The 288,358-nt window shown below is 40.1% G+C and overlaps 2 protein-coding genes across 9 annotated transcripts; one reads left to right on the top strand and one right to left on the bottom strand.

The window, feature by feature from the left end:
- The first annotated feature begins 62,291 nt into the window (after positions 1 to 62,291).
- On the top strand, positions 62,292 to 232,337 carry kirrel3b (kirre like nephrin family adhesion molecule 3b). Of its 8 annotated transcripts, none has more exons than XM_085130697.1 (17): positions 62,292 to 62,692; positions 62,829 to 62,900; positions 161,751 to 161,900; positions 166,737 to 166,886; positions 180,405 to 180,574; positions 187,316 to 187,466; positions 199,483 to 199,588; positions 206,331 to 206,479; positions 206,638 to 206,765; positions 207,248 to 207,374; positions 216,138 to 216,238; positions 219,161 to 219,371; positions 220,647 to 220,754; positions 221,273 to 221,356; positions 221,674 to 221,789; positions 222,545 to 222,631; positions 227,471 to 232,337. In XM_085130697.1, exons 1-17 carry the CDS (start codon positions 62,443 to 62,445, stop codon positions 227,930 to 227,932), a joined length of 2,622 nt encoding a protein of 873 aa, XP_084986823.1. In that variant the 5' UTR covers positions 62,292 to 62,442; the 3' UTR covers positions 227,933 to 232,337. The 8 variants fall into 8 exon arrangements, with proteins under 8 accessions (XP_084986823.1, XP_084986824.1, XP_084986826.1 ...); XM_085130698.1 differs by having other exon boundaries at positions 62,293 to 62,692; positions 221,674 to 221,783; XM_085130700.1 differs by having other exon boundaries at positions 62,294 to 62,692; positions 219,161 to 219,359.
- Positions 146,602 to 149,133, bottom strand: LOC146504147 (E3 SUMO-protein ligase ZBED1-like). Its single transcript, XM_085183889.1, has 2 exons — positions 147,866 to 149,133; positions 146,602 to 147,702 (listed from the first exon to the last, which is right to left on the bottom strand). Exons 1-2 carry the CDS (start codon positions 148,930 to 148,932, stop codon positions 147,027 to 147,029), a joined length of 1,743 nt encoding a protein of 580 aa, XP_085040015.1. The 5' UTR covers positions 148,933 to 149,133; the 3' UTR covers positions 146,602 to 147,026.
- Positions 232,338 to 288,358: the final 56,021 nt, after the last annotated feature.

Consider the following 288,358-nt stretch of genomic DNA (forward strand, 5'->3'; position numbering starts at 1 on the left):
AGTTTTAGTTTAAAGTCACTGGGAAGCATCATCTTTCCACTCACTTATTCACACTATACTTTAAGCGTCACATAGATTATCTGCTGAAGCAATACGTTTCATATGTGCAACTTTTTAAGCCATACCTTACTAATGCCACCAAAATGCAGCCAAGATGAAAATATAGAGCATCAGAAACTGTGTGTTGCATTATCAGATTCACATTCATTCAGCTGGTGATGCAGAAAATGCTTCAATATTTTATGCTCTCTTCTGATCTGCTGCTAACTCTTTTTTACACTGAAGGAATTGCAGACACAAAACAGATTAATAAATTTATCAGTTGAATTTGAAGGTTATTTATCAAAAAGAATATCTGTGCAATCAATAAAATTAATCTGCAGACAAACTACAGTGATTTCCACTTCATTTTTATTAGCCGGTGAGAAAGTGTCAGATAAAACACTGAGTAATTATTAATGTTTAAAAGTATCAAAAGTTTCAATTTGTGAAGTGTGCAATGTCACACTGGAAATTAACAGTAGCACCGCGGGCATACTAAGCAGGAAAAGAAATAAAAGTTGTCCTAATCTTTTCCACTTGAGGTACTTTTGATTATCATGACTTCACATGATTAATGATCTTCTGCAGCATTTCTACCTTGTCTTATTCACAGCACCAGTGTATTTTATTGTTATTTGGTACTATACCCTGTTTTTATGTCTTTATGAGTAGAGCAGAAGAAGAATCAAATGACTTGTCAAAGATTTTATGTGAGTACACACAGAGCCCGAAGAAAACAGTCTGAGTTAAGATTGAAAGCTGATACCTGTAATCTCTGACTGGGATTTTAGGTTTTGTCAAGCCCATACAGCTGCATACAAAGAAAACCTGACTATTTTAAATTTAAGTTTACAGTCAGGACAGGATTGCAACCTCTCAAACAGTTTGTTTACCAAGAGTGACCTTAGGCAGTTTGTGGGTCAGGGCAGTTTGCATAAAGGTTGACAAAACAAAAAAGGTTGGTTGAAGGTGGAGTGGTTGAGGAGTATGGGTCCGACAGGCAGAAGAAGACAAAAGGAAAGTGGGACTAACCTCCTATTGAGGGAATACTGTGTGGACAGACAATTTCTATTTACTGATAGTATTTAGAAAAAATGCTGTGAATACACTAAAGCACTGATGTCAAACATAAGGCCCGGGGGCCAGAACTGACCTGGCAAAGACCCCAATCCGGCCCAGCGGGCACCTTTGAAAAATGCTTACATTTTGAACTTTTAACTGTATTTTCATAAAATTAACCACTAAAATTCCCCCCCCCCCTTCACACACACTTTAGTGTTTCATATTATACTAAATTAATATATAAACAATGAAATGACAGAAATGTTTCTGTTTTTTTTAATTTACACTAAAGAATTCAGTTTTTCACAATGTGTTCCACAGTTAAATAATAAAATATGACTTTTTTGTGAATGAATAAAAAATGTTCTGCTTTATATTATTTATATTATTAAAGACAGTTTGGGCAATGAGCTACCAGAGCTTTCTGCTGTACATTTATTTAAAACAATTTAAGGCCAATGGTTCATGCACACAGATTCATTTCAATAAACAGAGTAGTATTCGCTCTGCATTAAAGCAACAGCTTTAGATTTTGAAGATATTTGTTCTTTTTTCACTTTGTTGATGTTAGGTAGGTAAGAGCATTGTTTAGAATTGTGACACTGGTAACACTGTAACTCTGTTGTATTTTTAAGAGTGACGTGGGGTCTTGTTCTCACTGTAAGCAAAATAACTCGGCGGCCATCTTGGTAACACCCCTGCTGATTTCAACAGTTTTAGTTCTTCAGTCCCTTATGCAAGCACTTTGGTCAGTGCCAAAACATCAGTGTCCTGAAGTCTGTATCATCGAAGATGGTGGATATATGACAGACTTCTCAGATAGATTTCTCTTGCTAATAATGAATATGGTGTGAGGTTGCCATGTGACCAATGGAGACCACAGAGTGAGTTTGTCTGCCCAGTAACTTAGTGCATAGCTTGGCATGATGTGTTGCTATCACACTTAAACTTCTACTTTCATATTCTGCCATATGCTGCAGTACTGTAATTATTTTACAAGTAATTAGGATTGTCAGGTAATTATGATTTTCACAGTACACTATGCTGATAGTGATGGGGATTTGATGATATTTTGCCTGGATAACCCACATTATTTTCTCGTCTTTATTTTACCCACTCTCGATAAGGGAAACTGGTTATAAGCTTCTTTTAACTGATTGCTCCTTAGGCAGAGTGTTAGCAATGCCCCTTCAGAAACCATCCCAATCTAAAAGGGGCATCCCTCTATCTCAGCCTCGCCAAATTGAAATAATAATTCACAACGAATACGCGCAAAAAAGAAATGTGTTATTAATCAGTATCTCCCCACTGGACGAGTACCTGCAGAAATTTTATTAACTATATTTTGAGCACATCGCTCTTCTATCACCTCTTTGGAATACACTATATTCCGAGGAGCAGCTTAATTGCTTCCATATTTCTTTGTTACCACTGAAAGACAATGATGAGGGGATTTTAGTAGGTCTCTTAATAGAACCCTCCTCTGTGCACTCATCATTTCCAGAGATTAACAGATGTGTTTGATACATTCATTACCTTATTAGCTCAGGGAAACACTAGACCTAGCAATGTTTTGTATGCCAGCTACACCAGACAAAGTTCTGAATATCACTAGGAAAAAAAATAACTGAGGGAAACTGATGCTGTAAGCAAAGCCACTGCTGCCAGATGGCAATAGGGGAATGAAAATCAGTAAGTAAAAAGCTAGTAAAAGCTTCAGGTCATGATTAAGCGAATTGCTGGATGAAGCACACTACTGCAAATGCATGTTGCACGATGATCAACAAATGCTGGAGACCACAGGATATATTAGTTTCTTTCGAACAGGTTTGGGATTATTACATATGAATACAGAGGATTTGCAAGACTCAGTACATGTGTGCTGTAACCTACCAGAAGTACAGAAGTAGACTTTAAAGCCATCCTAGTAAATTCTATTAGTAAACATGCCAGCGGTCCTTACCTTTGACCAGTGTGTTGGTAGCTGTTGGTAGCTGGTAGACGCACTGCAGCTTTATCTCACCTAGTAATAAAACACAAACAGAGTTTGGCCCAGAGCAAACTAGAGTCATCCACTGCAAAGATACATGTCTATTATCTTCAGAGATGGAGTGCCTATTTTAGGCAGATGAATGACTGAACACGAATGAAAGGAGACAGATTTTGAGTTTTCTTCTGCAAATATATCATACAGGTCAGCTGCTTCTCATATTGCAATTGTTGCCAGGGAAGGGAAGAAAAGTGGGAAAAGGGAAAGAGGTATTTTAACACTACCAGCATCATTGCCCTCAAGCATTTGGGTAGGTATGTTGGTTAATGCACACATCACAAGTTATCACAATTCCTTAGACTGAAGAAGAGGAGGTATGAGATATCCAGCGTGTGTTGTGTCAGCATGCCTGTGTGGGTGTGTGCATGTGTGCGTGCACACAGATGCTTTGGATGACTCTGACTTTGGAATAGAAGGAGGAGGGAAAAAAAAAAACCTGCTGGTCTCCTCCCGTTCTTTGCCCTCCCTGCCCACACCAGCCCCCCGAGGAGGTGATCGGACGCGTCTGTTTCCCGGAGATAAAGAGCTGCTCACCACATCCCCAGAGCTGGGAGAAGTTGGCACAGAGCATGCTGGCAGTCTGCTCATGTAACAGACCCTGTCACTGACACTGAGAGAGAAAGACACACAGAGAGAGAGGGAGGGTTAGACAGAGGGGTGAAAGGGGCTGAATTAGAGTAGAAAGCGTAGGTGAGATGTTAAAAGGGTGCATCCTGGCTCGCTACCAAAAAGATAAAAAAAAAAAAAAAGAAGAAGAAGAAGAAAGAAAACAGTGGAAAAAAATCAAGTTCAAAACCTGTATTATAGTACTCCATGTAATATATATATGGATGTTTATTTGTTTTACTAGCATCAGAAATAAATAAATACACAAACAGCCTTTTTACCTGGACCTCTGCCAACTTGTACAAAATCAATACACCTTCAAGGATAAAGTGTTTCCAAAAGAGAAGGCTGAAGGTTGTCCTCCTGAATCGATTGCTACTTTTACAATGTCCATTAGGTGTCATTTTGGATAATTCACTAAATTTGACAGCACAGCGTGAGCTCAGTAATGTAACAAGTCCTCTCAACTAAACAGCGAAACACATTTTTTGTCTGTGCCCACAAAACGATCCATATTGTGCTCATTAATCACTAATGACTCATCAGAGCGACTGCTGAATTACCGCCGCTATGGTAAAGTTCATGTAAAAAGAAAAGTTCAAAAGTTAGCAAATGCAAATTTGCTGTCTTGCTGAGAGTTAAATGAGGAGATTAAACAAAAGCATACACAGCATCACTTGCTCTTTTTTTAGGATGTTGTATATTATTTACTTAATAAGAACAACAACAAAAAATAAAATAAAAACCCAACAAGTAGCAATGAGCTGATAACTGCTGATAACAGAACAGAAAATAAACAGGTTGAAAACTAAGGATGTCTCCTTGGGTAGAGGTGCAACGCTTCAAGCACATCTGCTATTTTTAGATGCTTCTGCAATACTCGCTGGAACTCTCTTCAGTGTGGCAAAAAGGTGAACCCTTCAGCTTGAATTTCATTCTGGAGAAGCGGGTGAAATTGTAGTGAGGCAAATTTGGTGAATAGGGTAGATGGTGGGCAAGTGGGCTAAGAAAAACAAACAAAACAGAAACCGAACAAGTGGATGGCATACTGGCACACACCAGAGTTCATGCAATTTCCCCTGAATTTCCTCCCACACCTCAGGATATTAAAGTAGAACTCTATGTTGGCAGTCTGACCCTAGAGGCCTGGAAAAAAAAACCTCAAGCATTCTCCTGATAATGTGCCTAACCTGACTGCTGCGCTGCCTTAGAGCATAGACACTGCAAACCTGTTCCCTGAAAACTCCCGTTTGGTCTCTGGATCGTACAGACTGAGCTTTCTCCAGTGATGATCCAAAATATAAAAGTTGTTTCAGTTTGACACAGAAGATGCCGGCTCTCAGTGCGAGCTCAAGGTCTGTGCCGTAATTGGAGGGCACGAAAGTGTAAGTGGTCAGGACTTGTAAGAACAGCAGCAGTGCTGGAAGTGGTCCAGTCGAGCACAAGAGGAGACTGACCAAAAGTTTTAAATCCTTTAATGTTTTTATTTGTGTTTTTATTTGCAGAGTCTCACTAATCATGTCTGACCAGTGTTTGATCACACATTTTACTGTCTATGCTATTTAGTTCAAATAATCAGTTAAATGTTTCCGGATAGTGTCGTCTGAAAAAGCTTTAGGCAATGCAGAAAGAACAAAAGGAAAAATCCATGTTGATTATTAAAATGGTGTGTAAATGGCATACAGTACACTCTCGTTAGCTTAATTTCAACACATTAAACCCTAATAGCATTAATCTTGTATAAAGTTTCCAATCTAAGGGTCCTTTAAACTTTTTTTTTAAGCGCATTCATAACAAAGATGTAGTTTTATTATCTGCTCTGTAAATAATTCCCATATTTCTCACTTCTCCCATCTCTTTATACATGATTACTTTCTGGGGGCACATGGATCAAGTATAGATGTATGCACACAAACAAACACTTGCACATGGAGATCCATCAAGTCCAAGCTCAATATCAGCTTTCCATCAGAGACTCTCTGCTTTCATTTTCTCAAATGTAGGCTGTCCCATATCTTCCAGCTGAGGGAATATCAATATACCGACTATAGTGTTCATAAAGATCAATACCATAGAATATGGTCTCTCTCCCTCTCTTTCTGTTTCCTCTTTTTTCCCACAAAGTCACTGTGACACAAGTCATACTGTTTTTCCCAAAACACTAAATTAGAAGTTTTGTGAGCAACGGTCTGTGTAACACGAATGAGAGGAAAATGCCATTGTCATTTAGTTGAAACTGTTGGAGTTTTTCAGCAATTTAAAAAATTAATCCCTTTTACAGCTGTACACTAAGTGGCAGCGGGTTAGCAACGCTTGCAAATTAATTCTTAACAGCTTGACTCTGAGTTTTTGCCTTCTGATTTTCAGCGATCGTTCACCTTAATCGGTTGTTTTCGAAAGAAAGAAAGGGCAGCTGGATGTGCTGGGTATAAATAAAATTATGCACTTGGGGAGCGTGTTACTAAAGTTGGTTGTCATTCAAAGTGATCCACTGATTGAAATGGCATTCAATGCATGTTTGAACGTACAGCCATGTGTAAAAGTAAGTACTGTAAAGTAGAAATTGTTGTTTTTTATTTGGACGGGCAAATATTTGATTCTCTTTGAAACTGATGAAGATGAAGGTGATATTCTACACCACAAGCAAAAAATTATCTTTTTTTCATAATTTATTCAACAAAAATGTAATTCGATGCAATAATAAAAGCGAGTATACCCTCGGTTTCAGAAGCCAGTATTGTCCAGTCGAATTTCCACCATCAGCTGGAATTTAATGACTGTTTTTGTCATGCAAAGATTCTTCACATTCAAAACATCTCAGGTCTTCTTGCTTCTGCTCTTCTTTTTATCATCCCCCCAATAAAACCAAAAGTACGCACAATTTAATTTATTTTCTTTTGATGCATTTTTAAGCTCATACCAGAAGTTTCCAATTTTTATCCATTCCTTGTTAAATTTGTTTTTGATTTGAAATAAATATCAGTATGATCCCACCAGGAATAATTATTCTCTTATCCTTTCAGACAGATGGCCCTATATAATGTAGCATTCAGAATTTGAATAAATGAGTGCCATCTGCCCTCACACCATATCGTTTGGGCCTATAGCTGACCACTCTCATGGGAGAAATGGGTGTCTGCTGCTAATTACATAACATAATTTGATGAATCACATAATCTTGTTTGTGTTTACATAATCCATGTCCACCAGATGTAATTTCTGGATCAGATCTCGTTTATTAGCTTAAAGATCGCTGAATGAAAGTCTGCTGAGCACCTGCACCCAAAACCAATGCTGATGACAACTGGTGCGATAACTAAACAAATAAGAATGAAATTGCATTGACAACAAGAAAAAAAAATTGTTAATTAAAATAAAAATGAAACAAATGTAAATGGGTTGTGTCTGGTGTTCTGTGTCTCTTTGACTCTGTTATCTGTGTACAATTAATTTCGAGCGTGATCATTTGACACACTGAAGATCAAAGGATCTCTGTGGGGCATCTGATAGAAGGGATAAATATTTCCAAGCTAATTATTGATTGGTTGCAACGCTCCCTGTAACCGAGTGTTGCTCATGCTGAACAGCGATGATAAGCAAGGCGCTGTTATCAGTATCCATTAATGACGTTGTTATTTCATTTTATGAGTCGGTTTCTCGTGTTTTTGTGCCCCTTGTTAAACATTTCTTTTTAATGATGGGGGAGTGCGTCTGTTGCCCTTAAATCTTTCATGTCGCAACTTCCAAATTAACTTGCTGCACCCGTTTCAATCAATACCCAATTATTTGAAGTTCATTAGAAACCTATTATTGCTTGACAGTACACTCATTAAAACTGTGACCTAGCTCAATAATTTAACTGCATGACGCTTTCATAAGATGCATAGAATAGTATTTATTTATTCATGTTCTGTAGCTGAAATTTAAAAAAAAAAAACAAATCTCATCTTCAGTGTTTGTTTTTGTATATAATTTTACATTATTGACAGAGAAAGGTTGTTCTCTGACTATAACTTAAAAATATTTTTTTAGAATTAGTTAACACCAACCCCCTGCTAAGAAATTGGTTCCATGACAATGTGATGACGTCCTTTCACAATGTGTCAAAAAAGAACAATTTAAAAAAAGAACCATAACTAAAATAAATTAATGAGTGTCAGTTAGTGTGAGAATATCAGTTTAGCTTTTTTTGTAAGGCACAGTTTTCTGCCACAGCTTAACACATTTATTAGTAGTTACTGGTATCAATCTTATTTAATTTGAAGCTCTTGTAGGGCAGGGTCATAGAGACAACCACACAACCCAATCACACATTTATTGTGCCAGCAAGCTTGATCTTGAGGGAATACTCCCAAAGTCTCTTCACAGTCACCTGTGTCTGGAACACCAGTGACCGAAGGTGCTTAGTGGTTCATTCTTCTCTGTAAAAATGGTGAAACCATATACAATTTTTTTCTAAAATTAAAAGGAGCATTATTGGCTTTGTTACCTGCCTTGAGTCAGAAAAGTCCTATCTGTAGATAGATTCTACAGATATTCTTCATTATTCTACTTAATTTATTCTTCTTTATTCAGCCAGTTCCTGCTGGGTAGCTAATGTGGCTATTTGTGCATATGAATTAGCAGGCATACTTTCAGCTTTAAACCTGTCTGTTATCAGAAGGGAAAACTGAATTTGCATGTTAAAGTGTTCCCAGACAAGATGCTAAACCATAAAGCCACAAAAATATGTATGTATATATATATTACATATACACAGTGTTGGGACTAACGCGTTATTAAGTAACGCGTTACAGTAACTACGTTATTTTTGTGGTAACGAGCACGGTAACTAGTTATTATGCCAAAATCAGGAACGCGTTAGTCGTTACTGGGATTTAGATAGGGTCGTTACTCGTTACTTCGTGTGGTGGCTATCGCGGAGCTTCGACAGATTCAGTAACATTAGCAAGTGGTGGAGGCCAGCAGGTGGATGAGAGAAAGGGGACGCAGAAGGAAAAGAGACCCGAGGCGGCCGCCGGTCCAAGTGTGAACTGAACTTCAGGTAAGAAGTTATGACCTGCAGTCTCTCTGGGTCAGATATAAACCAAGTTTAGGTGGAGTTTATTTTCGTTATTCTGACTTTTTCCGTACTGCGTACTAGCTAGCATGACGGAGTTTCTATACAGCTGGGTGGGTGCTATGAAGTTAATCATGTTGAACTTTATTTTGTTCATAAGTTATTAGAGTTGCCAACCGTCCCGTCTGGTATTCAGAGAAAATATTACGCGTTTTGAGGTGAAAAGGAACAGTTTGTCCCGTAATTCAGCTACAATGAAAAAGACACAAAGCTGGAGTTATTCTGTGTCTTTGCTGCACAGCTGCCTCTTCTTCTTTCATTCTCCCCCTCCCTCTCCTCTTTCTACTTCAATCATGAAAACTGATCAGTGATCAGCTGATCGGCTTTTCTCTCTTGTTTGTTTATCGGTCACTTTGCGCCAGAGAGAGGAAACCAGCCGATGTCGCGTTAAACAACAGCAGCACGTTTAAGCTTGATCAGGTGTTGTTATAATTTATTTAATATTAATTTCTACCATCAGCTGATGTTTGCTGGAGCCACAGCTGCAAAAAAGCTGCTGGTCATGATATCGGTTTGGTTATCTGGTGAGAGGGAAACATGAAGATGAAACCAGGAGATGTCCTTACTGAATCATCAGAGCTGAACAGGTGATGGAGAAACAGGTTTACCTTTTAGGTAACATGAATGAGTTGAAGGGAAGTTATGAACTGTTTCTGAGTGACAAATAACACCAGGATCCTTTTTTTATGTAGCTGACAGCTGGTAACTGTGCAGGGGCGGATCTAGCAAAGTTTTTGCCAGGGGGGCCAGGTAGGGCATTAACAGGGATAGGTGGGCACAAGGAAATACTTTTCTTTCTTATTCTCATTTAAAATATCTAGCTTTTAAAAAATAATTATCTGAATCTTACAACAAACGATTGATAGATTGATGCATATATACCATCAAGACAGTGTACATCACTGTCACAACAGCGTTTGTTTTCATTCAAAGGCTTTATGAGTTTTCCTATAATGGTGGGCCAGTCTCTAGTCAAAATGCCCGGGCCAATTTTCTGTCCCAGTCCAGCCCTGTATGCAGCTCATCTGCAGTCTGGTGTTACCTACATCTTCCTATTCAGAAGGCAGAATTTCCGAGTTCTGAGTACAATCGAAAGCACCACGACTGCAGTTTTTGTGTTGGATGTAAAAGGCGCACATGACACTGTGACGTAGGCTAGAATCATGGCAGCAGTCAATGACGGTCCAGGCGTGGGATTTCTCTCGTGGAAATATGCACATTATCTTTTCCTTTCTATTGGTAGGTGGCACAGTGCACTTGTGGCAAGTAAGCAAGCTAGAAGACTGGCAAAGTTATGGAAGCAACACATTAACAAGAGAATTCTGAGTAAAACCAAAGTTACTTTCCCTAGTAACTAGTTACTTTGAAAGTAACGAGTAACTTGAAGTAACTGAGTTACTTTTGATAGAAGTAACTAGTAATGTAACTTAGTTACTATTTTAAAGTAACTTACCCAACACTGCATATACATATGTATATATATATATACATATGTATATACATATACATATATACATACATACATATACATATATATATATATATATATATATATATATATATATATTAGGGGTGCAACGATACACAAAATTCACGGTTCGGTTCGATACTTTGGTGTCACGGTTCGATATTTTTTCGATACAAAAAAAAATGTTCATGCCTTTTTAATTTGTCATTTATTAAATTTTCACGGCACATTCTGCACCACATCTCTGTGCGTTCATCATTTGTTTGAAGCCAGCTCACCTCCTGCAACCACTTTTCCGAGAATACACGCTTCTTTTGTGGTTTGGACTCCTTCTGACATTTCTTTGGAGGTGGAGGAACACCAAAGTAATTGCTTGAAGGAGCTTGCTTCTTCGCCATCTTTAAGAGTTCTAAACAAATGTCTGCCAATGACATAATTACCCAGCTACATTTCCGAAAGAATGCAAAAGCATTGACATATATTTTTCCTTCCTACGATAGGCCGACGGGCAGGGCAGAGATATGGAAAAGAGAGTTTATTACAGAGAAATGGCTCTTTCCAAAATAAAAGCTATACTATATGCTTCTTCTGGGCTATATTCTCAGCAGCATATTAAACATATCAGGTCCCCATAAGGAGAATCATGTGCTAACGGCTGTCTAAATGACTTGGGTAAAGTTTGTAGCATGCGTGCTTGTTGTTTTTGTCTGCTTCCACTTGTCTTTGCACTAAGATGATGTCGGTGTAAATGTGCAGTCATATTCGTTGTGTTCCCACTAGTGCTGTCAGCGTTAATCTGAAATGAGGTTAACGCCACAACACGGCAAATCTCCGTTAACGAGCTACCGCGGATCACCCCGTGCTTGGGGCTGGACGGCCAACACGTTAACGAGCTAACTGCGCTAACACACTAGTTCCCACCAATGTAATTGAGCATTGCTGGCACATCCAACATACTGTTTTACTTTAGTCCATGACGCGCTTACCTTCAGGGTCATACTTCACATGAAAACCAAAATAGTTCCAAACGCCAGATCTGAATGACGGTGGGGGAGGTTCAATTTGCCATATTGCAAGGAGAGCTTAACTTCTGTCTCGCTAGCTTGCCCTGCGCTCAGTGAATCTGCGTTCGACTACTCCGCCTAGGCTGCACTGTCGAGCGCAGATCCACTGAGCGCTCAACACAGACAGTACGTCAGAAGGAAAGTTGATAAAATAAATTAAAAATGTTGTATTGTTCGATACATACGCGTACCGAACCGAAAGCACTGTACCGAACGGTTCAATATCGATACGAGTATCGTTGCACCCCTAATATATAAATATATATATATATATATATATATATATATATATATATATATATATATATAAAAATAAATATATGTATAAATAAATATATGTATGTATAAATATATGTGTATATGTATAAACCATAAAACCGCAAAAATATGTACGTATATGTACAGCATCATGCTCTGGGGGTGCTTCTCTTCAGCAGGGACAGGGAAGCTGGTCAGAGTTGATGGGAAGATGGATGGAGCCAAATACAGGGCTGTCTTGGAAGAAAACCTCTTGGAGTCTGCAAAAGACTTGAGACTATGGCGGAGGTTCACCTTCCAGCAGGACAGCGACCCTAAACATAAAGCCAGGGCAACAATGGAATGGTTTAAAACAAAACATATCCATGTGTTAGAATGGCCCAGTCAAAGTCCAGATCTAAATCCAATCGAGAATCTGTGGCAAGATCTGAAAACTGCTGTTCACAAATGCTGTCCATCTAATCTGACTGAGGTGGAGCCATTTTGCAAAAAAGAATGGGCAAGTATTTCAGTCTCTAGATGTGCAAAGCTGGTAGAGACATACCCTAAAAGACTGGCAGCTGTCATTGCAGCAAAAGATGGTTCTACAAAGTATTGACTCAGGGGGCTGAATAATTACGCACACCCCACTTTTCAGTTATTTATTTGTAAAAAATGTTTGGAATCATGTATGATTTTTGTTCCACTTCTCACGTGTACACCACTTTGTATTGGTCTTTCACGTGGAATTCCAATAAAATGTATTCATGTTTGTGGTTGTAATGTGACAAAATGTGGGAAAGTTCAAGGGGGCCGAATACTTTTGCAAGCCACTGTAAGTAAAGAATGTACTTTTGCCACCATCAAGATTAAGTTTGTCTCTCGATACTCACCCAAATATTTCTAAACCTGACATTATGACACATATTGATTTTGAGGAATTTGTGATGAGAGGTTTTGTACCAAATCAAATTTCCCAGTTGTTATAAATTGATTACAATCTGTGTTGGGTATTACAAAGAAACATAATACCACAAATTGCTTATCCTCAATATCAGGGGAATATACTATCACCCTTAACTCAAAGGATTCAAACCCAGGTTTGAAACAGTTTGCAGTGTTCAGAAACTAGTCAAACAAAAAAATGTCCAGTCTTGTTCTCTTCTCTAGATGGCATCATCAAATACCAAGGCGGTTAAGATGTGTTAGAGATAAGAATTTCTTGAGGTTGTAGGTTCAGGTAAGTTGGAACTGATTTTACTGTTATTGTCTCAGGTAGGTTCTTAAAGTCTCTCGCAAGTATGGCAACCAAGTGATTCAAGTTTCACCGGTTAGAATCCAAGTAGTTTTTTCCTCATGGGCGATGGGTCAGGCAGGCACACTGAGGTTGATTTCGGCAACAAGGGAGAACAAGAGAGATAAGTATGTAGTACATTTCACTGATAGGTAAACAAGCTTCTGCTACTAAGAGACCTAGGTCTCACTATCACTCAATATAGCTCAACACTCCAGCAAGTAAAGGAGAGGAGGAGTGAGGTTATATACTACAGGTGAAATGTATATGGAACCTGTACCTGTAGAAACTATAGCAGTTACCCCCATACATGTGAGGAATTAAGCACAGTTAACCCATACACACATATAGAAAAAGAGCAAGAGGGACAGCAAATAGGGGAGAGACTGGGAACCTGTTCCCAGTAGTCCAATTCCTTTAATTTGTTTGTCTGCTTGTCTATTGATCCTGCTTATCGGTTCGACTTGCACTACAACCAGCTAATTTCAGTTTATGTGCCAATAGGAAAATAGCAGTGCAGTCTGCAGCATGGATATGGACATTACTTTTATGTTTGTTACACAAAAAGAAAGAAGGATGAGAGTGCAATACTTTAACATGCAAACTGCAAAAACAGAAACAAAAAAAAAACAAAATACTGACAAAAAACTGTATATTGCTGCTAACAGAACTTTGGCTCTATACAAACACCTGCACTGACAGCATGCTAAAACCAAGCTAGCCAAGAACCCACACTGATGTTAAAGCCCATCAGCCAGACTCTCAACATCAACAAATAACAAAGTTAGTGATGAGCAGTCAGACTTGCAGCCTCCATTTCTACCTGCTCATGTTTCTACCTGTAATGTGTTTTATGTGCTACTTAGCAATGGTGGTGACTCTCAAAGCATAGCCAATGAGTACCCAATGAGAATCAAGAAGGAAGGAATCGATAAATAATATCAATAATGAAATCGGACTCGCTAAATTCGTATTAATTCCCATCCCTAATGAGGATATTATAATGTCTTAATGTTTTTTTAGATTGGATGTCCAGTGAAATACGTTTCCTACACATCTCCAAAAATTATTTGTTATTGCTTGATTTTTATGGCTTGCCTTTAAGGTGGGTCAACACATTGTTCCTTTAAAGAACACTATTCAAACCTTTAGAGGTAACAAACTTGTCTGTATTTTGTTGCCCTGTTGAAACACAGTTTAAATTTTCATTAACTATCGTCCCATGTTATGGTTCCATGCAGTATTTGCCTTTTATTCAAACAAAATAAAACAACAAACTGTGCCATGGGAACTAGAATAATCCAAAAAACCTCTCCGTCTCACTGCTGCTGAAAGGCTGAAAAAGAAAAAGGAAAGCTAAGGCAAAAAAATGTGAAAATAATAGTAATACTATTTCAGGTTTCAATGCCTTTAAGTTAAACTTAAATGGTGTAATCTCAGAACACAAGGAGGGTTTGCATTTGTTTTTCCTTTTCCCTTGTTCCATTTAATTGAAAGTAGGTTGACCCTCAACATGCATCAAATATAAAAGCTAAACAATTTCAGATACATCCTCCTGAAACTATAATTTAAATGTACAAGTCTGTTCTAAATTCACATTATAGTGAATCAACCTCCCTAGTTGGTTTGTTTGGATTCACTTATGGTTTTATTACCATCAGCGGGTTCTCTTTAAGGAGTGACCAGATACCCCCAATTGTATTCCCATTTCCAGTGTATGCGAAAACACCTTTATAAGCAGTTAAGCCTCTTTTCTAAAAGTACCTCAGGTCGACTCGACTCATGTCTACTAGGTTTTGGTCGTTTTCCTTTACACTTGAAAATGAAACAGCTACAATCTTTGACGTCATTTGTATGTGAAACAAACACAACACAACAATGGAGGATGTAGAGGCAATGGTATTCCTGCTGTTTGGTCTGTGGCTTTTTTGTCAGACCTGGGGTCCATGGAGTTGGTTTTCGTGGAGGTTTTTGTGAAGGAGTCATTCTAATGACACATTGAGGGACACCACTGACTGGCCAATTGATGGCATGAAGTCTACTGTCACCCAGACCAAATGGAGAATGAGTGGAGGACTGAGGTGCGGACACTGACGAGGAGACGGAATTACTTCAACGAAAAACGAGCCTTTATTTGGGGATGATAAGAGAGCATACAAAAAATTAAGCAAACAGGTTGAGACCAGACTGAGAAAACTATGAATGAACTATTACAAGACTAGAGAGACTGTGAAAGCTATGAACAGGAAACATTACAAGACGCAGACATGACATGAATTTAACCAGCACCACAGAGACATAAAGCATGACAGGTAGAAATGAAGCAGGGAGACATAGAAAAGGGGAGAAGACCCAAAGGGATCTGCAAAGCAAAGGACTAACACAGCAATCTAGGTCTCGTAGCACTTAATAAGGTATACTAAACTCAAACCAGAACATGAATAGAAAACAAAATACAATAAAACTCAAACACTGGGTCACACGACCCAGTACCATGACAGTCTACCAGGTAACAGGTAATGGGAAACCCTAAAAACTGGGTTCAGTTGGGTCGAGTCAAGGCAAGTAACAACTACTGTAGTGGAAAAGAGGCATTAGTAGTTAGTCAATCATCTTCTACAGGTTGAATATGTTGTTGTCTGAGTCTTTCAGCCTCCTGAATGTTACTGAATGAGTGCCTGCACATCATAAGGATCTGTTTCTGGGGATGTAAAAAAGTCTGCAGGGAAAACCGAAGCTTTGTAGCTTGGTTTTCACTTTGTTGAATTGGGCATGTAGTTTACCAACTTCAGATTCCATGTCCCTAAGAATAATTACAGGCGAACCTTTGTAAGTCAGATGGCCTTTGGTTCTTGCTTTTTTCAGAATTTTCTCTTTGTGCCTGTAGCGAAGTTGATAAACAGTTAAGACTTGCACATGCTCTCCTTGCTGTGGTTTTGGTCAGTCACTGGCAGTGTTGGGACTAACGCGTTATTAAGTAACGCGTTACAGTAACTACGTTATTATTGTGGTAACGAGCACGGTAACTAGTTATTATGCCAAAATCAGGAACGCGTTAGTCGTTACTGGGATTTAGATAGGGTCGTTACTCGTTACTTCGTGTGGTGACTATCGCGGAGCTTCCACAGATTCTGTAACATTAGCAAGTGGTGGAGGCCAGCAGGTGGATGAGGGAAAGGGGACGCAGAAGGAAAAGAGACCCGAGGTCCAAGTGTGAACTGAACTTCAGGTAAGAAGTTATGACCTGCAGTCTATCTGGGTCAGATATAAACCAAGTTTAGGTGGAGTTTATTTTCGTTATTCTGACTTTTTCCGTACTGCGTACTAGCTAGCATGACGGAGTTTCTATACAGCTGGGTGGGTGCTATGAAGTTAATGATGTTGAACTTTATTTTGTTCATAAGTTATTAGAGTTGCCAACCGTCCCGTCTGGTATTCAGAGAAAATATTACACGTTTCTTATTGAGGTGAAAAGGAACAGTTTGTCCCGTAATTCAGCTACAATGAAAAAGACACAAAGCTGGAGTTATTCTGTGTGTTTGCTGCACAGCTGCCTCTTCTTCTCTCATTCTCCCCCCTCCCTCTCCTGTTTCTACTTCAATCATGAAAACTGATCAATGATCAGCTGATCGGCTCTCTTGTTTGTTTATCGCCCACTTTGCGCAAGAAAGAGGAAACCAGCCAATGTCGCGTTAAACAACAGCAGCACGTTTTAGCTTGATCAGCTGTTGTTATAATTTATTTAATATTAATTTCTACTATCAGCTGATGTTTGCTGGAGCCACAGCTGCAAAAAAGCTGCTGGTCATGATATCGGTTTGGTTATCTGGTGAGAGGGAAACATGAAGATGAAACCAGGAGATGTCCTTACTGAATCATCAGAGCTGAACAGGTGATGGAGAAACAGGTTTACCTTTTAGGTGACATGGATGAGTTGAAGGGAAGTTATGAACTGTTTCTGAGAGACAGATAACACCAGGATCCTTTTTTAGGTAGCTGACAGCTGGTAACTGTGCAGGTGCGGGTCTAGCAAAGTTTTTGCCAGGGGGGCCAGGTAGGGCATTAAAAGGGAGAGGGGGGCACAAAGACATACTTTTCTTTCTTATTCTCATTTAAAATATCTAGCTTTTAAAAAATAATTATCTGAATCTTACAACAAAGGATTGATAGATTGATGCATATATACCATCAGAACAGTGTACATCACTGTCACAACAGTGTTTGTTTTCATTCAAAGACTTTATGATTTTTTCCTATAATGGCGGCCGGTCTCTAGTCAAAATGCCCGGGCCGATTTTTTGTCCCAGTCCAGCTCTGTATGCAGCTCATCTGCAGTCTGGTGTTACCTACATCTTCCTATTCAGAAGGCAGAATTTCTGAGTTCTGAGTACAATCAAAGCACCACGACTGCAGTTTTTGTGTTGGATGTAAAAAGCGCACATGACACTGTGACGTAGGCTAGAATCATGGCAGCAGTCAATGACGGTCCAGGCGTGGGATTTCTCTCGTGGAAATATGCACATTATCTTTTCCTTTCTATTGGTAGGTGGCACAGTGCACTTGTGGCAAGTAAGCAAGCTAGAAGACTGGCAAAGTTATGGAAGCAACACATTAACAAGAGAATTCTGAGTAAAACCAAAGTTACTTTCCCTAGTAACTAGTTACTTTGAAAGTAACGAGTAACTTGAAGTAACTGAGTTACTTTTGATAGAAGTAACTAGTAATGTAACTAAGTTACTATTTTAAAGTAACTTACCCAACACTGGTCACTGGTGATCGGCATGGCAAAGTTTTCACTGTCAAGCACTACTAAAAAATTCTGCTGCAGATCCACTGCCCTCTGTAATGCCGATTATGTGCAGGTTTTGTTGACGGCTTCTGTTTTCCAGATTGGTGCATTTGTCTTGTAAGTTCTTACGTTCATTAATCAGATTTCCATGTAGCTTTTACGAAGTTGCAGTTTTAATTATCACTTCATAGAGTGCCATCTCCATTACTTTCTGTGTTTTTGCCATTTCTGTGTTTTTTTTCTGTGATGAGTACAGGACTTATGTTTTCTGAGTGTTCATTTCACACTTTTTAAGGTCTTCCCTGAGTGAGGGTATGACCTTTTGTATCTCTTGATGCAGGCTCTCAATTTGCAACATTATGTCACCCATTAGTCCCTCTAACTTAACCAAAATACAGACGCAGTGTGTGAAAAATTAAGCACATCCTTATTCCTTCTATAGGAATTAAAAGGGTAAGTAGCAGCCAAGTGCTGCTAATCAAATCCACTTAATTAACAGATCATCAGTGGTCTGTGAGCACCTCTATAAAAGCAAAAGTTTGGCCAATTTGCCGGTCTGGAGCATTCAGGTGTGTGTTGACGTAATGCCAAAGAAGGGGTTGTAAGGCCATTTCCAAACAATCTAAACTCCGACATTCTACAGTGAGAAAGATTTTTGTGGAAAACGTTCAAGACAGCTGCCAATCTGTCTTGATGTCCCAGCAAATACACACCAAGGTCAAGCTGTGAAATGCTAAGGGGAATTCCAAAAAGCCATAAGATCAACATCTCAGACTCGGAGACTCTACAGGGCTTAGTTAGCATGTCAAATGTTAAAGTTCACAATTAGGAAAAGACTGGACAAGTTTGTTTATAATGGGTTGCCAAGGAAGAAGATGGCAGTATGACTTTGCAAATGTGCATGTGTTTATACACACCTCTCTCTGCATTTAATTATTATCTACTATTAATCTCTGGCTCTCTTCTACAGCATGTCTTTGTCCTGTCTTCCTCCCTTCACCCCCCACCCCTCATGGCGGATAGCTATGCCTGGTTCTGTTGGAAGTTTCTTCCTGTTAAAGGGGAGTTTTTCCTTCCCACTGTCCCCAAAATCCTTGCTCATAGGGGATCTAATGATTGTTGGGTCGTATAATTGTTTTCCGCACATAAAGTCCAGACAACAACCTGACTGAAATCCTGTGGCAAGACAAACTGTGTGTAACATGTGTTGTTAACATGTCTTGCTGTTCATCTAGGTTTTATTTACAGAGACTTTGTTTTAGCTGCTGTTAATCCTAATCCTGCCCACATTTGGCTATTATTTAATGTTTCTAGTGTTCCGAAGATACAAAGCAAAGTCAAGATGTTGTACCATCTTAAAGTGCCACCTGAACAGTTTTGATAAGCCTTGGTATTGATTCTTGAGCTCAGCTGCAAAAGTGGAACACCAGTCTTGCAGAAGATATTCCCTTTTTTGATGTTTTGATGATGAAGGTGGAGATGTAGTGAAAGCAAAGCTAGCATATAATTCACCTAATGCTCATACTCAGCAAACAAATCAGTGACCCTGTGAGCCCCCACAGATGGAGGCATTATCCACTGTTTCATCATAAGATTGACCATATCATAAGATATGGTCAATTTGTACACCATAAGATAAAGGCAATCACTCAGAACAACTGTGGATTGCTTTTCGGTCCCTCTTCCCTCTAGGCAGGCAGCTGCAAAAAAACTAAAATCAAAATATCCCTCAAAGTTTAAGAGAGCGAGATGCACCCGATTACAAAGATCAGCGATTAAATGTTTGCTTCAGTTTGTCAACTTTAAGGAATTAGACAATGAAGCCAGCATAAATTTTACAATGGCAGATATTTTGATTTGTCAGCTTATCCAGATTTCTGGACATTCTTTGTTTGTGAAGAAGGTTTAACTACTTAAATTAGTATGAAATCAAGACATAACTGCACTTTAAAGATCAGAAACGCATGGCCATGTATACAGGGTTGTTAATAAGGTTGATTTAACCTGAAAATCAGAGCCTTAGAGGACTTATAAATGGACTCTCAAGAGTCATTTTCATTAAAAATGAGTCAGCTGAAGGCTTCAGCTTCAGTCAGATATTCTGACTGAGAAACTGAAATTTATTAAAGTTTACAGCTGCAAGCATGGACCAGCCGTTTGTCAACCATTACTGTTGTTTGAGCTTCAAGTGTCCTTTATTTTGAAACCACTTGTTAAGTCATATGGTATTAGCCCTGCCCACATACTGCACAATCTAAATCCTGTCTCCAGCAAGAAACAACAACAAAATCCTTTTAATCACTTCAACAATTTTAAAGAATGATTCAGTGAAACTGTCGTCGCTTGTAGATGGAAAATCTAGAGACATGACAGATGCCCAACATGGAAAAGCACCTGTTTGATTTGGCGGGGTAAATGGTGTGTTGCTCTTCTTAAAGCACACACAACTGGTGCTTCCTCAGAAATCTTCCTAGAACTAATCAGTTCAAATCACAGTGATTGCTCTCAGCAGAAAATTAATCTAATTTTCTGTCAAAGCAGCTGCCAGTTACTTAAGATCTTCATCTCTTTCATTCTTTCACTCTCATTTCTCTCCTCTCTCACTTTAAGCCTTGGTTAATTAAAATGGAAAGGAAAGGTTCTGCAGTCAGTAATTCGGGACAACTTATAGTGGAAGTTAATTATAGAGGCCAATGAATCATATAAAGAACATTTTCAACTCGTGGCTACAAAAAGAAAAAAAAGTTTAAGCGGCCGATGTGTTTGTTGACCTAAAATGAAAAGGCAACACTTAAAATTGCTGTTTTAGCAGAATACAAGATAAAACAAAAACAATTGCAGCAAAATGCAAATGGAACAACAAAAATGTAATTGTAATTAAGAAAACCAAAACAACATTTGGACAGATCTGATTACGTTATAAACTTACATTGTTTTTTAACCTTTCATTAACCAGGAAGTGAAACTCTTGAGATTTTCTGCAAGAGGGTCCAGGGCTGATATAGGCAGCATTAACCTAACATGTTTACAATGGCAAAAATCCACACAAGCACAGGGATAATGTGCAGATAACACATACAATACTGCAAGATTTTAATAAAGGACTGACACACCAACAAAAACAACAAGTATGCCGATGTTTCTTGGTATAGCTCATCCAAGTCCCCTGAAAGTCCAGCAGATGAATGCACATCATTCACCAAAAGATATTTTGTCATTTGGTGTTTTGATATTGAGCAAACAATGTGGCCAAAATATCCTGTATTTATTGTGAAAAAAGTTGTTCTGCTACTTAGAGATTCCTAATTTGTTTAGTATGTTGAAGGTTTAAAGCCATTTGTTGTCCACACTGTAGAACTGAGCTTGCCACAAAAACCTATGATCTTCTTTATTTTATTTTATTTCATTTTATTTTTATGATATGTTTCCGCTATTCCTTGCTTTCACAGTAGATACAGGCTTTAAACACATTGTTCAGTGCATAAAACCCGATTTGTATTCATTTTTGTACAGCGCTACACTCACCTTACACCAATCTACCACCATCACTTGGATTATTTTTGCACCTACTGTAAATTCTAGACTTGACATGCAGTGCCGGTCTCTGCTACAATGCCTCTTTTCCACCTTTTTTGGACTGGATGTACTGTACAATAATTGTGATCATTATATTTCTGAGTAAAGGAGTATGAACCAAACACTGCATCGAGTGTTGAGAATTAATTTGTCAACACAACATTTACAATTGGGTCGCTTCGCCAGATTGTCATAACAGGACGTCGAACAACTTTTTCTATTAAGAAGGAAACGCAGAAAATGATGAAATCAAGAGTTTGAAAGAGAGAAAAAATATTAGTACAAAAAACATAATTAAATGTCAGTCACACAAATGAAGAAAAAAAACTCTTTACAATCAAAAGTGTTGAGAGTTTGAAATAGATTTATTTGGTAGGGTAACTGACAAAAGATGATGTTTATCATCCAAATCATTCAAAGAGGCCTAATAAGTTTCAATGAGTTTACTGTAGCATGCCGCTGTTTCAACATCCGTGCACTTGCATTATTGATGCCGCTGAAACCATTGAAAAGATCATGTCTATGTGACATTTCATTATTTGATAACTGAAAGAGCATCTGTACTGTTTTGCCCTATCTTTCAGATAATCAGTGGATGCTCATTCCCTTCTTTGTGAAGTGCTGATTCTACCCCCCAAAATGAGCATGGAAGTCAAGCATGAAAGGAAAGCAGGCACGTGTTTCTCAACTAAAAGGGAAAAAAAAAGAAACAGACACGGAGACATGTTTAACATTCATTCATTTGTGTAGTGAGATGAGTGCATGTTTCAGTGTGATGACACAGTCTTTCAGCTTTCATTGATTCACAGAAGAAAAAAAACTGCTTATAGTGGCAGTCGGGGTCCATTAACTGTGATACTCTTCCAGGATGCTTGTTGTGTGGACCATTATTAAACTCCAGTTAACAGCTGCAGTAGACCATATTAGCCGAACAGAGATTCTTTGTTCATGACAGCCTCCCATATCCCAGCACAGCAAGAGCACTAAGACACTTTCTACCATTGTAAGACATCTGCTTTCAAACGTTAAGATTTGCTTCATAGCCTCTAATGGAGTCTCCAGGGTAAACATGTACGCTTCTGAGACTTGTTACATGCTAACCTCTCAACATTTTTTTATTCTTTATTTAATCTGTTTTTAGAGAACTTTTATTCTTTGATTTTTTGATATATTTTTTTTTTAAATGGGAATGATTCATGCATTCTTTTAAACTTTCTCATCAAGTTAGCGCATTATGCAAGAACACATTTATTGGCTCGAAGCTGCACTCTCACTTCTGAGTACCAAAATGAGGACAAATGCTCACAGCAAACTGCTGATCATCTGTCTGGTTAAAGTTAGACTGCAATCCTTAACCAGGATATGAAGTGAGAAGCTTCTTTTGAATACAACTTTATTTTGCTATTTTATGTTTATGGCACCTCGGCAGATCGATAAATGGATTGGTGGTGTGGCTGCTTGAACCGGATGCTGTACCGGTGCATTGTGGTGAAAAGAGAGCTGAGTGTAAAAGCCGATTTACCGGTCGATCTACGTCCCCACACTCACCATTGGTCACGAGCTCTGGGTAATAATGAAAGAACGAGATCGGGTGATAAGATAAGGGTGGCTGGCCTCTCCCTTGGAGATAGGGTGAGGACTTCAGCTATTCAAAAGGGGATCAGAGTAGAGCCGCTACTCCTCCACATTGAAAGGAGCCAGAATGAGCACCTAAATGAGCTGTTCTGGGCATGTCCCACTGGGAAGAGGCCCTGGGGCACAACCAGGACACGCTGAAGAGATATATCTCTTGTCTAGTCAGGGAACGCTTTGGTGTTCCCCTTGACATGCTAGAGGAGGTGACTGGGAACAGGGAGGTCTGGGCTTCTTTGATTAGGCTGCTGCCCCCACGACCAGGCCCCGGATAAGCAGAAGAAAATGGATGGATGGATGGATGTTTATGTCTTACCAAAGGAGCCAGTGCTTCAACAATCAGCCAATAAGTGAAGTCATCTTTATCAAAAAAGCAATGCCAATAGGGAGAAAAGTCAAGTGAGAAATATCAGTATATTATGTGGTATCATAGTGCATGTATGGAAACACTCTCATCTTATGGCTGCCTTTATTGCAGTACCAGCACCTGCTGAATCTGCCTGCAGTAACTAATATAAGATTTTCTCATTACAGGCTTTGTGATCACAAGGCAGAAGCAGGAGCAATAAAAATGAAGAGAAACGCATGCAGCCTAGCAGATAAGGTGGTCTTGATCAATAGCTTCAAATTCTAACAAGACTGACCCCTTGGATATTAGCACTAATCTGAAAGAAGGCTCAGTAAAATTGAAGTGGAAGCAGGGCAATGATTATCCTCACAGTGAATATCACTTTCTAAGCAAGCATCAACAGTGGTGCTCACATAGAGTTACTGCTCTGGATTTGTTAGAAATATGCCATAACGTGTAACATGAACCAGAGAACTTGTGTTCAGTGCAGCCTAATGTAAATATTTAGATAGTTTTTTTTTTGTTAACAATTTAATTTAATACACCACATATAAAAAGCCATACCAATATACTTCATTTTAGAAAAGTCAGTGATGCCTTAGTAAATAAAAATTCTCAATGCTACACACAGTTTGTCAAAACTCATCTTGTCAATTGCATGTACAGACAGGAGATAAAAATAACAGATATGAAGTCATGGTGTTGAGCTAATAACAGACAGAACAAGGTTTTATTACTTCTTTAACTTTTTTTATACAAGAGGAAAAACTGCAAGGACTTTCAGGGAGTTATGCATCAATCAAATTCATTGGATACATTTTGAGGCCAACCTTTAAAGTCACCCTGTTCTGCACAGTTAATTACCGAACTGGCAAACTCCAATAGGACCAATAATTCTCAAGATCAGGCCACAGGTCGCTGGCTTCAAATAGCTGAACTGGAATTACGATCATCACTTATGGGTGGTATCTTCAGTTCTTGAGGTATATGTTACTTAGATGACATGATCTATAATACATGATTAAGGTTTGTGTTCAGATAAACACAAACATTTTTTTGTGACATGACACAGTGCTGTTTCATTTGTTGATATATACTATAAATAGTGACTAATGAGCAAGTGTGTCTTTCTTCTGTCAGTGTTACTCTTGAAAACATACTCTGCAAAAGTCTTGATCTGCCCCTCATTTCTTTATATTTGTTCCTTCAATGGAAACTTTCATATAACTTTTAAATTGGCTCTGAGCAACAAACACCCTTTTACAAACCACAGGCCTGTCTCTTTACTGGAAAACTGTATAACAGCTGACCGGAAAAATTTATAGATAAACATAAACTACACACTGAGAGTCGGCGCGGGTTCTGCTTAAGCTTATAAAGATCACTGGCACTTTTAGATTTAATAAAATTCATAGACAAAAAACAATATGTTGTTGGATGACTCACAGACTGAAAAAAGGCATTTGACACAATACATTAGGATCTATTAATAGGAAAACTGTAAAGTTGTGTTGTTGGGAAAGTAGTTTTAAATTAGGTTCGGAGTTATTTAAGAGTCAGGAAGCAGTTTGTGAAATGAATGGTTGTTGGTACTTATGTATGGACATTGCTTGTGGTGTACCCCAGGGGTCAGTTTTGGGCCCTAAATTATTTAACTTGTACATCAATGATATTTGTAAAGTCTCCAAAGTATTAAAAATTGTACTATTTGCTGATAATGCAAACATTTTCTACTCTTGTGATGATCTGCAGCATTTATTGGATGAGATGAGTAATCAAGTACAAATGTAAATATTAACATAAATGGTGCTGATATTGAAAGAGTCAATGAAAATAGATTTCCTGGGGTAGTAGATGAGAGTCTAACTGGAGAGCGCATATAGGAAATATGCATTCCAAAGTATCAAGAAGCACTGCAATATTAAACAAGGCAAAGCAGGTATTAGACTGTACATCACTCCATATTCTCTACTGTTCGCTGGTTTCACCTTACTTAAGCTATTGTGCAAGTCTGGGGTAATAACTATAAAAGCACATTAGATTTACTTTTTATTCTTCAAAATAATAATAATAATAATAGCTCGCACCATCCACTATGCAGGCTATAGGGATCATACTCACTATTTTTGCAGTCTGAAACAGCAGATCTAGTGGAATTCCAAACAGCACAGTTCTGCTCAGAGCAAAAAAAAGAATAAACTACCAGGTAATATTCAAAGCATGTTTGTTTTTGAGGGAAGGAAGTTATAAATTAAGAAGTTTTTGTAACTTCAAAGCTATGCTGGATTTGGCTTGTTGTCTAGAGGCAAAGTTATTGAGTCACAAAAACATAATGATATGATTCGTACTTTATGTGGCAAATATATTGCATTAGAAACATGTTATTATTACTGCAGTTTATATCAGTAAGGAAGCTGAATAAATATTAACTGATAACTTATGGCGAAGGGTGGGATTAAATAAGTGTGCACTTTTTCCCACTCCTTTTTCAAAATGTAACTGAACCAGAACAGGTGAATCTATATGGAAAAGCTTTATTTTGTATTGCATCTTCACCTTCTTTCATTTTCAGTCCAGTTCTTGTACCCGAGGAGGAAAAAAAATCCATCAAAGACTTGACACAGGACCTGAGAGATGCATCAGCCCTTTCAGTTGATCCATCTACTAGTGATGGGTCGTTCGCGAACGAAATGGCTCTTAGAGCCGACTCTTTGAAGTGAACGACGCGAGCCGTGAGGGTTTTTTTTTTCTTTCTCTCACCCTCTCTCTCGCCCTTTTTTTCGCTAAACTCAGCATGCACGGCCTGTACTTTGCGCTGGGCAGAGGGGGGAGGGGCGTTAGTTACACTCGCAGTAGCACAGGAACAGAGCCAGAGAGAAAGAGAGCGAGGGACAACAACATCACATTAGAAAGGTATAGTAATCATCCACTATTTTCAGTTGTAGATGATAAAGGATTCAGAAATTATGCAGGCCCATATGACAGAGAATGTGCATCTTCTTTTTGTTTTAATATTTTAATTTATATTTAATTGTGTTGGGGTTTGCAGTGTTTTGTGTTGTTTCACATTAAATTTGTTTAAAAGGAAAAAGCTGAAAATTTAAATAGTTAAAAATTCAAAATGTAAATAGTTGTTTTTTGTATTATATGATTTATTTATTACATTTTATGTGGAGTGAATAAATAAAGTATATTTATGGTGGCCCTTAGAGACAAAGCACGTACAAAATCCAAAACACGTAAAAACTCAGAAGCACGTACAAACTCCAAAACACGTAAAAACTCAGAAGCACGTACAAAAGACAACAGAAGTGCTCCAGGATGCTAGGGCGCAGTGTTGAGCTTTTGTTACCTAGTGGCTACACAAGCCAGGAAGTATCAACAACCGGATTTGGTGTGTGGTAGTAACAGGTAAATGAACTTTTTTTTTTTAAATTATTTGAATTAATATGAGTGCTTGTCTATAAATACACAAACAATACACACATGCTTTCAATTGTGTAATTTAAGTGATCTGGGTAGCTCTGTTTTGGAAGTTCAGTAAACACTAGAAATGTGTTTTGGAGTTTGTATATGCTTTAGAGTTTGTACGTGCTTTTTGGAGTTTGTATATGCTTTAGAGTTTGTACATGCTTTGTCTCTAGGGGCCATATATAAACATATATAAATAAAACCACTTTTTTTACATTAGTAATTCCTTTTCTGCATAATTTTATATTATTGTTAATGATTAAATAATTAAAGCAACAAAACAACCTGAAGAGCCGGTTTGGAGCCGAAAGAGCCGGCTCTTTTTAGTGAGCCGAGCCGAAAGAGCCGGGTCTCTAAAAAGAGCCGGAAATCCCATCACTACCATCTACTGTTTGTAAAAACCTCCTAAGAAATGGTCTCAAATGATGGTTGACTGTTAAGAAGCCATTATTAAGGAAGCCTGAGGTACTTTAAAATAAACCAGAATTGGACCTCAGCAAGTGCTAGGGATGTTATGTAAGCATTACATATTACGTTCATTGAAACTTACTACCTGAACATTACTTACTGAAATGCATTGTCAAATAGTTACCAGTTCCAGACAACAACACAAATTCTTATGTATGAAAATAAAACCAACAATAAATTAAATAATTAACAAAATTACCACAGTTAACACTGAGCGATCGCCACTGCGATTCCACTGTAAAAAGGCTGAAAGCTCATCCTGCCTTTGTGACCTTTGTTTGCTGTTGAGGTTCAGGGTCTGGCAGCTGGGCTGGAGTTTGTATACACACAGTTTTAACATCACTTTGGGATCTTGGCTAGTTTTGAGTTAGCACATTGACTGTGCATATGCTTGCAAAAAGCAAACGTTTTTTGTTAGCAATACAACCTAGTTGTTTCTGTCATGAACGCAGTTTGTAATTCAACATTGTGCCCTTGTCCTTTTGTGCAATAAAAATAAAAGTAATGTCCATATCTTAACTTAAAAACCTGTGTAATGCAAATATCTGTAAACTAGTAAATAACTGTAAGCTGGAATCACGGAATTTAGTAAAGTAATGCATTACATAATTGCTTTACTGAAAAATGTAATGTGATTACAGTAATGTACACTAATGTGCTACTTTGGAATGTGTTACACACAATTCAGTAAAACCATACTTTATATAAACCTGGATAGAGGAAAACACAATGGAACACTATCATGTCATCAGTCATGGATTAAGTACACAACTCAACATTATTAAATATGTTTGGGATTTTCTTGAAAGACACAATAAAAGGCAGCCAACATCCAAAAAGTCTGGAGAACTATTCCTGAAGACTACTTAAAGAAATGACAAGAACGCTTGACTAAGAGAGTTCAGCCTGTGTTGAAGAATGATGGTGGCCATACCAAACACTGACTTTCAGGATAGTTGTGATATGTTTGCACATGTTTCAATAATTTGCTGCACCTCTTCTTTTTCATAGCAAAAAAAATTACTTTTTTTCCCAAATTACTTTTGCACAGCACCATATTTTATTAAGAATTAATTTTGAATGAATATTCTGTATGAATATTCTTTTATTTTCTCCTGTGTGTTTCATGATAACACATCATGAACCTCAACAGATAACACATCAACAGAGCCAATAATACTGCTTAAACATTAATGCACCATACTTTTTCAGTCTCACATATTCCAGTCTTTGACATTTAATATTGGTATAGTGTATAATCTTTTCTAAACAGTTAAAATAAAAAATAAGTATTCAAAGGTGTAAAGTCTCTTGTCCTTGACAAGACAAGATACAACATTTAGGCAACTCATAAAACTGTAGAGCACCGGCTCACTTTATAGTCTTCTCCTGAAAGCACCTTTGAGTGCAGCGGTGCCATAAACAATGACCATTATTTGAGCGTTAAGAAAGGATGGCAAGGAAAAAGCAATGTCTCTCAGTGTTTGTGTGCACTTGGGTAATTTATTAATTTATTTTTGTATAGAAGAAAGCCCCAGGGAACTGAATGTTTTTTTTAAATCCATGATTAATGAAACATTAATCATAAATTTTGTAGAGGAACAGGAAGACTTGTCACTCTCTATTTGGACCCATTAGGAACTAGAGAGGAGGAGGAGGCAGGGAAAGGGAAAAGGGGTGACAGATTGTGTGGTGGAAGAAGATGATTTGGGGGTGGATGTCAAGGCAGGAGAGGAGAGTGGGAGAACAGCAAATGAAAATGATAGGAAAAAGCTTTTTGGAATTCATAACATCGTGACATAGCAAGAAGCTTTCGACAATGCCATGAGGGCTTTATTGTAAAATCCCATTAAACCATCCATAAGACTGTGCGTAAAGCACTATTAAGGACAAAAAATGCGATACTGAAGTTTCAGCTTTACATTTCAAACGATAATGATAACACCTACACATTAGCTGAATTTAATGTACATAATGGGCTTAAAATTCCACAGTGTCAATGCAGTTACGTGTTGTCTCAAAACAATGTCATTCAAGGTTGTAGTCAAAAGTCTTCTTGCTTTTAACCAGCTTGAAATTTGTACTAAGCAAACACACTGTACTTTAAATCACCGTCTCCGTGAAATGAATTCATTTTGACACTTGTGCATTTGTGTTCAGTGCGTAATACAGTATATCCTCCCATGTGTATTCAAATCATAAGGCTTATAGAACTACAATAGCACTTGTCAATATTTGTGCCAGGTATAACAATCCCCTCTTTTCTAACTTTCCGCTGAATGCTAAGTGCTCAAATTGAAGTGAGAGGCAGCAGAAACGGGAGACTTTTCAACGGCGATGCCTTTGAGGCAAACATTTCAGCGTAGAATAGATGGGTAGGGATGGGTGGAGTGAAGAAATACAATGAAATAAACATGGCAGCTGCTTCTGTTGTGAACTTTCAGTGATTTCACAGTTCTCGGAATTTGTCAGCAGCAGCGCCATTGAGTGACTGCTGATAACAGCAGTGGGGGCTTTGAGTGAACAACAAAACTCAGATATGTTAACTCTGCATACTAATTCAGTCTGCAGACAATATGCCAGATCTGACTTACTCAGGGCTGGATGTAGATGATGTTTATTCCAGAGTTAGATATTTAAATATATTCATGGAGATTAGCTAATTGTATACAGGGGGTCGGCAATATAATGTAAACACCATGTGGAACAGGATTTTTCTGTTAAGTTAAATCACAATAGGTCTGACAATTTCCACTTCGGGAGTCGAAAAGCATCACAAGATTGGCATGCAGTTTTATTCTGTAAAACTGAACACAGAAAACACATAACCTGTACTTATTTGACAGAATATAACACAATCAGGGCAGCAATGCTTCCACAGGAGCACACTCACACATTCAAACAGGACACATTTCTAGTATTTTATATGAATGGAATCACAGTGGAACTGTGACGTTTAAGGGCTCAGCCTCATATCTGCCGTGAAATTTAAATCTAAGAAGGTAGTCTTGATCTCGCAAATGAAAATGGAATGAGGTTCTGATTCATTACTTTCCCTTGGCCAAGAACATTGGTGGGTGACTGAGAGGACGTGCTGTGCAATGGAACAGGATGGAACTAAGGTGATCTAATGGTCTTGGGTAGCAATCAAGAGGTGCAGAGGGCCACACGGTGAAATAGATGCTGAGGTGGTTGTTGGCATGTACTAGAGCAGAGTTTTCTTTTTTGTATTCTTGCCATCACTTGCTCCTGGGCCCAGGGTACAAAGATATACAGGGGCCAGGAGTGTCAAGTCATTTCCCCCCTCTGCATCAATCCAGCCCTTTGGCATAACTCACTTTTGACACTGATCCCATATTTGTCAGAATCTAAAACCTGCTTGAATTTTGATGGCAAGCCCCATGCAGTCCTGACTGGAAACTCCAGCAATCCTGGTGGTTCATACATAACTGAGCCACATCAAAGACATGACAGAGTAATTTGGTCTATCAAAGTCAATAGAAGGAAAATTATGGGGAAATTATGAATTCCCATTAATGCTGAATTCCCTTTTTTAAAATTGTTTTTCTTTTCGTCATTGTTTACTTTGTGTTTTATTCTATTGTTAAGTGTCCTTGGTTGTCTTGAAAGGTGCTTTTAAATAAAAATTATTATCATTAATAATAATAATAAATTATAAAAATAAATTGGACAGTGATTCCTGATGTATAGCAAGTGAAGTGTTACTCCAGCATATCAAAGGCCTTTCTTGTGTTTTATTAGAGGTGTTCACAGCTTGATATATTCCCACTGCTGCCACGTGCAGCCACCCTCCATCATGTTGCCCCATTCTTCAAAAGCTGAAATAATGTGGCAGGGATTTATTATCTTACTCAGGAGCCAGGCTTCATTTGCACAACAGAGGCCACAATCCTCAATCTGGCATTGATTTCTTTTGATTTATGTGAAACAAGCAGTGTCAGGAGTGCATATTCATTGAGCCCACTGCCCCTCCAGTCTCCTTTGTTTACAATGACAGTAATGTAGACTGTTGTGACACATCGAATCAAATAAATACGACTGGAAATCATCTTCCATACCAACTCGCTTCCCTCTTTGTAAAAAGCTACGTTTCGCTCAGTGCGAGCCCTAAATGTTGCGCTACTGGAAATATTTGTTGTTTCCAAGAATGCTATGTGTGCATTTGTGTCTGCTGTTGCAAATTGATAATCAAGAGTAAACGTCTGACAATTAAATGAAAAACACCACAGGAGCTACAATTTGTGATTAAAATTAAGTCAGATATGGCTTGCAATCAAAACAATAAAGAAAGAAAGAAAAATGTGACAATGCCATTTTCCTGTTTGTCTCTTTAGTGTTTTGGCAAAACTCAAGCTAATAAGAGATTAAATAAAAGATTTCCAAGGCCATTTCCACTTCAACCCAATCCTAACCCTGTTGCTACCCAGTGGACATCAGTGGGACAAGTTGGCAGCCATATGCGTTTTAAAAATAGTTCATCACTATTCAGAGTGATTCTGAATGTCACAGATGAGGCAATTATGTCACCTCTTAGGTTCACTTTAAGGGCGTCCATATTCAGTGAGCCATGTGGAAATCACTGCCCTTTTTATAAACACACACCTCAAGGGTAAAAAATAAAAAAGCCTTTGACTCCTGAACTGTTTACATTCAGTGGATGTGAACACCTTCTGAAAGTCAGAACTTTAACTCATATACACTGTTTCATTTGAAGTCCAGTGCAGTGGAAGTGAGCCACAACTGTGAGAAAAACATTGTTTTTCCAGCATTGTTGTTCCTCCTGAAACCTTTCAATATTTAGCAGTCTCTCTAGAGTCAGACTTTAAAATCTCCATGTGTATTATGTAAACTATATGATGTATATCCAGTAAATAACCAGTTACAAACATGTTTTCTCTTCCCTTTGGTAAAACGTAATCAGAACTAGACTACTGTGTCTGTATGACAGTCTATCCCAAATAAAGCTTGTGTAGGTTTAGATAACAGGAGACATTGTTCTGTAACTTTCCATTTCATTGACTAACAGTTGTTTTACTTGTCAAATTCTGTTCCTAATTAGATCCAGTTGTCCTCTCAGTGCATAAGCGGGTGTAGGGAAGTTGTTATACCGTCTGTGAAATGATGCATAATCAAAGTTTGGACCAATGCTCGATTTTCTCCTGGCAGGTCAAGAAGGGTTCTCTTGTCTTACTCCTACTCTCCTCTAGAAAAACAGCTGTGTCTGTACTTGAGAGGTCACACTTAAACACTGGTGCAGTCTGCTATGGTTTTAATCACGACTTGTCACTGTGTTGCTGTTGTTTTGATGCTCGTTTGAAAATTTAAAGGGTATCGACAGCATCTGAAAACCAAATTGTTTCGTGTTATGAATGTTAGAAGCAAAGACACTGTGCTGTTATTTGTACAGGTTTGAAGGTAGTAGAGGTCATAAAAGGTTTTTGCTGTACTCCTATGCAATTTTAATAGTCACTGCATCACATGACGCAAGAACGTTACCAACCCAGTACTGACTGAACAATATATATTTTAGATGGTAATAAATGTATTATATATAACACTTGTTTACCATTGATGTAATATATCTTGTGCTAGATGGTATGGTGAGCTCTCCATTTGCAGAAATTAAATAAAGTATAAACCCCTAGAATTCAATAAAAACTACATGGTTAAGTATCTTGTTAGTGCTCTGAATATTAATTTGTTCTTAAGAATAGGCACTGCCAAGTTTTCTGAAAATATTTTTTCCACACAAGAAAGTCAAGGTAAAATCTTTTTTTTTTTAAATCATGATTCATACCTGGAATGGAATTGAAAGTAGTATACTTGTGGAAAGAAGAAATTTCATGTTCACGACAAGGGATAACAGAGTCTCTAAGACAAAAGTAGGTGTTAATTTTATAAGATCAAGATAAATAATTGTACTTGTACTTAAATGACTTGACTCTTTTCCTGCTGCTTTGGATTTTCAATGTCCATGGTTTAAAAAGTCACTGGAACTTAATCATATTTTTAAATGTATCTGCAATCTTTTATGTTTGTACATCCAGTGCAACACATAGCTATTCAACCCTCCACCATTCATTTCCCTCTTGAAGCTGTACCTGACCCTGACCTTGTAACCTTTCTTCAAAACGCTCCTTAACCACTTACTTAAATGATATCTTCAATAAATACAAGAAGGGCATGATTGCTTTTTGTATTGCATTGAAACCACTGAAATGTCCACTTTAGCAAGTGCATATAAAATTGTCTTGTTTTCAGTAACAGTGCAAAGTTAGCTATCATGCACGGTCCAATAAAAATGGTTTTCAACATGAGAACAAAGCTGGCTTTGTTGGCTTAGATTGAAAATTATGCTATGAATTAATGTTTGAATTTACCTAGGTTTACACTTTTATAAAGCTACACAAAAGTACACCACATATTTCAATAGTTTATAGAATCACTTTTAGAAGCAATAGGTAATCATTGTCTGTATGACTTTATCACTCTCCCTCATCATTGTAGAAGAATTTCAGACCCTCTTTTTCTTTTTACAGTGCTGCTTCAATTTATTGAGGTTTGCAGACATTCACTTATGCACAGCTCTCCTAACATCCTCACATTTGACCCTAGAATACCTTGGTAAAAAGAGAGGTTCATGGTTGGCTCAGTGACTAGAAGGTGTTCTGTTCCTTTGGCTGTACAACAAGCCCAAATTATCAGCCCTCTTGTCAGTTAGTATGTGTTTGTGATGATGTGTTGTGTTTGGTTTTCTCCAAATAAAGTCCTGTGCATTATGGCCAGACATCTCCACTTTGGTCTTGTCTGTCCAAAGAACATTGTTCCAGAAGTCTTATGATCTGTTCACATAAAACCTTTGCAAACCTAAGCCATGCTGCCATGTTCTTTTTAAAGAGAAGAGGCTTTCCCTGGCAGCCTTTCCAAATAAGTTTCACTTGTTCAGTCTTTTGCTAATTATACTGTCATGAACTTTAACATTTAACATGTTAACTGAAGCTTATAGAGTCTGAGATTTAGCTCTTGAGTTTTTTACGGTTTCTCTGAACAATGCACGGTCTGACCTTGGGGTAAATTTGCTAAAATGTTAACTCCTAGCGAGATTGCGGCATTGTGTTAATGCAAACATGAGGACTCCAGACAAGCAAACAGGCAAAAAATTGCTTTTATCAAGGTGTTTACTCTTGCTAGTGAGTTAATCCAATACATTTCATTAAAGACATCTGGTTGCTACTCAGAATTTCTATGGAAAGATTAAGGCTTAGCAAAAGTGTGAGGAGTTCAGTCATTCAATAGCGGCAGACTAGTGCTGCTACTCCTCAATATCAAAAGGAGATAGTGGAGATGGTCTGGGCATCTCACTAGGATGTGTTCTGGGCACCTCCTGTGTGAGGTGTTGTAGGCATGTCCAATCAGAAGGAGGCCGCTGAATATTACATCTCTCAGGTCCAGGAATGCCTCCGTGTTCCCTTGGATGAGCTGAAGGAGGTGGCTGGAAAAAGGGAGGTCTAGGCTTCTCTGCTTAGACTGATGCCTCCACAACCCACCCAAGATAAGTTATTCTGATCATTCCTACCCCTTACATATTGTTCCTCTTCTACACTTTTACAGTATGGTTTGGGACACTGTTGAGACAATATTCCCTTCATAAAGAGGGTTTCAACCTGCAGATGCATTTGGAAAGCATAAACATTGTAAATGGTATTAAAAATTGTGATTAAATAGTTATGGCTGTGTATGCTTTGATATTTTGCGTAAATAGGTATATCCCAGCAAAGTCGCGGTTCAGAGTTCATGGCCTAAGTCATTTCCATAGCCCTGCAATTTCACAGAAACCACACATTTCCTGAAAATATTTTTTTTTTAACAAAATGTGGCTTCGTGGATGAAATACTGCTGTACTCAGAAGTGTAAAGTTTCAAAGTAGCCAATCTGAGAGTGTTATTCATTTCTTGCAGAAGCAGTCCAGGATTTCTGCATCATAACTAATATGTGTAGCTATCTCGAGTGTTTCGATGAATGTGCTCATGTTTTGGTTATTGTTCTTCTTAAAGACCTAGGATGCTGCCCAAATACATATTTAGGGTTTAAACTATAAAACTAGGCATTTACAGGCATTTTTTGCGGTCTTTCATAATTCGAGGCTGCTTTACGGACGTAACCCTGGCAGATTTCGGGGTAGACTCTAGTAGATTTTCCTTGAGTGATCCCTGTTTACTGCCCCATCAGTGGGACCAACAGGTGTCTGCCTCTGTGGGAACCTCAGCAAATGTGGGCAGAAAACATGACAATGTCTAGCTTTTCCTTTAATTACGTTACCAATGTCCCTTTAAAAAAGGCACACACATCACATCATGTTATCAAGCTTCCCTGTGTAGGGAGTAAAAGTATGTGATCGCTTTGATTTTGATTGACTGTAGGAAAAGTCATCTAGTTTCAGGCATAAAATGGCATTTAGAATGTTTTTGCTGCTGTCAGTTGTAAAATCTGACAGGTCACTTGGCAACATTTGGGATTACTTAAATTTGTTTATCGGTACATATGAAAACATCTGCCTGATGTGAATTAAATCGCCCAAAGACAACTAAAGGCACCACAGTGAATACTAACAAAGTAGAAAGATTTGACATTTGCAGCTCCTCCCTTTCACTCCTACACACACAACAGATAAAAGAAGGTATTACATTTGCTATGCCTTGCAGTGTTAAAATGTACCTAAAGGACACTGTGTGAACTCTCTGCCACACCTCCTAATTCTATTCCTCCTCCTCCTCTTCCTCCACCTCCTATATCTTCAAAGACAGAAAGAAACCACCAAGAACAGGGTTTAGGTCCCAGGAGATCCTCAAAGAATGGGATCTACTGACTGCATGTAATATTTCACAATTTAACCACCTGGGATGATATAGTAGCAGAAGGTGGGTTAGAGCACATTATTATAAGCAAGATAGTAATTTTCGATTTAAATGTAAATCAGTCTCTTTTTTTCAATTACTGTAATGCTGCCCTTCTTTTATTGTGCGACCAGAGATCAATAGGTCTCAAACTTAGAATGAACCCCTAAAATTATGCAAGTGTATGAAGCATCATGTTGGTGATTCACTGAAATCTGCACTGGTGATTTGTACTGATTAATAAAACAGGATTTACTGCCATGAAATCCTCAACTGTCTTCTCAGTCTATTTTCCTCCATTATTTCATTTCACTTATACTGCTAATTACAACTTATGGAAATAGGAAAAACTGCCAAACTAATTAAACCATATTTTTTTCTGTCTTATAGCATATACAATTTAAAGAGCTATAATTAGACCATTGTTTCCATTGTATGGCCGATAAATCAGTAAATAATTCTTGTTACAAAAGGAATGGGTGTACAATTCCTAACTGAATTGCTCGCCAAGTGAAATTCTCTTCCTTTCACATCTAACATGTGCAGTGATTTTTATGGTATTTTCCCTATTAGAGCAGCTCTGCACAGCATCATAGCTGCCATAGCTCTAGGACTCGAATTCTGAACAGAGGCCTACATTCCAGTTGGTTCTTCAGTATTCCTTATATTTCTGATCTTCTCAAATAATCCTTCCTTTCGGCAGTCAGCTTCTGGTCAGTCCCAAACATGTAGTCCTGCAGGATCTTTGTTCAGTTTTTGAAAACCTCTTTCAGTTTTGTGTCTTTGGACTTTCTAACCGATATTCCTGTACAGTGTGAATGGATAGTGAGTTCATGTCCTGTTCACTCTTTACATACAGGTGATGGTGTTGTGTATGGGAGGTGATAGTGTCTTCAGTTATGACTCCGTATCCATCCACCCAATGTAATGATCTAGCTCAGGGGTGTTTGACAATACCAATAATCTTAGTATCACCTCGTCACTTTTAGTGTAAAATGTAGAGGGCGTAAGTTTCTTAGATTCAGTCTCTTTAGAGCAGCCCAGGGCCTTCTATTGATCAGCCTAACATCTGTTCTGCTCAGCTGTTCTTAGAAGAACCACACATTCTACTCCTGCAATGTCAAAAGTGATGTTGAAGGGAAAAAACAGCAACCGTCTCTTGCTAAAAAAAAAAAAAAGAAAATTAGGAACTTATACCCCAGAGATGCCCTGAATGGGGTGAAGCCCTTAGAGACTGAGGTTATGATGTTGGGTGAGTACTTAATCCAAGGCAGCAGTGAATATCAGGCAGGCAGATTTGATGCTGAAACACAATGCGGGGCAGGTTCAAATTGTTGATTAGCTTGCACTGTGTGCCTAACCTGAGGATAAGATAATATTCACAGTTTTTTCGTTTTTCTTTTTAAAGACCCTGAAAACACAAGAGACGAACTGCGGACCTCAGTCTGAAAAACTACCACTGGCAAGAAACATGGACCACTGGGAGTTTAGCAGTTTCTAGGGCCAAAGGCAATTTTGAAAGGGCAGTGAAATGAGCACCTTTAGAAAATTAGTCGACAGTAGTGAGCATGACTTTCAAATAGAGGAAGTCGAGTAGCAAACTCTAGTATTATGTGTGACTAGGGCCTACCTCCAGCTGGCAGGGGCTAAAGAAGGCCTGATGCAGAACAATAATTAGACTTATTCCTAGTGTAAAAACTATACAAACAATATATTACAGACTGTGAGACATCCCTCCTAAAAAAAATTCAAGGGGATTTTTTGTAGTTCTGTGTTATGCCACTTGAATCTGACTTTAAAAAATCATTCAAGCACGAAAAAAAGCAAATAATCCAAGAGCTTAACCAGTTGTCTCTACATATAACAGACAAATTAGCAAAGAGCACATTTTAAATTTAGTTAACATTTTTAATTAAATATTCAAATTAATTATTGAATGGAATTAAAAATAAAATGTAGGCACATTGTTACTAGTAGCCTGTCACAAAAACAAATAACCTGTCCCATTACATTAACTGAACCTCTGAAAAATGCCAAAGATAACAAAGTTTGACAGGCATAAAATTGCATTTTTGCACCAATGAGATGATTTTTCAAAGTGCTATTAGCTAGAAACTTGGCACAACTCAACATGCGGTGTAGTGTGTCCTTAAAAGTTACAGGATACTTGTCAAGTTAAAGACAAAAGAAGTGGCAGAACTAAATCACTATCTACTGCAGATGAACAATATCCAAAAATCATGTCCTTAAGAAAAAGGAAAAAAGCAAAGCAAAGACCTGAAACAGGACCTGAGAGATGCGTCTACCCTTTCAGTTGATCCATCTACGGTTTACTGAAACCTTATCAGAAATGGTCTCAGTGGTCTCTCAGGGGATCTTTTCAAAACTGATTATTAACACAGAAAAGTACCATCGGCTTTTCATTAAACACCACAACGCCATGTGGAAAACTTCTGATCGGCATGACACTGATATCGAGCACACTGCCAATGCAGTAAAAGAATACCAGGATATGAAAACATACAATGGAATCCAGTTAGTCATGGATTGGCCTCCCAACAGCAAGGATCGCAACATGATCAAATCAGCATGGAATCACTTTGACAGACAATGTAACAAAAGACAAGGAAGATCTAAAGAAGAGTTTTGACTCAAGACTCTTCATAATACTGTACTCACAATGATTTTCCATGTCAGTAGAAGGGAAACAAAAAGATTGTTACAATGCAAGCAAGAAGGATTTCTTTTTTCTTTTCAACAAAGAAAACATCTTCCAGAGGTGAGGAAGAGACGGGGATTATACCTGCCTTCACAGAGTCTCCAAAGAGCCTCTCCATGGCCTGATGTTCTGGATATGCCAGACTGTAGAAGCGGCTCTTAGACATGGAGCTCCTGGAGGTACATCTATTACCCAATTAGAAGGTAAAGCATCTCAAAAGGTAGAGGTTTAGATTCATTATAGGGAGCAAGGACAAAGTGTCTTTCAGAGGACATTTGGACAAACAGAAATGACGGATGATTCTGATTGTAGCCCATTTAATTATTTGTGTTTTTTACCCATGTGTGCCCAACAACTATGGGAGTGTCTGGTGAGCTGAAAAAAATGGAATTTCAAGTAATCATCGCGGGTAAAGTGTGGTGGATGAAAATAAGATCCATTTAAACCTGCTACACTCTTGAGAACATAAAAAAAACCTCTGCTCTACCCCTGATTCAAACAGAGCATTTGTCTGAGTAACTTAGAGACAGGATACAAATGTTGCTGGCAGCTGCAGGCAAGGCAGGGACTTCACCTGCCAGTAACCCCACACCCACCGGTGAGTGTCCTCTTTTGGCTTCCTGGGACAGGTGAAGAGAAAATGTTCCATGAAGTCACAATATATACACTCTCACCAACTAAGATCCAACATCAACTTTCCAGAGGTGAAAGACAGGCTCTGCATAGCGGCACAAGTTCATTATTCTACTCACCTGAAGAAGGCAAGTGAAAAGAACTGGGACAGGGCAATTTCCATGGAGCTACTGATCGAGGCCTGGCTTATGAGTGAAGCTGTGCCCTCTCTTAGGAAATTGTCAGTCTGTGGTGAATCAAAGGTAGTGGTATCATCATGGGATATTCGTGCACATTTCATCAGCCATTAGCAAAAATTCCCCAGGAAGTCCAATTTTCACGTTTTTAGCTACCATACTTCCCAGTAGTAATCCTAAAACTTATAGAAAGATTTAATTTTTTTCTCAGTGGTGAATGATCGAGCAGCATTAAATACTAGTCAAGATTACAAAAGAAATCTGCAGCAGCCTAACTAATCATTATAGAGCTTGGGGGCTGGTATGGTGGTTAGTTCTTGGATCAAAGTTGTTGTGTGAGCTAAATGTTGGTGGGTATTCTGTTTCTTCATCATGGTGTTCAGAGAGCATCTCCTGAATAGCTTTAATGTATGAAGAGAAAACACCCAGTTTGTTCTGTCACAATGACTGAAGGCCTTTACACACCCAACATGTAAAATCTGTGTGAATATTTTTTGGGGACTCAAAGAATTTGTGGCACTTTATTTTTTCGTATCAAACTTAATTTTTCCTCTTTTTTTAACAGATCTTATCAATCACTCTACTGCATGTGGCAACATTTGCGTTCACAGCTCAAAACATGCACTGGAACTAAAGATGCAGCGATATGAAAATAATAAAATAATTTTATTTTACCTCAGGCACACAGCTAGTTGCTGCTTCAGGTCAATCAGCTCTCTGAAATTATTTCTCTGCCTTCTCAGATATGGTCCCAACTCTGCTAACAAGAGCTCAAAGTGCCCCACTGAGATCCTGAAATATGTACGAAAGTGGTCGTAATACAACTTCCAACTCCTGGATCAAACCATGAAATTCTCCCTGCTGCTGCCTTCTCTTGAAAATTGGATAAACCCAGAATCTCCCTTTCTTTCTTTTCTTAATTAGAAAACATCAGGATGGCCTCATCATCACTTTTTTTTTTGGAGTGCATTTTTTAGTTTTTTGTTTTTTTTCGGGCCAAAAACTTTTTGCTTTCTTTGTGTATATACAGTGCATTACATGACAAGTTTGTATCCTTGTTGTTTTTTCACAAACTGCTTGGTGCATAAAGGCCATGAGACTACTAAAGGACATATACAGTGGAGTAAATATTTTTTTTCATACCCTACTGAAAGAAAAGAAAGGAAAAAAAGAACAGTCTTTAAATCGTTAAATATCTGTTTAATAATCAAAATAAAGTTTTCATGATAAGATAAAAATATTCTGTATTTAAGCACGTGCTGCAGCATGTCAACCAGAAGATAACTGTCGAGTTTTCTTTTCCTGGCATTGACATAAATTGTTAGATAATTTCAACAAATCTCTGGTTATCTGATTACACTGTCATAACGCTGTGCCTACGTAATTTCGTTATCTGGGTCCACAGCAACATCACACTGAAGAGCACTGAACAGAATAGATGAGGGCCTGTGCAACGGGACTGGCAATTGAAGAAAGAGCAGAACAAAATTAAGGGGGCACATACATTAAGCATTTCTGACACTGGCAAATCAGTTTTCCTTAGCAATTACACCAAGATAGCTTTGATTTCATCTGGGGATGGCAAAGGGGGATTCAGCATTACATCTGTCAGCAAATACAAGCAAAATTTACAGCCTGAAGTGAATCGTGTAAGCTTTTGAGGATATTTTAATGACCTGCCTTGTCCTTTACAGGGTTCACAATCTGATTATAAGTAGTGAGGACAAGAGGCTAATTGAAGTGTCACTCACCAATAAAGGATCTTTCTTTTCTCCTTTTTATTGTAAGTGAAGAAATTCATCTTTATTTGAATATATCGTCATCACTTGAAATACACTAAAGCTGATATATAGAACTAAAGAAGTCCTTCATTCCTGAAGGCACAGTCCCCAAAAAATTTTTTATATACTTTTAAGTGGAACAGAGGCAACAGTTATTAATTCCATAAGTACACACTTTAAAATTAATATTTTTGTGTACTTTACCTTATGCTATTTTATGATGTAGCCAACTAAAATGTAACAGATGCTGCCTGCTTAGAAAAAAAAAACAAAAGATAAAGAAAGAAAAAAAGAAATCTATGGTGTATCTATGGGGAATCTTTTATCAAAGGTCACACGAAAATAATTTTGAAAATTGCCCTACCTGAAAAATATAAATTCCTTGTTTCCTCATTTATTCACACGCTAGCATTGCACCTTTAGAGCCTGTCATGATGGATGCATGGGTACATTTTAAGCTCCAATCTTTTTGATTCTCATTCATGTAGCATGGGGTAATGTCACATGTCACTGAACTGAATTATGGATTTCTGCTTCACCTAGCTTACATTGGTATTTGTATTTGTGAGAAATTCACTTTCTGAAGTAAAGTCATTAGCCAATCAAATCACATCAAACACTCAAGTGCAGCCAAAGAAGTTGCATTATTCAAATGTCTTGAGAGAACAAAGTTCAGTTTGGCATCCAAATGTGGGAGAATAATCAGCTTGTTATATAAGAACAAAGTTACTATGAGGCAGCTAACTTGGCTAATGCTAGCTGCTAATCAAAGCACAGCAACGTTGCCTGCTGCTATGACTTAGCGCCAGCAAAATGTTTAAACAGTGCAGCCTGAGTGCATTAGTTTTTCTTGTGCTAGTCTAGCTATTTATCAAACATTAAATGTTGCATTTTTTAAGTAATAGCTATTAATGACAGTTTTTTTTTTTCGTTTATTCATTTGAGAGGAGGTGGACAATCCAGTAGCATAAGTACTGGACTGTGTTGTTTTGAACACCTTCCATCTCAGGTCAGTGTGACATTTTCAGGGCCATTAATCAAGACAGCAGGAGAACAGGAGAGCTAAGAGGACGTCAAAGGAAAATACATTCTGACCTAGATAAAGCTCTCATTGAATGAAAAAAGTGCCATTATTGCACTTAGGATTCACACGTCCAAAAGAAGTAATAGATAACATCTTGACAGGTACTGGTTTAAACATATAAGGTGGTGCTAATTCTTACAGAATTAGGGCTAGCTGAAAAGGAAGAATATTTTATTCTTATTTTTGCTTTTTCCCTACTTACCTTTGCACAGATAGTTTACTAAGAACCAGCACCCAACCATTAGCAAAAATCATATTTTTACTAATAAGAAATTAATATACTATTTATAATTTAGCCCTCCTTTATTACTTCCATCTCTTCTGTGATAATTCCCTTCTCTCAGTACCGGACTAAAGACAGGCAATATTAGTGTTGCCTCTTCTTAATGTTTTCATATTTTATTACAACCTTCAAGCATTGTATGATGTGTGTGTGTTTTATTGCAAGTGGCTGAAAAAGTCAGCTGCAGGCTGCTCTCTGTAAATAGGAGCTGTGAGTGCTGTTATGTACTCCTTATATACACTATATTGACAAAAAATAATCCCTTTTGATTAATGAATGTGTTCTATGTTTAAGTAGCAATGAAAAATTAACATGTGTTGTTCAGCTACTGGATTCGGGACTCTTTAACAGAAATAGTAAATGGAAGTGAAGATAGAAACGAATAGTTAGACCAACATCAAGGAAAAATGCACAGCAACATGGGCATACAGTATATTGAACAGCGAGGTTCAATGATTTATTTCTTGAAACAAAATGAAAGATATGTGGATCCCAAGATAGCACCAGATTGCCCTTTCCTCCAGCTTATGTATTTAAATCTCCTTGGCAGAAAAGCTTCATACTGGGAAGCTCTACAAACAAAAGATAGATTTACTGGAAAAAGAGGTTAAGGTGTAACACAAACACCATCTAACAGGATTGTCCACACCTGCCAAAGAAACCTTTGGCATCCTTCACACTGGAAAGAATGCTTTTACTTTGAAAATATGATTAACCCAGTCACAGCATCAAGACAGACTTAATCCAAAACGTTATGTGCAGCTAAGTTTTAAATACACTTGGCTGCATATAAAGGATATACTACTGCTGGAATAAACAAAAAAGTTTTAAAAAAGATTTATCATTGCACAATCAGAGAGCCTTTGTTTGTTTGCTTTGCAAAGATAGAATCAACCCAGTTGATGTAAGAGATTGGATATAAAGAGCTAATACAGGTCTCGCAAAATTGCTAGCCCGACGGGCAAATCAGACTATAAGGCAAAACGAAAGTGCAGCTTTATGGTTTCATGGACAAAAGAATTTCTGTGGCTGCAATATGATGAGCTAAATAACCAGGGCTGCACATAAGTGGTCCGCAGGTGCGCATTCGCTGTAAAAAAATAAAACACGCGCACAAGATAAGAAGTTGCAACGTGTGTTTGCGTACATAAGATTTTGTGGAGGAGGACAGACATTTGTTTAGAACTCAAAGATGTCAAAGAAGCTCCTTTAAGCAATTACTTTGGTGTTCCTCCACCTCCAAAGAAATATCAGAAGGAGTCTGAACCACAAAAGAAGCGCGTATTTTCGGAAAAGTGGTTGCAGGAGGTGAGCTGGCTTCAAACAAATGATGAACGCACAGAGATGTGGTGCAGAATGTGCCGTGAAAATCCCACTCTAGCGGACAAAAACAGTGCCTTTTATATGGACGCAAACGTGCGTTGCAACTTCTTATCTGGTGCGTGTCTTTTATTTTGACAGCGAATGCGCACATGTGGACCACTTATGTGCACCCGTGTAAATAACATAATGTTCTGCCGGGTGTGTTGTTGGTTTTCCCTCAATCAACAAGCGCCTTTGTTACTGGGACCAGTAATTTTGAGAAAGGCCCCCATTAGAACCCATGAGAAATGCAAGAAATGCATTATTGCTCAGTCTGCAATATCCTTCCCAAAACAAACACCAATTGCAAATAACATACTAAAAATAAACCTGAAAAATCTGTTTAGAACAGCGTACTATGTTGCAAAGAGTGAACTACCACTGGCAAAATTTAGCAGTCTTTGCAAACTTCAAAAAGCAAATGGCCTAGATCTTGGTTCCACTTGCCTCTTACCTGTGACTTCTGTGGAAATTTCAAATTCAGGATCTGACACAGACTGATTCATAGAAAGTTCATAGAAATTTCTGTTCAATTAGAACCAAGTATTTGAGTTGATGATTGTAATTTTTATACAATGTTGTAATTTGTGTTTCAACAATTTCTTGATTAATGTGTTGTTTCCGTTACAATATTATACTTTAATGTATAATATTGTAACGGAAACAAAACAGGAAACAAAACATCAATCAAAAAATTGCTCTTATTGCTTTTATTCGGGCTACTTAAACTTATTTTGGGCTACCAATACACAAAATTCATGGTTCGGTTCGGTTCGATACTTTGGTGTCACGGTTCGATATTTTTTCAATACAAATAAATGTTCATGCCTTTTTAATTTGTCATTTATTAAATTTTCACGGCACATTCTGCACCACATCTCTGTGCATTCATCATTTGTTTGAAGCCAGCTCACCTCCTGCAACCACTTTTCCGAGAATACGCGCTTCTTTTGTGGTTCGGACTCCTTCTGACATTTCTTTGGAGGTAATTGCTTAAAGGAGCTTCTTCGACATCTTTAAGAGTTCTAAACAAATGTCTGTCCTCCTCCTGAAAATCGTATGCACGCAAACACGCATTGCAACTTCTTATCTTGTGCGCGTTTTTTATTTTGACAGCGAATGCACACCTGCGGACCACTTATGTTCACCCCTGGTTATTATTTAGCTTGTCATATTGCAGCCACAGAAATTCTTTTGTCCATGAAACCATAAAGCTACACTTTCTTTTTGCCTTATAGTCTGATTTGTCATAACTTTTCCGTTTTGTGGTAAGCTTTTCTTTGGCTGTCACTTCTCCACCCTGACCTGTCTTATTTGGCTCAGCAGAACTAAAATATATATCCTGCTGCTTTTACACACGCACTCACATAACGCTCAGCGATTCTCTGCGCGATCAACCTCTCACATGTTTAAGCTTGCTGCGGGAGATTTCACTTGTCATGTTTGCATAGTAAGCTAACGATTGATAAGACGATGTCAGAGGAATTGGTGCGCAAATTATCATCACTCACCAATCAGTGCTGGCGCTCTCCATACACAGTTCGCGCGATTGCAAAGTGAAAGCAAAAAACAAGCGCAAATTGAAACGCGATTTCAATATGTCACATATTGACAGTGGCTCACCGATGCCAATGACATAATTACCCAGCTACATTTCCGAAAGAATGCAAAAGCACTGACATATATTTTTCCTTCCTACGATAGGCCAACGGGCAGGGCAGAGATAGATTTTGGTAGCCCAACTGGAAAAATCGCTAGCCCCGGGACGTCGGGCTAGCGATTTTGCGAGCCCTGTATCTGATTGAGGAATCACTCATCTTTGGAAAAGAGAGTTTATTACAGAGAAATGGCTCTTTCCAAAATAAAAGCTATACTATACGCTTCTTCTGGGCTATATTCTCAGCAGCATATTAAACATATCAGGTCCCCATAAGGAGAATCATGTGTTAACGGCTGTCTAAATGACTCGGGTAAAGTTTGTAGCATGCGTGCTTGTTGTTTTTGTCTGCTTCCACTTGTCTTTGCACTAGGATGATGTCATGTAAATGTGCAGTCATATTCGTTGTGTTCCCACTAGTGCTGTCAGTGTTAATCTCGTTGAAATGACGTTAACGCCACAACACGGCAAATCTCCGTTAACGAGCTACCGCGGATCGCCCCGTGCGTGGGGCTGGACGGCCAACATGTTAACGAGCTAACTGCGCTAACACACTAGTTCCCACCCATGTAATTGAGCATTGCTGGCACATCCAACATACTGTTTTACTTTAGTCCATGACGCGCTTACCTTCAGGGCCATATGGCACATGAAAACCAAAATAGTTCCAAACGCCAGATCTGAATGATGCCCATGATCAGGTACCCTGCTGGGGTAATAGGCTGGCCAAAGGAGGAGATAGAAGCCACTGACATCAAGACAAGAAAGCTCCTTACCATGCAAGGAGGGTTTCACCCCAAGTCCAGCACCCTGAGGCTGTCCGCTAAGCGGAAGGAAGGGGGCTGGGGACTGGTGAGTGTCAGCACCACAGTCCAGGATGAGACAACGAGCATCCACGAATACATCACAAAGATGGCCCCAACTGACAGCATGCTCAGTGAATACCTCAGGCAGCAGAAACCCAAGAAAGTGGAGGAAGGCAAGGAACAACAATGGAAGGACAGGCCCCTGCACGGTATGTACCACCGGCAGATAGAGGTGACTGACATCCAGAAATCCTACCAGTCGCTGGACAAAGCTGGACTGAAAGACAGCACAGAGGCACTAATCATGGCAGCACAAGAACAAGCTCTGAGTACAAGATCCATAGAGGCTGGGGTCTATCACACCAGGCAAGACCCCAGGTGCAGGCTGTGTAAAGATGCCCCTGAGACAATCCAGCACATAACAGCAGGGTGCACGATGCTAGCAGGCAGGGCATACATGGAACGCCATAACCAAGCGGCCAGCATAGTATACAGAAACATCTGTGCCCAATATGGCCTGGAAGTGCCGAGGTCAAAATGGGAAATGCCCCCAAGGGTGGTGGAGAATGACCGAGCTAAGATCCTGTGGGACTTCCAGATACAGACGGACAAAATGGTGGTGGCTAACCAGCCGGACATAGTGGTGGTAGACAAACATGAGAAGACGGCCGTAGTGATCTATGTAGCGGTTCCAAATGACAGCAACATCAGGAAGAAGGAACACGAGAAGCTGGAGAAATACCAAGGGCTCAGAGAAGAGCTCGAGAAGATGTGGAGGGTGAAGGTGACGGTGGTCCCCGTGGTAATCGGAGCACTAGGTGCAGTGACTCCCAAACTAGGTGAGTGGCTCCAGCAGATCCCGGGAACAACAGCGGAGATCTCTGTCCAGAAGAGCGCAGTCCTAGGAACAGCTAAGATACTGCGCAGGACCCTTAAGCTCCCGAGCTTGAAGGATTGACCGCCCACAGGGGCGAGTGGGGAATTTTATATATATATATATATATATATATATATATATATATATATATATATATATATATATATGTTTACTTCACATAATTTGCATTTTTGGACTGCAGCTACATCTGGAATATCTTGTGTCCCTTATGAGAGACTGGAAGTTCATAAGTATTTACAAGTTCTTATGTATCAGGGTGGGCAGAAGCCAATTAACAATTTGGAATTATGTTAAAAAGTTGTTGACACTGCTAACAGTGCCATATAGGCACTTGGTTTCTATTTTCTATGTTTTAATCATATTTATACATGTTCACCGAAATTTAAAGGAGAATATGAAAAACAGAGGTTTTTGCCTACTCTTAGTGAAAAGGCACTGGTAATAACTCCAACAAATATTGATAACTCATCTTTGCCAGCTCTTTCTATAGCAACTCTGAATTCCTCTGCATGGCAGATAAGGGATCCAACTGGCAGATAAGTAGACTGCCTAACCTTCCACATTCATAACCATGGAGTTAGCAGCTGTACACTACTCTCTCTGTACAGTCACTTTCCAAGGTGAATGGAGGTGTGACTACAGTTTTGGCTGGCTAATTATTTTAAAATACTCTTGATGGTCAGATTCTATCCTCACTTAAAAGTTAAAGAGAATTTACCTGTTTTTTGCATCTGTTTTTTTTATTATTTTAGCTGTCTGCCTTTGGGATCATTGTTAGCAATACTTTATAGCCCTTTAAGTGACTCCAGTAAATACTACCATTAAGCAGCCTTCTCTGACTTCTTATCCCAAAGTGCTTTGGTATAAAGTTGACCTGAAGTCTTAATTAATATACCTGTAAACTTATGTTAGTTTACAGCTATATTCATTATTTATTGTTTTTTTTTTTGTTTGTGTGTGTCTTACACCTGTGATGGTAAGCCACACATGGTAAGATCGACACCTCACCACTAGTTTGCTTCACTTTAGTTTACTTTGCAGTCACTACTTTAAATATATTTTACTTATTGTCCAATATATTGTTTCTTTATTAAATTAGTTTACTTTTTTCCATCATACCTTACAATGTTTATATGGAGTGCACTCATATCAACAGTGCAAGGTCAAATTTCTTACATCTTTCTTTGTTTGAGTTACCTGGAGGTTTGGCTTCTCCTTCCTGGTTGGCAAAAGGTGTGACAAAGGGCTGGGGAATCTGATGTACTGCTGACAGCCTCATTGGATTGAACCACATGCTTCATTGTCTGGGGGGTGTTTGGAGTTTGTTTAGTTGTTTTTGTGCTAGTTGGTTATATGGCAGCCATTTTTGTCTTCCCCTTGTGTGTCATATGGTTTAGCTAAGCCAGTATCATTTCAGCTGGTCAGTCGTTGACCTCCTTTATTGGTCTGCCTGTTTAAGTTCTTGGCTTTGTTAATTATTTTTCCTATTTTGAGGTCAATAAAACCCCCATGAGTGCTGATACATTTTAAAAAGGAAAGTCATTTCAACCTCTCCGTGAATCGCTATCTTAACATGGTGGAGGGGTTTGTGTGCCCCAGGGATCCCAGGAGCTATGTTGTCCAGGGGCTTTTGCCCCCTGGTAGGGTCTCCCATGGCAAATTGGTCCTGGGTGAGGGACCAGACAAAGAGCGATTCAGAAGACCCCTCGAAAACATCGAGGGAACAGTTTACCCTGCCAGGGATAGGGTTACCGGGGCCCCGCCCTGGAGCCAGGCCCGGGGAGGGTGCCCGAGGGTGAGCGTCTGGTGGCCGGGCCTCAGTCCACGGGGCCTGGCCGGGCACAGCCCGAAAAGAGGACATGGGCCCATCCTCCCGCAGGCCCACCACCCACAGGAAGCGCCGTAGGGGTCGGGTGCATTGTGTGACAGGCGGCGGCCAGGAGCGGAGGCACAGGAGTGTGTCTTTTATACACCCATCTGACCGGCTCATTGAACAGCTTTCATAAAGTCTTCAGTTATTTCTTGTTAATTGTGGACAGTTCATCCAATGAACAAAAAACACATCCGTAAGTGTTGTGCCTGTGTGTTATTGTTTTCAAAAGTTAGTGATGGGCGTAACTGAGGTTTTCAAAGCTAAATGAAATTTTTAACATCGGGATTAGTGTGCACACACCATCAGTATAAAATAAAAAGATATTTATTTTAAAAATGCATAGTTCATTTTGTAGACTCATTAACCATGGTGGTGATTTGAAATAGTGTCTAGCATATTCGAAGGCCTGCATCTTTGTAAGGCTGTCTGAATTACACATTTAAATATACTGTAACACAACCTTCCTTGCATATAATTTTTTTTGGTTGTCACAGAGTAATTTGTGTACGGAGGCAAATGCTTGGCTTTGAGCATCTTGGATGCAAAGACTTTGAGGCTCATTCCGCATTTTCAATTAAGACTGCTGGCAAAACACTTACCTTAGGTTAACTGAATATTATTAGTGCAGGGCTAGTAATCGGCTGATTCAGCATATGTGCTTTTTCTGCACATCAGCATTTTACTTTTTTTAAGAAACACTCCATTTTCATGTTTGTGCTACTCACTTCAGAGTAACATATCCTCTGCTGGGATTACTTCCTTTGGAAATCTACCCCAAGGCATTTTATATTTCTATCTGGAACTCTAAAAAAAAAAGAAGAAGAAATAAATGTAGCATTTGGGGTGAAAAACTCACAATCAAATCCAAATTTTCACAAGGTGAAATTTGGATTTCTTACAATTTCTTATCCTTTTTTCCCCATTTGTTCTCAAATTCATTTTTCTGCATGTTAATTTAAAAACCAGGGAAGACACAGTTATCATACCATATTCTGAAAGATACACTGGTTAACCAAATATGATTATAGTAGCATAAATACATTTTGTCTTTGGTTAATATTTATCCTTTAGCTGTCGTATTCTCTCCCACTGTCATACGGAGAGTCCAAGCCTGAGGGTAAATCCATAGTTCACCACATTTCTTTTATTTACCACGCAGTGTGTCAGCTATGGGCATGCAATGCATGTCAACAGTTTAGCCATTAGATGTTAAACAACTTATTCCAATTTCCCTCCAAAGAAAGAAACCAACTTGACTTATGCAAAACCCTGTGACCCCTAAGAACCTTTCCTAAGGTGCATAATGCTGACAGCTGCTTTTTACCTACCTTGCCGATGAGCATGGCAAACAAATCTATAGCAGCATTTTGCATGTAAAAACCTAATTTCCACAGTGCAAAGGAGATGAAATTCAAATTGGGAAGAGTCAAATGACCCAACCGCTCTGGAGCTGTGGGAATTTGACTGAGTCAGAGAAGAGCTCCAGGCTAAAGCAGACTGTATACTTTGGTTCAGAAACACCATTTGGTCAGATTACATGAACAAAAGGACATGTTTGCACAGTAAAGCTGCACTGGATGTGATGTGAATGGGCATGTCAACATAGTGGGATTCTGATCACACTGGTTTGCCTAACATGGATAGATATAAATATATTCTTAAACAATACTCTTAAGAGCCTGCAAAACACATCCGAATTAATTTCACTAGATAACAGCCAGTTTGGTAGCATAGAAGACATGCTGCATTAAAGCATGTGGAAAACACCATGAGACACAGATCCTGAAAATACAGGGTGGGCCATTTATATGGATACACCGTAATAAAATGGGAATGGTTGGTGATATTAATGTCCTGTTTGTGGCACATTAGTATATGTGAGGGGGCAAACTCCTCAAGATGGGTGGTGACCATGGTGGCCATTTAGAAGTCGGCCATCTTGGATACAACTTTTGTTTTTTCAATAGAAGAGGGCCATGTGACACATCAAACTTATTGGTAATGTCACAAGAAAAACAATGGTGTGCTTGGTTTCAACGTAGCTTTATTCTTTCATGAGTTATTTACAAGTTTCTCTTTGGTCACAGCCATTGACATGTCGAAGAGGTTAACGTGTGGGGAGCAGATCGAAATTGTGTTGATATCTGGTGAACACAGTAACTGGGTCATTGCAGCAGATTTCAATGCAAGACACCCTACGAGACCACCCATCTCCCATGCTACAGTTAGCAAACTGCTTGCTAAGTTTCGTGAAACTGGTTCAGTGTTGGATTTGCCAAAATGTGGACGCAAGAAAACGGTCACTAATGAAGAAACATCAGTGGCTGTCCTAGCTTCATTCAGCAAGAGCCCACAGCATAGCACTCGCCAAGGCCACTGGACATTTGAAATTGCTACATGATGATGATGTGTTTCCCTCTTTATGCACTGAAGCTGGCATGTTCCCTGAGTTTTTCCAGCAAGATGGTGCACCACCACATTATGGGTGCCAGGTCCGAGCATTCCTAGATGAACAGTTTCCTGGAAAGTGGATTGGTCGTCGTGGGCCAGTTGAATGGCCCCCAAGGTCTCCCGATCTGACCCCCTTAGGCTTTTATCTTTGGGGTCATCTGAAGGCAATTGTCTATGGTGTGAAGTTATGAGATATGCAGCACCTGAAACTACGGATACTGGATGCCTGTGCTGGCATTTCTCCTGCGGTGTTGCTATCAGTGTGTGAAGAGTGGGAGAAGAGGGTTGCATTGACAATCCAACACAATGGGCAGCACATTGAACACATTTTATAAGTGGTCAGAAACTTGTAAACGACTCATGAAAGAATAAAGTTGCGTTGAAATCAAGCACACCATTGTTTTTCTTGTGACATTACCAATAGGTTTGATGTGTCAAATGGCCCTCTTCCTATTGAAAAAACAAAAGTTGTATCCAAGATGGCCGACTTCTAAATGGCCACCATGGTCACCACCCATCTTGAGGAGTTTGCCCCCTCACATATACTAATGTGCCACAAACAGGACTTTAATATCACCAACCATTCCCATTTTATTACGGTGTATCCATATAAATGGCCCACCCTGTATAATGACAGGACAGAGGCATCAGACAGAAGAGATATTAAACAAGAGAGAATGACGAGTGTGGGGAGGGACTGACAGAATCAAAGTACAAATACGTTTTTCAGTACATGTGTCAGAAAAATTTACATAATTTTTTTTAAGGCTCAAAAGTGATAATTCAGTTTCTGGAATTTCTTCAGATGCTCATCCTTTTCCTCTTGGGTATATGTGTTCATTTATCAAATTAAGTGTAAGAGTGGCATTAGTTCGGATGCTTTGGGGGAAAACACCTCTTAAGCTTAAGAAGGTTCATAAAATGTATCTAATAAACAATTTAGCTCCTGAAATGCCATTCAGCATTCAGCAAGGTTAAAAGCTAATGAGCAAAGACCTTAAAGGGAATAGTGTTAATTATAATTTTAAAAGATACTGCAAAACTAATTTCTTGCCCAGTTTTTTTGTTTGTTTGATTTTTCTACTTTGATACAAAATAAAAGTTAAATGAACAAAATTCCAGTGGAATTGGTTTTCTCCCAGTAAATGTCCTGTTCAGATGTGCTCTGGAGAAAAATAAGATGTCGCCACTCTTTAAGCGTTCTCCCCGTGCCCTGCCGTACTGTTTAATTCCATTTATTTAGACCTCTGCTCTGCTACTTTGGAGGCTTGATTAGAATGAGAATCTTAGCCATCAGGGCTAGAGATGTAGCATCTCTAGGGAATCATCTGACTGACAAAGATTGAGTGGATGTCCTTCCCTGAAAGACAACTGGCTGATTTGTTAATTTCAAAATACAAATTGACGGTAACACACTTACTGTACACATGAACACTAGGATGCACGTACACTTCTACAGGCAGATGTGCTTCAGAGCTTTCAGTGTCTCAACAACGGATATGCAGGCCCAAGAGAAATAAACAGATATGTCACTTTCTATTTAGCTCAAAAACACGGTGGCTGTCTATCATCTCGACGTGTCATTTTTTGAGTGTGTGAACGAGACTGCATTTCATCTGATGTAGAAGTGTGGAAAAGGGCGGGGAGGCAAAAGATTTCATGGGTGGAACAAAAAAGGTAAACAGTATACAGTAGCTTCAACACTTCAAAAATCTCATTTTCTCCATGGCAGCTTTACAGTTACAAAAATACAGATTAATGCCCTAATCCATAAAGCATTATAATTTTTTTCTCCTTAAACAGTTGATAACCATGAAAATTACTCATAACCTCTAAATTGCATTTTTCTTTCCTATACTCTCAGTTTTGGATTGATTCTCAATCTGCTCCTAGTAATTTTTAAGCCTTCAAGCTTCAAAGGTCACTTTGTAACCAAACCTAATTAATTAAATTAGTTTAGAGCTGCTGCTTTGCTGCGCGGTGTAAGATGAGCTTGAGCTTTGACGAGCAGACATGAAAAAGTTCTGGATAAATAAGATTTATTGCCTTTTCTCACTTGAAAGGAAACTGTTGGCTGCCTTGAATAATCCTGTCTTTTGAAAGTCAGAATAACATGAAAATCAGTCCTTTATACTTACGATACTGCGGCGTAAGTATTGCAATTTCAATAGAAATCTCTGTTTCTTTGTTGTGCAGCTAAGTTAAATGATAAGGCCTAACTCACAGGCTTCAGATATATTTTATTAGGACTGAGGCTTTGTGTTATTTTAAACCATACCACAGTTGTAAAATGGCATCTACATAGCTGCATTGATTCCTGTTTTACAGGTTATCAAAGAGGCCATGAAATGTAAAAGAAAAAACATCCACTCATTTTGAATATCAGAATAATGGGAGTAGGGTAGCCTAACTCAGTATGTAAACATTTTGAAGTCCTTGAAGCTTTTAAACTGCTTTGTGGCACTGTTGACATCTGTGTAAAATCTGCTAAACTGAGACAAAGACTAAATTTGAAAGAAGAAAAGAAAAATGCAGGAGCAGTGTTACAAATAAGTGAGTTTGACAGAGTTTTGTATGGTCTGCTCATCGTCTCTGCCGTACACTAAAAGCTTGAGGCATTATCTACTGCTAGAATTACCTACATGGATTTTCATATTTTCTCTGAACTGCCTATTGCGACTCCAAGAGTGTAATAGAGGTGCAGAACTCCTTTAATTACAAATATTTTTAGCGCAGAGATCCAAATGCCATTAAACAGTTACTAGAGGACAAACTATCCTCCTGAATCTAAGGTTATTTGAAGTCATCGCCGATGTGTTACCCTGCTGGAGCTCAGCAGAGCAAAGTAAAAGCGGTTCAGCGTGTTTCTCCATTTGTTGTTCAGTGGGAACGACTCTGTGTGCTGAAAACAAGTGAGCGCCGGCAATTTAAAATATTAATGTGGCAGCACACCACTTGACAATCATTTACAACAGCACGACAATGGTCTTAGTCCCCGCCCATGGGCCTGATGGGCTAATGGTAAGTCCTCCTGTGGCACTCATTGGACAGATCGTTCTCCAACGGAGAAAAGCCTGTTTGATGTCAGTCAGCTCGATCAAGTGGACACAAATGTTTGGGCCCAGACTGGATTTTTAACACGTGTGGTGACTGTGCTCCAGCTGAAGGAAGCAATACCCTTTAATAGATTGCCCACATGACACCCATCAGTCACACAGATTATTTCCTCATGACTACATATGACCCACACATAAACTGCATTATTACTTGAGGACAGAATGACCTTGACTGCTATATGATGAAGATGACCTGAAATTAAGAATGTGGGTGATTTACAGGCAGCAACATGCGATTAATGTTATACTTTGTTTCAGCTCACTTTCAGTTCCTTTCAAGCTTGTCCTTTTGACTGGGGATTATGGTCATAGCTGATATAAAGAGACTCTTAAACCCAGAGAAAAAAAGACTTCCCTCTCTCCAGAGTCTTTTAAGATTATGCCCCCTGTGGGTGCACTATGGGTTTAAGAGCGTAAGAGCCCTTCACTAGACATCACATCTCCGCATGCATCAGCTCTGTGCAGGGACGTCACAAAACAAAGCATGTTGATTTTTGTTTTGTTTTGTCTGTAAGAGGGCAGGGGGCTTTTCTGGTGTGCTTTTAACTACTTGAGAATTTTGGATGTGAATGACACAAGCTGTAAGACTTGGCTAAATAAAAAATAAAGAATGGAAATGTTCCTACCTCAAAATGAAGTCATAGTCATAATCTCATTTACAGTCTTTGTAATTTGTTTAGATATATTACGTCTGCCCTCCATCGTCCTATACAAAAATAATCCAGGTTAAGGTTTGTCCTACAAAATGGAGGATTGTGAGCACTGGAAGTACAAATGTATTTGCCTGTTTACCTCCTTTACCCCCATTGCTCCATTGTTATTCTTTGCCCCTACTCATCATGTTCTTAGGCGGAATGCAAATCTGTTATCCTCTGATTCGGGCCGCAGAGGGGTTGTTTTTGTGTGTAGCTGTTAGTTGCACTGATGAAAAGACCACCTGTCATCTGCTGGCCCTTTGATTAGATTAGGAGGTCAGAAGGATGGATTAAATTGATATAAAATAGACTAGGCCCTCATACAGTGCTTACTGTGTCATTACAAGAGCTTTGATCCAGATGTATTAAGCATTTCTCGTACTCATGTGGAGTCCATCCCTGTAGTACGGATTTTAATATCAGTCATTACTAATAAGAAAAAAATATAGGATATACAATTTATAATGTGCCAACTTGATTCATATAAATTGTGTTTTCAATAAATCATCCAGGGTCTAATAGTTAAACACAGGATTCATAAAACCTACATCACCTCAATGATAGAATCACAGGCTGAGATGATAAAGACGTGGGCTGATGGTTTTCTATTCTATTCAATTCAATTCAGTTTTATTTATATACCACTAAATGACATTAACAGTCACCTGTCAGGTCCTTAATATTGTAAGGTAAAGACCCTATAACAATACAAAGAAAACCCTAACAATCAGATCACCCCTACACGAGCAAACACTTGGCCACTGTGGGGAGGAAAAGCTCAGTTTTAACAGGGAGAAACCTTCGGCATAGCCAACATTATGCTTCGTTTTAAATCTAATCTTAATGGTAGAGAGGGTATCTGTGTCCCGAATCCAAGCTGGGAGAGTTGGAAGTTCCATATACGAGGGACTTGAAAGCTGAAAGATCTGCCTTCTGTTCTACTTTTAAATACCACTTCTTTCTACCTCAAACAGTTATCTCTAACAAACAAAGGCAGCCTGTCAATCTCTCAATATGCAATAAAAAATTCTAAAAAGCAATATAGTTTATCCACTATGTGAAGTGAAGTGATATGTTTTTTATTGATTAGCATTCAAATATCTCAGTGAAGACAGAACAAAGATTTACCACAAAGCAAGAAAGCATGAGACAAGGCTAATCAAAAGGTATTGGCTGAAGCATTTGCTTATTACGCCAACCCTTTTAACAAAAGATCTTTTAGCATGCAGCTCCTGTACACAGGGCTCGAAGCAAATAATAAAATTCAATTCAATTCAATTTCATTTATATAGCGCCAAATCACAACAAATGTCGCCTCAAGGCGCTTCATAGATACAGAGAAAAGCCCAACAATCATATGACCCCCTATGAGCAAGCACTTTGGCGACAGTGGGAAGGAAAAACTCCCTTTTAACAGGAAGAAACCTCCGGCAGAACCAGGCTCAGGGAGGGGCGGCCATCTGCTGCGACCGGTTGGAGTGAGAGAAGGCAAACAAAGCAAAAACAAAACAAACAAACAAACAAACAAGAAAAAAACAAAAAAACAAAAAACTTTCCACCTTAGTAAGTAACTACATCAAAGCAAAAGAATCAAGAGGTTTTTTTGTTTTTTGTTTTTGTTTTTTTTTTTGCTCTTTTCATTCTTGATATATATATTTTTCTAATACTCTATTTTTAAATATATTTTTAAACAAGGAAAATGAACTACACCTTTTTAAATCACTGTCATAACTATTCCACAGGTTAACTCCTCTAACAGAAACACATCTCTGCTTTATATTTGTCCTTATCTTGTTTTTTTTAAAGAAATCTGTTCCCCTTAAGTCATATTGACTCTCTCTGACTTTGAACAGCTTCTGAGTACTGGGGCAAAGCAAGTTATTTTGTGCTTTATACATTATCTGTGCCATTTTATATTCAACTAAATCATAAAATTTCAGGGTATTCAGATTAATAAACAAAATGTTAGTTGGTTCTATATAGTTTGATTGGTTTATAATTCTTATAGCTCTTTTTTGCAACTTGAAAATAGGAAGAGTGTTCGTTTTATATGCATTACCCCATATCTCCAGACAGTAAGTCATATATGGAAGCAACAGAGTACAATAGAGTGTGTATAATGATTTTTTGTTCAGGACATGCTTTGTTTTATAGAGAATAGCAATGGTTTTTGACATTTTTGTTTTCACATGGTTTATATGAGACTTCCAACTCAGCTTATCATCAATTATCACTCCAAGAAATTTATTTTCGTACACTCTTTCAATTTCAATTCCATTAACCCTGATTTTAGATACATTTTTCATTTGTCTAGTGCCAAAAATAATCAATTTTGTTTTCTTTATATTTAATGATAACTTATTTACATCAAACCAGTTTTTTAATATATTTAACTCCTTTTCCGCTGTAGTCAGAAGCTGTTCTAGGTTTTTACCTGAGCAATACAGAGTGGTATCATCAGCAAACAATACACATTTTAACAGTTTGGAAATGCTACATATGTCATTTATGTATAATATAAATAATTTAGGGCCCAGCACAGAGCCCTGAGGAACACCACAAGTTACCTTCAACTGCTTAGATTTTACATTATTGAATTCGACATATTGATATCTATCATCCAGGTAACTTTTCATCCACTTGTATGCTAACCCTCTTATGCCATATCTCTCTAGTTTATTCATTAATATAGAATGATCAATCGTATCAAACGCCTTTTTTAAGTCTATAAAAACACCAACAGTATATTCCTTATTATCTATAGCATTAGATATCCCTTCTACAAGTTCCATCACTGCCATCGAAGTGGACCTTTTCACTCTAAAGCCATATTGGTTATCACTTAGGAGATTATGCTTCTCAATATATTTATCAAGTCTATTAACAAATAACTTTTCTAAAATTTTTGAGAACTGTGGGAGCAGTGATATTGGCCTATAATTGGTAAACTGACTTCTCTCTCCGTTTTTATGGATTGGAATAACTTTTGCTATTTTCATTTGTGAGGGAAATACACCAGTTTGAAAGGACAGATTACAAATGTATGCGAAAGGTTGCACTATATATTCTATAACACTTTTAACTAATATCATGTCAATACCAAAACAGTCAGTGGACTTTTTATTTTTAAATGTCTTCACAATGTTAATTATTTCTCTATGAGTTACAGCACCAATAAACATGGAGGACACATTCTGAGTAATATGTTTATTTAGGTCGTTATTATTTCTTGACTCTGGAATTTCTTTTGCTAAATTAAAGCCAACATTTACAAAGAAATCATTAAATTCATTTGCAATGTCTTTAGTTTTATCAAGCACAATATCTTTATCGTTTTTATAATAATCTGGATAATTCTTATTTTTTGAGCCCTTTTTGATTATACTATTTAATATCCTCCATGTTTCTTGTGTGTTACTTCTACTTTGCTCCAATAATTTGTGGTAATATTCTTTCTTACTTGTTCTTATAATATTTACTAATCTATTTTTATATAACTTGTACTTTATTTCAGCATCTTTTGTCCTCTGTTTTATGAATCTCTTATATAGATTATTTTTCTTTTTACATGCATCTTCTATCCCCTTTGTGATCCATGGCTTATTTGATCTGTGATGCTTTCTAGTGATTTTCATTAAAGGACAATGTTTTTCATATAGTGAAATTACAGTTGATAAGAATGCATCATATGCACTATTTGAATCTTCATTTGCAAAAACCTCATTCCAATTGTGTTCCTTTAAGTCCACCTGGAGGGCAGCAATGGCTCTTGTTGTTCTAAGTCGTATCATATCAAATATTTGATTCTTTTGTTTAGTTTTAATCCCAAAATAATTTTGAAAAATTGCAAAAACAGGAAGATGATCGCTTATATCAGTTATAAGAAGTCCACCTACTATTTCATGGTCAATTTTATTTGTGAATATATTATCTATCAATGTAGCTGTATCAATTGTTATTCTACTTGGTTTTATAATTACAGGGAAAAGGGAGTTACTATACATTGTATTTATGAAATCTGTTGTTTTCTGATGTCCATTTGGGTTTAGCAAATCTATATTAAAATCACCACAAATTATTTGCACTTTTTTATCATTTAGGTTGCTAAACATAGCAGCAAGTTTTTCATTGAATGTCTCAAGGCATGAACCTGGTGTCCTATAGATGCAACTTATAATTATATTGTTAGCTTTTTCAACATGGATTTCAATAGTGACACATTCCAATACGTTATCTATGGTGCTTGACATACATTCAATCAGACTACATTTCAAAACTTTATCTACATATAAGGCAACACCGCCTCCTTTTTTATTCACCCTGTTCATTGTAAATAATTCGTATCCTTCCAGTCCCATTTCACTAATTTTCTCATTATCGAGCATGTGAATTGTTTACAGATCTTGCTTAGTTGCAGATGACACTGGATAAATGGTATTTAAATCCATATCAGTGTTACAGCATTATAAGAAAGAAAGAAAGGAAGAAACGTTTTTGTCTTTTAAAACTGATCATTTTCCTTTATTAGTTTCATGTTTCTTTTCTGGCAATTATCCATTTTTTCCTCTCTCCTCCTTTCCCACCCTTATTCATTATCTGGACATATAAAAAGGTTCTGTTTTAAATATCAGACACCGAGCAGTACTCAGACTTGTACAGCGTTAATTACAGTAGCTGTGGATTAACAACTTACCGTGCTGGGAATTTAAACTGAATTAAAAGCAGGAACAAGGCTGATAAATTGCACAGTCAAAACAACCATTTGTATGACTAGATGGTTCACAACTAGCTAACTGCTTTGACAGGTTACTATTTTTGATAAAGACCTGACCCGGTCCCAGACAAAGGGTTTGTTTTCTTTATTTTTAGTTGGTAAGCTGACAGTCGTGCCGAGTTTATAAAAATGCGGCAGTGCACACATGAGGTTGCAATGCTGTAAACAAAAAAAGCGATTCAATAATTTGAGTCATGACTCATTTCATATATTTGTTCCTAACATTTTCTCAAGATTACCAGTCTTATGCAAGAATTAGTCACATACAAAATTGCAAACACCAGAGTCATTTGGATTGCACATGAAACAGTTTTTAATTTTTATTCTATCTTTATTGCACTAAGTCAATTTAATATCCATATGTAAGTGTTGGCAATGGTTGAGTGAAATCATTCCAACACGTTGGTGTCATGTATGCTGCTGTTAGTCTGTCAGCTCTCTCCCTTTAAAGAGGTCATGAGCCACGTGTGAGAAAGGCCAGCAGCCGGACAATGTCCTGAAATGACTCTCTGGCATTTTCGAGTTTCAACAGTTCCCATGTGAAAACATCTCTGGAGTAATGGAGATGTTCATGACGCTGAAAACTATTCACCTTAAAATGTTTAAATGAAAAAAATAATGTGTACACTTTCTGATGAAAATTGTAGAGCTGTACTATATACTCCATTGTCACATGAAGAGAGAACACAACCGACTAAGACATTTTATATCTATAGACACTGTTGTCCCCTGTTAACTCCTTGTTAAATGGTAAATGGTAAAAGGCCTGTATTTGTATAGCGCTTTACTTAGTCCCTAGGGACCCCAAAGCGCTTTACACTTCATTCAGTCATCCACCCATTCACACACACTGGTGATGGCAAGCTACGTGTTAAGTAAAAACATTTGCAGAAACTGGTATATCCCACCTTTCATTTCAGTTTAATTTATATAGTGCCAAATCACAACAACAGGCGCCTCAAGGTGCTTTATATTGTAAGGTAAAAACCCTACAATAATACAGAGAAAACCCAGACAATCAAACAACCACCAATGAGTAAGCACTTGGCGAGAGTGGGAAAGAAAAACGCCCTTTTAACAAGAAGAAAACTCCAACAGAACAAGCCTCAGAGCGGGCTGATCTGATGTGACTGGCTGGGAGGGTCCCAGCTATTATAAGGTGAGAGACGGGGTACACCCTGGACTGGTCACAGGGCTAACACAGAGACACACAACCGTTCACATCGCATTCACATCTATAGGCAATTTAGAAACACAATTTAGAAGCCAGAGTACTCGGAGGAGACCCGGTGGATATTAAAATGGTTTTCTGAACAGCAACAAAGTCAAGTACAAGATGAGGAATACTGTTACACATGAACCTTGCTTGCCCTGTATGAAAAAAAATTCCCCTTTATTAAATATTTAACATGCATAACTAGGAGAACTTGTCAGTAAGCATGCAGTGCATTTGGCTATTTTATGGTGCCTTGCATCATATCTCCTTGAATGAGTGACTATGAATCTAATTCCCCCTTAATAAAAACTGGATACTAATGAATCATACGGCTTTGGTGGTGAATGCTAATCTGGTCTTCATTCATTCACAGAGAAAAAGCTACAGATTCCAAAATCCACTTCTAAAGAATCCAAAAAAGGGTTGTACAAAAGGACAAAGGTCTTAACAGGGAGGAGGGTCTGAAAGTGCAGTTTTTGTTTGTGAATGTCTGCATAATTTGTAGCTACAGAGATCTCCTCCTATTCTCATTCTAATTGGAGCTGCACCCTCTCCCATGGCAGCTCTGGTTCCCAGAGTGAAGACCCAAGCCTCCCAGACTCTCACTCAGGCACACAGCCACCCAGACAGCCAGGCTGAGAGAGAGCGATGGAGGGAGGAGTCTAGTAGTGGAGCTCTATCCCCTGACAGGGTCTGCTGTGGTAGAGCAACAGAGAGAGAGCGAGCGAGAGAGAGAGAGAGAGCGGGCAAGTGAGGGCTGAAGGCACTCAGAATGGATGGGCAAAGAGAAACCGTGCGAGCGACAGAGGCAGAGTGAGCGAGTGTGTATTCTCAGAGTCAGCGGCGAAGACACAGAAAGTCTACAAGCTCACACCACAAAGAGAGCGCGCAAAGGCAGAGCTGACAACCGGCTACACTCAAGAGTGACACACAGAGGGAAAAGACACAGAGAGACAGGAGAGGGAGAGAGAAGAAGAAGGACCAGAAGAAGAGGAAGACAGAAGACAGACAACCAGCTTTCCTCTGGTAAAACAAGACACCACTGAGGGACTGTAGCATCCCCCCACCCACCCCCCAGCAGCACAGAGGAGCACTGTCTCATCTCGTGCATGTGTTTGTGCCTGCCAACTTCAATTTCACACTCGCCTACTGTTTTTTGTAGGTTTTGCCCCTCTCCACTCCGCAGTCATGATCCTCTGGGTCCTTCTGCTGCTCCCGTGGATCTCCGGACATGGTAAGTTTTTTTTTTTTTTTTCACGTTAAAGTTGCTAATTCATCACATCTCTCGTTCTCATGATTGCTGTGTGTGTGTCTGTGTGCGACTGGCTGGCTGAGAACTGTGTCTCTATACCCATGTCTTGCTGCTGCGACGTCTTTCTTGCGCTTGTTGCTGTGCCATCTGCGTGCTTTTCTTTCTTCCTTTTTAAAAAACAAAAACTGTTTCTGATATAGCGCTCTCGTGTGCGTTGTGATGTCTGATGCAGAATGAGAAAGGAGAAAATTGAAAGCGAGAGAGAGAAAAAAGAAGAAGAAGGGGAAAAAAACAAAGTCTGTATGACTGTAGTGGAGGTTAAATTATGACTGTAGTGGAGGTTAAATTATGACTGTAGTGGAGGTTAAATAGTGCAGTTTTCACTTTTCTCCGTCAGTTGCTCATAGCTGTTCAGGCAAGACAAGTTAAATACTTCCTATGCGGGCTTGTTATTCCTGTCACACACGCAGACACACACAAACAAAGCCCCCTAAACCCAGTCCAGTTCAGTCGAGCGTTCACTCCTGAGTCACATTGTTTTGAACTGACAGCCCTTTCCACATTGACTTCAGCTAAAGGGAGGAGGGGGTCTTGGTGAAAAGAATGTAGAGAGAGAGGAAAGTTAACGGTAAAGTGCTTCAGAAGGCAGACCCATGTGGATAGCTTGGCAACCCCAGCCCTTTGGACAGTTTCTGCTGTTGTTATTTTTATTCCTAGACAGTCTGTTTGTGGACAGAATGAGGATGGATTAGTTGTTTCCCCTGCTTGCCACCAGGTGGTTGTCTTTGGAAAACAATAGAAGTGAGTAAAGTAGTGCACAAGTCTGACACTGTGTAACACCTCTGTGGCGCTGGGAGACGCAGAGACACACAGAGCTGAATCAGACAGTCAGAGTTCAGCTTGGAAGGTTTGCAGCATCATGCCTCCCCGTTAATGAGCGCGCTGGTTTATACTACAGGGGGCAAGAGCCAATAACTCACCACCTCTTTACAGTGGTTTGACCCCCGTCACATTGGGCTGTATTCTAAAGAGGCAGTGGCTGAACAAATGCCTGTCTGTGTGCCTTTAGCTGTTTCCCACGGGGAGTTGTAATTGTGACCTTTTTATTTTATTTTATTGTTTAAACCACAGCTCAGAAACTGCAAAAAACTCCAATACAAAAAAACAAAACAAAAAAAACCTGAGATCTCTGTTTGTTGACACATTGTGCGGAAACTGACAGCTCAAAGTTGGTAACATGCTGATAAAACAGCAGCTGTAAATGAAACTTGGTAAACAAGATCATTTTCTTCTGCACTGAATTCAGCTGTTTCACATTATGATTTATAGTCTATAGCATAGGGGGGCGAAAAAAATGCACTGCTCGTCAAACGCAGCAATTTGCTGTGATTATATTTCTTTTCAGCTGACTTATTTTTCATGTAGGGGCAAATAGAAAATAATGATATCATAACAGACCTATTTGAAACTGACTGATGGAGCAATTAAGCCCCCTCTCGGCTTCTCTCACACTTTAACAGGGGGTAGAGCTTTTGCAGATGAAGCGTCTTTATGGTTTGTGCTCTTCACGACAGCATATGTCTCGGGATACGGTAGCGCTAGTTGTGTAAATTGAAACAACGGGCAGTTGGAGCAGTGGAAGCGCTCTCTCTCTCTCTCTCTCTCTCTGTCTTTCTCTCTCTTGGCTTTGGGAATGGAAAGTTGTGGTCCATCAAACACCGTAGACGATGCTATTCCTGATTGTGCTGCTTTGCTGTATTCTTTTCCCCTGATTCCATAAGTGTTTCTGTGCCATCTGTGCTTATTGTGATGCAGAAATACATGATCGTTCATTAGTATCTCCCACTTTGTTATGCATCTGCTAAGTATTTTATCTGCAGTTGACTTAAGCAGTATATTCTGACTGTACTTGATTTCCATGTCTGGTGTAGATAAAACTAAAGCTGTGGAAGACATTCAACACTGAACATTAGAAGATTTCATTTTGTTTTGTTCCTAAATCTCAACATTTTCATTCCCATCATCGCAGGTTTAGCCCCAGTTGTGGGGAACAACTAGCACCAAATCTCATATATACCAATTGGAATGAGACGATTGCTACAACTGGAATGAGATGGGATTGTGCATTTCAGCACAGTTGGCTATTACCATAATATAAAATACCACTTTCCCTGCCAGGTAAACGGGGGATAACAGCCTACCTTCTCTATTCATGCCTCTTGGGAGAAAAAAGTGCTTCCCTGAAGCTTACTGTTGTTGTACAAATTACGGCTCTGTTTATGTGTCGAGCCGGTGTCAGCAGAAAGCTGCGAAAAACAATCTTGTTTTTATGAACATGGGGGACAGTGGGGAGTTGTGGCCATTGCAGGCATACACTTCGACGCAGCTATCCTGTGAGACAGCGAGAAAGAGAGCAAGAGAGAGAGAGGAGTCAGTCCAAAACGAGTGGCGCTGAGCAGTTTTTCCTTTCTCTCTCTCTCTCTCTCTCTCTCAACTTTGAGAAGTAAATGGTCCAAAGCGAACAAGACGGAGAGGGGGAGAATAAGGAGAGAGGGAAAGCTGTTGTGAGCTGCTCTCATTCCTGACTGCACTGTTATCGCATCTAGGGCACCTTTTCTTTCGCTGTCACCTCTTCAGCCAGTGACAGATGACATAGCTCCAGTCAGAAATCTGGGAGACAGTCTCCAGGAACACATTCACCTCAGGCCAAACTCTTCCAGGCCCTAGTCCATCCCTTCATACCACCTCCCCGCTCCTCATTTCTCCTGCCGTCTAAACCACCGTATAGCATCTCTCACATTCTTCAGCCTGTTTGCGATTTCACTCCTCACCTTGCAGTGGCACATTTCCCTGTCATGTACTCACCGAGTGTCCTTCTTTGACTCCTTGTTTTTATTTGAATTTTTTCCCTCTTACTTTGGGTGATTGATTGTCTGTGTAGGGCAAAAGCTGAATATGTTGGAAAGGGGCAGTTCCTCCTAATGAATGTGCTAGACTCTGAAAAAAATGACCAAAATGACCAAAATGACCAAAATGACCAAAAGAAAAACTAAACATGTGCTAAGTGTACAGCCTTTTTTTTTAATCCCTCTCATTGCCTGTATTTCCTTGCCCTTTTTCATGTAATTTCCTTTCTCTTCACAATGTGACATCAACATACAAAGTGTCTAATCTTTTGTCTTCTGTTAGGGTATCTTTAATGTGGGTTTTAGCCACTAGGGGTGTTGCTGCTGCACAGGAATGAAAATCCCAATCTTAAAATCTCCTTAAAATCTGCTGCCCACCCCCGTCACCTTCATTATCTCCCACCACTTAAATATATGTGGTGTCGGAACTCCTGATTTTGCCACCAAGCCAGACTAAGCCGTTTCTTAGTCCTGGAAAGCACGTCTTAGTACCCCCCCCCCCCCCCCCCAAACAGCCCTTTTTCATTTACTACTGTCTATTAACTGCTGTCTGACGACTCTAAATCCGCTTTTCATGGGCGGCAGGCTTTGATACATATTTCTCCACCAAAGTATAATTAAATGTCTTTTCTATGTCATGTTTGGATATGTGGATTTTTTATAGATGGGAAATCACTCTTGCTTCTTCAGAGAGGGGAGGGAAAGAGGGGAAGAAATACAGCTCATGACTCTGCACAACACTACTCAAACAGAAATACCAATTTTCAGCCTCATTATTATGAATAGTTATTTGTAAGCAACACACTCTGCTGTCTAATGCATGGATTATGACTATAATAACTCAGAGGTAATTAATTATTTTACCCCAGTTCTATTGGAATGCTAAAAACGGTGTAAATTTTCCAACATGCTGTTCTAGAAGTCATATGTTCAGTGGAAATATAACAAGAGTCCCCTGTACTGGTCGTGAGCATTGTCTGTATTTTGAAACGGTACAGGATTACTAAAATGCATGGTACGAGTCGCAAGCACGTCCTTGCCTTGTCCAGGTCATATGACTTTTCCACTAACCGTGACAGTCATGTAGTGAGTGACGGATGATGTCACCAGTTCATGATGGAGCCCAGTGGCATGCAGTCTGTTGCCTTGTTTGTGTTGCATGTCCCATTAAGGCTAGCCAGCTTAAGTCACCTCATCCACTGTGACTCCTGCTCATTTCTATGCCACGATAGATTAAGCCCACTGTAATCCCTCTGAGCCGAGTGCCCTGTTGGATATTTATGGTAATAAGTAAACATATGAATAAATAATCTAAGAGGCTGCTGCTGGACAGCTGGAAATTGTAATGCCTCAATGTTAGGAATTACTTTTGGCATTAAAGAGAGATGCTATTTCTAAGAAAGAAAGAAGGAAAAAAGATTAAAAACAGAGTTTTGTTGATTGTTGTTCGAATGGAGAAATGAAAAAAATGTATTAAGATAATATTATATTGACATACATGTTTACAAATATTAAAATGTGAAACCTAAGTGTCGTTTATCCAGTGACTATGGTCTGGATGAAAACCTCATTTTCAGTCTGCCAGGATTCAGGTCAGCCAGGGAAGGGAAAATGATTAGTTCAGAGTCTTCTTGGAAAACCAGGCAATGATCTGCTCCTCTCATGCCATCAGTCAGTCTGTCAACAAAATCAAGCTGTTTACTGTTGGGCCTCATTATCTATCTAGACGCTCTTCCCAGTTTTCTTTAGTACCAACCAATCAAAACCCCAAGGCCCTCATCTCCTCTCTTTCCGAGTCTCTGCTGCTGGATCCCATTCCTCTGGGATGAATTTATCCAGATTGGAGCACTCAGCAAAAGGGCATTATCCCGGATTACATGTCTGTTGGGCGGCAGTGTTAAGTAATTCAACCAGATGCTGTTGTGATCGCTGGGTCACCTGTGAAGTCAGGGTTAGCAGCTGCACTTCTTCACTCTGCTCTTTCTTGTCATGTCTCCGTCCCTCTGAGACTTTATCCTCGGAGAACAGGGAAGTTTTTTTAAATAGACCAGTGCAATAATACCACAATATCGATACTTCACTAATGCTGAAGAAGCATGTGGAAGCCCTCTCTAACCCCAGTCAGGATTTTATTTGGTGACAGATTATGGGTTGGATTACCGGCTTCTAAATTGCAGTTTAATGCACAGGAAACAACAGGCTATGTTTTTTTTTTTTTTTAAAGGCGGCTCTACAGGACTGTGTGTTCAGATGTGGGGGTGCTGTATATAGAGCACTGCTGGATCATACTGTGTTATCTTTCCTTGGAGAGGGTAAACATTGGCATATCTGGGCCTCAAGAAATATATTGATGGGTTTAACATGACTGTATCCTTCCTCCTTTAATCCGGGTCTTTCCCAGCTGTGGTTTTGATATATTTTTAACTTGCTGCTAGGATCTGTAATTGCTTGCGGAACATAGCTGTTGATAGCTAGATGGGTTCAGACAATGTAGGGATTAGCAGTTTGTTCCTAACTTGTCAGCATACTGCTTTGCAGACCTGAGGCAAGAATAAGTCTTTTGTTTAAAACATTCCCACACAGCGACTGCCTGTGATTAGTGTTTATTTTGGCCTACATTTAACCTTAATATATAATTCACAGTCAATTATGTTTTCTTCTCATCTTGTTTCTGCAGATTTACGCTACAAATTTCATTTGAGAAAAAAAATCGATCATCTCACTCATAACGTGAGCACAAAGAATATATGTATGTATGCATTTTAAAAATCTCAACATTAGCATGCCTGGGATTAAACCACTGAGCATGACTTAATAGATAAGAAAAGACCACAAGGCTTTGAGATTATTATTTAGTCATTTTTCAGATCATCCTTTTGTTCTCACAGACATCCACTTGTAGAAAGGAGTTTGATCAAACAACACATTGAGTTAAACCTGCGTCCAGTACATTAGTAATAAGAAATTATTAGCTCAATCTTGTCATTTTTTTACTGGCAACTGAGCAGTTTAGTTAGTTCACAGTTAGTTTGCAACATCAACAAAGTGCATGCATTGTTGTCTCTGTTGCAGTTTGAATCTGAAGAAAATGACAGATTGCTGCTTTGATATTATGATCAGGTGGGCACAGGATTGGATTTTGCTAAAAATCCGAGCATTCCTCATTTTGAGAGTTAGTCACACAAGATTATTTTTTAATCTTGACTGTCTTGTCCTAACATTTCTGGCTCATTTTTCCTTAGGGCGGTGCTATCTCTGCAAATCGTCACCTCCAAGTTTAATTAAATTGCATGCAAGCATGATGCAGCACCGTACCTGTGTTGTTTTACTGCTCAGGGAATTTGTTAGCAAACCAGCCTAGCAATACATCGATTTTATGGTGAAAGGCTGTGCTTGGAAGGGGCCCCGAAGATGCATGTGACGCTTCAGCACAGCAGTCACTTGAGGAATTGGGTTGCTGATCCGATAACAACTTCCTAGTGTTTGGCTGGAAGTTTCTGGGACAGCCCAATATTACACTCGGGTGAACTCGCCCTCCTCCCCTCTCTCCCGTTTGTTCCCTATCTCTTTCTCCTTGTAGTCGTTCCGACATTCTCATGCCAAAGATGCATAACAATGGACGCAAGGAAAAGGTTTTCATACCTTTAGCAGCACAAACTTCACATGCATTCTGTGTCCGCCTGTGTATACATGTGAGTACATCAGCGCACTTTTACTGTGCTCCTGCAATTACAGCTGCAAGCCCTGAATGGCAATATAAATGCAAATCAGCCTTTTAACGTGTACAGGCTCTATCTAAGGAAGAGAGAAGCTTCTCACCTGTGGGTGAATGTTGATGTCGATGTGTCTGCCTGGCATTATAACTGCTGCGCATGTTTTAAAAACTAGCAATGGATAGTAATGTATAGTACTTTAATTTGTAAGTAAACCTTGAGGCTGTTGTAGGTGTCTGGACCCCAATATAATAAAGAACACTCACAGGAACTGCTGTAAAGCATCATTGTGTGGGACAGCCTCCGTAGTGAGATGCCTTCCCTGCTTGTGTGCTTCCATTTTCGTAGATACATCTAAATTGTGCTTAACGTTGCTAAATGGATGAGCACAGTGGCTTCTATTTATTAAACGGGGTTGGAAAACAGTTCTCTCTGTGGTACCAGGCACCAGTGGTGAGAGGCATGGCTTTTTGAAAAGCTATTTGATCTGCCACTGATACCAAAAGATGTTTTATTCAGCAAAGCATTGCTCACACAATAGCAGCACAAACTTGCTCTTGAGCCAAGCCAAACTTTTGAAATCTACTAGTGGGTGTTGGGGCCTAGGAGTGGGGTGGGGTGGGTGCATGTTTAATGCTGGCACCCACCCCAATACTTTCATACATGATGTAGATGAGCTTTTTTTTTCTTTTTTTCTTTTTTAACCAGATGCCAAATGGGGCTTTGAGCCACCTGCCTGTCCCACTAAAACAATTAAGCAATTGGGAAGAAAGGACTGTTCGCTAGTGGGGATCTCGGTGTTAGCATACCCTCCCTTTTCCCAAACTCTTTTCGAACCCCTCGGTGTTGGCACTGTGCCATCTTCTTTCTTTTCTATTTATCTTTTGGTTTCTGTGAAAGCAAGAGCAGTTGACGACAGCCTGTGTGTGTGTGAGAGAGTTTTTGAGATGGTAAAACACCATCCTCAGTTGGTCTCATGAGACACTTTTATGAAGTGCAACTTTTGTGATTGCGCATTTATAAAGCAAATATGTCAAATTTAAATATAGCCCTCATCCATTTGGGGGCTATATTGGACCCTATGACCCTATGCAGCAATACGTTGCTTCAGGTTCTCCTCCCATGCTTATACATGGGAAAGGTTTGCGTGTAAAGGCACCGCGCAACGCTGTGTTACGGTGGTGACCCTTAAACTTGAATTTGTATCTGAGATCATGGGGTTCAGTGTAGTGCTGCTCCTCTGTAATGAAAATCACAAATGTGCTGATGTGGTCAAAAAAAATATGCAACATTATGTGGAATCCCAATGAGACCTTTTGATTGCACCTTAAACAGTGGTTTACACATCAAAGCTTCATCTGTCATAATACTCATATGCAAACACACTAAAGCATATATTTCGTTACCTCATTTGCATTATCTGGCTGGCTGAGCACAATAATAGTTAAGAAAACCTTGAGTGTTAAGGACTGACCAGTATTTGTAGATTTCATTTAATGCTACTTTATAAATAAAGGTTTGTATTGATCCTCAAATATTAATATATCCTAATATAAAGAAAACAAGCAAAAACGCCTCTATTGATTTTAGCCTGTGCCTTTGTTGTTTTCTTTTTACATGGCACTGCTAGGATTCACTCTGCCCACTTTAATACTAGTCCTATTTTTATACGCGGCAATAATTTGGTGTCACAGACAGGATCAGCTAAAGGCAATCCTTATATATTTTCCTCTGCTGTGGGTCTCTGCGACCGCACACCTCTTAAGGCCTTTGCTCCTCTTCTGTCTTAAGTCCTTTCTCTTTCTGCTGGGTTCTTTGAGTGGATGACAGAAACCTGATAGAGTAAACAAAGTGAATTAAAGTATAATTAATTTTTAGTGGCCACTCCAATATTCACTTTGCTGATTTGGAGGTTGAAGAGCTCTTGTCGCACTCTCTGATTTTTATTTTATTTTATCAAGTGCAATTTAATATTGTGGAGGCTGGCCTGGGCAATGAAAAAAAAAATGCTAATGCACATTGGGGAGTTTAAATGATTTGCTATCCTTTCAAATCTGTTGGCAGGGGTTTCAATCTGGCTGGCGTCCTGGGGGAATTCACAGTGGTCATTGCTCAATCCCTGGGGGACATTAGCGCAAATCACAAAGGAGCACAGAAGTCATTTCAGTTTTCCACTTTCCTTTGGCCAATGCCCAATGCTAAATGGCAAAGGACTGGCTCACAGTACTGGGAACGGCAAATGCTTTCCCTCTCTCTATATCTAACCTTTTAAACCTGATTTAATCAAATCAAAATACCACAGTGCAGCTCCATTTAAGACAACCTGAAGACAAACAGTTGAAAAGGTACCATAAGGCCTTGGCGTGAACCAAGGGCAAGGCCATCCATTATTTCCTGTGCAACCAAGAGCACAGGGACACGGGAAATGCCTTGCGGTGCATGATGATGGACAGACTCCACATCATAGATTGGATTAGAGTGGCAAGAGAGAGAGCCCTAAAAGCTGTGGCAGTTTATTGAAGCCTTATCTAAAGCGATAATGTTACTACAGAAAGGCCCATGTAATGACGGATGAGTGGACAGCACCCTGTAAAGAACTGACATCAGGCAAGATAGTTATGGCAAATAGGCAAGTCCACTATGGTCAACTCATCTTCCTTTAAAAGCAGGAAATAGGACTAGCGGATAGTCACTATAAAATGGACTGTCAGTTGCTGGCGCCCTGGTTACCCTACAGTGTCATCATCACAGGTGTATCCAGTTTAGAGAGGTACAGTGCTCAGGTCTGCTGCAATTTAGATCCCATTACATCACTGATAACCACGAGGCATCTGGGGGGAAAAGTGTTATTGCAAAGATTTGTAGAATCCCTGAAGGCAGTGTTTGGTTTCATGATATATGAAATCTACATTTCAAAATTCCTTGTCTTTACCCGTAACAGTACTTTTCAAACATGCTGTGGAGTGTTGGTGAAGTGGTAAAGTTGTACTTAGGTGAAATTCCTGTTCTTCTTCATAGCAGTATTGTTCTGGGATGACTAGAGGACATTCTCTCTGCTTTAAGACAACATTATCCATCTAATAGCAGCCAGATGATAGTAATGGCAACACAATGCCTTCCAAGGTAAACAGAGATATCTAGTCCTTAGGAAAGGAAACGAGAGGAGACGACAGAACAACAAAGCCATAAAAAATGGAAATAAATCCATCTCTAAAGGAATGGCCTTCTTGTCAGAAATTAAAACATATCTGTGTCTTGCAGCCCTAATCCCTAATGCCAGCGCATTTGTTGTCTAAGTAGAGTATTTGTGCATATGTGCGAACAAGCACAAATGTGATTATTTTTCACTTTGGCTGTATGCTAATTCTATTACTTTGCATTGTTTGCCTATCTTAGTCTCAACAGCTTTGGTTCAGACTACTTCCAAATGTTTGTTTTCAAAGGATACCGTACTGTTTGCGTTGTGCAAAGTAGCACAGTCATTTAAGTGATTATTCTTTTTCTGAATACCCTTATGTGACTTTTTAGCTCATGTCCCACTATGATCTGGTTGAGAGGAGTCATTGCCCCTGTCCCAAGCCTGTGTGACAGTGGCACAGCAGGACATTAAAAATGCAGCAGGGCATCTAAGGATGATCGTGGCAGCACACAGTTGGATGTTCAGAGTTCTCAACCAAACCCCCCTCCTCATCACCTCCAGTGCATGGCCCCAAAACTTTCCCCAGGTTACTAGTATGCATTATTAATGCAGCTTTCATTAAAAAAGATGCAATTTGCTCAGACCAGCTGCACAACTGCAACACAGCCTCATTTGAAACATGGAGAAGCCTTCTCATAAATATATGTTGGATCTCCTGCAGCCCAAAGACTCTCTTCCAGATGGGTGTGCTCCACACTGAGGGAAGAGTTAATGGTTTGGATTTTGCTGTCAGTCTTCATGAGCAGACTCCTAATGATTTTACATTCCTCCACTAAATGAGATGAGATGTTTAGTATCGGTGCGGCAGGCTGCTTAATATACGTGTTGCATTAGAACGCATTTATTTATTTCAAAACAATCACTTCCTCTCACTCTTGTTCCTTATTAAATCTATTTTTTCATAACAGGTTTCTTTCAAATACAGAAATAGTAATACTTGTGTCTGGCATTAGCTAAAGGACAGTCCTTAAACCAGAGCCCCATGTGGGTCTGGGGATTGATATTGCTGTTGTTTACTCCAAAGCAGACATCTTTTAGCTTCTCCCTCAGCTCAGATCCTTTTGATCATCACCTCCATATTGGATATAAAATGGAGAATGAACAGCGCTGCTGTACAAGTGACTTTTAGAGTTCTGTGACTCTTTGAAGACTGCCAAACAGTCTTTCATCTCAAAAAAACAGCAGCTGCCTCGTACAAAAGAAGTACAGGACGAAATAAGAGAGAAAGGCAGTATCCCGGGCTTGAAAATGAAACAGTAAAAATTGTGGGGTCTCGTTGTGATCGCATTTCCTCTAAGGCCTCCTGTGAGGAAAATGACATGTACTTCACGCAGCATTGATAGCCGGGCATCTGTCAAACAACCGGGGCTTAAGGAAGTGTGTGTGTGGGTATATGTGTGTATGGGGTGGTGGTAGGGGTGGTGGTAAATAAATAAATAAATGAAACAATCTTGAATCAATTTAAAAAACACAGCAAACGACTGCTTTTGTGAAAAGATCATTTCTTTCGGCTTAAACTGGACTCAGTAGGTAATGCAGAATTTTCAGGCCAAGAGGTCCTGAAGTTTTCCTTCATGAGAATTTGCAAGTGACTTTCAGTATTATGTTATCGAGCAGATTTGAACAATGCCAGCAACATAAAAAGAAAAGAAAACAGAGACTACAACTTAAATGAGTTATTCTTGAATTAATGAAGGAACAGGATCTGTAGAGTTCCCCCACTGAGACATGAACCAGATTTCAACCCAGAGCTCCCTCGAGGTGACGGCCAGCATTTCTCTGACAGGACATCTGGTCCCAGAGCATGGTCACCAGTGGGTCGATGTCACCATCTTAATTGTAATGTTTCTCTCTTCCTCTATGAAAGAAAAAAAAACAAGGAAAAAAAGGGGAAAAACTAGGGCGGCTTTCCGTAAAAGGAGAAAAGGAAAGGGGGAGCCACTATTTGCTGGGCCGTGTCGGCATGCCACATCATTTAAGCTGACAGCTCTAATAAATTACAGCAACAGATCTCTGTGAACAAACAAAGCTTAATGGAAATAAAGTGAGAATTATCAGCCAAGAAATAAAAGGAAAAAAGAATGAAATTAGTGCAAAGAGAGAGGATGAAAGGATGTCAGGCCTACATAGCACAGGCATTAAATGGGCAAATTGCCACTTTGAAAGATATGAAATGTTTTGTTCTCATTATTGCTTCCTTTCAAAATGGAGAATAATGAGAGAATCCTGAGCAGACCTAAAATGTCCCTTATCAGACTCCTCAAAATCTGCCTCTCTGCATTGCATTTCTCGTCCCTTTCGTCTTGTTTTGCTGCTGATTTTTCTGCTCCGTAGGACCCTTGCTCCACCAATTCAGCCAAGCCGGAGAAAGCCTGGAAGCCTTTGTCATTAAAAAGCTTAGGCATGTGGAAGAGAACGACAAGAGATGGGAGGTATGTCAGGGGAAACGTTTGTCAGGTACCATCAGTATGAAAGCTGTTGCACATAGAGACCTTTGAAAGAAAGGCAGGTCAGAGAGGGTCCACTTTCAAGACCACTCCATTCTGTCTAAAAAAAAGTAAAAAAAAATAAAGAGGCAAATTGCACAAATAAGTAAAATGAACTAAACTAAAAATTGCTAAAGTGCTCCCAAATGTTCAGTAACCCCATGAGGATATGATCTGTCAGGTGCACAATTAGTGTTATTACACTTATTTTGACAGGATGAAAGCTCCTGCTTTGGCAAGATGGAGATGTTAACTGGAACAAAGGGCAGGAATTCGAGTCAGATAAACTTGATAGAATAAAGGTAATTGAAGCAGACCTTAATAATTTGCCCCATAAAGAGCTTAGGTCAATCACACAGGTTTGACTCAAGCCTTTGCAAATACCTGTTTTGTTCTTTCATTGTAATTGAGTGGTTTATATTCCCCTGCAGCACTAGATTAAATCCTCTTAAAGACACCCTTTATTTTTTATATTATTTTCATTTGCTATGACAAAGGTGCGTATACATTTTTCTTTCTTTCAGGTGCTCACTTTCAGCGGTCACCTGCCACCATCTCATCCTATCCCTAATATTCTGTTCTGTCACTCCAACCATCTGCACGTCCTCCTCCGTTACATCCATGTATCTTCTCTGTCGTCTTCCTCTTTTCCTCCTGCCTGGAACCTCCATCTTTAACATCCTATGTCCTATGTCCTATATCCACTATCCCCCCTCTGCCCATGTCCATACCATCTCAACCTTGCCTCCCTAACTTAATCTCCAAACAGCACAGCCTGAGCTGTCCATCTGATGCACTTGTACCAAATCCTGTCCATCCTGGTCGCTCCCAAAGAAAATCCTAGCATGTTCAGCTCTGGCACCACCAGCTCGGGCTCCTGTCTCTTTGTCAGCACCACCGTCTCCAAACCATATATCATAGCAGGTCTCACTATCATCATGTAAATCTTCCCTTTCACTCTTGCTACTATCGTTCTGTCACAAATCCCCCCTGACACTTGTCTTCAGCCGCCCCACCCTGCCTGCACCCTCTTCTTTACTTTCATAGCTTAGGTTATGATTTTTGAAAAGCCATCGCAAGCTTTGTCAACAGTGGTTTTTGTAGCCGTTGAGAAAATACGTGCTGTCCAAGTTTAAAGAGGTCCCAAAAGATGAGAGGCAGAGGAAGATCATTTAGCTTTTCCCGAAAATAATAATTTTTTTTCTTCTTTTCTCTTTTCTTCTTCTTCTTCGAGTAGAGAGTTGATGCTATGGGGTGTTGTTATGATGCTGAATTAAACAGTAAAGCATTCGAGCCCTGCAGGGACATTCTTAACCACGAGCTAAGGTTTTTGTATTTTGTTTTTTTTTCCCCTACTCCACTTTGTTAGCCAGCCAGGCTGGACTTCAGCCAAGGTTTGCCTACATGGTGGACATAGAATCCCATTGCTTTTAAAAAAAACACATGAGAGGTCAAACACCACGAGACTCTCATTAAAACTAATTAAGAATGTCACTCAATAACAGTAAAACAGTAATAGGAACTGCTACCTCTCTATGCAAGCTAGCGGCTTTCAGAAGCACTTACGCAGGAATGAGGAGGGCTTTTATGGGAGAGGGGTGTGAGACGTAATATGAGTGCCTTGGGAATAATGTACGTCCCACTTCTTAGCTACATTCTTTGTGTATTTATGTGTTTGTACGGCCTTGTGTTTGTGTGTTCCCCCTTGTACCTGTGTGCATCTATGAATGCTTTGTGTATAGCGTGTACTCTAGAGAGGTTTTGCACTTAGGCTTTGTGTGTGTGTGTGTGTGTGAAGAGACCATGGAGGGCCGTCCAACAGAGAGCACTGCATTTCGAAAGGTGCCAGAATGAGTTTGTCACAGAGCGCGTAAACTTGAGGAGAAAGGGGACTGCAGAGAGAGAGAGACTTTCCCCAGGCACCCAGAGTCTGTCAGACTGATTAAGTCACACGGTTGGAGTGAGAGTTGGGAAACTGAACCAGAGCATGCTAGGGAAGCACAGGATGACAACAGAGAAATAAAGAAATAAATAGAAACATGCAAGTATTAACATGACTGCATATCACGTGTGCACTTACTTATACCTGGCCCCAGAGACTCATGCTGGGACACTGCACACCAGCCCACATCCCATCATGCCATCCTGCAGCTTCCTCACCCCGCGGCGACATAAAGCAGGTCAGGTCCATCTTAAAGTTCACAAAATGCAACATGACAGGACAACTCTAACATATGCCTGTGTGACAGTGAAGCAAATAGATGACTGATGGCAGAGTACTATGTCTTAAGGGGGAAGTGAGAACAGTATAAGGAAAACTGACTTTACATTTGTCTCCCTTTCTGCATTCGGTTTGCTTTCAGGCAAGCAGTAGAGAACTGGGGCACGAGCTGCAAGTTTCAGCTTCGAATACATGGATCTGTAGGAACTTTTTGTAACATGAACATACCATACATCAGCCCACGTGCAGGCTCGGCTTGTTTGTTACTGCTGCAGAAATGCCAAGGACTTTTGAACCATCTAAAAGAACGGGCAGAGTACAATACCACATCACCCTGTCATACACCAGACTAAAAGATGAACTTGTTTTTTTGTTCAGAGGACCCTGGCTGCTCTGAGGTGGCCTATATTTGCTTTCTATCTCATTCAATCAGTCTCTTTCTCCCACACTGACCACAGACCTGTCGGTATTTTGCAGAAGGGCAGCATCCGCAACAATACCAAAGGCTTAAAGTGAAATATTTTCTATTGGACTTCTATTTCTATAAGGTGAAAATGAGTTATGGTATAGAGTATTCTTCTACTATAACTAGATATGTGATAAATACCTAGCTATATAGGAAGAATACCTTACAATTATCTAGTTATACCTCTATAACTAGACAGGTATCTATGTTATAGAGGTATTCTACCTCTATAACTAGTTATGTGGTAGGTACTTCTCACTAAGTAAATGCTATGCATCTCAACTTCATCCTCCCACGACTCGCCACCCCCGTACTGAAATTAACATTAATTGTCCTTTCTTCCAGAGGCTCTACAGTCTACAGTGCTATACCAAAGCACAATCTATGGCACCTCTAGCATTTAATGCTAATTGCTCGGTATTCAAAGCGAGAAAAAGGCCTCTCTGAATTAAGAGTCATTTAGCGAGAAACTGAGTTCAGCCTAGCACTGCGATGCCTACAAGCTAATTTCTCTGCTATCTTGCATAGAACTCTGGAAGTGTACTTCTGAGTGCGCTTTTGCTACATTGTAATGCAAATTTAAACCCGGGCTTAGCTTTGCAAGTAATTACAATGGTAGAGGAAAACAACACAGTTAATAGGTTCAAAGTATTCCATCAAACAAGAAACAAGAAAACTACCTTTGTGAGAAAATATGGCTTTTGACTGTGGGCCCCATAATCAATGAGCACAAAGCAACACTTTGGTCTGTGCACAGTTTTTAATTTGTCAGACAAGAACTTGATTCAGCTGTGTTTCTTTCAAAGGGAATTGAAACAAATAGATTTCTCTGTATTCAGGAGCACTGCAGGAAGTATTTTTCTTCCCCCTGCATCTGCGGTTCAAACAATGGGGGCAGTGTGTGCCTTTGATCAAGGGGCATGTCGATGTTTATGACAATAAGAAATCTGCAGTCTGTCCCAAAAGTGTTGTAACCCTACCTTCAAAGTGCACTTGCTTTTTTTCCCTTTTTACAGCATTATCTTCTCTGCAACTTTCTTTACTGTCTTGACATTTTTTAAAGGTTATCAACAACACATCGCTGTGGAATTGAAACTCTGGCATAAAAATAGAAGAAATATACACATTTCATTCATTCATTTTCATCTTTATTTCTATTTATGGATATTTGACTTATCCATAAAGTATGGCTTCATTTGTAAAATGTAGCAACCTGATGAAAACGGTGTCATAGTGAATACTTCACAGTGAATGTGTGGGTGTGTTTCTGATGGCTGTGTGAGAGGCCAGTTCATCTCTGTTGATTTGTCCCCAGTTTTCTTGGGGCCATGCACTGACACTTCATTGTACCGTCTGTCTGTGCGCTGTATCAGCAAGACAGGCATAAAGAGCAATCCTCTATGACTGGAGCTGACCCCAGTGCTGTGGCCGGGTCAAGGTCTGAGCTAGTAGTAGTAGTACCAGCTGAGGTCCTCTGCCACTTACAATACATATTTGGATAGGATCATACAAGCGCAGATGGATTTCAGGGTCACTGTGACAAAAACTTGAACTTAGTTTCTAAGATGAGGATTGTGCCTAATCTTGGATCAAAAACTTTTTCTCTGGTGGAGATATTTTAACTCTTCTTCCATTCAAAGACTAAGGGAGGGTTGCCAAACATAAGGCCTGGGAGCCATAATCGGCCTAGCAAAGACTTCAATCCGGCCCTATGAAGGAGGGCATACGTTTTTGGATTAACTGCATTTTTTATAGGTTTTACAGCTTTTCCTGCTAATGATGACCTCCTCCATAGCCGTGCTTCTTTAATTTATGCTGTTAAACGTCTTTACACTGACAGAAAGCGAGTTTCACTTGTCCAGCACACTTAAGATCAAAGTGGATATTTTGAGTGGGTTTGACATCCCTGGACAAGGGTTTCATTTAAGTCCAGGAAGCTGGATGGTAGAAGCTGGAAGACCCCTGTTTATTTGTTTTTGACTTTGTGTTTATCGTGACGTAACCTCGATCTAATCGACAAAGGTTGATTACTTCAGTCAAGCAGATAATGTGTATGTGTATTTGTCTCACAACTGAGACTTGTTTTAACATATACAAGCTTAATTAGGAGCCTTTCAATGTGCTGGCCTTAAAAAGGCTTTAATTAAGACTTCCATTACACTTCAAGAGCGTTCAAATTAGTAGCTCTTTAAATAGGTTTTTGTTTGTTTGTCTGTTTTTTGCAGGCTTCACTTGTTTGTTAATTAATCATTGTGTTACATGTATATATGGTTGCCTTATAAAGAAACTAATAAAATAAAAATGTAGTAATAAAACATATTTAACGGTATCTGCAGAAATGAAAAGAAGTGACCATTTAAACAGTGTGTTTTGCTTTTTAGAAATTGTAATTTTGGCCCATAGAGACTTTAATATCCAGAGGTGGGAAGTAACAAAGTACAACGAAGTTCGTTACTGTACTTAAGTGCCATTTTCAGGAATCTGTACCTTACTTTACTTTTTTCCTGAATACTTTTTACTTTTACCCCCTGCATTTAAACAAATATCCTTACTTTGTACTTCTTAATTTTCAAAACAGGCTTGTTACTTAAGCTTTAAAGTACTATCACTGCGAACCTCCAAACACCAAACATCAAAATTTGAGCCTAAACCGAAACACATGAAAGGCGGTGGTGTTTGTTTATTATTCACCGGGGGATGTCGCATAAAAAGAAATGACGTGTGCAAAAGCCAGGGGTTAAAAGTGGAAACTGTGTTTGTTTGTTTTTGCCTTTTTGACACAACAACGGAACAACTGCAGGTGTCTACAAGTATTTCAGCATCTAGCCATCTAGCTAGCCCTACTGAAGAGGAGCTAGCATAGATGGATTAACGTTTTTTTAAGTGTCTCACAGCATGTTGCTAGCTAAAAGTCCAGCTGCTGTACTTCACAGGGAGAGAAAAGAAAGAGCTAACTTCACTCACAGATGGAGAAAGATAAGAAAGGGGCCAGGAGAGGAATATGAGAGGTTGTATTTAAAGGTAATGGCTGCTCATTTAAAACTTACATGTAAGCCGTCATGTTTGTAAGTTAGATCATGGGTCTGTACATGTGACATTATGTTTTTTCATATTTTGAAACATGCAAGTCAAACTGAGGTTGACTAATTGTGTTATTTAAAGGCTGCAGGAAAATGGTCTGCAGGTTAGTGCAGGATAAACAGGTTAGGTGGTGTGATGGATTTACAGTAAAGAACAGTGTGTGACTGGTGCACAGTGGCTGTGGTTTCATGGTCAGACTAAGGATACAAAAAGGGTAGCAGAGATTCACATGACTTTTAGTTGATGATTCTGAGATCCATCGACTGTCAGTGCAGAGGATGGAAATCAGCCAGGACGACTAATGAAACATCTGCTGACATCATGTTGAGTTCAGCTGTATCCATCCCCAAAGAGCAGGAGGTCAGCTGATCACAGCCTGTACACTAAGAAAATCTACTGGAGCTCTCACTATAAATTATTGTGACTTTGTGTTGTTTGTGTTTCCCCACACTGAGCTATTACAACCAGTTTTAGGGCTCCTCCACCTCCAATGCGACTTTAACCCCTGACTGTGCTCATTTTCCTGTTTAGATGCAAAGTCGTCCTCAACAATAGGCAACACAAAATAGAGCTATTGTTATTTTCTTTTTCTTCAGATTCAAGCTGAGTATAATTATAATAAAAACAGTAGAGTTAAAGTTTATATTCCAATCTACTGATATTATTTTGTCATTATTTTAATAAAACACAAGGTTCAGTTAGCTTTGCACAAAAACAGAAACATCCTCCAAAGAGCTGCGTTCTTACTTTGAGTACATTTCAGAACCTGCACTTTTTTACTTTTATTTGAGTAATGAAGTTGAATCGACCTTTCAACTTTTATTTTGTAATGGTAGTATTTGTACAGAATGTCTGTACTTTTGCCAACTCTGATAATAACACACAGTATAGTACGGACCACAGAGCATGTAGACCCCATATCAATGTTCTGATCATATCTGATTCTTTTTCACTGTTGGATTATGCCGCCTGTTGTCTTTCTGTGTTACACCTTTGGCCTGAGGTTGAAAAAGTATCCAGGGGACACCAAAAACACAAGTTTTGCCAGTGGCTGTTGATCTTCACAGCGTTCTTTCAAATGAAGAGACAGGACAGAAAAATCACACTGTTGTTTCATCTGAGGCAAAAAGGTGTTAATATCCATCTGTATAGCAGGGCTGCGGCATATCATATTGTCCGTGATAATACCAGTATCAATTTTTATGTGATATAAAAAATTCACGGCAGAATAATGCTATTTATTTTCCCTAGTACATGGAACAATAAGGCTACGATGAAGGAGATGCTAGCAGCTGGTGATGTGCAAACTAAACCAGTGGAGCACTTGCTAGCTGCACTCCAATTACCGGTAATTGGAAATAACTAAAATGAAATAGTGGGGAAACAAGAGTTTTAAGCAGTAAGCTCCACCCAAGATAAAGCATCCCAGGTATCAAATATTTTTTTATTTTTGTTATGTGACAGTAATATGCAGGCTGCTGAAGAGCCAGTTTGTTTTTTGTTGAGCTACAATGTTAAGCTGTGATTTTGTGCTTGTACATTTCCAAGGAGAACACTACCTTTGCTACTTTTGTGCTTACATTTAAATTACACTGTGTTACTGGATATACTGCCACGTCACTACTATTGCACTATAATACTGGCACTGCTGCTGGAAGCTTTTGATTCCCTGTTCAAATTAGGCAGTCTGTCATTAATGACAGCCTGCAAGCTGCAAGCATCAATAAAACGTTCAATATTTTTTATTCTGTATAGTCAGAAATATCATTATTGCAAATTTTCTTAAAATGCTGTGATAGAATTCCAACTGTTCACTATATAGACAGTAGAACATTTTTGCTGGTCTATTTACCACATTAGACTGATTGCTGCCTGCGTCCTCCATAATAACAAAAGAGGTCGAAACTAACTTACTTACTTACATTTTTGCATATTTATAATAAATTCACAGTTATGCTAATGGGGCAAGCCAAAATGCGTTTTTTAAAAGACCTTTGCCAAGCACTTTATGTATGTATATTCACATCTTCAGTCTCACTGTCAGCCGGTCAATAAAACAATAAAACACAACGGTGCAATGAAAAGAGTATACCCACTGAGCCAGACACAGAGCCACGGAGCCAGCTCAGACTCTTTAATCCAGGCACCACTTTTTCTTTTGCTTCTTCTTGCAGAGTGCTCTGAACCTGCTGCGAAATTGAATTTTCCACCCTTGTGTGTACATGAACCAGCCAAGCAGTGCATTGTCAGAGTACTCAATTAGCTCCCAAGGCGGAAGCCAAAATGTTTTCCAACAGCAAATGTATTCTTCACAGGGCAAGCTCTCATTAGCATAATGCTTCTATTCCTATAGCACAGAGTTAGAAACCTTCCCAAGGTTGAAAACAAAAACAGTCTGAAGCTTTAATATCAGTGTCCCTCCATGCCATTCCCCATCATACTTAGGAGTAGAGTAGCCTTCAGTGAAAAGGAATGTTAACCTCTGCTTAAAATGTCTCATTAGCATTAGTAAACACTCTTCTAGTGTGTGGCGCACATAGCAAAGCCAGTCTGTTCTTCTTTCCTTTTTTTTCTTCTTATGCCCAGGTTTTTAAAAAAATCTGAATTTCAATAATACAAGAGAAGTCTCTGACTTTCTTATAACTCATTAAAACAGATGCTTCAGTACTCTTGCTCTATTTTCTCACCAGAAAATCTAAACATACACTATGTGGGTCCACTTAATCTAAAGAACAAAAAAGATTTGAGATTTAAGACCTTATAATGCTTTCTGAAAATTGTATATTTGCAGAAAATGATTCATGTTGTTTACTGAATGTGCTGACATTGAAACAGTTGGCTGAAGCATTAGAGATAATCTGCGGCGACAAGTAGCTAAACAGTTCTCTGACAAAGTGACATTGAAGTCAACACAACTATACAAACTTTTTTCTTTTTTTTCCCAGCTGAATGTCTGAAAGGAGGCAATAGAAAAGAGAAAAAAAACACAAAGACAAAAGCAAGCTTCAACAACTGGAGACAGTTGGTAGCAATGGCACAACTCTTACTCTGAACCCACGCACTCAATTTTTGTGTGACTGAAGTGACAAAGTGGCAGTAATGCACTGAATGGAGACAAGAAGAAGAGGTCAGGGGTTGTAGTCTTGCCCCATAGTGTCTTCTCACTCTCATTACTGATGGTGCCGCAGACTCCAGATTTAGTGCTCCTATGTTTGTTATATGCCCTGGGTCTTGTATGTCGGCCCCAACACCCACACATACACATATACACATACATGACAGCTTCCATCACACAGGCAAGGCACTGATATCAATGTGAGGATTCGTTAATAGGTTGTTGTAGTGGGAGTCACACTCACACCCTGTTCTGGTGTAAATTATGCCACCAGTCTTATTCGCAGAGCGTCCTACCGCAAAAAATTGGGAAAGAATCAAAAGTCAGATGAAGTGTCACAAACAAAGGTGGCATGGTTTAATATTGTGTCTGTATTTTTTTTTATATATATTTGTTGGTTGACAAAGTTACCTTAGATCCCTACCATTAAAAAAACAAAAAAGATTAGCATGAATGGAAGTGGCTGTTTTTTTTTTTTTGCTCTGTGGAAGTTTGACTTGCAATAACACTCAATGCCTTTGAGATGTTGACCGTAAAGAATGAAAGTCAAAAGTCAACAATGTTTGTTTCCGGAAGGCTGAAACATTGACAGGTTATAAGCACAGGTGTAAGCTTGAGTGTATGCTTGAGCGCATGTTTAGAAAAAATAAGCATTTTTCTCAATTGTCAGGCTTCCGAGCTAACGTTCCTGGGGCTTTTTAATGGAGCGCACAGATTAGTGCACCCTCAATAAGGCAGAGACAGCACCAGGATTAACCTTGTTTTAAATATGCCATGTGAGGAAGATTGGTTGACCTTAGTGCGGCCTATGCTTTGGACATACCATCACACTTGATAGAAACTGGCTGTTAATGGACTTCGCAGTGCCAAGAAACACCCTGATGACATATGCTCATGTTTGAGATTAATATTGTTTGCCTTCCAGCACTCACTACTTGCTATAGCTTCAAATTAATTTCCTTCTTTGGCAAGCCGCTTTGGCCTCTGTTCCATTCTCTGAAGCAGAATGCCTTTTTCTCTGAATGCCTATGATCTAATTCTGTGATCTGCTCTGGTTTCACCTACCTCAGTGAGTCAAAATCTTTACAGCTTCAGCGGTTTCACTGCAACACATGTGTCAAAGCCTCTATTTTGAAGGAGGTATTAAAAAAAAAAGAATCTTATTTAATCCAATTCAGAAACTTGCAAATCAGATGTTACATAATGTTTGTACAAGCGGTGATTGTGAATCAAGGTTAGACTTCATCAGGTTGGGAGAGGAAACAGAGGCATTGCAAATAGCGAGGTTCCTTTAATCCTCCCCATTAACAGAGTCCATTGCCTGGGATTGGGGCAGTTGGAATCTCTGTTTGAGATGAGCTGTATTTCACGAGAAAATGAAACGGGATGATGGAGATCAGTGACAATATCGGTTGGATAATCATGCCCAAATCACAGCCATCTGCTCTCAATCTCCATCCCGATCTACATGCACTACCATCAATCCCTCCCCAGCAAATCCCTAAATCCTGACAATCTGTAGCACTCAGCTTAGGACCTATTTTAATCCACCTAGCAAGCCCACATTACTGGACAGGAAGGTACAACATCTCTTGGACCCTGTGTCTATCTAGAAACCAAATTTCTTCCTTCATATCTTAATATGTACTCTTTTTTTAATATATTCACGTCACTGTTTTCTTGTAAGCTTTTGTCTCTTAGATGAAAGAGGTGTAAACTCATTTTATGTGGTCAAATCTAAACTTAACTGCTGTAAGTCAAGGCAAGTGCGGTTTCATGTTGTCTTCATCATCTGCTTATTTAACAACAACAGGAATAATAATTTGAATATCAGCAATGCAGGGGAAAATGCAAAACGAGAAGTCTTACCGGTTACAAGGAGATGCCTTGACAGCAAGCCTGATGTGGGTGGAATATGTTAGGTCTTTTTGCATATGTGTATGTGTATGTGTGTGTGTGTGGGGGGTTAGGGGGTGGGTGTACGTGTTTGTGTGTGTCTGTGTGGGTGTGTGGGTGAGTGGGGGTGGGGGGTGGGGGGTTCAAATACATATTGAAACTGATGGAAAGTGGATGCTGAGAAATACTACAACACAATTTAGTTTTCCTTTATTAACAGTAAGAGAGGATAAAAAGTGCATCCACCAATACCGCACCAAAGAGAGTATGTGTTACTCTGCCTGTGCACCATTGGAAAGAAAGGGTCCTGGCCTTGTGGCTAAAGGCCAATTTCAGGGACCTGAAATACCAATTGGCTAGCTGTTGAGTTTGATAGGATGAAGAATCCTGATAAATGAAATGCACCTTGACTTTTACTGATGAATCCACTTGGTATATATATGTGTGTGTGTGTGTGTATATATATATATATATATATATATATATATATATATATGTGTGTGTGTGTGTGTGTGTGCGCTATTCTTGTTATAATTGAAATCTCCTGGAGGCTTATTGCAGCTGTATATTTCCTGTCAGTATATGTCTTTTCAAAGGACATGGCACAGGACCTTTTCCCACACATTTTATGCTCCTACTTTCAGAATGAAAGAACTAATCAATACTAGCAAACTTTTTCTGCTTTGTTTACAGGTAGTTCAACTTTTTGGATTTTGAAAAAGCAATTGCTGATTTCAAAGCCTTACTTTAAAATGCTTATTTCTTTGAAAACTAAATATTTCTGACTTTGGGAGTTTTTTGATCAGCATCTACATCTTCTTCATCTTTATGTCTATTGTCATGGAACATCCCTTACAACACGCAGTGTGCTAAAGCTGTAGTACATAGCTCGTGTCCTTGCTAAACAAAATAAGTGACTGTCTCATTGAGAGGAGCTTAGACTCTTCACATCTTGTTTTGAGACAATGTAGTCTCAAAGAAACTGGCAAGTACCTATGGCTACCTTTCCAACAATAATACTCCACGAGCAATTGAACTTAAGTAGGATTAGACTGCTGAGAGCAGTCACATTTGTTTATGTAATTCTCGTTAATGGAAGTGTGCTTTCTCAAGTATGAGTCAAGAGCTGTTGTCATACATGAACAGCAGCCGTGAACTTTTACAGACAATCCTTTTCAGAGAATGCAAATGTCCAAATCAGTCAGACATTAAAAAGCCTTTTTCCTGGTAGCACTCAATTTAACAGTTTGTGACGGCTTGTTGAGCTCATATGATGAAAGACTATGTTATTGTATAGTGACATTAAATAATTTAGCTAGTAAGGACATGTCCAGTACATTGTGCTGGACATGTGAGCTGTACATTATAGAACTGAACTGATTGAGGTACAGGCGCTGACTTACGCTATGTTTAAAACAGCCTTTATATAAGTAACAGATTACATATTGAAAAGCCAATCTGCTACTTATGGTTTACATAATTGCCTAACAAGCGAAAGCCCCCAAGGTTGATCTCATGACTCAAAATCCCTTGGGGTGGCATCAGGAAGGGCATTTGACGTTAAAAAAATATGTCAAATCAAATATGTGACACTGATATGTGTATCAATAAAAATGTTTATCCTGAATCTTTACTTTTGAGACACCAGCTCTTCATTGTGAGTTGGGAGTAGTTAGAGTAATTTGCTATGGCAATAAGTGAAGTAGCAATGTTGTTGGGAGAATTCTTTGTGCGGCTCAATATGGATGACTAACGTGCTTTGCTCAACTAGGTTTGTCGATGCAGCGATCATATCTTTATGCAAGATTGCGGCTTCCTTCATTTAGCATGAGCAGGATTAGATGGAAACGCATACAGAGCCCTCCCCATTTCATGGTACTTGTGGGATGTTGTGGTGAACACATGGAAACAGAGGCTGACGGCATAAATATTTCATTTCTTTCTCAGCATAAATGTGTTCTTTCACAAACTCTCGTAAGCACGATCGAAATTTTAAGTCGACGTCCCTAAGCTGAGCATTTCTTTATTGTCATGCCAAAAGTGTAATCCTCACACACAGTCACACTGAAGTAAGTAAACTGTTACATCATAGGGTCATGGTATGTGTCTCGAATTGTTTATAGGCGTACCGACTGTCATTATGGCTTTTTGGTGGATTTTTACAGGAAACTTTCCTGGCATTTTAAAGACAGCAGAATGGTTAAAAACAATGCAAAAACCATAGCTTTGAACATGTATCTGGAAATGGGTATGAAGACAAAAATGCAGTATAAATGCACCTGAGTTTAGTAAGTAAAGTAAATTTGTATTGCAATGCTATACCTACTTACAGGGATTTTGAACATTATCATGTTGGCTGGTTATCAGTGTTTTATTGCCATCAAGAAATGATTAGTTCTGAATCATAATTTAAAAAGAATAACATCATAGAGCTGCAGCTTTGGCAAAAGATGGATTTTATCGTGTTTTCATTAAGAACTTGTCTTCAGGAGACAAGTGTTGGTGTACAGAAATTGTTGCTTAACAAATTGACTGTTTTGCCCATCATACATTACAGCATGGCTACAAAGTCATAGGTGAGCATTTGCAACAACAACTGTTCTTCAGAGAAGATTATCTACAGTTAGCCAAAGAGCCATCCATTTAAGTGACTTTATCATAACGATGCACACAGTACGGATCTTCAGAGCGAAATGGGAAGAGCTGGGAAATTAATAGCACTCGACAGATACAGGTGTTAGATAGAATCCTAATCTTTGTATTATGTGAAGAGAAGGCATTTTCCCAGATCATAATGTGTGGTGGTGTGCGGGTAGTTGTGGTAGGCGTTATGGTGGGGGAGGTAGGAATAGAGGGTGGTTGGGAGAAAGATATAACAAAGTGGAACAACCCACTTTGTCACTTTCAAACCAGTAATTTGTAATGGTCGGTTAAATGTTACTTGCTGTTCACTCTGAAGCTTCTCTTCTGAGAACAAAAATAGCAGAAAAATTGCAATAAACCATTTATACTCTATGCCTGTTTTACTTGAAAGCAATCAATCCTCAGCTACAGTATGTGTGTGTTTATCTCTCTCTATCTCTCTCTCTTTCTATATCTATCTATCTATCTATATATATATATATATATATATATATATATATATATTAGGGGTGCAACGATACACAAAATTCACGGTTCGGTTCGGTTCGATACTTTGGTGTCACGGTTCGATATTTTTTCGATACAAAAAAAATGTTCATGCCTTTTTATTAATTTGTCATTTATTAAATTTTCACGGCACATTCTGCACCACATCTCTGTGCGTTCATCATTTGTTTGAAGCCAGCTCACCTCCTGCAACCACTTTTCCGAGAATACGCGCTTCTTTTGTGGTTCGGACTCCTTCTGACATTTCTTTGGAGGTGGAGGAACATCACAGTAATTGCTTAAAGGAGCTTCTTCGACATCTTTAAGAGCTCTGTCTGTCCTCCTCCAGAAAATCTTAAGTACGCAAACACGCGTTGCAACTTCTTATCTTGTGCGGGTTTTTATTTTGACAGCGAATGCGCACCTGCGGACCACTTATGTGCAGCCCTGGTTATTTAGCTCGTCATATTGCAGCCACAAAAATTCTTTTGTCCATGAAACCATAAAGCTGCTCTTTCTTTTTGCCTTATAGTCTGATTTGTCATAACGTTTCCGTTTTGTGGTAAGCTTTTCTTTGGCTGTCACTTCTTCACCCTGACCTGTCTTATTTGGCTCAGCAGAACTAAAATATATATCCTGCTGCTTTTACACACGCACTAACATAACGCTCAGCGATTCTCTGCGCGATCAACCTCTCACATGTTTAAGCTGCAGGAGATTTCACTTGTCATGTTTGCATAGTAAGCTAACGATTGATAAGACGATGTCAGAGGAATTGGTGCGCAAATTATCATCACTCACCAATCAGTACTGTCGCTCTCTATACACAGTTCACGCGATTGCAAAGTGAAAGCAAAAAACAAGCGCAAATTCAAACGCGATTTCAGTATGTCACATATTGACAGTGGCCGATGCCAATGACATAATTACCCAGATACATTTCCGAAAGAATGCAAAAGCATTGACATATATTTTTCCTTCCTACGATAGGCCGACGGGCAGGGCAGAGATAGATTTTGGTAGCCCGACTGGAAAAAAGCCCCAGGACGTCGGGCTAGCGATTTTGCGAGCCCTGTATCTGATTGAGGAATCACTCATCTTTGGAAAAGAGAGTTTATTATGGAGAAATGTCTCTTTCCAAAATAAAAGCTATACTATACGCTTCTTCTGGGCTATATTCTCAGCAGCATATTAAACATATCAGGTCCCCATAAGGAGAATCATGTGCTAACGGCTGTCTAAATGACTCGGGTAACGTTTGTAGCATGCCTGCTTGTTTTTGTCTGCTTCCACTTGTCTTTGCACTAGGATGATGTCCGAGTAAATGTGCAGTCATATTGGTTGTGTTCCCACTAGTGCTGTCAGCGTTAATCTGAAATGACATTAACGTCACAACACGGCAAATCTCCATTAACGAGCTACCGCGGATCACCTCATGAGTGGGGCTGGAAGACGTCAACACATTAACGAGCTAACTGCGCTAACACACTAGTTCCCACCAATTGAGCATTGCTGGCACATCCAACATACTGTTTTACTTTTGTCCATGACTCGCTTACCTTCAGGGTCATACATCACATGAAAACCAAAATAGTTCCAAACGCCAGATCTGAATGAGGGTGGGGGAGGTTCAATTTGCCATGTTGCAACTAGCCTAGCTTCTGTCTCGCTAGCTTGCCCTGCGCTCAGTGAATCTGTGTTCGACTACGCCGCCTAGGCTGCACTGTCGAGCGCAGATCCACTGAGCGCTCAACACAGACAGCATCGTCAGAAGGAAAGTTGATAAAATAAATTAAAAATGTTGTATCGTTCGATACATATGCGTACCGAACCGAAAGCACTGTATCGAACGGTTCGATATCGATACGAGTATCGTTGCACCCCTAATATATATATATATATATATAGTACAAACCACAGGAGAGTGTGAGACTCCCTTACAACTATGGTTCCAACTCTAAATGTTAATTAGAGTTAGTTATAATTAAATTACACAAGGTAAACGACTAAATCAATCTAAAAGTCATACTCTGTCTCATGCTACTGACTGAGGCATAGACCTGTAATTATATTATTTAATCTATCTGTCTATCTGTCTATCTATCTGGAGAGACAGAGAGAGAGCGAGCAAAGGAGTCTTTCAACATCGTTCAACATCACCTTGTGAGGTAGTTGCTTTGCCATGAATGATTGACCAGAGGAGGAGGAGGGGGATGTGCCTTCTTTTTTTTTTTTTCTTTTCGATCTGAGACTTGAGTGAGCAGCACCGGAGATTGCATTACCTCCCCATTGGCTGTTTACAAAGCCTAAGTGATAAGAGAAATGAGTTAGTAAATAACTAAGACGTCCCTTTAAGCTCTCTTCCACTGTGCTGGTGTGTGTGTTTGTATGCGTTTGATACACTCATCCACTAAACAGTTCTCAATTAACTGAGTGATTGTTTTCACCAGATTGGCCCCAGTGATTAGCAAGTGCATCCCGAGCCCAAATGTATTTGTGTGTATGCATGCTGTGCTCTTAACAGTTTGATGTGAGAGCACTGATCAAGGTCACGTCAGAGGACAGCCTCATTAGAAGTGTATTGTACATTGTACGTTGCATACCAGTATATTTTACGTCTAATGCTTTCAGTGTTGCCTACCGAGCAGTATCTGTTCATTTTGATTCAATAAACCGTTCACTGGGGTTTACTGATCTGACTTGGATATTGCTGATTATACACTAAAAAAGATCATACATCTTGTATCAGCCTATGAGATTAGGTCACTTAACTGAATAGCTGAAGATACTGTGAAACATCCCCATGGAAAAGCATTTTCAGGCTTTCAATGTCTCCATGCATCATGCAGTTTTCCACTGCTACTGCAACCACATATTATTGGCTCTCTAATTTAAAGCTACCAAGACTGATGGTGGGTTCCAGAAAACATTTTTTTTAATTTAGCCTGACGTAGTGCTTTTATATCATCTGCAGTAATTGGCATCCATTAGTGGTCTCCTTGCTATCATTGCAATGGTTTTCAGTATCATAACTCTTTTAGCCATATGGTTGGTGTTTTGCATGCCCTTGAATGGCACAGAGAAATCCCACCCATCATTATCCACTTCCACGTGCTTTGTTTCTTTTTGCATTGAAAAAGCGGTGTAACACAGCTGAAAATCAAAGCGCACCCCTTTCTCCTTGCTGCACAGATAAATCTGAGGCACTCAGCATGAAATTAAGAATTGATTATTGTAAGATGATTCTGCTTGGTTAACTCGATTCAGTGGCGTTCGCTCTTACAGACTGACATGTCATCCTGTCCCCCGGGCCGTGGCATTAATTCTTTTAAATCTGTGCAGGTGACCTCACTGTTTAAAGATTTACACTGGTGAGATTTTGCTCCTAATGTCCTTGCCAATAAGTGCCTGGAGCTCACTAGTGGCAGCCACAGCTCTTATTGCCTTAACAGATGAAGAAGAAAGGAATCGGCCAGGCAGGCTCTCATACATCTCTTCTACAATTATGGGTTGCTCCCCCATCGTAAACTCTGTTTTTTGTCCTTCTTCATTTTGTTAAAGCTTTGCTTGAGGCATGGGTAATATGAGGAGAATAAACAACTTGTTTTCTGAGATGCACTGCATTGTGGTGGCAGACAGTCTGTGACAGGTATGACAGCAATGTTCTCATGAGTAAAATTTTAAGGACAAAGCTATTGTATCTTTGATGAGTTGTTGTTCCACCCTCGCTGTTGTGGACTGAGCTTGGAATTTCTTAACAAAGAAGATGCCTCTGTTGTGATGAATGACTGCAATCAATGCAAAGCCCCCCCCCCAAAAAAAAATAAATAAAAATAAAAATAAAATAAAATAAAAAATAAAAAATTATCATCCAATGCTATGAGCGTTTTCATTTTCTGACACAGCGGACTAAAAAACGTCCTCACAAAATTATTTCTAAGTACATGCACAGTCAACTCACTCAGCTATTTCATATGTGTCAGGCTGTGCATGTTTGTTGTCTGCCTGACTCTTAATTTCATATGTCTTCTGGAAACAGATCAGCTCACACCTTGGTCATAATCCTCCACAATGTGTGGTCCAGACAGGAGCTAAAATCTTGAGATAAGGCTCTTGGGGTTACGGACACACACACACACAGAGGCAATCGTGGAGCCTAACTGGTATCCCACCTCTTCGTCTGTCCCCGTTTCCTTCTTCAACATGTCCCCTCGTTAAAGAACCATCTTTAAACTAATCTGAAGAAAATCAGATAATCAGGTTCCACTCTTTAATAAGGCAAAGCAGATAAAAGCTGCCATGCTGACAAGCAATGGGGGATCCGATAAAGGGGGGACAAAAAGAGCTGCATTGATTAAGATTGTTATTATTTTACCTAGCAGTGATGGCTAGAAACAATTTCCATTTAAGAGAACTCGGATGTGTATAACTCGATGACAATGACGATTTAACCTCATGCATTGTTTTCCCCAGGTGCACTCATTTTTCACATTTCCCAGGCCTACGTGCTTTCAACAAGATCCGGCAGAAATAAAAGAAAGGGAGACTCTGTCACTCGAGGACTAAAACGGATTCAGTCTTCGATTTTCTTTTGTTCCTTATATGTTTTTTTTCTTTCTTTTTAAGTTAAATACTCGGTGGAGTTTAGGGGGTCTCCCACAGAGGCCACAGACAATCAATAGGAGCTGGCTACAAGTGGGTACTTAATTTATTATCTGCTTTTTTACTGTCTTCTCTTCCCCATAGTGGATATACTTTGAATCACCGTTCTGATTCGTACTGTATTCATTCTTGTGTTTGCGATGTCTGTTGTCCACTACGTCACCTCCCCTGCCTTCTTTCTGTGTCTTATCGTTTTCCTTTCCTGCAGCTCCACACCTCAGTGCTCCCCACATTCAGGTTCTGGTTCGCCTGTGGCCAAATGACCACCCATTCGCTATGCTCCCTGATACAACAATTCCACCCCATGCATTGCCCTGATATTTGTCTGCTCAAGGGCTATGGAGAGGCTCTGTCTGTCATTTAGTTTGACAGCAGTGCATACTTATTTGCCATTCTATTTTGAGGCTTGATTGACGGGCCGACAGCCTTGACATTCTTGCAGGCGTTGCGGAGCCTGTTATTATGCATACATTAACATTCTGATAAACACATGGTCGGCCATTGAGGAAATAATTACATGCCATCACTCTACTGTCTGGGAAGAGTATGCTTTGTGTGTATGCACTCACACACGTTCATCTGCGTGTTTCATCTCGTAAATATGATCTCTGTTCCTCTTGTTCCTCCCCATCCATTAATGAGTTCGACAGCAGGCCCTCTGATCTGGAAAGCTCGTTGCGTGCTGCAACACACACATATATACAATAAGGAGATGAGTGAGTTTAACCACCAAATTTGAATGGTTTGGTTAAAGTCTAGTCTATTGAAACAACAGTGACTACTGCTAGTAATCCCATGATAGTAATATGAAAAACTAGATATTTATAAATTCATTAACATGTAACATTCAGAAACACAGCAGTGCTAAAGCTGACAGTTGACTCACAATGTTACCTTACCTCACCACAAAGGAGCCACTGGCTAATCATAGATTGGCAAGGGACATACTGTTCAACTTCCCAAAGGCTCCAAGTAGCCACCTAAATCAAATTCTGTTCACAGCTCAATGACACAAAGTATCAATCAAGCAGCTTGTATCTGCTGACACCTCTGATCTGACTGATGGGTTGTGGCAGTGAATGATCATCGGAGTCTTAGTGGGTTGTCCTAATCTGCAGAGCTCTGACATTAACTTTGGATATGTTGTTTATGTTTTGGAAAATATAAGCAACTCACCTTTTAGAAAGAAGAGAAACAAGGTAATATTTTGCTGTGCATTTAGTGTTAATGCTAACACCATGTGTCACAGTCATTAGAGCCCCGTAGGCCACCCTGGTAGTTGCTTGAGTCTTGACACTTTTTGAAACAATCATGTCAGCAAATGCAGCATATCCAGCAATTGTAGCCCTCTCAACACACCTTTATAAAACTGTGAAGTAAACAATAAAAAAAAAGGCGAAGAGTGCAACTCTGGCAGTTGGTGTCAGATTTTGCTCAAGTCAGCTAAGCTAATTTAGCGATAACTCTTGAATTTTTTAATGTACTTGCACCTGCTACCACGTATGTGTGTGTGCGAGTCTTTGCACATCGATTAATTTATGTGTGTGGTTTGCTGTGCTCGTGAGATTAGGATTTGGCTAGTTGGATTTAGATGAACCGTTCACATGAACCACCGCTTCTATTTCTAAGAGACCTGCAACTGCCATGAATTTTGATTTTATTGTCGTGCTGAATATTTCTAAGAAGAAAGTCTTCCATAGTCCCCATAGGGAGGCAAAACCTCCTTGGTAAAAGTGCAAATGGCAATACGTAGCATGTCAAGCTGACAAGTAGGACTCACGGGTCCTAAGGGAGCCTTGTTGGTTAACTGCTGTCTACTAAGCACAGTATTTGGAGCAGTTTGACTCCCAAGCTCCTTTTATCTTATGGGCCCCCCATCAGTAAATCAAAGACTGCAAACACTATCTCCCCTTTGTACCCTGAATAGAGCTCAAGCACTCGTGGGAGAAACAGAGCTTACGTGAAAGAATACCTAATGCCTGTGTGCCGACAGGAGCTGCCCAGCACTAGAGCAGAAAGAAAATGAAAAAGCGAAAGCAACGTGATGTGATCGTCAGGCTCTTTTAACACATAGTTCTAGTGAGAGTGGGGCTTTCAATTATTCAACCCTTTTCTTTGCCCTTGAAGTGTACATTCGTCTTGTTTCATTCTCCGTGTGTTAACAAGCAGTGTCTGGCTTGCTCCGGCAAGGATGTGGCTGTCACCACCATTGCACTTCAGTGCTTTTTTTTGGGGTGTGGTGGATAAAAGGCCAAAGTAGAGTGTTGTCGCCAGCTAAAAGCAGCTATGGTGACAAATAAATGGATCTGTTGTTTTTAAAAAACAGTCCTCCAAAACATAATAATAGACCTGAGTATCCAGGCTCTTGAGGTTTGAGACAATGGCTGTGTGTTGTGATAATGGATCTAACGGGTGGAGTGGGAACACAGATGTAAATCTCAGCGAATGCACGCAAATCGGGCAGTTGAGGTTGGGTAAACATGTGTATTTTATATTTGTTGTGACCATTATTGATTCATTCTCAAAAAAAAAAAAAAAAATGTAGATTTCACGTTTTGTAACAAAGGTGAACAACAGGTACTGCTGCTAGGTCAGTGAGTACTATTTCAGTGACTTACTAGGAACATAATCTGAGGAATTCTGCATATAGCCAAGCCACCGTCTGTGTTTTCAAGTATTAAATCTGGCCGTTTTTTAGCTAGTATCTCTATATAGTAAATCTTAACGTAAATGTCAATCACACTAAAGCAGTCAGTGTTAACTACTGTTTATAGCAGAGTATAGAACAGCTTATAGCTTAAAGCAAAGCTTTTTTTTTCTCTTCTGACCTGGTTTTCAACATTGTCTCAAGGCTGGGTCTTGAACATGTGCCAGCCAGCACAGCTTGAGAGCTTATATTTAGACAAGACTGCCGTCTGCCCCAAAATTACTCATGCTGTGGCTCCCCTGGGATTCCTGTTAGCTCATCCAAGGCTCCTTTCTTCAAAAAGGCAAAGGGGCTGTGACCTTTCCTCACTGCCTGTGGTGTTTGTCCTTTGCATGGTGCCATACCTTGACCTTTTCAGTCTTTTTAGATTTCAGCAGGTAATCAATTAGCTGCTACTTAGATTTACAGTCAAAGGTGAATAAGACTGTGTTGTTATGCCTTTTATGAAATATTGTTTTTAATGATTTCTGTGTGTATCTCCACCCTTGGGTATATGAAATGAACTGAGGTATGAAGTCTCTGTCTAGAAGTTTCTCCTTGTTTACGAAGAGAATGAAGTATGTTGTGATTGGGTTTGTCCTTGAAACATTAGAAAGATGAGAAAATGCCTAGAGTGATCTTTAGATTCTTAGTAGACAGAGCGAATTGTGTTTTTCTGCACAGCTGAAAGAATTGGGTGAAAATAAGTTAAAGCAGTCTAAGAAAATGATGGGGATTTCTTAAACTCTGCTGCATTAATTAACCAACTACACTAAGAAAGTTGGAGAAGTCAATGTGGCAAGACTTCTCTAATGAGATTTTCTTTTCAACCTTTCGTATAAACACTCAGGGTTTTGAGATTTTTGTAAACACTCAATTAGGTTGTCAGCTTTTCTGCAGGATTAAAACATGCCCTCTGGTTCAGGAAGTGGACCTCCCTGATGACCAAAAAGCCTGTTTGATGGAGCGTCGACCTTCAGCCTGTAAAGGAGTCTAGCACTGTGTTGGGATGATGAAGCATGATGCTTAAGGCTGCCTCCTCTTGGGCGGCTAGGGCGGCTTGAGCGTTTGCCAGTTATAGTCAAGAATGAAAGTTATTTAGCATGAATAATAGTATGTGGAGGAGGAGGAAGCTCTGGGTGAGTCATAAAGATTCAGGTTTGGCAGGAGGTAAAACAAAGGCACTGCTAGAGTTGATGGGAGATGACAGGTAGGGGGAGACATTAAGGAGGAACCAGCCTGTTGCTGTCAGAAATCACAGGGATAAAATGGAAGCCTCTTCAGTTGAAGCCTGTCGAGAGCTGTGACAAGAGCAAGTGGAGAATAATGGTTTGGACAATCATGTCTTGTTTTTCTAATCAATATATGATGTTGATTGAAATTGATGAAATGTACATCTTCACTAGAGTTAATAGTGAACATCTAAACTTGGCATATATATATACTTGTTATTGTTTTCATGTTCGTCCATTTTTTGTGCCACTAAGGACAAAATCTGGTGATAAGTCTGCTATATTAGTTTTTATTCATAATCATTTATCTCAACAGGAAATAGAAAAACAATCAAAATATTGGAATAGCCATCCACCTGAATTGTATATTGTTTTTTTATATTAATAAGCAAGTAGAAATACACCGACTGAATGGCCAGTTATCGCAATCAGTCCATTTCCAGTCTTCCCAGATATCTCACATATGTCAATTACAAGCTGGTCTGTTTTATGTATATGCCACAGGCACGGGCAACTAACCGTGATCACACTTATAGCCACATGCTAACGTGTTGTTAGCATGGCAGCTCTTCACTATGAGTGAAAACACAAAAGTTTGTCATAGTAAAATGAGAGGGGAACACCATACAAAAACTCATAACAACAGCCCTAATCACACACTTAAATCACTTCCACCACTGGACATTTTAAGGAAGCTAACAAAGGCTAAAGCTAAAGCTAATCAGTGGTCAGAGTCAACCACAAGCCAGCAACCTTGAAATAATCATCAAAACAGTTACGGGGAAAAGTATGGAAATGATTGAAGAAAAGAAAAAAGGTCCAACTAAAAGTTAATAGCAGGCCCGCAGCCTCTTTCCCTTGCTCCATTCATGCTGGTTGTTGCATTATCTGATAACATTATCTTACATAAAACTGCTAATATATATAAGATGCAAATCATATATATATATATATATATATATATATATATATATATATATATATATATATATATATATATATATATATATATAAACACCCAGCACGCCCCTGCGGGCAGTTTATCCTTCAAGCTCGGGTCCTCTACCAGAGGCCTGGGAGCTTGAGGGTCCTGCGCAGTATCTTAGCTGTTCCCAGGACTGCGCTCTTCAAAACAGAGATCTCCGATGTTATTCCGGGGATCTGCTGGAGCCACTCGCCTAGCTTGGGAGTCACCGCACCTAGTGCTCCGATTACCACGGGGACCACCGATACCTTCACCCTCCACATCCTCTCGAGCTCTTCTCTGAGCCCTTGGTATTTCTCCAGCTTCTCGTGTTCCTTCTTCCTGATATTGCTGTCATTCGGAACCGCTACATCGATCACTACGGCCGTCTTCTTCTGTTTGTCTACTACCACTATGTCCGGTTGGTTAGCCACCACCATTTTGTCCGTCTGTATCTGGAAGTCCCACAGGATCTTAGCTCGGTCATTCTCCACCACCCTTGGGGGCATTTCCCATTTTGACCTCGGGACTTCCAGGTTATACTCGGCACAGATGTTCCTTTACACTATGCCGGCCACTTGGTTATGGCGTTCCATGTATGCCTTGCCTGCTAGCATCTTGCACCCTGCTGTTATGTGCTGGATTGTCTCTGGGGCATCTTTACACAGCCTGCACCTGGGGTCTTGCCTGGTGTGATAGACCCCAGCCTCTATGGATCTTGTACTCAGAGCTTGTTCTTGTGCTGCCATGATTAGTGCCTCTGTGCTATCTTTCAGTCCAGCTTTGTCCAGCCACTGGTAGGATTTCTGGATATCAGCCACCTCCTCTATCTGCCGGTGGTACATACCGTGCAGGGGCCTGTCCTTCCATGATGGTTCCTCGTCTCCCTCCTCTTTCTTGGGTTTCTGCTGCCTGAGGTATTCACTGAGCACGCTGTCAGTTGGGGCCATCTTCGTGATGTATTCTTGGATGTTCGTTGTCTCATCCTGGACTGTGGTGCTGACACTCACCAGTCCCCGACCCCCTTCCTTCCGCTTAGCGTACAGCCTCAGGGTGCTGGACTTGGGGTGAAACCCTCCATGCATGGTAAGGAGCTTTCTTGTCTTTATGTCAGTGGCTTCTATCTCCTCCTTTGGCCAGCCTATTACCCCAGCAGGGTACCTGATCACGGGCAGGGCTTACGTGTTGATGGCCCGGATCTTGTTCTTACCATTCAACTGACTCCTCAGGACTTGCCTGACCCTCTGCAGGTACTTGGTGGTTGCAGCTTTCCTAGCGGCCTCTTCATGGTTCCCATTCGCCTGCGGGATCCCCAGGTACTTGTAACTGTCCTCTATGTTTGCAATATATATATATATATATATATATATACACATATATATGTAGTGACATGAGCCCCCTTCCTCACTAACTGATAGTTAAGTTTTCTTTTACCACTCTCAGTGCTGCTGTACCTGTCCCTCCTCCTGGTTTCCCAAGGCTTCCTCTAAGGAGTGCACACATCACTTTATCACACTGATGAATCTGGTGGGCTTTTCAAGGAGAGATTGTCTGCCTATAATGCAAAGACAAATGCCCCCTGTCCTTCCTAAGCTGCTTCTTATGTTTAAGGTGATGCAGAGAGACAGGTTGATTAAAAGAAGGTTAAGAGATGCGCTGGGGCCGTCACTCAGCTGTCATGACGGATTGGTGACAAGCAGGTCAAGGGTGTTGCAGCCCAGAGATGGCGGTAGAAGAATGGAAATAGTCCCCCAAGAACACCCACTCACCTACAAACACACATACATACACACACACACACACACACACACACACACACACACACACACACACACACACATTACACACCAACCTTCCTCTCCCACTTTCCTCTCAGGCTGACAGCGCCTCCGCAGTTCAGCTGAATTTACGATCGTACAGGTGTTCACAGAGAGACATCTCAGCCATATTTTAATTAAGGCAGGCATTTACTCAGGAACAGTGGCAAAGTCACATAGAGTGGAGCGGGACCTGAAGGGATAAGGATGTTGACCTTTTCTCAGATTGTCTTGTCGGATGATTCCAATTTGCTGTGTTCAGTCAGGTTGAGGTTCACTGTACATGTGTGAGGAGAAAGAAAGCTATGCTTTTGTTTCGTACGAGGTTGGGCTTTCAGTAAACTGAAAACAGAAAAAAAAACATTTATTTAAAAAAATGATATGCTAGCAAACAGATGCCTCGTTATCATACAGAAGAGCACAGTGAAGAATTTTTGCACATATTTTGTTTGACCTTGAACATACCAGTCATAAAAATAGCCCCAGTAAGCAAGAAAGGGAGATCAAGTACTTTCCCCTGTAGCCATTTAACCATGTCTTGACCAGAGATACACACTGTGTGATCGCAGCAAAAATTGCAGGTATGCTGGGAACTGCATATGCTGAAAATTTGTTGAAATGCTAGTAAGCATTCTGACAGTTTGATTAAATAGTAATTTTCATGTAAGTAAAAATACATGCCAAGTGGAATTATTTGATTCTCAATCATTTCTCATTGAGAAATGATGATACTTTTTGAGTAGTCAAGCAAAGGGTAACTTTAGCAGTGGAATTGCAAGATGTTGTTGTTAGGAAGCTCATAACCATAGTCAGCATTGGAGAGCCAAACTATTTGGACTCGAAAACCTGGATGGCACATTGGTGGCCTATGGTCGATCGATTCAGTTCAGTTGTATGTTGTTTTGATCAATTATGAAAGAGCTGAAGTAGCAGTGAGAAAGCTGACAGCAAAGCCATGGTTGCTTGGAGGTCTTTTACTTAATCATCAACAGATTTTATTTTCATGCAGTACCTTTTAATCGAACTTCAACCTCACATTCATAATTTTAGATATTATTTATTTTGATTCTGTTTTTATCTATGACTTTGCATATGAATAGCAGTTTAAGATGTTAGTTTTTTGTATGTATTTGTCACATTGTATTTATATAAGAGAATGATCCCCAGTGTTTTCCCTACAGTGAGCACAACGCCATATAAAGTTAACACTGGTATCGGCTCTGTGCTCGATATCAACGCATAGCTTAAGCCAAGCATCCCTTTTCTTTTTCGTAGTACTCTATCACATAAACATGTACTCAGCTGGACTGTTGCTTGCTGGCTGTGAGTTTCAAAGAAGAAAAGTGGAAAATCTTTAGCATGCTAAGTTAAACACTAAGCCAAGGCTACTGTCACTGAGTTGTTTTTCTTTCCAGAGCTAATGTTATTATTGTTGCTGATGTTCTGCAGTTCTGCTGTTTCCTTCCTGTCTTCATAATGCATGAGACTGACTGTGTGCCTGTTATTATTTTGAAAGTGTTGGCCTTGCAACATCAAACACAGTGACTTAAGGGAGAAAGCAGGCAGCACATCCAGCTAGTATAATCTCAGCAGCCATCTGTCTGTCACAGGGCCTCGGGAGGAAAGAGTCAAACCAGACAAAGATGGATTCTTACTTTTTCTCGATTCTAATTCAGATATGTGAGAGTATGCACTGTCAAATCCTTGTTTAGCACCTGAGAATTACACAGCAAAGTCAGTCTATTGACTGATGAGAGTTTATCTAAGATTCTCATCTTTTCTTTGTCTAATAGTATTTACTATACAGAATCTTTCTCGGCTAGGTTAAATTCAAAGGGAACCTGTGACTGTGTTTAAGAGCTAAGTTTTACATACGTGAGGGCATAAGAACCGGTCCCCCTCTGTTCACAGCATCTCAAACGGCCACGACAATGTCACATTGGCCTGGCTATAACACTAGCAACATGGGGCTGAACATCTGTGAATTCCCATGTTTTACTGTGGGCAAAGTTCTATTTCCATTTCATTCTGAAATAGGAAAGGTGAGAAAAAAGATTCATCTTTCCATTTCTTTTTTCTTTTTTTCGCCTCTCCCAGTGGCATCTTAGGTATGCTTATCTGAAGCAGCAGATGCACAGAGCTCATGGGACCTCATCAGAAACATTCTGTGAAGGCATACCCACTGCCAGTGAACTGTTGCCTCCTTTCCTGCTCTATTCTTTCGAGCCCTCTAACCTCTAGCCTTCTGGGCCAAGAGACAGGAACACCAATATCCGAAACTCAGGATGAAGCTAATGTCATATGTAGTGAAGTGACAACTTTCCTCATGTGGGAAAGTTCCCATCTCCACTCAATATCCCCCCCCCCCCCAAGAGTAAATGCATAGCAATTGGTACCTCAAGAGATCTTGTCTTTTTCAATGTGTGAGCTTGTGCTCTCAAATAACATATTGGCAAGCTTAAAAATTCACAGCAGTCTGTATCATGAGTTGGAGGGGTAGCAGAGTTTTAACTCTCATAACTTCCATCCAAAAGACTGGAGTTTACATCCCCTGTAGAAGCTCTATTTACTTTGTATACTGCTTGGTTAGGTTTACATAACCAAATTACAGGAAAATTTTCTTAAGCATGGGTTTGTAGGGAGTTTTATCGCATTTGCAACATGCTTGCCCTCCACTTTATTCGTTATGACAGTGATGACTCCTGATACTGTGACATCAGCAGAGAACATCTGGTTTATGTCTCAGGCCTTCTTTTTCAGATGCTATAGGACTTCTTTAAAACTCTTCCAGACTACCCTGCTTTTTGAAAAATGACACTAAAAATAGCATGCTAAGATCATATGCACAGGGGTGTGATTTAATACACTATTACACTACACTTGCTTGACAAATGTGTCCTCAAAGAAGAAAATGTATATATATTCCATCGTACTGCATTAGGTTTAAACTAAACCCACAAAATGTGTTAAATAGGGTTTGGAGTAGGCTTGTTGCCGCATGCTGCTGATTTTTCGTGCCAGGAAGGTCAAAGCTAAATTAGAGCACCAATCTGCTCAGCTACAGCCTTTATTTATTTTTTTTACACTATGAGATATCTTATCTTATTTTATCCTATCGTGACAGCCTCTGGATGCTATCTTTAGAGTGCTTTGCTCCTAAAACTCATATTATTAATATTATTTTGTTTATTTAATATGCTTGGGCACTGCTATAGCGATAGGACAGATCTTGTGTGTATATTCTGTAGTCACCAGTGGCCATAATGTCATGGTCCTGGGTCGGTGACCCAGCGCTTTGAGTTTTGTTATTAGTATTTTCTAGTTTATTCTGTTTTGTATTGGTGGTTGGGGTTTGGTTGTGTTTATCTTCCCTACCTGCGTCTCCCTCGGTGCTCTGTTCATGTCCTCGTGTTGTTATGTAAAACAGTCTGTGTGTTTCCTGTTTTACTTTGTAGGGTTGTGTCTCGTTATGTCCATTAGTTCCAGCTGTGTCCCCTCCTGTGTGCCATTTCCTGATTACCTGGTGTGTGTATTTATAGTGGGTGTCGGTCTGTGTTCGTTGTCGGCTCGTCTGTGTTTCATGGTGTCTGTTCCTCGTCTGTGTCTCTCTGCCTCCCACCCCATTCGTATGATCTCAGGTTTGTTATTTAGCTCACCCAGTTTAGGTTATGTTCTGTCCTGCCCTCAGTTGTGTTATTTGTGCACTGTAAATAAACCCTCACTCATATCACCATATCGGCTGTCTGCATTTTGGGTCCTCCTTTTCCTCCACACCACACGGCTCACCCCGCCAGCCGTGACACATAAAGAATAAAAGGGAACAAGCAAGTTTAATTCTGGTCTGCCTGGATACAGGATAATGTATATGCAAATCCACAAACATCTTCTAAACAACTGGACAACTTTCCCATACAACTAAACCAGTGAAGTCTGATAAAGGAGACAAGTTAGATAGACTTTCACTTAGAAGTTTAGGGTTTGACTCTTCTGTAGAATATTTTCACTTCGTTTTATTCTTATACCTGCTTTCATATCTTCACTAGGTTTTATATTTTAGGCATTGCGCTGAAGTTTTGTTTACATTTGTTGTTCTCCCTGATTCTTTTGTGAGGTTCTGGCACAAAGATTTTTTCTTTTTTTTCAACACCTGACACTACTTGATTTGGTTCAGGGCAAACACTTGTGGTTTTGGTATAAAAGGAAAAAAAAATAGACTTTACTAACAAAGAATCTGCTCTTCCATTGTCTGGTTAGCCTTGGCGCAAACGTTGCCTCGTCTAATATATAATTGACTTCCTGGAAGGGAGAGACATTAAGAAAGCAAGAAGGTAAATGCAGAAGACAGAAAGTGATTTCAAACCCACGTGGGAATGGTCACAAATGCTAAAAATGTCATTAAAGACAGTTTAGTTATATGGAAACATACAATTTAGGATGTTTTACCCCCAAATTTAGCTCATTGGCTTGGGAGAAAATGTTTTTGTGTTTAACTGACTATGTATTCATGTATATGTTTGCTTTATATTTAATAAATTTATTCTGTCTCATCTGCAGCATTAAGGATACACTTAAAAAAAGAACTCCAAATCAACTCGCCAAATGTTTCCAACAGATGAAAATGCATTGCCAGATTTCAGATGAGTTCAACTGCTGCCTATTATCTGTGCTTCCTCTTTGGATTTGCATTTTTAATTATCAAATCAAACAAGATCTCCAGATTATGAAACTGCACATATTATTCCAAAAGCTTTAGTTGTGATAGGGAAACAGTGGCATTTTTTATCTCACTGTGAGTCATTGTGTTCAGTAAATCTCTGAAATCTCTCTTCCCTTTATCAGAAAACTGCAGGTATACAGTTCATACTGTATGTCAGCGCAGGCCAGAGAGTATCTAAATGGTCAGGGGTGAGAACATTGTTTGCCGCAATTACGCAGCGCTTCAGCGGGACTTGTTCGATCTTAGCCTACCGGCACAGCGTGGCTGTGATTGTTTAATTGAAAGGCTACTTACTTTTCCATTTCCTTTAACAAAGTTGTCTTAAATAAAAAAGAAAGAAAGAAGGAAAAAAAAGAAAAAATGCAAACCGTGACAACAATCTGAAAACATTTTCACAATCAGGTGCAGAACATAACCACTGCAATAATTTTACCACTTTTTAAATAACGAAGCAAATATTCAGTCACAAAGTCATCACGCAAAATGTCACAGTCATACCTGATTTAAGTGTTTTGCTCTTCTTTTTCTGAATATGTTTGTGTTTCCAGTGACCTTAATGATCTAAACTCACCCTTTAGCCTTTAAGGAGACAACTGAACCAAAAATTAAGATTTGTACCTGTGATGTTTGTGTTTGCGGTTTAATAAGAAAAACAAAGCAAACTACAAAACCTAGGTATTGGAACCAGGGGGAAAACAAAAGGATGCCAAGGCTGATTTCCAACCTTTAGACACTTGATTACAATTGATCCCAGTGAGGTCTACAGTTGAAACATCTGCAACAGTAATTGTTTACCCACTGTGTGTGTGCGCGTGTGTGTGTGTATCTGCAAAAGCGTTCCCTAAAGAGCCTTTCCCACTTAGAACAAGCAAGAGTCTTAATTGCTGAAAATGTTGTGCCGCGCTGCACAGGACTTGTTTAGACATTCTGCTTCTCTGGCAGGTGCTAATTGATCCACCTCCGAAAGGTTTCTGACTTAATAAAAAGGAGGGAAGAAAGAAAGAAAAAACTTGTTACTGTTGGAGGCACAAACTTCTTTTAATTAAAATGTGACTTTTCTGGAGTTCTGCAATCACTAAAAACAAATGGTGTTAAATTATTAGTACTAAATGATCACATTCAGCTCCTTTGATTCGCTGACGCATTGGATGGATGTTTTTCACCCCTCTGAAACAGGCAACTCTACTTGCATGCTTTTAAAGCTTTTCCAATATGCACAGGTGGATGTAAAGGCTATAGACCCATTTAATGCAGTTCCACACAATTATCACCTCAGGACTCTTCTGTGTTAAATACATCAAGTTGTCACTCAGGGACATAAAACCGAATGTTTAATCTACATGGTATTTGTTGTTTTTTGCAGTTTAACAAGCTCCATTTATATCTCATTCCACTTTCCAATAAGCTTAGAAATTTGTCATTGTGGGTTTTCCATATAATATGTTCTTTTGTATTTCTTTTAATTAGATTATTTCTAAACTGCAATCACATGACTCAACAATCCATTCATCCCAAACTTAAACCTGTTAGACTGCCCGGCGACTTCCACATCCACTGCTTAATCCAGTTCAAGTTCATATTTTCAGAAACAACTGGTGGATCAACAAATCCAGTCCACACAAAGCCCTTGGAAGGTGGGCAGCTGTAGAGCTTGTATTTGCAGAAGGTGAAGCTTAATGGAAGCTGGGGAAGGGGAAGTAGGAAAGCTGTACTTGAGATAGGGCCAAGGAGGAGTTGTCAGCTTTGATTTATTAAGTGCAGCTCCTGCTCTGACTGCTGGTAACTTGTCAGTCCCCACATAATGGATGGGGCTCACAGCTCACTGCTCCATGATTGGCTTTTTTTTTTCCTTTTTTTTCTTCCTTTCCCTGGACCCTGTCCGTCGGGCCTCTCATCCATCGCTATCTTGCTCCCATTTCTAATTAATTTGTTATTCACAATCTCCGCTACTTTTCCCGTTTGCTCGGGTGCAGAGGACCCAGCAGGCCACTCTTTTTCTCACTGTCTCACTCCACTATGCATCGCTCATTCAGTATTCTCATTCGTGTTTGACAATGCCTCCCTGCAGTGTCAGAGTTGGCAAATGACTACTTTCCTTCCAATACCATTCTTCTAACACGGTGTCGGTCCACAGCAATACAACTGTGCTCATCATTCACTCACCGGAGATGCCTGGAAGTTTTTGTCTCCATCCTTCAAAAGCCAGTCAGTAAAAGAGCTTTACACGGCCCGCTCGCTAAACTTATCCCACGTGGGTTCGGTAGTCTGCAAATACGTGACGGGCCTCTTTAGCTCTTTTGTGTGCTAAATGTACCTAGAGTGAATCATTTTTGGTCATTATGCTAAGAGCTCGCTATAATTTCATACATGGATCCGAGGAATAAAGAACATATTGATGCTGAAGTAGAAAAAAAACACAGTGACAGAAAAAGTGCTTTTGAAATAGATTTTTTTTTCAGTTCTACAACCCTACAATTCAAGAGAACACACTCTTGGGGAAGCTTAAGTTTAGCCTATCATGCAAAATGCAGAGCGCAGCGTTGGCATGCTCGGCCTCACAATTCTTGTCAACTCACGTACCCGATGCGCGTAAACAAATACGAGACATATAAAAAAAGATGAGACAATGTAGTCCACTTTATTTGGAATAACATTAAACCAAACCGATAGCAGCAACTGTCGAGGATGACTAATGTTGTTTGTCTTGTAAACAGTCAGCCACAAAAAATAGGAAGAAAGTATCTTTTTTATGCTCTGCGAAGCAATCACAGCTTGGGGTGGTCTTAGTTTTTAAGACAAAGCTTTCAAATGCATGTGCGTAACGCATCCGCGACAAACAAAAGAAGGATGGGGGGGGGGCACATGCACAAGATGTAGAGTTTGAGGTAAGCCTCTGTGATGTTTATGCTATGACCCTTGCACTGAGCTCATGATCAAAGTGGCACACACACACGTTGCGCACACACAAACATCACACCCAGCATGAGCCGTGCTGCCCTGCGGTGGACCCGTCCACCGCAATCCCTCACATTGCCGTCTTGTGCGATTAGCTTTGTCTTTGGCCAGATGCAGTGCAGCGGGCCTGGAGGATCTAACACTGTGTGGAGCTATTACTCAAAAACAATCAGTCACAACCCACTCTGATTTCATGTTTTCTCTCTTCTTTGTACTTCAACCGCTTCGCTAGATCTGAGCACAGCGGGATGGCTTCTTTTGAATTTACAAGTGGTTTTTTTAAGGATTTTTTTAATGTAATATATATCTTATATATATATATATATATATCTTTGTGTGTATATCTTATACACACAAAGACAAATTCATTACTCTGAATGCTAAATGTCATGCTATGCTTTCGCCCATTTATCAAACTGCCTCCAAGAGTGTGACAGAATTTATTTAAGGAAGTAAGCCTCTTGCAGTGGTAAGCATCTTGGCCTCTCGTGCCTGTTTCCTCTGTGTTTTGGGTTCAGATCACCATTCTGCTCTACCAGTGTAGTGACTGCTTTGCCTGGCTCAATTCTTTTATTGCGTTGCCATGAGCGACAAAGTAAGACAGACAGACATGTCTTACTTTGTGATTGATAAAAGTCATCTCATATTTCAAACTTTAATTTTAACATTTAATTTTAAGCCAGCCTCATATCAGTGAACTGAAAATCAAGGGTCCTGGATTTATGTTAAAAATAAATAAATAAAAATAACTGGAGCCAAACAGCTGAGCCAATAAATAAATAAATAAATAATAATGTGATGCTCCATTTAAGTCACTATACTCTGAGGGACTCTTGAGGGACAGTGGGTACAGAACAGCATGAAATGCTTTCATTAAAGTGGTGTGCTACCATTTGAAAAGTTGCGTTTTATGCTCTTTATGTTGTACTGGTGTGTCAGCTGAGCTCTCTCCTGGAGTGGGGGGAACAAAAATGCTTGGAAAGAACTTAATTTTGTAGAAGGAAAAATTAAGTTGGGAAAATCCAAGAAATTCGCTTGTTTACGCTTAATGTCTAAGAGTGAAGGATAGAGGTGTAGGGGCATAAACAACAAACAGTGAAAAGCAGCCTCAAAAGACTGCTTGATGGGTCACAGCATAATATTTTGTGCAGGGTTTATTGCAGAAATGTAAAGTGTGTGCGCGGGCGTGCGCGTGTGAGGGGCGGGACAATGTAACGGCGTAAACAAATAGAGGTGTCATTATCTGACAGGTCTGGACCTCAAAGGAAGCGGGTGATTTTATTTATTTCTTTTTTTTGTAACAAGACAGAGGTATTGATTTAAATAGCTCTACCCTGCACCTAATGGGTTGTGTCATTTGATGCCACCTCTGCTGCACCCTCAATCTGTCTATTACCTGTCAAGCATGGCGTGAGGGTGTATGCCGTTATTTGTGTGATTTATAAAGAATTTCATTAAAAGGACAGTTTGTCATTCACGAGCACCCGGGAACTACACTGATGTGTTAAGTTAAAAAAGAAGAGAATGGCGAGGAGGAAATGGAGGAGGGGAAAACGAAACAAGTGATGGGATGGAAATGGTCTGGCATTTATATAGCACTTTTCTGTTCTTACCGACCACTTAAAGTGCTTCAGACTACAAGCCACATTTAACATTACATTCATAGGGTACTTTATTCTGTACACCTTAAGTACTTTATCTACATCTGATCTGAACGTAAAATAACTGACTAACCTAAAATTCGTGCATCTGGGCTGTGGGAGGAATCCAGTGTACCTGGATTCACCTCCACTGGCACAGGGAGAGCATGCAAACTCCACAGAGAAAGGTCCTAGCTGGGATTTAAAACAGGAGGTGATCTTAAAACCACTGTGCCACCATGATGCACACAGAGACCTTCATTGATGAAACAAGGAACAAGGAATTAGGAATGATTTTTTTATGTTACTGAAGATGAAGGGTTTAAAAAAAAAGTCAGGTATCAGGTACTCATCCCATTCATGTTACTATTAGTTCACACAGTATCAACATCCTCTCTCTACAATAACAAAAACTCTTATTTCCTCCTCTCACTCTGAATAGACTGCATTTGTTAGTGTATGTTTAATAGTCAATGGCAGCTCCAACCTTAAACCACACACACACAAGACCACACATTCTCACAACCACACACTGACACAAACACAAAGTATGAGCGGTGCAATGCCATTCCCTCTGATGTAGGCCTTTTCTGACTTGTGAAGGTCAGTGTACGAATTGCAAAACACATATTGCTTAGTAGCTTCTTGAGGGCTGCCAGTAACTTATTTGTTTGCTTTCTTTTATCCTATACGAAAAAAAATAAATAAAAAATCTGTGTGAATACGCACATCCACACAAACTCACATTCCGCACCAGATGTGGCAAAAACACTGCCGGTGTGGGTAGGTGTTAGAAATAAGCCGGTTGAACCAAATTGCACCACTTGAAACATTCACCTTAGCTGACACACACGGTCTCTGGGGCTTTTTGTTCAATTAGCGCCAGTCGTCAACTTGGGGAGACTTTGTTGACTTCCATAATCTTCTTTATTCATTAAATGCAGATGAGTAACAGAAACTTCCATTTTCTTCCACTGGCTTCTGAAAGATGACTTTTTTAGCCATTATGCTGACTTTTCTAGAGACAGACAGAATTGACCCAGCTCTCTACCTCAAAGTATCTGATTGAGCCAATCTGGTAATAACACAAGTAATTGCCCAGAGAAGCAGTAGTGAGCGGTACCCTCCACCCATGCCACACAACATGCACAAACAAACCAACCAGAATAATTTCAAATAGTGAGAATGAGCCTGATGCATACTATCACCTGCTGTGTGCCACGTCTTAGAAATGGCAGCTTTAGGCAATAAATCTCACAAAACTGTCAAGATTTCATCTACGTGTTTAGAGTTTTACTGAAATCCTTTGGACAGTATGCATTCTGCATATGCATCATACTGCTAACAGCTGCACATCATGCCAGCCTACACTAGACCATCATCACTGCTTGCAGCCCATTTCCCCAGTCAACCTGTTAGCCAGAACGGCAGCAGCAGTTACAGCCCATGTGGTTTGAACATCCAATATGTTAGAGCCTCGGCTGATAAAAGGGAAATGCAGTGGGGACATCTGCAGAAAAAAGGCAAAGCTGGATTACTTTCAAGATCTGAGCAAAACTGCAACTTGATTAAGTGGGAGAGGTAGGTGCATGCGGCATGGCAGGATGTCTCTTCAAAATCACTGAGATTGGTCAAGAAAAAAAAAAAGAACAGAAAAAAGTCAATATATACTTGACATATAGCCTGCATAGCGAACACTTCCCAGAATATAATATAGTTTCTTTGCGCATTGTGCGCTTTCATTTGCTTGAGATACATATTAAACATATTACAGTGTGAGGTCACAGATCATTTATCATCAGCGGGATGGCCAGATGAAATTGGTGGGCTAAACCTTTGCTTTTCATAAGTCATTGTAAGTTTTACTGGCTTACTGCCAAAAATGGCTCATACAGCATGCTAACTGATGATGCGCCATGCCTTAATGCATTTTAGAGAGACAGTTCCAAAAAACGTAAGCAACAATTTCTTCAGTAAAACTCCAGTGTGCTGCCATCTATCTCATTAAGTTATCGTCCGACCAGTAACTGGTCTAATAAAAAAAAATGAGCCAGAGTTCCAGTTAATTTCTTTTGCTTTAAGTTGCCTCTTCGTGCGTTCAGGGGCCTTATATTTTGATCAACACTTTCTACTCAAATTATTTCACAGCATATGACATATTTACTTTCGGTTAGTAAGATCTACTGATTGACCTTTTTAAAATAAACTAAAACAGTTCCTTTTCTTAGGATACTGTTTTTTTTATAGCTTTTGTTTATTTCTCCTCCTGCTGCTAGCTTATAGCATATGCAATATCTGTAGCAGGATGTTGGATGACAGCAAACAAATGCCTTTCATGGCCAAGAGGTTAATCTTGGTACACTAACAGCTCTCTATGGGCTAGATTCCTGCAGCCCTGGTGAAACTTCCAATAACATAGAGGTTGCTGATGACACTGTATTCAGTTTACAATACAGAGGTACTGGAATTAATCAGAGGGGGATAAAAGATGTCCCATGTCCTATTGCTCGCCGCTTGTCCTTGACTAGACTTTCTGTTCTCCGTGATTGCCTAGTGTTTTCATCAGGCCACTTTCTATTTATCACAATAATTCGGTGGCATTTTCCTTGTACGGTCAGCAACTATCAGCACCTTGGTGTTGCAAAGCAAATTATCTCCAAGTCCTCTGGAGTTGGGATTTTGCTGCTTTGGTGTTATCTCCAGCATTCAGTCTTACGTATTTATGAGGAAATTTATGGGAAAGGGCATTCTGTTGTGTGCTTATTAAACAGTAATGTAGGAGAGGGAAAGCATAGTTACTTTCTTTTGTGTCTTCATTATTTTATATTAGTATTATATCAGATTTGTTTGTAGTTGTTAGTCAGAAGCCTACATGTGAATCGGATTGATTTCACCATGGTACATCTTAAAAGAAACATCGATTATATTTTCATTTCCTTTTTTTTCTTTATTATAATTATTTCTTTTTGTGATGACCAAACTCAGTGAGTCACACTGATTACCAGCCTTTCTATGCTTTTCCCCTCTCTATGCTTTCTGTCTTGGATCCCTTCTCATCTTTCTTCTTCTCTTGCTCACTTGTTTGCCAGCCCTCGTTTATCTCGACAATCCAATAATTTATACTTAGAAGCGACTGGGCCAAGGGAAGCAGCAGAGGGTGAGCCAAAAGAGCTAGCGATAGTGGCTAATTAGCTACAGCTGCTGATGGGACTGCTCCTCGCCGCCTGCCAGAGGAGCCTTGATAAAATTGTTATCAAATGCAATCAGAAAAGTCGAAGCCATTTTTCACCACTGCATTAGGATCTCGGGCAAATTGGAGACAGTGGGTGGTGAGAAGGATGGGATATGAAAGGGAAGTTCTATATGAATGTTTTCTGTATAGGTATGTGGGAGGGTGGGTGTACCAGGAAAGCAGGTATGCTTCATCACAATGTGCAGCATGTAGGGAGAGGGAGACACATGGGACCCGTGTGTGTGTGTGTGTGTGTGGTGTGAGAGCGCTTATATATATGTTCCTAGTTTCACTGCACAGGTGAACCATTTCTAACTAAATGAGGCGACAGAGTAGGGCAGCGACAAGCACCCAGGAGAACACTTTTCATCTTACCATCTCTGCACTGAGCTTGCTTTTGCATTCACCATTGTGTACCTCATCACTGTGTCTAAGTGTTACTACAGCAGATGGAGCATCACTCTATCTGCAGCATGTGTGGGTCGAGTGTATGCTGCACATTATGTCTGTAATGTGTTATTTTATTGTTATCTTTGAACCTATACAGTTAATGTCCATAAAGCTGTAATTCTCTAATAGTTAGGAAAAGTTAGTTGTATATATCAAAGCAGGGCTTCTTTCTCTTCAGACACAGCTATAAATAGAGTCACTGCACAGGGAGACACAGGCAGTGAGTGTTGTATCATAGATAGCAGCACGAACAGCATGTTGTTGGTGTATGTTGTGCTCTGAGGTATAACAAGGCAACACTGCATGTGACAAACTGTATCAGGTAATTTATGCACCTACAGACGGTAGGCGTGCGCCACTCGTTTGTGGCTTTTGTGCTTTCATTTTGTGTTAACTCTGGTCAAATGGATTCGCTTTGCCGCCGCCTCCGCATTAATGTCTGCATCCTCACTTGTTTTGAAATCAGACTCTGGCTTTTTGGTATAGTTGCAGATTGTTCCAATTTTTGAAGAATATGTGCATGTTTGTATCTATATGCCTGAAAGTGTGTGTATGTCTGTAGGATCTTTCCCAGGTGTTTACCCTGGCTTTAGGTCTTGGTCTAGGGAGGGTTGCAAAGGCCAGCTTGCTGGCAGCAGCTGGAGAGTGTCAGCAGATGTGAATTGTCAAGCGTTCTGTTTGGTTCATTAGCTGCTCTTCCACTTGCACCAAACACAGCTGTTGCCTGGCCCACAGAGCAAAGGGGAATGTTTCTGTGTGTGTGTGTGTGTTTGTGTGTGCATAGATGTGTGGGGGTGTGAGTAAAAAAGGGTGGATTACAAAAAAGAGACGTAATCAGGTTGGATTTATTTGTATGTAGATGTACATGTGCATTTCGAATCAGTATTGATAGAAAAAGTTTGTTTTTCCATCTCTCAGTCACCTCGGTATATTACAGCATGTCACATTTCCTTCTCTATATTGCTTCAATGTTTTCTCTGCCAACTGTTCCGCCAGCTAACTAGCCAAACTATAGTTTTATAGTTTACCCCCCCATCCCATCTGTCAAGGAAAAAGTTTTGCAGCACAGCATTATGTTGCTGTGTGTGATCTCTTTCAGTATGATTTGTAATGCAGGAAATTCAATGCACATTATTATTATCTGCAAATGACAATCTATAGTTTTTTATACAGTAAATTCAGAAAAAATATGGAGTTGATGAGTACTAGAGGGTTATATCCACATTGATTCTTCATATTCTTGTCTACTCAAGGTATATGTCTGGATTTGGCCATAGGCACTGCAATTTTATGTGTTCTTCTTGATTGGTTTTGCAAAGCTTGCATCTGACAGATAAATTAGTACAAACTGTCCCGTAATTCTTCTGTACCTCTGACATCAGAAAGAAGCCCTAGCATATTAGCAGTTAAAAAAGAAGCCTTGATCTGTTCGAGGTTTCTTCCTGTTAAAAGGGACTTTTTCCTTCCCACTTCCACCAGGTGCTTTCTCATGGGGGGTCGTCTTTTCTCTTTATTATTGTAGGGTCTTTATCTTACAATGTAAAACACCAACTGTTGTTGGTGACTTTTTTTTCAATAAAGTCTGTACCTATTACAGATTTAGTTTAACATTTTTCTCCAAAAGGCATATACATGCTCATAATAACAGCAATAATAAATGTTGGTGCATCTATTTTAACCTTTTTTTTCTTGGTGGTAATTAAAAACAGCATAATGCTAGACCCACACGTCTCTACTTATACAACTATTATTACTCTCGTCATTTATTTCTGATATTGTTTAGCTGCAGCACCATTGTCCTGCCTGGCCCGAGCCTGGTCGTGTACAATATGCATGCAGCTTGCTGTATGCTCTGAATAAATATTTATTCAGAGCCAAGGTCTGCTGTAATTAACAGGAAGGCGGCTGGAGAAATTCTATTATGCTTTTCCCTGGAGTCACCAGCAGCTCTGTAAGTCTCAGGTCAGCTGGTCTGGTTATGGAGATGTCTCATTCACACATTTCAACACTGCGTGTGTGATACACGGCCATGAATATGTATGCATCTGAATGCATGTGTGTGTAAATGTTGGCAGAAATCTGATACAGTGCAAGCGGGTTAACAAATGTTATAACTGCATTAGACGGGTATTGTCTCTGCTGGGAGTCTAATTGGGAGCAGTGCCGCATTTAGTAGACAATGCTTGAGATATAAAATCAATTATAAACTTAAAGTCTGCCAAAAATATGTAAATAAGAGAGAAAAGGGGTGTGCATGGCACTGGTGAAATAAAACAGGAAGAAATTAGAGCTGAAAATAAAGCAATGATTGTTTTTAAAGAAACATATTTTTAGCACTGTGGACTTTAATAAATGAAAGGAAAAAAAAGATGTGGCAGTGTTAAGTTGAAAAAGTACAGAGCAGGGGAGGAGGTAAAGTGAAGTAAGAGCACTAGGTTAGTATCCGGAAAGAGGTACAGAAGAAGAAGAGGGTCTTCAGTACTGCTCCCACCTACCCGCCCCACCTTGCCCCTGTTTTAAAGAAATCCCTCCAGCTTAATTAGGTGAAAAAGCACAAGATGTTTATGAAGCATTCTAGGCAGCCAGTGACAGCCACTAAAGAGCCATTGACTGCAAAAGCGGTGACAGGGTGGATCGACATGCTCACAGAAGAATACGCCATGAGGGTATTTATCCTGAACCTGCAGAGCTTGCATAGATGACATCTTAATAAGCTGAGCACTATGATACATTTTTAACAGAGCCAGTCAGGCTCTCTGGAGGACTGTGCACCAGTGCCCACATCTAATTGGGTTTTCACCTCCTCCAGCATCATTGTAGCGTTACGTTATTGTTGTATGAAGTTATATGCATATCCCCAACCACTTTACTGAGGATTGTCCACCCATGAAACCTTACTTTGTTTTTGTTTTTTGCTCTTTACGTCATGCACTTCATTTGACTTGCTTTCACTCAAGTTTCAATGACATCACCTACCAAGAGAAAACTCGAAAAAGGAGAAAAATGAAAACTTGCAAGAGCTTCTTTTTGGTGTTTAGTGAAAGTGCATTATAAGAATCTGAAATGAACACTAAATGAAATGAAAACTAATTAAATTGTTTATCTGTTAATTGCTTTGGTTTAGTATGAATGGCAATTGGGGCAGTCTTTATGAAAAAGCTAGAAAACTAATGAAAATACAGTTAAAGTCGATGCAAGCCTTCATATTTTCTAAAGCTGTTTAGTGGAGTCTTTGCCGGGCCGATCCCAGCCCTCAGGCCTTATGTTTGACATCCCTGATTTCGATTGTGATTTTCTTTTAGAGGCAAGAACTATCCAACTGCAGGTAAAGAAGCAATATATCATGAATCCGAATATATGGTTTGAACTTTAAACTTTATACATTTTCTCACCACCTTTACTCTCTCAAAACAAGGAGTGGTTCTGAAAACGGCGTATTGGTGCGGCTCAGCGGCATTCTCAAATGTGCCGGACTTGTGCCAGAGCTGGCACTGCTGTCAGTGTCTCTCCCCCCAGCGAGCCACAATGACGAGGAGCACAGCTTTGATGTTTTCATTCACACAGCTTTTGTTTACATGTTTACTATTTCTGGCCGTGCACATCACGTCAAGAGACACTGCTGCGGCAGTGTGCATAAAAACAACAACAACAAAAAACCCAGGACAGTGGAACAGAATCAAGCAAAATAAATAAATAAATAAAAATCAAATAAATAGCTATCATTATTTTATATATTTATCTCCTTCGGGGCTAAACAGCACAATTGTGCTCTCCGTGCTTCCCCAAATTGTACCGTCCTTATGAGAGAGGAGTGTGGGAGTTGGATCTCTGGAGACCTGGTGGTTGAGGCACGAGGGGGAACTATGTTCAGCCTGCATGAGCTGCCAGTGAATCTGTTAATTAAGCATGCTAATGGTTGTAATTGTAGCTGGTGGTGAACCCAGCTGTTGAGGTAAATGCTAGGTTTAGCCCACTGGTTGTCAAGATTCAACTTTATGTGTGTGCGCGTGCGCGTGTGCGTGCATTAAGTACAGGCACACATATATTTTATGCATGAGCGAAGGAAAGGATAAGGTAGAGAGCGAGCGTAAAAGCAAGAAGGACTGAGCCAGAGGGAGAATGGCCTGGCCGCAGAGCGGGGAGGAGGTGAGAAGTGAGGCACAAAGTCTGTGACGTGATAGAAAGTCAAAGGAGAAAGATGGGCTTTTTAACCTTTTGGCTTCCCGTGTTCCACTTGGCATCGGACGTCGTTTTTGCAGCTGCTTCCTGCAAAATATCCAATAGGTGCTTGCCCTCTGCCCGTGGTTTAGGGTGCCGAGGTTGTGGCTAATGTCAGGCTAATGCTGATCTAACCCCAGCTGGCAGCAGGTGTGCATTGGCAGCTCAGACAGGTGTTGAGCCAGTTTTTACCACGCTCATCTTGTCAAATGTTCATTCCAAGTGCCTGCCTGTGTCCATTTTTTTCTTCTACTTCTTTTTTTGGGGCACATATTGGTGCATCAATTAGGTCGAACATTAAGAAAGCACTTCATATAATTCATTAGCGATGTGTGTTCAGCTTTCTCTTTGAAATTGCGTAGAAGATCAGGAGATTTTTTGGTCTCTGTTGAAAAAACGTGTATAGAAAAAAGAAAGATGATAATGGCGCCAAATGCAGAGACATCTCTTGACAGAAGAGTCCTCTCAAGGGAAAAAAGGGCCATTTAGCAGGGTGAGAGAGCTGAAGTATATAATACTCAAAGTACAAATTAGATTGAAAAAAGCAAAAAACAAAAAAACAGTTCCAATTTGAGATATTCCTTATGTTATTAGTGGACTGGATCTAATCAAGGTGCTGTTGTGGATAACCTAGTCAAGATTTTATAATCATTGCATGTCAGCTGATCATGTTTTGTTCAATATTATGACCACAGTGGTATTGTCAACCCATAACTCGGGACGTCTTGAAGGTTTCATCTGACCAAGTGTCGTCCCTGCAGATAGTCATTCAAATCGATCAACTATTCAGGCTCTTGTGTATTCTTTGTATTCTGTGTATATTTTATTATCAGGACCATTAAGAACATCTGATGAGGCAGTTATGTAATCTGTATAGGCATTTAGCTACATCGGTAATCCGGGCAACAGTAGGTGAACTCTTTGGTGCTCAGAGGATTTACACATATGGCATTTGACATTTTTCAGCTCTCAGTCCTTAACAGAATAGCCAGAAATCTTTCATCCTGGAGCCAAAAGTGGAGAAAAATAGCCGTTTGTGTTGAACTTTAATTAATCATTAATTGGAAGGCACATTCTCGCCCTTTCTGAACATTAGTCTAAAAGTGAACCTGCCCCACGCTGCATAAAGAACCATGTTCTCATTTATACCAGTGGTGAGAGGGGTAATCAGTGTGAGCCCAGCTGTCTGGGCTCCAATGTTCACGCTTTGATCGACGAGTTAGTAGATCTATGATAATTTGCCATGGTTATATCAAATGAATGCCGAGTGCGTGGGGTTCGTGGGGACATGCAACTTTTTTTGCAAGCCTGTGATCGCAGTAAGGAGCCGAGTTTAATAGTGTCTGTCAGAAATGTTTCTCGTCATTAATCAGAACTGCAAAGCATTTGCAAGCAGTTCACAAGCAAAGTTCAAGGACAATAATGTTCCTTTAACTTCCTTATAACATGTTGGCAAATGAAGCGTACAGAAGGTGTTTTGCTTTCGGGCAATACATTTCGGATCAGATGCGAACGACATCAGATTTATTGTTGTTGTGTTTACCCTTGCACTGATCTCATCTAGAAACTGCATTACTGAGGCATTTTCAGATTCTTAGCTTCTTGCACTTGGATTCTTAAAATTGAAATGGCTTGCACCTTGTTGCATTCAAATCCACAAAAGATGCTCGGTTCTATTGCTGCGCCACTGTGTGCACGCACGCTGTGCATATGCAAAACAGGACGTAATGAAACCTGGCATGTGGTAGCCGATGTTTTTGTTGAAAAACCCCATCCATTGGCTGAAGCATAAAGCTGCCACTCTGCCGTTTCATGTGGAGACCTAAGAAGAGCTAGACAATGATATTAGAAATAACCTTTGTTCAAGTCAATAAGCAATTCTGCATTACTCGTTAATCACAACGCGCTGGCCATAGCAGAGATGTGGGTTTCACAGGTGGAACTGTGTGCTCAGGTTTGTGTACGCAAGGTAAGAGAGACAGACATAATCTAGCGTGCAGAGATCGAGAGAGGGCTTTGGTTGAGTTATACATGCACACACATAACACACACACACAGCATGTCCTTCCGTCGTCCTGTTGTCTGCTGGCCTGTTAGACCCTAATCCTTTTTATCTGTCTGCGCTGTGTCTGTGGGTCTCTGTATTTGTTCGGGCACGTTTGTGTGTGTCTGTTGGTGTGCAGCTGAGCAGCAGTGTGTGCTGGTCGTGATGAAGATGTCAGAGGGAGCTGATTAGCTGCCTGTTACCTTCTCTCTCAGGAGATGGGGTCTTGCCATGGGCAGAAGGTGACAGATGTGGACCCATGTCATTACTGTAGGAAAGAACACTGAGTGAAATTCCTTTGTTCTGAAGTTTTGTTTTTTAGAGACTTGAGATTTGTTTAAATTGCTGTTCTTGTTATTGTGTTTGGCTTTTTACTTAGGTACTTCTCTGATGTGGATGCACGCAAGGATTGTTATTTTAGAAGAAAAACATTGAAAACACTGGGCAAGTGTGTAGAAAGAGAAGCGGGCAATCACCAAATGAACTCCTGACCTTCGTGGTGCTATAAACCGAAGGTGGTTTATGAGTCTCAAAGGTACTTAGACGGCTACAGAGAGCCAGAGGACACAGCAACAGTATGAGATCAGAATCTGTTTTCTTGGCTTCAGGATAGCTTCTGATATTGAGCTTGGAATTACTTTCATGTAATCCATTCATTCTCATAGCTGATTCCTGGAGGAACCTCATTCTGATGATTACTCCGGTAATCTCTTCCAAAGGCTTTGGTTTATGGAACAGCAAGCAGCGTGCGGCGATGTGGACGTTCCTCTGCGTTGCAAGGAAACAGATGACGTCAGCGCTCGAAGAAAGTCAACGTTTGTCTCACCGTTATACCCACCTGCATGTTTTTACTATCACTCTCCAGAAATTCTGCCTTTGTTCAAAATTGCTGGGAAAGAGCATCGTTTACTTCCAGTGTTTATCTGAAATCAGCAATTAAAACAATTTCACATCAAAGGTACTTTCTCTGACAGCAGAGAAATACGTATGCATTTTATCCCCCAGTTTAAAATCACACTAAATAAGATTCTGTCGACGGGCTCTGACTGCAAATCATCAAAACCTAGCTGCCGCCCAAACTGCCCATTTTTTTTATTTATTATAAATATGTTCTGGCTGCAGGGGTGTGAGACAGGCACATAAAGACAAAGAAAAAAAATGTGTGCGTGTTGCCCTTCTGACCCCACAGCACACACACACATATGCAAAATCCCCTCCTAGCTCCCCAGCCGTGTGTTTTAAATCAGTGGGGAGGACAAAATACAGGGGAAAGGATGCTTCCCCATTGCTAGAGCATCCTTTGACATCGATTTGTGCTATTACTCCTTTTGACACCTGGTTCCATGTGACTAGATGGCCTACAGGCTGGACAACAAAGACAAGGAACAGGGGCAGCAGATACAAATGACCCCCCTCAGGCCAGTCCTTTCATCCTGCAGGAATGTGTGTGCATGCATCAGTGTGGGGTGCTGCGGAGGGGAGTGGGTGGATGGGCAGAGCGGTCAGTTAGAGGGAGGTGCAGTAGAATTATACTTTTGCACCTACACACCATATAGAGCCAATCCGGCAGAGGTGGGCACTGAGTGTCAATAATGACACTAAGATGCTGCTCTCTACATGATAATGATAGATCTGGGGTGGTTAGGGGATGGTGGTTAAACTAAGGGCTCTACCCACACAGGAATCCAATGATTATAGGAATGCATCCAGCTGTTGGTCCTTTGTCGGGACTTCTTAGCAGCCTGTTCGCCTCTCTCGGTTTAGCAGCTCAATAATAGCACTATCACATACACAGTATGCAGCACAGTGATAATATAAAACAGTTGCTCATTGTCTTGCTGCCATCCTTTTGACTCGGGCTACCATTTGGAAGAAAACTGTGAGATACCAGGTTGAGTGAAGGACATTAATGGAAGAAACTTTGCCACAGGGAAGATTTTTTTCTCTTTGTTTTCTTCTTAAGGTTATTTGCAGTGACATTCTATAGTGGGTACGAGGCATTATTGATTAGGTTAAGATACAAAGAGTATTTCATGGAGATCTGGGTTTTCTCACTGCAAGTCTAGCAAACATCATTAGCAAGCTGCAGAGAAAGTAACCAGCCCTGAAAGCCTGAGTGCAGACAAGCCTGTGCAACAAACACAGGTGGCAGCAATAAGAGTAGTGGGCTTTCAAGTGCCAGCGATGGCTGGGCTATCACCATGTCACCTCTGTCCCTAAAAAAAGGAATGGATGGCCAATTTGCTTCTTCTCTCCACCCATGAAAGGTCATTTGTGGAGAGGCAATGCTTTTAAACAAAACGCGACAGGCTTTTTAGTGGCCTTGGTGGAAGTGCACACAGACTTCTGCATAGGTAAAATATTTATGCTACAATTTAAATTCTCGAGTTATTTTCCATTTTCATTAGACAAAAAACAAAAAACAAAAAAAATCACTTGCCAGCTTGTATAACTTTTTTTTAAAAATAACAACATTTGAAATATGTGAGTGTATCGCAGGTGTTCTTGTGCTGAAAACACTCCATCTAGCTCTACAGTGCAGCGAGGGAGGATGAGGACACTGTGCGAGTGGGAGTGAGGAGAACTTTTTTTGCTCTGTGCAATCATGAATGTGGCGACTGGGGCAGGGTACCCTTTAAATGAATAAACAAAACAAAAAAATTAAGGTTATGCAGTGCAAAAGGAGCCAAAATTCCCCTCTGTGCAGTTGCAGTCACACAAAATTATCTCTTTATTCATGCGCTAGAAAGCCCGTGCAGTCCATTATATAAAGATGTTTCCGTTAACCCAAAGTTTACAGGCATTATGTTGACACAAAAGCTTTTCATTGCACGGAGTCGTTAGTTTGCTTTATGATGTATACGATGACAATTAGTTGATAAACCAATTAAGCATTTATTAAAGGGCTCTGATCCCTTTCGAGTCTGCTTATACGTGACAAACCTGATGGTAATGTTCTCCCACTGTCTGCTTATTGACGTGATGGGTATTCTAATACCGCATTCAAGTGTGCCACAGAGAGTCACAAACAGATGCACTGCGGTGAGATGACTAATTACTAATCAACTCATTATGTTGACCTTTGTGTGAGCAACGTACATTTTTTGCTAGTCGTTCCTTCATCTGGTGTTATTCCGCCGAGTGCTCGCTAGTCAAGCAGCTGTAGGAAAATGAAGGAACGTCAGCAAGTGTTTTGGTAGCAAAGCATAGGCCACTTTACACTTTACACGAGGCCCGAATGTCTTAAAAAAATACAAGAGGATGATGAGAGAAGAGGATTTTCGTGGATAGCAAGGATGAGTGATTCAGAGAAAGACGGGGGTGTTTTTAATCCGGTATGTCGCCACTTAAATCCCAGTCACTTAATTTAACCTCCTTTTGTTTAATTAACCTCAGATTTCAGAGCTAATTAGGTTCAGGTATTAAAGACAGATTATTTTTTTCCCACTCTAGCTGCCGGCAAAAGTACGGATGTGGTCTCGCGCCGCATCAGATGAGATCTCACCCGGGGTAACGCTGAACCTTCGGGGGTGACAGAATCCGGTAACGAGAAGCGAGCTCGCCTGAGAGCGATGCCGAAGGTTCAGCAGTCATGAAAATTCCGTATCGCCATTGTTTTTTCAGTGGACATCAAAAACATTTGTTATACCTTGACATCTGCTACACAAAGAAGGCTATCAGACATGGAACAATGGTGAGGCAAACAAAGCAAAGGCTTATTTTCTACGTACGGGGAAAAAAAATACTAATTAAGAACACCAAAAAAGGATCAAGGATTTTTATTCTGTTTCCTTTTCTTCCCCATGTTCTTTCTTTGTCAAAATGAATTGAAAACTGTCTTTTTAAGCATGTGCCTCCACTAAGTTTATTTTCTTTCATGTGACCACACACACAAACCCCTCAGTCTCCTCAGATTCTCTACCGAAACAGTCCTTGCGAGTGTACAAATAATATACCATGCCGGTGGCAATCTGTGATTTTAACTAGAACGTCAAAATGCGCCTTAAGAACTGCTGAAAATATTGACCCCTATGTTTTAAATAAGTCCCTATAGTAGAACGACAGCACTGTACTGAAGGGGACTGGCATCAGTATGTACTGCTCAGTGACAGAACACGCCGCGAGCAGCGTCCTCCGTTCACCCAATCACCAAAGCTGTCACGCCGTGCCTCATTAGCCTGATGGGAGATCCGTGGCAAGTGGCCCCACACTAACCTTCCGTGGCCCACAAATCAATGTGATCACAACAGGATGTGTGAGGGAGGGACAACAAGAGCATCTGTCCTGTCTGTCGGACAACAATACTTGGGGTTAATTATTGAGGCGGTGATCGCAAATGGCGGAGCCACTTGTGCGAATGAAGCGTAAACAAATCAAATTGGAACAGGTATTACGCAGTGTCCATATTAGGCTTCCCTGAGGCCTTTGTCTGATTACAGCAATCACCACATGCCTCTGGGCTACATAAGTGAGGCACATGAAGTGGTTTTAAAGCACAGGCTCGCACATCTATCTTTCCATCCATCTACCCATCCATCGCTCCTGCTTGATCCTCTACCGCCTCTTAGCCATATTTGAAATTACAAAAGCCTCTCTTATGGGTGGCTTATCACCCATGTAATGACAAAGTTCAAATGTGAATCCATCTGCACATCTCAAAAAGCCATTGAAATCCTCTCCCAAAGGTGCTGATGGCCACAGCAACTACTGTCAATTTAGAAAGTATCTGGAGTCTATAAAAAGGATTAAAAATTATGTGGCTCTAGACTAAAAACAAGTTTAGCACTCTTGTGCGCACAGGATCTAAATCCGCTTCAGAACGAGCCTTTTTGAGAGGAGGGATTGATATTTATTTTTCGAGTTTCTGAGAATTTTTAAGCACGTTCAACGGGGTGTTGCCACGTTTCAGCAGCATTAATCTATAGTCCAGACATTTGAACGTTTAAAAGAACAGACAAGCTTTCAAAAGATGCACGGTCTGAACGCTACTTCTTTGGTTCCAGCTCAAAATGGCAAGCATGATACATTTATGAGTCCTCCGAGCTTAGGGAAAATGCCAAAGCATGTGAATCCTTTAGCATGCAGCCGAATTCAGGTGACTTTTTATATAAAAGAGAGTCTTTTGATTTCTCTCGCTTTGCCTTCGCTCATCACAGCAGCACTGTCATTTCCCACGTGCACACAGGGGTCCCAAAAGCTCCCGCAAGCGTGCACGCAGAAAGGTGCTGGAGAATAATTGTGATCGAAGGCTTTTATTTTTTCATGTAGTTTACTTTCATACCAAAGGAAGAAAAGCTTCCGCGCACGCAAGTACACATCTTCCCTTAGAGCTCGGATAAATCACTGGAATTGTAAAAGTGTTGCACTTATCTTACCCAAACTGGAGAATATTTAGTATTATGTGAGTCTCGGTGTAGGATAGCCATGTGATATTGATGTTTCCTTTTAGCCAGACTTTTTTTTTTCTCAGTAAAAACCACCAAGGCAAACAGGCACACATGCACAACCAACAAACTTAACACAGCACAACAACAACGGGAACACAATGAAGGGCCTCTCATCCAGGGCCTCGGTATAATTAACTGGAGCAGCTGAGTTTAGGGATTACTCCAGGAGGGGCGGTGAATTAAAGCTCCGCTAATGAGTTGAAGTTTCTTAATTTGTTCTCCCCCGTAATTCCAGAATGGATTAGCAGTAGCTTTAGTCACCTCTTTCCACCGATTAGCATGGCTTGCCCGGTTTCAGCATTTAACTGCAGCGTGGAGCGAGGCGATGGAAGCAGCAGGGATGGTTACACAGCTTATGAGTCAACTTGTTCAGTGGTAAATGCTCGGCCGTGTTTAGCAGATAAAGGTATTCACCTACTCGGGAGTAAGAGACAATGAAATAGGAGGCATTGTCTCAATTAAATGATAAGAGCTGAGAGAATTTTTTAATTATTTAACCAAAACGACTAAATAAAAAAATAGAAAACATGGAATCATACATTGTGTGTTTGGTTTAATATGCTGATTTGTTGCAAAACACAAAAAAAGCTGTCGCACGTTAGTCCTGTGAAGGTGAAGTATTTTAATTTGATTTGGTTACACAGAAAATACCTCAGAGTTTCTTCTGCTGTTTTGTTTTTTGAATCTCTGTTTTTCCACTCGCTCATCCTACCTCTCTCCCTTCCTGTGTGTTTGACTCCTCAGCAGCACCAGGATAGTGGACTTAAGACTGTCAATTAGGGTTAAAAGGCTCTGAGGATGGTGGAGAGCAGTCAAGCATGACGACTGGACCTGGCAAAACACCTGATGCCTAATAATGAAAATTGGCAGGGCTTGTTTTTAATTCTCCTGCTACTTGGGGCCATGTTGCTCAGGAGCACAATAATGCCGGAGGGTGGAAAGCCACACCTTCAGGCAGGTTTTTCCATTAGCCCTATGCTCTCTGGCATGCATGCTGGAGTGCAAGTGTGTCGATAATACACACGTTCCGACTACCAGTCAAAGCCCGCGGATGGAAAAACCCCCCATGCTTTGGACTAAATATGAGCAACAGCAGTGTAGCGTTGTGCTGATTTGTCTTCTTTTTAAATTAAAAAAGAAAAAACAAATAGAAAGAAAAAATACATACGAGAATTCAATAAGACAGTACAGTCATCTTTTATGTGCTTCTCCCTTTCAAATTATGCAGTATCCCCTTTCTGAAACACCTAATCAAAGCTTTATGAGATCAACAATGTTATGCAGGAAAGCCAAGGAGTATGGCTTTCATATTGCATTTGATGTGTGCAATTCACTTTGCATTGACAACGGCATCCGAGAGACCAACAACAAAAGCTGGAAGAGACAAAATGTTTAGTCTGAATGATACGGGCAGGTTTAATCGACCCCAAGAAGGAATGCCGTCAAAGATGATGCATTCAAATGTGCTTTTTTTCTCTCTTAAAGGCCAGTGACCACCACAATCAATGAGAGGCTAATATTATCTAATTTTTCTATTACATGGCTTTTATATTATTGGTATTAGAGGACGGTCAAAAACGTCCTCCTATAGAATGACAAGGTCATCAAACAAAACATCTGACTGATTACACAGTTAAAATGCGTAAGCTATGTCTCATACCGTTTGTGACCAAAAGGTGAAATAGTGATAAAAAGAAGAAAAAAAAAACACTTTGCAAGGCTGCTGGCAGTATTTGGGCTCTTACACTGTCAAAACATCCAATAAAGTAGGTGAGAAGGTCCTGTTGCCAATTAGGGAGCAGTAAAAGACTGAGGCTCAGGAGAGGTTTTATTGTGAAACCGCATCACTACAACATCCTCAGATTATTTTTAGATTCAAGCCCCAGAGCAGAGGCTTGCGAAAGGTGTGTGAATATGCCCTTGCCTGGGAAATGTCACACCCGCACAGCAACATCAAGTGTTGAATTCAGTCCTAGCTTAAGGTATAAAGTCAGAACCACTCTCAGTCTAGAGCCAAACACGTGCGCTCTCATTAGGCTCTCTTGTAAGTATGGAGGGCGGGGAAGAAAGGAAATATGCAGTTTCTAAAGCCTACGGCTGACAAATTAGTGGGAAGATTTATTGCTGTAAGCAGGATCAGGCTGTCTGACCGATTAGAGTGACGTATGCATCTCATTGGTGGACAGCTTTCATCAGGAAACTGAATTGCCATGGCGACAGCCAAGTGACTCAGGATGGGAACAGTGGGTGGGCTTGTTACATACTGTGCCATATTTGCAGGCACTTAAATTACTTATGCAGCCACTTAAACTGATATTGCTTTTGTTTATGATAGCTTGATGTTGTTTCATCATGGATGTCTGAGTGAACAGTAGTGAAGTGGAGGGTGGTCATTCAGTAAAATTTGTGAGGCTTTTAGGCATCAGTGCTTCATTAATGGACAATTTCGGAGTTTTATCATGTACGTGTTGCCAGACTTTAGAGTCCAGCAAATCTACTTCACTCTTGGTGTGTGTGTGAGAGTGTTATGAGTTTGTCCATGCATCTATTAAAGATAGAGGTGGAAAAATAGTGTAAACCATTGTACGCATCTAAGTCAGCACGGTCGGGATCGTTATTCAGAAGGGAGGATGGAAAGTGAGAGGGATACAGAGATCTTTAATTGAGGAGAACCCATTCCTTAGCCAGAGGGTTCAAGCACTGCTGACCTCTGCTGTGACCACAGTCATGTTGACAGCAGCTGCACTTCACACATACTCCCCCAGGCATGATGTGTCCACTATCCTTAAGTGATGAGACCAGGTTATAGGAAGATTTATAGGGCTCAAGCTGGGCTCTAAAATCATGCCATGGAGTGATGTATCACTCACTAACAAACAGCCGAAGTGGCACAGCCTGCTTTTGACATAAACGTACTCATCCCTGCTGGTTAACTCATGTGAGTGAAGGTTAAAAGCATTTCTGTTGATTCTAACAGGTTTATGTTTGTTGTTGGTTTGTGGGCTTTGGCAGTAAAACAGGTTAGGTAAATGTACATGGAGACTCGTGATGATTTAGTTATATATATTGTGTTATTTTCTACCGAAATGATAAAATGTAAAGTAACAAAGAGTTGATTTCCCCATAGTCAGCTTGCCTTTTTCGTCGCATTTCATGAGCAGTTTTGTCATAATTGATCTTTTTTCTGTATGTGTTGCCTAGGTTTTTAGTATTTGACTAGTTTTAGTTCCCATGCATGTATTCCTTATGGTACAGAGTGAAGTACTACACATTTTACCCATAACGTGTTATTAAGCATTCTGTAAGACAGTAGATTTTATGGTAATCAAAGCCCCATTTTCCCAAGGTTGCTGTGAAAGTCATGTCTTTGTACTTTTTTTTTGGCTTTACACTGAGTTGAAGTTGTTATCAGGGATATTTCAGGTAATTGCCATAATTCAGTACAGTAAAACTGGCCACAGGTGGGCTGCTAATAGGAACAAAAGGCTGTGTTCATTATGTCCTCAAGTCAGCTCTTTTATGGAGTGAGTGAGGATATCGCGCGGCGCATTTGACCACGGGCCTCTATTAGAAGAAAGGTCTTCCACAACTTCCATTATACTGTTCCATAATTCATCAAACATGCTGAATTTTTCAAGAGGGATTCGTCATCAGCTCAGATTTTTATCAACAATGGGCTTCCTTGTAGTTCACTGATTGGTTTCAGACAGGCTGAGCAGCAGATGAGAAATGAACATAAAAAGCTGCGTTAGGATACCTGTCAAATCTGTCAGTTGCCCAAACCTTGTGTTCATGGCCCCTTATAATGAATTAATGATTAATCAGGATTTTGTGAAAAGTCTCGGTGAATGATGGAAGAATAATGAGATTGTCTTTGATCACTTTATGTTAGCTCATGTCAGTAATTTGCGGTAAGTCATCTGAATTCAGCTATTGAACTTCTCTGTACGCCGCGAGCCCATTAAACCAAGTTGTTCCTAGAAATCTTCCACATCAACAAACCCAACGGTGAATCCTGATATCCAGGAAGATTTGAGTTACAGCACTCCCGATCAGGCCGGCTCAGGTTTCCGATCCTCGCTGTGGACAAACCGTTATTATGTTCATGATTGGACTCCCTGTGTGGAAATACCGAGTGCTCTCCTCTCTGACTGTATGAGCTTAATACTGTGTGGCAGGTCCGGCACTCCACTGCCTAAACACATCTGTCATGTTTTGTCATTGTGATACAGCAACCAGCCGACTCCCACCTCTGTCACCGTGCAGATAGATATGTATATAAGAAAACAGACAAAAGAGAGAGGTTAAGTGTCTGTGGTAATGAGGCTTACCAGTACTTACATTACATAAATAGCAGAGGTTGCGCAAAGCAACCGAAAAGTGAGAAACTGAGCTGAAAAAAGTGCACAAAGTGTTTAAAGTTCAGACATGAAGTGTCACGCTGACCCAGCCGTCTGATTCATACCAACTTGCTGTACAAGTTTCTAGATTGGAGTCAGAGCAGGATGCTTTATTTGCTCTTAGTTTCTCAGGCCCTCTGCACTATGTTGTCTTATGATCATATAAAAAAAAAAATACCCAGAACAAGTCTGGCTTGACCTTAATCTCCAATTTGCACCCACATGACTGCATTACCAAGACTCCAGAGACAGATACTGTACATTAAACCATCTCACCTAGAGCTGCTCTTATACAATACTCTGTGCAAAACTGTTCTCTTTGATTCACTTTTCTCTCAAGTTTGCTCAACCAAGTATTGATTGTCAACATGAATTGATTAGATCTAACCTAGAAAAAGTGAAGCGAATCTCTAAGATGTCTGCTGGCTAGCACAGCGTGGTGTGTTCATCTGGGCTTCTGTTTACTCTTTAGCATCCAAGTCTGAAATTGACTTATGGCATTAAGCGATAAACAAGCGTCTAAGGAAAAGTTTAAAGTTTTATGTGTGGGTTCTTTTTCTGAGATCGGTTCCCTTTTTTGTTTTTTCCAGTGCCTTGGAACGATGTATATTACACAACACTCATAGCAATATCTGAAATGCAATGGAAATGCGCAATCGATAACTTATGAGAAGCAAATAAACTGGAAAATAACACAAATACAGACAAACTCAGACTGTTAGTGAAAATATGGCTGTGATGTAATGGCTCGCTTTAACGAATGCACCTTGACATACACGGCTACTTTATCACGGTTAACTGGGGGGCTTGGGATTTTGGCTGATAGTATTCTCATGGATTATCTAAGGAGGGGTACTATTAGTGCTGTATCATCTGCAAAGTAAAAAACATTATTAGTGACATGACCAACTCACATACACACATACACAGTGTCAGAAAACACTGCATATGTGTCCACATGCTCATTGAGTTATGATAATTAACCCATCATAATGTAGAGAACAGAGATTCTAATGAGCGAAGATGTAGGATTGGACAGCACAGATGCAGTGCACGGGGTTCACACTGAAAAACCGAGGGCTAAAATCTGAATAAGTTCTTAAATTAAGTTGTTTGTGTCAGCGTGGTGCGGTGTCATTTTCAGTTTTGGTCATGTAGTAATTGTCTTTGTTTTGTTTTGTTTAATGAAAATCTTTGTTAATTGCTTTTCTCTTATGTCCTTGGACTTTTGATGTTTTGATTGATTGAAATGCCATTTTCTAATAAAACTATTCTAGAAAATATCTTTTGGAAAAAACGTATCAAGAACGAAAATATATAGTAAACAAGACTGATCCCTGAAACTGTTGCCACGAGTAGCATTTCGGAGCGATTGAGCTCTTGTTGACACAGTATGGCAGTAAGAAAACACATCAAAGTGCCACAGGTGCTGTGGCCTCTGTGTTTTGATCGAGGACTTAAAATAACACATTTCAGAGGAGAACAGTAGTCATTTCAGTGGCACTGTTTGGACCACGGGACTTTGCCCTGAAGCTGAAAGAAAACCTGCTGGAAAAAACAACAATATTTTGTGATCATTGTGTCGTGCGTGAGATTGTTTACTTACTGCTACAGCGGTTTGAAGACTTTTTTCCCTTTAATCTCAACATCAGCCTGAGAAATGCACATGAGAAGACATAATTTCTTACTGTCAGTGCCCTGCGTTTACAGTACAGACACAACAAGCAAGGTTGAAACTTGTTCCCAGTGGCCAGAATGAGTGACGGGGATGAAGAAATGAAAGCCGCTGTCACTCAAGATTTTCTTGCCTGTCATTAGAAATGTGGTGCCTGTCATCACAGTGAGCTGGCGACGAAGCGCAGGTGGAACTAAAAGTGGGAACGGCTATGAAGAGAGTTAACTGTGACTGACAGGAAGAACAGAGCAATTACAGTGCCTGCCAAGGGCTTTGAGTTCACTAGAGGTGAGGATAATTGAGGGGGCAATATGTAACTTATGTTAGATATTGTTCCTTCAAATCTTTTTAATCGCCACTTTTTTTGTCAGACATGATTTTTTTAATGGCTCTTAGCCCTGATGTTAAGGGTTTTATTTACCTGCAAATTTCAGAATCTTTTTTTAGTCGGAGCACCGCCCATCTAAAGCGTATATTGCTTTCCAGTCGGAATAGGTGAGCAATGTTTAATAGTACAGCGTCTAATACCTCATGTTGGTCCCTATATGTATATAATATTGCCCATACTTCCTACTTTGCTACTCATTTGGCAAAAAAACTGTTGTGTTGAGAGCAACAGCATCTCCAAGTATAAAAGCTCTCTAACCAGCCAGAGACAAACATGGCCTCTCTCCAGAATCACAAGATGGCAGGGGCAGATGGCCAATTACATCCCATAATGTCTAATTGTAAATGATGAGGCAGGTGTCAAATTAGGCCTACCTACAAATGGAGGGGAATTCATAACACATCACCTGAGACACATACAGTCTGTAGTTTGAAAGAGAAACATTAGATATAAGGGGTTACTCTGGAAATGTATAGACAGTGTTTTTACGTGACCTGTTATATAGAAAGATTTGACATTTCAAATACTAGATGTGAGAATCACCAGCCACCCCACGATATTATCCTAATACTTTATGCACGATAAAATGTTATTAAAATTTTGAACATTTTGCAATATGTTGAGTATTTTAATAACGTATATTGCCATTTATTGCCTTTTCAACTGCAGATTATGTCTTCTAAGTTAAACTTTGCCAGTATTGGTTTTAGCTAATAAGATAAAGTTATCTCACTGCAGTTATTTTATTTTATTTTTTTGCTGCAAAATTAGGTTTTTAAGCATAACAGCACTGTCACTAAAACCTGCTGTAAATGTTGCCGTAAGATGAGTCAGTCTGCTGTCAGTCCGCGATGGAATAGGGTCTAGTTGTCGATTACATGCAATCTGTTTCTGATAATACAGCAATTAACTGTAAAAGAATGTCAAAAATTGCATATCTGTTGTTATTTACAAAACAGAATTTTATGTTTAACTATTACATCTGTGTTCAGCAGCCTTTGTGTTCTATAGGAAAATAATCACAGTACAACCAGCTGGCGACCAAGTTGGGTCGAGTCCCCTCCAGTTGAGTTCATTGATAAAGACTCATTCAGACTGATGGCAACATGTTGGCAATCTGTCTGCATTTATAAATTAGACAGCAGTTATTTACAAACCTCCAATGATCTCTCTGAGAGTGACTGCAGTCGATCCAAGTTAGACTGCAACCGTTTGCAGAAAGGATGCCTCCTATCTGGCAACCTGTGCAACCGCCTTGCGATTGAAAGTGGTCACGAGTGTGCAACAACCTGAAACTCTGGACAACAATTTAGTCACTACAATATGCAATCGGTTGCAAAATGTGAAGAAAAAAAATAGTAGAATCACCAGGTAGCTACTGATTTTTTAAAAAAGGACATGTTATCTTATTTTTCTCCATATGACTGAGCCATCAACTTAAGATTAACTCTGAATTAGGAGGCAGTTTTGATAAGCTAAGTGTGTCCAGTATTTCATTTTTTCAGTTGAGCCGTATTGATCTAAGTTTTCTCAGCTAATGATATCTTAGGATGGTGGTGAATGAGATGGGCCCTCTTGTTCTTAGTATTCCTAGAATATTTGATCAACATTTTGTCTCTCAGCATCTCCATGCAAAATATAATACTACCCTGTATTGATTTTCCCCTCACTCCAATAAAAAAAGATTAACATTTCCCGATTAATCCAACTATGTGTGCAAATAGTGCAGACCTCTGAACTAAGACAGATGAGGTTATAGCAGAACTGTAACTAACCCGCAATGAGATCTTCTATGAAGTCATTAGAAAGTAAGTGATCTCTGTCACAAACAAACCACGGAATGCTTTCACTGGAAACTTAACCAGCTCAATTTGACAATACGTCTCGTATCGCATTACTAAAAAGTGAGTGGGCTCGGTTGAAAATCAATACATTTCTAACATACTTACAAAATGAATTTACTTCTGTATATTTCAATGCTTTATATTATGTATTATGTTCGATGTTCGACAGAAGCGTTTGCCTTGTTTCACAGTGCCTGACATTCACCCGTTTTCTCTTTTTATATTTCCACATTGTAAATGATTTGAGTGATTTATCGCCAAGTCTCTTAAGTTCTCGGACCACCAATGCAAAGTTAAATTTAGTCATCCAGAAAGTGCCTTATTTGGCTGGGTGAGCTTTCTAAAGTTTGAGTAAACAAATGAAAATGTCATCAGCGTCAGTATATGCTCAAGGACGTGACAGAAGACCTGAACTACAAAGCAAAGAGCATGAAAAATTACATTGGTGAAATGCAATGAAGGATACCTTTTAAGTTTTCAATATTTAAAGTCTGACAACAAGTTAGGATATCTCACACACTGTTGGCTTGGGTTTGACCGTTTTTAAAAAATGTTTTTTATCGTGCAGCCCCCACGCTTTTTGGATTTGTGCAAGTGAGATTGCTTACATACTATGTTAAATGCTTCTCTTTGTAGAAACAGTACATAGCTGTGTTTCGAATGAGGTGCAGTGCTGTTACTGTGCAACTATCTCAGACATCCATTTCACTCTCTGAGTAAACAGACCTGTGTGGCTCTGCAATCAAGGTGTTTAGACACCAGAGAGTCGCTACAAGGACGTACATTTCTGCAGCCAGTTAACCAAGCCTGCACTGCTCTCTCCTCGTCCCTCTGTTTGCTCACCTCCCCCCCCCCCCAAGAGGTCACTGCGTCCCCATTCTCCTTCTCGTCTTTCCAAACCTGATTATTGGCTCTCCATGCAGACACAGTCACTTCTGTTAATTAGAACAAACCTTTTAGTCATTGAACATACATCTTCTCTTCTAAGACCGGCCAAGACCGGAGCGGGCTTGCCACGGACCATCATTCATGTGAAGTGTCTGTCCTCTCTGTCTTTTCCCAGCCCCTGCCTCCTCTCTGTGGTGGCAGCACAGCTCCCGTCCAGAAGCACTGAGCTGCTAAATAGCCACAACCAACCGTCCGGAACGACCCAGCAATGAATATTAAAAATCCATCAGGCTGCAAATCAACAAGCCAGTACATGGCAAACACCATTCTTTTCATTTGGTGTTACTGTCACCCTTGCCCCCCCCCATTAACGCCGAGCTGTTATAAAGAAAGTGAATCAGCGCTATTATGGCATGTAAGAACCAACAACCTATTAGAGACTTTTGACCTTCTGCTTCAACATTTTGTCACGGCCATGTGACAGGAAAATTTAACAAACTTCAGAGGGACACCGAGAGCCAAGCAAAAATAAAGTAAAAATAAGGAAAAAAAAGAGGAATTCTTGAGAGCCTAGGACAAAGAAAAGATGCTGATTGTTGATTGCTTGCACTCATAGCCAAAGGTTGTCCCTGTAAAAGCTTGCCCTTTCCTGAGCAGCCTGGCCTCTCTCTCTTATGAGTATGCTCATATGCTTTTAACGATGCTCTCTAGCATCTCTGCGCTCAGCCATCGCCTCAGGAAGATGCTATTCCATTACCCTCACCCTCAGAGGAAAGCACAAACACATTTGGCGAATCATGTACAGCACGTAGAGATCTGCCGGAGGTTCCTTGCTCAGGCAGGCCTTAGGTGCTGGGTGGGGTCATTCAGGTGGAGTTCTGGAAATTTAAGTAGCGCAGCACACAGAAAGAGGATGAAAAAAGTGAAACTGAAATAGAAGCAAAACTGACCGTTTGAGGACCTCAGTGTCAGAATACACTATGAAGCTGCAGAAAAGGAAAGAATGATAGGGATGGATCAAAATGGTATCTAAACACATGTTATTGTAGGTTTCTGCTGTGTAACACCACATGCTTGCTGATTTCAATCTCCAGTGCGACATTGTGTCCGCTCTAACTGATTCCTATGGAGGGGGATGATTCGATTTTTACTAGAGATCAGTGTAATTGCCTGAATCTTACATCACTTTTTGTCAACACCCTGTTCCCATGGCAGTTTGTTGTTTTTTTGTTGTTTTTTTATCCCTGCATTTTATTAGTGGCACAAGCAAAGCAGAAACAGTTTAGCATCTTTCTGTATTTGTAGCTTGGCAGCCATCCCTTGTGGATGCTGAAAAAAGTAATGGGATCCATCCTTATTCATTTCTTGTGAGCTAATTTGATCAATAAGTGTTTAACTAAAGTGATAAAACGGCTCCTATTTGAGCTGCATAAAGAGATTCATATTCATTTGCTTGTAAGTATTGTTGGTGTCGTTGAACATTTGTTGCATGGCAAGGTCGTCTTCTGTGGGAACTTATTGAATCATAGCAGCAGCTCTAAAAATAAAATAAAAGGAAATGTAAAAGAACAGGGACTAATATGATGTGTGAATTTCAAAATAGAAGCTTTATTTTATACCCGTGTGGGATATTTTCACATTAGGGTCTAGTCGGGCAAATCTAGCCGCCACATTAGTGATGATTTGTGTCTTTCTAGTATCTCTGTCCACTGTTTGACTAACGTGAGCTCCTGTGTTACCAGCATCATCCCAGACCCACGCAGAACAAACACACAAAGACACAGCAAATCTCTAGACAGCCTTGGGCAAAGGACCCTGTCCCCCTGACCCACTCCGCATGGCCAGCTGAGTGTCCCACATTGCCTGCCCACTTCACAGCATATGGAAGCAAAGTGCTGCCAATGCTGCAAATGGTGGTTTAGATCCATCTGAGCCCAACTGTCACACGGTGGCACCTGGGGCGTGAGTCTTCTCGAACTAAACTCTGCTACAATCAGGCCACGGGCGCTTTGAAGAAAAACTGCTGCAATATAAGATGTCTTCTCCCTCCAGCCAGCTTGATAAGTATTTCATCTCTTCCAATCTCTAAAACCATTTGAGCAGACATCTATAAAATGAAAAAAAAAAAACTTGAAATGATAACACTGAATTGCGTGTAAATTCTGGTGTATTGTTGATATATACTTCCAAGTCTCGTAAAGGGGCTAAATTGGATTTTGAAATTATTACTGCATATGTGTTTTGACAAAGCGCTCTTTTTTCCCTCCCTCATGCAAATAAATGAACAGCGGCCGCTGCCTCTAATGCCCCTTCCCTTCCTGCCACAGGGCAGACATTAGTGTCACACTCTCTTCAATAGAGGTCTGTCATAAAAGACACATCAATAACCAGAGACGTCTCAATGTTCTCCATTATTATTATTCTTTAATGCTACCACAGAAACGATTTAATGCCTTGCACATTTTTCTCCTTCCTGCCATTGCTGATCTGCAGAGTTTCATTAGCATACAAAGCCCTGTTTTAGTTGTGGGGGGTTTGTGGTAGATAGCAGCCAGCCAGTTAGCTCATCTTTACTAACCCCCTTTGTGTGTGTTTCTTGCTGCCAGAGCTAAAGATGATGGTTTTGTGGCACATTGGGGAGGCTCTGTCACATTAATCCTTCCCACACACCGCTCTAAACCCAGCAGTGCATAATTCTACTGCAGGGTTGCTCAGATGGCCCCAGATACCATAAGCATGAGGTTTGAAGACAAACAGCATCTGGCAAGAGGAATAAAAAAAAAAGAAGTTGGGCAAAGGTAAAAAGTCGTTCAGGCATCTGTGCTTACTCAGCTGAGTTTGTGCGTATGTGAGCGGAGATGTAGCAAGAATATAAACTCTGCTTAGATGGACGGTTTTATTTTGGGGGGGGAAAAATCATTCCATGCCTTTCATAACAGGACTCACATGGCATCTTCTTGTATTCCATCTGGGAAATGGTTCTTGCTTTTTGTTATGTCACGTCTGTCATGCGTTTTTTTTTTTTTTTTTTTTTTGGGGGGGGGGGGGGGGGCTGCAGTGCAAACTTGCTGCCAGGCTTGGCCTGAAAAATGCATCTCTGTGCAGAGAGCTTTTGCCTTCAGCAGCATGATTGCTGTCTGCCCCGTCTTTCCAAGTATCTTCAGCATCTTTAAACCCCTCCAGCTTTCTGCTACTTGTAAAGCATCTGGAATTTTAGCGGGAGACAGGTGCTGCAGACAGACAGTCAACAAGTTTTTCACTATCCCCTCAGCCATCCCTAAACATAACTTCTTTTACGTTGTTGTAACAGAAGCTAGACTTCATGTACGCGCACAGATTATGAGGTATCACACAGTACGCCCTAAATGCTAACACGCATCGAATTAATCACAAATTAGTGTGCATCATTTTCTTACACTTTCTGTCTACTCAATACGCCTCACGCTCATCCCTCTTGGGATGTTACTTTTTTTACGTAACTAATGTTTTAACTTAACACTTTTCCTCCCCAGACAAACGCACTGGTGGCCTAGGGTTACAGGAGCAAATTGGTGTCACTTTAATTTGCCCGTATAGCGCCTCTGGTATCACACTATGAACCTAAAATGTCACTGTGGACCAGGTGCTAGTATGGCAAGAGGAGGAGTGTGTGTGTGCGTTGTGTCGTGAAGGTGGACATTGTGGATGATGGTTGAATGGGAATAAAAAATGTTATTCATTATAATGTGTTACATAGCTCAGAGGAAGAAGCTACTGTATATGAGGTGTATAATGACATTTAGCGCTCGTGCAGAACACTGGGAATATATCTAATTACCAAGTAAATCACCAAGGAGGCTATTGGGGGGAGGGGTTAAAAAGCGTAGGTAAATGCAGCAAAACACAGAGGTCAGTGAAACTCAGAATGCTCGGTTGTGTGCAGTGCAAATGCTGAATATTTATGTCACCGCTGTACTTCTCATAGCCGAATATGGAGAGCATCAACTCACACAAAAGGTTCCCTTTGGCTAATGTAGATCTTTGCTTTAATAACTTGGAGTAAGCAGATTCCCAGAGGGTACTGCATCTGCAAGATGAGCGCTCCCATCACCCTGCCGTTCACACTGGCAAACAAACACCCCGACATGGAATAATCTACTGTCCCGCATCTTTATGGCTGATCTTATCGCAACAGCGTAAATGTCTTTGACTTTGAAGGCGTGAGGTGAGGGTGCAGGGCCAGAATGCACGTGCGTCTGTGCTGTGTGCAGGCGTGCGTGCACGGAGTAGGGATGGGGTTAGTGGTGGAGGGAGATGGGGGATGGTGGAGTGGTATTTGGTATTTGCAGGATATCTGATAGGCCAGCGTGCCTTTGGATTACAGATGGCTCCGTTATGGTGGCTGCATAATTAGAACAACTGTGTTGAAGGTGCTGCAAAATGGTCTGATTTTACAATATTGCACCCCCACCCCCCTTCAGAAATTATAAAAATGTGATAAAAGAAAGGATAATATTAATAATAATCACCTCCAAGAACAGAGAGCCTTAGCTTCTGCAAATGAATGAGCCCTTATCGCTGTGTAATTTTCATGTACAGTATGTTTAGTTTTCATTCACTATTCTAATAATGAAGGAAGTCACCACTGCCTCTCTGGCTCGCTAAACATTTTACTTGACTGAGATTTGTAGTTCTGCAGAAATGAGAAAACATTTTGTCTCTTCCAGAGTGAACGGTTGTCATTCTTACCATAAAATAAAACAAGTTGTCCAATTGAGCCACATAGCTCAGTGTCATCCCGATGCCAGAACCAGTCAGGAATTGCTCAGCTAAACAGTGAGTGGCAGCCCACGTGGGTGGGTGTGCACGTGGGACACGCTTGGAGAATGTGTGTGTGTGTGTGTGTGTGTGTGTGTGTGCGCACATACCTCTGTGGGTGGTTGACTGGCTGTAAGACGAGGGATCCTGGCTGTGCTGGAATGCACCATGGCAAGGTCTGCTGGCCTGTTGTGCTCCAGGTAATTGCTGACATTTCTTCATTTGTGCACCTAATTGCTGATTTACACTGCTTCTAATAGCATGTGAAGTCAGATCCAGACGGCGTAATGGGCGAGGGGGAGTCTAGCCAGAGGTGTCCAAATAGTTCACTATCCCTCCCTGTCTTTTTCCCCCCATTCTCTTTCCCTTTCTGTCTATTCCACTCTTCTGTGCCTGGCTGACATCTTCGCTGCATCCTTTATTTATGCACTCTTTCATCAGTACGGCGTTCTCCTGGCAAAATGCCTAGTCAAATTGTCACTTAAGATCAGAGATGAGTTTATCTCTCCCTCACTCACTTGTTTTTCTTCCTTGCTGTCTTCCCATCTTCCCAATCCCTTCATGGGATGACTTGTGCAGTCCCTGCATGGAGAGGCTAACAAACGGTTTAGAGATCAGTTGACTGGAAAGAATGGAAAGCAGGCTGGCAGAAAGCAAGACAGTGGCTCAGCTTAAACTGACACTGAGCAAAATCACATTGTACACCATCGCTGCGTTTTCCCAATGCATATAGCGAAGATTATGATTTTTTTGCGCCAAGATGTTTTGTTTATCATTAGGGGAAACAAAACAAAAGAAAGTGATTATTTCCCAACATGATAAAGTTGCAGCAAGACCGCCTGCTACCGCCTTCCCATATCTTTCATATTTATGAGGTGGAGAAAAGGAGATGGAGGAAGTGTTCAACCATTTATTACAGCATAGGGGCAGAGTCATTTCCTAGAAATGAACACACACTGGGGTGTGATGTATGGGATCCCCTCTTGCATGTAACGGCAATTTAAGTGTCCTTTATGATTTCATCAAAATCCCCTGTCCTTGTGTGGTGCAACTAAACACATTAAGGCAGAATGACGGATGGCCTCTGTGCGTGTAAGAAAAACGGGTGGAGGATACAATATGTATCGGGGATGGAAGGTTTTCTAATTAATTATAATGAAAGAAATTTGCCCCGCTGCATATTGTTCAGGTCCATTGGATGAGAACTGCCATGACTGCATCCATGTGCATGTGTGTCTATGTGTGTGATGGCTCAAGTGCCCCACTGTGGCATGCCAGTGTTGGACTACATGATGCTGACTTTAATGGCTGCCTTAATGAAAAGCCCAGACCCTAATTAAGCCCTCTCCACATTGGTGGGGGCATGCTAGATTTAGTTTTCCTCTCTCTCCCTCTAAGTTCCCTTGAGGCCTGTTCTATCACTTCCTGTAGGACATGTTGCCTTGACATCTAAAAGCTTCCTTCTAATGGGTAAATTGTGTCTGGCAACTATGTTTGTCTGTGCCAACATATGCTTGAGCAGTGGAACTTTGATAACATAAAAATCTACTGTCAGCTCCTTTATTTTTCTTGAGACACACAAGCTCTGAACCAGTACACATCTCAGAATTTCTGATCATCGGGGACCTTTACTAATGGAGACTTTCATTGACAAGAAAAATCTTTGGGTTGGTATTGTCTAATTATCTGGTGTAACTGGCTCAGATATGCCTTCTTTGTAAAAAGAAAAAAATGTCCCCAGCAGGCTGGGATTTTTGCGACTCTTTAGAAGGTGTGCGTCGCTGATTCATGGGTGCCACTGTTTGATAAGGGTAATGACTTTCCTAAACACTCATCATCGCCAGTATGGAACGTGTGTCGAGTAAGCTGACCGGAATGTTCTTGAGCAAAGTGACACAGAGCGGTGACGGACAAAGTGACTTCTTGGAGCCGTTAGAGGTGTGGGAGATGTGTGAACCCAGCAGTGATGGATAGAGCCGCAGACCCAGCTTAGTCATCCTTCCAGTCTTCCTCAGAGACCTACTGGAAAATATTTGTTGCCCGTGTGCTCGTATACACAGCACACCTATAGCGTCAAAGCAAGAAACCTTAATTAAAGTTTTCCAGTACCCAGCTTGTGTAAATCTTCAGCACATATAAAATAGTGTAATAAACAGCCTTTTCTTTGTGAGCAATTGGCAGCTGTGACCTTTAGCTGTGTTCCACCGCCAAGAAAATGTTTGATAAAAATCGGTTCACATATCTAAATGGTCCCGTTTCTTCCTTTCGACCCTCTTTTTCATTTGACTTGCTTTAATCATGTTTCCCTGCTAGCTGTCACAAGTAAATAATGAGTAGACTGAAGATGTCTTTGATTTGCAAGGCCTTAGCTGGGTCACAGCTCAATGGCACAGACAAGGAAAAAATCAGCCCGTTTGCTGAGGGCTCATTAGGAGCCTTGCTGCGTGAAGCCAGGGTCACTGGATGATATAGAGTCTTTTTATTGAAAACCCCTTGATCCTGAAGATCACGGAAATATGCTCCGCCATGATGGCAAGAGAGAGGGGAACAATTTCTCCAGATGACAAATTATATGCTTTGGGCTCGGAGGAAAAAAGAGAGAGAAAGCGTGAATACAGACAGACAGAAGAAAGAGAGAGAGAAAGAGGGAGAGGACCTAATCTATACCTATGTGACTCCGAAGCCTGCAGATGAAAAGTTGCATCATGTCAGACCCGGTTTTGATGCATGCTGCCCGCAGATGAGACAGCTGGCAGATATACTGTGGGTAAGAAGGCTATTCGATCAACATTTCTGCAGGGTTATCAGCATCAATTTTTAATAGTCTTCCATTAGAAAAAAAATGGAAATAAATCATTTCTATTTCTTTGAGCCAACTGTGAGAATAAATGTAAACAGCCATTAGCATCTGTCCTTCGCTCTAGATAAAATTGGTAAAACAACCATCTGCTAGAGCTCAGTTTTAGACTGTAGATGCTATACTGTGCTATATTTGATATTTCATGGTAGATACATTGATTAAGTTTGGGTGTTTGCTTCCATAATCAATAGCTTCCATTGGTAACTTTAACATTATTTTGGAACTTTTCAATCTGTTGTAGTCCACATGAAAACTCAAATAGCTTCTGCTTGAAGAAAAGCAGGGTTTTGTGTGTGTGTGTGTGTGTGCATGCATGCGCAACTAAAGCACAAACTAACAGGATTAATACTTATCAATTAGTACATCTGCAACAGGCTTAATGGTGGTAACATTTGGTATATCATTAGGTATATCATCCAACAGCTGGGTAATAAATCCTGCTGTGCTGACCCAAAACACGCACATATTCACAGAAAAAGTTGCCGTTTTCCTTTTTTCTCAGTTGCTTTTAGTATTCCACATTACTACTGTGTGTGCTTCGATAGTCAAGAGTATGGGGTTTCTTTTTTCTAAAACATTTTCTGAGATTATGAGGTATTTTTCAGTTGGAGTGGAACTTAGTTGGCGTTGACTTCTATAACTAATTCTTCCTTTAAGGAGGTTTTCAGTGGCCTCAGCCCCCATTATTCTTGCACATCTCATTCCTCTGATACTTCTCCCTGCTTGTTCTCCCACGTGACGATATCATTACTGCGGAGATGCCGTGATACCAGCAATAATTATTCATAAAAAATACGAACCTGCAAATTAATGGGGAGACATTATGCATACTGGTCTATCGTGGTAATGCATTTGAGGGTATTTTTAACACAGGGTGACGCCGGCGCACAGGTTATCACCTGCAGCCCGTTATTCATATTCAGCACTATTTGAGCCAAGGTTAAACGTGGGTATTAAAGAACGACAGCCGTAATGGTGTCACTACAGGGATGCATGTTAATGCAATCTGCTTATGTCCTTTATTTCCATCAGAACAGTCGATATTTGGTTTATTATTCCCTTCTGTTACTTATGAGTAAATTGGCAGAAACCTTTTTGCTATTTAGTGTTAAACTGTCCCATGCTAAAGCTAAAACTAAACATTAATGGTTTGGGCAACTATGTATGTGAACAGCCATTAATCTTTAGTAATGGATATGAATTTTTTTCTATTGTATTATGTTACATATTTATGGTTTTACAGTCCAAGGTTGTCCACGGGTCTGTTCTTTTAATTGGGAACAGTTATGGCACTTGTTATCAACCTCTGCAGAATTAGCTGTGGTTATTCAGTCCCCTCTGGGGCTGCATACAGTATGGCAGCAGCGGTAAGAAACTGTGAAAACCAAGGTCCAGATAGAGAGAAGGATAGAAATGGACACCCAGGGAGCTAGACAGAGCCAGAAGGACAGAAGGCTCAGGTTGTGACATGTTAATTGCTCCTCTGCAGCCAGGTGCAGCAGAGAGTTGGCATCTTGTAAAGTCTAAAACTGCCTGGGAGTAGTCGTTTCTCTATTTTTCATTCACACCTGACAGGTAGCACTGACACTCACTGTGCGCACACGCTTACTGCCTGCAAAAGCATAACAGAATCAGATGTTTATCATCCCAAAGGGCATCACGTCACACTGCCAGTCCAACTCACTCCAGCTGATTGCAAACAAACTCACTGACATGTGCTTCTACAGTACTTGGATCCAAACCTCTCCATGCAACTGTCCGTTTATAGCTCCTTTTGAATTGCAGGGAAGGTATTTTCGGTGGTGTGTGTAGGATTAATACAAGCAGATTTTTCACTCTCAAAAAGAAGGTTTTGCTCCCACACGATGATATTGTTTTTTTCACTGTTTCATAAATTTAAGTGTGGGGGAATTCTTATATGTTTGCTGATTTTTTTTTTTAAAGCTTCATGTTTCAAATGATTATGGCACAGTACAAGCCTCTGTAAGTAAGGCATTGACACACAGTTCTGCAGGGCAACAGGAGAGAAGTCACACAGAGAGGACTAGCTTCCTAAAGGTCAGACTGTCACTATGTGGCAGCCATTCTAATCTCGCTTAACCCGAACTTTAATAGTGCAACATGATCTCCATTAGTGACTACAAAAAGCGACACTCCATTTGTATAGGCGGTCATCTCTGTGTTTTTCTGAGATCATATATGATTGGGTGCACATCTCATACTGCATCTATGCCTTGTAGAATTTTTCTAGCTTGCGACTGGCTTCCTGCCTCCTGCCTTCCTGCCACAAAAGCTCCGACTACCTAGGCAACGGGAGCCAAGGGGTAAGAGCCGAGGGTAGCTCCTCTTGTGCTGGAGTCATAGAGGCAGTTTGGCGACCGGGCAAAAAGCAAGAGCAGAAGAGCCTATAAGTGGTCCGGTAAAACCTGCAGAAGACCGTGACCACCGCTTGTTAAGAGGGTATCTAATTGGTTTACAACCCATGTCATCACCACTTACAGTGGTTTAAGATACGCCTCCATAACCCAGTAGTCGTGGGCACTAAATGGAGAGATGGAGAGGACCTTACCCTGAATCATGAACAGGTTTAAATGGAAGCTCGTTTGATATAATGACTTATAGCTGGTCTCTGGAGAGAACTCTATGGTAGATGGCCCAGTTTTTATGACTGCTTTTAATGCTTGGCATTCTGGCTGTAACAGTCTACATTCCCAATGAGCTCTCATTAAGTGGAGGCAGTTCAGCATGTTTCCCCACTCTAAAACCCATCGTGGTCATCCAGTTTTGTTTTGTTTTTTTCTCCCACTCTTTCTACCAGCTTATGAGTAACTCTTCCATTTGGAACAGCATAATTATAAACTATTTATCTGTAAATATTTGGTAAATTATAGTGCATTGTTGGCTATATCACACTTATAATAAGTAGATAATAAGTAGGTAACAGCTAGAATAATTTCCACAGTGACCCATCAGCTCAACTAAGTATCGTGTAGTTGCGACTGTTTTAGGTAATGAGATAATAACTCAGATTTAATTACACAGTTGCTAGGAAATTTGGCAGCCTCATAGGAACACCTCCTCTGTAACTCACTGATTCATGTTATGATAGTAGTTATCCAAAGTTTATATTGGTAATCAACACTGTACAATGGAAGCCAAAACTTTTTTAATTCTATATCATCCACAAATTAAGAAACAGCAAATATACCATAGTGTAAGGGTGTTTCTCTGTGCTTACAGTGTGGTAGATCTTCTCCCTGAGCTATAATTTCACTACATACCACTGCATTTTGGATTTATGGGTAATAGAGGAGGATTTTTTAAGAGACTGGCTATCTACCTCTTCTGTACAGAATTTATTTAGGCCTATCTGAGTTCTTATAAACCTAAACCAGTCAGGTAATACTGAGGATTTGCATGCTATTTTAGCTGTGCTTTACTACTGTTGTATAGCTTATTGAAACTTAAAATACATTGATTTGGTAAATCCTTTGTAAATACTTGATTGTTTGAGGGACAGTGACAGTCTCTGAGTGCTGCATCTTTTCCTACTAGAGCTAAATGTGAGTAAGAGTCACTGGCAGTAACCTGCCTCTTTCCTCTGGTGTTAATGAGACACAAAGTGTGAAAGGAACTATTCAGTCACTAACTTCATTATTGATTGTTGAGCCAGTCTGACTAATTTGGTGAAGTGACACATACAAAAAAGGGACTTAATCATTTCTGGCCTGCACTAAACAGATTGACTACCTCTGTAAAGTCCTTGTCGCACACAGAATCATTAGTCAAATCAAATCAACACCCAGCTAAAAGTTAAAAGTGTGGAAGAGGCAGTGTTCATTCTTTTTTTAAAAAAGCTACACTTCTTAACGCCTTTAACTGCACAGAAGGATGAAAACTGGCAAGTGTTAAAGCGGGCATCAAATTAGAAAAACGAGAAAGAGCAAAAGACAGACACAATGCCGGGTGGGGGGGTTGCAGGTAGTGATGGGAGGAGCGTGGGGGGTTCAAAGCTCTCCTACCACTGGGAGCAGAATTATGCCTCCAGGCAATGCTGTTGGCAAGAAAGTTCAAGAGGTGTGGAAAAAAATGGGGGGGAGGGTGTAGTTTTTAAAAAAAAAGCTTTGAGGCTTCACAGTCTAGTAACCAGGATGCTGAGTTGGATGTGGCAAAGTGCCCCAGGGGAGGCCAGGAGCGCTAAGAGACAGTAACCTGAGATGAGAGCTACCGAGCTTCAGCATCAAACCACTCCTGTGATACAGTACGACTACGCTTTCTGGTCACTTGATTTCTCTGTAACAGCACGAAGGAGCAGTTCTGTTGGCTGGGCTTGCTCTTTTTGGTTAAAATGAGGAGAGAGAGTTTAAAGTTTTTCGGTGTTGTCTAGTACTTCTTCAGTAGAAATGCTTTTTCAGTTGCTGCCTTTGGTAACCATGGTTTGGTTTGTGTATTAGAGAACATTTATAGCATGTGTTAAAGCCAAATGGTTCATATATATATATATATATATATATATATATATATATATATATATATATATATATATATATATATATATATATATTTTAGTACTGTCAATAGATTAAAAAAAATTAACTAACTAATCTCACAATTTTCTGTTATTAATTGCGATTAATCTCAATTACTTGATTAATAGCCTGGCTCCAATTACATTTTTTTATTCTTTATATTTTAAGATTGTAACAGACATTTATGCAACACAATGAAGTAAATGTAGAATAAACACAAAGAATGTATGCTGAAATTCAAAGAGAATTTTAATAGTTTTCATCAATCTTTAACACAGTGAAAACTTACAAAAAACCCTTAAGGCCATCAACAGTGACCGAACCCAGGCCTACAGGTTAAAGTGAATATCATAACAATAAAGGGTGCACAAAACAAGTATTTAAAACACAAAAAGACACGGCTGAAAACCCAGAATGTTGAACATTTTTCACTTCAAAGGAGCGATCTGGCTTAGTCCTTCTTTGCACTCAGCCAGTTACTGAGGCAGACTATTTTGTTTACATTGTCTGATGACAAAGAAGCACGCTTCTTTTGAATGATGTGACCTGAGAGTGAGAATAATCTCTCACAAGGCACTGAGGTTGCAGGGGTTGACAGGTACTTGCGTGCAATAGGTGCCAGCCTGGCATGTGCTCCTTCTCTCTTTAACCACCACTGTAGTGGACACTCTCCTATGTCAATTTTGGGCTCTGCTTTGTACAGATTCAGACAGCGGTCTATAGCATCTTCCTCTTCCTCTGTATCTGAATCAGGAGAACCCAGCAAGCAGATGGACATCTTGCTCTTCTTTGGTGAGGGTTCCTCTGTTGTCTGAGCAGATGGTTGGTGTGCATCTGTCTCTGACATCAGAAGATCATGTACTGATGCCCACACCTCTCTTCTTTCATCTTTGGAAAGGCATTTAAGGTCTTTAAACCTGGGATCAAGGGCAGTAGCGATCTTCAGCCATGTGAGATTGCTGCTGTCCCTCCGCTGAGCTAGGTCTGTGGTAAAAACCTTCTTAAACCTCAAAATGTAGACAGGGTCATCATCTGAGGGCTCCATAATCCTGAACAAATGACACAAGGCTGGCAACACCATGGAACAGGAGACATACCGCTCTCCCCCCAGCAGTTCGGTAACATATCTGCAATAGAAAGATCAAGTCTGTATTTTTCTATTAATCACACAGAGACAAACATAAATACCACATATGAAAATACACAGAGAGGTGGAGGTGGAGAACATACTTGAAAACAAAGCTAGAACGCAAAGATAGACACACAATCATGAGAAACAAAATTATTTACCTGCAAGGTTCCAGTAGTTCCTCCAGCTTTTGCAGTCTGTCAAGCTCCTGGTCAGTCAACATGGTCACCTTGCTGTTTTGTTGAGTCAGGATGGTGGTCAGCCCAGATTTGTTTCTCTGGATCCGCTTGATCATCTCTAGGGTGGAGTTCCATCTTGTTGGAACGTCCTGAACAAGCGGTTCTGTTTGATGTCCATGTGCAGCTTGCTGTGCCTTTAATTCCTGAGCGTTTGCTGGACTATGCTTAAAATGTCCAACAATCTTGCGACATTTGGCCAGAGCCCTTTCAAATGCGCTGTCATTAAGAGAAACTGTGACCGTTCTTTGCAGAATGTGGGCCATGCAGGGCATGTGTTCAAATGGAAGTAGTCTGGCGGCTGCAACCATGTTACGAGCACTGTCGGTGCCAAGCGTGGTTACCTTGTCCTTGATTTTCCATTCGTTTGCAACATTCAGAAAATGGTCAGCACACGCCTCAGCATAGTGTCTCTCTTCAGTTTTACTCACTGTTAGTGCAAACGATTGCATAGTCCAGTCGTTATCAATACAATGCGCCATGACCCCCAAGTAATTATTGTTGTTCACCGAAGTCCAGTGGTCTCCGGTGAGAGCGACGGTCCTTACTTGCACAAGCTTGCTACACTGCTGATCCCTCTGGTCCCCATACAAAGTGTGCAGTCTCGACACAATGGTTCCTCTCGAGGGCAGATTGTAACACTCATCTCCTGATGCAGCGCGAATGACTTCTCTCAGTCCATCATCTTCTACTATGCTAACTGGTCGGCAGTTTTTAGCTATCCAAACAACCAAGGAATTGGTTAATTTTTCTCTCACATTTTTTGTTATTCGTCCACGAGCACCATACTCCTGAAGCGTAGACTGGCGAGGTCCCGTAGAGGTGGATTCAGTTGGGTGTTTTGCTCTCAGGTGATACGCCAGTGATGAACTGCTTCTGTGGTACTTGAATTCAGCTTTGCAAATTGTGCATCTTACTCTCGTTTTGTCCAACAAGCCATCAGGCAACTTCTTAAAGAGAAACTTTCCACCCAAAAGTCCGCCCTCGTCCATGCTTGCGTGTGTTAGCTAGTGTTAGCTAGATAGTAGCATGGTGTCACTTCTTCTTCTAATCATTTCTGTCAGGCCAAACGCCAGCATAGCACACTGTTGCCCCCTCCTCCAGAGGTGCTCATGAGTTTAAAGGTCTTAGATTACAGGAAATTAATTTAAAAAAAATCAGCGTTAAATTTTTTTAACGCGTTAAACATTTTGCGTTGATCTTAACAATTAACGCGATAATTTTGACAGCACTAATATGTATATATATATATATATATATATATATATATATATTATTTAGAGGTGCTAAGTAGAGGTACATAATTTGTTCAGCTGAGTGGTTCTTGCTCTATTGTTTGCAATATTCAGTAACCACAGTGTTTTGTGAAATCTGGGAAGTGGGAATCTATAGTCTCATATAAAGTGGTGCTTGAACATTTGTGAGCCAGTTCGATTTTTATGACCTTGAATGTTTTCAGATTGTCACACAAGCAGTAAAAGTAGATAGAGTAAACCCAATTAAACCAATAGGGAAAAAATAATAAACTTGCTCACTTATTTAACAGCCAGAGTCCTTTTGGTCCATATGGAAACTTTCAAATATCTAAAAGAAAACCCCTTCAGAAAATCCAGTAAAGGTTAGAGTCTGTTGCTATGATGAAGGGTCTGTTGAAATAAATGCGAGTACAGAGCTTTAACTTCCGTTTAAGTGTTTTCATCATCAGCCCTTTAAAGACGTTGAATTGCTTATAATATTACAATAAAAGTGAAAGTAAAAGAAACTGTTTCCGATGGTTTTTTTCCGCCACAGTTTCCGGTAAACCTCTTTTTCTCTCGTCGCCATCACATTTATATTGCTGCCTTAAGTCTCCTAAATTGTTGGACTACTGCATTCCGCACAGCTGTGCAATTTTATGGCATTTGCTAATGTACTGTAAATGACATGAAATACGACTAACTTAGTTTTCTGCCAGCTCTGGCTTTTATATCATTTTTTATACCATTTTGAATTCCCATTTATTTATTTGAAGGCAGATGTGATTTTATGTCCTCACCATAGCTGTAAAGTGCTACTTTGAAATGCAAATTAAGCTTTGATTGAGGGATTTTCATGAAAATGGCGTTGTGTACAAAGTGGCAATGTGAAAGCAAGTCCAAAGGGAGACGTTTTGTGGTCCCATTTGGGGCTTTGTGACGAAACGGTTGGTTAGGGGACGCTGTAAGACATGAAGTTGAGGCCCCAGCGTGATGAAAGACCTTGCGGACGGTCTTCGTCTTGTCTTCTCACTGCGAACCACCCCTCCTGTAAAAGTGAAATTCCAGTTCAAAACACCCAACAGCTTTCCAGCCACTTTAAAAATGATGCGTCCAGCATGCTGGAAATGAGATTTTTTGTCCATTTAAGGGCAGATTTCAAAGAAAGGCTTTGGGAATCCAAATGAAATTACAGGATAGAGTGTCTGCTTAATGCCTTATATGCACTTAAAGGTAGAGTGTATACTTGAAAGGTAATGGCTTTCTGCAGTTAAGTATTATGGTGGCTCCCACACTGAAATGGATCTCTTTACTCGTGTCTTGACAGAGTTCTCTTAGTGAAGGTGTGGCATAATGTAGTTCCTGCTCAGGTCTCTTATCTCGTGTCAGTGTTATCCTGCACACCTTGATAAAGCTTCCTTTCCTCCCTTGTCTTGTAACAACATTCCACTCTGTCTGACAGGTACTGTAGCTAGCTGGATCCTGCCTCTCATCTCTCTTTCTCTCACTACACACAACACACACAAAAGGCAAGGCTTTTTTCACTTTTCCCCAATTTTTTATTTTTATTTTTTTGCTTTTCCTTCCCATTAACGTAGCACACAGTGCTGCAGTGTCAGAAATACGTTTGGTTTAACTGATCCCGCTCATCCCAATCGCCCTCTTTAATGCTTAGAGCTGCTGACACCATACATTCTGCTAACAAGATCGGAATTAAGTTGTACACTGTGCAATGGAAAGACTGAGTATGCCAAACAAGCCGGCAGTAGTTGTCCATTCGAAAATCAAACCCGTCGAGTTGTTTTCAAATTTACACAAGGTAGGCACGATGGATAAGAGGGAATATGGATGTTACGAAACATCGGATCCCTCCTTTTCAAACACCTCCTCCTGAAAGTGACACAACAGAACAGCATTCCTCACTTGAACTCTTACCTCACTAAGCTTTGTTATGTGGCATTGGGGCATTAGTGACATGCAGCCTGCTTTGTTAAATAAGTGTCTAAATGTGGTATATCTGTTTTTTAAGCCATAGCCTTTCACTGCCTGCAGTATAAAGACAGACATCCTGCAACTCAGCATTTACCTAAATTAAGATTAAAAAAAAGATATTGAAAAGGTACGACAACCTAATGATAATTAGCATTTATGGGGAAATCATAAACACACAAATTCTGCTATAATAGAATCTCATTTCCATGTACTATAATAATATGATTACAGCTCACTTTAGAATAGACAAGGCAGGGATCATTATTGTAACATTTCCAAGCATTTATGGTAAAGGTAGAATGCCTGTGCTGCCTGTAATGGCCATGGCTGAGCCACTGACGCTGTGATTTAACCTGGCACTTTGGCGGCGGCGAGCCGCTCCTCCAAATCAAGGCTAAGTGGTGGATTCATCAGTGCCCTGTCGAGATGAAACACTCGCCCGGCGGTGACACAGAGATGAGGCCCTGATTGGGACAAATACGTCTCCCTCTGGTGTCAGCTCTCATTCACCGGTCTGAGCGCAGGCTGAAAGAAAGACAAATGTTTTGATTAGGAGTCTCTTTCAATGTCACAGCAGCCAGGGAAGAAGAATGAGATGAGGCTGTCTCCAAGGGAAGCAAATAGTTGAAGACAATGAGAGGAAAATGGATGTCTCCACTGTCTAGAGGGTGTCGAATGGGGATTCTGAGTCAGAGAAAGCTCAGTAAAATTGCCTCTTTTAATGTGACTGCATATTTTTTTTCAGAATACCCTTTCAATTCCAGATTGGTGATTGTTAAAATCCAAGTGAAAATAAATACAACCTTTCAGAAAAGTAACAGTTGTTTATGGCTGTCTACATTCCCTTTAAAAGAGTTTTTCAAAGCCAAGAAAACAAAGTTTGTGAAAATCAGTTACCACTAAGCACTGTGACTTACTGCTGCTATGTATGGTTTATTTATGGTGCATCTTACTATTTGAAACCCCTCCTCTCAGTGCACCTGTTCTGTAAAGATGTCTTTTTTTGCTTTGTTTTTTTTTCTAAACTAGAATAGATGTAAACTAAAAGAATATATATATATATATATATATATATATATATATAGAGAGAGAGAGAGAGAGAGAGAGAGAGAGAGAGAGAGAGCATCATCTACCAATTCCCTGTCTACTGCAGTCTGCATGTCAAAGTACCCTTGGGCAAGATAATCAAACTCCAACGTCCCCCTGATGCATCCTTCAGAGATGCTAGCTAAGGCGCTTAGGTATACAAAAATTTGCTTGTATGAATGTGTGTGAATGAGTGTTGTTGTAAAACGTGCTTTGAGTGCTCATTTAGAGTAGCAGTGCATATTTATTTGTTACTGAAGTTGTGCAATTAAAGGTTCTAGCCCTAAATCCTAACCCCTAATCCTTGTTACTAGGGGTTAGGGCCTTGAAGTGGAATGTGTTAACCAACTATAATTTTACAGTTGCTGTTATAAAGTTAAATCTATTTCCCAATTGGCAATGAATCTGAACTGAATAAATACCATTTTAGGTTTTTGTTTTCATGGATAACATAAATTAAATGAATTGGAAACCTTTCCTATACACCTCCGAGACACACCGTTCCATGCATTTTGGTTATATTTTGAAAACAATTTGATCCTTTCTCTTTATTTAATCACACTCAAAGAAATAAAAATACTAAAGTAAGTCTTGAAAGTCTAGGTACACTTTTATCTTGTCAGCCCGACAAAATATGAGTTATGGCTGGACAAAAGACAACTTAATGCAGCTTTCTGTCCCTTTGACATATCGTATAATAGAAAAATGTGGCTCTGCCTCAAAATATAGTGTATGCCCTATTGGACTAAGACCTTCTCTACACCGCATCCATCAAATCAGCCACCTGAGTCTGTTTCAAATACTCATCATTCCTTAATGAATGTGATCAATCCCAATGTACACCTGCTCTGAACACCCTCCACGGTCCCTTCTTCGGAGTATCCTTTATGAATCATCTAGTGTGTCGATATCCATATTCCGACATCTTTATGTCAGCAACAAGACAATAACAGGGCTGGCCCTGAGCTCTTAAAGCAAACATTTTAACAAAGACTCAAAGTAACAGGATTGGTAGTGAAGAGGCTGGAAGCCATGAAGTGGGGAAAGTGGACACAGAACGGATATAATGGAGCAGAGAAACAGAAGGGACCCTTCCTGTTCAATCAGGCCCCATCTGAACTCACAAACTCCCTCTCTTCTCCATCTTCCTCACTAATTTGCATCTCTTTTATGTCCCTGCTTCCTATTATGCAAAAGTGCACGCTAAAAAAAGTAGTCCAGTTCACAAAGTGAGTCGCTCCATTTCCCCACACTTTTTAATCAATACCAGTCGGGGGGGGGGGGGGGGGGGGGGGGGTGTATGTGGTGTTCAGTTGCATTTATGCTAACTGGAATATTTGAACTGTTCTCTTTGAACTGTAGTTACCTTGGAAACTAGCCCACAGGACTTGTTTTATAACAGTAATTACAATTAGTGGTCAGACGAGGTCTTGAGTTTACAGAACATATAAATACAGAATCACATATACATCTTACAGGTATAGCACCCTGCTTTGTGAGCTATGCGGCATTTCAGAATGCTCACTGGCTGCTTGGAAGCAGCCTTGACGACCTTTACGACCCCCAGCTTGCTTTACATGGATGGCTTTTCTAGCTTATTGTATGCAGACTGCCAGGAAAGATGAAGCCTTGAGAAATTTAACAAGCGGTTTGTCGGCTCTGATACTCCACTTTCTGATGCCCATGAAATCTTACTTCTTCTGGCCATGTAGCTGATGATAAAGCGGGCTCCTGCAAGGCCTTCCCGCTGTTGCCATTTGTAATTTTTAGAAGTCATCACTGGGGGCGATACATCTTGATTGTGCCTTGGCAACTGTCATGCTCCACTAATGCACAGTGTGAGAGGGGGCATAAATGCAGAGTCTTCCGGCAACACTGATGTTTATCTTCCCTGCTTCATGAATTTGCATTCCCATAGACACAATTTACTCATAATGGCAGGCATCACAGCGTAGATAGGCCCAGTGTATTATCAGTCTGTATACAGTGTTTGTTTTACAAGTGGACAGGCAGGAAAGGGGGATTTGAACATTTTGATGAGGAAGACAGATTGATAGTAATATATGCCTCCTCTAATGGGCTTGATAGAGCTTTATGAAATATTCATCATTGGCTACTATTGTTGTAACGTTGCCAGCTGCGTCTGAGGGATCGCATTTTTATATTAATAAAGTAGCCCGTGTAGGACAAGCCTAATGACTCAGAGAAATACTGCGTTATTTCATATTAGAGTTCGTATAAAACGGGGGGTTTTCAAAGCTTTGACTATGACGCGCCAGTTTACGAGCAGGGGTATGATTGATGGCATTTCACGAACACGTTTAGCTCGTGTTTGTGAAACATGTGGTTGGAGAATGGTGGTTTGCGCTGGCTTTTTTTTTTCACTAGACTTGTTCGTTAATGGTGGCATCCTATTACAGTACTACACTTTAATTCAGCCAGCTTTTTAAATTGACCCATTTTTCACTCGAGACTGATCGATCAAGCAAGGTTCTTGATTTTAGTCACTTGTGGCGGTGAATTCAAAGATTATGAAGTTTGGCACAATGCTGTTGTCCATATAGTGGACATAAGGCGTAGCATGAAGTGTGGATGCTTCATCTTTCCTTCTTGTGCTTGTGAGTCACACAGAATGTCGCGAAGGCTCACCACTGGCCTACAGGTTACATTTTGAGATCTCTGGGTGTAAAACCTTGAAAGAAAGTTGAATTTCAGTTTTCATCTAACAGGGATGAAAAAAAATCCCATTATTACAGTGAATATCATGTCCCACCCAGAGCAGACTTATGATAGATACTCAGGCAAATATTTGAGGCCTTGTCATTCCTGCTGCTCCCCTCCTCTCTGAAAGTAGATGTTTGTTCACAGTGTCCTTTCTGCCATTCAGAACGCAAGGAATGCAATTTCTTTTAGAATGCAGCGAGTTTTAAAAAATTATTGGTGTTGCACTTCTCTTGTTCATTGACTGTAGATGTGACCCTTTTCATTGTATCTGCATACTGTATCTTTCTCGCTACTTTCACAGATTTATTTGGAGGGAACTAAAACTATGCATTCTCAGTAACTTTCATCTGCAGAATTAGCACTAAAATTAACGCTAATGTAGTACAGTGTGGTTTGAGGTAGTTTGCACAGGGTGCATTCTGACTGCCAAAAATCTATAATGACTTCGTAATTGCCTAATTAAACTCCTACAAAGCCGCTGATCATTTGCAACAAACCAAAAATCACTGGGCAACTTCTGGAATTGTATTGTGAATAAATTTGATTAGAGGCGATTGAACAGTTGATTGACGTGCAACTTTGGTTGGTTATGTCTGATAATTAGCTGGCACTTTTCCTGCCAAGTTTCTGTCACACATTTGCAGCGACGTCGCTTTAACACCTCCAAAATTGGGGTGTGTTTTTCTTTTCACAAATGTCAGAATGCTTTCTCAGCCATTATACGGGACTCACTTTTCACCAATCGAACAGTGATTTTCACAAACGTGGAATGGACTCTTGTAGATGCGGGCAAGACGGATGTCATACTACATATCAGCACTGTTGAAATAATATTCAAGCTGTAGATAATTATAGTGCAGATACCACTGCCATTAGATTTATGTGGAAAGTGAGAGGAATGGAGCCCAGTTGTGGGTTTATGACTAATCAGTGTCTGATGAAGGAGGACATGGAAGTACATTGTATTTGAATATTTAGGTTTGTTTTTTAAATTCAGTTGCTAGAGCTAAAGATTTCGATAAGCAGCATTAATACTGCAGTGGATTTGTGACTCACAACTCCAGCTACTCAAGTCTTTTGAAGTGTTCAGTAATAATTTACAGAGCTTTGCGAAAACAGCAAAATGGAAATCCAGTCATGTGCTTAGAAAATGTACTTCTTTTTTGTGGTCACGGGAATACACTCGATAAGAATCATTTAATTTAGTCACTTTTTCGTCACCCTTCTAACAAACAACCTGACTGTAATGGCAGCTACAGCGCATGAGAAGAAGATAAAACATATCCTCCAGACGCTCACTCAAACCTTTTCCTCCTTCCAATGCTCTTCCACTTCCATGCCACTGAAAACTACCAGCAGAATCTGTGGTCAGTGGCGACCAAATAACAACACATATGAGTAACTCACACACTCCCCCATATTCTGAATTTCTCCTGTGCTTCTAAATTGCTAGTATAAAATGCCCAGGCCAGAGGGGTAATAGTTTTTGATAATGATCCTGGGCTAAGCTTTGGTGCTGTGTGGCCACATGCCGCACAGACAGCATGCTGATTATTTCTCTGAAGTGTGTGTGTGTTTGTGTGCGTGCGTGTGTACACGGATGTGTGTCCGCAATGGTAATTTCCAGGCCTGATTGGCAAAGAGCGATGAAATTGGGGGCAGTTAGCACTGAGGGGAAAATAGTGCTGGAGTGTGTGGAAATGCAGCAGCCGTCCAATGGTAAACAAATTATCTGAAGTGAAATGACAACATTAGGCGATGCAAAGTGCCAGTCCACATTATGAATATGGCTCCATGCTATGTTTTTGACTACCTGTGTTTTTTTTTTTTTTTACACCATTTAAAGCAACTTAGCAGTCCTCATAAAAGATCTCTGGCCGCCTCACCTTCTTAGGCAAGGTATTCAATCAAAAGCATGAATCATAATCATTTCATGCGAGTAAACATACACTGTAATTTACTTTGCATCGAATACATAAAAGATGAATAACAATATGAGGATATGGAAATGCTGAAAACGTCTTTATGTTTTGCCACATGCGTTAAATGCGGATAAATATTGATGAGCTGAGAGGGAATGCTTCGCTTTCTCTGAAACAATCTCGGTTTTTGTTGACAGAGCCGGCTTAGCGAAAGGCGGATGTGAGATAATAGGTGGATAGCTCATGTGAATGATTTGAGCAAACTGCTCAATTTGCCAAAACTAAAGAGTTGTAAAACACTTCTTTATGTGACTTATTGTTTCAGACATTATATGAAAGCCAAATAAGTACTTGACTTTTTTTATTCGTTTTCTTAAGCTCTATTCATAGTACAGCCTCGCTGTTGCTGAGTGAGAAAAACCCATAGGGCTGTCTGTTGTCTCTAGCGACAGACAAAAGGTGTCTGTGTCTGCTCTATGTGCCCACACATTTACAGAACCTAACCCCCGAAGTCAAGACCCATTTGACTCACAGCAAATTGGCATGTCTAGACTCTTTTCCATTTGATTGTATTTAGTTATTTATTTATTCGAGCAAGCTCTCGACTAAACTGTTTTTTTTCCTTCTATTAATGTGGATCTCTGGCTCTGTGGGCACCCGAGCCCAGTCCCCCTCCTCCTTTTTTTTCCTGTCAGGAATGAAGAGTTAAATGAGGGGATTAATTACTAATTGCACTTTTTAGCTATGAAAGCATTCTTCATGAACAAGTGAGGAGAGAAGTTGTTGCTCTGACACGCACATGCCAGGCAAATAAAGACAAAGTAGATTTTGGTGGCTCGGTTTTTTGCCACCACTGTGATGCCCCGATGATGGATACCTCTGGGAAATGGGTGTTTTTGGTGCAAAGTGGATGGATGAATGATAAGATGCAGCCACATCAGCCTACCCACACACATCATCCCATGTCACTATTGCTGCTGCTCCCTTATGAAGACACATTAGCTGCAAAACCCAGCCAGGCTTTAAATTGAATGAAGGAGGTCACTTTTTTTTAACTGCTTAAGTGATAGGTACAGGCTGGTGCCGGTTAAGTCCTACGTTCTCTTGATCGCTGGCTTGATGGTCCTCTGAGGACACCAGTTTTGCAGTGGCAGCATTTAAAAGAAAATGTTTTGAAAGAATACCTTCTGAATAAAGACGGATGAAGTCTCGAGTGTCAAGTCCTGATTTAAAATGAGCAAAGCTGAAATTGCATTCAAGTTCCCACGGGTTTGTGGGTTGTTGTTTTTTTTTTAGAATAAAACCATCTGTTCTTCACTTAACCTCAGTCTTTGCTGGAGAACAGTTTTGTTGTTTAAGGTGTGCCCAAGCTAAAGCCAAGAATAATCACATTCAGGTTAAGGGTTATTTTAGCAATTTAATATTCCAATGTCAAAGTGTTGTAGATTCATTTTAAGTTAAGATCAAGATCCAAAAGTGGTGGATGTGCTACGTCATGTGTTAGGCCCAGACTGCTAGACAGTATGCATGTGTGCAGCATTGTCCTTTTGAACGGTCTTTACATTGTCATGCAACACATGACACTTCCAGCTTATCTCGACTCTTACAGATGAGCCCTGGTTGACACTTTTTAATGTACTGGGTATGCACAGTGATGTTATCCTAGTGCTCCAATTTGTCTTATGTCAGACATTTGCTTTTGAAATGAATTTAAGTTTTTAACTTAAGTTACATTAAATTAAATTCAAATTAACTTTCTGTCACTCTTGGGTCAGGTTATGTCATGGCTATAGTTCAGAAGTCGGTTGGTGTTTCGTTCCCTGGCTGCTCCAGTCTGCATGTCAAAGTATCCTCGGACAAGATACTGAACCTTCATCAGGGTGTGAATGTGTCCGAATGTTAGATAGAACTAATGTGTGTGCAGTAGAGACATGTTGTACTTTGAGTGCTCAAGGTGAGTACACAAGAACTCGCCCAATCACAGTGCTCGAAGGTGCTCAGTGCTCGATAGTTTAAGAAACAGTTTTAATCAACTGATAAAGTCTCACAGCGTGCATGCTTTTTATAATGGGCCTCGTGATCCAGAGAGAAAATGTTGAGTTGAAAGATGATGAAAAACCTATTCCGTGTTTTAAGAAAGAACGCATTAATTATTTTTAATCAATCTTCAAATACACAGAGGCAAACGGACAAATATTAAATGCAGAAACACACTGTGAATTTGTCCCCTGGGAAAGTTTCTAAATGTCTCTTTGTAATGTTTTAGGGAATATCTGGACTTAGAACTCATTTTTCAACACCACTGATGACTGGTTAGCAACTTCAAAAGTCACAGGCTGGGCCATAACTTATTTGTGTCACCTGGAAACATTTCTGCTAGAAGACAAATTTGTTGCCTAACTGAGAAGTTAGAATTCAACTATGGAGGTTTCTCCAATATGCAAGATGATTTTCAGTTTTCTGGGTTATGACTTCTACAACACCGGCAGAGACATTTGATTACAGACTCATGGTGGGAGTCCTGAAGTCTGTCTACATAGATCTTTGACATACCTACATATTCTAAATGAATGGATTACAAAGTGTGTTAAAATGTGATGCCAGGAGCCAGACTCAAACAGCCACAGGAGCACATTTAACAACGCATTCTGTTTGTGGAAATTTTCCCAATTAAGCAACACACTAGTACAGCGAGCGTATTTTCCGCTACAGCTGATGTTAACACTCAAAATGTGTGGTGTGCTTCAGTGAAGACACAACTTCAAGTAAGTCTACCGGTAATGGGTGGCATATCATACGTACCTCATGTGTGGGAGAGAGGTGCGCAGGCACACCTTTGATGACACCTTTAAAGAGACCGTTTTCAGACACAGATGTTTGCATGTAGTAGTTCTAGGAAAACTAGTCCTTAGATTTAAATTCTTTTTACAAAACAAAGTGACATGGCTAATCTTTAATCCACATCCTTACATCCACAGATGTGAGACACGAGTGATTATACGGGACATGTAGAAAGTGTGACTTTATGTGTGCTTCCAGCCTTCCAAAGGTAAATTGATTGACATGAGTTAGTCGGTTTAACAGTAATGCCATAGCTCATCAGATTCAGTGATGTCCTTTGTTAACAATGGTTTTTCTGAACAATTTCTGTTCAGTTGTGGTCTATATGTTAGAGTCCTTCATCTGTGTGTTCAATGGGTAGCAAAATAGCACTAAGATTAGTTCCACACATGGAAACACAGCAAAGGCTGAATGACGATGTCTTGATCTGAAGGGCAACGCATATGGCTCACAATGTACATGCTTTTTTCAAAGGGCCTCGTGATCCAGAGAGAAAATGTTGAGTCGAAAGATGATGAAAAACCCATTCCGTGTTTTGAGAAAGAACACATTAATTATTATTTTCATTTCTTTCCCGGTTATGGCGCTAGTGATAGATGGATATCGAAAGGCAACCCTGTACTGGATTGTGTATTCCTTCACAGGGTACATAGGCGAGAGCAAGAATGAATATGAAAAAGTACAATTTCAACGAGTTATCCATCATAGAAATTCAGCTCTAAAGTGAAAAGAAAGATTGCAAGATTCCTCAGTTGAATTCAAAATCTGTTTCTTGTACGACAGCAGTCCTCCCTTTGTTTGTGGTTTGAAATCTTGAAGGATAAATAATTATTTTTGAATATAAAGGCGAGCATATAAGAAAGCAGCGCGATGCAGAGATGCGAGATGAAAACGCTCCTTAACGTCCCACACAGTCTTTGCTCTGTTTATCATCGTAATTGACTACATGTTACTCTTCTGTCAGCTTTTTTTATTTGCATGTGACTAACATGTCCATGTGTGAGTGCGCGTGAGCCCCTTTCGGCGTTAACCCTCCCCCCCAAAAAAAAAGCAGGAGTCTGTAAAATATGCCGGCTTTTTGCCAGCACATTGGAAAACCAGGACACTAATGGAGAAAAGGGCTAGAAAAATCAAATCCAAACAATTGAACTCAGAAGTCTGAAAATAAGACAACGCTGTGAACAAAACTGAGTAAAGCGAGAGAGCAAGTAACACTTTTCAAACCTTTGCTGCGGTTTGTGCTCCCAAAACAGTCTGAGGGCGTCTGTATGAATGTGCGTCAGTGTGTGTAGGCTTAAGTTGATCGGCAGCCTGCCAGTGTTTTGAACTACACATCAGTACCACTTTGTACCCTCCATTCTGACCCCCCCTTTCTACCCCCGTGCGACATACACACACACACACACACAACAGCCTCCCCATTAACACACTCTGCCTCTAATGGAGTTCACTACTCACTACTTTCCGCTTGAACATGCAGTAGAGGAGTGCATCTAATAGTAGTCGCACACAGTTGGACTACATGGGTGTGAGCTTCAGTTAATATATGCCACTAGAGCCTGTGTTGGCAGACAAGATTGTGTTATCTGCTGTGGTGTGTACGGGCCCAGCCCATCTGTACGGTGACATCCTTCATAAATGAACCAAGCCGAACTGTGACGGCTGTCTCTTAGCCTGTGCTTCAGTCCTGTTGCTGCACTGACACCTCTGATGCATGCGCAGTATCTTGCCTCAGTATCATGAATACTGAAAGGATGTGCCACATTTGTATATCACCCTTTAGGCTTCAACGTGATTGTGCACGACTCCCTCTCTCTTCACTCGGTATTTTGCACGCTGAAAGCAGGTGCTTATAAAAACATCTCTCTTTCCTCCTTCTTTTTTTTGATGTAAACATTTTCTTGCCCTCTTCACTTTACTAGCTTACATTAAAAATAGCGCGATGATTTAATCTGCTTACGGTTAACCCATCCCCTTTCTTTTTTGCCTTTCTTTCTTTTGCTTTTTAAGGGACAGAGGCCATGTTTTCCCAGCAGCCACAGGACCTGGTGGTGGTGGCAGGCCAACCTGTGACATTACCGTGCAGTATCCCCGGCTATCACGGCGTCGTCCTGTGGATCAAAAACGGCTTGGCGCTGGGTGTGGGCAGAGACCTCTCTGGTAAGCATCTATCTCCCTTGAGCATGTTACCCTGGATTTCTGTGTTGCCCTCTGTTTCATCTATTAATTATACCCTCTAATATAACTGTCATATTCAAATGGCTGCTTTTTGTCATCTCAAGTCCACACGTGTCAACAAGCTACCCTTTGCCAAATACATGAATCCACAGAGAGATAAAGCAGGGCCCCTAATAGTGTGTTTCATCAATCAAGAATTGCAAGTGCACTAATTGTATCACTCAACATGAATGAGCAAAAAGAAAACTCATTTATGTCACTCTGTTACATGCAAAGTTGAATCTTTCATAGTTTCAAACCAACTGCAGCACGAAACGAGTTGTTGCCCTGGTCTTTGTTGGTGCTTCAGGCTTCTAAATGGCTTTTTGAAGAGTACCTGGTGTCCTCTAATTACACCGCACCTCGTGCATAATTGTCTTAATTGTTTAATTTAGTGCAAAAGTGACTACTGCACTGTCACTTAGTAGCCTGTTGTCAAACCAATCAAAGCTTTGTGTGCTGGCGACCTTGATGAATTTCAAGAAAACGCATCGCTCCTTTTAATAAACCTGAACAATCTTCTGAAGCGCAAAAGCTGCTGGATAAGAAAACCCGGCAACACCATGTCGCTGTTACATTATTTATTTAAAGGTTCATAAAATTCTCCTGAAACAGAGATTGATTTTAATGTTTATGCAGGGCTCTGTATGCAGCGGGATGCATTACTCTTTAAGGGCACAGTCTTTATTTTAGAGCTGTCTAATTTGCCTCGTGCACGTCTGCTCTGTGACCACTGAGAAATCTGAGTTAATTGCGATTCACGGAACAGTGTCACAATATCCAACTGTGGCCATTTTCAAAACACAAATGTCTCTCGTGATCACCGGCGATTAAATATGTATTGCTCTACAGATTTGAGGTCCTCTACCCTCTGACCTTTAGCAAACGCTCTTTAAAGTCCTTTTCCTGTCACCAGCGCGGTCTGTAATTAAACCTCAGTGGCTGACAGAGCCCCAGTAAAGCCATCTTATTCTCTCTTCAGGTCCTTATCAGGCACAGGGGAGGCTGAGAGGTAGCTGTAAACAATAGTCCCACAGTCTTCGCGTCTTCTTTGGAGGAAAAGGAGGCAGATGGGGAAAGTACTTATGATTGCTGGAGATAGAATGGAAGAGAGAGGGAGTAAGAGGGAGCACAATTTTATTTAGGGTCAGAGTGGAGCAGAGATGTTTATCCTCTTCTATTTTATTGATTTAACAAGACAAAACGATCAAGATGAAATCTCATTTCAAGAATGGGTAAAGTCGGAGTAAGGTGGAGAAAAGAGGAAAGAGAGAACGTCGGGTCGTCACACCGAGGAGAACTGCAGCAGATCACTCTTTAACAGCGCATCTGTAAATAATTTCCCAGCCACGGGCAGGATGTAGAAACTCTGACCTTCGCCATCAGCTCTCTTCTTCCTGTTGTTTGGGTGAATGATCAGGCCCGATGTGTAGAGTTTGAGAGTTTAAAAATGTGCACGGTTTCATATAAAGGAGGAATAGATTCCTGTCGGGGGAGGAAAGGTTGCTGAAATCAACCCTGTGATACGGACAGAGGCTGAGTGGCTCCTATTGAAGCAGATGACACTTTTTCAAAATAAAGCACTCCACAGCTGTCCCTTTTTTATTCTTTTTTCTTTTTTCTTTTGCTGCTCCTGCCTACCTAAACAAGTAACGCATGCAGAAGTAAACGAGTGATGGTACATCATTGCAAGATGTACACAAAGAAAGGAAATTGGCAGCTGTATACATAAAAAGTGCGACGAATCAAATGTTGCATGGAGCATTTCAATAATATAGGTCTGCTTGGGTATTCATAGAAAGAAGCTGCGTTGGCAGCGTGCTCCGCCTGGGACCTGTTTCCATTCACAGGAGCAGTGATTAAACTGAGAGAACTCTTTCACCATTCAGTGCGAGAAATCATAGCACAAAAGCCAATGATTCCTATCTGTCCCTGAATTTCCTCTTCATTCCCTTTTGTGCCATGCTTTTCCACTCTAATTAAAGAAAAGTGAAGTAGCCCCACAGCAGCTCCACATGCCAGTCAATGCCATGAATATGTAACTGCTGCACAGTTTGACAGCGACAATGGGCAGAGCGGCTATAAGTGAATTCTCCCGGTGTGCACGCAGAACAAGATGGACGGGGAAGTGTTTATATACGTTTTGCCATGCACTTGTGGATATACTCCAGGAGGACGCTTTCTTGAGAAGAGACTGATGGCAGACCTTTAGATGCGAGCAGGTGCTACTCCTGCCTCTCATGAGATCCAATTGAACACTCCGGTCATCTGTTCACAGATGCAGCAAAACCTTTCTCTATCCCCCAGTGCTTACACTGTGTGAAATGTGCTCTAGGTAAACGCCATAAATCACTAGGCCACGCCTCAAGTCTCTGTATAGTTACACGCACACGTGCACGCGCACGGTCACCATTGATTCGGCCCGAAGACAAATCCATTCTCCTCTGATGGATTCATTACTCCTTAATGGGCCTATTTTACATTGTTTGCTTTGGGTAACGCGTGGTGTCTTTGAAATTCCCCGAGATCTAAGATCAATGACCCGCGTCACATGTGCCGAGGTGATCAGTCTTCATGTGTATCAGTATAACTTCAGTCACATTGGCAAAATACATGATCAAGGTGCTTATGAGATGACAAACACATTTCAGCATGTTTATACTGTTTGGAAATTAGACACATTCTTGTCATTTACTATCCACGGCAAATGCAAATTGTATTCCTTTCGGGTTCGGCTGATGCACAGAGATGAAACTGGAACGGAGCCATGTCCTCACACAGCGAAATTATTCTTAGTTTGCCAGAGGCACAGATGAGGTAATTGGCAAGATCATCTGTTTGCGTAACAGAAATTTGCATGCCTCGTACCTTGCCACAATTAAGACCAGCAAAGCGAAGTTGTGAAGTGCATCTTGTTTCCCGGGTGCAGTTAAGGCTCGGCTGTGGAGTCTGCAGTCAACTCAAGGTCACATAATTCAGATTTGCGCAATGATCATTACCCTTGTGATCCAAAATGGCACTATTGCTTTGAATCTCATCAGTGAACATAAAACTGAAGCAAAATGGGTCTCCGGGTGACCTTGTGAACATAATGGTGCATCCTTTCATTTAAGCTTCTGTTTTTTTTACTATTTCTTTCCTGAGTGTGGAAAAGTAGAAAGCGCCTTTACAGGCAGTGGTTATTAATACTATTCATGGAAGCTTTTACTTGTGATTGGGCTTGTGTTAACTGTATGTACAGCATTTTTTTTACTGCCATTCCTCCATATGACACTGAAAGAAAAAAGACATCAACTGTGTTCTAAGTATTCCCTCATAACAGTAGCTGGTGGCATTTTGGTCATCTTGGTTAGCGTGCCACGTCTTTAAACTTCTCCTGTGTCCTCTGCCTGGTTGTGCTGCTTATACTTAGGCATTTTTTTGTCCTTTGTTCTTCCCAGTGTATAGGCCCACAAGATTAAAAGCTACATGTTGGAAGATGAAATGCAGAGAGTAGTTTAATCGGCTGTAACTCACCCCACCAGCATATAATGAGGCCCACTTCATGCTCTATTAAAGGCTACTGGATTCAATGAAGCAACCATCAGTAATTGGACTTTGAGCATACGATGGGATTTTGCAGTAGACAAATTCAAGGACTTAAAAGCTGTTATAAGGCTGCCCAGTCTGTTATGTTCCCTGTGGTTAGTAAAACATATAATCAGAGAGCAAACCCTTTATAGTGATTCTGAGGGATCGCTGAAGTGAACTCGACTTATAAGGTGGTTGTTATTGGAAAATCCATATTTTGTTCCCAAAAATCTGTTGGTAAGAAACCAAAACTTATTTTTTTTGGAACAAAAGTATGTGTGCAGAAAGTGTGAAGTTTCCTGTTACAATACACAATGTTTGGAGTGCCCTTGTTCCCCTGTAAAACTCTCCAATTCACTCCTCAAGGTTCATCGATGATATTTCTATAAGCGCTACTGGAGGAAAAAGCAGTTCTCAGCTGGAAGTTACTCGCATTTGTGGGAGTTTAATTTGTATAAACACACATTCTCTGTGTTTTCCAAGCACTGTATCCACAGTAATTAAAAATATGGGGCATGAAAAAAAAGAGAATCTATCTTAGGAAACGAGCAAATCCAAAAGCATGCGGAAAATACCCCACAGAGCCGCCCAGTTAAACTCATTCTTCTTCTTGCTCATCTAACCCCATCGAGGGACGCGTGCCGCTAAACACTCGCAGTGCACATTTCGATAATAGTTGAGGGTGATTTCTTTGAAACCATCTCTCTTGACTTGTGCAAAATGTCCATGTCTCTTGGATGTTGTTCTCCATTCTTCCCTTATTAAGCTGTAAATCATTTCAGAAAGCTTTGCTGGAACAAGTCAAACTAATTCCTGTTTATAGCTGAAGTAGAAAAAAGGAAAGAAAATCATTATCCTGAATGCTACAGCTACTCCTTAAAATTGGCAGGAGTGCTGTAAAAACATGGAAATGTATGAAAATGCATTGTGAGTGAAGTATAAATTAACATTCACGCTATGTTCACCTATAAAGTCGTTGTAAAATCAGTTTCTCTGTTATCTAAATTACATGCTTTTGCAGCTCAGTTAAAGTTAATATGTTAATGGCTGAACTGTGAAAGGTAACAAAGCAGTGTTTTCTTTTTTCTTCCTTTTTTTTACAAAATGAATTTGTTATTAAAAGCTTTAAAAATAATCATTTTATCATCTTGCTTTTGGCGAGTGCACAGTATTTTCATTTTCAAACGGACAAATGTGTTTGCACTGCAGGCTACCCTCGTTACACAGTGATTGGCGACCATGGTTCAGGGGAGCATCATTTGCGAATCCAGCGTGTTGAACTGACGGATGATGCAGTGTTTGAGTGCCAGGCAGTTCAGGCTGCCATGAGGTCCCGTCCTGCCCGCCTCACTGTTCTGGGTAAGTCAACACTGAGCACACGGCAACTCCAAACAAACCCACTGTACCAGCGCCAGCAGGCTCCAATCACCAAATGGCTTGTGGAAAAAAAAAAAAAAAAAAAAAAAAAAAAAAGCACTGGCTTCTCTCTTTTTAATCTGTCAACTATCAGTTCTTAACTTAGGGAAATGTGTAGAACAAAGTAAACACCTTTGTTCCAATTATTTGATACAATAGTGTAATAACAGTATACATGTATTAAATCCCAGTATTCTTGGACCTAAGCACTGGATAGAAGCACCACCAGAGCTCAAAGCAACACTAACAAATTCAATGCTTAAAAAGGTTTTAGGGTTTTTTTTTCTTCCCACTTTCCAGCAACAAATCAAAACTAATATTTCATGTGATGTTTTCCAAAACATGATAAAAAATGATGTTGCGAATCTTGAACAGAAAAGATCCTTTATTTAAGCTTTTGAAAGGGAATCAGGAATCCGTGATAACTTTTTCCCATTTGGCAGACAGTGTCAATATGACAAAACTTTTACAGAACCTTATTTCCACTTTAATTTCCTTCCTCGGCATGCAGCCTCCATTTCCATTATTACCATAAGCTTGAGAGGTGACAGGCTCTTAATTAAACTTTATTGGGTTATCATTCAGTGTTTTCATTTCTGCCTTATTGGGTAGCTCTAGTCCAACCTCTGGCTCACGCCTCTTACCTGGGTCTTTCAAGCGTTCTTCCCTTAACCTTCCTCAGTAGGTGAGCGCCGAATAGATAACTCACGTTGGTGGCAGAGCAAGAGAGCGAAGGAAGGAATGAGTGAAAAGAGTGGGGAATTTGTGGGATGTCTGACGCCCTCACCACTAGCGACTCATCCGCCATATTGATCCAGCCTAATGAAAAGTGAAACTAACGATTTTGTAGGGGAGAAAACAGAAAGAGAAAACGAGAGAGGGGAAGACAAATTGCAGCATAATGTTTCTCTGGCAGCACAAGCCCCCTCCCTGCAAATGGATATAAGTGAATAATTATGGATACTTCTTCAGAGTTTAAAATGTCTGGTGTGACTGCACTTTTCCCATCATCTACTGCTTTCCTTTTTAGGGTGCATGTTCACATCCTTCAAAGTTCAGATGCTCTAACATCGAGATTTTCTTAGAAACTTTGCAATCAGACCTCACACTCAGGGGACATTAGGGGAAAAAGAAAAAAAGCCAGACAGGCAATTCAAGATGTTATTGCTGGACGCAATACCCATTTTAATGCATGATTCTCCTACATTAAACTTCCACTTTGGCTTTTCAAGCAACTTTATTGAATTATAACACCGGCCTCCCACTTAAAGGTTCTACAGTCTAGAGCGGGGATCTCAAACTCGTGGCCCGGGGGCCACTTGCGGCCCACATCACCCCTAGTGCGGGCCGTATATTGACGTGAAGAAATATAATGCAATTTGGCCCTTGAAGTTACTTTTTTGTTAGGGTAGACGTGTTTGTTGTCGAGTGCAGTGTTAAAATAAGTTCTTTAAAAAGACACAAATGATTTAATATGAGCAGAGAGTACAAACATGTTGAGGGATTGGTTGTGTTAGTTCAGTGAGAGAGTTGTTTGAAAAGAAAACAATTTTCACTTGCAGTCAAAAGCTAATGTGTACACTTATGTCTGCATTTTTATTTTGTTAAATACGAACAAAATGACAGCAGAAGTGCTGCCACGTGTCCGGCCAGAAAGAGAGTACCAACTTGTTTATTTGGTAGTTCAATGAAAGGCTTCAGTTAAGAGTGAGAAAAAAAATTGCGTTCACGTTTGCAGTTTGTGTTGTTAAACAATAATTGAAATGTAAAAACACAAACAAAACACTACATTATCGGGAATATTTTGGGGTGTTTTCTTGTTTGTTTGTTTGTTTGTTTTGTACTACTTGAACACTAAAGAGGCCCTCCAATGAGATGACAGTGCCAGCAGTGGCCCACAGCTCATTTTAGTTTGAGACCCCTGGTCTAGAGTATGGAGAAAAAGGTCTATATTAACTCAGTCACAGTTTTTATCACTCACTCATTAATATATAATAAAAATTAGTAATGTTTTGATGCATGCTCAATCATCTAGGTAAGAAAATCCCCAAAAGGTTGTTTCAACTTTTTGGAACAATTAGTAATCCACAGCTCTTTTCAACACATTACTGGAACACAGTATTCGGTTGAGGCATAAATTAGTCCAAAAACTAATAAAACCCTATTTGTAAAAATGGCACCATTGAAGACCATGCTGGGTAATGCTAGCTAGCTGGCTTGTTAACATCTGGCATGGGCTCTGCTGCTGCACTCAACAACGGGAAAGAAGTAAAAATGCTCCCAAATAACTTGTGACCAATAGAGAAGCACCATCTGCTGTTTGGCTATTTTTCAGTTGTTTAAATAAAAGAAAACAAAAAGAAAAAATGATTTTGTTGTGTTTTATGGTTGTGCTGCTTCGGGCAGTATTTTCACTATGTGCATGGTTCAAGCAGACGTTGTGAGCCGGGGATAGCATGCTACTCAAGGCTAAAAGTTTTTTTCCCCTCATCATTTTTTCCACAAGCAGGTTTTTAAGGACCGACTCTCTAGCTCTGTGGATTTGTGTTTACAGAGACAAAGTAAAGATGTTTTGGGTTTTTTGGTTTTTCTTGGATTTTTTGGGTTTTTTTGGGAAGTTGTGTTTTATATTTTATTTCTTTTCTAGTGGCACCATATGTTAAAATGATCACTGACTTATTCAAAAATAATAATGATAATATCTTAATTATTAATAATTATTAATTATATAAATACAATGCTATTAGTTGAATGGATAAAAATAATCTCTGACAAATTTCAGCCAAATCATTTTATGTTCACACAAGGCTGGGACCCATGTCTAAACTTCCCTTTATTCCCTGTGTCTGAAAAAGGTTGTTGCTCTGCAATCAAATTGTAACCAAATGAAATCTAGAGGCAGTTACACATGCTAATATTACAGTTAAACTATAATAGATTTTTATGTCTGAATCAACATCATCAAGCTTGTCCATGTGCAGCAGTCAGACACAAAACTAAAATAAATAAATAGGTTTATTGGTTACCTATTAATATTAACTGATCTTAAGATTTTAATAATGTTTTTCAAGGCCAGCTCTGGGCTCACACCAAAGTATGTCGTAACCTGAGGTTCTCAGCCAAGGCTATGCTGGCCATCCCACAATCTCGGCTGAGGACCAAGGGTGACTGAGCCTTTTCTATCAGGGCACCCACTCTTTGGAACAACCTCAGCGAAGAGATCAGATTGGCAAGCTCTTTATCGCCTTTTAAATCCCTCTAAAGACATATTTTTATACGCTGGCTTTCTCTTTGCTTCCACTTTGAGTTATTTGTTTGTTTTTTTTAATAATGTTTTATCATTTCTTCCTTCTCTTCCTTTATAATCTTTTTATTTTGTATTTGTTTTTAATTTACCTTTTTTCTTTTTTTAAAAAAAATCATTACTTTTCTTTATGATTATGTATTATTTCTTTAATATGATGCTAAACACCACTTTGTTTAGCCTTAGTGGCCTTGGAAATTTTCTAGGTAAAAGCTGCTTTCAGTGAAAGGATGCTCATATGGGAGCACACAGTTGCCATTAGCAGTGGATGCAAATATTTTTCTACTTTCAGTTTTATTTCACCCCCCACTGTACTCCATGTGGTCCAATCTTGGCATATTCCAAGTAAATTAAAGCAATAAAGCACTATTTGCTAACCCTGAAATTTCAACCGTAAGCAGCATTTGGGTGAACTGTATTATCTTAGCTAATAAGCTACGAGAAAGGGAACACCTTTATTCGTATTTGACTTATTGAGAGCGAGAGAGTTTATCGTACCTCCGCATGAGCCTGAATGGTAGGTGTTTGTTTAATCCCCTGCCAAGCTCAATGACTCCACAATGCGCTGCCAGGGAGAACTCCAGGCTGATCTACACACAAGGTAATGGAGGAAATATATGCAAGGCCTGTGTCACTGCAAACTCCTAGCTGTCAATTACTTGCCAGCGGTGACAGAGTGTGTCTATCAACTTGGAAGGCAGCTACGGCCACACACATGCCTATATGCGTACACGCAGACACAAATACGGCACATAGGCATATATGCATTATGCCTAAATGCATCCTCACACCCACCAGTGCACACACACACGCACACAAAGTCTTCCATTTTCAAATTGACAGCAGAATAAATCTAAAGCTCTCCTCTCCATCTTTTATAATTCCGTTTCAGCCCATATACATCCATGTGCCATGTCAGAGTAACTTCTCAACACTTAACTTTGATATCTTTGGAAACACAGAACACAAATATTCATACTGCTAAAGAATAAAGTTGCATGTTTCAAGTTTTCTGTCTTTTTTTCTCTTTTCTTTTCACTGAGTTTGGCCTTGTAAAAACTACACATGTAAACAACCCACCCATTCACTAGAAAACAGAGCGAAAGCCTTTACTTCACTCTTATTCATTTCAGCCAATAATTAAATGGGGAAGAGTAAGGAAGTTAAAAAAGACTGACTACATCAACATTTATAAACGGTAATGAAGTCCCTTCATCGAAAAGCTTTGGCAACTAAATGGATAGTGCGCTTAAGAGTTTGCATGGCTTGCAGGCTTACTCTCAGATGCCAAAGGAGAATCAAGGTCTTGTGAATTAGTCATGAAGGAAGAGAATGGAGGGTTTTAGGTCCAAAAAAGACCCTTGAGGCTAATTATATCCCTTGCAGCTAGTTGGCACCTCTCCAGACCTTTGCTCTAATCTTTCTACCTTTGGTTGGGGACCGGTGGAATAAAAGGTAGTGGGATCACTGTTGTTTGATTAAGGTCTTTGGCTGAAAAAACTTATCTAAGGTGTTAGGTTTATTTTAAATTAACTGGATTGTGGTAATCCTTTACACAAAAGAAATATGCTTTTAATGAATTGTAGTGCCATTTATTGACAGACATTTTAGTCTTTATTTTAAGTGGGGTTTTTTTGTCACCATCTGCATTTACTCGCTCCTTTTTTTCCCCAGTCACTTAATGAATCCTTCCTACTTAATGGACAGCCTTGAATTCCTTTAATTAGTTAGTTCTCTTAATTTTGAATCCTGTCTTAAAAGGACACTGTTAATTTGTAAACTCAAAAGAGCGCTTTTGTCACACTGTTCACTGTTGGCTGTTCATTAAAATTTACTAAAGATAAACTCAAAAGATAAAAATGCCTGGCCACTAGGCCCAATATTGTTCATTTATCATCACCAGCTATTCTCAAGTATTTCTTTTGATCATCCATTAACCTTGATGAGATTCTTTTTTGGCTTGAAGCATGGATATAAAAACAGGAGATTTTTTTTAAGATGTCGACGTTATCTGGAGGAAATAAAAAAGAGTTGCAAAGCTTTTTGTGTAGTAGAAAATAATCCCCCCCATTCAGAAATGTTGCATCACTTGTTGTGTAACACCAGTGTCTCTGGATATCACGGTTCTTAATTTTTGTTTATTATGTACCATATGTACCAAATCATGTCAAAAAATTGGTACTCAGATGCTAAACGGATACTGAAAAGAACTATGGGATCACATACTCATTTGTAACGGTATTGATACCAGCGCTGCTGTCGTCGCCTCCTCCAGCTGACACACAGCTTCACACAGCAGTGGTGCAGACAGACAGGCACGGAGCCCCTCCTCTCACTATCAGCTGAGCACTTAAACAGTAGCGCAACAGACTCAGCGAAGCACCTTCAAGTCTGGCACCCCGACCTTTATGAAGAAAGACCGGGGTGCTGTGTTTCTTTTTTTGTAACAGATTGAAGCAGAGAATAGTCTACCAGCAGCTAGACAGAAAATGCAACAGCCTACCTTAACAGCTCTATTTGATCGGCAACAAAAACATGGTGGCAAGCCACCAAAAGCACAGGAAATTAACATGGCTATAGAGCCGTGCAAGGATTGGTATTCTTCACATCTGTTTTGCCTTTTCTGTTTTTTGCATGTGTTGATAATAGTACTGAATATCTTTCCAAGTGCTGGTATCAAGTTTGAAATGTGACCCTTTATTTTACGGTTTATCCAGTTACGCTTAAATAGTTGTCTGAGTGTGCAATAAGATACATTTTTGACCTTTTTTTCTCCTAATATAAGCTCTGTTATTAATCTTGCATATTTGCGCATCAGCATTTCAACATTTACATTTACAATTAAACCATATGTGGTTGATTCACTTCTGGAAGAACCAATGTGCAGTTTGGTGCTGCGGTTGAAATTCAAAGCCCCCGCAGAAGATCTTTGGAAATGAAAAGCATTCATAAATACAATATTACGCTGGTCGTCTGACAAACATAATTGATAGCACGCCATTTGAATGAACCATTGTGTGCAAGATATTTGTTTTCCCTTTCCTGCATTGTTAATGTTTTGGGCCCATGCTTCAGCAACAATATTCATGTACACAAAAGCCCAAGGGTATCTTTTGTTATTGTTGTTTTCAACTGCCAAAGCTGAATCAGCCATTTCTGTGGATAAGTCTGAATTCATTATTTCTCAAGGATCACACTGCCATCTTTTTAGTAATGGAAATGAACTTTGAGGGCAGGGCTAAAAAAAAAAGAAGAAAAGAAAAGAAAGCTACTGTAGAATTAGAAGTTTTTGTGCTGAAAACCCCCCACAAATTATCACAAATAGTTTATTAATGTGCATTTTAGCTTCAAGTGCTGCCTTTGAAGTATGTTTCAGTAAGTCCAAGGGCAAGTAAAAGCTTATATAGAAGACCTGTATTTTCTGTATTAGTTGCACGTGATCTTTCTTTTATTAAGATTTTGATTCTTCGTTTTTTCATTAAAGGTTAAAGTTACAGTCACCGAAGTCAGCCATATCAGTATCCTTTTTACCGGATACTGCTGTTTGAGCTACATTTTGAGGAACCCTTATTAAATTCTTTGCAGATTTCCTTGTAAGTAACCAATTTGTCTTTTACAAAAGGTAATTTAAGCCTAGCCAAGCATCTCAGTAGTATAATGAGAGATAAGGTGTCCTAAACGGCAGTCATTCTGGGAGAAAACTTGACTGTAACATTCACATTACACTGCCTTTTCCTGCAACATGAGATGGGACAATAACTACATCTATGGTATCAGAGGCAGTGAGCAGGTGTGCGATTATGGCAGACAGGCTGTATGTAGGATGTTTGGTTTTTTGTTGGGTTTTTTTTTTTTCCTTCTCAGCATTTGAACAGAAGGAGAAGAAATAACATGAATTCATGTGCCGCGAAACAACAGTACCGACTGTGTACAGGTGCTGAGCTAATTTGAATGCACCGCACTACTCAGTGAGTCAGTTTTCTTCAGTTGACTGTAATTCTTGTCAGCAAACTAATGATTGGCTTAAGAAATATAACAACAAGGGCTGATAACTGCCAGAAATTTTGAATGAAAAGTTTTTACTTTTAACTGTGAGTTGGAACTTGGATTTTGACCTTGCCTAACACCCCCCCCACACACACACACACACACACACACACACGCACACATACACACACACACACACACACGCGCACACACATACACACCACACTCCTTAAATTCAAACATACATACATAATACACACGTAATTATAGAGCACAACTCAGCTGGGTGGTGAGAAGCAATGTCAGCACCCTCCCAATCTGTGGAGAGCAGCTTAGGGCTGCACATGGCTGCGCTGTGACGGAGCAAGCAGTGCACATCTCTGACAGCTCTGGCATCTACCCACTCCTCATCTCATCTTCATCCTTCCTTCCCTCCATTTTATTTGGCAGTGTTCGCAGAGATCATGATGCCGACTCGTGCTGTGTTTCTACACTGTACATATTAAAATTTAGCGAAAATGAGTTAGTTTGCACCTTTTGATCATCTCCCCTTACTGTCCCATTGGCGTCCAGCTCCTTTCTTCCTCTACCTCTCTCTTTACTCTCGTTACTCTTCTTTGTCTTTTCTAGCAACTTATTATTTCATATTTCCACCACGGCGCCATGGATTTTCTACAAATCAGTGCTGTGCTGTTGTTTTTGCAACTGCAATCTGCCATTTTGTCTGTTTCTCCTATTTTCCTTTTCATTTCATTTTTATTCACTCTTACTTGTTCTCCTGTCTCATGCATGTGCACAGTCATGGCTGAAGATCTTCTGCTTCCAAACAGATGTACTATGACAGCACTTGAAGAGGGCCGGTGATTTGGGCCAGTGAGCCACACATGTCTCTTGTATCCACCCTGCGCTGGGTGGATACCTTCTACTCTTCTGTTTTTCCTGATCTGTCTATCACAAACTCTGCAAGCCGTCGCGGCAGGGTGACAGGCAGCCCGTGCAAGTATTCTCCTGGAATAGACAGGAAAGTCAGGAATCACATTGATGTTCAGGACACGTCCGCCGAAGCACAGCTAACACGTTGCCAGCCTTCCCCTCCCCTACATCGTCCAGCCACCTTATGTGGAACTCTCTCATTCATTTGCCTCCAAATTGCTTTTCCTCCTTGCTCGCACTCCTGGAAAGCTGGGGTGCTCACAAGATTTCATTGGCTGCTTTGGAGGACTTCTCCCAGTGTTGGTTTCCTAAAAACGACGAGCTAACTCTAGTGCAAGCTATCACATAAATTCAAGCTTTATGTCCGGTGTTTGGATAATTCATATGTACCATGAGACAAAAGGCAGCTTTATGATCCGATGGGTTTATTCAAGCCCCCGTTGGAGCTGACAGACTTACTGCTTTTCACTGCTAATTACACATCAATATGCTGTGGTCTAATTGATTATACACTACCAGTAAATGATCTCACTGAATTCTATGTTTTTCTGACATCGTTGTCTGTTTTCACTCACTCTGATAGAAGGTAGGGCATGTAGTCAGACATTTATTGCGATGCGAAGCACATAAATGAATCCTGAGACTTATGAAGCATCAGATGAGGTAAATGAATGTGAGTTTTGACAGAGCAATTTGGATTTATCCCAGAAATAAATAAAAGGCTCCTTAGAACCCACTATGACATTTATGATCTGAAGCCACCGGATCAAAACACACACTCAAATCAGGCCCAAAGAAAGCTTTCAAATGATGAAAGTAATGAACTGGCTGTATCTTACAGTTAGTCTTTACCTAAATCTTGAGCTGCAGCCACTGCCAATGCTGCATGTTTGATTAATACATGCGTAAAACAAACCGCTTTGTGGCAATTCAGCAATCAGTCGTCTGCTTATTTGTATTAAACGTGTACTCACCGAAATACCTGCAAAAGTTGATGTCCGTGTGAATTCACGCCAGGAAATTTGCACAGACGGATGCAAATTTGAGAAAGCCTTGAAAGGGATTAAATTATTATCCGAGAGAAAAAAAAATGGACAGAGTGGAGCAGAGTTTGCAATGAGTCAGCCCTGTAATTAAAGAGGAGTGATCAATCTGTACCACTGACCACACTTATGCCAAGTCCATCGAATGGCTGCAGTAAAGAGCTAATTTAGAACCATTAGGGACTGCCGAGTTTGCAAACAGCCCAGTAATGATGATGGCTGATTCAAGTTCAAGGTTTGGCCTCCGTATAACTGTCAGACCTGGCAGTCATAAGGCGATATCAGTGAAAGATCTTAGATGAAGAGAAAGATCTATTTTAATCATACTTTTTGGTCATTTATATATTCAATGAATGCTAGGTTATTGGTCAGATGTTCCCAATTCCTCTGCGCCAAGTTTAACTGCATTTCTGTTTTGAATAGAACATTCTCCGTGCTCCTTTAGTGGCGATGATCACAAGTTGTGGCTTTTTTTTTATTAACACAACCAAGAATTTCAGCCCAGGCTGTCACAAACTGTCTCCATATTGACACACTCTGCATAAGACCTCAAACACTTTGAAGGACAGAAAGATACAAAGGTATGCTGGATGGAGGCAGCCAGGCATGTCCTTCATCTCCTTGTTATATTCCCCATTTACCCTTTGTGTTTTCCTGGCAAGCATCCCTCCAGAGAGACATGACCTGAAACCGTACCCACAGTGCTGTTTTCGCTGCGACTCCCTCTTCCATGTAACGGCACTATGCATGAAATGATAAACTCCTCTTGCACGGTCCACTTTGCACCTCTCAGAGGAATACGTAAAGCTGAATAATAAACAACTGGGACTATAAAAAGGTCAAAAGGGTCCATACAGTTATTTACTAAAACAACCTGGGAGAGTATAACAACACTCATTACTAGAATCACCCTATGACCCTGGCTGAGCACCTATTTACAGAAAACTGATTTGTTAGAACGTATGCAAGAGAGGAAAGTTTCCTTGAACATTACGCAAAAGACCTTTTATGTGAGACTTCAGTCAGTTTAAGCTTTATATCACCTTACATGAATGTGTGCTATTCAAGCCCGAGTCCATCACTTGCAAGAAAGTCCTGGTAATGACTTGATCACAGCTTTATGCGAAAACGTAGAGATGTACATCCCCGGGAAAAAAGAACTACATAAACATTTCTAAAGGACCCAAGAGTAATGGAACAGCACATGTTCACAACAAGGAAAACTCTGAATAGGTGTGCTAAGAGAAACATACCACAACTTCAACTAGGCCTTGGTAGCATGTTTTAAACAAACAGCAAAGTCTCTCTGATCGAACTGAAGGAAAGAGGGTCTTTCCTTCATGGGCTCGCTGAGGGAAAATTTTTGTGAAATTAAAAAATGTGTTGACCTGAAGTTTAGGAAAGGTTTGAATGGTGCAACGATACAATGGCCGAAAACACAAAAATAAGCCAGCAACAGAATGATTGAATGAGAAGACAGCCCATGACCAAGTGAGCGGTTTTACCTCAATATAGCCGATTGTTGTGTCATGATTCAAAACATTTAAAAAATTAATTAATTAATTAAGTCAAGGTATCCCTGATATAATCTTGAACTGGGACTATTTTGTATGGGAGAGCGGACCAAAATTTTCCCTATCATTTTTAAATCCATTAGCAGCTAACATCCTGTCGTGATCGAGGTTGTTACTGCTGCTGTTGTGACGATTAGCGAAAGAATCTTGGCAATTCCTAATAGCTCTTATATCCCCCCTCCATATAAAACCTTCTTGCTTGTCATTAATTAATGTTTCAGTCATATGTGCAAAGGAACGCTGCCAGCAAACCAGTAGGTTTGTATTTTTGCAATCAACAGTCAAAGTGTCATTACTGAGCCTCACTTTTTTTATTTATTGACAGATGGCAGAGCTTTCTGGAATAGTCCAGGCTCATGATGCTGCCTTTTTTTCAGTCTCTTATTCTCTCTCGCATTTGCATGCCATGCTGAATCTCTATTCTTAGCAAAAGAATAACATGAAGTGATCTTTTTGACCTTGCTCCAATTGCTGATAAAGAACCAGGTGGTGACCACATTCTCACAAAGATTCTTTCTTACTTGCCTAGATCAGCACACTGTCTTGTCTTATCTGCTTGTGCTGACCTGAGATTCCTCTACCTCTCCCAACCCTCCGCATATTAATGAAGTACAGATGAAAGGGAGCCAGCCAGAATTAACACTGTCTTTCACACTCAAGTACATAATAGGAATCAGTGAGTCTGAACTGTCTTTGAAATAGCAGTTTTCCTGGTCTGATTGGTCAGAGTTAGGTCTAGCCAGAGTACAGACGTCATTGTTCCCACACTGGTCTGAATAAGCCTTTATTTACTCAAAAAAAGTGGTAGTGATGGTTATGCTTGCAGATTATTTTTTTAATAAAGATTTTTCCCATTTCCATGTTTTAATCAATAATGTTATGTAATACAATGATATTAGTCACAGTAGCATAAATCTACCCTTACACTAATCAACCACAGCATGAAGACCAAGATCTGCACGTCTTTGTCACAGGAGTGCTGTGTTACCCTTATGACCAGGCTCTATATGTGTGTTCAAACTACAAAGATATGTGACCATTTTACCAATACAACAGCTTAAAATGCAGTAAACACAGCTTGAAGACGTTTTTGTCAACATAGGAATTGGTCTTTGTTTAGTGCAATTTAAAACTCTAAAACTGCATCTGCTCAGTGAATACATGTTTCCAAGCCACAGTACAAGATGAGCGCCGCCTCTTCTTGTTCGATTATTTCCTGCTGTATCTAAAAGGGATCTGCAGACAAAAATCCCAAAATAGTCACCTTATTATTGTGCGCAGTATATTTCTGATAAACAGTATTTACCACTAACCTCAATGAGAACCTGTTTCCTGTAACTGCTTCAAAATGAACAACTGAATACTGAATGTAGTAAGCTCAGTCGGAAGGGTTTGTTTTGCATTATGTCTAATTTAATAGAGTGTTGAGTGGGAAACAAAAGTGAGTCTAAAATACGGCGCTGGAAATAAACAGAAATATATGCAGGGAATACAATGTTCTTCTCACTGTAAATGCAGCTATCTGGGTCTGAGATTTAACTAGCGGTGTTGTTAAAAACACATTTAGCAACGTTGAACTAAAACTAAGTTAAGTTATAACATTTGTTTTCAGTTATTTAAAGTGTGAGCAACAGAGCAGCATAGCTGAGTGCACGCCATCCAACCCTAATGTTGCCATTAAAGAGTGCTTTTATACATATTGTCATTCAATGTCCAGAAAGAACCCAAATTGCATTTTCTCTGGTTTCATTCTTCTCACATCTGTTTGACAGCATAAATCTAACCCATAACAACCTTTCTTCCAATCATGATGCTACTGCACGGGAATATGGCAGCTGCCTGCAGCCTTTGATTTCATCTTGCCCCAGATCTGCATTGTAATGAGCACTCAGGTCAATCAATAATTCACTGCAGTTTCACTTATAAAAAAAAGAGTGAGAAAACAGATCAGCTCATGGGTAAAATGGGAATATGACTTTGATCAGTGTTTTAGAGACACATGCAACACTGTAGCACTTCTTTTGTCCTTCTGCTGTATTTGTCAACACAGTAAGAAATAAAGGGAGGAAATGTACATCTGTGTGTCTGAATTATGTTTAATGCTGACACATATGTGCTGAGTCTGCAATGAGTGATGATAGAGTTTATTGTTGTTTAGAGAGTCATGCTGGGACTTCAGTCTGCAAAGCTTTCCTTGCTTTGAAACCACACCATTCACTGAGTTTTCCATTAGGTGTGTGGTAAATACATTTTTCTCTGCAGTCATTGCCTTTAATGAACACCTAACACTAGTTGCAGGTTTTGTTTTCTGAAGAAACCTAATTTAATACAATGAACTTGCATTTTGTCCCCTGTTGGCATCATAAGTGCACCCATTAAAAGGAAACTAACTCTGATATATAGTTAGGGTTTTGCTGTGAATTCGTAGCAGGCATTACTTTTCTGCAGTTTTGTGTTATTTGGGTCATCGGAACTTTTTGGATCATAATGCTATACGGGTGTCAATATGCCCAACTTTGCTATCAACATAAATATATCACACATTAAACAATAGCTTGATCTCATGTCTGCACATTTTACCAACGGCCTGTCTTTCTTTGCCTCTGTCTCTGATCAATAGTTCCTCCAGAAGACCCAGTCATCAGCGGAGGGCCAGTTGTAAGCCTAAGGGCCGGTGACCCACTCAATCTGACCTGCCATGCTGACAATGCCAAACCTGCGGCCTCAATTATCTGGATCCGCAATGGAGAGGTCCTTAATGGGGCCATGTACTCCAAGGTAAGCATAGAGGTGTGTGTCATTCCAGGTATGCAGACCAGCTGGAAAAGAGCTGTTGATGACGTGATGATGCAAGAGTGGAATTTTTTTATATTACTTGATTTGCTATTATTTTTTACTATTATTAACATTTTCTTTCCCTAAATTATACTCTACTCCAATTTTACCCTTCCGCCGAGTGACCGATGGATGGATTGCTTTTAAAAATGCAGTCCCTTGAAAATTCCGATTGCGTTTGAATTACTAAAATACGGCTTTTTTTCCTTTCTTTTTTTTCCCTCCAGTATCCAAAGCAACTCAAATAGTGGTGAGATCACAGAGCTATCCATGGCTTTGCGTTTGTCTTCAGTGTTTAGATCTTTTCCTTCAGTGGCATTTATCTCACCACCCTAAAAAACTTGACGATGTCCCTTTCGCTGCTGGAATCTGTCTGAACCTTTTCATGCCACAGTATGAGTCTCAATGACAGATCACGCTTTTGATGCTGCGGTACACAACAGTGCCCATTCACACCAGCCCAATGTTTGGATCACCTGATCCCCATAGACTCTTGACTGACATTAGCCCTTAAGGCTAATCGTCCATTCAGCACTGTCATGTTCTATTTCTATTTAAACAAAGGACATAAAGAGACTCGGCACTTTAGAGCACTAACACCTCCCCCGCCTTCCCTCGCTCCCTGTACTGCCTCATCCCATTATCGGCTTTTTTCAAAGAGCATATAAATGCCATTGATTGGACTGTGGTACAGCACCAGGCCGTTTTGAATAAAGTGATTGCTGGAGGTGCCGTTTGCTAATACTGGGCGCTTCCTGCCTTCACTTCCTCTCAGAGCGAAGGCAGATATGGGGACATTCTGTGCTGGTTGCTGATGGATGCTCACATGTCTGTGTTGAGGCGAATGATGTGTGTCTCTCCTCTTTTATCTCTATTGCCTAACATTATGAAGTGAGGTTGGGGGGGTCAATTAAAAGAACATGACTCCTTTGTGGATCCAAAGAGCAGTGTGGGAGACTACATCATCGTCATCCGATCTGATGGTCTTCTCATTTCCCACAGATGTAGAGGACTAATGTGAGCAGATGTGGTGGAGGATTCACAGAAATAGCTTTCGTGATGATGTCAAAAGTAATGATGGTTCTGACCCGAAGATAATTTTCCACTAAAGGCCTCAAAACCTCATTTCCACGAGCTCTTAGCAAACTATTTACTGGACCAGTGGTTAAAGAGAAAATGAATGATTAACGCCATTGCTTGGCAAAAAATGCGCGTCAGTTCTCACATGGAAGAGAGCAACTGAAATGATGCATTGCTTATCATTAGTGAGGGTAGCTTTCAGCAAATATAAACTGTGGTGTATTACGGAGGAGGCACCCCAAATAATTAGAGAGAAAAGTAAGGTGAGTGGTTCAAATGTCAAGACTTGCTTGGGCTTGAGTAAATTATTGAACAATGCTCAATTCTCAGCTCCCATCTGCTCCAGTGGAGCTGCTCAGCAGAAAACTGCAAAGGGCTGTTTGTAACACGCAGCCTCAAGGTCTGAGCTGTGCTTAGGAGGTGTGCAAATTTGCTCCATGATACATTTGTGTTGGAATGGTGCAACAAATCTTTTGAAGAACATGATGCACTTCCTTACCATAAAGTCATTCTTCACTATGTGCTTTGGTAGCAACCTGAGAGTGGGAGATAGAGGATTATCTCAGTGGTAGAAGGGGGAAAAATAACAAAAAAAAAAAGGAAGGAATTATATTTTTATGAGCCATTCTTGTTCTGGCGCATTGAACACCATTTTGTATACAGTCTCTGCTTTGTCACCTTTTAATGCCAGGTAAAGGTGCTAAAGGTCATATGAAGTTGATAATATCAGTGTTAGCAGGAAACTTTTTTTTTTTAGTTTTTGTCTGGGTTTTTTTTCAACCCTCAGAAATATTTAACACAGCTGCTTTTTTTTTACTGTCCCTTTATTCCATTATGAGTTTTTTTCTCATAAAGCCATGGGAGGTTTGTGTAATTAGAGCCCTTTATTGTATTTTAATCATCACACTCACTGCATAATGGGAAGGGAAATACTTACAAATAAAGTAACTAATTAAAATATGGTCGAGCATTATTGTGTCGCATTTGTTTTTGTTTTGAGACAGGTGGAATGATGTAAGTCAAAGGGCTCCTTAGCTTCAACTGTACACGTAATCACTGGTTCCATTTTAAAAAGATCTCAAAAGATTTTGACAATCCAATTAACCTCATTTATTAAACATTAAAAGTAAAGGTGAAATATAGATCACTTCAATTAATTGCATTCAACAGCTTTTGAAAACAATGAGTTGAGTTAAGTAAAAGAAACCCGTTTAACCTCAGTTACCATGTTAAAAAACAAAAGAAATAAAAGTATATATTTCATATCGTGCCAAGTTGTGTGCAATTAACTCCAGAGAAGAGGAACATTTTGTGGTGTAGATTAAAAATGGAAAACTGTTTGAATGTAAATAATTTGATCATGTCAAAGTAATTTTGGAAGAATTATTAGAAAAATAACAATTATATATATTTTTTACACAGTACATTTACCAGCATCACTGTGTATGCCTTCAAAGTTTAATTAGGTCATCTCAATGTCAAAAAATGTAATTTAATTTTTCTTATGATTTTACAGATTTTCCAGTTTTAATTAAGTTTATGTTGGTGTTGACAAGTAGCAAATTGCATGTAAATTATCTTATTAGGGAAAATTATATATAAATGTATATCTATATACAGTACTATGCAAAGGTTTCGAGACTTCCTTCATTCTCTTATACTTTGCTAGGAAAATGGGTAAAAGATTAAATAATTGATTGAAAAACAAACAAACATACCTGGAAATATAGTTTATAAGGCAAAAACTGAGTTTGTACAAAGCTCGAGTTTAAAAGTCAATATTTGGTATGCTCACCTTTATTCTTCAACACATCCTGAACTCTCTTAAGCAATTTATGTAAGTAGTCTTCGGGATACTTTGTAACTTTGGATGTTGGCTGCCTTTTGTCCTGTGCTATGTCTGTTCTGTTCACTGATGATCTCACTGTTTCAGTAATTTTGAGATCCGGGCTCTGGGAAGGTCAATCCATAATTGATAGTTTTCTGTTGTGTGTTTTTCTATTAACTTGTACTGTTGCTCAGTTTTTTCCCCCTTTTCTTGTGTGCACAGCTTTTAGATAGAGTTTAGTTTTATCTTAGGCCGGTTGCATCTGCTTTTGTCTTCAACTTTCTTCCAATTTCCTCAAATTTTTTGAGGACACACTGCACACCATACGGAGCTATACCAAGGTTTTAACTAATAGCTCCTTGCTGATACAAAAATACTATTTTGTGCCTTTCATGCTGTGTTATCTTTGAGATTTTTAGATCGGACTAAAGAAATGGGAACAAATTATGTGTTTTTATGACATGCACATACTATTTAAAATTGGTTCTTTGCTAAGTTTCATATCTAGACACAACACTGGTTCATTCCTTTAGTACAGAGGAAGAAAAGAAAAACCAATTTATACTTGAATGATTCATTCATTATTAACAAACAAACAAAGGTCTGAAAATGGTCAGGCACAAGAAATGGACTGAAAATGAGTGGACAAAGTAGCCAATGTCCAAAGAGAAACTGTGAAAGACCGTCAGAATGTCTGGAGAACTAGTGCTCATAACTTCATTTAAAAAATTAGAGGTGGCTATAAACCTTTGCACTTAAATTAACTGTATATTAAATGACATTAAATGACAAAAACATTTTGCTTTTGGCTACATGTATTACAATTTGAGAAAAATACAAATAGAAGAGAGCTTCAGAATAATCACAGTATTTCGGACTAACAGTAGATGAACTTTTCTGGTATGTATGTCAAGTTTTATTTAATAAATTATTAATTAGGTTCATGTATTTTAATGACTAGTTAACTAAATGGATATTCTTTTTGAAACCACTCACTAAAGAAAAGCTCGTAGTTCATTCTTTCTCTTTCTCTCCATTACCCATTTCTTTTTTACATGCAGCCACTTAGGGGAAGATTAGCTTCCAGAATTTTTTATGCTTTATGCTGAGGTGATCTGTCTTCAGTATGGACTGTTACTTTCTTTCCTAGATACATTTGGCTGCTCAGAGTTATGTTTCACTTGGGATATGCATTACTTATAACACTCGTGATTTTGACATGTGTCTGAATTCATTCTAAGTCAGGGTTCTCCCTTGTTATTAATACTGTTTCTGAATAATTTGGTCGACGCACTTTATCCAGACCTTAAAACCTGGTCTCAGTACTGAGGTTGTGCTATTCTATGTTAATGAAGCACCGTAAACCACTGGCATATGATTTTCTTTTATTTGTTTGTTAGTTTGGATTTTTTACTTCTCCATCAAACAAACATGCTCAGAGCTGCAATCATCAGTCTCTATGGATATAAACTTAACACCTCTAGCTGAGCTGTTATTGGACATCGTTCAGTTCTCAGGCAACCTATTTGAGTAGATTTCTTTTGTTTGCTTGCATGCTTGTTTTCCAAACTGGTCTGCTTCTGAGAAGTCACTTTCATGTTAAGTTAAAGCTTTGATTGGCAGTCACAGCTTTACATTTAGCTTTTATGTAGGTATTGCTATATTAGCTGGCAAGGGGCCTATCTAGCTGTGATGCTGTTTTTGTGAGAAAGAAGGCTGTCTGTCTCTTAAATGAAAGCCACAAAAAGCACGGTATACCCCTACTTAAGCCAGACCAAATTAGTCTACAAAGCAAGGAAATATTAGACCCCAGTAAAATGAGAGAAAAAAAGACATACTGAGATGCCCATCTTGAAACTCCAGCTAACATTTATTATTAACCAATTTTCACCTTTTTTGTAACCCTCTGGAGGTCAGAAATGACCAAGTACCTAGTAACTATAGCTTAAAAAAAGCATTCATTCCCTCTCAGTCCGGTTATTTTGTCATTCATCTCCTGCCATGGTAAAAATATTCTTCACATGGCTTTAGGAGATGAATATAAAAATTTATCAAATTATAATGTGGCATGGTGTTGAATTCAATGCTGCAGCCAGCTAACCCCTTTTCTAAGATTAATGACTTCAGACAGGTCCAAAGCGACGAGGGAAACAATCCTGATTGTGTCAGAAAGGATATTACATTGACATATCCCGCGTCTGACAGCCAATGTGTTCTGCTTTAGAAGTGACTCATGCACAGTTATGAATTTCATCACATGGTTCTTCACATACAAATGGGCTTCCCACAAGTATGCAAAGGATCTAATATCCCATTACAAGAGAATACTTTTTTTTCCCGCATCAGTAATACAGAGTTTCTAATCTCAAATGCGTTTAGTAGATACTCTTCCCTGACGTATTTTAATTTGATCAGAGTCTTTTCCTGGAAATGCCTAGCCATGAGGTTTTACAACTTCCATGACATTTTAATCATGCTATTTACAATATAGTACGCTTAAGTGACAAAGACAGCATAAATGTGGATAATTAAAATGTTCACATTAAGTGCAGAGATGAATGGATAATTACCACTGGTTTGTACTTTGGCAATGAATCTCAGTTTGACTCAGGACTATTATTAATGGGTACTGGTAATGGTAGATGGAATCTATATGTTGCATTTTAGTACAGAGTACTAAAAACTTGCAAACTTTTAGTTATGTCATTTAAACAGCATACGTTATAAATCTAAATATACTCAACAGCCTGCAGTAGTTAACTAACGGCTGAGTAGATATAGGATCTGATCATCAGTATTTTTCTTATTGAATGGTTGGCTACAAAATTATACAAAGTTAAGGGCAAGTACTGCAAGTATTTTTGGGAGGTAAAACCAAAGTTTCCAGCGCAGTAAAGCAAGTCAACTGAGCTTCTTCTGGTCAACGTAGGAGTAAAATATTTTGGTGTTCTTCAATAGGAAGGTCTTTTTTGTGTCTTCAAGAAATGCAGAGCAACAGTGAGCCTGCTTTAAAAAGATGGCAGGGAAATGCATCCTGACTTTGTGGTTGACCACACTGTGCCCTGTTGCCCAAGCAATTTGTTCTAGTCAGTGACTTTGTTCTGTCCCGCACTGGTTAACATAGACTCCCAGAGCCCTCCCCTGAGCGTTTGAGGGAGCGTGAGAGCTACTGAGCGCTACCAACTGATTCCAGATGGCTTCCACAATGTAGGGCTCAGAGGATGAGCGCTGAAAAGAAGATTGATTTCCTTTGTGGAGTATGACAAGCCATGCACTAGAGCGCAGCTCTCCAGACACACAAAAGCAAACTCAAGAAATATATTTCTACTTTTTTTTTTTTATCAATCTGCTTTGCAGTAAAACTACAGGCTACAGTGTTCTGAGGGTTTGTCTCTGGATCCCCAAGGGAGTAGATTTGTGTATACATAAATTTTCTGCCTTTTTGCAACAATTTTATACCTTTTCCATCAAAGCTTATCCAGCAAAGCGTTTCTTCCGCCTCTTTTCTCTGTTTGTGCGTCACTTAAACAATTTATAATCCCAGCTTGAATTGGGACTATTGAAGATACAATCCAATATCCCTCGGATTCTGCAGCATTTGGAATTCAGTACTCTGCTCAGCATAAAAATAGCTCAGGTTCTATTTATTGATTATGATAAAGCCAATCCAAGGTCCCACTATGGTAATCCATTAGAACAACAAAACAAACTTGGCATAGATTTAGAGGCTTAAGCATTCATCCACAGAACTGCCTTAACTTTGCTCTGTATTTCTTCCCTCTTTGCAGACCTTGCTCCGGGATGGCAAGAGGGAAAGCACCGTAAGCACACTCTACCTATCGCCTTCCAACATTGAGACAGGTCAGCAGATCATCTGTAAAGCCTCCAACAAGGCAGTCCCCAACGGCAAGGAGACCAGTGTCACAATTGACATTCAGCGTAAGCATAACACTTCTTCTTCTCTCTGTTATTCTGATCTGTGAAGACCTTTTTCGTGAAAAATATCGGTGGGCAAAGGGTCAGCTTAAAACTTGCATTTCTAAAAATATGAGGCATTTCTCACATGTAGAGTCAAGACACTGTCAAATACCTACGTGGCTAACAGTGTGAAAATCAAGCATTCATTTTCGGCTCTGGTGAATATTTATAATTGGTTTCCATTTTTACTTACATATAGTGCTCCAGCATATGGATTGGTGCTGTATTACTGTTTTTCTTTTTTTTTTTTCCATTTGTTTGTTCTGATGCAACATCAAAGGCGGCGTCTATCTAAAATGAATGGAGCCTCCTTTTTTTGGTCCATCTACCTACCTGCTGTGGCACTGCCTGTTATGGTACTGTGCGAACTGTATCCACCTCTTTTATTTCCATGCTCATGCCATCAATCTTTTTGATGAGAACATCTACAGTTCCCCTCTAAAATAGGCAAAGTAAGCCCAGCGTGTAAAACACATTCAGCCTCAATTGTCAGGGAATCTTTTTTCGATCAAGAAGCATTCACAGTAAGAGAAGGGCTCTGAACAAAGGGATTTTGCATCACTCACAACCCCTTCAACACCATTAAGTATGACTAATAAAGCAGAAAATGCTATTTAGAGAGCCATTATGACTGACGGCTCCATTCTTTTCATTATGCACACCACAAGAGGCAAGCATGGCAAGAGCGGGCACGACACGATCAGGCCAACTCAGGCGTGGGGGTAAAAAATGATTAACAATTGTTAGTGTTTGCAACTCTTTCAGTTTGCCTTCTTCATTTTTGTCATGCAGTCAGAGAGGGAAGTCATCCCACATGTAAACTGATTTGTCACCATGTATAATGATGCGTCTGTGATAAATGCTTGCCATCATAGCATCATCCTCGCTTCTGAATGTATGATTTAACCCTGAAAAATGAGTGGAGCAGGTTTCTAATTAGCATTTCAAAATGTGCTCTTTACACAATTAAAGCTCCTGAAAACATTTTTCACAGTGTGAGATCAAACCAAGCGACAGCAGAGACTAATTGTCAAGATTCAAATTTTCTCCCACAAGGCTTAGGCTCTTGTCTCCCTCGTTCTCACCTCCCCCGCCCTCTCCCAGATTTGACAGGTAATGTTCAGCACAGTTCAGCAGAACCTACAGTTTGTGCTGAGATCCGCTTCTAAATTAAGTTGCCTCTGAAATAAAACTTACTTCAGCTGAACTTTGATTCATTTGTTCTCGATATCAATCTGTTTAATTTCGGTGCAGCTTTATTAGGTTGCAAGGGTTCTGGCTTAGCAACAACATCTGTAACACAAGTGCAAAAAGATTATGCTTTATATGACTATTCACCAAACATGCTGTAAATCTAACGTCTTCAGAAAAGTGTTAAAGATAGGAACAGAACATTATAAGGCGGTGCCTTCACACTAAAGTTCTTTCCTGATACAAGAGGAAATAAACACAAGCTGTGCTCTAATTCAAGTGCTTGATCTTCCTCAAAGCCTAGTCCATAAAGGACAAGTTAATTACCAAGACACTGTCCTCACATGACAAAGTTTCAACAGCAGGAACTGCCAACATCCAGGATGATAAACATTAATTAGCATCATACAAGTGCAGTGGTTGTTTTTATCAGTAACTCATAACCACCTTAGCTGGGTCGATGACTTGACTGTATGATAATTCCTCTATTCCTTTTAATTGTCTCTCGACCTCATGAGTTTCTACTCAGAAACTGCACACATTTGCTCTCTCTCTCTCTTGCACAGACACAAATACACCTTCAGCAGTGTATGTGCAGACACGGTAGCGCTATCTTTTGTTACTTTGTTTCTTGAGGGCAAAAAGTCTGCTGGAATGTCATAATGCAGAAAATTGCAGAGGACTTTACTAGTTATGTTCTCCATATGGGTTTCTCGGACACATTTTGCGGGGATTTTAAAATGGATCTGGGATTTGTCTGTTTGTTATTGCTTTGCTGTTTTGTGTAGAAGTACATACTTTGCAGGGAGTCCACACCACAAATGAGCAAATAGCAGAAAGGTACAGTCGGGCGATGGGTTACACAGGAAAGACTGAAACGTCTGCCTTCAGTAAGTGTATAGGACTGCTGTACATCGCATCGCATGAAACAAAGCGCAGTGTAGTGGCAGCAAATAAGGAAAAAGTGACAAACAATAAAGCAAACACACGATCCTGAACAAATCTTATGTTTTAGATGTAACCAAATATCCCATGACCCTGATACCTGAACACAGCAGCTATAGAGATATACGATGACCCTTTTGTATTTGCATGCATGCTTTTGATTTTGATTTTGTTATACTAACAATAGTAACTTGGTTTAATGAATCATAATGATGATATGTTCAAACAAGAGAGCATGTTACTTCTTATTCGGAGCAAGAGTGATATTAGAAGGCGGTAATATTTTTTTAGTGAGACTTTTCTCAGAGAAGCTGAAAGCCATCACCCTACCTATCAAGGCAAGGGTTCCTTCAGGAGCTTCCTGTCACCTTATGAGTTATATGTAACTCTCTGCAGTTTCTGCTTTACAGTTGTTCTTGGGTGTTCTATTTTAGAGGAAAAACCTGGCATGCGTAAGAATGTAACAATACATGTTCATAATTGTTTCAGAGTTAAGTGTTTGTAGAAAAAACGCAAGGCAGACACTGATGATTCAGTACTGCACCTCTTTAAGCTGAGTATGATCAAGTGTTGCTGCATTTCCTTCCATAACATTGAACTGTATCTGGATTCTACTTTTAAACCAGGGTCATGTGAATGTCACTCAAAATGTAAATAATTAAGCCTATGTGATGTTCTTAAATAATATAAAATTACAATTATTTTTTTGAACTTTGATTACATTGTTACCATTGTGCTTTTTTGTACTGATATGCTGTCACTGTTGCTGTATTTTCTTAGGTCCTTTGTGAAATTTGTGTCCAGCATTCGCCCTCTTGAAATTGCTGTGGTTGGGCCGTGTGGAGAGTTAAAGAAGCAGAATAGCAAATTAAGCTACCGATGTGAAGCTCATAACATTTTATTTTCACATAGCATCGTAAGCATTAAGCCTTTGAGTATTAGCACATAAGCTGCTGTTTGTTAAGATGGCCATGACTGCAATGCTAATGTTCTTAGAAAGACAATACAAATTTTCATTAGCTGGTAACAACCATCTAATGGACTAATATTTGCTGCATATTATGAGAACTTACATTGAGGGGGGGTTGCATGTAAACTCCAGAGCCCCCCTAGTTCATGCCCAGGACCCTGTTGGTGTAAGGCAACAGCACTACCACTGAGCTTCTGTGTTCAAAATAAATAAACAGCCTCAACCTGGAAGCCTGGCTCATAGAGAGACCTGTTTACCCAGCTGCCAAGCCAAATATTAGTTCTGCAAGTCCACAAAGAAAACTGTCCCACTGCCTATTGCCTTTAATAAGGTATTTAAAAGTCATTTAAAAATGTAGCAACACTTAATGACATTTTAATGACTAGTCCAAATTGAACCAATTTACTCTCAGGTCAGGGAAACTGTGATTAATAATAGTTTCATAACAGCTTCATGACAGCCAACGTTAGAAGCAACCACATAAGACAAAGTTATGCCAGGTTATGTTGTCTTGGTTGATATCATGTTTCTATAACTGATATGTGAAACAATGCCAGCTTTGCAATGCAAATGAGGTAACTGAATGATATTAATGACAAACCTAATGACAAATATTCATATTTGCTTTACTGTAACTTTATTTTTCTAATCGAAAATAAAAAAATAGTAGTGGAAATAAAATCGTCTGGTCTGTAAAAAACCCAAAACAAACAGAGAGGATGGAGTCCAGTTCCCTCTAACTGGAACTGCTGAAAGGTTATTATGGATCTTTTTGTCAAGCGATGCCAAAAAGCCAGAGATAATAAGATAAAATAATGTTTTTCAATTATTTATCTGACACTTCATGCGATAGCTGTTTATTGAAAGCAGTGGGATAAAACTGATATTGATGCTCTCGACTCATTGTCAGTAAGACAGCAAATTAACAAATATCCTCAATTAGCAGTGTATTCACCAAAAATGTAGATGTCTCTGTATATACAGTGGGGCAAAAAAGTATTTAGTCAGCCACCGATTGTGCAAGTTCCCCCACTTAAAATGATGACAGAGGTCAGTAATTTGCACCAGAGGTACACTTCAACTGTGAGAGACAGAATGTGAAAAAAAAATCTATGAATTCACATGGTAGGATTTGTAAAGAATTTATTCGTAAATCAGGGTGGAAAATAAGTATTTGGTCACCTCAAACAAGGAAAATCCCTGGCTCTCACAGACCTGTAACGTCTTCTGTAAGAAGCTTTTCTGTCCCCCACTCGTTACCTGTATGAATGGCACCTGTTTGACCTCATCATCTGTATAAAAGACACCTGTCCACAGCCTCAACCAGTCAGACTCCAAACTCCGCCATGGCCAAGACCAAAGAGCTTTCGAAGGACACCAGGAAAAGAATTGTAGACCTGCACCAGACTGGGAAGAGTGAATCTACAATAGGCAAGCAGCTTGGTGTGAAAAAATCAACTGTGGGAGCAATCATCAGAAAATGGAAGACATACAAGACCACTGATAATCTCCCTCGATCTGGGGCTCCACGCAAGATCTCATCCCGTGGGGTCAAAATGATCATGAGAACGGTGAGCAAAGATCCCAGAACCACACGGGGGGACCTGGTGAATGACCTGCAGAGAGCTGGGACCAAAGTAACAAAGGTCACCATCAGTAACACACTACAACGGCAGGGAATCAAATCCCGCAGTGCCAGACGTGTTCCGCTGCTGAAGCCAGTGCATGTCCAGGCCCGTCTGAAGTTTGCCAGAGAGCACATGGATGATACAGCAGAGGATTGGGAGAATGTCATGTGGTCAGATGAAACCAAAGTAGAACTTTTTGGTATAAACTCAACTCGTCGTGTTTGGAGGAAGAAGAATACTGAGTTGCATCCCAAGAATACCATACCTACTGTGAAGCATGGGGGTGGAAACATCATGCTATGGGGCTGTTTTTCTGCCAAGGGGACAGGACGACTGATCCGTGTTAAGGACAGAATGAATGGGGCCAAGTATCGTGAGATTTTGAGCCAAAACCTCCTTCCATCAGTGAGAACTTTGAAGATGAAACGAGGCTGGGTCTTCCAACATGACAATGATCCAAAACACACCGCCCGGGCAACAAAGGAGTGGCTCCGTAAGAAGCATTTGAAAGTCCTGGAGTGGCCTAGCCAGTCTCCACACCTCAACCCCATAGAAAATCTGTGGCGGGAGTTGAAAGTCCATGTTGCTCGGCAACAGCCCCAAAACATCACTGCTCTTGAGAAGATCTGCATGGAGGAATGGGCCAAAATACCAGCTACTGTGTGTGCAAACCTGGTAAAGACCTATAGTAAACGTTTGACCTCTGTTATTGCCAACAAAGGTTATGTTACAAAGTATTGAGTTGTATTTTTGTTATTGACCAAATACTTATTTTCCACCCTGATTTACGAATAAATTCTTTACAAATCCTACCATGTGAATTCATGGATTTTTTTTTCACATTCTGTCTCTCACAGTTGAAGTGTACCTCTGGTGCAAATTACTGACCTCTGTCATCATTTTAAGTGGGGGAACTTGCACAATCGGTGGCTGACTAAATACTTTTTTGCCCCACTGTATGCTGGTAACCCCTGTTGGATGTCTAGTTGTGAGTAAATACCACAATTAATTAATGAACAGTCTCACTTCTTTTCCCGCCTAGACTTATCTAATTGGCCGCATTAGTGAGATGATACGAATGACAACAAAAGTAATTAAAGCGTTCTCATTCCCTCTGCCGCTCTCAACATTTGCCATTCTGCCGGCTTCTACGCTCAGGTACCCTTTTTCACTAATAGCGTAATCGAAACACGACCCAGCGCACTGCTCTACAGCCTAAACCCATCTAAAACCCAATGCATTTACCAACCTTTCTTTTCTTTTATCATTACTGAAATGATTTACACCCACTTCAGCATTTTTTTTTTTATTCCCTTCAACATCCATGTGTTATCTGACCCAGGTTTGGGCAAATTTGCATCTAAATACAGTGCGCGCTGGTGATGTTGCCAAAATGAGAGGGATTTAGAGCCAACATAGGCGATTCACAATCCTGGATAGACTGCTGACTACAGTTGTCCATACGAGTCCATTAGCTGACTTTAATTATTTGATAGCAGAAGGGTGGCTACCCCCTGATGCTGTTTTCTGCAGCAGCATGACTGAACTTGCAATACGCTCTTTGGACTTAGATCAGTAAACTCCTTCCATCATATCACTGCAGCGAAATACGATCCTAGTGCCACAGTTTCATGTCCCGCTGGTTCCCACTCATCAAACTATTTAAAATATTCCTCAAACATTTTCTAGTCCAGTTGCATACTTTGCAAAGCAGTGCCCCACATAGAAATATGCTTTGAAACACATAGGCTAGTGGGAAATTAATGCACAAGGGACGGGTAAAACCAAGGTTTTCCATGTGTTTGCATTGCAAACAAGATGAGCCATGTGGGGGAAAATGAATGCCATTTGTTGAGACTAATTAATAAAGAACATGCAGATGTGCAATTGGGGAGGATTTGTTTTGGTAGCTTGCTCTGCTACATGCTCTCCGTGCTTAATTAAGCAGATAATGGCAAATTTATCTGAGATAGAATTTGTAAGTGAGAAGGACTGAGTAAAAAGGTAAAGGGGCACAAAAATGCTCTGAATTATGATGCATCCGCACAGAATTATCTTCCTTATATGTTAAGCTGTGTGAAGAAATCATTTCTAAATGTTACATCTTCATTACCGCAAACACATCACAGATGCTATAAAGCATCTCTGGCTTGTACCCTTGCATCAGCAACAAAACTGAGATGGTGAGCTACAGATGTGCTAGAGGAAGCACACATTTAAGCGCCTGTATGAATTGAAAAATAACATCTGCCTTCATTAAACTCGCTAAATTCTCAATGAATTTACTCATGTGAACAGCAGACGATCAATGTTAGACCTCAGGTTGTCAGTCAGTCTGTTCCTCTCTGCAGTATTCTACTCAGCCAGCCACATGACAGTGCGTTAAGGCTAGAAGCCATGAGCGGGTGGCCCACAAACAGCTTTCCCAGCCTTCATAGGCATCTGACGCTACTGGAGTTTGAGGCCGGTCCTACTGGAGAACAGCTGCCTGCAATGACCCAGAGAGACTGGAAATTGAGCTTTAAGAAAGGCAAAAAAAGCATTTTTTTGCTGGCACGATCTCCAGGAAACAGAGAAGTTGGAAGATTGTTCCAAAAACACCATCTGGTCTCCACTTTGAACTAACCGATCAAAAGCTGTCGGCCAACTATAACACCACCCTCCCCAATTCATCCTGTTGTTTTCACAGAAGCTCCGATCAGTCCTACGATTCCCCTTTTCCTCTTTTCATCCATTCCTCCCCCTTTCTTTCTCTCTGTCTCGCTCTCTCTCCCTTGCTACTACTCTCTTGACAAATGTTGAGAATTAACAGTCTTGCATATTGATGTGCTGTCGCATCATGCCTCAAATGCCCTCGCTCAGCAACTCATGCATTTATACATCATAGCAGCAAATGGACTTTATTAAGTAGATGTCTGTCATATCTAAAAGGTCAGTGGTTAGACAAGCTACAGTCCCTTATCCACACCCAGGGCACTGCTGATAGACTTTTGACGGCTGTTGCTCCCATGGCTGTCTTTGCTTCCGGCTTGGGGGATATGGAGCTATCCAGGAAGTTACTGGTGTAACTTATAGATGTAAAATCCTCATGACATTACCACTTGCTGAGAGAAAGTGGGGGGATTTTTTAAGGGAGGGTCAGTTCAATCATTTGAAAAGAACATTAATTTGTAGCCGGGGAGACAGTAATGAGCATTTGTGTCCTTAGAAGTCTCTTGGCGGCCAGAAAGAGGTTGGCATAGTTAAAAAGGACAGTTCAGGAATATTTTTAGTGAAAATGGTTTCTGAATTAGCTTCTACATTACTGTGTCTATCAGCATAGACACATCCGTCAGATCTCTCTTGCTTTCTTTTTATGTATGCCTCTCTCTGTACTCTTGCACATTCTTGCTGAATTTTATTACCATCTCCACCACTGCCACGTCTGTCATTCTACCCCTGAGGTCCCCTCTGCCCACAGTTTAGTCCACGCAATTAACAGCTTGCAACGTTAAGAAAAAAAAAAGTACTGGGCAGCTAACACTATTGCTCGAGGCATGGATGGCTTTTCTGTTTTATTAGGACGTACACCCATGTGCACTTTCATATGCACACAAAACCCCTTGAATGTCTGCCTTCGCTCACAAACACGTAGATGCACACAGTTCGCCGCTCGGTGCCTGGTTGACTGTGGCCTTCGGTCGTTCCATCCGCAGTATTGTTGTTTTCTCTATTGGCCCAGGGAGAGCTGGCACAGGTGGAGCTCGTGGATTTGAAGAGCTCATGGTAGAGTAGTTGGTGGGGGATTGGAGGTGGGGTGGGGGTGGGAGGGAGGACTGTCCTGGAGGGAAATGAGTCTGCTGATGGGGAATATGGTGTGCGAGTAGGAAGGAATATGACACCTGGACCACCCCCCTCTCTGGGTTTTTGTGGCAGCTGAGCCAGCCTAGAGCATCTGCACAGCCACAGGGTAAAAAGCAGTTTTCCTGCACTTCATACCCACACACACACACACACACACACACACACACACACAGTCGTACAGAATCACACTTCATAACTATACACAAAGTTGTTTGGCTTCATTTCAGTGGCGTTTGGGTGTTTCTTTAATTCTATGTGGAATCTCTTTGCCGACCACACTGCTCTTCATCCACATCCAAACACAGTTCCTGCTTGGTGCTTTAGCTTTTTTTTCTGAACATAGAGCAGCTATACCTTTGAAACAGATGGCTACACCAGCAACAAACTCAGATCCAGCGCTTTCTCCTGGTGGCTGCTGCCTTACCAGTATTCCACTAGTATCCCAGAAAACACGTAACACCATGTCTTAGATTACATTTGGTTTTACTAACTTATAGTCAAGGGATAAAAATAGTTGTAATTCAAAACACTTTGTTCACCTGATTTGCCAGTAATAATACTAATACACGTGAACAACTACTGGTTATTTATATATTAAATGATAATTTTCTCTGACATTGTTCAACACTGAACAAAATGTACCTAGCATAATTACAGAAACCCTGCTGAATGAATCTCCGTCTGTGAAATGGTGAGGTAAATAGCTGCTTGTTTCACACGGGACGGGTTTGATATGGAAATAAACGCACATCTTCAAAAAGAATCCCACCTTTGTCAATTAGGACAAATTAAGTTGTTTATTAATTTTGCATAATGTGAATATTTTTAATTGTAACACCCGTTTTAATTGTACCTTATAACATTATTTTAATTGCAGCGTATTGCACTGTGGACTATTCACTGTGTGCAAATTGCCGTTAGCTGAAACTCATTATCAAGTCAAGTTTTCCTTTGATTTGCTCCTTAGAAATAATATTTGAGAATAAAAATAGCATGTTATCCTCCACACCTGTGAAGCACACTACAGCGTTACTTAACAACAGCGCCCAGTCTTCTCATGAGCGGTATGAATATTAGCCGTCTTTGGGCACAACGCCAACCCCAGCATTAACCCTGCTAATTCTGCACAATGAGAATATGTCATTTGTGTTTTTAACACACTGTTCTGCAAGTCTTGGCAGCGAGGTAATTAAAAATCATTCTATTTGACACAAATCAAAGTCTATTTACATTTTTCCCTAAAAATACAGGGTTAGGGTAAAGTTGGGGTTAGTGTTAGCACTTGTGATGAACTACACCTCACAGGGTTACAATATGGATTGAAAAACTTAGGAGAACAAACTATGCTAACTTGTCACAACTGCTCTTACTACCACTGTAATCTATTTTAAGACCATCCATCCATCCATTCGCTTCCGCTTCTCCTTTTCAGGGTCGCGGGGGGCGCTGGAGCCTATCCCAGCTGTCATAGGGCGAGAGGCGGGGTACACCCTGGACAGGTCGCCAGTCTGTCGCAGGGCCAACACACAGGGACAGACAACCATTCGCACTCTCATTCACTCGCACATTCACACCTAGTGGCAATTTGGATTATCCAATTAACCTATCCCCACAAGCTGCATGTCTTTGGACGGTGGGAGGAAGCCGGAGTACCCGGAGGGAACCCACGCAAACACGGGGAGAACATGCAAACTCCACACAGAAAGACCCCGGCCTGATGTTGGAATTGAACTCAGGACCTTCTTGCTGTGCTATTTTAAGACCACCAGATTTAAATGACTTTTACCTGTTGTTTTTATTTTGGAGTATTTTACTTATGGTTAGCATTGTCAATACCCTAACCATAAGTACAGTCTGATTTAAGTTATGGTTAGCAGTGAGGTAGTGAGAGAAGGGTAGGGTTAGGGTAGCAGTTTGCTCATTGACCAAGAGTTTTACAGCGAACATAACCCCGACAAACAGGCTCTGGTGTCCTAGGTTATGTCGTAACATATTTGCTACGAGGTAATTTTTTTTAGTCAGTGGTATTCTGCACTCGCTCGCCTGGAATTAGAGGAAACTTCCAGTGACCTGCGATTATTTCACCCAGAGAATGTCGTTCATTTTCCATTGGTTTGGGGTTCCCACATTGATGAGAATCACTTCCTGTTTGTATGCAGCTTAAGTAGCTAGCAGCTGTGGCTAATAATAAAATATTAACGTTGACATGGGAGCTAAGGAGCAAGCAGCGCTGGCCCTGACTGTCTGAATGTTAATAATCTAAAATTCAAAATCTAAAATCTAAAAAAGGTTCAGTTTCTGGTAAAGTCCCAGAGTGACGCAGAGAAAAGTCTACCAGCAACTAGACAGAAACAGTGGCAGCCAACCTTACAAGCCACATCTGTTTAACAACAAAAATATGTCACCAAGCATGGAACTACCTCAAACTGGTGTATTTCTTTTTATAGAACAGTATAGGTAATACTCACACATACATGTATATGTTTTACTATGTTTATTTCATTTTATACATGTTTTACAGTATATCATACCGGTTGAAAATACTGTTGTCACTGATGTTATTGTACTTTATACTTAAGTATTTAAGTATTTTTGTCTTTTTTTTATTGTAATATCAAACACCGTGTCAGGTGGGGGTTTTTTTGGGGGGGGGGGGTTGGGGGGGGGGGTTGTTGGGTTCTTTTGTTGTTGTGGGTATCAGTTTGAGTTTGAAATTCTAGCATTTTGTCAACCCTGCACAGCTAAATCAGTTTTTGAACAAATCTGGGTCCTTCTAAATAAAATTAATTGGTCCTTGTTGTCATGAACCCGACTGCACAGCCAGGACAAAAAGGCAGATGCTCACAGAAGCCAATTAAAAACTTGTTTGTTTTAAATTAATGAAACAAAGAACAGTCTTAAACTAACCATGGTGTGTGTGGCCAGTATGATGAGTGGTGTAAGTGAGCGCCTGAGTGATGAAATGGTGTATGCAGTGTTGCATGCTAGTGCAAGAAAGCAAACCATAATCCAAAACGGTGCCTTGGGGAGCCACATAGCAGCTACGCTCTAAGGATATCTGCAGAGCACCGGTCCAGTGAGACCAGGTATTGCCAGCCTTGATGATTGGAAAACAAGCCACACCCCCTCTCCAGCACCTGCCACACCAACAAGCTTAAAGGAAAGCAGGGTGGAGCGGGTCGTCTTGTATTTTGAGGCTGCATGTTTCCCCCACTATTTATAAGGGTATTTTGTCTCCTTTGCAAAATTAGACATAATTTTCACTTTTCTTGCTGAGTCTTTTTCAGCCACAAACAGTGTTGACAACAAAGTGTTTGTCTCAGGTTTACAGTTCACTGCAGCATGTTTGAGGAGGCTGCCAGTTCGGTAATTGGTTGTCTTTGTGTCTATGTTTTTATAGATCTCCCACTTGTAAATCTCTCGGTGGAGCCTCAGCCTGTTCTGGAGGGCAACCTCGTAAAATTCCACTGCTCCGCAAAGGCCAACCCTCCTGTCACACACTACAGGTGAGATCATTAAAGAGTATGAAAACAAAGTCATGAATGCTCAAACCATGATAATATAGTGTACAAGAACAACGCACCGCGGTAAACTTTAAATGACGTCTTTTCTAATTGATGTTGCCAGCGGATGATACATTTTCACACAGAGTCGGAATTAACGCTTCATTATTGATCACATTCATCATTGTCAGCCAGCTCCTTATGATGTCATGACACCGTTATATATGCCCGCACTTTAAAATGAAGAGACGAAAAGGAACGTTTCGCCAAAAATACACCTTAGAAACCTTCATGTTTTACTGAGCTGCAATAAACCAGTGCAGGGCTTTGTTGTAGAGCTGTTCACCTCCCTTGAACTTGAAATGTCCCGTAGTGTTTTCGTGCACCATTTCATCGTACATAATTTTTATTTTCGTTGTATTTTTAAATGAGTCACATGTTTGAAAGATTGGATATTATTATCGCGCCTGGATTCAGTGTTTTATTGTGAGGGTCACAGCAAGATGTGTCACAAGATGTAGTAATTTTACTGACTCACTCGGAGGAAGGTTAAATCATCACATTAGAACAGAATAAAGAGCGAAGTTAACAGATCAGAATGAGCAAACTCTTCATCACGAGGCAGACATTAGTCTAATTAAAAAAGAAACGCAAGTTCTTGTAGACAGATCCCAGCTTATCTTATGTTGTCACCACTGTGAAGCAATGTGACAGGTGCTTCTGAGACATATTTGTGTATTTGGATGCCTTTAAAAGGGACAAAGACCGTAGATTGGGGAAATCTGTGTGTCTGTGCAAGAATGCAAAGGTTCTTCAGCAGCCCGGTGCAGCAAAAGGGACAGATTAGGGTGCCACTGAAAACCACTTGAATGGCTTGAAGACTGATAACATCGCCGGGGCCCGTATATGCTTTCTTTCATCTTCGGGAAGTTTGCTGACAGTTTTCAGAACATGTTTTCAGTTTCAGCTGTTATGTCAAGGTTGTTGACAAAAATCCCTTTCAGTTCATTTTATCTAAAGTACCAAGAGCCAAAAAATGTCCAAAATGTCATGGGATTTCATCGTTTTTGAAGCCGCTGTTCAAATAAGAAGTGTTTGGAGGTTTTTATTTTCCCCTCCCTTTTTTTTTATTGTACTGCAACTATACAAGCTTAGAAGGCTGTATACTGTGTGTTTACTTCAAATCTGTTCTGTATATTTGTCAGACATACACATCTCATGCTTCAGCTAAACAAACAAATCTTTTCTTTTTTCTGTTTTTTAAGTAGACTGCCAGACAGAGTATTGATAAAATATCGTCAAGCCGCTAGATTACATTAGAGTGCATTAAAATAATGGCAAGTATCTATTTTAACCCATATGTTGGTGGCCACGCAACCGCTCAACTAACCTGGCAGGTTTAATATCAAAGTAAAAACAGAAACAATTAATTTCTAATGCACTGCTTTTCCTCAGCAGTTGCCCTCTTTGTCTATTAAATCTTGGCTTATTCTCAGTTGTACATGTTAGCCTGTGTTTATTTTTTTTTCTTACATCAGTAATTGTAATGGCACAAGAAAGTGGACATTAATTATTCTCATAAAGCCTTCGCACAGCCTTCCAGAAGTGTAATACTGAAGTGATTTGTCAAGAGATGGTTTTCTGTGTGGGAGGTTTTTAAAACCCGGCAAAAAATAAATGGAGTGAAATCGATAGCAAAGGGAATTGGCTGGCTCAGAATCTTGTAATGGTACTGGGAAATGAAATGGATGTACAACATACTCACAGGTGGCAAAACAGAGATGTTGCCTTTTGATGGATCCTGCCCTTTTGAAAAAGAAAAGGGGAGGAAGGGCAGTGATATTGTGGAAAACAAGGTTTGTATTTGATTGTGTAGGTGCACAGCAGAGACAGAACGTCTATCTTACCTGCAAAAGGGATTTCACCTCTATTGTTATAAGACTGGATCAATGCGAGAGCCAGACTTCTCCCCGGGGTATCGAGAGCTAAAATTCAATGGCAGTTGAGATAACTTTTTCTTCTAGTTTGACAAACTAAAAAAGGAAAAATGGTTCAGAAGCTATGCTTAAAGCTTGAGAGAAAAGAGACTAAAACTGCCATATCCCCTCTTTTAAATCTTATTATTTCTTTTCCTTTCTTTCTTCTCGCCCCACTGTTATTGGCACAATCCACAGTGGGATTTAGAAACCATAATCAGACTAATAATTGCCATTATTTAAAACTGTACTCTTTTTGACAGTTACACAGTTTCATAGTCCCTCATTCAGATTTATCTGCAATTTGTACAAGCACTTTAGGACTTCCATGGACCGTTGCCGTTCAGGTCACGGTAGACTGAGAAATTTTGGGAATCATATCGCTTGCCTGATAGGCTTTGACTAGGGAGAGACCCTCACAAATTTCCCCTCTAGAGAACAATATCACAGAGGAGAGCAGGAAGCTGGTCAAGCAGTGTGGGGCCATTATTCAGTACTAATACACTCTGTCTACCCGAGATCAGATATAGTACAAGGACACAAGAGTTCTTAGACGGATGGTTTCTTTTCCATTCCCGGGAGTGCCATCCATTCCCAGTGTGCACTGCACCACTTTGCCATCCTCCAGTTCAACAGACTCCTGAGACACAGACCCAAGATAGTGGGGGCACTAGTCAAAGGAATGGTGCCTTCTGCTGTTCATAACCTCTCGTGCTTAAACATAGCAACGGTAATAAGATATATTTCCATACCTGAAATGCTTGAACTTGTGCCAGATCACAGTTCAAGAGCAAAGAGGAAAGAAGGGGACTGTTGGAAGTGAAGATAAATGCAATGCTCAAAAAAGTGAAATAAGAGTAACTGGCATGTGCTTCCGCTGGCAGTCAGGGAATCAACATACTCCAGGAGGGGAGGACGAGTGGGTTGGAACATCTTCATTACTGTTTATAATGTTTGGGAGAGATAACTGGCAAACATCAGAATCACGCAGCTAGCACACAAGGTTTTCTCGGATCCAAACAAGAAGCCACCAGAGAGAAGAGAAAGAATAACAAACAAAGCAAATCAGGTCCCTCATCTGCCGATACAGCATAGCTGTGCACAGAGCAACAACAAAACCCATTCCTTTGCATGACACTGTAACAAATAACATCCCAGTCCTCCCAACACTTAACCGCTGTTGTTGTTGCTACTGCTGGATGGATTGCTTGCATGGCTTACGCTGCTGTGACCATACCCAAAATCAATACAAACTTGGGACATGGCTAATTTTTACATTCATCATAATCCTCATTGAAATAAGAGAAAAATAATTGTCTCTGTAATTCAGAGCATATTTGCCAACGCACCATCGTGCACCATTTCTACAAATATACAAGTCAAGGTGAGGGAAGTAAAAAAGCTCAGACTAAACTAAACTGTTTTAATAGCCCCCACCTAAAGCTTGGCATAAATCTAAATGAGTAAACTGCTAGACAAATCCGGATTGTGTGGGGGAAAAGTCCCTGACTGCACCCTGGAAAAGTTGGTTGGTCTAAAATATTCCTAACTTTTTTGAGGTTATCCTAAACTTTTAAGGACCCACAAAACACTTGTCTATTTGTCAAATCGATATCTGTAGAACCTGCTTCGGTTTCTCCGTAGATCAAAAAATAGCTCCATAATTTATGTCCATGTCAAAATGGCTCTACGCTATTACTAAACCTGCATATTTATTTTACGTTCCTCTGAGAGTAGTCATCACTTTCAATATGCATGGAAGGCAGAATAGAACGGCGCTGTGCCGTGCTTAACCATGCTGATAATAACTGTAGGGCCTGATTTACTGTGAGTCTCAATGCTGATGGCACAGATACCTGCCTAATTTAATTGTTATTGTTTTATTGCCTTAATCACATTCAGGAAATACACCCCCCTCCCCCAACTCCACGTCACTTTCACCCTCTGCTTCCATTAACGGCAGACCTTTTATCTGTATAACACTATTAACTTGCACACCCATGAACATAACAAACACACGCACACATTGTACAAACCTGCGCGTTCACACGTAGACACATGCCCATGCACAGAGACACTCAGGCACACCCTTTGTCTGAATCAAATCCCTGAATAGAACACAGCAGTGTAAAGTGAGTCAGCTACTGAGTAAGCTCGCGCTGGCCCTTCTAACCTCCCAAAGGGAATGCAGGTGTTTGTGTTAGCCTGCTCCAGCTATGTTTAGACATGAGCCTTGGACAAGGCCCAGCACACCAACAGAGCTTCCATGCTCCCCGCGGACGACGGCGTTCTGTCTCTGCTCCCTCTAACACTGTCAAAGGCTCCCAAACCTGGCAGCCGCAGCCTCCACTCGGGAGCAGCCGGCTGCCCGAACATCTGTGCTTACCCCATTACGACTCCTACAGTATGCCCTGGTAAAGTGAAACGGTGGCATAGTCTTATGTAAATGCAGATGTCATAGCATCACTGTTTGTGTTGTTTTTGGTCTTTATCTTCAGTCATGAACCATCTATTGAGTCACTTTACTTGTTTCAAAGCTTTCAGATCAAATAATCTTCATGGTTTATAACTTGTGAAATTTACTTGAACTGTTGCACTTTATCCTTTTATGCTCTTTTTTGCTCTTGAATTTCATGCTTTTTTTCTGAATTTCAAGAACACATTAAAGAAAATTAGTTTGATTAATTTATTTAACGACCTCAACCCTTGAAAATTTGCCGACTATGTTGAAAAGCCGGGTGTGTGCCAAATAACAACTAATTTAAATGAACTCGACCAATTCTGCCAAGAGGGGCGATGAAATATCCAGCCAGAATTATGCCAGAAGCTTGCTGATGGCTACTAAAAGCTTCTGGTCGAGGTGCAACTTGCTAACGGACATTAACCAAGGGTCAAACCATACTTTTTACCCTGTGTGGATTAGAGAAAATAAATCATTTAATAAATTAAAGAAATAATGCACCTAATCCTAGCTTTTAAAATCTTTAAAGGTATATGCTGTTAATATTATTATTACAACCTGATAAGAGAAAAGTTTAAAGCAATCTTTAAAAGGCCAAAGTTACCATGAAATTCATCCACATGATGAGTGTACGCAAACTGTTTTTAGAAAGACTGGCTTACCTCCTTAGTTACTTATTTCTTTCTGCTGTTTAAAATGAAGTTCTATGGGGATTCACTCAATCTTGGAGCAAACATCAAGTGGTCAGCCACTTGACCCACTTTAGTTTCATTTTTCTTCAGTGCTGGAAGTTGCTGCTCGGTTTTGTCAGTAGCTGCTTCCAAGAGCAAGAGTAAACTGGGAACCGTTTGCCAGTCTAATTCCTGTACTCCATCCTCCTTCATCGTGATCTTTGTTCAGTAATCAGTGTCATCATCGACATCATCATTGTCATCATCCTAATCATCATTATTATTGTCTTCATCCTGATTACCAGAACATCGCAAGTGTAATTAATAACGTCTTCGCCATCAACATCTGTATCATCCAAGTCATCTAAACAGCAGCTGAAAAAATAATAATCATATTCAGAATGATGGGAACATCAGCAGTCGTCATCATTAACATAATGGTTTTCACATTGTCTGGAAATGTATAAAATCTACGTAGAATCCTAAGTATCACTGTGGATAATGCGCTGCTACTCGAATGATTGGACTTTGCAGATATACAGTCATACTGTATTATATTCAGTTTGTGTGTTGTAATCCTCCCATGACCTGACCAGTTCGCAAACATCAATACTACTTGATTAGACAGGCCTAAAACACCTGTCTGCCCTAATTTCATTATTTTTGGAAACGCAGGTGTTGCAGTGTTCTCAGCTGTATTGTTGTCACACAAAAACACGGCTCGGAAAAGATCTACTGCTTAAAATAAGCAAGCATGGAAAAGAAAAAAAAATCCCACGAAGCCCAATTAGAATTCTGCTTCAATTCACTTACTGATTGAATGAGGTAATCTGTTCTCATTTAAATGATTTTTAGTCAAGCATGGGGCCAGCTTAGCCATGGAAAACAAATGAGTTCCCTATCCCATGAAAACTCTTCTCGGTACTGGCAGGAATATAAAATGGAGACAAGCACTGGCACCGCTGTCATTGTTTTCATTTGCCACATCAGCATGCAGCCACATATTTACTGTGGAAGATATCAGCGTGCATGATACATTGCATGCCCCACAGCACTGTCTAAATTTTTCCAGAGCGATCCGGCACATCCACATGCGCCTTTGCTTCATTTTTATAAATGGGCCTTGTCTGTCCCGGCAGCAGTGAGCCATCCGCGCCACGCCGAGTGAGACGCCACTGCCCGTGACATCATAAAAGTCTCACCTGAACATGTCGGGGGAGGGGGGTCTGTGTCATCGTCACACCGGCTATCATTCACAAACACAAACAGATGCTTTTTAATGCGATCCCATGCCAATTTATTAACGTCAGCTGTTGTGTTTAATACAGTATGTGTCAAGCAATGTCTTCAAAGGTGGAGGAGCTAACCATTTTTCATTCTGTAGTGCTCTGGCACTCTCTGTCTGGCGTAATGAGGAACGTGCTGTCTGCTCCGAGTTGCCAGGGAGCTTGTCACTGCATGGAGGGCTGCCACAAAAATATGCTGAAGCCAGCACAGAAAACCAGCCCCAGAATGATGATTTATTTACACAAAAGGAACACCACCGACACAAGAAGGTGTGAGAAACCTGTCTTAATGTGTTTTCTCCTTTTCCTTAATTTTCCTCACACCCCTCCCGACATCTATCCTAACACCAGGTGGGCCAAAGGGGGAAGTATAATTAAGGAGGTCTCCGGGGACACATACGAGGTCATCGTGGATCACTCCTTCTTTACGGAGCCTGTGTCATGCGAGGTTACCAACCCTCTCGGCAGCACCAACATCAGCCGCAATGTTGATGTCTACTGTGAGTTTCTCCTTCAGTAATCCTACATGCATTCCCTTAATGCCAGCAGCGGAATAATGCATTGCTGCGTTGCATGTTTTGACACTGAGCTCAAAGAACTAGGGTCTTTATTTATGGATCTATGGATGTTTTTCTTGTTTTGTTTTTTTTCCCAATAGTTGGCCCTCGCATGGCTGCAGAGCCTCAGTCCTTGCAGGTTGACCTTGGATCTGATGCTGTGTTCAACTGTGCCTGGACAGGAAATCCCTCTCTTACCATCGTGTGGATGAAAAGAGGCTCTGGGGTGGTAAGTGTTTCAGTTTGCATTGATAAAAGTTAACTAAAACCTTATATAATCACATAATACAGCCGAGAGCAAACTTTTTTTTTTGTAATTATTCCTGAACTTGTTTCTGCAAAGTACTTTGGGTTATTTTTTTTCTATCATAGCTCAGTGGTTTGTAAAGTTCCATTAGACCTAATTTTTTTTTTTGTCCCAGCCTCCTGGTGACCTGCTCTCAAGTGAGATCCATTGATTTGATCCTCAAATTCAGTCTCATTCCACCTTTTCTTTTGTCAACATTAAAGGCCAAAGCTTTACTCGCCTGAGCTCAGACCCTAAATTGGATTTTAATAATTGAGAAGAGGTGACCTTTAAGGTATTAAATGGTTCGTGTGCTGCCTTGTTTTTTTTTTTCTTCTTCTGTTAGCGCTGCTTTGCTGCCATCACAAATGCAAAGGTGACTTTGGAGTAGCTACATTTGATGATCTTTGACTTCTTTGCCGCAGGTTCTTAGCAACGAGAACCTCCTGACATTGAAATCCGTGAGACAGGAGGACGCTGGGAAATACGTTTGCCGTGCCGTCGTGCCACGTGTTGGAGCAGGGGAGAAGGAGGTTTCTCTTACTGTCAATGGTAAGCTGCAATATTTGCATGTCTTACACAAAAACGGGTATTGATACACCTCCACGAAGCTGTGAAATGCAAATAAAAGTGAGTGTTCAGGTCTGAGGTCAATGGCAGCAGGAAGACAGCAACTTGTCACAAGATTCTGTATCCAGCTTCCTTTGTAGTTTATATAAATCTTCTTCTGTGCAGCTTCCAACAGAATATATGACTGCATTTCTCTCCTCGAGTCTTTTTCATTGAATGTATTTGTTTCTTAGAGACAGCTAATTTTATCAGGCAAGCATAGTGACAAAACACAAACCAGCATACACGGCAAAAGAGCGTTCCATAAAATGATGCTCATGCAAATGAATTTTGCTAACAAAGGTAACGTGATAAAAACCCAGTTCGTTTTGTTAGCAATCATTACTGTGGCAGCTGATGAAACAGGAAAAAATAAAATAAACAGACTTTGTGTTTTCAAGATTTGGCGCATGTTTCATAAACAGGTGAAATGTACTTAAATGCTAATTATATTCTGCGTGAGTCACAGGGAAGCTGCGTTTTCTGAGGCACTGACTGACTAATGAATACCAGCCTTGGTGGGAGACCTGGCAACTCTCAAACAAATGACTTCATTACCAGTGCTTGATATTCATGGCACATGCTTCGGTGTGGCAGAGGTTCTTAGTTGTGGGATTTACATGTTTCTTATTTTCCCTCTTGTCCATCTGAAAGAAACCTGTGCTAAACCAAAGGGGGAAAAAAGAAACAAGAAAAAAACCCAAACAAAACAATCCAGCTTTACAATGCCGGCAACGAGATGATGTTGAGTTAATTCTCACAGTGTGTCAATGCACATTTTGAAAGCTAACAAAAGAGTTTGCCTGTAAGCAACACTGGTGCTCATTTGGGGATGAAGATACATCAAGTAGCAAACAGTGTGTTTTAAGATTTTCTTTTCAAAATCCAGACGCTAGTTTTGCATATCAGAAAGAATGGGATACCAGTATTCCCTCCAGCACAAGATCAGAACCATGACTTTCTATGAACTGCAATGAACATTTTCAGCCAGGGATTCAGCTGGAATCAAGGCAGAGAGGAGGAAAATTCATGTGTAATTCTTTTCTCTCCCATCCTTTTGAACATATACCGGCATCTTTTCTGCAGCCTTAATATGTAAACAGAATCCACCATATCCAGTGTGCTGGCGTATCTTGATGCATCTCGTTTCTGCTCATGCATCTGTGGAGATTGTGTTCTTTGTGAAAATGCTGCCACGAGAGAAAGAAGACGGATTGTTTTAATAAAGATTACAACACAACTCAGAGCACACTGGGAAACATGGAACAAAGCTGAAATAGCATGTTTATTCAGTCCCTGCAGACTTAATTCAAGTAAGTTTCTAGTTTCTAGTCTTTTATTTGTTCATATTCTTCATCTCTCTTCCTCTCTCTCTCACACTCTCTCTCTTGTTTTTTTTTGTTGTTGTTTTTTTCTTACCCACCACCTCTTTGCCCGAATTGTTATTTGACATTCAAAGCCTCCTTCCTTTTTACCCTTCTGAATAATTGAAATTCATCTCTTTTTCAAAACCACACGAGAAATCCCGAGTCATTTCTTACGCAGACCTTGAGGCAAATCAGATTGTCAAACTCGCGAAAGCGCAAACACTGTGGTTGAAGAGGTGGCGTGTGCCAAGTTGTCTCCCGAGGTTCCTTGATTGTCCTACGACAACGACTCGACTGCTGATACATAAGGTCTCCTTCCCTCTTATCATCCTGCCATCGAACAGCAATGAAAGCGTACGCGCCGCACGGCCGGATTCTCACGATGAATAAATAAACGAACGAATTAGCACTATTTTTGTACAACTTTCTGTTTGTTTAGTTTGTTTGTCTTGCACAGACGGCCACAATAATATATGTACAAATAAACCCCCCAAAAAAGGAGCAATGCTGTGAATGTTTACAGTATTCATGATGCGACAGTGTCTGCTGCACATTCGAATGTTTCTCTGCAGTTTGTTTTCCCTGCAGTTATCTCCTGATTCCTTAACGGCATCGTTTAAATTACATGTGTTTATAATTTGTCATTCCCTCTGTCTCTCCCTCTGTCGCTTTGTGTCACCGGCTCCCACTGTGGCATACCACATAGACATGAGGATTTTGCTTTCCCCGGGGAAGAATGTAATTTAATTATAATCAAACAGCTAGCAGGGGAGGCAGTTTCTGTTTAAGTCACTAATGGATACATATTGCTTACTCTAGACAAACGTTTTTAGAATACATAAGTCCTCAGCTTTTCATACATGGTCGTCAGGTAGACGGGAATACGAGGAAGAGCAGAAGACACGTCCATGTGTGTAGTTACAGTATTTGCATGATATTTTTGACCATTCTGCAGAAACTGGAAGGAGGTGACTTATCTGACATGCTTGGAAGGATTTAGCTTAACTTTTAAGTGCTATATACTCAGGCAGTACATATTAATTAATATATATCCACGTATATGTGTGGTCTGTATTTCTGTTTGTGGGCATGTGTGCGCCTTTGGGCTATTAACATGTATAACAACACACATACAGTACTTGGGCAGCCCAGGGAGAGAAAACCCATTACCACAGTGAGGGAGAGAGAGAGGGACGGAGAATCCCTCAATATCCCACAGAGCAATGGGTTGTTATAGATCTTTTTTTTTCTGCCGTTTCTCTTCCTAGACAGTCTTTATGTGCCAAGTTAATTAGCATTCCTACCTTCTTTAAACTAGCTGTGACACCACATAAGAAAGAAAAGTGCAAGTTAACGAAGGGGAAAACATTTAAGATGCAGCATATTTTATCTGACCGGCTACATTTAAGCCCGGCGAGATATGATCTGCAAGTCTTCCTGCAAGACTTTGAACTCATTTTTTTACCATTATGTGTACCCCTGATGTGCACTCACTCTGCTCAGCTCAGACATTATTTTTCATATGTAGGGGGAAAAAAACTTTTATACCCTCACTGTGAGGTTTACTGTACAAGCAGGAATGTTCATTCAAAAGTTCAAGCTAGTTCTTGCGGGCTTATATGATTTTTAGAGCATAACAGTTTTGAAGTCACTGGCTCAAATGTGTCAATTATGTGCAGGGAGGAGACAATTGTTAAGACATCTTGCTCTGAAGATTCAGTAAAGTGAGAAGCAAGGATAGGAGTAGTGTAACAAATGGAAGGAAGTGTGGTTATATCGTGTGGTTATTGACTGCTTGTGGCCATCTTGCAATGCTTTTAGTAACTATGTGACCTGTTTTAGAATATAATGTGCAGCAATATCTATTTTCTATAGTAGTTAACTTTTTATATGGAAAGCACTGATTTGGTCAGGCCTTCTGCTTGTCACTGGGATCAGTTTGTTGTTTCTGGTACTAAGTAAAAAACTGGGATGCCTATCTGCGTTATCCTACTTGTATTGCAAAAACATAGCTTAGCGTGCATGTTTGCATGGGTTTCCTCCATTTCTATGGTCTCTTTTCAGAGTCCAAACACATGCGTGTGTGTAATTAGTGTTCATTCATGTGAGTGGGAATGGTTGTATGTGTCTCTGTGTCAGTATTGTGACAAACTCGTGACCTTTTCAAGGTACAGTACCGTCTAAAAGTCCCTCAAGACCCCGCGTGCAAATGACTGCCAATAGAACCTACAGTCCAAAAACTGAGTTTGTAAAATGCCAGTAATCTTGAAAGTCAATTTTTGGTATCTTTATTCTTCAGCGCAGCCTGAACTCTCTTAGGAAAGCTTTCTTGTCATGTCTTTAAGTAATCTTTAGGAATAGTTCTCCAGGCTCCTTAATGGACATTCAAGGCTCTTCTGCTGCCTTTTCTTATGTTCTCTGTCAAAATAATCCCACTCTGCTTTAATGACGTTGAGGTCCAGACTTTGGGGAGGCCAATCTACAACTGAGAGTGTTTTAATGAATTGGCAGTTTGTTTGTCATTCTAAAAATGAAGAATAAAATCAATTTTAACAAGATCCCCAATTTCACTGGTTGACATGCAGCCCCATACCCTGACAGAGGCTCAGCTGTGTTTAACAGATTCGTGTCGAGACCTTTCTTTCAATGTCTTCTGTACATATTGTTGATGATTTGAACCAAAAGTTCATCAAAAAGTTCATCAAACTATAAAACATGCTGCCACTTGTGTAATTTGGCTTACTTCAGCCTTTTCTCCCCATTTCATTTCCTTAAGAATGGCTTCTTGACAGCCACCCTTCCACTGAGACCATTTTTGATGAGACGTCAGTGAACAGTTGATGGATTAAATGAAGGAGCAGATGCATTTCCCAGGTTCTGTGGCAGGTCTTTGCTTTATTTTCTTTCCTATTTCTTAAGGACAATGTCTTTCAGATACTGTTCATCTGTTTTTTAGACTTGCCACTTCTTCTGTTGTTCTCCACTTTTCTGGTTTTCACAGCTCTTTTTAAGGGCACCTTGCATTCAATACAGAAACATACAAAATGTGGAGCTATACCAGGCTTTCAGCTGGAGCACAATAATCTTGTTGGTCCAAAAATACTATTTTATCTTTGGCATTTTTAATGGATTTAATTAAAGAAATGAGAACATATGATGTGTATTTGCAACAGGCTCTTAATAACAGTTTACCTAAAGATACCATTTAAAATGGGTTCTTGGCTAAGTTCTCTGTTATGTGCAGATACAAAACTGGTTCATCCCTTCAGTTAGGTACATTTCTTATGCTTGAATGATTCAATTTGATGATGATGATAGGTGGCTTCATCATCAAACAAAATAACATTGCTCTTAAAACTCTTTGAAACACTTCAATTAAACGATCAGTGCAGTACTCATGTCCTGCTGCAATTCACAGTTTGCTGAAATTGTTAGCAGTGTACGTAATGAAAGTGTGTGTGTGCCCATGTGATAGCTGGAGCTGATGTGGTTGTGCCAGATTATAAACTTATTAGGACGATGACTTTTAAAATTACTTCAACAAAGCCATCAACGGTAACTTTAGGTGAAAACCATAAAGAAAAACTAGATCTTTGTCAGCATAGTGGAGTGCTCGTTTCCTTCATTGTGTGTCCATTCAGTACAAATGAGATGCATCGTCAAACAATCCCATCCTCATTCTTGACGTGTTTTTTCACTCTTCAAAAGTGTTTTCCATAAGAACATTAAGTGTTACTGTTGACTGATCGTTCCAAGATTGTTGTTTTCATTCAAAATAAATGCTTATGTGCATAAGGCAAGCAAGAGGCTCTCGAGTGTAGAATCGTAATCTTTTTTGGGGGTGTTTCTTTTAGGCTGAACCAGATTTTTTATGTTGATGTTTTCTGTTCATGTTTAAAGATTCTCTTAGCGCATACTGATTGTAGTTGCAGTTGTCGTTAATGCACTGTTTGTAGCCAGAAAATAAAACAAGCGCCCGTGGCCTGTGGTGGTGATGCTGAGTTATTACTGTAAATGTGTGTTCACAGCAGAGTGTGGAGACAGTATAGATCATGCTGCATGCAGGAATAGAAAGGAGAATATACAGTCTGGTCCCTGTCGTAAAGATGTATTCAAGCAGGGCAGGCTAATGTGGCGAAGCTGTCAGATGATTCAGGCCAGGAAAATTTGTATTTCAGCAGAAGTTACATATGATGGTTACCTCAGCCAATCAGGGATGAAGATGAAATCATTTGTGACCTATCTTTCCTACACTGCACTACACTGTGATATAGTGCAGTTGGAGGTGGAACAGCAGAATGATTACTATTTCCAAGCACAGTCACTGCCAGTAATAACCAGCTTAATAACAATATTTAGTCAATATATAACAATATAGTCACTTTCTCTTCACAACCGTGTCTGATTACTGTCTTCCGTGTTGTCACATTGCAGTGTGTGACGCAGCTCTTACAAGTATGACTTCTTTGCATAATTTCTATAAGAGCTGACTTTGCGACAGCTTGAAAATATAGACAGGCTCTCATTACCATGGGTTCCCTCCAGTGGGGAATCATCAGCCATCAGTGACCATATCAGATAGTTTTCCTCTGTTTCACTTGCCCTGCAGCTGTTTGTGCTCTCTTTCATCACAAAAGAAAACAGAGAAATCCGAAGAGCTGCGCTGAGGTAGAGAGGAAATGTCAAGCTGTTGTTCAAAGCGGATGCCTCAGTTTTGGAAGGAAATGTAAGCCCTGGCATTTTGACACCCACACCGACATTGTGTAATCAGATTGCAATGTCCACTCTAGAGTTAACACCTCCTCAAATGAATGAGTGAAACATTGTGCCCAACATTTTGATTACCTCCCCTGCTGCTACCATTGATGTTGTAGTGCCACCCACCTCTCAGCTACTAGCGTGTTTTTGCTCTGATCACATAGTGCAAGCAGCAAACACGTTTTTTTACGCACACGCTCTTGCATACACACACACACACACACACACACACACACACACACACTTTCAGCCCCGGCTGAGCCAGTGAGATAAAGCTATCTAATTATAATTCTCATTTGCAGCTCTGATCCATAGAATAGATCCTCCCCAGTCACTTCCACCACCCTTTTGCAGCCTGCAAGCAATTGATCTTGCTGTGCGTTGACAGTTGGAGTCCATGCTAACCACATACTTATTTCCATCTTGTAATAACAGGTTAGTACATATAGATCATGCATATAAACCCCCTTATTATGACTATGAAACACACATCCCACATTCATACTATCATTCCATGTTGGCAAAGCAGTGAAAGAAGAGGAGCAGCTCTCAATCCATTTTTCTTAAAGTGTCTGCATCATTCAGCGTGCAGCAGTAGCAGCCTTCCAGCATCCTCCAGTAGCATACCAAGACACCATCTGGCAAAGTCTCATTAAAATGCTAATTCATTTTAATAAGAGACAGGTAATAAACTGCAATTATGTATCGTCAGAGAGATGGCTGAGAGCGGGAGTTTGAGGGAAGTCGGCGGGGATGTGAGTTGTCTCACTAATCAAGAAGCTACCTCACTTGCCACACCCTCAAACTCAAACCCATGTTTTTAACCTTAGCCATCACAAGAGACTCACAAAACGCTTGATTTTAACAGCTTTTTAAAAGCTTTTTTTTTTTTTTTTAAATCAAATATAAAGGACCCGATGGAAGCCTCTACCAGTGCTATTTATGCGGGAGCATCTCTGTAATAACTCAGCTTTTAAAAGCAAGGAAGCAGAGGTGGATGTAAGCAATTATGCTAGTTTGTAATGATGTGATCATGTTTATTTTTTGCTGTTTTGTTTTGGGGGGGTTTTAAGTGAATTATGTCCACTCTGTGAAAAGAAAATTCACTATAAAAATAAATAAAGTACTATAGAGGACTATAAAGTGAAATTAATTCAAAGAATTTCAGGGATGTTGGGTTTTTTTTCCCCAGTAACATGATTAAAGTCAAGGATGATGATTTTAGTGAATGTGATTTTTTTTTTCTCAGACATGCCCCGTTATTTCAGTTAGGTTGGATTTCTGTCTTTTGAAGATATCCAAATTTGAAATATCAGACTGAAGGTGGGAGCCGCTAATTAAGAGGAGAGAAAAGTGTTATCAGCACCTCACATTCAAACAGCATTATGAAGGTTTGAATTTGTGAAAGAAGCTATTACCAGCTGCCATCATACTACTCTTAGTTTACTGTAAAAGAATTTATGTGGAAATTAATGTGTATGGCGTGCTTGAAACAAACATATATTCCCTCCACAGGTTGATTCAGTCTTTAAATATCACACTGTAAGTGTAAAGCATAGGCTCGGTACCTTGCCTTTCTACCAATTTTACTCACTGTGAGTTCAGGGCAAAAGGAGGGGGGAAAATCACATGAGTGATGGAATTGGGTTATGTGTGACAGCTTGTCTTCATATTAGTGCTGTCACCTGGTGTGAGCAGCCTCAAGACCAGATGGCAAGCAGACCAGTCGTTTAGGCTGAGCTGCCCTTGTCAGGCAAGATTGTGTAGCCTGACCAAGGTTTAGCATATGCTGGCTTGAAGTCCAGTAGCCCCAGCACTTGTTGAATGAACTTGCCTTGCCTGGGTAGTTTGTAATGCTAATAAAGCCATTCCATTTGATCAGGCTCAATTTGAGAAAATCGGATTATACAGAATGTCAGTTGATGGTTATAAAATTGACTGCAATAATAAGGCCGTAATACAGTTTGATATAATAAAATGTTGGATATTGTTTTGCAATATCTTGATCGATACTGTGATTAGTTCAGTTATAGAGGTCATTCTGGGCAACTATAGCGAGCTTTGGCTTTAAATGTTTATTTGACGACTTATTGGTTCAGGGGTCAACTCTGCTGCAAGCACATTGATTGAGGTGAAACACTGTGACAAGGGGTGTTATCTCCCCACAATGGCATTTTCTCTTTCCATCTGTGCAGTCCTGATTACACTCGAAGAACAACGTTTATCTCAGCGGGAGAAATCAAGCCAGCCATAAATCAACAGTTTCTCTATCCAGAATGAAGTCTAAGCTGCCACTTATGCCCTTTGTTCAGTCCTGGTGTGCCCTTGGCTAGATTGTACTAAGGGATGAAGCAAGTTCATATCTCACAGCAATATAATCTTCCTCAGGAGTCCCAAATTACAGAACACTTCAGGTGTTACCGCTTGAAATAGGAGACATTTAGAATATAATCTTCCACCAAGAATTCAGTTGAGAGGATTTGTCACATGACCTGAAACTAAATTTAATTATTCATGTTTTAATTTCTGTGGCTCATCTTCTAACTTTCTTTTTTTTTTTTTAATGGTTGTTCTTTTTCAGGGCCGCCTACTATCTCAAGCACACAGACTCAGCAAGCTTTACATGGAGAGAAAGGACAAATCAAATGTTTCATCCGAAGTACACCTCCGCCGGACCGCATTGTAAGTACAGCTGGACTGTCTGGCTCACATACTTGAGAATCTGAGGATTTTGCCATGAAAGAGGATCCTAAAAATATACTCTTGATCCTACGGTTCTCATTTAATGCACGCATGTGAGCTGTGTTGCGCTGATCATGTTAAGATTTATGGCGCTCGTACAATGTAAACACACTTAATAAGCGCGCTTCGCATGAGTATCCATATTGTGCATGCATGTGTGAGCGTGGTTAATTGCCGTACTTTGTCATCTGATGTGCATTTTGTTATACTAATGCTCAACATTAACCAGCAGCGTCATTAATACCGCGTTTATTTCAGGTGGGCCTATAAAAACTGTGAGATAACTCAATAACGTCACTTTTGATTTAGTTATATTAGTGATTTTGTTTTAATTTAAACAAAAATTCAGCACAGTTTTTTTTCATAACCATCAATCAGTTCACGGCTTGCAAGGTAAAGAAGGTAAAATCAGACAACCTCTTATGAGCAAGCAATTGGTGACAGTGGGAAGAAAAAAAACCTTTTTGTCAGCAAGAAACCTCAAATAGAACCAGGCAAGGAGATGTCCATATTGTATACCATGCATGGGGGAAAACTCTATGATACTGCTGGTTTTACACTGTGCAGTCATTCAAACACAGTGATTTTAGTCTTTTTAGAATAAAGTCTTGAAGCTTAAACCTCAAAGTTTGAATACTGTGATGGTGGACTTTGACTTACACACCTGTTTCCCCCATTGTGTGTTTCTCAAGGCTCCGAGTTAAAGGTGTTGCTTTTGTTAAAATAGAAACCTCTCTTCCCTACTCTGCACTCAGCATAAATAAATATGGTTTATACTTCAAAATAAACATCTAAATATTACCTCAAAAACCAATACACTCTGTATTAAGACCCCCTGAAAAAATATTGATTATTTTGTATATGTATATGTTAAATTTTCATAGAAATAAATGCAATAAATCAACATAAGAAACTGTATAATGATTTTAAATATCATGTCGGAGCTGTTTAAAACTGTTTCTTAATGCCATTGTTTTTATTGAGAGCATATTGATATATAGGGAATGATATATGGTGATTCTAAATATCATGTTACTTTGGACCTACGACCTCTTCTTCAAGGTCAAATAGGGTCAAACGTACTTAAAATGTCTTTTATCTTTAAAACTATGCTTAAAATTCTGCTGCCTTTGTGTGCAATCGCAACATTCAGGAAATGATATATATTGTATATGGGGATTCGAGTATCCCATTATAATTTTCATCCAAATATCATGTCACATTTGACCTCTGACCTCATGTATACATTTAACGCCTGCCTTTCTTTCAAGTTGACCCCAACATATGTTATATCTTCAAATAAGGTATTGTCGAGAGAAAGAGAACGAGCTGCCCAGCGAGTTCCTGGGGGAAATATGCTTTAGTATAATTATATTATATAATAAGCTCAAGTTATTCATGTTCAGTTATTTACAAATCAATACCTATTATCCATTATCTACTCCTACATAATGTTTGTGTAATCAAACCAAGCATCTGTCACTACCCATATCTGATTTTTACTGCGCTACAAACTTCTTGGAAAAACAAAGAAAACAAAACGAATATATAGAAATATACAAAAATATTCCCTGAAAAGAATGAAAAAACTGAGTGAACTATCTCGGGGGAGGTTTGAGTTCTCCGAGTGCTTCTCACTTAAAAATGTTTTTTTTTCGTCATTTCACATATTATCGGCTCAAAATATGTTTCAATGTGTATTTAATTTTATGTTTTCACGAGGCTACAATTACATTTACAATAATCAAGGTCTAAAGAGTAAACTCGACTTAACCACATCTTACATGATGCATGTTTTGCATTTCTATCCACAGAACAGACTCAGAATTGGACTTCAAGTTATTTCAATTAGTGGCTTTTCAAAGAACCAAGACATGAAATTCATTTATATTTCAAATATTTTTGTTTTGCATGCAAAATGTGCTAAAGGACGCAAGAATTCCAGCATTTTTGCACTCCATCTTATACAAAGAGAAAAAAATGTTATTTTTCAGACCTTATCCAAGTCTTTTTTTAATGGCGAATTCTTCAGACTGTTTTGTTGTTCTTTGTACTCAGATTTATTTACTGTACTGAAAATATCCACAGTACCTCTTTGCAGATTCTTCTGTTTCACAGCACGCACCTCTGTGTAAGTGGCTGCATGCTGTCTCCCGATAGTCAAATGCAAAAAGACTGTGATTCAAACACTGCGATGAAAAGAAAACTGCTTAGACATTAGCTCAGATCCAGGAGAAATTTCACTGAGCACTCAACAGCAACAAATGGGCAGTTAACAGGCACAATTTTGATCCCACCATTTTTAACCTTAACACAGCATTCAGAAGAGTTTTAACCAGCCACATAAGCATTGAATATCCTGAATGGATTCCCATTTATTCATGCCTCTTCTAGACTTCTGTGGATCACTGAGCTATTCACCAGACAAAATGAGCTAACATTCTACGCTGATATCAGTAATTCATACCACCTTGTAACAGAACAAAACATCCCAAACGCTCCCCGTATCATCGTAGAGCACTAGGTTGATCTTTTCATGGTCATTATGTTTCTCTATTGAGAAGCGTGCTGACATAGCATAAAGAGCTTGCCGCGAACATACGGGTGGAATGACAAAACGACTAGGCCCACACACTTACATTGATTGCAATACCTTCCTGTGAATCCAGGCATCGACCAGCAGGATTCAAATCAACTGTGTGAAGTGTCCTGTGGTTGATTGGTCACCTTTAATAATTGGACTGTGTACCAGACCAAAGATCCACCCACCTGGAGTAAAATTACTTGCTCCACAGTAAATAATAATAATAATAATCATGAGTAACATTGTACATACACCTTTTTTATTTTTCTGTTTTTCAGGCCTGGTCTTGGAAGGAAACGGTGTTAGAGTCTGGGACGTCCGGCCGCTACACCGTAGAAACTGTGAACACAGAGGAGGGCGTCATCTCCACGCTGACCATGAGCAACATTGTCCCGGCAGACTTTCAGACTATCTACAACTGCACAGCGTGGAACAGCTTTGGCTCTGACACCGAGATCATACGCCTTAAGGAACAAGGTGGGAGCCAAGGTTCGACAGGTTCCACCTTCCTCTTATTCAAATCACGTGGCTGTGGTTTTTTAGAGAGTGACCAAGTGGCGTTTTATGTACATTGTTGCAGGTCACCAAATCCAGTGTCGTCGACTGTGTTGCGTGTCAGGTTGCGCATGCGTGTTTTAGTGCGAATGCATTTTTGCATACATGTTCAATTGTGCACGAATCCCGATTTTTATCATTCTTAGGTCACAGTGAGCACCCTAAACAATAGCACTGTAAATTCCTGCAATTAAATCCTTGTAAAAGTCATGATTACATAAATTCCAGAAAAACTCGTATTAAGTGAATGTCTTCTAATTCTTGTCTCTTAGCATAGACCCCAATATAAAATTTAATATGGAACTTGGTTTCCTTCAGTTAAAAAATAGCAAACAAACAAAAAAAGACACTCCTTTCCTTTCTTTAAATATGAATACTTTGTATCTGTGACCTTTCCACCTCTACCGTCAGGGAAGCTGTGTTTTCTATCCACTTATCGCAAATGATAAATTATAAGCTGCTTATGTGAAAGTGACATTGATCAATGAAGACATTAAATGGGCTTTAATGGTGTAGGAAGAGCACTTGGTTGTTTGCGTTTGTTTAAAATGCGGCAAGGTCAGAAATGTGGGCTGGAAACTTGGGTTCTCATTAAAGTATATTTTAATGAGGAGCTTTTCTACTGGAAGAGCATATAGATATATGCCCGCTGGTTTAGTCTCTTCCTACTTGCAAACAAGGAACACACGGGGACGATTATGCTTCACAAATGCACACACACTCCTGCGTTCGACTCAATGGAAATAAAAGCCCTCAGTTAAATGCGTCTATTAGTCTAAATGAGTGTAAATTAAAAGTTATCGAACAGTGCGATAATGAGACAATATTACTGCGTGTATAATGTTTACCTCCACATATAACAAAAAGGTTTGGTAATTAGTTTTTGTTTGAATTATTGTTTTGACATAGAGGGGTTTTTTTTCCTTTCCTGTGCCGCTGTACTTATTTAAATTATCTGGTTTTGTGCCCAGTGAATAATGTCTAGGTAGTAAAAAATCCGACTTAAAGAGGACGACAGGAGGAGAAGAGAGTGTGGATGTGTGTGTGTTTGAAAAAGAAAGGTGGCTTTTACGTTCTAACTGTATGTTGTCCTCAACTGTAACATGTCATACATTGAATTCATTGAATACACTGAAGTGCATATAAACTGTTGTTGTTAAGTCATTGTAGAAGAATATGTTTGTTTTATGTTGTTGTTGCTCTATACAGAATCTCTCCCAGTGGCGGTGATCATCGGCATTGCCGTGGGAGCTTTCGTGGCCGTCATTGTCCTCATGGGCACCATCGGAGCGTTCTGCTGCACCCGCTCCCAGAGAAGTACGTCTCCTTTCCAGTGTTGCCTCTGAAGCATGCATGCTAAAGCACTGCAATTTTTTTCCACAAGCACATAAAAAAATGTCCATCTATGTAGTTTTAGTTTTAATGTTTTACAAATTGGATCGTTCGCAAATTGTGACTTGAGGTGTCTTAAAAATGGGCCATCTACATAAAAATAAAACACACGGAGGCATCGCCAGCCAGAAATTACCGATGCTATTAAGTTATTTTCAGGAACGTAGTGTCACATTTAATAGGAGATGAAATCAGTGGTTGTGATGGACATCTTTTTTTTTTTTTGATGCCGAGATAGACAGATTGTGATAAGGGCTCATTTCATGCACTCTCAGTCTGGCTGCATTCATTTAAAGCTATTTACATCATGCGCCGTGTTCATTGCCACCCACCCATATACAGTACCAAGTGACTCAGGTTAGAGGCACTCAGCCACTATCTCTATCCAAGAACCACACTGTGCTACTGGTCCCTTCAGCATGTCTATTGTCTGTACACTACAGAGGAAGCGCACCTGGTTATGCCCTCACTGCCCGTCTCCATCTGTGCTCACCAGAGAGAACTTGCAAGCAAAATTAAGACAGAAAGTAAGACTTTGTTATATGACAGTATAACACCAGCTTTGTCCCAAACAGAATGAGCCACCGAGGAAGGCTATGTGAGATTGCATATATATGCAGAAAAAAACAAAAACAAACATAATCCTGTGTTGGCAGGAAACAAGTGATTAATAACGCTTTGTGTTGTCTTCGGGAAGTGGGAGAGCTCTAACAAAACAAACCCAGGGATCTCTGTTAAATTCTGTAACACTGCAAACTGCACTGGGGGGAAATTATAATGTCAACAAATACAGAATAGTGTTTATCCGTCTTATTAAGATATATGTGGCGTCTGCTTATGCTAGATCTGAAAGGAGTCGTGTCGGCAAAAAATGACATCCGGGTGGAGATTGTGCACAAGGACCACAATGCAGCCCGAGAAAATGAAGAGCACACCTCCATGAAACAACTGATGGTGAGTGTGAGTGTCACAAAATACTACTTTCCACTTTACTTCTTCTCATGTTCTTTTGCGAATACTGAATCTCGGCCCTGTTTTTGCATGTTCTCTTTGGCGGACAGGTAATGAATGCGGTCTGCAATTAGTATGGGGATTTTCTGTGGAATACTTCACTTCATGAGTAATGGAAGAACAGAAAGGCATGCGGGTTGTATGTGTGCTGTCAAGGCGTAGGGTGTATATATATCATCATGATAACAACGACGCTGTGAGGAGAACAGACCCCGATACATTTTAACTATGGGGATGCTGATGTATACTGGGTAATCCTACAGTGGGTGTACTCTCTGCATCCACATGCCTGCTAGACACAAAAAGAACAGCTTCCTCTTTTGAGCTCTACCAGTGTTTTGGATTTAATGCAGTTTGCTCCAGGGCTGGTCTATTTGTAGTTAAAGCTCTTGGATTAAATTTTTCCTTCAAAATAATGATTTCTTTTCAAATTACAAAATACGGTCGACACTTGATGTTAGAGCGAGAAAATGAGCGTATCTACTTCACAAATCTGCATTTTGTAAAGATAAATAAAAGATATTCATGGATAAATTATTAATGGTGCCTGCAAGCCCAGAGTTAAGGTGAAGCATGTCTGAGTGATTTTTTTTTTAAAGAACAAGTGATAAAAGTTGAACCCATCCATCTCAAAATGTCTCTTTTTGTGGGAGAGCTTGGGAAGCTACACAGATTCTTAGATGCTTTGCTTGATTTCTACGTAGGTTGAACGAGAAGAGTTCCAGCAGGAATCTGTTCTGAAGCAGCTGGAGGTGTTGCAAGAGGAAGAGAAGGAGTATCAGCACATAAAGGTACGGCTTGTGAATGATGACAGCGTGAAGGCGCGAACGTAGGAGAACAAAAGTGGAAAGACGAAAAAAAAAAAGAAGTGGTGAGAGGAAGAGAGAGAATGCCTTTGGGGCAGATGGTGGTCTTCAACTCTGGAACTAAAATAGCTGAAAAGCATTAATCCCTCTTCTGCTACACATGAGTTTTCCAAAGTAAGTCCAGAGGCAAATTATTCCTGTTATGGGTTTGATTTTAATAATTAGCTTCTCAGCCAAAGTGGCTCATGAAATCAGAGAGCGTTTGGACTTAGAGACACTAGTCGATGGGGGTCGTGTTGTTTCAAAGAAATCTATCAGAAAATCACAAAAACACTTAACAGGTGGTGACACCATGAGCAGGTGAGGCAAAGAACAGGAGACAAATGCTCTAGTTAGAAAATGTGAGCCTCTTAACCTCGGGGAGATGTTTCTTCTTCATTTTATTTTTATAATTATTTGGAGCTCTACAGCAGACTTGTTGGCAAATATGTCATTGCAATCGCGTCTAATGAAATGTTTGTTATTCAATATGTCAGTGGACGTAATAAAGTTTTGGAATGATGCACCTTTTGACCAGGTGTCCTTTGAAGAAGAGATTTTAATCTTAAGGGATTTTCTGGTTAAAATGCACTTAAAACAATTCCACCTTCCCATTTACATGGCAGTAAAACAGATGTGAGGCACTTTACCTAGGGTCACTTTAGTTCTCCTATCGCATGTAAAGAGACTTAACCGCTTGTAATAAATGATTCATGCTGAGTTTTGCAGATCTCAAAACCCTTTTAAGTACCATCAAGTGAAGGATGGCCACCATCTGTTCTACATGTTTCAGTTTTTCTAGTCTTGGTCAATATTAATACTGCAGTTTAAAACCTTTGGATTTTCACTTGGTCACCAATTCAATATAAACTATCACAGGTTATGTACGGTAAACACACACTGTATGAATATTTAAATTTTATTTATACAGCGCCAAATCACAACAACAGTCGCCTCAAGGCGCTTTATATTGTAAGGTAGACACTACTATAAAACATATGGAGAAAAACCCAACAATCATATGACCTCTTATGAGAAGCACTTTGGGAAGGAAAAACTCCCTGCCATCTGCTGTGATCAGCTGGGGAGAGAGAAGGAATACAGGATAGAATATAGGTGTAGTCCTCTAGTTGTTGCTATTAGGTGTATCCCTCCACTTAAGCAAAATTTTCAAGAAGAAATTTTCTGCTTCACAGAAGGATTTCTTAGGTCTCTTCTGTTCAAAGCAACTGCATGACCCAAGATCTGCTACCAATAAGTCAACTTTTTCTTTATCACAAAGAAGCAACACAGGCCAAGTCAGTGGGACCTGCATCTTATAGCACTATGCCAATATTGACAGAGCATCTCCTAGAGTCTCTCGCTAAATAATAAGATAAGAACATAGCTGGTTGTGGCCAATGGCCCACTGCTGACAGCAATGTCTACACACAGCAAAAGGACATCAGATTGCAGCTGTGTGTGAAGTGCGTTGAAGCGTTCAGGTGTTCTTCATTTACCATGGATCTCTGTGTGGAAAACACTCCTTTAAAAAACAATGATGGGATTAGAGGAACACCTCATGGCACGTGCATGAAAAGGCTAGATCTGACAACACGTCATCAACTGTCTAGCATGCTTAAAAGGGATTGAGTCTGTCAGGACTCAGATACAGTGTGCATATAGAAACGCATGAAGGGGCATAGAAAGATGCACATGGTCTTGTGCAGATGTGCTACACTTCCATCCCTCGGAGAAAGACTGTGGATGAGGATAAAGTTCTTGCAGCGTGCACACGGAAGCCATATGTGTGCCAGAAGGTCTGCTTCTGCTGCTGCATGTATGTAGGCTTGCGTGACAGCATCATACAGACTGTGAGAAAACCAGCGCTAAACAGTAAGTGTCCTCTGTGGTGGACAAGCAGCTGTTGTGTCTGTCTACTAGCCGTGGGCAAAACATAATGACACCGAGTGTGCACCAGGCAGAGCCGTTGAAACACCTCTTCTACATTACTGTAGAGAAAAAAGGCCTGTAGTAAGATAGCCTCTGACCTAAAAGAGTAGTTCATGCTCTTAGGTGTAAAGGAGGGATTTGGCTGTAAAGTAGCCCTGCCCTAGACATCCCTATTAGAGAACAACGATAGTGAGACTGATAACCTGCGTGAGGTCACTAATTCTCTCAGTGAAAGTAAGGATAAAGCAGAGGAAGACCGCATTTCCAGACAGATTTCACCTGGCTTGAACTGGGGTTTTCCAGCAGGTGAGGCACTGGGGTAAATGCCAACTAGTTGACAAGAGAACACAATCTCTGATCCTTTCAGATAGCACTTAAACAAGCGATCTCTTGCTGAATCCTGTGTGACAAGATGTGATGGCAGTAGCATAAAATAGATCAGGCTAGCACCTTATCTGAAAAACATCTGCAGATAGGTCAGTAAAACAGACAGCGACAATGTGCTGTCTGATCCTCTCTTTATGCACCAGCACTGAAATAGTACCATTTAACTTCTTTCCCTTTCCACTGTCTCAGCAGCCTTGTGCATATGAGCAGCGGCGCTCCGGTTGAATGATCCTAATAGTCCATTGGGGATACGGGACCACCTTACAGCTCTGGACTGATTCAAGAGTGAGGCTTCATTATATTGCCCTGTAAAACAGGATGGAAGCTAGGCTATGCCATAACAGCGGTGGCTGTTGGTCATCAATGTACCTGTCATCAGCATCTAAGATCTGACACATTTTTAATGATGGCCAGCAGGTCCTGAAAGAGTCTTTTAGCAGTGGACATATTGCTAGCAGGGAGTGAGATGGCCACCGCTGTGGGGCACAGTGGGCACAGACCTGCCAGATGGCCTGTGGAGTGAGCACCACTCCAGCCTGTTTAGGCAAGCCTCACAGCAGGGATGAAGGTCTGATGGGAGAATGTAGGCGGTCTTGCAGCCAGTGTGCAAGTAGATGCCTCTATACTACTTTTTTTTTCTCTTTAGTAGAGCTGACTACTTGATTAGCAAAAAAAAGAAAAAACCATGGGAGCACATCGCAGGTCAAGCAGGTGCAGAGGGCATGAGCATAAACAATAAAATATTCTTCAAGACTGAGCATTCATGAAGGGATAATGCCAGTAGTGACAGATTTTAGAGGGCATCGCCTGTTTGAAATGCAGTAATTATATTTTGTGTTATTCCATACAGATTGATACAGATTAATTATAAAAAGCTAAATGATGTTTCTTCACCCACCCAATAATGTATAATGTTATACCCTATCAGTACTCTGATAGGTTAAAGCATTCAGGGGCCCAAAGTATGCCAAGAAAATATCAGCCCACACCATTAAATCAAGAAAAACCAGCCTAAACACTTGATACAGATTGGGTTGGATCCATTCTTTATGCCAAATTCTAACCCTACCATCTAATCGAGACACATTAAACCAGCCAATGTTCTTTCCAATTGTCAATAGCCCGTAGGAATTGTAGCCTCAGTCTCTTGTTCTTAGCTGACAGGAGTGACAATCGGTGTGCTCTTCTGCTGCTGTAGCCTGTCTGCTCTAGAGATGCTCCTCTGCAGATCTTATTTCTAGTGAGTGTTACTGTGGCCTTCCTAACAACTCGAAGCAATGCGGCCGTTCTCCTCTGACCTCTGACATCAACAAAGCATTTTTTCCAAGAGTACTGCTACTCACTGGCTATTTTCTTTTTTGGGGTGATTCTTTGTAAAACTCATGCAAGTGCCATTAGATCAGCGGTTGCTGAAGTATTCAAACCAGCCTGTCTGTCACATTCATAATCATTTAAATCATCTTTCTTCGCCGTTCTGATACTCGGTTTGAACTTAAGCAGGTCATCTTGTGAAGATCTTGTCTCTTCACGCTCAACTTGCTGGAGACAACAAGCCTCGCACAAACTTTTTTGTTTTGTCCAAATGACTGCTCGTTCTCGAGTGCACTTCTGTTGTTTTAGCCTTCTTACCTGCTCTCTCTGTCATGCTTGATTTTTTTTTTTTTTTTTTTTGATCCCGGCTAATGACACCTTGCATGAGGCAAGAGCAAAAGGGGACTGAACAAGTGATAAAGGGCAGGCACAAACAATCTCCCTGTCTGCTTTCTGGTAATGACAAGCATAACGAGCATCCTCTCAGGCCTCTCTCATTTCCCCATTATGAGCATTCTTCTTTTGGGATTTGCCACCATGCTCACTATGCTTGACATTTACATCCGTTCACACAAGGACATGAAAAAAAGAGAAGAAGAAAAAAAAAACCTGACACATACCCTAACTGGACCCTTAGCAACAGCACAGTGCCTGCAGCCAAGCAGACAAACAAGTGGCACAGCTCTGGTCTCAGAAGCCATTTAGGTGCATACATGAAATTATAAACACTACAATCCATTTAGGTCCAATTAAAGCCAGTATGAGAGTGAACTTTGCTATGACACATTGGATGCCAAACTATGAATCATCAAGGCCTGCCTAATTAGCAAGAGACATGATTTTAAGGTCTGTGTGGGGGCTAACTAAATCCTACCCCTAAGGCTCACCAGTGTTGTTTTTTCTTGTCTTTCTTTAAAGTTTTTTTTTTTCCCTACACAGACCGCAGACTCTTTCCTTATTTATTTCAGCAGTTTGAATGTTAAATATTGTCACTTTGACCTTGACTTCTGTTGAGCTTTGAGGATAGAAGTACATTCACATATAAACAAATAAGATTTGTTTGTTTTTCTTCCCTTTCTTCTTTTTCTTTTGTGTGCATATGTGATATATAGATGTATAGCTGTAAAGAATCTTTCCTTCATGTGTTTTCAATAGGACCCTACAAATGGCTACTACAGTGTAAATACCTTCAAGGAGCATCACACACCTACCATGACAGGGAACCCTACCACTGAGGTGAGGAACCCCACCAACACAGGTACCCTGGGAAAGCAGCGGGTACCGACGGGCATGTCCTTCACCAACATCTATTCCACTCTTGGAGCTGGTCCCAACCGACTGTATGACTACAGCCAACGCTTCGTGCTGGGCATGGGCAGCAGCTCCATTGAGCTTTGCGAGCGGGAGTTCCAGCGCGGCTCGCTCAGCGACTCCAGCTCTTTTATCGACACGCAGTGTGACAGCAGCGTCAGCAGCTACAGTAAGCCAGATGGCTACGTGCAGTTCGACAAAGACAGCAAGGCCTCCGCCTCCTCCTCATCCCACTATTCCCAATCCTCCTCGCAGAACTCAGACCTCACCCGACCCCTCCAGAAGCGCATGCAGACCCATGTCTGACCTCTTGGGAGGGAAGGGCTTTTGGAACGGGGTGAAACAAACCAGCTAGGATTGTAAAACTGAAAGAACCAGCTCCGAGGAGCGCCTAAAAAGAACAATGTCAGTAGGTGTTTCCTGTGGATGCCTGAAGACACTGGGGCTTTAATGCACCATGTGACTTGTTTAGACTTCCCAGTGTCCCAAAAAAAAAAAAAAGAAAAAAAAAAAGGATCAAGAAGCCTTATATTTCGCTCATGCTCAACTCATCAACTCCCTGCTTTGTGCCACAGAGAGGTTATTTGCCAACACAAACACTGCACGAGTACAGCGTTTAAACTTTTGGGTTTTGCAGTGACACTGTTGACCGATCAGAGGGCAGGAAAACAAGGCTTCTGTGACAATCAGCACCCTTGGGATGGACCACTTTCGCTTTTTTGAAGAAGAAAAACTGGAAGTGTTGTCATGAGTGTTTGGGCACTCAGCACAAACTGTCTGCTAATGAGTGCAAGCCAGTGTCCTGCTGCTCTCTTGTAGTTTGAAGCACAAAATTCAATGTGCATGTGGTTTTAAGTTGTTAAAACGACACCTTTTTTTCCTCTCCTCCACTCCCACTTTCCCTTTAAACACTGTACGTTAAGCTCGGCTTGTTCAAACTCGTCTCCTGTGTAGGTGTAAGAAAACTTCCTCCATATGCCCACAGACGTTTCAAGCGCTGAACACAGCGGTTGTTTTTCCTCTCCGCAGCTGTATCTGGGCCACAGAGCTGAGCAGATAAAGAAGGGCCGAGATCTCATTTTAAATCCCTGAGTCATTATTTTACTTTGAGACTCTGCGATAAAAGAATATCAGTGTACATACGCGACTGTAATTTCTTTTCTAGCATCTAATTTCTGACTCTGATTTCCCTCATGGATGACTATAAATGAGACATGAGCGCCTCTTCTTGTCCACATCTACTTGCCTTGAGGGTCTGTTTGAACTGCTTGAACTGGGTCAATACAAACTTTGACGAAGCCAGATTGATGTACCCCATCAGTTCTTTAGGTGGGGGAGCTGCATCCACCGTGGTGTTACTGCGCCAAAATCCAGCTCCGAAACTGCAGCGGGAAAGCCAAAATGAGTCATACTTGTGAATTTCTCCTTGTAACACCACAGACCATCAACCATATACTTGAGGTTCCCTGCTAAAGGAAATGTAAACATGATATTTTAGCTTCTTATTGTGTGGTTAACCCATTGCTTTTGTCGATATCACTGTTGACGCTGGAGCTTAGTGCATATCCTGACTGTATACCTATGTGTGATTGTGCTGCTCATCAAGGGACATAACAAGCAAATTTAGAGAAAAAAATGGTTTTATTTTGATGTCTGCTATTCATTCAGAGCTGCTGTGGGGGCTGATGGTGGCTTGTTGGGTGCATTCTTAGTTTTTGTTATCCACACTTGTGTGACATGTATGGATCGGCTTTATTTTTCAATCACTGGCACTGTAATTGTTTTAGTTGAGAGTATAGTCAGACTAGTGATTCAACTTGCACCAGAAACACTCGTACTTTGTGTAAAATGCTTAAGGTGAGCCTGTCATAGTTCACATGGTGTCATAGTCCAACACTGCACATGCTTTGATCAAAAAGGGTTTGCAAGGAACACTGCAGATGCCGTGTAGCTAAAGAGCCAACATATTTTAGTCTTAATGCTACAACACATGGATGCTATCATATATTGCTGTTGACCTTAAGCTGTGTTAACAGGCTTTGATAAGACCATCCCTTTACAGTAAACACAGATCCTTTTTTTTTTTTGCAATAGCTGCAATTACGTATTGCACCCACATCACATTTAATTATAGCATTCAGTAGCCTCATATGTCTGTGCACTTTCAAGGTCTTACTTTCAAGCCATACTGTTTGTTATTTTATCAGATCTGTAAAATATAGCGGACTTCCTGAAAAATTACTGTAAAAAAGAAAAGAAAAAAAGACTTAAAAATGGTGGCTCACAATGTCATTGTCATCTTTGTTTTGTCAAATCAAACAGAAACATCACACAAAACTATAAATGGTTATTTTTAAAAAACCTAATAAGGTAGTTGTTCCATATGTAGTGCAATTGGAATGAACCTGTGTGAGCCTGAAACTACAAAATCTGCCTCTCAACCCATGAAAAAACAAGCACCGTGTTTCCGACAAAAGCAAGTTGTTGTTGTAAGCACTTTACATATGATTATATTCAAGGCATTTGAATGGGGTTTTCCACTTGAGTGGCAGCGGTTTGGACTCTAATTTTACAAATGGATTGGTGCCCATTGTACAGCTTAAGACAAAAAGCTCTGTTTCAACGCTGATAATCCAGCTTGGCACTTAGCAGACTGTATATAAATCTCTAATGCTGTCTTTCTCTGTATATAATTTTTTTCTGGGCTTTCTTTCTCATTCAGATTCCACTATTCCAGAGCTCAACAAACACCACATGGCATCAGAACTGTAAAGACAGACTATGTTTCCTTTCTTTGTTTCCTGTCCAAAACAAAACAAAAAATCATCAACCTCGCCGTTTCACACAAACTACATGAAAGGCTCGTGCGAGCAGTTTTGTCCTCCCCCAGATCTCACAGGGAAAACTTACTCACACCGAGCACACACGAGGCTATAGGATGAGAAGCTAAGCATAGCCGGGACAGCTTTGAAGTGAAATACAGTAAGAGGCGATTATTCTTGCAGCCCCTCTGAGAGATGCCCAGATGTCCAGTAATATATTGCATTTTGCACCACCATGACTGTCAAGTATGGGTGTCGCAGTTTTTCATTTATTTTTCTCCACATTTATGAGGGTAGAATTAAATTATTTCACTGATATCATCAACATTCAATTACAGTGCAATCTACTTTGGGGGATTAAAAAAAATACAGAATAAAGTGTCCGTATGTTATGCATTACTTTACATTCACATGATCGGAATTCTAAAAATGTGCCCGTTTGAAACTTGCCATACAGACTTTTAGCAACTCTCTTCATGAAAACAAAACAAATTTGCTGTCCTTCTAAAAATGGATCGTTTCCTCTATCTGATGCAGCTTTTGCACTGATCCAAACATAATGCATTTTCCCAGTCCAGAGAATCTGCACACTGCACAGCAAACAGATAAATATTTGATAGGCCAGCCTTCTGTCCCACCTCCCCCCACCCTCCAGAATGGCAACAGCTACAGTGGGCATGAGAGTACTAGAGGATGTGAGTGCCATGTCAGTCTTTGGGAATCAAAGCCCATGTGGGGACGGAGTCTGCCCTGCTCACCTGTGGACGCCTCGCCGGCTGGTGCTGGCGGCGCCTGTTTGCCTGGCTACAAGCACTGCACAGATGCCAGGGCATAACAGATGAATAAACACAAAGACCCGGAACAATTACAAGGGGTTGCTGCCCTTTCCTGATAAAACAGAGCAACCGCTTTCAGAGCAGAGCATGGAGCGTAGACTGTTTTTCAGAGATGCTAAAGACTAGCCTGTAAAACACTGGATAAGAATGTTTCTAAGGTGAGAGACAGAGCTCAGGAGCAGTGTGAAGGAAAGACACTGGCTGGAATTTATAATGGCTTTTTCTGTTCATTGCCAATGTTATGTTTGTTTATTGCAAAAAGTATGTTGCTTGGTTTGAAATAACTTGGAAAAAATAGATAAAGAAATACTCAGCATTAGTACTTTCAAGGTTTTGTCACGCTTGCAAAGGGACTTTTAAACTGGGTTATTTGAAGTCTACATCAGTGTATGATAGGTGTCACTGTGCATGACGGAGCACATTAGCGAAGGTGCCATTTGAACCTCTGAACTGCTCATAATAAGCCTTTTTTTTTTTCAACCGTGTAAATGCTTTCTGTCACTGAGTTTCTCTCTTTTTCTCTCACTTTCTTTTTTCTTCCCTACCAAATCAATACCTTGTTAGTAATTTAATAAAGTCCAAGTGTAAGACCTGTACAAAATAGCATCTGGAAACGACTCTGAGTTTCCTTTGTCTCGCAGGGTGCATTGGTAATCAGTGCGGGTTGGTTTGCAGCAGACAGTTTGCAGCAAGTCACATAAGCAAATGGGAAGTATAATAGGAATGCCTTTGGAAGTCAAATGAGTACCCTTCAACGTCATTGGTTGATTCGCTCTGTACTCCAAATAACGCAAACTACTTGCAAATGCTACACGAGGCTCAGAAGGTACTTTAAATGGTCATTGCAAGAATTTGTATAAATAGTGAACCATAACCATACAGTAATTGTAATAAAAAGGCAACGTGTAAATGCTCTTTTGGGTGAACCACTATTTTCAGGAGGTGGCCCTCTGTATCTAAGAAAAAAATGAAAAAGATGTATTTTAACTGTACCGGTCTGTGAATCTATGATGCTTTTGCTCTGTATATTTGGAGAATAAAACTGATGTTTGAGTTGGTGTTTATGTTTACACTGGTCTGTCAGTGAGAATGAGATTCGTGAGTTACTGCTTTGTCTGCACAGAAATCTTCACCCTTAGTTTTGTTCTCGCACATTTCAAAAGTTCTTTCATTCCTATTAATGCTAGACAGTGAGCAGCTTTTATGAAAACTCTTATGCTACAGTGCCCACTGGGAAATATTAATCATTAATGGCCCGACGTCAGGCCTTCCGATGTAGACGAGAAGAGTGCAGGAAATGTGCAGTCACTTCACAAACATGCACACAGTATATACATTTTGACTAATGTAAGATCCAGTTGCTGTATGCAGGCAAACTCAAGTATAATGAACACCCTTGTGATGTTTTAGTCGTTTGTCAATGAGGTCCAGATTCAAGCAGACGCTAGACGCTAGCAATTTGTGTTTTGCTTATATCAAAAAATGAGAAACAAAAAAAGGGTTGTAGAAATAACACCAATGCAATCCTGTTTAAAGCAACGTTTTGCAGGTGTGGCAGCACAAGAACAGAGACAATCACATTCGTGTCCCTAATCGACCTGCACAGTGGCTCTTGTTGGACAGTCAGCCAGCAATAAGCTATCGAGAGTGTTTTGTGGCTGGCTTAAGTGTACTTTGACGGCATTTGTTAAAAGCAGGCACGCTGCTGTTTATTCGCTTTGTCCTCTGTTTTCCTAGGCAGTCAGCAGATTCACACCATTACATTTACATGCAGCCCTTTAATCCATTAATAGGACCATAGCAGTCTTACTCCAAATTAAATGAACTCACATAAACACCTTAACTTGCCTGAAGTACTGGCTCCAATCCTACAGAACTGAAACTTAAAAGTGATTTGAATTCCCTCATGCACAGAGTCAATACAATGCAAGGGCAATTACTCTTTAGCTGGATTAATCCACTTGCAGCCAAGGCGGGAATGTAGTATTCTTGAAGTCGGAATCAGAAACAATTCTCTTATTTGAGAAGCCTAGAAGAGAAAAAGTAAGCATTTCTTTGCTGCACACCAAGCCCAGACAGAAAGGACTCGCTGCTGTGTGTATAAGCTTAACTCTGAGCGAGTGCTATAACCAGTCTGGTCTTAATATTGAGAATTCATCTGCCAACAACATTATTTCCCTTGAAAAGTTTCCCGTGGTGAATAAAAATGGCCATGTTTTTCCAAACATTATACAAATTGTGCCATTTGTGATGGATTTGTCTAATCATAGAGCTCCAACTCATTACTGAACAGATCTAGGCCAGACATTTGCTTGCATTATGGCTTTAAACACTCTCCTTGGAACTAGGGATTGGAAGGAGCTAATCATTCATTCTTTCCTTCCCGCAAAATGTAGAAAGCTTGTCGAGTTCCCCATGGGCCTCACCTATTCGGAGAGATACAGTATTGTTACAAAATGACTCATAAATGACTCTGCATCCCTTCAAATGAGCCATTGCGACGGGCTACTGTGTCATGAATTACCTTGGCAGATAATTGCATTTGGAATCCAATTTAACAAAGGCACAAATTTAGAGCAAATGGCAGAGTAAGCATTTGCAATGTCAACGCACTCCATTACAAAATTATCTACAGACAGGTATTTACGTGGTGTGGAAGGGGGAAAAAAGTCGGGGTGGTGAAGAAGCTGAACTATACATGGCTAAATCTCCCCCGCCGCCGTCACCGCCACGATAAAACTAGCATGTTTTTGATATCATTATCGTGTAGCGTGTTAGCCGCCGTTTAAATTGTGAAAATTGTCAGGGTTTTTTTTCTAAGCAGACAGCCTGATTAGATTGTCAGTCAAACTCATTTGTAGTCTCCTAACTGTAAACCATATGGTCTTACAAGCGAGCTAAAAAGAAGAGATGAGTGACACATTGAAGCAAATCTCCATACTGCTGCTTCCTTGATGCAATTGCCTATGAAATGCTTTCTTTATAGTCATTTGTTTGCCAAGGACAGCTGGTTGAGCGCACACACACACACACACACACCAAAATACTCAACCAACATCTGTCTCTTGGAGAAACATTAAATGACGAGAGCATCCTAAAAGTCACTGTTAAATATTTTAACCACTGACTGCGCATTAGGTAGGAGGTGAGCAATATGCAAACAAACAAGTCTGTTTAAACTAAATTTCCTATTAACATATTTGTATTTTTCTTTGCAAGAACATCCAATATTGTGGAAAATTATCCACTTGTGGTCACGACAACACCATCGCGCTTTTTGTGGTCATGTTAAAGCACTGGAAGCTTTTAGTCAAGGTCAGAGAAAGACCATGGTCACAATACATTTATCTGGAGTTTGATCCAACCTTAACCTTTAAGATGCCACCTCTGATTCCCTCATGCATTTTATATGCTCACCAGCTGCTGATTAATATATAGTAGTCTATAAAAGTGGCCCTTCATTTATTCAGGAAACAAAACTGCATCTGATATAACACAGCCTCATCTGGAAAGCAACATTGTTACCTGTTGTTGAGAAATTTGAGGTACTGCATTTTGCAAAATCCTGTTTCTTCACCCCACCTGGACATGGGCTTTCAGAGTCGACTCAGTAAATCTTTTGTAACCAGGCAGGTTTGTAGCATTTGAGCCAACATAGCCTCTGGTATCCCCCCGCGAGTCCGCAGAGCTGCATTATTTAAATCAGAGGAGGTGTCTTCCTCTGTGAATCCCAAATCTAGTCCCGCGAAGCTGCATGTGTAAAATAACCTGCTTATTAGATAATATTTGAAAACACTGCAAAATACATTCTTTTCCAGGCACATTTAGTTATAATAGACCATGACTCGGGTGTTATTTAATATTATCACTCCTTTATCCTATCCAGTAGACGCATAATACTGCGTAGCTCAAAATAGATTAAGCACAATTTCCCATTCATTATTGTTGCATGCTGTTACTGTACAACTCTACAACTACAAGGTGATTCCCTGCATTCGAATCCTTGGATTTGTCCTTATCCTTGACTTTTCTCTGTTGCCCTTTCTTCCCCTAAACTTTCTTTAACAGATGCTTAGTCCACAGCTGAAGTACTATTAAAGAGCTCAACCTTGCCAGGTGGTGGGTGGTAAATAAAACAGAAAAACCGGTGGCCTTGCGAGGGCAGTGAAAATCGACCGACTTGGCACAATGTTTTTCCACCTTAGGAATGCGCATTTAATGCTGGTTAAGATAAATAAATCTCCTCTCCTGATTACAAGCTGACTGAGAGTCAATCCCAAGGAGCTTCTTAAATGAATTATTGATCCTATGACCTTTCCCTGTTTTAAAACCTTGCTTTTGTTTGTTCCAGCTTTGTTGACTGGAGCCACACTATGGGCAATTTGGATTGATCAAACATCATCTTTCCATATTAGACTGTTAATTATTCCGGATGTATTTGCACTGGATTATAACAGGTGAAGCGTGAGGCTGTGGGCACACATTATTAAGCATGCCTCAGCACACACAGATATGTGTGCGCAGCTTCTGACCTGCGGTCAACCTGACAGAAAGGACATTTTCGGCAATATAATCTCACCGCTTCCTTGACGTACGAGCGCAAACAAAACGCGTAAAAACTTAGAGTTCTTTGGGGAAGAAAAAAAAAGAACAGATATTTGACTTAATTATATTCTCCATCATTCACTTTGTGTGTTTGACAGGGCTCGTTGATAGAGGATCTTCTGGATAAGGTCCCATAGTGCCGGTTTAGTGGAGACAAATGTCAACCAGTTAATCTTGTGTCAGGATTGATATGATAGATGTGTCTTCTTTACAGAGACCTGCTTTAATTTAATCTTTGGCATGTTGACATTTTGCAAATGTAGACAGGCTGAAGTATATAAATTGTCAGAGGGTGGTATAAGGAAAGGGGCTGGCTAATTGTAAAGCAAAATGAGCGCACGCACTGAACAATCATCATTTTCCTAATTAAGGTTTAGTTTGCACTTCAATGGTGAGGGCTCTTTCTAATGGTTGGAGCTCTTAAATTGCTTTTCATTTGGAGTGCATTCAAAACAAATGGAACAGCATGCAGACGTGACATTTGGAGTGCAGGCCTTCAATTGCAAGTCCATTTGTTAGACTCAGCCCTTTGAGTTGGAAGCATTCAAGAAACTGTTAGCGTGAATGAATATTAATGATGCATGGACAGTGGACACAGGGAGAGAATAGCACGAGCAGTTGTTTTGGCAGCTTGAGACTTGGCTGTTTGAAACCCAAGCTTATCTACTTAATTCCTGTAAATGACGATGAAACATTATTTACCGCAGTCTGATGAAAGGCAGCGATGACCTTTATTTCAGTTAATCCACTGGAAAAAATCTTTCCCAAAAATAAAATGCTGGAAAAAAACCACACACACAAAAAAAAAAAAAAACAAGACCTTGGTGTCTGATGTTATCAAGAGAGGGGGACTGGAGTTGCTTCAGTGATAAAGAATAAAGGGATGTGGTTTTGTTCTGCAGTTGATCAGCTTGCGGGGGAACAAATTGCACAAATATTGACTCAGGTCCCATGGTTTATCGCATAGATAAACCAGCTTAGAGTACATACAATTTTTGAGCTAACAAGTCGTGCTCTCATAACTTTTAGATTTGATACAGCGTACAATAAATTAAATAATAGAAATGCCACGGCCAGAGAAGGGCCAGACATCAGAAGTCAGAAATTTCTAACAAACAGCATCCCCAGCTGTATGACACAGCAGCACGTTGAGGCGGTGAAGACTGGAGGTGCAAAGCCATAAAACAGCTGAAATTGAAAATAAGAGATACGGGGGAAAGTGGAGAAGTCAAAGATGGTCAGCATGTGTGTAAGGAAAGAAGTGGGTGGGTGACAGACAAGCTCAAAGTGCAAAGTGTCACAGACTCTCTCGCAGCCATAGATGACTGGCAGCAGGCAGATGGCTTCCTTCATGCAGAGGCATGAAATGGGAAGAGTAAAAAAGAAAGAGACAGAGGGAAGGTGGCACCCTTCAACTCCTAACGATGCTCACACCGCCCCCCATCTCACTGCTTGGCCGGACGAGTGCCCCACATGGCGCCCGTTGCACAGCTGCTGGCTTTGGTGTGACTCATGATGCCATGCTTCTGCCTGCTGGGTGGAGACAACAGAGAGGGGGGGGAGGGGTTAAATGTGTGTGCGTAGGAGAGCCGTGAAAGACTGTTTGTGTGTCGTGTAAAATTGGGGCACATAGGGAGTGTAAAATGGGTCAGTGATAAGAGTAGCCAAGGCTTCACAGTGGGGCTAGGACGGACGGAATAGGGGTCAGGAAAGGCCCCCACAATTCACCCCGGAGCATGAGGTCCAGTGAAGGGTGTAATAATGCCTTAATTGTGCCATGGATGGGAGTTATTGAGTTATTCACACAAGCGTGGAAGAAGGGGGATAGGCCCAGGGGTTGTGACCAAACTTGTAGTCAAGGAAGGACAGAAAACAGTGAGTCATTTCTCTAATGAGCTGAACATTCCCTCTAAGTGTCTCTTGGTAAGTCAGATGTAAACCATTCAAATGACACAACAACCCCTTTGATGAGATTATGTGAACCGAAAGTTACTAATTAGGCACACAAAGCAAAAAAACCAACAAGGATTCATAATGTGTCATGCCACTGGGCATCAATACAAGCTGGATTTTTTTAAAATCATTTTCATTTTATTCTTTATTTTCCTCCTTCCTTTCCTTCTTTCGTCTCCTTCATTTTTTCCATTCTGTTGAGAAGTTAGAAAAGTCTAAACATCTGAAGAGAACACCAGGTAGGAGTGAAAATGGCAAATTGGAGAATGTAGCAGAGATCAAACATTTTGGATCAGATATCAAACATACACGACTTGCAGATACGCTGCTTAGAAAGCCTGCTCGTTTGTGAGAGCTTTTCACTCGGGGATTCTGATTCCATACTGCCCCCTTGTGTTCACAAGTTAAAGAGCATTTTTTTTTTCACTTTATGCCATCTACAGCCTGTCAATACCATCCATATTGTGTGCATCGGTTAAAGCAGAGAAGAATTGTTGCTCACTCACTGTAACTCACAAGAATAGCATAAACACGGCTACTCTGACTCTTCATCCACACACATTTGTATTATTAATCTTTGTACCCTTCTAATCATTAATTATTATACATGTTGTTGAATCAAATGAGTCATAGGCTCTGAATGTTTATCCCAGAGTTTCAGAAATGTTACCAACCTCATCTGCATAATGAAGAATTTCTGAACTCATTTACACATATGGAGAACAGTTTTGACACTTGGCATTAAAATGTCAAACGTAATCAGGGAGCAGAATTAGGTGAGTGAAGAGCACCTCCCACTGTGACAATAATTAGAAGTCTATGGATAGAAGAAAACTGATGAGGAAGTCAACCTAAAACCTTTCAGGTGCCCTGAAAGTGCTTCATCCACAAGGAGAAATTTTCATCTAAGGAGCCACTTATTTAATTATCTCTCGTTTAATTAACCTTTTATGCCCCAAGTAAAGTGTATTATTTATCCTGCATAATCTTTTTTTAAGTCTTTTTCACATTCAAGGGCATCTTTTTAAATAATAAAAAACAAAAAGAGTCATGCGAAATATGTTTTTAGTGGTGTACAATCAACTTGATGTTATTGTTAACCTTAGGATGAGCCCTTCAGATCTACACAGGTTTTGTTGCGAGTCGGTCATCCTACAGTAGTCCAGAACAGATACGTATAATACTTTGTTATTTTAAAACATAGAAAATGCAAATTTCTTTGCTTCAAAAGGGAGATCCGAGTTGGGTTCAATATGAAATGTTACCAGTACATTGTGCTAAATGCTACAAAAGGCTTGCACACAGTGATCCTTTAGCATTTATGCAAAAACTTTTATTTATGTACAAAAGCCATGCGAAGGGGCATTGGAATGCAATTTTTAATAGCCAAGAATAAAGAATAAGAGGAATGCGAACGCATGTGAAAGGGAACCAAAACCACTTTACCTTCATACACTAAAACCTGTCAGAGTTACATGGTGGGTTGAAATTTGGCGTTTGTTTTGTTTGTTTTTTTTAGTTTCTTTTTCCAGCATTTTTTTATTCTGTGCAAGCAAATCAATTTTACAGAAACTCCAAATGTCACAATATGAACCCTCTTTGTCTGAAAAACTTTTTTTCTATTACCAACTTCGCACATCAGTATCCTTGGATAAATCACTGCTACAGTCTCTTTATTTAATGTGTATGACATTAAGGAACAACATCAAATATTGGTACTAGTTATCTGTTAAATCTCTTTTCTGATAGTTCATTGGACAAAACTTAAAAACATATGAGATACAAAAAAGTTACACTATTTAAATAGTTTCCTTTTACCTATATTTTGATAGCACTTTCATCTGCTATTGTGGCAGCACGGGGTGAGAATAAAGTAAATACTCTTCACAGTTTAAAAGACAACGCCACTCTGGGAAGTAACACTAATCACCAAGAAGGCAGTTAGGTTTGTTATACTCAGTACAGAGACGAGGTTCAATGATAAAACAAGTTGACAATTTATTAATAATTATTTAAAACACCGTATAAAAGCACAATCATGAATATCTATGTACAAATATGCTTAAAAAGGTATTCAGAGCTGAGGCTTACCAGTGGAGGGGCAGGGATGCCACGCACAAACTCAAAAAAAGAAAACCCACCAAGACACAAGTGCAACACAAAATCATACACTCACACTAATAAACTAAACAAGGCAGGTGTGTACACTCAAAGGATCCCACCACCAAGGCACCCTAGTCTCCTCCACGTCGGCACTCCGCATCTGAATAAAATAAATTTTTAATATATTACAACAAAACTGATATGTAGCGCTGGGGGGATAACCCAACTGCAGGACCACACTGGTGATCTGCAGCTAGAAAAAGGGCCTCCCACCAGTGGCGTAACAAAAATCCAAACTACAAATCAAAAACAGAAAAACAACATACAATCTGGATAAAACTTTAAAATCTGGAGCAAACGGAATCGCCATATTGCTCCAACTTGCCGTCTGCCCGACTATAAGTTAATCATCCGGTCAATCAATATGTACGCCAGCTGACTTCTATAACCGGCATGCATATGGCCGCTGTCCACGCCGACGTCCACTTTAAAAAGCTGGCAGCAGCAGGAAAAGAAACCTCGCAACGGGAACAGACGGTAAAAGCAAAACAAAGCAAAGCAAAGCAAAGCAGCACTTCAGTTAGCGTTGCGTAAAACTAAGGCCCACACTTCCGAGTAAACCGCGTCATGAAACATGAGCAGAGTGGCTCATAGGAGGCTTCTACAGCTGTAGAAGTAAGGTAAGGTAATGTACACACTACAATGAGTAAACACCTACCAGAATGATCTCTGCAACACCAAAGGGAAGTCAGGTGACCAAAAAGGAGATCACAGGTAAGCGATCCAGGAATGCTCAAATGGCCACTATTTATACTAGCGCCCCCTAATGCGCCAGGCTGAAAGTGGGTTGAACCAAGGAATAATATTCATCCTGCCACACTATCAATGATTATTTTTGGTCAAAAATATTTTTATTATATTGATTTCTTCAGACTCACTGACTATTAGAACAGATTCTGTTTACGGGTAGGATTAAAAACATGGCAATGCATTAGTGACCGCTGTACAGCATGCAAAATGTGTGGTTGGTAAGTTTAACTTCAGCCCTTTGCTGATATGTTAAAAATCATGATGTTGAGTGTGTGAAGCTCAGCTTCCATATGATAATTACTTTATAGCACAATAAACAATGTGGCAAAACATCATAGATCTAGATACTTGCACATTTTCTTCACAAACAATATGTGCCACAAGACACAACAAAAGACAGACAAAATCAGCCATGGGAATAGCTTACATGATGGAACAGCTGGAATAAATAAACCCTCGCAGCCAGTCAAAAAAGTCAATCAAAGGAAATCTTTAAATGGTGTAAATCACATTTGTCTGGAATAAATTGGTTCTGGATTTCAGGCAGCAAAGTAGATAAACACCAGGGCAAGGTTGACAGTTTTTTAATCTGACCCTTAACCGTTTAACTTAACTGCATTTTTCAAGTTTGCTCCTCTGAACTATCAGAAAACAATACAACATTTGTTTCTGTTCATTCACATTGTTCATGTTAAATTGGTGGTGTTTTTGCTGATTTATAGATCTCGTGATACTGATGCCCAATATTGACATGATAGTATCAGAAAACTGCTGCAGATTTGTCAGCTGCACATTCTTTATGCAAATTTCCCATTTCACCACTTCCCAGAGGTGCTTTATTGGAGCATCAATAATTGGAGCACTGTTGGGTACAGCGAACTCACTGTCATGTTCAAGAAAATTAACTTGAGAATATTTGACTGCATTATCCTGCTGGAAGCAGCCATCAGAAGATGGGTACACCGTGGTCATTAAAGGGATGGAAACAGTCAGGAGCAATGCTCAGGTAGGCTGTGGCATTTAAACAATACTCAATTGGTAATACGGACCCTACAAAAACATCCCCCGGGCCATTACAATACCACCACCAAGTAACACTCAGTACAATCTTGTGCTGCTGTAGTCTTAGTTCTGCTGCAAACCCTGGAAATGGTTGTGTGGGAAAATCCTAGTGTATCAGCAGTTTCTGAAAGCAGCCCAGCCCATTTGTTACTGACAACCATGACACGTTGAAAGTTCCTTAAATCACCTTTCGTCCCTGTGAACTTCAGCAGGTCATCTTGACCATGTCTACATGCCTACAGGTATTGATTTTCTGCCATGTGACTGGCTGAATAGATGTTTGATTTAAAAACCAGTTGAGCAGCTGTACCTAAGGAAGTGGTGAGTATATGGCATTCTTGTGGATTTCTCCACACTGTGGCCCAGTAGGTAATTTTCAGACTTCAAGCTTTCCGATGCATTGATGCCGTCTTCAATCACGGATTGCTTTTGCCAAGCTACTTTCTGAAAATGTCTTACTTCTCTGACCTTTCAGAAATGAATTTGTTTTGTGGCCTTGTTGACAAGCATTTCAATAGGCCTGCAAGAAAGAATGGAAGAGTTATGTCACTAGAAGCAACGCTGCATTCCTTATTTAACCCACACAAACAACAAGTGAAGCAAGAGCCAGTAAACTCAAAAGCTGTCGAATTTACTGTTAGGTAAGTGCAGCAGGCAAATTGGACCATGATCAAATACAGCATTATTGATTGGATTTCTGCGTGGGCCAAGATCCTGACTTTATTTGCACACTGACATGGTGAGCAATATCATGGTGAGTGTTCCATTACGCAAACAAACACATGTTCATACACGCACATGCACACATGGTGCCCCGAGGCAATTCTCTGTTATATTTCAGATGTAAGATGTGAAATTTGAGAGAGAAAATCCAATACCTACAGTAAAGGGGGACAGTATCAAACCTGAAGAGCATCCACTAATTTAAACCAGAGTGCAGTAGGTGCGAGGTAAAGGCAGGCCGTCTGAGAGCGATACCTGTTGAGCCCAAAGGTCTAAACCTCAATACTGCCAGAGGAGTTCTTGCCATCCTATAAAAAAGAAATAAGGGCTGCTGGAGAGCAAGAAAAAGAGGCAGAAAATGGAATCTGGCTGAATCTGAACAAAAAAAATCTGCAGCACAATACTTCACAGTAAACAGAAAGAAGTCAGTAGAGACTGACTGAGACCAAAGGATATTCAGTAGATTTATATCTCAGCAAGAAACTTACATGATTTAAGTTTCCAAGAGCATGTGGAAAAATGCTGTTTTTACAGAGAAAGGGCAATTTATTGGGAAAATTATGCCTTCTGACTTAAATGCATACATATTTAGTTTTTTGGGGCAATCACATCTCTGGAGCTTCTGTCAACTTGGCTAAGAGTATCTCCTTGATAAAGATTATTATTAGCACCTACAGAACTAGAGGTAGTGATACTTTTCTCTCTTTCTCTTTCTCACCCTTATTCTTGCATATCAAATGATGAAAACACTGTGCTGCTTCCACACTTTAAAACAATCTTAAGTGCCTTATTAAGTTTTCAGTTATCAATTCATTGCCTGGCTCGCTGGCTATGTTTTTTTATGGTCCTCCGTCATTTTGACAAAAGGCTTGTTTACTTACTCATTATGAGCCTCCATGGAAAAGTTGCATATTGGTGCGATAACTAAAATTGCATCAATATTTGTTATTTTTATTAAATAATAGTCATGAGAATTAGTACCTACAGATAGATGATGGACCCTCATCAGTTGAATCTCTTGGGACTGTTAATGGTGCAGATGTGGGATGGGTAGTTGTATTGTCCTAACTACTGAAGGATACAATATTTCTTAAGACACCATCTGTGATCAAACTCTAAACAGCTGGGCAGTCTGGCTAAAGAAAAAAGGCCCCTTTAAAACATGAAAGTACTAAAATGTCTTTATTTAAAACAAAATTCTGATGGTATGGTCAAAATCTGGCATAAATGTCACCCTGTCTTGTTTCTGCAGTATATTTTCTTGACACTTTTCACATCGTTTAAACACCACAACCTACCTGAATATTGTTGCTGACCATATCTATCCCTTTATAACCACAGCGCACCCACACGGACAGATCGAAGTGGAAGGGATGTGCAGCAGGTCAAGGTGACCAAGAACAGAGACGAAAATGTGCTAAAAGATTTAAGAGAGAGTGCTGAAAAGAGGGAGACAGTACTATTCAATGACACAAAGCTCAAATCATCTCAAACTGGTTTCCTGAACATGACAATGGGATTTTGATATCCTCAAATTGCTTCCACATTCATTAAATCTCAATCCAACGGAGCGCTTTTGGGATCTGGTGAAATAGAAGTTTTGCAGATAGAGATTTCATGGATGGGCAGAAACTGTAGTTCTGAAGGTAAAGGTGGGGTCCAACCCAGTACTAGCAAGGTGTACCCGAAAAAGTGTCCAGTGAATTTAAGTACAAACACGTGAAACAAAACTCTTTCTTATTTTTTTCTCCCTCAAATATTCCAAGTTAGCGCGTAGTCCCTGTTCAGCACCAAAATGAAAAAGACATTATCAGTCACTATGATTATAAAACATGACATGGCGGAGATTCTATTATCCCTAGTTTTCTTCATTTCAAAGTGGCTTAAATATAAACATTTAAGAAACATGAATTTACTTTAATTAAGTCCAGGTGTTTTTCTGTATTTTAAAAGGTTACAAAGTGGCTTAAATATAAACATTTAAGAAACATGAATTTACTTTAATTAAGTCCAGGTGTTTTTCTGTATTTTAAAAGGTTACATCAAATGAGCTATGTGATTGAAATATTTAAAGAAAAATCACAACGTTTTAACATTAAACTCCATCAGCAACTGAGGAAAACCTTTCTCCAGCTTTCTGACAATCCTTTAGGAGCAACTTACACTTACAGCTCTTTCAAGTCGATCTTTGTTTGCTAGAAATATGCAACTAAACCTTTCAGGTGGTAACTTCAGTGGAGGTCATTGTGATTCAAAGGATTAGGTTCATGTGATCAAGTTGTATCAAGTTGCTGTACAAGCAAACACTTCTTGGCATCATCCATATTCATTTCTTCTATACGCTGCACATTTTCCATTCTTTTCCATTCCAGCTATATTATCACCTTCTAAAAGGTGGGGAACATTCTTCACTCAAAGCCTCCAGGTAAACCATTCCAATACTCCCAGATGGTATATTACACATCATGAACATGATGGCATGAGCTCTAATGAGCTGAATACATTACTAATACATTGGTTTTATATATTCATACAACACAGTTTCCACTGTATAACCTGTAAAGAATGTAAATTACAGTTTTTCTTTTACTGCATTAAAACACCTTTTCAGTATGTAAATGACATGAAGCAATGCTATATCACAGCAAAGCATAAGCTTTGATTCCTGCAGCCTCTGGTCAGGAGATGCCAGAAGCATGTGAGACGCAGCATCTGTAATTTGACAGATAAATATCAGTATAATTGGATAAAATTGTCAGTCAAATCTGTGGTGTGGAAAGCCACCCATGACGTTAAAAAACTCAAGATGTGGAAAATCTACAGAGAGATTTATATATTGGTAGCGAACATACTTGTATATGCATCACTAGAGTGGTTTCTGGCATCATTCCAACATGAAGAGAATGACAAACTGATCTATTCGCTTCCTTCTTCGAAGAGGAGGGCTAGTGAAATTGAAAGTTCCAGCGCCAACTCATTCTGGGCTTCCACACATCTATGCAAAGATAACAGAAAATACTTTCTGGGAGCGAAGTGACCTCATTTTGGGTGAAAATGTCAAAAGAGGAGAATTCTGCCAGTCTGAGACTTGGCCTGACGGCCGTGGTGTTAGCTGAGTGGACTGAAACATATGAAACCGACGCTGTCTCGCGCAGACAGACTGGAGAGTGGAGTGGAAAAATAAAATGCATGCTAGGGCGAGAGAAAGTGAGCCCACTCTCTCTGTGCTTGTAATTAAATGCTAGCATGTCATGTAGACTGGCAGATATTGTCCGTATATTTGCAGGTGCTCAGTGTGGCACTGCCACTGTGTTTCTACAGCAGAGCTCCAAGGTTAATTAAAAGAGCCACTATCTGCTGGTCGACTCTGCCAGGTTCCAACAAGAGGACACATAATTAAAGTGACACCTGTTCATCCCCATTTGTGGGCCCTTCACAGCACATTGCTGGGCTGCAACACAGAGGTAAGGCCTGGCAGAGAACATGCAGCTGTAGAGCATGAGAGGGATCATTTTTATTGTTCAGTGGGATCTTCAGGATTTAGTCATTTAGCAGTGGTGATGTGGGCAGTTGCTGGGTAGACAGCACAAGTCACCTGTATTCACCCTAGAAAAAAGTCTGAGCGTAATACTTTTGAATAAATCAAAGGAGCTGAATGTATTAACAAATTCATTTAGATAGTAAAAACAAAATTAATGCGTGGCTGTATTTGGAGAAGGAGAAAATTATGAATATATATTAAGTCAGAAACTATATTGGTAACAGACAATTCGCCACTCATGACAACGGGAAGGAAAAAGCTCTTATGAAAATAAGCATCAAACACTCGGAGAGTCTTTTAGCCTCTTCTTTGGGTTATCATAGTGTTGCCGTTGATCACAAACTGTCAGCTATAATCTCTATCGTGTCATCTAGTGTAGCAGTCTTTTTGTTGAATATAAATAGCGTGGGTATTTTCCATTCAGCATTCTGAGAACCTTTAAAATCTGTCTTTTTTCGCTGCTTTTCCTGACCCTTCCTGCAATTCTTTAACCTCTCACAGCAGATTGCTCGCTGGAAGACAACTTAATATTATGCACAAATTGTCAAGTTGCTGCTGAAAACATCCCCGATGTTAAGGCACATTATTCCTGTGTCATTTCCTACATGATGGTTCTTGCGTGCTACAAGGGATTGTCAGTGCTGGCAAAGGAAAGCTGGGACTCACGCTGTGCTGTCATTTCTCTCCAGTCCCTAGTGTGCAATATACCACTGTACTGTGTGCCGATTCAGTGACCCAAGCTGACAAATAGAAGCCCAGGGGGAGTCTGTGCCCTACTCGCTGCACAACAGGTAATTATCACCACTATCACCCAATAAGTGGTGTATTCAAATGAGGAAAATTGATATGTATATTAGTTGCTGTGCCTCTCGCTACACCATGCACGTCTGCCACACGCCTAACGATCAGTGGGCACGTATGAAAGTTTGTGCTCGTACACAAACCACAACACATACATGTTTCTTTGAGCTGCCACAGTTGTCAAGAAGACCCTACAGCACAGAAACACACACACACGAAACACACTAGAATTTCATCTTCACACCAGCAGATTAGGATGCAGAAGACACCATGCAGTTCTTTTTATTAACATATGCCATCACACCAGGGGGTCAACGTTGATTCGTAAAGCATCACCAGCCCTGCAAAAATTATTTATCAAATCAACACTGCCTTTTTCAGCTCTCATTACTCTCTGCTCTGCCATTCTGCCTGCTGCAAGTTTCTACACAACACAACAGGGATACCAATTTAACAGGTTGTCTTGCTCAAGAGTAGCAACTAAAGGTTGTGTCAGGCTCAGTATAGGTGTGACAGAACAGTGAGCTGCTTCAGCTTCAAATTCACAACAGCATAGCTCATTTATATGGCTCTTTTCAGATAGTAATTTCTTTCTGGTCAAGCTGTAAAGCCTGATATAATATTTTGTAATCATGGCTGATTGGCCTTAAAAAGCAGTTGCTGTGGATTTAAAAATATAGCATGCACTATTATAATAAGAGTATTGTCAACACCTCAGCTCATCTATATTCGTTATTATGTTCATGTTAAATAAAAAGCCAACTACAGTTGAGAGGTGAGATTGTTTTCTTTGAGCAGAAAGGTATGCTGTTAGTATAATGCAGTGGGTGAATAAAGCATGTAACACTACCGACAGTCGCCATCAGCTTTTGCTACCCAGGACTTTTACCCACTGTAAATATAACAAAGTCATGTAGTTGCCTAAACATAACCATATAATGGTGGCAGATCACACAGGGCTCATGTGAGTCACTTTTTGAATCTCTACACACGGTTAAGGGATTTGGGGTAATCCTGTGGCCAGAGGCAAACAGTGCAAGTACAACGCTCTGGGACTTAGCTGTGGCAGAAATATAGACAATGCAGACTGCATCTGCTCTTTGGGCTGTTTATAATTGTCGATACCTTTAATAATTTTATCCCAGTGATTTTTAACACCTGTTTTAATCATAACTGTAATTTTTGCTTGGCTTTCATTTTTACCTTGTTGGCTTAAACGACTTTTGTGTTTTTTAATTATGTTTTTGGAGACCTGGAGTGTAAATGTGTCGGCCTTGTAAGAAACTTGAGCCCAATCAACCAAATGGTGGCACTTTGTCAGATGGAGATAAAAACCTTTTAAAGAAATGAACAACATCAGTGCAAAAGAAATGGCTGGCATTAATCACAAATCTTCACAAAGAGACAGGCGGGTCTATAACTCATGCAGTCTTAGAGTAAATAAACTCACTTAAGACATATTATGGAGTATCTAATGTATATACTGCACATGGGGATTTTTCCTGACTTTTAGGCAATTTCGCACAGGCTCTATGTTTCCCATGGACATGGGTTGAAACGATGGACTTGTATCAAAGTGATATTAAATTCCTACACAATTAATGTAATACTTTTGTTGAACCCCACGAATTAAAGCCAAATGTCTGAACTTCACTCACATCTTGACAGTTTCATTTAAAATACACTCTGTTGTTAAATAAGCCATTGCTGACCTTTAAGTAACACAGTTAATCTGCCTCAGTTTGTTTTGCAGCACATTTCAAAATATGAAAAAGCATAATGTCAAAGTACAATATTTGATTTATAAACGTGAGGGCTTACATGCAAGTTTTAAATTTCCTCTTTATCAAATACCACTGAGCAGTCCTTACCTTTAAATCTAACCTCTCTTCTTCCTTTCCTGCTGTGTCTTTCTTATCTTTCTCCATCTCTGAGTGAAGTTAGCTCTCTTTCTTTTCTCTCCCTGTGAAATACTGCAGTTGTACCTTTAGCTAGCAACGCACTGTGCGACAAACTCCACACAAACAGTTTGTGTGTTTGCTGATGTTTGTTGAGCTGACAGAATTTTGCATTTAAAATTACCCGTATATAGGAATTTCTTTTATTTATGTATTAATCACATTATTTTATTGTATAATGCCTTGGTGTCACTGGATTTAAACATGTTCTAAACCCATACTGTAAGACAAATGGTGCGGTTCTAGTAAGGAAGTTGGGGGGAAGCAGACAACTCCACAGGAAGAATCTTTTGTCTCTTTGAGGACTCTGGGAGGTAGCAAGGGAGTGTGAACCTTAAGGCGTGAAACAGCTGTGTACTGCCTTTTGTTCCTGAAGAAGGTATTTAACTGAGACCCATGCTAGGCTCAGAGAGACTCTGCTGACCTGCCCCGCGGTCATGCAGGCTCTCCACAAGCTTGGTTTTCTGTTCTTTGTGTGTTTGGGTTAAAGAATGTCAGCTACCGCTCACCGCTCGTCTGCAGGCTTTATTTAAATGGAAAACTTCCACAACACTCGCCACCCAAGAAATATTACTCCCTTTATGCTCGCCTCTTATATAGGACTAGCTAGATGATGAAGTACCGCGACCACAACTTATGGACACCTGCAGTCGTTTGGACCCACTTTAACCACGGACCCACTTTAAACCCCTGACTATAGCACACAGTTGTGCTTCTTTCATCACTTTTTATGTGACGATGGCTATTAATACGCAGTGTTGGGGAGTAACGGAACACATGTACCGCCGTTACGTATTTAAAATACAAAATATGAGTAACTGTATTCCGTTACAGTTACCGTTTAAAAAGGTGGTATTCAGAATACAGTTACTTTGTTGAAATAAATGGATTACACGGCGGTACTTCCCTGTTTCATATTGTGGCGGGTCAGGCCTGTTTGGGTTTTGTTTGACAGCTACGTTCGGTTGTTCCGGGTGGCAGCGTTACGGTTGCCATGGTTACAGGGTGATGCTCTCTCTCTGCGTGTTTCCTGGGTGAGAGAGGCCTTTTTGTTGTTGTTGTGCTAAGCTAATAGGCAGAATGCTACAGGTATAGCTCTAAAGAATGTAGCATCATAGGCAGTGTAGTCCGTGCTGCAGGGAGACTGGACTGGTATACCCGTTATGTGTCTGTGAGCGAGGGAGGGAGAAAAAGGAAAAGTACGAGCTGTCATCGAGCAAAAACGGGAGCTGGAAGCATGTAAATATAATAATAACCACTGCAGCCAAGAAGAGTGCCTGACAAGCCCAGTTGTAAGTAAGCTATTAAGACTCGACTGTACACCGTGTTCGTGTTTTCCTCCGAAACAATAAGTTCCGTTGGAGCAGCCTTTCAACGCCTCTCTGTGTCTCTCGCTAGCAAAGTTGACCCAGACAACAAAGTAAAGCTAGTTTTCGGCTACGAGCCCGACACAGAACCCACCGTATTAGTCAGAGGTCCCTTTACTACGGTTCGGAGCCGCGGACCTTCAGTAACAGTAATAAATCACAGCAACAGTACATTCACGTAGTTGTAAACAGCATGATAATATATTAAGTAATACAAAGTATTCAGAATACGTTACTCTCATTGACTAACGTAACGGAATACGTTACAGAATACATTTTGGGGCATGTATTCTGTATTCTGTAATGGAATACATTTTAAAAGTAACCTTCCCAACACTGTTAATACGTGAACAGGATTGTCTTTCATGCGTTACTAGTCTCAAATTGGTTTGAAGTTTGAAGGCCTGCAGTGATGTGAAATAATAACTCCCCTCATATGTGTCAGACCGAAAGTAACGAGCTTGTTTTGAAAATGTAAGGAGTAGAAAGTACATATATCTGTTTAAAAAAGTAGGGAGTAAAAGTGAAATGCTGTCAGAAAAATAGCTACTCAAGTAAAGTACAGATACCTGAAAACTTTACTTAAGAACAATAAGGAAGCATTTGTACTCCGTTACGTCTCACCTCTGTGTTTAGGTCATGTCTCAGAGCTATATATTCCCCCTGGTAGTATTCAGACTTCTTTCTTGTTTACAAGGTTAGAGCTCATGGTCAACATTGAGCTCAGGCAACTCAGAGCTTTTTGTTATTGAAAGCTGGATCAATATTATTGGGTGTTTCACATATAGAATAATTAGCTAATGAAGAACAAAATGAATCCATGGAACCTGCGAAATTAAGCAGAGAGAAAATTGTTGGCCGATCACTAACAACTACTGCTCCTTCTCCTGCACAACACAAATGTAGAATCTGTGGCTTTTCATGTTACTTATGTATCACCCTAAGCAAAATTGGGTATATCACTAAATAGTTACCAAACCAATCTACTCAACAGGGGCTGGTTCCTAAATGGGAACGATGTACACTTACCAGGCACTTGGTTAGAAATAGCTTGTTAATGCTTCTAAGCACTAACTCAATGCGTTTAGGCATATAGACATGGTTAAGACAATCCATTGAAGATCAAACTGAGCACCAGAATGAGGAAGAAGGGTGATTTGAGTGACAATGATTACAGCAAGTATGGTGCCAGATGGGCTGATCTACTGGTAGTTTCCCACGCAATCATCTCTTGGGTTTTAAGAAAGTGGTCAAAATAAGAGAAATATACAGTGAGCTGCAGGTCTCTGGGAGAAAGTACTTTTTTGATGTCAGAGGTGAGACGAGAATAGGAAGACTGCTTAGAGCTGAAAGGAAGATGACAGGAACTCAAATGGCCACTTTTTATCACAACACATTAAATCTTCAATTAGATGGGCAACAGCAGCCACACCAGGTGCCACATCTGTCAGTTAAGAACAACAAACTGAGGCAACGGTTTGCACAGGCTTGATCACGGAGTTTCTGAACCCAAAGAGTAGACAACAGCAACTATGAGATAGTTTAAAAGTTTTATTGTTGACTGAAGAATTTAGCAGGAGCAAAGCGAAGAAGCACTGGGCAGGAGCTATCACTCGGCAGGGGGTCAGGGAAGGTCTTGGAGAGAGATTGTTAAAGAGAGTGGATGGTGGGGAGGAATAGAAACAGATGTACGTGTAAATCTCTTATTTGGGATCTGAACGTGAGCTCTTTGTGAGAGAGAGGACAGTCAGTGGGGACGTTGGAATCCAGTTTTAGTTAGGAGGCTGCAGTGGAAAGTGGGCAGACAGACCAGAATCAAAAGAGGGGCATTTATCAGAGTGATGCAAGAGGTTGGGAGGATGGCAGGGATTGAATCTAATGGTGAAATGAGATTCCCAAAGGCAAAACAGGTAGGTTTGATAGTTGAGTACTGTGAAGTTTGGAGTGAGGAACTGAGAAGGACATGAGAAAAAGATATCGTTGGGAAGCAAGAACAAAATGCTGATAAACAACATGGAAGCTGGTTTTACCACTAGCAGCTGAGACAAACTGGCTGAGAATCACATTTTGGTCCTACATATGCAGCCTTCAATGAGCTGATGACAACCAGGTGTGCAAAGGGCAACTTGGAAATGAGCAGTTCCACCTAAGGCTAGCCACTAATCCACCTGCAGAGGGAAGCAAAAGTGAAACCGCAATCTGGCCAGACCCTGACAGGCTTAACAAAACTGGGCAACAGAAGATTGGGAAACAATTTCCTGGAAAAAGACCAGGAAAAATAAGAATTTCTGCATCATTCGGATGGCAGGCTCAGAATTTGGGATCAACAACATGAAAGCGTTGATCTGTCAACAACTGAATCTGTGGTGTAATGGTGTGGGGGATATTTTACTTTGGTACCTTTAGTACACTTCCAGCTGACCATTGTTTAAACACCACAGTCTTCATGAGTTTTGTGGTAGACCACGTCCATTTCTTTATGACCACAGGGTGCACACCTTCTGATGGCTGCTTGCAGCTGGATAATGTGCCATGTCACAAATATCAAATCATTTCAAACTGGTTTACTGATGATGACAATGCACTGTACTGAAATGCCCTCCACCGTCATCGCCTCAATTGAATAGAGCACCTGTGGGGATGTGGTGGAATGGGCTATCCACATCACTGATGTTTAGTCTCTAAATCTGCCACTTTTTGATGCTATCAAAATGGACTAAAATCTATCTGAGAGATGTTTCCAGTATCTTTTTGAATCTATGACATGAAAAGGTTTTTCTGAAGGCAAAGTGGGCTCCAACCCTGTACCAGCACAGTGGACCTAATAAAGTGAGTGTACATATTAAACAGTATGTTAAGTTTGATATTTGAGTAATTACAGATTTGATCCCTATTTTTTTTCATCATTCTCATCTGAGGTGAAATTTATCCCGAAAAGGTTGCAGTGAATATGATTAGTGAACCAAAGTGTAAATGTTTTTCACAGCATGATGAACTGAAGATTAACATTCCTGTTTTGTCATTTTATATTAGAACATTTAGTTTTACGTGTAGACCTCGTTTCATTCACTAATTCATGTTCTGTCAGCGTCGCTCTATTTAGTTTTAGTGCACTATCCCACTGCTCTGTACAAAATACATCAGATTAATCAGCCACCAATTGTCTTTTTAACCATTTTAGAAAGTTCCCAGCTGCCCCTCAAGTTGTTACAGAGCCACGATCGATAAGAGCACAGTGAAGAGTCGTCTCTTTGAGGTGTTCTTGGGAAACAGTCTATTTAATTCGTTATATGATGGAGAAAAATTATTTTAAAAGATTGTCATCCTACACAACAGCCACTGAATTTAGAGGCGCACAATACGTCTAGTTTGTAAAAGCCTAATAAGGACTACAGAGACTTATTAGTCAGGCATGAGGCTTTAGTGATGGTTCAGCTAAAGGTCTAATGCTTTCGGTTCAGTCCAGAAATATCAGTTACAGACAGAGTAGTCAGACACATTTAAGTAGAATAATGTTCTGCCAGAGCAATGCTATTCCTAGGTTTCTGACTATGACAATATTATTAATACGTAATAATTAGTTTTTTCTTTTGCTCACAGAGAAAACAGATATTTAACAAAGAGCAAAATAAACATTCCTCTTTCCTCACTCTGAAAATTTGTAATAAATCCAGGTATCGAGGAAGTAAACTCAGGATAGCCTCATTCAACTGGTTTGAAGATGTCTCCATGGAGACCAAGTTGACCACATTCCCTGTCGTCTTCTTGTCACTGGCAGGCACAAAATTAATTAAAGCAGGGCTTCTCTCTGGAGCATATTCTCTAATAAGTAGCTCATTGCCCTTTCTGACATCTGAGCACGTGTGTGCGTTCTTGGTGTGGGTGTGCATCCAGGATCTTTTTATAAATAGCTAAAGAGTGGGTTTTCTTCTTTTTTTCCACTGTCGCCAAGATTTAAGAAGGCAAATAAAGTTTGGTACAAAATGTATGTGCTTGACATCCATTTATCATTACAGCAGGAAGAAGGCACAGCAGGGTGGTTTTAGTGATTTAATGGTCCTGGGCAAACACCAGCGTGAGGCCTCTCTTCATTTTTGCCTTCAATTACTACTGTGATCATAAAAATATATCTTATGAATATGGACTTGAAAACAAGAAATATGTTGGCCTTTCTTAAAATACAGCTTTTGCTTTATAGCAGAATTTATTTTATTGAAAATTACTGAGGCATTTTATTGAACACCACTCTCATCTGTGGCTTAGTTACATAAAGGTAATATTGATGTCCACACACTGTCAAAATATCCAGTATAGCCAGCTGTGTTCATGCCCCTTTGGTGCTGTCCCCACAGGAGCTCCCATAGACTTTACAGTTCAGTGGTCAGGGCTTGTTCATTGATTCGTGTCCTCTGCCATGCTGACACAAACTAGAGGCACAGAAGATGTCATATGATGTCACATGGAAGTGTTTCGGAGACGGCGAGTCGAGAAGACAGAGATGAGCTCTACTGTGGCGAAGTAGAACACCAGAGGAGGTGAAGGGGCATGATGTGAACATTTGGGTGAGCATGATTTTGCTGCAGCTGGGAGTAAATGTAGTTTAGAGTAAACTTTTGAATACAGTCTGAGTCTTTATGCATTTTTACAGCATTTCGTGTTGAAACATTTGACCAATGATGACCTAGAGATGGTTGAAAGATAGCAATTAAGATAGTGATTAAAAATTTCAGTCAGTTTGTACCTTGACACTTCTTGACACTTTTAACTAACCATATTCATTTTTTGTATGATTTTACAGTTATGCTTCCATAAATACACAATATCTTATCTCTTAAACACATTTTCATCTTCAGGTGTAATTACAGCTCAATAAGCATATTTAAAGATTAAATGTAATATTCTGCAGGGGTGCAGCTTCATCATCCACTAATCAAATGGTGTTTTTGTTTGTTTTTGATTCCTTTCTTCACTCTTGTTATTTAACATAAATGTCAAGGTCCATATTGGCAGGCATTCATATTTCTAGCTTCACTGGATTTAAATAAGGCTCTGCTCTCTATTTACCTGTTGCCATGGGGAATCATCAACGTTCTGTTGCCGATGACTTTTTTTCATTACCCACGCGTTTGCTTAACTCAGGGTGAATATACTTGGAGTCGACTGAACTAACTCTGATCAGCTGTTCTGGAACTGGAAACTCTTTCATCTCAGGGTTAATCAACCCAGAGTTCAGGATTAAAGTCAGATTTTCTTAAAGCCGCTTTCTGAAAGTGGCCCGTAGAGATTCATCTTGTTGCCAGGAGTAGCCATACAAGTCAAGCAATCAAATTGCAGCCACAACTGACTGGATGACTGGTGCAGGAGAATCCAGCTTTGTATCTCTCTCCCAGGGAATATATAAAACTCGTGGTGGCTTCTATTTGTGACATTTGCCAAATCCTTTGTGAGCTGATGTTCCCACAACTGAAGGGGCTGAGTTAAATTAAGACTGTGTCATGGGAGTACTGCAGTGGACCTAAAGTAGGAATTGTTCAACTGCCACCATAAGTAAAATTAAATCATACAGTTTAGTAATGAAAGACTTAAACACCCACAGCAGCAATAAGTCATTGCTGATGTGGGCGAAAACTGCAAAACAAATGAGAATGTGTTAGGGAAATTCTGCACTCACAGTCACTCACTTTAATTGTCCAAGTGTATGGTGAATTCATTAATCAAATTGTACACCCTGAGAAAATGTCTCTCCTGCTTTGTACTTTATGACAGGTATTGTTAACATCTGTATAATTTTGACTACATATCTCCATGAGCACACTATGCATATATACTTGTAACTGTGGATACTGTTCCATTATGTTGTTCAAAGTAGTCTGTAGAGGTGGCCTATTTAAACTTTCTTACTGTGCATCTTACTTTATAATCTCTTTTTGTGGATATACAGCAGTTAAGTTCTAATTGTGCTCAGTAACAGGTGAAGTAGGAATTTCAGAATGTCTGCACAAGCTTAACACTGCAGATGTTCTGTTAAGAGCATACACTATGTGGACAAAAGTATTGGAGCACATATCTTGTGTTTTGAATTCAGGTATTTTCAGTCCCATTTGCACATGTGTATAAAATCAATCACTTAGCCTTTGCAAACATTTTTGAATGAATATGTCATTCTAAAACCTCACTGAATTTGAGCACTATAATGGCATGCTTCTGTTGCAGCGAATCAGTTTATGAAAGTGGTGCGATTACAAGGTGGAAGCATTTAGGAACCATAGCAACTCAACCATGAAGTGCTAGACAAAAGTTTCACAGCTGGATCGCTGAGTGCAGAGGCACAAAGTGTGTAAATGTTGCCAACACTCTCAACAATTCAGTAACTGCAGAGTTCCAAATCTCCTCTGGTATTAACATCAGCACAAAAACTGTGTGCTGGGAGCTTCACAGCTGGGGTAACCATGGCTAAGCAACTTCTGTAGATGCAGTGTGTAGGTGGCCTAGTAAAGCTAGGCAATATGATTTAAGAGCAAAAACAATTCAAACCAAAAAAAATGCAACATTAATCCCCCCCTTACAACACAGTGTCCTCTTCTAGTGCTTCAACATTAGTTCAGCCTTGCCAATTCTTGTGTAATTGTACATAATTGGTTGAGCTATATAAATGTTTAAACACAACTGCGTGAATGCACAAACTGACATCTTGTAAGTTAACACAATAATATTAAAATGCAGAATAAGTTTGATTAATTATTGTTGTATGTAAGAAGTGTCTTTATATTTGCTGAGCAACTTTGTTCAGTTGCTGGAAAATGTGTCTAAACAGTTTACAGAAAAGCTGTGACACAAGCAGCAAAACAGAAGTAAGTAACTAAGAGTCATGTTAATTTGAAGAATGTGAATGTGGTAGAGTGTGAAACTGCTTTTTTTTAAATTTCTTTTTTATAAAGATAGAATCATGCCTGACAAGAACAGTATCACATAATGGCTAATGAGCAAGTAACTTCAACAGGAAGTTAGCAGAGAAGCTTTTAAAGAAAGCTCAAGAATGTGGGGGTGGAACACTATATTCTTATCAGGTAAAGAGAGCCAATGGAAGATTGCCAGTCAGAAATCCCACATGGCCCAAAACAACTCATTAGGAAACACAGAGTCGATAGACAGATTGTTAGAAGGATGCAAGAACGAACACTAGACGAGGCCAGGCCACCGGCTTACTTTGGATCATCGCTTTAAGCCAGTTTTGACTTTCACCGGCTTTCCCACAAACACACACTGTTCTGCCCCCCGCCTTCCTCAACCTCTGCCTATCCATCCGCTTCACTAACCAGCTCTGTGGTTTTGACCACGTATCTTGTTACAGTATCTGACCATGCCAGAGAGAAGGGTCCTTGTGCAGATGACATTTTTATCCCTGCCTTAAGACATCTTCAAAGACAGAAGCTGAAAATGAAAGCACATGGTATATAGGGGTGTGGCAAATGATAGAAAATTACAAAATGGAACGATGATTTGAGAGAAAGCAATATTTAAATATAATTGTGTTTCAGGTGTCTTCTTTGTTGGTCCCTGCCTTTTTTCTAAGATTCTGAAAGATACATTTTTGTAGATGCAGGTGTAGTAAAAAGAAAAATAAATTGAATATCAGCCAACAGTAAACAACCAGTAGAAATAATTCACTGGTAAACAGCGTTTTTGTTTTTATATTGTATTTGTGATCTCTAGCTTCTTCACCTGGAGTGGCTTTATATTTACCATCTTACCTCAGCCTCGGGCTACATGCCATTTCAACTTAAGACAGCTCATCAGTATGAGTGGCAGCTATTGGGAGGTGAACTTTACCCAGTGAAGGGGAGTCGAGCAGGACTAACATACTTCGTTCCTGCCTCAAGGTGAAAAGTTGTGTATCGCTACTTTTAGGTTATCTTTCAGCAAGTGTGTACTTTTAAACTATGAAAGGGTCATAAGATATTCTTTCGCCCTCACATTTTAATGAAGAATGGGTTTGTTTGTTTTTTACTAAATGACAAAATGTGTGTGTTAAAGAAGATTTCTTCCATATTTTCACAGGCTGGGGGTCAGATTGCTTCAAGTTTCATCATGTATTGGCGTTCACCTTGAGTGAATCCCTTATGGGACCTGAAGAAAATGGCTTTGTTCAGCAGTTAATCATCTGTTCTAAGTGCAGGACCTGTTCATCTCTCATGTCCCTGTTTTATGACATAACTTTCTGTCAGTATGTCTCTTCATCCGCCATATCGGTTTTCTTTACTGCTGCAGTAAACGACTGTAACTACTCTCCTCTTGACAAAAAGATGCCGTATCTGTCTGGAAAGAAGAAGCAGAGGCAAGAAAAAGGGAGGAGAGATGAAAAGCATATCACAAACATGAGAGGGGAGGAAAGGGTGAGAGATGAAAGGGCAACATGAGTAGAAAGAAGATGAAGACAAGCTTGTTTATGTTGAGGTTTTTGTCTCTGCTAATTACTGTTGCATGCCTCATTAAGTACAAGCTTCTCACGCAGCTAAGAGGGTGCTGGCATTGGAGGTGAGACTTCAGCATCAGGAGTGCAAACCATTCCAGCTCCTGCTCTCCTTCGAATCATGACTAAGACACAGCAGCCTACTTGAAAAGGTGTTGCTTGGGTCAAGGCCATTCAGTTGGTGTTTAACATAGCTCCTCTATCTATGCATTTTTCTTAAGGAGGAACTCCAGTCCATTAACCTCTTCTTTCCTGTAGTTCCACTGCTAAAAGCTTACTTTGGTGACCTGTTCCAACCATTAAGCTATAGACTATCCTGAATCCTGTAAATAGGTAATGCAAAGCACAGGGTAGCACATTAAACCCATGGCATTATACACAAGTGCTCCTGTTTTGGATAACAGCTATTGAGACAGCCATTCTGGCTGAGCAAGTGGCACTAGCAACAAGTAGCACTAGCTTACTTCGCTCGGTACAAGCCATGAAAATATTGGTTGTTGCATAACTGACAGGCATGGGAACCGGAACAGGTATGTTACCTGTCAGTTAATGCTCATTCACCAGCATGCAGTTCTTGCACAACTCCAGCGGGTTGTATCCTTTACACAACTAAAGAACTAATTGAATGTACTTTTTTTTTAAACATAAGAGAAATAATATTTTTTTTAGCCTTTTTAAGCTTTAATGATGATCTTACTTGCTTAACTTTAAGGTGAACAGTTATCATACCCACATTAAGATAATGAACCCAGGGCACCATCCAACAGAAGTTAGGTAGTATACATTATAATAACTATTACATTACAATCAGCATAAGAAATATTTGTCAATTTGAGTATGTATTTGCTGTCCCATTTACAATTTACAATACTGATTGATCCAGATTAACAGAAGATTAAAAGAGTACATACACATAAAGGATGCAAGTGATCTAAAATAAATAGATAACAGAAAAGATTTCTCTGAAGTATCATGGTTATCAAATATTTCATTTGAGACATCCAATTGCAACATTTTAATTTAGCTTTTTAGTTAAAAGAAAAAGTAATATACACAATCACTTTCCAGAAGCAATGAACAGTCCATATTTAGAGAATATTATTTGGACATTGTATATATTTAAACAATACTCCCTGTTTCCTCTGTTTGCATTAAACTCTGCAAGCTGCAAACTCACTGGATGAGATCTCCTCTTCTGTATATTTCTCATTTAATCCATATTTAGGAGGGGAGAGATTCTGACGCAATAATGTCAGGGTTTTGGAGGATGATGTTTCTAGTCCTGCAGCTATTTTCAAATCAAATTATTATGTGGAATTAGCCAATTTAAGCTGGAGCATGCAGAAACAGTATTTATGACCAACAAAAGCCATTTGGTCCCTGTTTCCAAACATGCCAAAAGTGCCATGATGTTGAAAGATCACACATCTCTGCTAATATTTTTGTGATATATATGTATAGGTTATGTCCAGCCTAACATGCATGTTCTTTCATGCATCGAGTCAGAAGTTGTTATACGAGCAGCATTCTTCTGGCAGCATGTAAGTAGTGTCTCCATGGATAAAATACAGTCTGGATATGGATAACCAAAATTGCTGTGCATTTGCAGTAAGGTACAAGGTACCTTGTACATAAGGAATGGCTGTTATCATACACCGCCTGCATTTTCAATAAAAGCTTAGATACTGGCAAATTTAAAAAGCTGAAAAAGAAGAGAAAAAAAAACATCAGTCTGTTGCCACATCTTACATTCAGCTGAAAAACTGGAACCCAGAAAAAGATGAAAAATCAAAAGCATTTACAACTTTCTTTAAGGAAAAAAAAACACTTTTTAAAGAAGCATTTCTAAAGCGTATGTTCCAACAAGAAAGTAAATAAATGGATGATTAATTAAAAAATGTATTTTACATCTAAAAAAGAATGAGGCAATGAAACACCAGAGAAGTTGTGTCATGCAACAAAATAGATAAATAAGTAAAAATTAAAACATATAAAATTAAGATAAACACCTAGCCCCAAATGTTAAAGCACATTGTGCACATGTTACATATTAACAGCTTGACTCTATAGTAAAAAGCTAAGGTACTGGAATGTCTGTAGTCTGTATGTTTAACCAATGGAAACATTTGGAGCAATGTGCAATGAAAACATATGGAAAATAAAGCCACAAACAGCTAAGGAGCTGATGTCCTACAACGAGCAGAATACGATAAACTCCAGCAATTTGTCCCCATTATGAAATGCTCATACATTTCAAAATAAGAGGTGATGTCATGGGAATCTGGTTGTAAGTGATTGCGTGATTATAAGATCCAGACATGTTTTGTGTTCTATGTGATGTAATGTATGGCAGTTATTGTTGTCTTTGGATTACTACTGTGTTGTTGTCCTCATAGAAAAAGAAACAGTGACGGCAGATCATGTCTTATTCCAACTGTTTACGCTTGAATAATTAAGGAACACCCTTGATTTGCAATAAACTATTTCTTGTGTATTTAAGTGTTAACCCTCCAGTGGGAGGGTGATGTTTGTAAAGGCATGAAAGAGGGAAGAGGGGGAAAACCCAGCTAGTATATATCCTCACAGAATGGTCCTACTTGACCTTTTTACTACAAAAAAATATTTCATTTTCTCCAATCTCCAACAACTGTGAGACACACGTTTCCTAACACACTGGCTGGATCTCAAACTCAAGGTTGAGGTGAGCCTGTTGGGGAGTCCATGAAAATCCAAACGAGGACAGGGGATGTTTAGAAATCATACAAAAGAAACTAGCTCTACTGTTCTTTGCTAGGACCAGATTACCTGATAACTTCATTAATCAACATATCACAGGCAGATTCTTACTTCACTGTTTTGTGGCTTTTTTAATTGAACAAATAAAGTAATGCAGCTTATGAACTAACTTATGTTTGTGTTGCACAAACAGACAGACCAAAAAAAAATGAGATTGAAGGTTTAATAAAAGTAAGGTAAGGTATTTGCTGAAACCCTGTGGCATTGGATGACATTATAAAGAACAAAGGTTTTTATTTTTCTACTTGCTGAGAGTTTTCAGCCTTGGCATTTTTATGACATGGCCCAGAGGATTTGCTTCTCACCGCATACCTTCTTGATAACATGAAAATGAAACATCACCCAGTCCACATTCCTGGGGCAACTCATAAAACTTCCCTAAAATTCTGCCACACTAATTTCCAAGTTATTATTATAAATCTGCCATAAGATTTATAATAAATCTTATGGCAGATGTCAACAGGAACTTTTTAAATTTAAAATTAAGCCACAACAAAATTGTGTTCCAATTTAAACATTTATGCTTCTACTTCTGGAAAGTTCCGTGTTTTTAGAAGTAAATTACATAGTTTTATTCAGAGTTAAAGGGGCACCAGTATCAGGTGGATTTTACATTTTGCAGGAAGTTGCAAACACCTGCTACATAATTTCCAGGCGTTTCGGAGATTTCAGAACATCTTCAGAAACAACAAGATATACTCGTACTAGCTCACTGGAATATCTGTTTAATCCAAACGAATGATAGCTAACTGACAATGTAGATGGGCTCATTGCATAAGGTTACCACTAATTACTAGCTGCAATATGTGGATGGTACATTTTTCACCCTCTCAGTCTGTCTTTGTGGTGGAGACACATACTGTTGGAGACAAGACTGCAAAGTTGGCTTCAAGTACTCTGGCTGGTGTTTCTAAATCTGAGGACAGCACCAAAATTGTATAAAAACTGAGTGTGATACAGTCAGTCGAACCTTATGGTTTTGTGGACTTGAGATAAAGCTCAAGGTGACGTTCGAAGCTGGATGTGGTGTGACCCAATACTGAGGAATTACATAGTCTTTAAAAGATGCAGTAAATACCCTTGCAGGCAGGAATGTCAACGGGTGTAAATTTTATGCTGTGTACCTGGTTTCTTATTTTAATCACACATGTGTTGTTTGGTCACACTTGCTCTCAGAAATGTAAAAATATCAGTAAATTTCAGTGAAGGCATACAGGAGTAGATCTGAAGTTTGGTTCAGAATGGATGATCCCAAGCAGTCTTCGCATACCTTAATTGTTGACATTTCACTCACTGATTTGAAGCTCTTCCACTCAGAAATGAGCCATCAGTTGTCACAGGAGCCTAAAAAGATCATCTGTACAAACAAGACAAATAGCTTTTCAAGATGTTTAGCGACACCTTTTTTAGACTTGGAGACCAACCGCTCCCACAGAATTTTGAAGACGTGTCACAGCATGATGAAAATACAAAGGAAGTTGCTTAAAAACTGCACAGAAACCAAAAAAGTAAAGACCCAAATGAAAACTGGCCCATCTAACCCAAACCCTGACCCTAACACCTACCTTCCCTTAGGCTGAGAAAACCCCTCACGAAAGAGAACATTTCATCAGTTAAATATTTGATCTGAATGCTTGTCAGGGCAAGTGTAAGCCTATGAGTTTCCCATACCTCTATTACACTCGAACACTGAGAGGGTTGTCAGATGATGCAAAGAAAACCCTCCTAAAGCGTAAGCATTAGTGACAGAGGAATAGAGAGCAAGAAAGAGATTAAAAACAGAGAGAGCGCGAGGTAGAGAAAGAATTCGTCAGTGAGGTTATTAAGAGAAAAGAGCAATTCAGTCTGACAGAGGGCAGCATGACGGGCAAGAAAGAAGAGGCTGAGAAGCACTTCAAAGCGTGATTGGTAACTCATTCCCTTGACTTCTCTCCTGCAAACAGCTTATAATGTAACAATTTCTGCAAGCCCTACTGAAAAAGAATAAGTCTGCACTACATACTCGGAGGAGTAAGACTAAGACCACGCACATTTTATTGCAAACTAAACAAAGCTGTGCACGATTTACGCTATGACATTTTGAGAGAATCGCGTGCCCCAGAGCAGCTTAGTTTAACAAACATGACAAGAGCATCAGGGTGAAAACGCAGCATCTTTTCTCTCTTTAAACGCTCATCTGTGGTTGGACAGTCTCTACTGTTGCTTCTATGGAGCCCTTTAGGCAGAATATAATTTTAATCAGCTGTCTGATTAGTACGACCTTGGGAACTGTCTTCATTCCACTGGGTAACTGACTGGAGCCGAAGATTGGTGTTAAGTTTCGTCAACACTACTCGGAGCGAGCCTGGAATATGTTAATTAACTCATTGATTGAGGTGGGCGGTTCATTTTAAAAGCAGAAGTCGAGGTCTCCGGTGTGGGAAGACAAAAAGAAAAAAAAAAACCAGTGTTGTGCATATCAATGGCTAACATCAGTAGCTTCTGCAAACCGTATCCCTGCACTCCAAGGACACATTTAGTATCTGTTTCCATCGAGGCTATAGATGCAAAATAGACCAGCCGAGAGTGTTTTTGCCTCCAATGCTCTTGCATTAATTACTGCATACTGTATATGCTACTTGCAAGTAGGGAAGTACAACAGGGAGTTTTGCTTTTGAACTCATTTAGGAAACTGGGTTAAACTTTTATCATTAGTGCTATTACTTGCTAGTACAAGGACACAACAGCCACTCGGCACACACATCTAAACTGCATTCGAGAGAGAGCCTCGGCATTCACTTTGGTAAACTCAGGAATGTCACAAAGATATGAAACACGTCTTGTCTTATTTGTTTTAACAGGATGAATCTTTTTTTTCCTCCCTACCTCCAATGACTTCTTCTTTCCATCCTTGGACTGGCACACTGTGTTGAAGTTGGGGCTTTGCATCAAGCGAGAGGTAATTGAAAAATGCAGACAACAAATCTTTTCAGCCACGTTCTGAAAGCTTTGTCCTTTTGCTATACAAGCAAATGTTGCGAGACAAAGAGTGTCACATTTTGCATCAGTGCTAATATGTAGGGAAAATCACCGAAGCTAGTCTTTGTGGGGTTGTCACAAAGCTTCTTTGGCGTTTTTGTTTCTGTTATATAAAACTATGCATAGTACAGACACATCAGCTGTCATAAGCTACTTTTTTCCAACTACACTTGTGCTCGAATCTCCTTTTTTTGTATCGGGTGCAATTCTCTACTAAACTAGCAGTAATATATAGCTGTAACGTCGATTTCTCAGTCTTCTTAAATTGCCAGCAGCCACAATCACATTATAGTGGGCACCTAAATGTAGGTACGATGAAAGAAAACAAGACCCACTCATCTGAACGCAGATCACACATGCATAACAAAAGAGGAAGCACTGAAAAGAAGAAACAAGGTCATGCTTACACTAGAAATCGTGTGTGGTACAGCATCAGGTAGCAACACTTGCTTTGTTTAAAAGAAAAGGAGGATGAACGTCGACAGAAAATTTTCTCGTTGTAATCAAAGTGCAAAGCGGGGAGAAGAGCCGCGCACTATCCTAAAGCCCACGTACGTTATCATCATTGTTTTTTGAAATGTCGCCATATTTTGGCTCACTGATGTGTTACGTAGACGATAATACACTTTAAAAGAGGGGGAGCTCGATTACACCCACACTCCGGGGATTTATTATGATGTCTCTGCTCCAGTGTAAGATATTGAATAAGGACAAGGCGAGAAATGGGTTTATACTTGTGAAAAATTGCTCTTAGCGGCTATGCTCAACAAGAAATGAGGCGGCTCACAACGGGTAGCTTTAAGTTTATTTTTTTCTTTAAAAAAAGCGATTATACCTTTCTCACATGCAGGAAAGTTCTTGTTATTGTCCAAGGAGGAGAATCTACACTATAATGGGGGAGGTGTAGCTGTTCAACATTCAAATGATGTTGTGTGTCACATTTGACTGGATTATTCTGGCCTGAGCAATACCCAGCTGTCAGGACTGCCAGAATATGAAGCAGCGCGAGAATCACAATCAGATTTTATCATCAAGTGTTTGTGTGTGCGCCTTTCTCGAATGCGTCTTTGTGCGGTTCAGTGAATACACCACTGAATTGAGTTATTAAGAGTCTTTTTCATGTGTGCCCTTTTTCAGGTGACGCACGTGCACGTCTGTGTGGTGGGGAATTTTATTTATGTGAGCTCGTGTCAGTGTGTTTCTGGTCTTTGTGTACATTTTCTTAGTGTCTGACAGACCATGAGTCAGTGCAGGATGTGGAAAGGAGAAAGAAAAGAACAGCATAAATGTCATGATGAAAACAAATCACAGACATATTGCCAGGTAAAGTAAAGAAACAAAGCTTAACACATCAAATTTCTCATCATTTCTTTTCATCAGCTCAGCATCTACATCATCATCAGCTCTGGCTCCAACTAAACGCCGCACCTTGAAGATGGTTATAAACAGACTGTTTACACTTTTCAGGATGCCTTCCACAATAATCGGCTTAAAGCAGGTGATGTGGCAGTGCTGCTAATGTATAGTAGATTTGAAAACTTATGTGAGGATTGCATTCAAGGAATGAAATGACAAGATGTTACATTCTGAGCAAATTAACACAGATGTTGTGGGGGGAGGGTTGTACCCACACATCTGACATCTATTCGTATATAAACATATGCAGAAACTGAAGTCTCACTTTGTCTGTCGGGGAAGAAGGAAGAAGCTCAGCAGTGCAGCACTAGTGCCATCTGTTGGGACAAGAGAGGAAGACCACATTATCATCCAGATGAGTTCGGGATGAATGATAGAGGGGAGGAAGCGGGATATTTTATGGATTTGATCAGTCACTGCGGGGGCCTGTACAGTGACGATGTACACAGTCCTTCCTGTTTAGTACTGTTGAGTAAAGGCTGTGTGTTTTTCTTGTCTTTTTTCAGGTAAGACTGCCCCTATTTTTTTCCCCTTAGCCACTGAGTCACATTGTTTCACACTGTATCGCTATAGAACTTAAAACTCAAGGTTAAATTACAAAGGTTAAAAAAATCAAAAAATGTTAAACTTTTTTTAACACAGTTTATTTTGTTATTTATTTTTTATTTTTTAAAGACAGTTAGCAATATCACTTATGAAGGCACTTGAACATGGCATTGGATTTTATTTTCAACCATCGGTTGCCCTATCGAGGTAAATGAAAGGCTTTAGATGGTACTCCTAATTTCTTAAGTGTTTTCCTTTATCATATTTCAGCACCTGTCAGCTTTAGTGGAGGGAGGCAAGTGTCTGTCTGTGCTGCTTGCATTTGATCTCCGAGTTTAAAGCGCCGCTGAAGAGATGATCAAGGTCAGACATTTTATTGCGTTACAGTCGCGAGAGAACCCCCTTTACACAGATCTAATGTGAAGGCCAAGAGTTTTCATGCACTTTTTTCTATAGCTGATGATCTCACATCGAGGTTCTCATAACCGCAGTGCATGGTCATAGCTCACTTGAACACCCCTTGTATTAAAGAGTTTCTTTATTTTAGGGGTTTCTGCACATCTATTGATATATTTAATCGACCTTTTTATGAAAATGTATAACCAGGACTATTTCATGGTACACAACTGTAATTTTTTAAGGCACATTTCTATAATAGTATTATATATTTATACTGCTATTGTACTGAAAATTGCAGTAAATGCATTTAAGCAGTTGCACTCATGGATACACCTCATCCGTGTTCTCACAACTGAAAATAACGGTGATGTCTGTATATGTTTATTAAAGGACAACAGCCTAGTTTTAGTTTACAACCCTAGGATAATTTCTTTACACACACACACAAGGAGACACATGCACGCACAAGACACCTTAAAATAGACAAATAACAGAATTAGCTGTTAGGGAGGAGTGAATTTCTAATTAAAGGGTGCAGGTGTAAAAACTAGGCTGCACATCTGTTTACACAAATTACAAATGTTTACTCAATGCAAATCAGATAGGGTTTGTGTACCCAGCGCTGTCTTTTCCACTAATTATTATTCTAGAGTGAAGAGCTAAATGTGTTGTGCTTTTTGCAGGGGAAAAAAGTGCAGCCTGTAATTCATGGGAATAATGTGTACACAGATGTATAAAACAAGATTTACATTTGCATTTTCCAGAGTATCTTGTCTGCCCTCTAGTGCATCCGACGTTTGAAGATTTAATTGCATAATGTGAAAGAAAGCACAGTTTGTTGTGTTTTTACTGAAGTCACGGACAAAGACAAAGCACAAATGAGGTGCATTCAATTTAAGTTGTGAGTTATTATTCTGCTGCAAGGATTTTCTTTCTCTCTCTTTTTGTACTTAGTGTGATTAGCTTTGGCATTTTCGTCAGGTTTCTGAAAACTCTTTTCACCTTGGTGGCTTTATCAATGTGTGTCTCTTTAGAAATAAGGATCTGTGACGACATCGCCTCCCTGCAGGTTTCAATACAGCTGGTTGACACGTTTACATGTGCTTTAATTATCGGCTGTGAATGAAGTATTAACAGCGCATTAGAAATAGCTGAATATAGAAGCGTGTGTGCTTCTTCTGCAGCGTTGAGCAAAGACCTTTATGCTCCGAATTAGAATAGATTAGTTCTCTTAACTCGTCGTTAATGAGTTATGCTGGTGCACTTAAAAGTGGACGCCGTCATCCCCAAAGCTTTGTGTTGAACAGTACACACAAAAGAAGCCCTCTGTATTATCTCCTGACTTGAGGCAGACAGACGTGCTGCTATCCTACAAGGCTTGTGGTTTTAGAGGATTGTGTACTGAAAACCGCAAGACAGCTGGTGTTTCAAAATGTTATTCTAATATCTCCCAACAGCTGAGAGTGGCAAGGGACTGTTTGTTCTCGTCAATGGCCACTGGATGACAGAGCCACTTTGTGGGCCATACGCAGCATAATTAGGCCCTTCTCTTAAAGCGGGACGGAGGGCCACGGGAAGGTAAATAACTGAAAGACAGACACGTGAAGTCTGTACTGGTTCAAATGGAGTCTGATTACATTTTTTTTTTTTGATGTAATCATCTTTTTCTTAGATGAAAAAATAGAGAGACTAATATCTGTGTTCATGAGTTTTCTACAGCTCTGCATGCATGTTCTGCAAACCAAGTGACATGCAGCCAGTAGATGGCATAACACAATCATGACAACAGCCAAAGAAGCATGCACAAGTGTTTGATTCAGAACCTACAGACAACGCTCCTAAAAGCGTTTGCCCATGCAGTTCAAACTGCAACTAAAGGCGTGTTTATTTTATAGAAATTCCTCAGGCAAGAAATGTTGTTAGGTTTCTAAAAAATCTAAAACATGAAGCTAAACTGCAGTTCTTATGTTACATAAGGGTGGACAGTAGAAAAGCAGCTACTGCTATGTGGTAAACTTCCAGATGCATATGAATATTATGATATAATATAATGCACTGATGTATCCAATACAATACTGATGTCAGTGTTCCAGGTGAAGGCATTTTGTTTGAGCCAGTTAGAGTTATTATAGATTAACTGATTAAGCTTCAAACACTCAAGAGATCTTTTACCCTCATATTCAGACTATATATTTTTTTTCCCACAAAAGTTGCTTTACCTTTATCTAAAACAGGGCTGTCAAACATAAGGCCCGGGACCAGAATCAGCCCAGCTAAGAGTCAAATCTGGCCCACTGGAAAGTGTAAAAGAGAAAGTTTTTACATAGTTCTGCAGTTAAAACAAACAAACAAACAAACAAACAAACAAAAAAAAAAGGACATTTTCTGTGAATTACCAGAAGCTTTGTTGTATAATTACAGGACAATCTGAGCAATTTTGCACATTTATTTCTTAAACTTTAAACCCAAAGAGTTGTGCTGACACATTTATTTCAGTTACCACAGCAACATTTCTTTATCATGTATAAAAACTAAGAAATACTGTTGAAATTAGATAATTTTTTTAAAATTAGGACATCTCAATTATATGTGTAATTAAATTTCTTTTCACTGACGAGGAGGGCAGTTTCACTGGTCCGGCCAATGATGTAAAAGGAATTTGACATCCCTGAACACTTAATTTAAACTGAGTTTTTTTCTACTTTACACTTACAGAGTTTACAGAACAACTTTTTAAAAAGTGTCCCGTTAAGTTTGACACCAGATATTCTGCTGAATAAATATTTTAATCAACAGAAAATCCAAAGAAAACATATCAAACAGATTTACCATCTTTACAACACTGCACACTGCACTCTCTTTACTTCCAAACAAACTTTTAAATGTTTTTTATTTCCAGTCAGACAAAAGTCACAACCACTGGATTGCGTGTGACACATCTAATTGTTTTCGCTTGGCAGTTTGATGTTTGACAAGAAAACACAATGACCCGACCAAAGAGCTGGCACACAGTGTACCATAGTCCCCACAGCATTTGGCGATGCTATCATGCCCAACCCTCCCCTTGTTGATCAGAGGCAAACTTGCCGACGCCACGGTGTCGCATTCTGGGGATAGCTGCGCATAGGGCCGCTGTGATGTGCCACCTGGCCCCTGGCTCCATTGGTCAGGAACTCTCCCTGACCTCTCCATTAAAATTCGTTTGCCACCAAGCGCCGCGTTGGGGGAGAGTCTCTGAGGGCCACATGCGTGCATTCTCCCCGTGATGAGGACAGACCCAAGGGAGATTGCCAACACCTATTGGGGAAGCTTGGCCTGCCTCTTCCTCTCAGTAGGCTCATAAGCTGCCTGGCCCAAAGAACCATGCAGTTACAGATCAAAGATTGTCCATTTGGTAGGCAGCCAAGAGAGCACTCTGTGCCTCCTTGCCCCATTACTAATAACCATAAGCTCTAAAACAGCAGGGTGTCTGATAGAAGGAAAGCCAAAAAGATTTTGAAAGGAGTAATTGTTAAACCTTATACAGAACTGCTGAATGTTACATTTAGGATTGTTGTTACTTCTTAGTTTGAACAGATTGGAGTGTAATAACTGAAATTTGTTTCAATGTTAATCTACTTTTTTATTTGCAGAAGAAGAAGGGCTGGAGTTGATGTGATTAAACTAGTAACTGTACTTACATGTACAATATATTTTTGCATGACTGCCTTTAAATGAGTTATTATGCCCAAGAAAATCCCCCTATCTGCCTCCTCCCTCACTAAGAAAAAAAAGAAAGAAAAAAAATTCCCAGTATTGTGCCGAGTTAGTTAGTGCAGAACAGGTGTTTGGTTTGTTTTCACATTCGGTCACCTTGCCAAAGCCTCTACTAGTCCTAGACACAGCATTTACACCCGTAACAACATGTGCTCTTAGACCTCACATGTAGTCTACACCATGTTTTTTTTTTGAGTATTCCTCTGCAAAATGATAATATTTGGCCAAAGAGCAGAGAGTAGATGCTAGAAAGCCCACGGCACTTAGTACGATTGGCTGGAAAGACACTGTCTCCACCTGTTGCAGGTCAGAGGCTAATGCCTTAAGGTCAAAGGTTGATTCGACAAGGCCGCTTTGGAACTCGTGCTTTCTCTGCCTGTAAGAGTTCACATACTTAGTGCTGAATGTTTGAGTCAACAGTGGAGACCAATCAATGAGATGCATTGAACTGGAGAGCGTGTGGGAAGCTGAATATACTGTCTAAGCAGCTTAACATTTATAAACTTATTATTGTTCTGCGATATTCTAAATGCCATTACTGACAAATACGTTACTGAAATGTGTCGTGTTATCACAGTTTGCACCACCCTGTTGGCCCTGTTATCCTTGAGCTTAGCTTGAGTGGCAGTTGTGGCCAAGACGATTTGATATATGGCTGCATAACAGATAAATGGAAAACATTAGAGCAAAAACAACTGTTATGTGGCTTTTGGGCTCCCAGAGTGCTGCACAATGTTGAAATGAGCAATGTAATGAGCAGATAAGTAGGCCATCATACATTACATCTCCAAATACCATGGACTTGTAAGGCTCTTTTTAATGGTACCAGGGATGTGGGCCACTTTTAGCCACATTTAACCCCCAGGGTTGTACACCTCAGAGAATTCAGAGGTATGGCCCGGGCCTAATTAGCCTGAAAAACAATAGCCCCCTGATCACCATTCCTTTGTGCTCCCCTGCATTGTGCAGAGGATCTGATTACAAACTTGCGATAAACAAGGAGCTAAATTAGATGTGCAGTTGTTGCCATTGTCCCCAATTTGTGATACCCAACCTACCCCCGCATCCTTTGTACTCTCAGTATGTATGAACCAAAGCAGACAAGCCTGAAAGAGTGACTGGTCCCTGATGGAGTATAAATGTATAGTAACTGACAAGAAGGGAGAGCTGATACAGTTGCTCTGCCCTCTGCGGTCACCTTCTTCTGGCAAGGCCTAAGGTAATTAAGACCATGAATGCAGTCCAAGTAGTGGGCTGCTTAAGACAGAATATTAATGTAGCTTTGATGGATGGAGTCAAAAGTGATTTCTTGCAGCAGAGCGTGGGTTGCGAGCCAGCTGGTCTTGGGTCAGAGAACTGGATGGTGGGCAGATGCTTAAAGGCCCTCTTAGCCTCTGCTGATGGAGCACAATTGATTAATGCCCCCCAATTAGGGAAACATTAAAAGCCACGTTTTCCAAAGCACAATTCAGTGTCACATAATGCATGTGGGGCATTTTGTGTATTCCCAGTCCAATAGAGGACAGAGCAGCTCAGTTTGCATGGAATCCACACTTGGCAAATTTCCACTACTTTAACTGCCTGGTATGTGGAGTGTTGATTCTTAATGGTTGAGCTTTTAGGAGCGGCTGTGTAGTTGGCGTTTGATTATAAAGACATCCATATTGAAAAAGATTTGGCGCATTAATGGGAATCTGTGTTCAACACAATTTATGATATTGTTTGTTTAAAGCATGTAACGCACTTAAAACTACAAGTCCAGGATCTCAACTGATCCCACAGACAGCTGCTGTCACGTGTGGCTTAGCACTTTTTAACGCCGTCTTCTGTTGAGCTGAATTGTAGACTTTTAATTTGCATCAGTATTTTTAGACCTTCTGATTTTCATCTACAGCTTTAAAAATAACACATTGTGATGATTTTGGCAACCCATAAAAACGAGGTATAAAGCATTAGCGGTGGATCTTCCTCGTTTTTGACTGTTGAAATATAAGACTGTAAAACTGTCAGGCTCGGGCTTGAGTCAGCTTGATGTTTTATAGCTCCTAAAGCATTTTAAAATAAAAATGGTAGCATTAGTCATCCCTCATCAGTGTCACGCAATATGCGCAGCGCTGGCGAACTGCTAACCTTGCCTCCAGTAGAATCGAAGGGACCCCTTGCCATTAGTCGAATGCATTTTTGCGTTTTGTGTGATTGGGTTGAATGCGACCTCCTGTATTGCAGCTAAAGCTTTCTTTCTTTTTTTTACTTTGCAGCCTACATACCTGCGCACTGATTCCTGTACGTGATCCACAGCCTCCCAGAGGACATGCAATGAGCCAGGGAATGTGTCCTTGTTACTCACCAAGCAAAGTCTTTTATGGTCTTGTAACAGGAAGCCCCGAGCTGAGACATCTACTGCTCTGGCTGTCAGAAAATCCCCAGACTTTCTCGAAGGGAAGGGGCAGCAAGGGGGAAAAGGGCAGAATTAAAACGAAGGGGCGCGGCGTCAAAATATGTATCAAGAGCTGCATCACAGCGCTGCGGTTGCAGTTAAAGAGATTGTTTTTGCCATCTTTTCCAATTTCAAATCATTCTTTCTAACAGGTTAAAACAATTATACCAGAACAAACCTTCTGATTCAGTCTGAATCGTCTCTCATCTGAGTTAACTGGTGAGAAATGCCACACGTCACCATACATGTCGAGCCATCCTCGAGAACAAGTAATGGAAAAACTGATTAAAAAAAAATTATATTCCTATTGGTGATATTTTTATAGAATGGCAGTGTAATTGATCATGTCCCTGAGACTCTATGTTGCCTAAGCTCTATATGTGTCTTAAGGCGAGACAGGGTCAAGGCCGGGGACAACTGCAAGGCGCTTGTTAAGTGTCGGAGGCTCGTGCCACTGGGACCCTTGAGCCATTCCTGGCATCCTGCTTGAGTAGGCACCCTACAGCACGCCTGAGGGGGGGTCCTGTCCCATGCTGCCCCGCTCATCTATTGACACAGCCGTATTATGTCTACGCTTCTCTGTGCTCTGAGCTCAACAGGCCCTTGATTGTATAGAAACCAAAAATAAACAAATCAACAAAACAAAAGGGGAAAGGCAGACAAAGAGAGCAGGCAGCATGGCAGGCTTTTCCATCTGTTTGGAGCGGTCAGCCTTTGGCCTTTGGAATGATTCCACTCGCCACCGCTTACCCACACACGTTGCGAACGAGAACTTTGAGTCAAAAAGACCAGTACGATAGAAAATACATGAGGCAGCGAAGCGTGCATCAGATCACAGCCCCGTCTGTTGTGATAACTGAAATATAACGTACCAGTCATGTGGCTTTTTCAGCAAGCCAACTCTTAAAATAAAAACAAACACTGAATCGTTGACCTAAAATCTAATAGGGGATTTCTGTGCAAGGTGTTATGAATTCGACGGTTCCATTGTTTCACAGTTGTCTTATTTAACTTCAACAGACTTTTATGAAAGCTTGTCTGTTCAAGCATCATGACATTACTCATCTGCTAGGAAGATCAATGACAAGCTTCACCCCATTCACAAACCCTAAAATAAAAATGCTGTCTCCTGGCACGTTGAATTGAATGATAAATGCGATTACTGATACGACGGTGTTTAATGTAAACACAGCTCAATGTTTCATCTCTGTTTTGATGTTTCTTTGTAGTTCCTATCCTTTATCTCCGTTAATAAAATGATTCTATCCCGTGAGATTCATTTAAATGTTTTGACGGGATCGAGGGATCTGTTACTGCACTGTTATGACTGTAGCCATGGAAAGAGGGGGAAGGATAGACCAATCTCAATGAATTGGTTGTAGCTCAGGGTACTAGAATTCATCCAAAGAAAACGTTTCACGAGTTTTATGCCCCTCATTATGCAGAAATAATTGCTTGAGGAAATAAAATAGATTTAGATTTACCACTCAAAGTTTTTTTCTGAGGTCAGTGTTTTTGTTCTTTTTTTAAATATACCAGGAGGTCAGAGGTGGTCAGGATTAAGACTTTAGTTATAAGAGCCATCCTTTATGTGGTTTCAGCTCAAGCACTTGCAGCACAAAGTTTGCCTCTTTAATCTCCTGCTGACGGATGACTTGACATTCAATATTCCATTAAAAAAGCTTTGCCGAACACGACCCAGCGCTACGGGCAAACAGAGGATAACGTATTTCTGCCATTTGCGCATTAACAACGACATTATTCAGAAGTTTTAAAATTAAGTGATGGTAAAGGATCATTTAAAACAAAAACAAAACAAACTCTTTCATCACGCTTTGCTATGGATTCGACTAATTAAAATGCACGATTTCCACAGCTCAACACAAAAATGTCACGGAAGATTTATTGCTTGTTAACAGAGCCATAAACTTGGATATGGAATGCCAGTTTTTAAAACACCCAAACCTTCCTTACAGTGACAAAAAGCCTCAATAAAACCAGGGACTTATTGCAAGGATTGATTATAGTTTCAGATCAACTGCCGTACACACTATGGAATCTTTAATAAAGGGTTATCATGCTCAGTGTTTGTTACCAATGCAGCACACCTGGTAAAAACTCCTCCCACTCATGTTAGCACGCCTGCCATTACTGGACACCTGCTGCTGCTCTTGTTTTGGAGTGACTCAAGTGCATTACATCAATAAAGTACATGATGAATTATTGAGAAAAGGAAAGGATGCCATCCCGGTTGCTGACACATTAACATCTGGCTGTAGATTTGAAGAATTACCAGAGCATGAGAGCACCGTATATTGTACTTCTGATGATTGTTATCAGTGCAAATGACGCGTGTAATCGCGGCTATAGACAAGTGATTCCTTTTCCCTCTTTTTTTTTATTATGTTGTTTACAATCTATACGCACAGCTGTTGCAGTTGGAGCTGCTGAGCGATGAGGCTATGTGCCGTGCAACGTTGCCCTCATTTGCCATGACTTTCTTCATGCTTAAGACCTTTTTATTGGTTGTGACCAACCTAACTACGAATTAACAAGGTTTTGAAATGGGGGGAGGGAATAACAATAAAGCTCCTTAAGGCAGGAATCAACTTTGACTGTCTCAGTGAATTAGGGTCTGACATTTTAAGCACTGCGTGGTATAGCCTGCAAATTGCACAGATTCCTCCTTCATCACACAAGGGCTAACAAGCTCATAGCCACTTTGTGGCCAGGGCAAGAGGGTAGGCAGGTGAGGCTATATTAGTTGACTGGGTAGGCCATGCGTCCCCACAGGTGCACAGTTAAGCCTCAGGGATCCATTTGTGAAGATTTTGGACAAAAAATATTATAACTGTGTTGAGCTGCTTCCCTTAGTGCTCATGAGAGACCATCATAAGGAGAAGTAAGCAATATATGCTGTGTTGCGTTTGAGTGTGAAGTAAATGAGTCTGTTTTTAGTGCAAAGTCCTAATATGACACATAAACCCTCATCAGACATGTTAAGACTCCAGCAGGGCAATGTCACCAGTGATGTTTGCATTGATCTAATACAAGTGCCCGAAACAAATGTATCTATAAAAAAAACCCTCGACCATCACAACGGCAAGAAACAATACCAGTGCCACATCCCTTTCAATGCACTCAACTGATGGGTAACTGGAGTCGCCTTGTGAGGAGCCCCGTGCAGCGTTATCAGGGGTGGGAAGGGGGTGTGAACAGCGGCAGAGATGCCTCTGAGGTCAAGCCTTTAATAATGATTACAAACTGGAGCTGGCTGCTGGAGCGACAGGCTGCAGCTGTGGGCCGGCCAGCCTTTGAAGTGCCCCCCGCCTGTTGCAGGGTCCCAGCCCCCCTCGCATGAGGAGACGCTGGAACTATGTGGCTGCCTGTGGGAAAGAATGTCATGCGACGCCAGGGTGACGGAGCGCAGGATGGCTGAAGGGTGGACGGCTCGACTGGTCCTGCTGGTGGGCTTGTGGGTTGAACGCTGGGGACCACTAAGGATGGCATGGTGGCTGTATATGCTGCATCTGCTGTTGTTAGGTTACCCCAGCCACACACAGGCACACAGGATCAGGGTAGGAAGGACCCAAAAAATAGTGAACACACTCATGCTGATAGAGACACACACACTGTTATAAGCTTCTTTTTTTTTCAACATAAATTTTATAGTTGCAAAAGTGTTTTTAACTACAGAATAAAAGTGAATACTTTCATTAAAATCTATGCTTACCCTTCTATCAGACTTGCAGATGAATACAGTTTTAGGTAATCCAAGCTGCGCTGTGAGCATGCGTGAACGTAAAACTGACATTCACATGTCAACCAAACTAGAGTGCTCACATTTGTTCTTGACAAACTGGTTGCACACAAGAGCATAAAGTTCAAGCTGCAATTATTTATTTATTTTTGATAGCAACAGTAAAAGGCCCTTTGTTCGGGTAGGAGCAGTGCATAATTAACACCTTTACATTTCACCCAGCAACGTTTGGAACATGCACTTCATCCAACATAATTTATAGCATACTGCAAGGACCAAATAAAAAAAGAAAACCCTTTTACCTTTGTTACAAGATGCCTCGAACTTGAATTTCAGAGGAACGATTTATGGCTGATCTCCTTAATTACTACCTGCCCGGTAATTTTACGAGTGACTTATTATGCAGACATCAACATATCAGGCCAACGCATCAAATTATTACTTAGCTTGCAAACTGAGCAGTGACAGTAAGGGCTGCAATGATTTGCTGCGGTGAAGATGCCAGAGGGGAACGATGCAATTATTTATTATTTTTCAAGCCAGTGTTGCATTTTAGTGTTGCTCACCACATAACGAAAGCGTGCGCGTACACCGAGCATGAAAGTCTGCCAAACAGAGACTTCAATTCCGGGTCGATTTTTTAGCTCAGCTAGTTTGTTTTTCACCACTTTTAGAGACACTGTTTTAGGTGTTGTTGTTCACATAATCTGAACATAAGATTTAACATATAGCTCGCAAAAAGAAAAAAGTCATTACAAAAGTGATTAGAATATGTTTCCATTTCTTGACCGCATCAATTTAGTGGAACTTGGATTTGAACAGTTACACACTTGGGGAGAGCTTTCATGAACATCAGACATGACATCATCAAAGATACATTGAGATAGAACAGAGAGATTTCTTTTTTCTTTAGAAAAATGGGGAAAATGAAGAAGAGCAGCTCAGAGAGCAACACAGTCATGACATCACCCATTCCATAACAATGATCCATTGTGGTGTATAGGCTTCTGCTCTCTGGCAATTGCTGTCCATAAGTTTTATTTGGCATTTTATAGCTGTTAGATCACAGCAGCTCAGTGCCATGCTCAAAGGTGGCCACTTGCTGACAGTCCACAGAGAGACCAGAGGGGGGTGGGGGGTTCATGGCAAACGCTTTTGAGAAAAAGCGAGAGTGTGAGAAGAGGAGGGGATGAGAGAAAAAATGAGTGAGGGAAAAAAAAGTCATGGGTTTCAGTTCGGTCCCTCTGATGCAGAGCCGGCCTTTCATCTCCCCAGTGAGGATTTCCGTCCCATTTCCCCTCAACGGACATGTAATTGCTAAATGACAGTGAAGCAAAATGGCTTAATACGCTGCAAATCCTCTCTTCACTGTAACAGGAAAAAGAAGGACTTTAATTTAAAAGCAGGACACTAATGCTGCCGCTCATGCCATGCTTATTTGAAATAGAACTTTGGCTTTTGAGGTCAATGAGCCTTTCAAACTGATTCATGTAAGAGGATGTCCCAGCTTTGTTCACGAATATCCACCTGTGAATACCTTTTGTTTTGCCATTGTTATAGAGCCTCTCAATTAAACTTCATTGTGTGTTGGGTACGTAATTAGTGTAACTTGCTAATCACCGCAAAGGCATTGGTTTTATTATTAAATTTAAGCCATACAGAAAAGTGCATTCAAATGTCTGCGTGCTGCGAACGTTACTTCGTTTTTGAGACCTTAAATATCTTTTTCAAGTGAAGCACACGTGCAAGCAGAGGCAATTTCGACTGTGTCTGTTGTTGTTGGAGGTCACTCCGAGATTTGCATGTAAAAGCGACCAACTGGGTCCTCTGGAGGAAAGCTGTAAAGCCTCTCCATCACCAGGAAAAACACGCCAAAGTAATTCTTTTACTGTAGCCAAGAAAATTTCAAACATCAGCAAAGATGTACGATAGACTCTCATTTCGCTTTCTGGAGCTTTTTGAATCTTTTCTGTCTTTCTGTCCACACATAAGCTGTCAAAAGTCTGTTCGGTAATTTTTTTTTCTCTAAATCGTACATGACTCATAATTTTAACATCCAACTCTGATCTACTGAAGCCCATTACTTCAGCATAATTGAAACGTAAACATACTTCAATGCAGATTAAAAAGGCTAAGTTAGTGCTGCTACAGCAATGACATGTCCCCCTGTTCAGATATTTTTAATACCCTGCTACACCACCCCCAAAACCAACTTTTTACGACCTGCTTCATAAATGAAACCATTCTCCGCAAATGTGCCTATGTCCTCTCCTGTGACCAGTAATAGCCCACAGGCTGATTGAGTGTGCCATAATGTGATTTGGACATTAGACTTGGTTAGCTGCATATGTACTGGCAGACCCTTTGGTCTCTGTGCTCAATTTGACCATGGGACTTAAGGATAATGTTTCCCTCCACCACCATTAATTTCAATAGCTTTAAATACTGACGGGCTCTGACCAAGAAGTCATATTGGGCTACCTGGCACCTCTAGCCACTGACATTAAATTCTATTTATTATTCAATCTTTTATGCAGCCTTTTTAACGGTTTCCTTGGTAACATTGACTGTTTGGTAACATACTGACTAGAACTGTCTTTGAATCACCACTATTCATAGGGACAGGTGTTGATAGAGTTTGGGTGGTTCGCAGCTATGCTAGTTGCATGGTCACACGAGTTTCAACGAGTTAGACCATTGAAAAATGGGAAGCAGGATGAGCAGGAGCAACCAAATATCAGCACTGTGCATCGTGTTTCTTGAGACGAGATTGCCAGACATCTAACATTCTGTGAAAAATGTTTAATTCAATTTTATTTTCAGCTTAATTAATTTTTCCCCAGATGTGAGCGCGTACTAAGTGAAGCGGTAAGGACTTTGCCCGTCTCAGTACTTCAGTATTGCCTGTATCTGCTCACACATTTAACCGTTGCCACTGTCTTGATTGAGCATATTGTGTTGTGACGAGCTGTTTCTGATAAAGTGATAAACATTTCACACAACAAAAAAACAATTTAACTGTTTCATATCTTCAATGCTTTATCTCTTACATCATTGAACTTATAAAATTTCCTCTTGTGAATGCACCCTGCAATCAGCATTCCTGGTTGCTGTGTAAACAGTTCCATTTCAGATGTGTGACTCATTTGATTGGTACTGTGCAATTCAGATTTGGAGTAGCCCTGCTTTAAACAATACTAGCCGCCTTTCATGACAGCCGGATGCATTATGTGGGCATTATAACACCATAATTAAATTACTAAGGACAAAAAACAGAAGGTGGAAGTTGTTTCACACCCATAATGCGCACCTTGCATCTTTTCATTTTCTCCAGGTCTGCATGCCACAGCAATCAGATTTGTCATTTAGCGTTTATGGAGAATGCACGGTTCACGCAAAGGTGTATAATTTATGAGGTGTGTGTTGGTTTATTGCTTTGAGGATTGATGGTTTGATTGAATAGAGCACTGGTTGGCCTTTTGAATGGCATTATTGACAGTAATGAGTAATGTTTTTGCAATGTTTTTGTTTTGCTTGCTCCTTTCAGTTATGGGTTTCAGTTATGCAGTGGGGCTACGGTGACAAGGACAGCAGGTCTTAGACATACTAAACAGGTTACTGTTTGAGACTGTGAACATTTAGGAACAGTCAAGAGTGAAACTGGGACCTGGCACCGGGAAACACGGGCAGAAAAGTGAGACAGAGAGCATTCTAATAGGTTGACAGCTACAGGCTTCATTGGGCTTTTAAAGAAAAATAGGAGAAGAAGTCAGTGATTGTTATAGTTCACCTGCTGCAAAGTCCCCCCCCCCCCCCCCACACACACACACACCCACCCCAAAAACAAAGCTTCTCTCTAACTCCTGCAGCTTGCTGAACTACTTAACCCACTATTACATCATCCCAACTGGATGTATGCCAGACAATACTTGGCTACCAGCCAAGCTCCGTTTTTTTTTCCATTCTCTCTTTTTTTTTTCTAGCACCACACACGGGATGAAAACAGCACTTTTAGTTCTTCTTATGTACTTTGTGCTTTTCAACACCCGGCGTGCACGACGCTTTGCCACTAGTTGCTGACAGCTGTTATGTCCTCCTGGTAAGGTTGGCAGGTTTTCCTTTATTTATGCCACTGCTCACCTCATGTATGCCACTTGAGAGACAGATGGACGTGTGGAACAACAGATTCTCCTGGATGGCAAATAGTATGTTTCTCCAAGTAATCCCTGCAGGAGAATGCATGCTGAAAGATTGCCCCCTCCTTATCAGTCAATGGGCATTAAGTCTATCAACAGCTAAGGCCTGCAGGAAAGTTTTTTTTTTTTTTTAAGTTAAAGTCATTCTTCATTTTATTTTTTTCATTAACCCTCTTCCCCAAGGCAGGTGCCCTTAAATCTCTGTCTGATGACCAGAACCAGCACTCCTAAGACAGAAGGACTGAGAGAAATAAACCTGCGTAAGAAACTATGAAATACTAAGCATTTCAGTGTTTTACTTAGTTTTGAATGCTGAAAGGCATCTTTGAAGGTCTTTGGACTCCACTGCTGCTTTTGACTTTCAGCTGCAAACATGGCTAAAAAACCCCAAAACAGATCATGCAAAGCATATCTGTAAAGTGCAATAAATTCTTTCTGAACATTCTTACTACAGCAAAAGCATGTATTGATAATACAGTATTAATGATATTTCATATAGCCCTGAATTAGGCACTTTGCTAAGTATGACACAGTAAAATCTGGCAAACTACAAAAAAAAATAATGTTCAAAAGTCCTCCTTTGCAAATATTACTAAAGTTAATAACTAAAATTAGCTACTTTCTCATTATTCCATAAAGTCACCTGAAACGAACTGTCTCGTAGTTACCAGTTAATGACATAAAACTCTAGGCTACAGTCACACACACCAACCCAAATCCCTATGCTAATGAGGACACACAAAGACGACTTGGCTAGCTTTTTGTTAGCATGCTGTCTACGAAGCTTGCAAAAAGCCTTAGTTATGTTAGGAGTAAAATGCAGTTGTTTATGTGTTAGATACAGTTTGCACTTTAACATTGTGTTCATGTCCTTTTGTGCAATAAAAATAAAAGTAATGTCCCTATCGCCGCTGCAGACTGCACCAGCATTTTCCTTCCCATCTGTGTTTTTTTCTCTCCATCTGCCTGACCTGCAGATAACTGAAGAACCTTTGTAATGTAAGTAATGATGCAGTTACAACTGTAATATTGTTACTGTACAGTAATGCTTTATATCACTGTGGTACATAAAAAATGTAGTGTGATTACAGTGATGCATTACTTAATGTTTTACACCGAACACTGCACACAAGTGTGCTCCCCTGGAAAAAATGTAATAGCATATTAAGTAAAAGTACTCATAATGTTGCAGAATGACATTTAGCTGTCAAATGATTGTGATATCACAGAATTAATTTGGTTCTGTGATCAGTCTAGTATTGGAACAAAGAAATATTCAAAGGAATTAGTCTCAAGAATGTAAGTGGAAAAGTTTTCTTCTGCCTGATCCAGTAAGGGACTGGAAATTCTATAACTGGACCTTTTCCATTAATATAAAAAGCATATAATACATTTTTACAGTGATACTTAATAACATGTGTTTATTTAATCACTGTTATGCTTTTATTTTATCTGGCATTTAACAGTCACTTTTATTCATTCTAACAACCATTATAAATTGATAAATGATAGATGATAAATGTCACTGCTGACTGCTGCAGTCTTTACTGTGCACTGTTTGTATAGTTAGATGCCTAAGTACAAATCTGTCCTCAATGGATCATTGAAACTTACCATGAAATACATTTTAACTCCATCTACACTGGTGTCAGAGAGTTTCTAGTTATTCTCAACTATGTATATCTGTGCAAGGCAAATACTACACATTGTTTAGACAGGACGCCACGTAGGTCATATTTGTAAGTTTTCTTAACTTGTCAAGAAAAACAATGCCTGATGGCTCCAAGTGGAAATACTTGTAATGCTTGTAATTTATTAGCAATAACTCCTAAATTCCCATCACTCTTCCTGTCTTAAAAAGAAATGAGTGATGTGTATTAATGGGGAAGGATGGGATCCTGTGAATGCACTGGGAAAATTGGCATCACAGTAACAGTGAAAAATAACACTGAGCAGTGGAAAAAGACACCATATACCTCTCTTGTAAAATAAAGACAACCTCTAATTCACCTGGTGAGAAAAGCATGTCCAATCCTGAGTGTCAATGCCAATGCGGTGATCTCACCAGTCTGATCGAGCTTGTGGAAAACAGTTTATACTTGATAATAGGTGCCATAAGATGTTCTGTCCAAAATCGAGATAATCTTTATTGATTTGAGATCAATTAAAAAGAAGTGAGGGATTACTGTAACTGTAGAGGAGGGAGAAAACAAGGGCAGCAGGAGTTCTTCCGTGCTAATATTTTGTAGGTGTCGTGAGGCAAAGCTCTGCCGTAAGCACAGAGAGGTTGATTTACAAACTGCTGCTCACACCCAGCATGATGTGTTGACAGCCATGTCAAAATGTCAAGCTTCGCACAGATGAACAAACCCTGTGTTTTGTCAACCAGTCGTATACTTGTTATTTAATTTATAGACATGCAATGCCTCAGAGGCAAGGCTGAAGCTGCAAAAGCAGGCTGCAAGGAGCTTACAGACAGCATTTGACAAGGGGTTTTATGCATGACATTTTGCACGTATAACCCCAGCTGGGGATGACGGATGCTCCTGCTCATGTAGAAAAAATTATATATATATACACACACATATATATATATATATATATATATATATATATATATATATGTGTGTGTGTGTGTGTGTGTGTGTGTGTGTGTGTGTGTGTGTGTGTGTGTGTGTGTGTATATCACATTACATTCAGGACAGGTGTATCCATCCCACTGATTACATCACATCAACATTTTTTATGGTTTGTGCTGCTTAAGGAATTCATCCCAAGTCCTCAGACACATTTCTTTCTGTATATTTATGGGGGAGTCACCTGGAGGCCAAACAGTAATGCCACATTACAACTCTTACATTTATTTTTGCAACGCTTTCAGTGTTAATATTTGTATTACTACACCCAAAACTAATTTAGTTTTGTTTTTGAGTAAAATATGCATGATTATAGTCAATACACTGTGTATCTGTGTGTTTAGTAACTTCTGATCAAATATGATATAACTTAAGAACACAGTAGAAAATCTGCACCTGAACTTACCGTGTTCAGCAGAGCAGTTGCATGTGCCAGAGAAAATTCAAGGACCCTGCAGAGCAGCTCAGCGAGCAGCGAAAGCTCCAGTTGAAGGATACACCTGGGCCTTTAGGAAAGACTTGTCAACGATTTTCAAGTAGAGCCATGAAATCTCAAGGGACACTCTCTCGTCTGAATGGCTTTATTAGTGCCTCTGCAGTCATTTCGGCTTCTCTTAAATGGAGCAACACTTAGAAGTGCGATGAAGTAACTCGGGGCCCATTAGCTCACTTCGCAGCACGGCACCATGCTGCTGGTGCCGAGTGATATTGCCAGCAGCTGGGTTAACAACATCTAGCTCACATGAGGCTAGGAGTGATATGGAAAAAAAAGCAAGCGGCACACTTCCTTTTCTTGGTTTTTGAACACAGATATTAAAGTGTGGCTTGTAACAGGTTAGTTGAATTGATAAACAAACATGTATCCATGTCTGGGCTTGACTTTTTCTTTAACGTTTCCTGCGCACCAGCTGTAATTAAAATTCTTTTTGCTTCCCAGCCTATAAATAGCACACATTATCAGTGAGCATACTTTTGTGATCACTAGAACCACGCGTTAGACTTAACTTCTTTGAAGTTTTATCTGTAAATGGGCAGATTCAAGATCAGAAAAAAACGTTGTTGTTTTTATTTTACAGTTGAAGATGACCCAGTTGAATATATTTGGATGTTAATACATGAAGTATAAGTTTCTTTTACTGACATTATATAAGTGGTGGTTAATAAAGCGCCTGTGTTTCAATGCAAAGAGGTGTGTGTGGTCATTTATGAACGCCTGTCACACTGCCACGATCCGTATGTACTGAATGTAAAAAAGAAAAAAAAACAGCCACTAAGCCTCCTCGAGGCCTTAACCATCTCTTCATGCACATTTCACAGCTTAACATGTCAAGAGAAGAAACACATTACGAGATCTTGCTGCCTCTGTGGGTATAAATTAAGCTTGTGACAGGGGTGTGTGCAAGTATGTTTAAGAGTGCCCTGTTCATTTGAGGAATGTCCCCAGTCCATCCGGTCGAGCGGAACTCTCCAGCGAAACTGGAGAACAAGTATCACTTAAGTTGAGCAGAGATACCGAGAGGTTAAGAGCAGACACCTACACGTCGCGTGCTTTTCACTTTACCCGTTCAACTCTTCTGTCATCTGCTGGCGCAACTTAAGCGAAAAGAAAATTACATGCTGCGAGATAAGAGCTGATGACTCGCGCAAAGTTCACGCGTTCTGGTGCGATGCCGTTCTCAAATTTAAAAAGGATATCATATAGTTGTTTGAAGGGGTCAAATGAAATTGTTAACCTCCCACGTGCCGACGCAAAATGGTTTTGCTTTTAAACGACCCAGAACGGGCTAAGTGAACAATAATTAAGATTTATGATTAAAATATGACAGGCTAATTTCAAGCTGCCACATTTCTTGAAGAAAGATTATTGCTGGAAAATAACTACATGGATTGGATGACTATATTTAGAAGCAAAACCCATCCCTTAATTGCACAGACACATCATAAACTGCACTGTGCATCTTTTCCACTGATAAACTATTAAAAGTTTACACCCTTAAGCCAGCATGGGGGAAGTGATTAAGGACTCTTTTCTATAAACCACATTTTAAAAATATCAAATAAATGAAACTTATCATTACAGAAAAAATTGAAGAAATAATTATGCACTCTCATTTATAAGAGGAAATGATAACAAAGAAAGAAAAAGAGAACAAGGGTGAGAAAGAAACAGGAAGAAATACTCAGCTAGGCCTTCCTTGAAACTGGCTCACTGCTTCAGTGACTGGGCCCTTGTCCCTTCAGGCTGATTTACACCCAACCACCTTTTGACTATGCTCTGTTTGTTTGCCAGTTCCTTAGCAACTGCCGGTTGTTTTCAGTATGTACTATTACCTGTCCTGTTTGTCTTTTGACAAGCAAGCTGGAATGTTTCATTTTATTTATTGCCCAATATCATTGTTGTTTGTGGGGACCGGACGACTGGTTACATCTCAGTGAAGAAAAAGCTTTTGTCTTTCTGCACTCGGACCATTTCTTGCAGACAGTTTTAAAACACCCTTCCTAAACACGACATGTATTACAAGTGCACTTCTATTTAAGTAGTTGTTTGATTCGGGGTAATTGCAGTATTTCAGTTAACATATACCTTGTAATTTCGTGTTTTTATAAGCTTTAACGCTCAAATAACTGTGTCATATGCTTTTACTTCCTTATCAAAACAACGTAAAAAGAGCAGCTAGGCTCTGATTGACAGGCTGCGGAGCTCGCTGATTCAGCCGCAGTGCTTTTGTGCTAAACCATTACTTGCTTGCACAACTCATCTTGGCATGAGTTAACCGTTGTCCATGTAAATACTTCGTTGGAGAGTAAAGTTTTTGCTAGGGGTAGGTGCGGTCATTCTGAGGTTGTGAAATCTACATTTGTAGAGAAGGAAGAAAGCATAAGGGTGTGTTCAGTGGCTTTACTTCTTGATCCTTTAATGCTGTTATTGTCTTGTTATTTAATCGCTAAATCTAATTTTTTATTCCAGCCATTAATTATCCTCTCTTCACCAAGTTCTCAGTGAGTGAGCACAACGTGAGTCCACTGAGTTAAGTCTGCTTTTAAGCGCTAATGTCATTGATAGCCCACCGGCGGGAAGTTTTTGAAAACAAGTTGAAATGAAACTGAAAAGATATTGAAGACTACTTGTGTTCTTGTGAAAGGTTGTTGAAACACAGTTTTGATTATGCAGACGCCTGTACAAATAAGCTACCCGTGCAACACACAATGAAACACAACACAATGAGACGCATAATTTAAATGTAGACAGTCGGTGAGATAATGATTTGATTCTTTGAAGTTTATTTTGATAGGAAGGTGACAACTCTTGGGGAGATTATTTTGAAATAGAGGAACTATAAAGGGACCATTAATTGCCCTTGGTCTGGAGCTCCATGCAAGATCTTTGCTCGTGCAATGAGGTTGATCATGAGAAAGACGCTGGATCCCAAAATTACATGGGAGGAGCTTGTTAGTGATTTGAAGACAGTTCAGACCACAGTCACCAAGAATACGAGTGCTAACGCATCAAACCGTAATGGATTTGGAGCGAAATCTGCAGGTTTTCCCTACACAAGAAGGCACATGTACAGGCCTGTTTACAGTTTGCCTTGAAAATCTAAATGACTCAGAGAAAGCTTGAGAGAAAGCACTGTGGTCAGAGGAAACCAAAACTGAGCTCTTTGGCATCGACTCAACTCGCTGTGTTTGGAGATGGAGAAATGCAGAGTATAACCCGAAGAACACCATCTCCACAGTCAAGCATGGTGGGAACATGCTTTGGGGCCGATAAGGGTACCAGAGGACTTGAGGAGCCAGTGCATGGGATTATATACCATAAAATCTTGGACTAGAACAGGGGTGGGCAACTTCAGGCCTCGAGGGCCGGTGTCCCTGCAGGTTTTAGATGTGTCCTTGAACCAACACAGCTGATTTAAATGGCTAAATTAGCTCCTGCCGTTCTCCGGAGGCCTGGTAACGAACTAATCATGTGATTCAGGTCTGTTGACCCAGGGTGAGATCTAAAACCTGCAGGACACCGGCCCTCGAGGCCTGGAATTAGGACTGGACTAGAACCTCCTTCCTTCTGAACACTGAAGATGGGTCTTCCAGCAAGAAAATGGCCCAGAACCAAGACAACAAAAAGGGAGGCTGAGGAAGAAGCACATTAGGGTCATGGAGTGGCCTAGCCAGTCCATCCATCAGCTATCCATCAGCCAAAACACCTAAAAGATTTAGAGAATTTCTGTAAAGAGGAGTGTGCCAAAATCCATCCTGAGATGTGTGCAAACTTGACCATCTACAAGAAACATCTTTCCACTGTGTTTGCCAAGGGTTTTCTTGTCCAATTACCAAGTCATTTTTTCTCTGGGATCACATATTTATTTTAGTACGGGCATTCAAATCTTATACTTTTTTTAATGTGTTTTTTTCTGGAATTTTGGTTCTGTTCTGTTCAGAATGTCTGTTAATTCTGTTCATCTGGACGCAGTGTTTTCAGTGGGAGAAACGTTTCGTCACTCATCCACGTGACTTCTTCAGTCTCAGCTGACTGCAGGTTACTCCAACCTTCTAAACAGTACATTGCACAATGACTGAAACTAGCATCACTGAATGAACAATGGGCTGTGAGGTCAGTTCTTGATCATTAATGCAAATTTTCTCCCACTGAAAACGTTACGTCCAAATGAACAGAATCAGCCTTTTGAGATTTACTTACCTGGATGATTGAGCATGCATCA

The sequence above is a fragment of the Neolamprologus multifasciatus genome, chromosome 14, assembly GCF_963576455.1.
Source record: "Neolamprologus multifasciatus chromosome 14, fNeoMul1.2, whole genome shotgun sequence".
NCBI lineage: Eukaryota > Metazoa > Chordata > Actinopteri > Cichliformes > Cichlidae > Neolamprologus > Neolamprologus multifasciatus.

Excerpts from the sequence above, each read along its gene's own strand:
- kirrel3b (XM_085130697.1), top strand. The coding sequence starts at position 62,443 with ATGGGCAAAGAGAAACCGTGCGAGCGACAGAGGCAGAGTGAGCGAGTG. Across the intron at positions 180,575-187,315 it reads ACTCCAAGGTAAGCATAGAG|ACCTTGCTCCGGGATGGCAA; the intron begins GTGTGTGTCATT and ends CCCTCTTTGCAG. Across the intron at positions 187,467-199,482 it reads TGTCACAATTGACATTCAGC|ATCTCCCACTTGTAAATCTC; the intron begins GTAAGCATAACA and ends ATGTTTTTATAG.
- LOC146504147 (XM_085183889.1), bottom strand. The coding sequence starts at position 148,932 with ATGGACGAGGGCGGACTTTTGGGTGGAAAGTTTCTCTTTAAGAAGTTG. Across the intron at positions 147,703-147,865 it reads GAACTACTGGAACCTTGCAG|ATATGTTACCGAACTGCTGG; the intron begins GTAAATAATTTT and ends TTTCTATTGCAG.